At 45.5% G+C, this 288,358-nt stretch overlaps 2 protein-coding genes across 3 annotated transcripts; both read right to left on the minus strand.

The window, feature by feature from the left end:
- Nucleotides 1–64,890: 64,890 nt before the first annotated feature.
- On the minus strand, nt 64,891–151,066 carry CYRIA (CYFIP related Rac1 interactor A). 2 transcript variants are annotated; one of them, XM_088451843.1, is made up of 12 exons: nt 150,927–151,066; nt 120,067–120,132; nt 90,041–90,120; nt 82,125–82,246; nt 81,428–81,533; nt 78,743–78,879; nt 78,572–78,649; nt 77,882–77,998; nt 77,723–77,802; nt 75,251–75,377; nt 70,467–70,537; nt 64,891–68,891 (listed from the first exon to the last, which is right to left on the minus strand). In XM_088451843.1, the coding sequence occupies exons 3-12, from the start codon at nt 90,111–90,113 to the stop codon at nt 68,828–68,830; spliced, it is 975 nt and encodes a 324-aa protein (XP_088307969.1). In that variant the 5' UTR covers nt 90,114–90,120; nt 120,067–120,132; nt 150,927–151,066; the 3' UTR covers nt 64,891–68,827. The 2 variants fall into 2 exon arrangements, with proteins under 2 accessions (XP_088307969.1, XP_088307970.1); XM_088451844.1 differs by lacking the exon at nt 90,041–90,120 and adding an exon at nt 90,318–90,397.
- On the minus strand, nt 101,487–227,853 carry LOC148539110 (uncharacterized). The gene is made up of 5 exons (XM_088451837.1): nt 227,649–227,853; nt 181,250–182,292; nt 120,067–120,132; nt 101,763–101,898; nt 101,487–101,569 (listed from the first exon to the last, which is right to left on the minus strand). Exons 1-5 carry the CDS (start codon nt 227,851–227,853, stop codon nt 101,487–101,489), a joined length of 1,533 nt encoding a protein of 510 aa, XP_088307963.1.
- Nucleotides 227,854–288,358: the final 60,505 nt, after the last annotated feature.

Raw genomic sequence — 288,358 nt, forward strand, 5'->3', positions numbered from 1 at the left:
GTCAATGGTGACAGTATCATATGTAGTGACAGTAGACATGTCAGAAATTGTTGCCAGGTCCTTCAGTCCAGACCAGATGTCCAAACTTGGTCCTGCCTGCCCTGCATCACCGCCAGCGGGTTGCTTAGGATAGCTAAGTTTTTTCCTGGCAGCCCCAGTTGCGGGAGAAAATGAAGAAGGAGCTGTTGACGTGTCACGTTCCGCTTCAGCTGACAGTGTGTTCACCAGCAGGTCTTTGCACCTCTGCAGGCTTGTGTCGGCTGGAAAGAGAGACACCACATATGCTTTAAACCTAGGATCGAGCACGGTGGCCAAAATGTAGTGGTCTGATTTCAACAGATTGACCACCCTGGAATCCTGGCAAAGCGAATCAAGGGCTTCATCCACAAGTCCCACATGCCGAGCGGAATCGCTCAGTCTTAGCTCCTCCTTCACTTTCTCTAGCTGCTTCTGCAAAAGCCTGATGAGGGGAATGACCTGACTCAAGCTGGCAGTGTCTGAACTGACTTCACGTGTGGCAAGTTCGAAGGGCTGGAGAACCTTGCACAACACGGAAATCATTCTCCACTGCGCTGGAGTCAGGTGCATACCCCCTCCTTTGCCTATGTCATAGGTGGATGTATAGGCTTGTATGGCCTTTTGCTGCTCCTCCATCCTCTGAAGCATATAGAGGGTTGAGTTTCACCGCGTCACAACCTCTTGCTTCAGGTGATGGCGGGGCAGGTTCAAGAGTTTTTGCTGGCGCTCCAGTCTTCGGCACGCAGTCGCTGAATGGTGAAAGTGGCCAGAAATTTTTCGGGCCACCCAAAGCATCTCCTGTACGCCCCTGTCGCTTTTCAGAAAATTCTGCACCACCAAGTTTATTGTGTGAGCAAAAGATGGGACGTGCTGGAATTTGCCCAGATGTAATGCGCGCACAATATTGGTGGCGTTGTCAGATATCACAAATCCCCAGGAGAGTCTAAGTGGGGTAAGCCACTGGGCGATGATTTCCCTCAGTTTCTCTAAGAGGTTGTCGGCGGTGTGCCTCTTACTGAAACCGGTGATACACAGCGTAGCCTGCCTTGGAACGAGCTGGCGTTTCTGAGATGCTGCTACTGGTGACGCTGCTGCTGTTGCTGCGTAAGGTGATACATCTACCCAGTGGGCTGTCACAGTCATATAGTCCTTAGTCTGCCCTGTTCCACTTGTCCACATGTCCGTGGTTAAGTGGACATTGGGTACAACGGCATTTTTCAGGACACTGAGGACACTTTTTCTGACGTTTCTGTACAGTCTCGGTATCGCCTGCCTAGTGAAGTGGAATCTAGACGGGATTTGGAACCGGGGACACACTACCTCCATCAATTGTCTAAATCCCACTGCACTAATGGCGGATACCGGACGCACGTCTAACACCAACATAGCAGTCAAGGCCTCAGTTATACGTTTTGCTTCAGGATGACTGCTGTCGTACTTCATCCTCCTCGCTAAGGACTGTTGGAGGGTCAATTGTTTAGTAAAAGTAGTGGTGTTCCTACTTCCTCTCTGGGGTGATGAACGACTCCCAGCAGCAGCAACAGCAGCAGCGGCAGCAGGAGGCGTAGCAATGCAGGATCCTCCAGAGGAATCCCGGATAGGAGAGTCAGTCATGCCAGTGACATGGCCTGCAGGACTACTTCCGATCCTAAGGAGGAAATTGACGAGGAGGGAGTTGACGGTGTGGTTTGCAGGCGCTTGGATACAACAGGACAGCGGGATTTAGGTGTCCCTGGACTGCTTACGGTCTTAGCCAAAGTTTCTGAACTTGACAGTAACTTTTTATGAACGCGCTGCAGGTGCCGTATAAGGGAGGATGTTCCTAAGTGGTTAACGTCCCTACCCCTACTTATTTCACCTTTACATATGGTACATATGGCAAGACAGTTGTTGTCCGGATTTGGATATAAATATTGCCAGACCAAAGAGGTGGAATGTTTGGTCTTCTGCCCAGGTATGACCGTGATGGGCTTTTTCATCCCAGGGACAACAACTGTCTCCCCCGGAGCCTGCTTTAAACAAACCTCATCACCATCAGAATCCTCCTCGCCAACTTCCTCCTCAGCGCCAGCTACACCAGTATCCTCATTCGGTTGTATTTCAACAGTGACATCTTCAACTTGCATATCAGCAAGTGGACTGTGGGTGCTCCTTTCAGCACTTGCAGGGGGCGTGCAAATGGTGGAAAGAGCCACCTCTTCCCGGACAGTGCTAGGAAGGTCAGGCATCGCAACCACCACCACACTTGGACTCTCCTTGGGGATTTGTGATATCTTCTTAGAACGCACAGTTCTTCGCTGTGCTTTTGCCAGCTTAACTCTTTTGATTTTTTTAGTGGGAGGAGGGCTTCCATCATCATGTGAAGCTGAACCACTAGTCATGAACATAGGGAAAGACCTTAGCCATTCCTTGCCACTCCGTATCGTAAATGGCATATTGGCAAGTTTACGTTTCTCTTCAGATGATTTAAATGTTTTTTTCAAGGTCATTTTCCTGAACTTTGCCATTTGGGATTGTATGTGCCCTCTACTATGACATTGGGCATCGGCCTTGGCAGACGACGTTGATGGCATGTTATCGTCTATGTCATGACTAGTGGCAGCAGCTTCAGCACTAGGAGGAAGTGGTTCTTGATCTTTCTCTATTTTATTTTTATCGGAGAAAGTTTGGTCCTCCATTTATGTTAAATCGATTTGATATATACGTGCGGCTAAGGCGCACACAAACACAGAAAATATTTTTTTATTTTTGCTGGAGAGTAGTGCACTTTGTGGGTTACACCACCCTTTAAGAAATGAGCCAGCCGTATCTTTACTTATGGGAAACAGACGCACGTTTGGCGCTGCTCCTTTGTTGATGCACGTGCGGCTACTGCGCACACAATTCACAACCACAGAAAATATTTTTTTATTTGGTTTGGAGTGTACTTTGGGGGTTACAGCACCCTTTAACGGTCACGCCAGCCAGCTCTTTACTTATGACATAGGCGCACGCTTGGCACTACTTTGTTGATGCACGTGCGGCTACTGCGCACACAATTCACAAACACAGAAAATATTTTTTTATTTGGTTTGGAGTGTACTTTGGGGGTTACAGCACCCTTTAACGGTCAAGCCAGCCGGCCCTTTACTTATGACACAGGCGCACGCTTGGCACTACTTTGTTGATGCACGTGCGGCTACTGCGCACACAATTCACAAACACAGAAAATATTTTTTTATTTGGTTTGGAGTGTACTTTGGGGGTTACAGCACCCTTTAACGGTCAAGCCAGCCGGCCCTTTACTTATGACACAGGCGCACGCTTGGCACTACTTTGTTGATGCACATGCGGCTACTGCGCACACAATTCACAAACACAGAAAATATATTTTTTTTTTTAACACTTGAGGGGAGCACCCCTGACGGACAGAGCACCCCCTGGACAACACTACAGCACCCCTTTAGGACTGGGACACTGCACAGGACTTTGGAGTGGACACAGCCCCTATGGACAACTGACTGCACAACACAGTCCAGCCAGCCCCTATGGACTTTGAAGTAGAGGACACAGCCCCTATGGACAACAGCAGCACAGCACAACACAGCCAGCCCCTATGGACTTTGAAGTAGTGGACACAGCCCCTATGGACAACAGCAGCACAGTGCAGCACAGCACAGAACAACACTACTCTGCACTACACTACACTACACAGCCCAGCCAGCCCTAACTCCCACCCTCCCTCTTCACTGTCCACAGCCGAGTGAGAATATGGCGCCGACGCGGGTACCTTATATAGGATCCAAAACCCACGAGACTCGGAAGGCGGGATGATGACGTTTTGCCTCGATTTCAGATCCGAGTCAGGCGGGAAAAGTCGAGCCTGACTCGGATCGGCCTCGGATCGGGGGGGCTCGGGGGGGTTCGGATTTCAGAAATCCGAACCCGCTCACCCCTAGTTTAGATAGTGTTACAGGTGTTATTGTATCGATATGACTTCAATGTGATGTCACTTATGCATTCATTTTAGGTTTGCTTATATATGTGTTTTATTAAATTATATTTTATTATTCTGTGGGTATAAGTTTTCATTTTCACAGCGCTGTTCTTTATAATTGTTTTTTCTTTTTGGTTTGCCACCATTTAACAGCTGCATGAAGTGAAATACTGTACTAGTGGCTTTCCTTTTAAGCGTCTTTAGCTATTTTATTTTTTGGTTCTTACATTGGTAAAGTAATACCTAATAAGATGTCCATCTATTGACATCAATGCTAAGAATGATGCTCATTCATGCGGGACAGATGGTCATCACTAAAGGTAGCAGTGGCATAACTCATGGAGGCAACAGAAGCATTAGCGTCCAGATGGCAGGTGTTGGGGTGGGTGGCAAAATGGGGGGATGACATTCATATAATACTGAGGCCTGCAGCTTAGGGCTCCTAGTCTATGTAGGGATGGCCATCGGTATGGTTACCATCGATGACAAATTAGCAAGAGGCCATCGATGATAACCAACTATGCAATGGATGACCATTGATGGTTTCACCAACCAATGGTCACCCCTGTTCTATAACTGACTGGCCCATGGTCCAATCAGAACCGGGGGCATGGCTTTGTGGTTGTTGGGGGTGGAGCTAAGTATTCGGTTATGCTCTTCCATCAATGGTGGGAAAACATCTGGTTCTCCCCAAATGATGGGAAAAACATTCGACATCAGCCATAAACCATCGATGATTATGAATCATCGATGGTTGATGGCCATTCCTAGGTCTCTGGTTTGCATGCTGTCTGTAGTTTGAACAGTAGCGATGACCAGTTATGTACATAGCACACCCTACTTACATATTTTCCTCTTATTAAACATCACTCTGTCTCAACACACATTCCCCTTCTTTACAGGATCCCATTCCATCACCCTCAGATCTCTTCCCTGACATGTAAGCATGTGCCACAGCACTGTCCTCTAATTGGTCACTGCCAGTCTGAAGGTGTCCACCCAACGCATCTAATCGATGCCCGCAGCTAGGTTCCCCCTTCATCAGACCGAAGTCATTCCCTTAGTTTAGAGTCTAGAAGCGATTTAGGGCCTGATTCTGAGCCGCTCGTAAGCGGCCACTCGTTCGTTCCGAGCGATGTTTGCCCAAATGCGCATGCGTACGGATCATAATACGCATGCGCGAACCAGTCAGTGCGGTCGAAAATCGTTTGTTCGCTAAATAGCGAATGCCTGCTAATATGAGTGACAGAAGGAGGCGTATGTGGGTGGTAACAGGGGAAGGTGCTTGTAAACGGGGAGTGGAGATCAGAACGCAGGCGTGCTTAAAGGTCAAAACGGGCGTTTTATGGGTGTGCATAATTAATACAGCAGCGTCATTGACCACGTCACTGGGTTATTTTATAGTCAGAACTGCTCGCAAGATTGTGGTAGGAAAAACCAACCACAAGAATAGCGAGCAGTTCATATGCTGGTCGATGTACTCGATTAATCTAATAAAGAGCGGACATGACGTAGGTTGCGAGCCGCCAGGGGGCGTAGTTATCAAAAAAACGACCGCAAGTTTTGTTCGCTCGTTCAGACATAGAGGCGTGAACAGACCGCAAAGAGCGAACAGTTCATTTGAATAGCCACCCCCTTTTTCTGAACGACCGTCCGCAAATTGTGTCCGGCTCTGAATCAGGCCCTTAATCAAGTAGCAAGTGTTAGACTCAAACCTGTGACATATCCGGGGACTGCCCTAGAAATTCAGGGACTGCCCCAGGATTCTCAGGACACTTGCCAGGTATGTATTACGTAGCCATCTAGAAGACCTGTGTATTTTGGCCAGCAGACTCCTTTGCAGAGAGCTAAAAATACCTTGGCTGCACAAGGACAAGTTACTGTTCGCAGGATGTCTAGCCAAGTCAAAGAATTTCAATTAGAGCGATCCAAGGAAACAGTGACATAACTCAGCAGCAGTGTAAGGGTGTGCGATTCCCACATACTTGTCGTGTTGTGAGAATGGGATCAGTCTTGTGAGACCCCCAAACTTCACAGCAGTGTGTCATTAAGTTGTTACTAAGTAAGCTGATCCAAAGAAGCATTGCAGATTGAGAACACTGGCGGATGTAAGTGTAACATATACCATCATGCCCCCCCCCAGGGACAAGTTTGTTAAAAAAAAATTTTTTCAAAAAACAGGAAAGCTGAAGTGCAGAAATCAGTGTTCATTCATTTAGTAATGCAAGGATTTCACCCTAAGAAGATGCTGCTTTCATCTATTTTATATATATATATATATGTGTGTGTGTTTATATATTTATACTAGCAATTATTATTATTATTATTATTATTATTATTATTATTATTATTACGGGGAAAAAAAGACCAGATCGGTGTTATATGTCTGTTACGGTAATAAAAGCTTTAAGGACTTACACCAGCAAGAAAATATCTGATGGTTCCAAAGCCCGGATTTAACAGTGTAACTCTGCTGATATACTATCTCCAGCCTGCGTTAATGTGTAATTCTTTTTACTGCATGCATCTGTGAGTTCCAACCCTGGGAAAATCACTGACTGTATTAAGTGGGAAAGCAACAGTTAAAGTGTAAGCTGTGAGATACAGGAACGGATTGAATTATATATTAGGGGAACCATAACCCGAGGGCTGATTCTCAAGTGCCACTTAGTATCCCACTTCCCAGCGTTTTAGAGAATCACATACAGACACAGTCAATTAACCGTGATGATTTTTTTTTTTTTTGCCTAAAAGTGCACCTGTCACTTAGACATAGCGCGGGCAGCCATTTTGTGTGCTGCACAATATTAATTGGAGTGCTGTGTGATTCCGTTCACTAAGGACTAGTGACATCTTTGAGGCATGTGGCCATAGGACCATCTACTAGGCAACCTAGGCTCATGCCTAGGACCTTGAGTGCACTATGGGGGCCATAGTTATTTATTTATGTACATTTAATTATGGGTCCCAAACCTGTATCTTGCCTAAGGCCCCCATAGAGACAAAATCATCACATCTAGGTTCAGTTCTGGTTCGGTAACAAGCTTGCCCAGCAGGTCCCCCATGCACTTACAGAAAAAGGTTACAGAGAGATAGTGGAGACCTCTTACTCAGGAGCAGAAGAGGACAACTTTCGACAGGACCTTCCAAATAACCTTTTGGGCGTTGTTTTCCCCCTACAGGATAATAATATCAGACACCTAGAAGTTGTATGATGCTTGTGGCCTGTGATGTAGTTACCAGACTGGCGGACGTCATGCCGCCGGTCTGAATCCTGATGGTGGAAGCCCGACACGGGACGTAAGATAGCCGTCAAAATACCGATGTCTATCTTAATCACGATGCTGGAATACAGACAAGACGCCAGTCCGAACGAGGTAAGCCGGGGGCGTCTTAGCTGTTAGCCGCAGTGGGGGAGGGTTAGGTTTAGGTAGCATAGCGGGGTTAGGTTTTGTGGGGGGTTAGGGTGAGGCACTAAGGGGGGAGGGATAGGCACGAAGGGGAGAGACTTAGGTTTAGGCACTAACAGGGAGGGTTAGGGTGCGGGTAGGGAGGCCTAGGGTTAGGCTACAAGAGGTAGGGTTAGGGGGAGAAGGGGGAGGGTAAGTATACTTACCCGACCCCTGTTGGGATACCATCAGGAATGCCGCTGTCGGTATTTTAACAGGAGGCATCTGGACAGCTGGCATTACATACCGATTCCCTGTGGCCTGCACTCTAGGTTCCTTTGACTGTTTCATTGAATGCTCATGGCAGCTTTGGTCACTCAGTCATTGGGTCTGCAACCAGCTACATTAGCGCTTTCTGATCTCTCTCTTGGCTTATTCATCATTATTAAATATAAGTGAAAATAGTAATTTACAGTATATTTGTAAATCCATGTTCCAGAAGTATTCAGTGGTAACGCAGGAGATATCACTGGATGTATCATATACTACCACCCCCTGCCCACCACTTACCCTTCATCTCTGATTCTGCTCACTGTCAAACTCGTGTGTGTGTGTGTGTGTGTGTGTGTGTGTGTGTGTGTGTGTGTGTGTGTGTGTGTGTGTGTGTGTGTGTGTGTGTGTGTGTGTGTGTGTGTGGGGTTGGCAGGGCTGGTAACAGGAATCTTGGGGCCAGGTACACTGGTACCCCCCCTCAACCCCCTCTTTGACTCCTCCACCAATAATCCCTCTGCGGCATTTGCCAATGCATGTAATACATGACACTGTAATTGTGCATATACACAAAAACCATACAATTTGGGGGTCAATAGCATAACAGAAGTTGAATTAGAGTTGCATATATACACTAGCTGGGATACCCGGCATTGCCTGAGTGAAGACCGGACCCTGAAGTACACCTGCAGCCTTTTTTTGTTTCCATTGTCCTCTCCTATAACCACATTCAATTGATCCTGAAAAGGACCCCACTGTTGCTAACATGCATGCAAACAGTGGCCTAACTACCGTGAGTGCAAGGGTTGCGGCTGCTATGGTGCCAGAGCTGCCTCTGTGGCCCGCTGCTCCCGCTGCACCCAGACACGTACACAAGGTGGTCTTGTCCAGTCAGGGCCACCAAGGGGACCCGAGTGATAGCAGTGCTGTTTTGGTGCCGGCCCGCCAGCTGTAATCCATCTGCACCAGCTGGTGCAGGCATTGAGAGACAGTGCTTCCGGTCGTGAGGCAATCAGAGCTCGCAGACTGGCAGTCGTTCAGCAGTGGCAGCTCCTGCTTGGCTGCTGATCTGTGAGCTTCAAATGGCTGACGCCATATACAAATTGCGCCGGTGCTGTCTGTCCATGTCTGCCGCTGCCTGCCAATATGCCAGCTGTAATTAGCTGGCATCCCGGTACCGAATCCACACCTGCTAGCTGTTGATGGCACACAGGGGGAGGTGAGAGGCTGTTGGATGGACACAGGGAGGTGAGTTGCTGGGGGGTAGCATAATGTGTAAGGAGCATTACTGTGTGGCATAATGTTATATGGGGCATTACTGTGGTATAATGTGTAAGGGGTACTATAATTGTGTGGAATAATGTGTTATATGGGGCACTACTATTATGCGGCATAATCTGTAAAGGCAATTACTGTGTGGAATAATGTGTAAGGGGCATTACTGTGTACTATAAGGGGCATTACTGTGTGGCATAATGTATAAGGGGCACTACTACTGTGTGGCATAATGTGTATAAGGGGCACTACTACTGTGTGGCATAATGTGTATAAGGGGTACTACTGTGTGGCATAACCTGATTGGGCTCTGTGTGGCATAACATGAATGGGCTCTATGTAGGGGCAAATTTATGTGCTTTATTTTACTTCTGAGGGGGGCTTTTAAGATCTTTGTATGTGGCCCCCAAAGTTCTAGTTACACCCTTGCATTCAAACACAGAGGACTGACTAATATATATGGTCACTTTAAAAAAAACTAACTCCGGAATCTAATATGAACTTTCATGAGTCATAGAGTGCAGACCCTCCAACATAACCCATTCCATTAGGTACAAAATGCTCTGCTCTTGGACTTCCCTCTTAATGTATGATTGCAGCCACCTGTGCTGAAACACCTGTGTCAAGAACTACCTACTTCAACACAGGTGACTGCAATCATACATTAGGTGCGAAGTCCAGGAGCGGAGTATTTTGTATCTAATGGAACGGATCATGTTGGAGGGTAGGAAAGTGTGCACTAACTATCAACATTATTCATCAGTCATTTGCACAATCGTAGTTAGCATTTTTCAACTACTCTTTTTATATTCCCCCCACCCCCCTCGAATTGGTACTAAGGGGGGGGGGATGTAATAGGGTCAGGGTTTGCAAAAGTGACAAATTTTCTGCTATTTTGCCACGGGATTTAAAGCAGTAACGTTTTTATAAGCGTAACCAACCTGATTTTACCAATTTATTTCTGCTAAAATTCCACAGCAAAGTCAAAGAAAAATTTTTTATTTTGTAAACTGTGACCCTATTGCATTCCCCTAGAGCAGTGGTCAGGGAACAGGTGTAAATTACCCCACGTGGGGTAAAAATGAAATTCCTGGGGGTAATGGACGGACAGCCGGGCATGCATATGAATCATTCTATAATACAATGATTCATATGCATGCCCGGCTGTGCCGCAGGGAGGCTATAAGCCGGACGCCCGCTGAGATATTATTACCAGCGGGCGCCTGGCTCCTTCCCTGCAGTGCCACGTTAGCCTGAGGCTGGAGTTCTCTTCTGAACTCCAGCTCCGCCTCTCTCCATGCGCACTATGGGAGAGACGTCATGACGTCTCTCCCACAGTTCCGAGGAGCAGCTGGGCGGACAGGACGGCGGCGGATACAGGAGCGGGAATTAAGGTATGTGGGGTTTTTTGTACAAGCGGCACTACAGGGGCATTATATGGGGGGAATTCTACAGGGGCATTATATGGGGGCACTCCTACAGGGGCACTACTACAGGGGCATTTTATGGGGGCACTACTACAGGGGCATTATATGGGGGCACTACTACAAGGGCATTATATGGGGGCACTACTATATGACCTCCTTCCTTTCAAATCAAGGGGGCAACATCGGCGTATCTAAATATATTTTGGGGTAAAAGGTTAAAAAGTTCCCTGACCCCTGCCCTAGAGTCTGAATCAGCAGAAACACAGTGGCATCACTAGAGGGATTCAGACCGCACTGGATAACACCACAATGGCACAAAAATAGCAGAGCAGCGGTCGATGTGCACGTTATGCACACAGTGCCGGAAGAGGCTGGGGTCTGCCCAGTAGCTCCCGGAGTGATGGGCAAGCCCCCAAAATTATGAGAAGGGGTCACGCCCCCAAAGTGCCACACAAGGGGGAGTGGCATGATTGACACATGGTCACGCCCCCTTTCAAGCAGCACCTTCGGCACATGCGACGAGTCCGCACTGGGTGACACCACTACAGAAACCAACCAATATTGAACTCTGCCAAATCATCTTGCTTATTAAGTCCTGAGCAGCTGAATGTTTTCTTTTCTTTTTTTCCTTGATGAGCATCTTCCATGAAAGCAGTCACATTTACAAGTGTCAGACAAACAATCATGCCAGTATGTTCTAATAAGTATGTACATTGGATGGTGTCATGTAACAGAATTTTACAGGACAGGAATTTGAACAAATATATCAAAGCAAAGGACGTGATAAGGAAACTCTTCACAGCTGACGGTATATGACAACATGCAACACTGCCTCTAGACTAAAGTAGACTGTAGCCCTTATACCACCCCTTATAGCCTTGGTTATGCCTAATCCGCGTCTTTCCCCTTGCTGTTGAGCCCTTCCCTGTGTTTATCTGCCCCCAAGAGCCCCCCAGAATCTCCTTAATCAGCATCTAGCCTGCTGCTGTCACAGCAAGAAAATTGATAGGATCTGCATTGCAGATGAATCACTAGAGCCAAATTAGCTGCTGATGCTGAGGCGTCCGCTCCCAGCTCCGCTGCTCTCTGCAATTTCTTTTGTCTTGCACTGTCTGCCTCTGTGTATAGATAGTCAGACATATTCAGCTGCTGGTGCCAGACAGACACACACCAGCTGACTGACAGGCAAGCAGCTGATGCACCATCGCCATCTAGAGGTCAAAATCCATCATGACAACTCAAATGATTTATTCATGAAAGTTGAGAGTGGTCTGCTTCAGAATAAACCTAATAAGAACAAATTGTCATAGAAAAACAAGTTTCAGAATAAGTTCTGCTACTACCTAGATGGCAATACTTAACTTATTTTTATTTATTTTTTTGCCGGTGACAATAGTTCTAGTAAAAAAAAAATGATCTCAGTAGAGAGTGGGGAGTATAGGACAAGGTCATTTAGTGGTCATACGACAGCTTCCTGCGGTGATACAGTTTTGAATAAGAGCGACATGGCTGTTTAGACACAATTGGGAGATAGTTAACAAATGACCACTGTAGAAAAGTGATAGAATTCTGTTTGCGACTTACACAAAATCGTGACTTTATTTCAAGTGTCTTATTTCTTTAGAATGTCACAGTAATTAGCGAACAATAAAAACAATGCACCCTGTACTCTGTTTCCCTCTACTTCAGGCACTCTTCCACTGTGGACACAATGCATTATAAGGAAACATTAAAGTTCTAGACAGTAAAAGTGTTCACAGAGTTAATGGATAAAAACAATGCGATGTGGGGACTTTGATCTTAATGGGAATTATTTGAATTCGAATTGCACCTTTTCAATATATGTAGTCTGTCATTTGGACAGAAAATAGTCACACTATTTATTTATTTATTCGTCTTTGTGTGGCAAGTTAGGAGAGGAAATATGTTTTAAGCATCAGGGTAACGTGAATGCCTAAGGGCCCTATTTATCAATCATCTTTTTACTAAAAAAATGTGAAAAGGGTGTTTTAACACCCTGTTCACATTATTTTAGTTTCACCTAAATGTATGAAATGGCAATTGGAGTAGTTTTCGTAGAAAACTACTCCAAGGCTTTAATTCTCACATTTATAGTAAGCAGATCGCATTTCCCATACTTGTGATGGGAAATGCAATCTACTTCAAATGTATTAAAGAGAATTGTAAAAAAAAACACAGATAGGGACCCTGTGATTATAATGGCACCTGGAGATGGCGTTAAGCAGGGTACCCCCCATCTCACCTACTCTAACAAGCAAAGCGCAGAGTAGGCTTCAGTGATAAGCTTGCATATCAGATAGACCCAAGCGCTGATCACAGTTCAGTTTTGGATTTCTTTAAATCTGATAAAAACAGCTAAAATCATGGTAATTTGGACATGTTTACATGCAATCCAAAGCCGAGATTCCATTTTTAAACCCAAGTTCTGAACTTACAGCAGATCCGAGCTGGGACTCAGTTCGACTCGGTAGCCCAAAGTTCGGGTGTGTTCGGTTTTTAGCAAATCAAACCGCACATGTGTAAGAGGAGTGGTGTGCAGTGCCGTGCTGCTGCCATGCAGGTGTACACTTTGTGGCTTACTTTACGTTGCACCCTCTCACCTTCAGGCCATTTAGGTAGCAGACTGTCCTGGTATGCAAACTGGACACTGACAAGATGGTCTAGAACAGACATGTAAAATTTGCGGCCTGCAGGAGCTGGAAGAGGAGGGCTTGACTGGAGGGACAGAGAGAGCTGGAAGGGACACATGTTCCACAATAGGCTTACCTATATGGTGGTTTCTCTGTGTCCCTTCCAGACCCCTCTGTCCCTCCAGATATATGACGAGGGATGTTTCTGATATATGAGGGGGGGAAACACAGCTCCCAGCTCACACTGATATGTGGTATTATTATTATATAGGGGAAAACAAGTCTCCTGCTAGGTCCAGATTGACAGACTTTCATCTTGTGTCAGCTTTAAAAGTTATCACATCCAATACAATTTCTCATGAAATGCTGTAAGAAAATTGGTTGTAGAAAAGAGATGTCAAGTATCAGGAAGAAAACATCAAACTTTATTGTTGTTAATTCCTAATAAAAACCTTACAAATTGCATATAAGACTTTTTCTTTTAAAGTTTCTATTGTCAAATGATAGATGTGCCCCATAAACTTAAAAGGGGGGAGGAGGACATGACACGAGGTTAAAACCTACAAAAAACCTGCTGGATCTTTTATTTTTTGCATAGTACTTTCTTTCCTTTGTCTCTTATTGTATTTATTTTTTTATTATCTAACCAATTGTTGTCCAAAACATGGCAAAATTGCTCGAGACCCCCACCGGAAAGGTGCCGAGTTAGCCGAAGCACTCAAGTCAAACAAATAAAGCCTAACAGTTTAGGATTCCACACAAATATATCTTCTATAGGAGTTGGACTTCCATCTTCCGAGAGCCTAGATCTCCTGTGAAGAATGACCAGAATAGCCGCAAAAGTGCGGCACCAATTCTGAAGAATAGGTGCTGTATACCGAAGGGGAAAGCCTGAGTTGCCGGATACAGCCATGTAAGACCGACCGAAATTGAAATATAGTCAGAGGAGAACCATCCTCATGCATGAGCCAAGCCCCCGGCAGCGTAGGCCGGCAGTGATAATACAGTGAGGCCAAGTGTATCGGACAAATCCTGTCATCAGGCCATGATCATTTAATACATAGTTGATTGGGGTGAGAAGATCATTAAATAAATTGTATAAGAAGTTGGCCATTGAATATGTTATATAACAGGTGTGGGGGGGACATACAAAATGATGCAATATATAAAAGGGAATAAGTGGGGGGGACATATATTACACATAATAGATTGGATTGTGTGTGTGGGTAAAATGTTGTGTGTGGGTTAAAGTACTATATGTGCCTGCAGTGCTGGTAGAACCTGCGGTGCTGCTTCATGGAGGTGTGGGGGGAGGAGGCGTACATGCAGCGGGCACAGCCAGAGGAGGTGGTGCAGAGGGCCCCCCTGTCTTAAGTGCCCCGGACCCCCGAAGGCTTAATCTGGCCCTGCCGCAGTGATGCCATAAAATTCGCACTCTATAGTGGAAATTAGAGTGACCCTATAGTTGCTTAGAATGTCCGATGGTATATGGCCACCGATGTCAGTGGAACTGCATCTTTCGACGCCGTCCCTGACACTAACATGTCCACCGATGACAGTCAAAAGTATGTAAGGGCCTCTATGTACCACCCAATGGTGAAAAATGTATATAACACTTTGACAAGTAAGATGTGCCCTCCTCAGCTATGGGCCCAATAGCAGCTGCACCCCTTGCACCTACGGTAGTTAAGCCCATGGGGCCACGGACCGATATGCGAGATCTTCCATTCCGGTTTATGATCTGCCAACAATGAGTTGGACAAGGCTCACCAATCAATGCCACGGACGGCGCCAATTCGCAAAACCTCCTCCAATCCTGCCTAGACAGTGCATCCACAATGGAGTTATCAGTACCCGGCACATGACGGGTGGTAAACAGAATGTTAAACTGCAAAGCGCGCAGCACCAGCCAAGCAAGGAGAAGCAGCACCGGCAGCGATGATGATCTTTGGTTGTTGATCACATGCACCACACTCAGATTATCGCACTAAAACACGATGAATCGGTCACGTACCCGAGGACTCCATAGCTCCAGGGCCACGACTATGGGGAACAGTTCAAGCAGGACCAATTCTTCATCAGCCCCGTCTGAAGCCATATCACCGGCCAAGCCGTAAAACACCAATCGCCAACCAAAAAAGATCCAAAACCCAACAAGCCTGCAGCATCAGTGAAGAGCTGCAGGGAAGCATTAGGCTGAGGATCTGAAGGCCAGACGCACACTCCATTAAACCCAACCAAAAAGGCCTCCCAAACCACCAGGTCCAGTTTCAATTCAGCTGAAAGCCACAGAAAATTGTGTGGCAGACGCAGCCCCACCAAGGCTTGCGACAAAAACCCTCCCCATCGGGATGACACGACACACAAAGTTAAACAGCCCAAGCAAGGATTGCCCTTGCCGGAACGTTACCTTCCTCTCTGCCAATTTCGATACCCAAGAAAACTAAATTAGTGGTGGGGCCCTCTGTCTTGTCGTGTGCAATTGGAACCCTTAATTCTGAGAAGTGTGCTTGCAATGAAAACAGGAGGCGAGCGCAGCAATCGGAATCTGCGGGACCCATGCACAAGAAGTCATCCAGGTAACTGCGACACACCAATGGAGAAAGGAACTGAAATGCTCAAAGAAGGCGCAGGAAACAGCCCATAGGGAAACACTTGTCCAGATAGAGCCCATCCGGTAGCTGAAACCCCATGAAATGACTCTGGATGCAGGGGCAACAACCTAAAATAGGACTCAGGGCCTGATTCAGACCCGCTCGCAAGCGCGCAAGCGGGTCGATTGTTAGGCAGGCGTGCGCGAGCCCCGGAGCGAGCGAGAAATCACTCGCATCCAAAAGGGGCGGCTGTCAATGTTGATCAACAGCTCGCCCCATTTGGTAGGCGGGTCGGGGGGGAACGCCTGCCGTTTGGGGGCGGCCCAACTGACATCACGAGTGATGTCAGTGGTGAGCTTCCAGCTCTATTAGAGCCAGAAGCTCACTGAGGCTTGTGGGAAAGAGAACCTACCACAAAGGTCTTGTCACAAGCTTGATGGTCGCGACCATCGCAACAATCACATGGCCGCTCGCAAAAGCTGTGGGTGGTCACCCACAGCTATGTGAGGAGCCAGGAGGCTGGATTTAAATAAACATGCAGCCGTCCTGATTCAGAGCGAGCACACGCTTTTTGCGTGCGGCTCTGTATCAGGCCCTCAATGTCCACCTTCGCCAACCCGGTCTGGAAACATGGACTAATGCCAGTGCCGAGTCGAAGGACTGATACCGTGACGCACCTCCACCCCTATGGCATCATTAACCGTGTTACCTGATGGATGGGACAAGTGCTGTATTAGATGGTAACTACCCGGAGCCTACTTGGGGACAACTCCCACAGGTGAAAGGACAAGATCAGGTGCTGGAGGTTCAACGAAAGGTCCAATCATGCGCCCCAGTCTTATCTCTTTCATAACCTTGTCCTTCACCACGTGGGGAAAATTGTAGGCCGAACGTCAATTCCTAGGGGACCCTGAACCCACTGGCCTAATTAATGGAAGCGAAAAAACCCTTGCGAAACCCTTGTGCAAAAATTTGGCGATGTCTTGCACAGGATACCAATCTAGCTATCTGGCCATGGCATCCAGGCGAATGAGAGTTGCTGCTCTGCTGAGATTACCCAACCCTAGCCAGCTTAGATGCGGGTGCTGTTGAGGCGGCTTGAGCTCCTCCCATTACATGGAATGCTGGACGGGCAGTTGAGACCAAGGGGAAATGGCTGCAGGGGAACCCGTTACCGTCGGAGAGGCGGACGGTTACCGAGCGTACACGTTGGGGACGCTGCATACTTATAGCAAAAAAGAGGAAGTAAGAAAACGGTAAAGCTAGAGGGACAGGCTTAGTAAAGGGGGATAGATAAGGAAAGAAAGAGAGTTGAAAAGAGAATAATAAAATTGCCCTCTAAACCAGCAAGTACACAGAAATGATCTACTGAACCTCCCTGCTTTCAGATCAAATTCAAAGAGTAGAGTTACAAATGTAGATTCCCCACATCCTCTCACATAACACGCCCCCTAAACCCCCCCCCCACTCTATCACTGCTGCCGACCCACTGTCAAAACAAACACAAACATACCCCTAACTTTATTAAGCCTCTATCCATCACTAGAAGTTTGTGTGCCCCCGATTCTAGCCAAACCTCTGTTATATTTCTTGCGGCCCACACAAGCTTAGACCTTGATTAATTGGAATTTTGAGTTTAACAAGCCTGATTTAGAAGGAAGGATATGACATGAGAGCCATTTTTCCTCAAAGCAGACCGGCGTGTCCTACTGAACCGGGAACCGCTCCCAATGAAAAGAGGAATTTGGGTTTAAGTGAAGATCATCACTAGCACTTTTGGCCTCAGATCCCAAGTTTCACCTATGGGTACTCACGCACCAGGTGAAGATTCAACTTTGCACCACCAGAGTGCAAGGCCAGTGTCCCGCCAGAAGGAAAGATAGATAGATAGATACAAATAGACAGAGATGTTCTCACTGTGACTATTCTTTGTCCGCTCACTTGCTTACAGATCCCTGTAAGGAGACAACAGACACTACAGCTGTAAACCCAACTTACTACAACAACATCGCCCTCAACTTACTGTGTGTGTAGTGCGGCACAGCATTTAATCTATAAACAGTTCTAATAAAAATACCCTGCACGGAAACACAACCATGATGACATTCAGACGGTAATTACACAACACAAGAGTAAATCACGATACTGTCCCTTTTGATGTTATTTACTTGACTGACCAGAGGCGGCCAGCTCCTCTTCTAGCTTATTGGAAAACACGCCATTTAAGTGAGAGCCTGACAGCTTTCCACGTGAGGAGTAATGGTTTTAGCTAAGTGTGGGGAACTAGACCGCTCCTCCACACATTAGATGTAACAGGTGGGTGCCACATGGCTACGTCACACCTCCACTACAGATCCACACACACTTTCTCTTTTAACTGAGCCTGCTACTCAGGCCCACCAGAGGGGCACTATTAACTGGGCATAATGCCCAAACCTATCACTTATCATTTGTGCCCGCCTAACCTATACAAATGGTGACCGGGACCTAATGCCCAGAGTCACTTACACCTTTCTAGGGCTACTTGATTGTGACCTGGGCCTAATGCCCAGGGTCACTTACACACTTACAGTGGAGCTCAGGCCCTTTGGCCTGCTTAAATTTACTTCCAGTGCCCTAGGCCTTATACCCAGGGCACTTTACCAGGGCACAGGCCTTGTCCTGCCTACTGGAGGGCACCAAGAGGGACCTGGACCTAATGCCCAGTCCCTTTACTTATTGGGGCTCAGGCTGTTGGCCTGTCTAGTGGGGCCTTGCTAAGTTACCTGGGCCCAATGCCCAGAGCAACTTTATGCTAATTGGGCTCAGGCTAACACCTGCCTAATCAGGGGCATTCAAGTAGCTTGGGCCTAATGCCCAAAGCCACTTTATATACAATTATGGGTGAGCACAAGCAAACTGTCCACCTACTTGCACAGCACACTAGAGGCCTGACTAACCCCATGGGCTTAGTGCCCAACTACCTTTGTGGTCAAAGGAGAGGTTAATAATAACGGTGGTCCAAGGCTGACTACCGGTATATTGGGATTAAGGATGGACATCGGAGGCCGATGGTTAGCATGGTAATGTTTCCGATTGGATGGAAGTACTTTTTCCATTGAATAGCGGTAATATAACAATTGCCAGCATTCGGATGCAGCTTTCCACTACCGATCCGATGGCTAGCTGTTTTTTTTCAGCTGTGGACACCCAGAAGTGATTGGCTGGCGGCTGGCGCCAAATTCAAACTTTGGCGCTGCTTCTGCCTCTTGCCCAGTGCTGGGAGCTGAGATGTAGTTAGCAAGGCGGCGGACGGGATGCCTGCGATCAAAATCCCGACGTTGGAAACCCGACCTGGGACTAAAGATAGACATCGAAAGCCTGAAGCCAGTCTAAATCCTGATGCCGGAATCTCGCCATCCCGAACAAACGTGTATCGGGGCGTCCTAGCTGTTAGCCGTGGGGGGGGGGGTTAGGTTTAGGCACCACAGTGGGGTTAGGCTGTGGGAGGGGGGGGGGGGAGTTAAGGTTAGATACACTGTCCCAGCACCAGCTGCACACTGTCTCTACTTACCCTGTGCTGGGAGCGGACACACCATCTCAGCGCCTGCTGCTGATGTGTACCAGTAGCCCGGAGGCAAGATTGTTGTTGGGCCTTTCTGTTCGCATTCACTACCAACACCCCAGTCCAAGCAGCATGCGCACACATTCCTTCTAGACCACATTCACTACCAACAACCCAGCAGCACCCACTCTCCCCCCCTGCATTCAATGCAAGCACCCAGCTGCACCCAGAAACACACCCTCCCCCCTGCATTCACTACTAACACCCTAGCAGCACCCAGACACACTCTCTCTCTCTCTCTCTCTCTCTGCATTCACTGCCAACACTACAGCAGCACCCAGACACACTCTCCCCACTTCCCTACATTCACTACTAACACCCTAGCAGCACCCAGACACACTCTCTCTCTCTCTCTCTCTCTCTCCCTGCATTCACTATCAACACTACAGCAGCACCCAGACACACTCTCCCCACTTCCCTACATTCACTACTAACAGCTTAGCAGAACCCAGACACAATGATGAGACTACTCCGCACATCGCTCAGAAGGCCAACACCGCCCTTTTACCTGTGCAATCTGCTGATTCTCCACAAAAACTGCCATCTTGCTCCATAATATGTATTCATGGAACTCTCTGCATACTTGCCCTGTAAAGCAGCCATTTTGTCACGTTGGGGGCGGGGCCTGATGATGCAAAGAGCCCATCCCCAAAATGGTCATCTACATTTCCTCTCCAGGCTTCTCCCAGAGAGAAGCAACTTATGCCGGCAGGTATGGTCTAAGAGGAGATGTGTCAAAACTTTAAAAGAGTGGACAAGTGGAGAACCAGTCAGCTACTATCTATAATTTTATAGACTGTACATGATAAATGCTCAAAGCTAATTGGTTGCTATGGGCAACTGCTCCACTTTTCCACTCTTTAGAACAGGGGTCTTCAAACTTGGCCCTCCAGCTGCTGTGGAACGACACATCCCAGCATGCACTGCCACCTTTATGATATAACAGCATGCTAAAACTATGTGCAGTGCATGCTGAGATGTGTAGTTCCACAGCATCTGGAGGGCCAAGTTTGAAGACCCCTGCTTTAGAAAGTCTAATACATTTCCCCCTAAAATACATGCAGTGCATCTTTACATTACAGTTACTTGACATGTAGGCTGATTTGCTTGTATGCCGATATGGCACCAATGTATTAAGCATTTCAATTGCAACCAATCGTAATTGGGCAGTGCCAGCTTTCATTAGCCACTCCTTCTGGTAGCGGTACAGACCAAATTTTACCAGCAAACTATGGCCCTCATTCAGAGCCGTACGCTCTGAGCAGAGCGCACGCTCTGAATGAGGGCCGGGCTCCATTTTCATGGAGCGTCCTCCTGGACGCTCGTATAGCTGTGGGTCACCACCCACAGGCTATACGAGCGTGCATTGTGATGGTCGCGATGGTCGAGACCATCGCGACCATGGAATTTGCGAGCCGGAGCCTGCGGTTGAGGTTTTCAACCGCAAGCTCCGGAGTGATTTTGGCTCTAACAGAGCCAAAATCACTCCCACTGACATCACTAGTGATGTCAGTGGGCCGGCTTCTGACGGGAGGCGTTCCCGTGGGAACGCCCCCGTCAGGGAGGCACGCCCCCGGCACACCCACCAAAGGGGGCGTGCTGTCAATCAACATTGACAGCACGCCCCCTTTGATCGGACACAACGAGCGAAGGACTTTCCTTCGCTCGTCGCGTCTGGCGCATGCGCACGACGGAGCTCCCTCCATCGTGCGCATGCCCAGTCCATAACATCGACCCACTTGCGAGCGGACAGCCGCTCGCGAGTGGGTCTGAATCAGGCCCTATAACCCTAGTAGGGTTTAAATGTTACTTTTTTCCTCTCTAGCGTTTGCTTCCCTCCCCTTCTCCTTCAGTGCGCCACAGAAATCCATAGACCTGACCTCCACAAACATTCATCTGTATAAAAGCAGAGAAAGAAATATAAATATTCTACTGTCATTTGAGATAAATAATATTTTTTTTATACTGATAGGCATACATAGGACAGGTTCCTGCAAATCTGACACAATGGACTCACCAACACGGATGACTTACAGAATTCATTTTAATTTGTTTTTGTTTTTTTTCGTATTTTTGTTTTTTTAATTCACAGTGGTTTGCAAAAGCATTCAACCCCCAAAAAAGTCAACAGATATGATTGTATTACAAATGACGGTTAGACCAATTTTTACAGATAAGTATTTTTATTGCAAACCAGTATTTTTTTCAAACTCCCATGTACTGTGGAAGCTCCAAGTTTACACACATGAAGGACATTGCGCTAACAATTATCTTTCAATCAGCCTCTACCTGTGAATCATTAGAAAAGGTAATCTGTTATGGATAAAAGACCCCAAAATTATACTAATGCCATAGGAGATGTCTAGTGTAAAAAAAACTTCCCACTGCCAGCATCGCAGATCTGAGGGCTGCGTCCAAAGATGCAGCATCGGATCACTCTGCGTGAACATCGGTCATCTGATCAGGTTACTCAGGATAGCCAATGTTTTTACACTTCTGGGGCCAGTGAAGCTGGAAGAGTCAGAAGACGCACACATTGGCCTCAGCACTCCTTGAAAACAGGCCCAACAGACCCCTATTTTTGAGAACGCTGTCCTTTGCCGCCCTGTCCATGCCCCCACATGGCCGCAGGCTGTCAATCATACTGCAGCTTGGAGAACTGCGAGTGATCTTGCTGAACGAGATCTACACATGTGGTATCTGTGCATGCACAAACCTCACACCATCTGAGATGTAGGTCATAGTTGCCTACCTTTGGCTTCTCCTCCCCGGGAGAATCTTTGGTAGGAGAAGCAGGTGGGCTGTGATGGGGGTGGGGCCTGATGGGTTGTGTCATTAAGCTCCACCCCCTTCATGGTAAATTGTGGCGATTGGCTTAAATTTTAAAAGGGGGCGGGGCTAAATGACGCAATTCACTGACAATTGCATCATTAAGCCCCGCACCCTACACGGGGACCAGCGATCGCTGCGGAAATTTTCCCCATTCTGCCCACTTCACTAGGAAGTGGGCAGAATGCGGGAGAGTGCCTGCACTTCCAGGGGTGTGGGGGGGTTACCCAAAAGATTGGGAGCCTCCCACGAAAACCGTGAGGGTAGGCATGTATGGTGTAGGTAAACCATCAGGTTTGCGTACATCTCTGAATTAGGCCCGCAGACAGATTCCAGGCATACATGGGTAGATACTCCCAGGGGTCTATTTAGGAGACAGAGGGCCTGATTCAGAGCCGGACGCTCTGACCAGAGCGCTCGCTCTGAATCAGGGCCCTCCTATCTAAAAATGGAGCGGCCTCCTGGCCGCTCGCATAGCTGTGGGTGACCACCCACAGCTTATGCGAGCGGCCAAAAAGATGGTCGCGATGGTCATGACCATCGCAACCATCGGGCTTGCGACGAGACCCTTCGGTAGGGTCTCACTGCCGCAAGCCCAGGAGTGCTTTTAGCTCTATCAGAGCCAAAAGCACTCCCACTGACATCACTAGTGATGTCAGTGGGGCCGGACCCAGACGGTAGGCGTTCCCATGGGAACGCCTCCGTCTGGGTAGCAACGCCCCCGGCATGCCCACTTTGGTGCGAGACCCATAGCGACAGCTTGGCTGTCGCTATGCGGGGCTCGCGCATGCGCACGACAGAGCTCCCTCCATCGTGCGCATGCGCATTAGGGCACCATCGACCCGCTTGCGAGCGCTCAGCGCTCGCGAGCGGGTCTTAATTAGGCCCAGAGTGAATAGTGATAAGGTACCAGCCAATCAGCTCCCAACTGTCATTTGCAAACATAGCTTGTGAGATTACAGTTAGCTGATTGGCTGGCACCTTATCACTTTTCACTCTGGCCCTGATTTAGAGCCGGACGCTCTGACAGAGCGCTCGCTCTGAATCAGGGCCGTCCTTCCTGATTTTTAGAGCGGGCTTGCGACGGGACCATTGTGGTAGGGTCTCGTTGCTGCAAGCCCAAGAGTGCTTTCGACTCAAACAGAGCCGAAATCACTCCCACTGACATCACTTGTGATGCCAGTGGGGCCGGTCCCAAACAGTAGGCGTTCCCATGGGAACGCCTCCGTCTGGGCAGCCACGCCCCTGGCACGCCCACCAAAGGGGGCGTGCTGTCACTCAACATCGACAGCACGCCCTCTTTGGTATGAGACCCGGAGCAACGGTTTGCCCGTCGCTATCCGAGTCTGGCGCATGTGCACGACGGAACCGGCTCCATCGTGCGCATGTCCACTGGGCCACCATCGACCCGCTTGTGAGCGCTCAGCGCTCGCGAGCGGGTCTGTCTCCTAACACTGCTTAGTAAATAGACTCCCCATTAACATAAGGTAGCAAGTAGGCTGCCGTGGTCATATGGAAAACCATCTGCATATGAAAGTTGGGAGGTATGCATATTGGACATTGGGCCTGATTCAGAGCCGAACGCTCTTTGAGAGCACTCGCTCTGAATCAGGGCGTCCCTTTTTTTTTTTTAAAGACGGCCTCCTGGCCACTCGCATAGCTAATGCGAGCGGCCAGGTGATGGTCGTGATGGTCAAGACCATCGCGACCATCGGGCTTGCGACGAGACCCTTGTGGTAGGGTCTCGTGGCCGCAAGCCCCAGTGGACTTCCTGCTCTAATAGAGCAGGAAGTCCACCTACTGACATCACGAGTGATGTCAGTAGGGCCACCCACAAACGACAGGCGTTCCTGCAGAAACGCCTCCGTTTGCCCAGCCACCCGCCCTCAAAACGGGGCAAGATGTCAATCACCATCGACAGCTGTCCCGCTTTGGTGCGAGACCCGTAGCAACGGAGCGTCCATCACTGGCCGGGTCTCGCGCATGCCGGAGCCGGATCTGGCGTGCGCATGCACAGTGGGGGACCATCGACCTACTTGCGAGCGCTGTGCACTCGCGAGCGGGTCTGAATCAGGCCCTTTGATAACTGTGATCATGGCTGCCACCAGAAATAGTGTGGCTCTGATCAGAAGCCGCCATGGTTCTACCTACAACATCCAGAAGACATGAAGAGGCACTCAAGGGGAGTGGAGTGACGCGGTGGAGGCATACATGAGTGGGGCAGAGGCACACATGAGGACTGGGGGCATAGAGGCACTCATGAAGGTGTGAGGCAGAGGCACTCATGTGGAGGGGAAGGGGGTAAAATAACATATGAGAAATTGAGCAAAGAGTCACACAAGCTAAGCTGCAGAATGTAGACAAGCAAAGACAGAGGGGGAGACAGGAACAGACACACAGGGTGCCAGGGCAGAAGCATAGAGCTGCAGACACGGGGTGATCCCTGTGCAACTTACAGGGCTGCAGTCTTCCTGGGCTTTGTGCCTGTGTGGTCCACAATAGTCTGGTCTGATGTGGAAGCCGTGAGAGGGAGAGAGGAGGGAGGGAGCAGACTCCAGGGGGAGGAGACATGTAGAGTGAAGATTAGATACTAAGGGGTCTATTTACTAAGCAGTGTTAGGAGACAGAGTGAAAAGTGATAAGAAAGTGATAAGGTGCCAGCCAATCAGCTCCCAACTGTCATCTCACAGGCTGTGTTTGAAAAATGACAGTTGGGAGCTGATTGGCTGGCACCTTATCACTTTTCACTCTGTCTCCTAACACTGCTTAGTAAATAGACCCCTGACTCTCTAAGGCAACACTCTCCTGGGTCGGCCTAAACAAGGGGAGCCCAATGGATGTTTCCCCTGTGACACCCACTTAATATTAGAGATGTGCGGTTCGATTCTCCAGAAATCCGAATCCACCCAAATTTCATGAATCCGAGTCGCGGTTTTGATCTTTTCACGGTTCGGAATTTGTATTTCGAATCCGGGGTTTGGAATGCTTACATTACATGATATTAACTGTTTTTTAAAGACTTTTGATCCATTTAGACAAAAAACAAAAATCCAGATCCAAAACACTTGAGGTTTTTGTTTTACAAATACCAAAACCAAAACATGAAGATGTATCAAGATCCTAAACCAAAAGCCCTTGGGTCAGTGCACATCTCTACTTAATATGTATCCTCCAGCGATGACGATCTGCAGTGCTGGGCAAGGATCTGTGCTGCTGGGACTAGGAAGTAGAGCAGAGCACAAAGTGAAACTGACTGAGGAGCTGAATCAGAGATGGAGGCAATGCAGATGTAGAGGCAGTTGGGCGATTATTGGCAATTTGCGCATGCACCTAAGTCGCATTGCGCATGCATCAAGTTTCATTACCGATGTTGCTCACAGTTAGGATTTATTTGCATAATTGATTGACACGCAGGGGCCATTTGTGGGCGGCAATGGGGGATGGTTACACAGAGGACCGATTATCGACTGGTCTGTGACCGATGCTACGCCTTTGTATGCAGTGGCTCGGATTCGCGAAGCTGCCAGTGGGCGTTTCAATACAAATCCCAGTGGCTGCCACGTATGCATATTATTGTAAAGCCGCTGCGTACAAATTTGCAGCTACGGCGGCATTAGCACACGTCTCTGACTCAGGCCCTGAATAGAGGGGGTTGTACCTTTGCTGGCTGGTGAGGTCATGTTTTCTAGATATCACGGTATAAATATCTGCGCTATATAACACAATGAACCTTACTGATTTTGCCTGATGCAGAGTTGGATGGAGATCGGGTGTATGTTGATCCCGTTTTGCGTGTAAGGAATAAACAGCATACATTTGCCCATATGTAGAGATAGATGAATGTTTTAGTGTGCCCACCCTCTATCCACACGCTTGGTTTACTTCTAGGCCCCATAATCAGAGCCCACTTGCACCCACTGGCATCACTAGGAGGGTGCGGGCCACACTGGGTGACACCATCCGAAGGAGTGGCACCAAAATAGCAGGAGCGCTGTGGAAGCCCACTTTGTGCCGAGAACGGGAGGCGGTAACATCTCCAATATCGGCACACACAAGGAGGTGTGGCTGCATGAGTCACTGTCATGCCCCCTTTCCATGAAGACACGCCCCCTTTCAAGAGTGCTTGCCTACGGCGCGCAAAGGAGTTCAGTCCAGCAGCATCAGGTGTCACCCAGGTAAGTGACGCCTCTGCTTGCACCTACCTTATATTTGACTACAAATAGGAGTACCTACATTTACTCCCAACTCTACAAAGCCTATATTTCCATCAACATGCCCTCACTGAACTTCACCTATATGAGAAGTCCCCATTAAAGCCCGGTTGCACCTCCTCAGTTGTAACTTAGGGCCTGATTCAGACCCGCTCGCAAGCGAGTCGATGGTGGGACATTGCGCACGCTCAGCGCGTGCGCAAGCCCTGGAGCGAGTGAGAGATTCACTCGCTCCGGGGCTCGCTACAAACGGGGCGGCTGTCGATGTTGATCAACAGCTCACCCCATTTTGTAGGTGGGGTGGAGGGGTGGCTGGACAAATGGAGGCGGAACGCCTGCCGTTTGTGGGCGGCCCTACTGACATCACCAGTGATGTCAGTAGTGAGATTCCGGCTCTATTAGAGCCGGAAGCTCACTGGGGCTTGCGGCAGACGAGACCCTACCACAAGGGTCTCGTCGCAAGCTCGATGGTTGCGATGGTCATGGCCATCGCGACCATCGCCTGGCCGCTCGCAAAAGCTGTGGGTGATTACCCACAGCTTAGCGAGCGGCCAGGAGGCCGGTTTATAAAAAAAATGGGCTGCCCTGATTCAGAGTGAGCGCTCGCTTGTTGCGAGCGGCTCTGAATCAGGTCCTTAGTGTACATGCAGTCGACAATGCGTACCCTAGAAGCACTTAGAAAACAGGCGCAGGATACACTGTGCATCAGCAACATAATGTTATAGAAGCAACATTTTTATTATATTGTGTCTAAGCAGGTTAAAAACTCACACAGTAATGAAATTATGGCAACAACAAAATGTTGCTGCTGGGAAATGTATAAATGTAACAATAACAATTTAGTAGTAACATTTTTATTAGATGAAAATATTTATTGTTCAGTACGGAATTATAGGTTGGCTGGTTTGCATTTAAAATTCCAAAGAGAACGATTTTAACAGTGAAAATAGTCCAAGTTATTGGACGAGGTCCAAAAAAACACATTTTTGTCCTTTGTATTAGACTTCTGGGTTTAGTGAGCAATTCTGTGGACACGGGTTTTCCAATAAGCGGCTCACAAAAAGCCGTAAGACTTTGATTGACACTTGGCACAAGATGGAGGATAAATGGTGTATTTGTATGTGCTCGCTAACTTTACAGCTGAACAGGCGGAGAGACGTTGTATTATTATTACATTTATATGACGTCTGCGTGGGCACACACCTGCTGGTCTATGAGGGATTTGTTCCCAATGCAGCCACAATTTATTATATTAATATTTATGTTAAAAATTATGAGTCTTTAATGTGTTGGATTATTTTTGACTGTGTGCTCCCTCTATATCCAAGACTGGTCTGAAGGCTCAGGGGCCTATTCATCATAACTTAAAATTCGATGGAGGTACATAATTCCTCCTCTCCATCAGTATCTATTCCGAAAAGCTGTCATTTTTGCGATGACAGCTTTTCGAGAAATAGATAGTTTTCCCTCACTACACTAACTTACCGCAGCTGGAATCAGTGCTGCGCATGCGCTGTTACATCCGTAAAACCAGCGAATGCACAGCACTGCCTATAGCTGCGGACATTTTGTGCCCTATAACTACTGCCCCATCTCTCTCCTCCCCTTGCCTCCAAACTCATTAAACATATTGCCCAAAACTGGTTTACCGCCTTTCTTTCCTCCCACTCCCAGCTTCACCCACTTCAGCCCGGCTTTTGTCCTCTCAGCTCTACAGAAAGTGCCCTCACTAAAGTCTGTAATGACCTTCTTGGTGCCAAATCCATGGGCTAATACTCTCTGCTCATTCTTTTTGACTTGTCTGCTGCTTTTGACACTGTGGACTCCAGTGTGGGCCTGCAAATCCTTCACTCTCCTGGTTGTCTTCCTGCCTCTCTGACTGCCACTTCTGTGCCACTTCTCACAACTCCACTTCTCACTCACACCCACAGCTATAGCGAGCGTCCATGATGATGGTCGCGATGGTCAAGACCATCGCGACCATCGGGCTTGCGACGAAACCCTGCGGTAGGGTCTCGGTGACCGCAAGCCATGGAGTGATTTTGGCTCTATCAGAGCCAAAATCACTCCCACTGACATCACTACTGATGTCAGTGGGGCCGGACTCAGACGGTACGCGTTCCCATGGGAACGCCTCCGTCTGGCAGCCACGCCCCCGGCATGCCCACCAAAGGGGGCGTGCTGTCACTCACCATCGACAGCACGCCCCCTTTGGTGCGAGACCCATAACGACGGCTTGGCTGTCGTTATTCGGGTCTCGCGCATGCGCACGACAGAGCTCCCTCCATCATGCGCATGTGCAATTCGGCACCATCGACCCGCTTTCGAGCGTCCTGCGCTCGCGAGCGGGTCTGAATGACCCCAAAGAACACTGCATGTATATTAAGACTCAGATAATTACAAGATAATGGTGATTCACTAGAAAGTGTGACATAAATATGGTATTATGGTAAACTATTTTGCTGTGGCTTGCATTGTTTTTTGGGTGACTCGGGGCCTGATTCCGGTTGAATCGCTGATACGATTGCGGCTACAATCGCGCACACAGTTCCACTACGAAAGTATGCTAATAATTGCAATTGCAAAGCACTCGCACGGACAACATACAGACGCTCATTTCCCCTCTCGCACATCTGTAATACCTTGCAATCCAGCCAAAACATCGGTAACATCGAAGTACATAAGAACCACTCGCACATTTACAGCAGGTCAGAACTCACTCTAACTTTCCGGCACGCAGTGAGCACTCATGCTGCGTATGCCATCACAGCGGCTAATTTCTGCACGCTCCTGCAACCCCGTTCAGACGCACTGGCACGCCTGCGGGTCTCCGACCACCTCCCCCCGTCACCACCCCCAAACGGTACTTCCTGTCAATTACTCTGCGATGGGTCTGCGTAGTCACTGGTGTGGGCATGGCCACGACCTGCTCAGCACGTTCTGCAGAAATGCTAATGTGTGCACTGCCAAGAAGCAACAGTACGCTCCGACAGGGTGAAGCCATGCACCCCAGACATGCACACATTGCAGTAGCAATTACTGCTGTCTTGCACCCACCCCTGTATTGGCGTCTCTGTGTTTTCTTCTCCCACTACTCCCTCTGTCAGTAGCTAGAAGGAAGGAGGTAAAAGAAAGATAGATAACAAGTTGAATGAAAAAGAAAATAGTTTAGAAGTGACTTTTGTACAGTTTAAAAACATTGGACCTCATTCAGAGCTGCTGGCAAAATGCGAGCGCTCGCTCTGAATGAGGGCTGCCGCATCTAAAAAATTATCCGGCCTCCTGACCTCTCGCTAGGCTGTGGGCTACCACCCACATCTTAACGAGCGACCAGGATGATGGTCGCGATGGTCAAGACCATCGCGACCACCGGGGCTTGAGACGAGACCCTTGTGGTAGGGTCTCATCTGCTGCAAGCCCCAGAGAGCTTTCGGCTCTAATAGAGCAGGAAGCTCTCCCACTGACATCACTGGTGATGTCAGTGGGGCCACCCACAAACGGCAAGCGTTTTATGGGAACGCCTCCGTTTGTGAAACCACCCCCCCCGCCATGCCTATAAAGTGGGCGAGCTGTCGATCAACATCGACAGCCGCCCCTTTTGTAGTGCGCACAGCCAAACATCGACCCGCTTGCAAGCGGGTCTGAATGAGACCCATAGATTGTTTTCCATTGATGGATCAGAAAATGTTAATTCATTGCAGTTATAAAAAAAAAAAATGTAGCACAATCTTTTTGCATCTTTTAAACTGACCATACACGCTACAATTAAAGGGGCGAACCGCCCGATATCCGCGGATCGCCCCGATAATTGTCCAGCATGCCCGTCCGATGCGATATTTAGGGGGTAACCTGTCGACCGCATCGACCAGTGTATGCCCAGCCGCGGCCGACAGACAGATATTTCCTGTGTTCCTTCCCATGGAAGGAACAGGGAAATGTCTCCTTCCCCCGGGGGCGGAGCGCAGATGTCAGGGGAAGGAACAGGGAAATGTCTCCTCCCCCGGGGGCGGAGCGCAGATGTCGGCCAAATACACTGTGAGATGTCTCTCAGTGTATGCCACGGACATCTGCGGCTGGCAGGCTGCCAGATAAAATGTCTGTCGGTCTGACAGACATTTTATCTGGCTGTGTATGCCCAACTTAACTGTAATCTTTAGCAGGTGCCAAACAAGTAGTGTTATACACATCTGCAAATATCATCACCGTACATCCTGCCGTGTTTTCCCTGCATAAACTTTACTAGTTGTTCAATATTCTTTTTATTTTCTTAGTGTACCAATATTTATCAAATATTTTTGTTGTGCACTTTTATTGTACGCTCCTCTTCTCTGTAGTTTGGCCTCCTGATGAATAAATGACGGCACTATTATTATTTAATGCAGCTGAGTTTTGCCTCGAGCAAAGTAAGAGATGTCTGTGGCTGTGTTTTCACTGCAGACTGGGAAGCAGGACAACAATTGCTGCTTCCAGCTGCTAGCCTGGAGTCTGAATGTGCTGGGAGACATTTAGGAATCATTGCAGGCTGGAAGCTCTAACAAATAAAAGTGTAATAAATGAGCTTGGAAGCTTAAAATAAAATATACATTTTCTATTGATAAAATATATTCCATGTTGTATTGTTATGTTAATGTCACTTTACAAAGAGGAGAAATACATTGTCCTACATCATCACTTACTAGGTACTTTAACCAGCCTCAGCAGAATGAGCCAGCAGAAAATCTACATTCATTAAAGAGTTTCTATTATTTACATACGTAGTGCATAGAACCCAGTGGGGTCTATGTACTATGCCTCTGAGAGTGATAAAGTGGAGAGACAATGGCCCTCATCCAGAGGCGGTCGCAAGAAGCGAGCGCTCGTTCTGAATGAGGGCGGCCGCTTGTTTTTTTTAGTGCGGCCTCCTGGTCGCTAGCTAAGCTGTGGGTTACCACCCACAGCTTTAGCGACCGACCAGGGTGATGGTCGCGATGGTCAAGATCATCGCGACCATCGGGGCTTGTGACGAGAGCCTAAGGTTGGGTCTCGGAAACCGCAAGCTCCAGGGAGCTTCCTGCTCTGATCGAGCAGGAAACTCCCCACTGACATCACTGCTGATGTCAGTGTGGCCGCCCACAAAACGGCAGGCGTTCCGTCAGGAACGCCTCCGTTTGTGTAGCCACCCCCCCGCCCTGCCTACAAAACAGGGCGAGCTGTCGATCAACATCGACAGCCGCCCCTTTTGTAGTGAGCTCCGGAACAAGAGAAATTCTCTCTCGCTCTGGGGCTTGCACGTGCGAAGGGGCTTAACATCGACCCGGTTGCGAGCGCTCAGCGCTTGCAACCTGATCTGAATGAGAAACAAAGTACCAACCAATCAGCTCCTAACTGTCATTTTTCAAACACAGCCTGTAACATGATCGTTAGGAGCTGACTAGTTGATTGGTTGGAATGAAAATCTGGTAAGGTATGAAAGAAAATGACAATCAGCAATTTGCTCCCAAACGCTAGAAAATGGACAACTGTTGTTTGAACAAATTGTTTACAACAAACATTAACAAACTTGTCTGACGACCATTTTCATCTGTTTTCTGGCATTTAGGAGCAAATTGCTGATCATCAGTTACTCCCATACGTTACCAGATTTTCATTCCAACCAATCAACTAGTTGGATGGTTGGACAGACAATCTTTAGGTGTGTATGCAGCTTTACTCTCTAGTGTCCACATCACTTTTGTAATATATATCAGGGGGTTGGGTATGAAAACCCGGAGGCTGAAATGCAGACGCCAGAAGCCAGAAACAGCAGAAGCCCGAAACAGCAGTGTTATGGATAGGGGGAGAGAAGGGTACGGTTAGCATACTTACCTGCCCCATCGGGATTCTGTCTAACCCTAAAACTTCCGGGGTGGTGCCTAACCGTAATCCCCCCTTCCTCTAGTCTAACCCTAACCCTCCCCGGAGAGTGCCTAACCCTAAGTCTCCCCTGTGGTGCCTAACCTAACCCTCTTCCCCCTGCAGCTAACAGCTAACCCTTCCCACTTAGCTTCCTTTGGGCAGCCGTCTGTCGGGATTCCGTCGTCGGGCTAAAGATAGGCGTCGGTATTTATGTACTTCCGTGTACATACCTTTTATACAAGAATCCCACAGCATGTGAAGCCGTTCCCCAGAGATGGGACCGCTCACCTGCCTGGCGGGTCATTAGAATAACGTCATCGCGCTTCCAGCGTGTATAGGACGCCCCTGCACGTGACACCATCACTACCAAAATAAACAACAATAATAAATAAAAACAGGCACTTACTGCAACCTAATGTAACCTAACAGATGGAAAATTATCTTCTTTATATGTAGTTACAAAAATATGCACATTTTTAGGTTGGCTTATATTATCAAATAACATACAGTACTCAAAGTAAAGTTGAATACATATTTCATGCGGTATGCAGTTGGGAAGCCGGTGGACCTAATCCCGACAGCCGGCTTCCCGACTGCTTTATCCCGGCGAGGGTTAAATGACAGGCGTCTAAATCTAGACGCCTGTCATTTTACTGACGCCGGGGGGCCGGCGGCCAGCAACCCGATCGAGGTGATGCCAGGCGGCGGGCGCGGACAGCCGTGGGGCGGGAGGGTTAGGTTTAGGGCTCCCGGGGGGGACTTAGGGTTAGGCACCCCCCGAGGAGGTTAGGGTTAGGCTAGGGGGAGGGAGGGTTATGGTTAGGCACCCCCGGGGGGACTTAGGGTTAGGCACCCCACCGGGGGACTTAGGTTTAGGTGGCAGGAAAGGAGGGGTTAGGTTTAGGCACTTAGAGGGGGGATTAGGGTTAGGCACTGGGGGGAATGTTAGGGTTAGGCACCCCTAAGGAGGGTTAGGGCTAGGGGAGGGAATTAGGTTAATGAATACTTACCTTAGGAACGATCAGGATTTTCACCCATGTCGGGCAGCCGCCTGTCCGGTGGTAAATCATACCGATTCCTTTCATATCTACCCAAAAATCAACAGTAAAATCTCGCCTCAACAATAGTGAAAAACACACTGATAGCTCAATATTTATATGAAACTAGCATAGGAAATGCTGTGCTACCAGCTGCTCGCTTTTTCCTTCTTGCAAAGCATGGCGAATGGCAGAACGATGAGCCGCCATTCACTCCTTAAATTTCCTTTGGTCTTACCAATATAAATGAGCCCGCACGGGCAAATAATTTGGTAGACCACAAAACAAGTATTGCAATTTAGCTGAAATTTAATTGGAAGCTTTTTGCCACTGTGAGGGTGTAAAAATGTGTCACAGAAAAAAGAAAATTGCCCCCCAGCACACTGCAGATAAATCAAGAATACTTGAATCTTACATGATAATAGAAATTCAGAGGTATTGGTTTACATACATTTGCAAATATATGAATAAGCGCTGGGCCGACGTCAAGGCTCCTCTATACCAGCGTCCCTAACATTAAGGGGTTCACGTCCGAGAAGCAAGGCACCCCAAAAAATTTCAGCCAAGGACCATCCCCAGGGCATCACAGGAAAAGGGGAAAAAAGGTGATAGTGAAGTGTTAAAGGATAGGTGTGTAAAGATAAATCAATAAGTGATTACATGATATACGTGATACATGAGATGTAAAAGAATTAAAATGACATAAATAATACACAAACGAATAGAAAAGTGAAAAAATATTCTATGTGAATTAAGTGGTGATGCCATGAGCAAGGTCCAGCCAGAACAACCCCGAGGGCCCCACTCCCAAACGCTCACCCCAAAATAATTATTGCTACATAATAGTAGCACCCACTCTGGGTCATATAATAACAAATTGATGTACTGCATGATAACAGTACATGTATGCGCTGAGAGCTAACCCCAAAAAACCTCCACATGGCAATATAAGGATCAGCACGTCCTCCTAAAGCTGACTCCCTTCATGCCTCCAAACTGCAAGCAAAAAATATGGTAGTTGCTCAATCAGCTTAATATACTACAGGTGCTTAACACTTCACTATCACCTTTTTTCCCCTTTTCATGTGATGCCCTGGGGATGGTCCTTGGCTGGAATTTTTTTGGGTGCCTTGCTTCTCATACGTGAACCCCTTAATGTTAGGGACGCTGGTATAGAGGAGCCTTGACGTCGGCCCAGCGCTTATTCATATATTTGCAAATGCATGTAAACCAATACCTCTGAATTTCTATTATCATGTAGGATTCAAGTATTTTTGATTTATCTGCAGTGTGCTGGGGGGCAATTTTTTTTTTTCTGTGTTCAGTGTAAACCCCGCCCTTTACAAGCACCTGTAGTATATTAAGCTGATTGAGCAACTACCATATTTTTTGTAAAAATGTGTCTCCTGAGATTAAATATTGACAGGTTACAAATGCGCATTGTATGCAGCCCAATTTCTTTTGAAGAAAAGAACCTTCTAGGGTGCCCTTTCTCTTTTTGGAAATATCGGTCTTTACAAGAAAATCACGTAAGTGATGTCCTAGTGAATAGCACGGCATCAGTTGACTGCCTGTAAGATATAAATTGCTATCTGATTCAATTAGGGGCCAATGTTTTTTAGAAACTCGGTTGATCACCTGAGAAGCTGTATTGACGACTTCTTCTCTTTTCTAGATAGCAACCGTTCTCTATCCAGAGCCAGAACTTTTTGTTTAGTTTGCTGCAAGGATTTACGTGAGTATCCCCTGGCTCAAAAACATTCAATAAGGTCATCTAATTGGACTACTGCCTTGTCATTGTTGATACGCCTCACCCTAATCATTTGGGAATAGGGGAGGCCTCTAATCAAACTTTTAGGGTGACAACTTTGTGCCTGCAGCAACAAGTTTCTATCTGTGGGTTTTGAATACAATGTAGTGCTGATTGCATTGTTACTGACTGTCATTTTTACATTCATAAAATGATTTTAATCCATGCTCATGCTATATGTAAACTTAATAGGTGAGTTACTATGGTGGTGGGACTCCATTGTCATGGCCAGGGTATTTCAGCATAGCGCTAGGCGGGTGTTACCTGTGAGGTCATTGTGGCGCGGACTGTCTTGTGGCGAAGCTGGTGTCTGGCGGGGGGCTTTGGCTGCGCGCGTTGTTGTGCGGGCCTGTTGTCACTCTGCACCAGTAAGGCCTGGCGGCGTCTCCGTTCCGTTTGGCAAGGGCACCGCCATTTTGCCTTCTGGCCATGTGAAGCGGCTGGTCAATCCTGGTGAGTCACATGTTCCCTCCGGCCAGTAACAGCACGGCATGGGGTATTTAGGAAGGGTCAGTGCCTTCCTTCTTTGCCAGTGGAACGTGTATCTCAGCCTAGCTGAGAGGGAGTTCTCTGTGCTAATCCTGTTCCTGTGAAATTCCCTGTCTGCCAGTCTGCCTGTCAGCTCCTAGCTTCCACTGGACTACCCCACTCAGTGTTGGACTGGGGCATGAAGGGCCTACTGGGGGAATGCCGTGATAGGGGCCCATACTTAGGGGTGTCGCCAGCCTCCAGAGGGGGTCTGGGCCCCTTTAAATATATACATATATATATATATATATATATATATATATATTAGGGATGTGCAGGCTCGGTTTTACTCGGATTTACTCGGTTCTTATCGCCACTTTACCGCAAATTCGGATTTATTATATTGGCTATCCAAAACACATGATAGGCGATAGCCAATAAAATGCAGTTTAAAGATCTGAGTAAATCCGAGTAAAAACGAACCCGCTCACCCCTAATATATATATATATATATATATATATATATATAGTAAATACTGCTAGTGAATGCATGATAATGTACCAGATTAATAGCAGCAGTGCATTGAAGAAAATACACAATATTACTGTGCAGTATAATTCAAGTGTACAGTCTGAAACCTGATCTCTAGAGGAGGAGGTGGGCCCTCAGGCAGTGGGGCCCACCGGGGGTTTCCCCTGTACCCCTGTGGGCCAGTCCGACCCTGACCCCACTTCCTCCACCACCCTTGCCCATACCTGAGTGCCTGAGGGTGCTGACATCCTGCTCATTTGCCTTAGTTCACTACCTGCATACCTGGCTTATTATTTTCCTGCATCACTACCTGCATACCTGGTTGATTATTCCAGTCTCACTACCTGCACACCTGGTCAGTTCTAATTGTTTCTACTTGGACAATAACCCATTACTCCCACCACAGAACTCTAGTGCACGTTTATATATACCTGGACTTTTATTTACTGCAATATTTTATGTCTACTCAAGCACCTATTAAAAAACCTAGTTTTATATTCAAACCCGGTTCTGTGATCCCTCCTGCTACCACCCCGGGTCCACAAACAACCCAGAACATAACAGTTTGCACTGGCCCCATGGAGCTAGCCACGGATCAGGAGTCAGGAGTGGATTTATTCCGGTGCATTTCTGGTCGTTTAGAAAATCTGGAAACCATGCAACATCAGATGGCTCAATTTCTGCAAGAGATGTCTAAGCGACAGGATAGTTTGCAAACTTCCTTTTCTACCCCTGGAGTACTAGCAACTACATCCGCATCAGCGTCTGGGAATACAGGAGGCAGATCATCTCCCCGCTTACATCTTCCTTTACCAAGTAAATTTGACGGCAACCCTAAACTCTGCCGAGGATTCCTAAATCAGTGTGACATACATTTTACTCTGCAGCCTGACAACTTTCTAACTGCAAGAACTAAAGTGGCTTATATAGTGTCTCTGTTATCCGGCCAGGCCTTGGAATGGGTTTCTCCACTCTGGGACCGCTCAGATCCGCTGCTGGATAATTATGCAGGCTTTGTGTCATCTTTCAGGAGGATTTTCGATGAACCTGGGCGTACTGTATCAGCATCATCAAACATCATGACACTGAAACAAGGGGTCCGTCCTGTCAGTCAATATGCCGTGCAATTTCAAATTTTAGCATCAGAGCTCAAATGGAATGAGGAAGCCCTCACCTCGGCCTTCTGACATGGGTTGTCAGACCGACTAAAGGATGATCTAGTCACTCGAGAGCTTCCTACTAATCTGAACGACATGATTTTGTTGTGTATCAAGGTTGCCCTACGCTTCAGGGAAAGTCAGGCTGAAAAACAAAGAACTGACCGGCAAAGGTCAATTGCCCCCCCCATTTTTCCCCGTCCCATTCCTTCTCCTACTGAAGGGGAGCCTATGCAGGTGAATCATACACACCTCTCCAAAGAAGAACGTCAGAGAAGAATGCAAAAGAACCTCTGTCTGTACTGCGGAGAGTCCAGTCACCTGCTGATCTCCTGCCCCAGTAAACCGGGAAATGCCAAATCCTAACTGACCCTGGAGACATCAAGTTAGGAGTTATGAGCCCGTCTCCAAAAATTAAAGATTTCACGATTACCCTAGCTTTGGATCTTAAACCCAAACCTGTCTTTGCTACTGCTCTACTTGACTCGGGAGCAGCCGGAAATTTCATAACGTCTAGTTTCATAGATACATTTCAGATTCCTTGTTTGTCTCTCAACCATGCCATCTCTCTGACCTCTATAGACGGATCCCTCTAACTAACGGGATAATCAAAAAGGAGACTCAACCAGTATTGGTCCGAATTGGGGCATTTCATTCTGAGTCCTTAAAATTCCTGGTGATATCAGAGGCCTCTCAAGAAATTGTTCTTGGTCTACCCTGGTTGCGTCAACATAATCCCAGGATAGATTGGAGTTCTATGCAGATTCTGTAATGGGGTATGGACTGTCAGAAATCCTGTCTTCCAAAAATTCAACCTGTAAGAAAGACAGTTCCATTAGTTTCTTCTGCCATTCCCATGGAATATCAGATGTTCGCCGACGTGTTCTCTGAGAAGCAAGCAAATATTTTACCTCCTCATAGGGAATGGGACTGTCCAATTGATTTGATACCTGATAAGATACCACCTCGTGGTCGTACCTATCCGCTGTCCTTGCCTGAGACTCAAGCCATGACCGAGTACATCCGGGACAACCTGGCAAAGGGGTTCATTCGCCCCTCTACTTCACCTGCCGGAGCTGGATTATTCTTCGTTGCAAGAAGGACGGTGGTTTAAGACCATGTATCGATTATCGAGGCCTTAATGACATTACTGTAAAGAATCGATACCCTCTTCCCCTGATTACTGAGTTGTTTGATAGGGTAAAGGGCTCTGTCATTTTTTCTAAATTAGATCTGAGAGGGGCTTACAATCTCATTCATATTCGAGCTGGCGATGAATGGAAGACCGCTTTAAATACCAGAGATGGACATTTCGAATATTTAGTAATGCCTTTTGGATTGTGCAATGCCCATGCTGTCTTTCAGAGTTTCGTTAATGAGATTTTCCGGGACCTGTTATATGTTTCAGTTGTTGTCTATCTGGATGATATACTGATTTTTTCATCCTCTGTAGCTAAACATCATGAACATGTTAAAGAAGTTTTGACCCGTTTGAGAGAGAACCACCTTTATTGAAAATTGGAGAAGTGTGTCTTTGGAGTGCCCAGTGTACCTTTTCTCGCTCCAGTTTTTCTGGCTCCAGTTTGGAAATGGAAACCAAAAAGGTACCAGCAATTCTGGATTGGACCCGACCTCAGACACTGAAAGCCATCCAGAGATTGTTGGGCTTCACCAATTATTATAGACGCTTCATTAAGGGATTTTCTACATTGCTGGCTCCCATTACAGCCTTGACCCGCAAAGGTGCTAATCCTGCCCAATAGTCACCTGAGGCAGAGTCTGCTTTTCATCTTCTAAAACAGGCCTTTATATCAGCACCTGTTCTTCGACAACCAGATCTGGACAGGCCTTTTTTGTTGGAAGTAGACGCATCATCTGAAGCTGTGGGAGCAGTCCTGTCTCAACGTTATGAGGACAATCGAGTCCATCCTTGTGGGTTCTTTTCTAAAAAATTCTCACCTGCCGAAAGGAACTACGCCATAGGTGAGCAAGAACTACTAGCTGTAAAGTTGGCGTTGAAGGAATGGAGATATTTGCTAGAAGGCGCTAAGTTTCCATTTACTGTATTTACGGACCATAGAAATCTCCTATTTCTCAAAAACCTTCAATGTGTGAGTCCTCGTTTAGCCCACTGGGCAATATTCTTTGCCAGGTTTCAGTTCACCCTGACCTTCTGGTCTGGAGCACTTAATCAGAAGGCTGATGCCCTATTGAGATCTCTCCTCTGTGATGATCAATCTGAAAATCAAAGCAATACCCCTGTCTTGGAATCAAGAGTTTTCGCCGCATTACAGGTTCAGCCTCCTACAGGAAAATAGTTTGTGGCCCCGTAATTAAGGAAGCGGCTTCTCAGTTGGGCACATTCCTCTCGCTTCGCAGGGCACTCAGGCACTCGGAAGACTTTAGAGTTCCTGAAAAGACACTATTCGTGGCCTTCTATGAAGGCAGATATAATGGATTTTATCTCTTCCTGCTCCTTCTGTGCCCAGCATAAATCATAACGACAAGCTCCAGCTGGGGAATTGCTTCCACTACCCACTCCTTCACATCCATGGACGCATCTCTCCATGGATTTCGTCACAGACCTGCCAGTCTATCAAGGCTTCAATACTATCTGGGTTGTAATAGACCGATTCTCTAAGATGGTCCACTATATACCTTTGAAGAAGTTACCTTCTGCTCCTGACCTGGCATAGTTGTTCGCACACATATTTCGTCTTCATGGCCTTCCTGCTGAAATTGTCTCTGACCGTGGTGTGCAGTTTACTGCAAAATTCTGGAGGGCTTTGTGTTCTGTTCTTCAAGTGAAGTTAAACTTTTCCATGGCCTACCATCCGCAAAGCAACGGCTCCACCGAGAGAGTTAATCAAGATCTAGAGACTTTCTTAAGAATTTTTATGACATCTTCCCAGGACAATTGGGCTGCCTTGCTGCCGTGGACCGAGTTTGCACATAATGCTTCCTACCACTCGTCAACTAACCAAATGCCATTTCAGGTTGTTTATGGCCTTCATCCTCGTGTTCCCGAATTCCGAAGCCTGCCTGTTTTTGATGTTCCGGCCGTGGAGGACACGGTACGGAATTTTGCTGCCATCTGGACTCAAGTACAGTCTGATTTGCTGAAGGCATCCTCTCGCTATAAGACCCAGGCAGATAGGAAGCGTAGAATAGTTCCACGCATGCAAGTTGGAAGCCAGGTCTGGTTGTCCACTCGGAATCTTCATCTGAGAGTTCCTTCATTGAAATTTGCACCACGCTTCATTGGTCCCTTCACCATAACAGAAGTCATTAATCCAGTGGCCTATCGTCTACAGTTATCCCCATACCTAAAAATCCCTAATTCCTTCCATGTTTCCTTATTAAAGCCCCTAGTTCTGAATAGGTTCCACAGTGCTCTACCTGCTTCTCCTCGAGTCCAGACGGAGAGAGGAGTTGAGTTTGAGGTCGCCCAGGTCTTGGACTCTCGTCTACGCAGAGGTCATCTACAGTATTTGCTAGACTGGAAAGGTTACGGTCTAGAGGAACGTTGCTGGACCGATGCTCATGATGTCCACGCTCCCACGCTCATCAGGAGATTTCATTCTGCCCATCCGGAGAAGCCTGGTGAGTGTCCTGAGGCCACCCCAAAAGGGGGGGGTACTGTCACGGCCAGGGTATTTCAGCATGGCGCTAGGCGGGTGTTACCTGTGTGGTCATTGTGGCGCGGGCTGTCTGGTGGCGGAGCTGGTGCCTACCAGGGGGCTTTGGCTGCGCGCGTTGTTGTGCGGGCCTGTTGTCACTCTGCACCGGTAAGGCCTGGCGTCGTCTCCGTTCCGTTTGGCCTGGGTGCCGCCATTTTGCCTTCTGGCCATGTGACGTGGCTGGTCAATCCTGGTGAGTCACATGTTCCCTCCGGCCAGTAACAGCACGGCATGGGGTATTTAGGAAGGGTCAGTGCCTTCCTTCTTTGCCAGTGCAACGTGTATCTCAGCCTAGCTGAGAGGGAGTTCTCTGTGCTTATCTTGTTCCTGTGAAATTCCCTGTCTGCCAGTCTGCCTGTCAGCTCCTAGCTTCCGCTGTACTACCCCGCTTCCTCCTCCACCCTTGCCCATACCTGAGTGCCTGAGGGTGCTGACATCCTGCTCATTTGCCTTAGTTCACTACCTGCATACCTGGCTTATTATTTTCCTGCATCACTACCTGCATACCTGGTTGATTATTCCAGTCTCACTACCTGCACACCTGGACAGTTCTAATTGTTTCTACTTGGACATTAACCCATTACTCCCACCACAGAACTCTAGTGCACGTTTATATATACCTGGACTTTTATTTACTGCCGTATTTTATGTCTACTCAAGCACCTATTAAAAAACCTAGTTTTATATTCAAACCCGCTTCTGTGATCGCTCCTGCTACCACCCTGGGTTCACAAACAACCCAGAACATAACATCCATGAGTTGTTGAAACTCCAAGGCCTCTCCTCTCCATATATCATCTATAAAGCGTGAGCAGGAAAGAATCTGGTCAGAGATTGATGGGTTGCTGTGAAAAGCATCCCTTTCCACTTCAAACATTACTACATTTGCATAGACCGGGGCAGCATTAGAGCCCATAATGCAGCCCTTGATCTGCAAATAATAGCTTGTATCATACAGAAAAAAATTATTATTGTCTTATTGCAAATGCCCTGAGTGCCGCACCTCTCGTTCTACAGTTTTCCTCTCAGTGAGGGCACCGGCAGAAGCTACCTGTATGTCATCGGGAGTGCCAGACCATGCCTGTTTTATATATATATATATATATATATACACATACAATTTCCATTAGGTCATCACTCCCTTTACTCCATAGGAACACTGCGGTGCCAGCAGGCAAATTTTAAAACCATCGTACACCCTAATGGAGCGGCACTCATCGTATTTTCTTAAATAATTCAAGTTCCAAAAAGTCCTTCAACGTTTCGGGTTTATTTCAACCCGTCATCAGGAATAATAAACATTAGATACATCTTACCTTAAATAGCCCCGATATGAAATGAGACGCTGGAATCACCACCGGCTCCGCCAGCAAGACTTCCGTTGTGTTTCCAAAATACACATCCCCGTCACCACGTCTGTTGAGGGCGGCGGGGCTTAATAATATGGTGTCTACTCTCGCTTCTGTCACAGGGGGTTTCTGGGTACTCAGAAACCCCCTATGTGTGTGCTACTGGATTGACAGCTGTTTTAAGGCCTAATTGGGAGTATTTACTAAGACGGCGGTTTTGGTATCTAAACTGAAACTGCCACTGATCCCCCGTGGTGTCTAAATGACAACCTGCCATTGTGTGTTCTATTTGTCATGGTTTCTTTCTATTGCTGCTGCACAGAATAGAAGCTATTCTATTATATTCATTTAATTGTGCTACTTTGTTTGTTATAGAAAGCACTATCCGATTGTCATCATATAAACAAACCACAGTGGATTAGAAGCAATTCTGTTCATATTCATTCACCTGACACAGGGCCTGATTCAGAGCCGCTCGTAAGCGGCTGCTCGTTCGCTCCGAGCGATGTTCGCACATCTGCGCATGCGTATGGGTCGTAATGCGCATGCGCCAACCAGTCATTGCGGTCGGAAATCGAGCGCTCGCAAAATAGCGAGTGCCTGCTAATTTGAGTGACAGGATGAGGCGTTTGTGGGTGGTAACAGGGGAAGGTGCTTGAAAATGGGGAGTGGTGATCTGAACGCAGGCGTGCCAAACGGTCAAAACGGGCATTTTAAGGGTGTGCATAATTAACAAAGCAGCGTCATCGACCACGTCACTTGGTTGTTTCTTAGCCTGAACTCTTCGTATGATTGCGGTAGGAAAATCCTACCACAAACACTGCGAGCAGTTCAGATTCCTTTCGATGTACTCGATTAATCAAATAAATAGCGGAGATGACGTAGGATGCGAGCGGCCAGGGGGGCGTCTTTACAAAATAGCGAGCGCATGTTTCGTTCACTCGCTCAGACATAGAGGCGTCAACAGACTGCAAAGAGCGAGCGCTCAATTTAAATAGCCGGCCCCTTTTTCTGAACGAGCGAGCGCAAATAGCGTCCGGCTCTGAATCAGGCCCACAGTGCCATACAAGGGGTTGATGCTGCTGGCTCCGCCCAGTAAACCCATTACGTCATGATGTCACACCCAGGGGCGGGGTCACCAGCTCCGGTAAGTAGAGCACTGTCTGACAGGCTGCAGGGCGCCAGCCCGGCATCCTGCAGCCACATACAGGTGCTATTGGGCAACGACGGTGCCTGCAATAACGCTAATGGCTGCAGTGTGCCATTCCAGGCACCCTGCAAGCCACGCACAGATGTTTGGGGCAGTGCTGGTGCCGCCCACAGGGCCCTGCTTTCTGTACAGCCGCATCGCTCACTCAACCCTAGTTATAGCCCTGACCTGACATTATAGAAATAGACAGATGGCTACTTTCACTTGGGGCTGCACTTGAGAACCACTGCTCTAAAGATATGCTGAAATCAATGTATGACTGACAGATTTGCAGTCTTCTGGATAACAGAAATTCACTATACAGATTGCATATTTATACTGAGTGCCTGCATGAGCAAGAAAGAGATAAGTTCCTAGCAATGTTGTCGTGTTGCCTCCTCCACGAGTTTCCTATTGTGAGGAATGGGAAGCTTACAGGGGAGGGGACTTAACATCAGGAGTTTGAAAAACGCCCACTCCAAGCAATCAGAGCCATCAGGAACTGGATGAAGAGAGGAAAGGAAAGTTATCCAATTTTATCAAACTCCACACAAAACATTTTATTTTTAATTCAACTTTTTTTCTCATAAATTGATTGGATAAAAGTTGCCTGTTATCATACTAATCGTTTTCAGTCCACATTGCCCATATACAATAATCTTGTGAATACTTATTTTTGCCGTAAATATAAGGAATTACCCCATAGTTTATCTATGGTTATTATTAGTAAAGATTTAATGTTGGGATACTTATTTCCCTAATGCATTTTGAAGTTAAATACAATGTCTTCCTAAACTTTGAAGTGTCTATGTGATGTTCCTGTGTGTCTGTCTGATCAGACCTCTCTGTGAATAGTCTGTCTATACTGGACAGAAAACTCTTTGATCATAGAAAATCATTTACTTACATCTATACCTATTTTTATAGAAGAAAATAAACTCTACTGCATTGGGAATATCTGTGGTTCTCGAGCTAATTCAGCCAGACGAGCTGATTTGTGCCATCTGTTCGTAATGTAATTAAATAACTGCCCTGTAATCAGGGTGGCTCTGCTAATTTCTTTCATCATTCCCAATTTTCAATCCATTAGCAGCGAGCAAGATAAGTGAAGAATTCCCCCAGTCTTCTTGAGTCTAGCAGGAAAAATTTTTTTTTCAACAAATTAGAAGAACTCTTTTAAATTCAATACTCTCCTTTCCGGAACAATTTAGGATTTGTGAGAAAAATGTATTTTAGGCCATGTCCAATATTCTAAGCATTACATAACTTCATATAATCTCAAAAATAGACGTTTTGTACAGCTTGGATAGCAGACAGATATGACTAGCTGTGTGACATGAATAATTCATGTTTAATTTCATGGCTATTTTGTTCATCAGAACGTCATGAAAAATGTGCATTATATGATAAATGTAATTAATTGCCTAATCACACTGTACTCACAAATGTGGACTGAATTGATTCAATAAAATGAGGTGCCTACTCTATCAATTCACTAAAAACCAGTGACATCACTGAGAATGCAGCCTATCCATTCACTAGGAACCAGTGACATCACTGAGAATACAGCCTACCCATTCACTAGGAACCAGTGACATCACTGAGATTGTAGACTAACCATTCACTAAGAACCAGTGATATCACCAAGAATGCATCCTAACCATTCACTAGGAACAAGTGACATCACTGAGAATGCATCCTAACCATTCACTACGAACCAGTGACATCACAGAGAATGTTGCCTAGCCATTCACTACGAACCAGTGACATCACTGAGAATGCAGTCTATTCGTTCACTATGGACCAGGGACATCACTGAGAATGCAGTCTATCCATTCACTAGGAACCAGTGATATCACCAAGAATGCATCCTAACCATTCACTAGGAACAAGTGACATCACTGAGAATGTAGCCTATCCATTCACTAAGAACCAGTGACATCACTGATTATACAGTCTATTCATTCACTATGGACCAGTGACATTACTGAGAATGCATCCGAACCATTCACTATGGACCAGTGACATCATTAAAAATGCAGTCTATCCATTCTATGTTGATATCACCAAGAATGCTTCCTAACCATTCACTAGGAACAAGTGACATCACTGAGAATGTAGCCTATCCATTCAATAGGAATCAGTGACATCACTGAGAAAGCAGTCTATCCATTCACTATGGGGCAGGGAATTCACTGAGAATGCAGACTATCCATTCAGTAGGAACCAGTGACATCATCGAGAATGCATCCTATTCCTAACCATACACTAGGAACCAGTGACATCACTGAGAGTGCAGTCTATCCATTCACTATGGGCCAGTGACATGAGTCTGAATCAGTGCAATTCACTAGAATAAACAATTGTTTGTTATAGTAAAACAAGCCATATATACAGCAAAGAGCATCTCAGCAGGTCTACGAACTGGTCACTGTAGGTCAGGTTTTTAACCGTTTAGCACTGAGATTAGAGCTTACCAACTAGGATGTTTTTTTGCCATAATTGTATACAATTAACTATTACATTTCCCAGCCACATTCATGGCTAATAGTTATTATATGTTTACTATGGTTTCACTTCTTAGAATGTTTTAAATTAACATAATGGGGCTCATTCAGAGCTGGACAAATGTGTTATTTCTTGCCAAAAAAATAAAAATCCCATTTCCTTATTGCAAATATGCAACAAAAATGAGTATGCATACATCCGTTTTACATTTCTGCATAGCCTTGACTTGTGTCTCACCACTTATGGAACGCGACAAGATGCATATGTAGTAAAGAAAGAATGTATTCACGTAATTGATAAACAATTAGGGGTGGAGGCATCTGTAGATACCCCTGTAATGAGAACAGGCCGCTTGCAAGTGCTGCAGGCCTGGCGCAACGTTTCACTACAATGCTAATGATGACTATCAGCGGCACTAAATAGCTGCATCTGATTGGCTGACTGTGCATTGAATCCTTCAGTGCTTAAGATTTCCACTCAAAGTCCAAAAACGTACTGGCAGGTTAATTGGCTTATCAACTGTTGTGGTGCTACATGTCCCAGTGTGCCCTACATTGGCTATTCCACTACAGCTGAAGAGCCATTGTTTGCCTACCTATATCCTGGTATATAGTATATTACTCCTAATCCTGAATATGGAGAGGTATGGTCACTAAACCAATTAAAACTTTTTAACCTAAGATGTTCACACTATTATCATTGTGTTGTATATAATTTATTTTATTCATCAGAGCAATAATACATTACACATCATATGTCATAAAACAAAATATATAACAAATAAAACAAAGACCAATTAAGGGTATGGATGTATAAATATAATAATACAGTGCAATAACAGAAAAATATTTCCATCAATATGCAAGAACAAAATATAGCACATAATATCCAGAACAGTCTAAACATAGCAGGCGCACCCCCCTAAACAAAAATGAATGACCAATAAAATTGGGAAGGAGACCAAAAAAAAAAAAAAAAACAGATTCCACCTCAGCCGGTACCAGGCAAAGAAATGGGCGGATCATCCAATAAAATCCGTGTTTCATACCAAGAAGTATTACAGAAGCACAAATGTATTTGGTGTTTTAGGTTCGGGTCAAAGTAAAAGAGCCTATAAAACCCTCCACAGCTGGGAAAAGAAGCCGTTTTAGTATCCTTATGCAGAGTGGTCTCTATCCAATCCATTTGGAAAGCAAAATATAGTTTAGTCCGGAATAAAGAAACAGATGTGGGATCTGCATGGATCCACATCTGTAGTATACATTTACGGGCCACCGCTGATATAACCAATAATAACTTTTTACTATCTCCCCTACCCGAAACAGACGGTGGCAGAATACCCAAAATTGCCCACTCTCCCGATAGCGGAAGATAACTAACGATACATCTAGTTGCAAATCTATTGACCGATGACCAAAATCCACGAATAAGGGGACATTCCCACATGCAATGTACAAAAGTTGCATCAGAAGCCCCACACTTAGAACAATACTAGTATCTGATAATCCCAACAAGAACCTGCGGTGGGGGGAAAGATACCCATTGTGATAAATGTTATAGAACATTTCTCTATACATGTTAGATGAGAGCACTGACTGAGAATATAGGAATGAGCATAACAGGCTTTCCATGCTAATATGGGGGAATATAGTACACCAAATAGATAACCCTGTAGATATTTTAGTATGATCTAAGGGAATCTGAAGAATTTTATAATGGAGAGAAATTGCCCCTCGTCCCCCCGATAGGTCTAGCTAATTATAGATCCAAAGAGTTGGACCAATCCTCTGAGGAAAGAGTCCATATCATGGAACTCACATAGTGTTGCTCCTGATATAGCGCCAGAGAATGGGATTGAGGTAATCCATATTTATCCACTAACTCCCCCACTCAATAGGGCCGACAGTTTTCAGTGTCAACCAATGGTTGGATGTAAGGAATCTCCATCGGGCCAGGAGGAGAAAGGCACAAGGGCCTCCCCATTTTGAAACTCAGGATTTAAAAGTAATGGGAGAGAGAATGGTGACAATTTAAATTCCTTTGCTTTCTGGTAAAGTGCCAAACTCACCACGCAGCCATCAGCAGGGGGATCCTAATAATATCCTCAGATAATTCTTGTTTATGGGGACGGAGAAACATCAGTAAGTGCTGATCAGGTTGGAAAGACTGATCTAGCTTTGAATCAGTATATAGGTCCATCCTGTGCATCCAGCCCCGTATGTCTCAAAACTCCAGCATGACTATATAATTTCAAATTAGGTAAGTTAACCCCTCCATTAGCCCGGGTTTGTTGGAGCTTCAGCAAAACCTATTCGAGGACGTTTATTTTTCCATATAAAGTCCCAAAATGTTTTATACAAAAACTTTTCAGCCATCATCTGTAAGGGGTAGAGGAGTTTAGGGAAGGAGATCATTTTTAATAAATGAATCCTACCTAAATAGGATAACATAAGGTGACACCACCGTGACAGTTCACTTACTACCTCTCAAATAGGCAACCTCATATTAAGATCATATAATGCTGGGTACATACGGAACGATCTGTACCACCAACGACTTGAAAGACATATTTCAAAGATATGTTTCAGTGAAGTCATCCTGCCACATCTCTGAATAGGCAAAGTTGACGATATCGTCCAGATTGGCCTGCATGCACGGACGATCATAGATATCGTTATCGTTCATGCGGGAAAGCGCATCGTTGGTCGTTCACTGCATTAAAATTGAACGATAGGAACGATATATCGTTGAATGATATCATACCGTGTGTACGCACCTTTAGTCCCCAATATAACGTGGTAGTACAATTCCCAAATATCTAAGAGAAGTAGTAGCCCACACCACCGGATATATTATTGTGTTTTAAAGTTAATATTTATCAACAAATGCTAAATTACAATTTCTGGTAAACTGAAACGTTTTGAAGGGAGAACTAATTATTCTTGCACACAATTAGTTTAAAAGTGTTTTATATTGAGCCTCCCGTTCTATAGTAGCGTGTTCTGAATTCCACATATATGATGGTATCGCATATCGCTAAATATGAACAAAATTTTATTTAAACGTTCCTGAAGATGTAATTCTACCTGTGTTTTTTATCTTTCAGTTCAGCAAGAAGTAAAGACAAAACAGCATTAGTATATCCTGCCAGTGTCGGCAGTAATGTATTGGCCCCATCCAGAAAGTACATAAAATAAAAACACAGGGCGTTTTTTTTTTTTTTTTTATGGCCACACCGGTATTAGCTTCCAGAGTGCATATGTTGTGAGTTAAACACAAAGGAATGGAATTGAAAGCAGGCTGGTGGAGGTATTTATAAGACGAACATTTCCTTTCTGCGTGTCACACGTAGAGTTCACAATTCGTAAATATTTCAGCCTCTTTATAACAAATGCATGAAAGGTAACAGGCCAGCAGGTTTATAGAAACTAGTAAACTTCATCGCCACTGCTGTGTACATGTCCTATGCAAACATCACTAAACTGATTGTAAAATATTCAATTAATTGTATTTGTTGCATGCAACAAGCTTAGGAACCCTGTAGGTCTGCAAGTCACAGTTAAAGGGAAGGTGTGCACTCCCAGGAAATATTTGTAGTCAAGCTTGTAAATATGGTTTAAACTGCACTTACCTTGGGATTAAGCCATCCCCAGATGGTCACACCAGTAGGGTAACAAGGTAATTGGTTTCTGTGTCAGGCATAGCGTAAAACATACTCGAACTTTGAGTCACCCAGTGGTTCCATTGGCAACCACACTGGCTATCCTGAGCCTGAATGAACTTATTAAAGAATAATTATAATTCTTATAAATGTTTACATGTATTTTTTAACAAGAATGATTCAGATTAACCATTACGGTGTGGCTTTTATTCTCTGATCTCCCAATCACAGCCATACCTTGCAACAAACCAATTATTCAATGGCTGATCCAGTCTTTCCTGCACTTTAAGGCTGTGTTTGAGGGTGACTAAGGGAATGGGAAATACTAGAGTTTGGGCTATTACACACACATTTTTAATGCATGTGCAATGCTTGCAAAAGCCTTTCATATCGAATCTGTTCTATCCTATGTTTCAATATCCCTTTGCATCCATACTGAAGCCTTCATGCATTTCAATTGTGGTCCGGTTTCTAGACACTGTTTGTTCCCTTTCTGTAAATTAAAAGAATGTAACTTACAAGTTCCAAACACGGTCCTCAAGGCTCCCCAACAGTTCAGGTTTAGAGATATCCATGGTTGAGTAAAGGTGGTTAAATCAAATTGAATAAGGTACTAATTAAGTCACCTGTGCTTAACCATGGTTAGCGGTATAACCTGAACTGTTGGGTGAGCCTTGAGGACCGCGTTTGGGAACCTCTGCCATAGTATATCCATGACTGAGTTATTTATATGCATTTCATTATCAGAATTGTATTCTGAGTGTTTTTTTTTTTTTTGTACTCCCTCCACCTAAAAAGGCTTCAGCCCCTGACCAACTTGGGCTTGTTTCACTATGATGGGGTGGGGTGGGGGCTTTGAACACTATATTAATAGTGTGAACCAGCAGCTTCCACTGTAGAAGTGGGGGTCTCATGTTGTGTCCCTGCTTTCGTGTGAACCAGATCTGTATAACTCTGTGACTGGTAAAGTAATTTGTAGGGACTTTCTTTTATTTCTTTTTAATTTATAGAGTTTCTCCCATTCAATTCAATGTCCAATTCATTTCAGTGGTGTTTCACAAACTGCGTACATGCTAGAAAGCCCTTGAAAATTATTGAACTAGTGAAATGAATGGGAACGTTCCATATACAGAAACTCCTGCACAGGTGATGTCACTAGTTCTTAAATAATTTAAAGGCTACATTTTAATAGGTATTGTTATGACCCACAGAATAGCTGCCACTGCTCTTTATAGGAAATGGGTGTATGTTAACTTTGTATTCAGTACTGTAAATATTTTAGATTTGAGTAGAAAATTGATCGCGGAAAGCTTGCAGACCCATTGTAACAGCTTAGTAAGCGTGATATTTTTCCTGCTCCGTGTCTAATTTCTATGCATAAAAATCGGAAGATAAAAAGACAAATTTATATTTGGGAAAAGTAAGCTCTGGAGAGCCGAAAATTCTGCACGGTTTGGAGGACAATTTATTTAGTTAGAAATAGTTCCTTCAAAACTCTTTTGCCCCCCCTCCACACAATTTGATCATTTGACACTTTGCGGTGACACATGTTCTCTATGAACAGGTATTAAGATGAATTTTAGTCTGCAAATAAGTGGATGCAGCTTTACCGGGGGATAAAATTCCTGTAACGTTATGTCAAGTTTTTTTTTTTTTCTTTAAATTAGAATTAAAAATAGCATATAAAACCCCAGTCCAGTCAGCCTGGCAGAGAACCAAAGCAGAACATTTGGGAAACATTACAAGGTTTATCTTTGGTCTCATACCTTATAAAATCTGCTTCTGTTTCTGTATATATATATATATTTTTTTTACATTAATTTTTTGTTGTTATATGTATCAAATATGTGATGCTTAAGGTTACCGACTTTCTTTACAAATTATGCAAGGAAATGCAATGTATTAGATAGAAGGGATAAGGCTAAATCTGTTTTTCATTACTTAAAACAAAAATAAAAACTGCTACTTTAATGTAAATGCCTTATAAATGCTGTGTTGCCCGTGCACCATACACGGGAAGGATAAACAGATTTGCACATAACGGGCCTGATTCAAAGCCGCTGCGTATATAATGCTGATACTATGCAATTGAGACTCTACATACGTCTTATGAGTATAGTTTAAACCGCTCTGTTTGTTTCTGTCCGCAGTCATCATTATTGTCGCCACTTACACACAGTCCATGCTGGATGAGAGATGCGTCTGAAACAGGAATCTCCTTGACTTACACACAAAGCAGAATAGGACGCAACTCTGACGAAACGCTCATGTCACTCCCCTGACACGCCACAAGATGGTGCTCTTTCGCTCATTTCATGGACTGAGCGGAGCCAAGATCCCTCTGCCCCCGAGATACACAGATGCGTATATTTGCTACTGGCATGCACTTATGGGTGTATCTATAATGGGTGAATGGTGTGAGGTGCACACAGGCCCTTGTGTCCAGGGGGTCCCACACCACAACCCTGCACCTGTAGAGTATAGTTACCTCTCCAACAAACGCCGTGGAAATCACTGACATAATGTGGGCTGTTAGTGGGGATCTTCAGTTATCTTTTGAGCGTATTTACAAGACCAGTAATGATGAGAACAATTTCAATCAGACTTTTAGTCAGCAAGATCCGCTGCACCACTGGCAGGATTTTAGCTACCATATTGCAGCGTTCGTGGCCAGCATAAAGGCACACAGAGGCATTTCCCACTTCTCAGCTTCTGTGTTGAATGGGTGCACCTGTGTCCATCTCCATCACAAAACGTTTGGTCAAATCAGACAGGTTTGTCCATTCACAACGGGGACTCAGATGATGTACGTACATTACTACGAAGACACCTTCAGATGTACTATTTTAATTATTTATTTATTACCATTTAAACAGGTATTTTTTGGTCCGTTTTAGCGGGATTCTGTGCATCAGTGGTGTCAAGACCTCTGCAAATGATCCCCTTTCTACTTTATTTGTATTGCCTTATTTCTCTTCTTTGTGTATTGCTTTTCATTTACGTATATTCTACATTCGCTTTTCTCTCATCCTTTCTTCACTGCTTATCCTTCCCACCTCCCAATTTCCTACCTTATTATATTCCTCCCTGTAGCTACTGTGTATCCAATATTTTCTATTTCTTGAAAAGCTTTAGTACATACAGAAAATAAAATGAAATGTATAAGGCTCCTTATACACGAGAGACAAAGCTCAAGCTTTTATAAGGGTGTAGTACAGTAGGTATTACCGCTGGCCGCATGGCCGGCGGTTCAAATCCCGACAGCGGCAGCCTGGCAAGGGTGAAAATCCCAATCGTCAAAAGGTAAGTTTGTTCTAACCTAGTTCTTCCCCCTAACCCTAAACCCCCCTTAAGTACATAAACCCAACCCCCCCTTCCCCGCAGCCTAAACCTAAGTCTCCCGGGGGGGGTCCTTACCCTAACCTCCCCCGGGAATGCCTAACCCTAACCCTCCCTTCCCCTAGCCTAAACCTAACCCTCCCGGAGGGGTGCCTAACCCCAAGTCCCCCCAGGAGCCCTAAAACCTAACGCTCCCCCCCCCGTGGCTGTCCATGCCCGGCTTACCTTCATTCAGTATGCCGGGCATCGGTATTCCGGCGTATGGATAATGACAGGCGTCGAGGTTTTGACGCCTGTCATTAGTACCTCGCCGGGATTAGAGAGTCGGGAGGCCGGCAGTCGATATTTAAAGAGCACACATGGAGAAGTTCCCTGTAGCAAGCAATACGTTTATAGCTATCATTTATCAGATACATTTTATATTATGATAGCTTCCAGCCAATTGGTCGCTATGGCCACACCTCCACCTGTCCTCTTACACTGACCACTAAAACCTCACTTTACAAAATGTACCGCTCTCTTCTCCAAGGTCCATAGATAAAACACATCAGAAACATATACAGTGAGCTGGGTCCTTCATTCTCACATCCACTTCACCATGGTCACCCACCTTCAGTAAGCTTTGGTCCCCCAACACAGAACAGCTGTCTCTATGACCTCACGCTAGCTGTCTATTCTAAATGCCTCGCACATGTAATGATGCTACGTTTCCAACTACCAGCCCATCAACTATGATCCCCTCTCTCTACCTATGTACCCTAACTCATGGTACTAAGCAATTATCTGTGCATATATAACTGTGGCAAGGTCAGTGTTAAAACACATAGGGCACTAATGAAACCTGGGCCATCTCCCCCCACACCACCCCCAAATATACATGCACTGCGATCAGCAGTGCATGCTGAATCCGCCCCATAGGACTTTAAAAAACAACAGACTAAGAAAAACACCTAAAATAGAGCCTGATCAGCCTTGTACGCTGTGCCGATTCGGTTGCAGCTGTCCGGTGGAGTAATTACTTTTGCCAGAGCTGGCTGTGGGCGTTTGGGGGCAGCGACAAGGGAGGAGCATCTAAAATGCTGGCATGTCAAAGCCAAGGGCTGCATCTTCTGACGCAGACTCACTGGCCTCGGCAGCTTAAGTACAGTGGACATCCTAATCAAACTATGGGCTGCTCAGATGTCTGATGTTTGCAGTGATGTTACCAATGGTGATATGATGCTAGGGATCAGAGAAGCCGGAGGTGGGGGTCTCATTGTACAAGACGGCACCTTCAGCATTACAATAAAGTCTCTGCTCCACTACGGTCGAAGATGAAGTGCCGACACCTCTTGCGTCCACCTCTAAATCAGGCCATATACAGAAGAAACTTTCTACAACAAAAACAAGGCACCGCTGTCAGCAATCACTTTATATCTGTCTCCTTCTCCACTTTAACTCCTCATAAACCGACAAATTGAAATAGGAAGTTGCCAGGGTACATATACTGTCTGTTTGTATGTCATCGATGGAATGGCGCTGTAAATGCTAGCGATTAGACATGAAAGCAAAAATAATGGAAATTATGCACTATTCCAGGGGCAATGCTTATCGCATGACTAATAACACTGTTACGCATTTTAAATAATTTTTCCGGAGGTAAAAGGTTTTCATAGGTGATCTTTTATATTTAGTGGATGGTGAATTCAAAAATAGAACTAATTTCGCTCAATCTGGCCAGGTTGTATTTTTTAGTTTCTCAAGTTTAATAAAGTTCATATTATATAATAGTCTGGAAATGATGTTTATTGTTTGAATGCAGACTTACATTACAATGAAATGTAGGGGTGGGGTCCTAGACTGCACACCCTAACTACAAGTAATGAGAGGTGCTACCATACTGAGACTTAGTACATACACAGAAAAATAGACTTTTGCACCTGGAACATCTCTAGAGGCACCAGCAATAGTCCGCAAGCATATTCACATCCCAGCGGCCCTAGCACCTCTCTTCCATCACTCAAATGTCTTGATGGAAGCGATCTCCTTTCTCCTTACTAAGATCACCAGTTTTCAGGAAGGTAATCTAAATGCGAGCTGAGTAAGCCTGGAAGCTCCGCAGTCACCAATTTTAACTGCAAAGTAGGCGTGATACATTTTCCTAACAAAAGGAGTGATTTTTCATTGCCGATCTGACATGGTGACTAGACCACAGATGTAACAAAACCTTTTTGGGTGATTCTTGCACTTTATTGAAAAATAGAAAGAAAAATTACAATAAGGTTAATTAAATCAAATAGACTCGAATCTGCATACCACTCACACCTCAGGTAGAGATTAAATCAATGTATATCGGAGGTCTTGAGAACACATGCGTATATATATGAATTTTTTAAACTTGAAAGAGCAAGAAAAAATCCTGACCTGAGCAAAATGAATTATATTTTTTTAATTCACCATACTCCAATTATAAAAGATCACCAGAAAAAACCTTGGCCTCGAAAATTACGCAGACCAGTGTAATTGAATAGGATATGGCACTTTAACGGGATTAAACAATCAGCAACGCAACTCGCACTTAATTAAATCGCCCCTTTGTGTAATTTAATTTTCTTAGGTTCGTGGTTATGATATACATACATAGAGTATGGTTTTGCAGAGTGGGGTGTCTGAAAGGCAAGATTTGGATTAGAATATTTCTTTTTACATTTTTTTTTTTTTACATATTTGCTTTGATGGTTATTATAAGCGGATTGATTTATTGTTAATCATTCCTAGATTACATTATTTTTCACTTAGGGGTATTTTTGTTTAGTTTTGTGTTGTGTAGTGTAGTGGAATGTGAGTATGACCCACACACTAATGAAATGTAGAATTGTTCAGAGCCCTCTGCAAAGGTTGAATTTGGTTATTGCTTGTTCACCAAGACTGCATGAATATGAAGCCAAAATTGGTCGGTAACATAAAATAAAACAAAACACATTTCAGGAGTGTTTTGTGGTTTCCACACAAAAAGGATTTGAGGTCAAAATAAGCCATAGTAACTGACCCATACAGCAGTTTATTCTTTTAACTATAAATCTTCATGTATTTTATGTAATATTATGGACCAAATCAAACAATAACTTTTTATTTTGAGCTTTTAACCAGGCATAATTTAATTACACTGGAGGACCATAATGTGATTTAAGAAAAATATCTCTCTCCAAATACTATTTAAAAGGAATCAAGATGATTCATAGGAGAGATATTAATATAATTCACATTTTATTAGAGATGGGCGGTACGGTTTTGGCTCAGATCTTCCCGCCAAGTTCGGACCTCTATCAAGGAAATCTGTGCAGAGATGTCCGTGAAAGATTACGTTTTTACCTTGTAACACTGAACTGCCCATCTCTAAACATTTTCGTTTGTTTACCTTCATGTGATCTGTGCCACCATAGAAATTCATCAGCCAAGGAATTTTTATTTCATGACCCAGAAACATGGTCTTATATTGAATATTTTCTTATTGATGATTATACAGTTCACAGCAGTGGGGATACTAAAATATATATTTTTTAAATTATTTTAAATGGTTTCTGATCCTTCTCTAAGAACATCCCCGTAAATTTGTTACAGGACACATGGCAAGATTATATTCAAGATAACGTCGCCTGTGCTTGCCATTCTTCACTCTAGTGGCAGACTGATAACATTTTCTCAGAGCAGCAGTAAATGTCAAATTACATTACGAGTCAAAAATTTTGGGGATTGCGTAACAGTTTTATTTGAAGGGAAGAACCATATTTCCAACAGATCTCCATTGCCATAGGCTACCTTCAAAGCGATCCACTCTGTAGTGCTTGGAAAACGCATGACGACCAGTGAGTGACTCCGTGGATTTGATTGAAAGAAACGTGTGCTTGAATGACCATTTTCATATCCTAGCTATAGGTGATAGAACAGCCTATGGATAGAAGTTCGTCACAGATGGAATCTTACGTATTGAGTTGAATTGTTCAGAGCTCAATTCAGTCTGGAAAGGTCTATTTTCTAGCATGTAACAGATTGGTCTAGCCAACCCTGGGCCGATGTGATGGCAATTAAACCAATTTTCTGGATGAATTTCATTTCCACCTGAGAAATAAGCTTGGAAGGTTTCTCCACTAGACTTTCCAACACCAAAATAATATGAGATATGGTAAGAACTTACCTTTGTTATCTCTATTTCTATGAAGTCCATAGGGTTCCACAGGATACCTTGGGATATAGGTGATGACGTCAGGCATCAGGCACCATAGAGTTAAGTTTTCAGCCTCCCAGGATGCACTAGGGTCCCCCTCCTATACCCCGCCCCCGAGCCAAGGCCTCTCAGTTATGTACCAAGCCATAGGCCGGAGGAGGAGAAGGAAGAGAGAGAAAAAAAGATCTGGACACACACAAGAATCACATTCTCACCAGAGGGAGACGGAAAAACCGGTGACCAGAGCAAAGCCCATCTGCAGCACAGGTGCGACAGGGCGGGAGTCCAGTGGAACCCTATGGACTTCGGAGAAATAGAGATAACAAAGGTAAGTTCTTACCATATCTCATATTTTCTACTTCAGGGTCCATAGGGTATCCACAGGATACCTTGGGGATGTCCCAAAGCAGTATCCTTCAAGGGTGGGGATGCTCCTGTGCTGAAAGGAGAATCCGCCGCCTGAAGGAAGCATCCTGAGAGGAAAAGGTGTCAAATGCGTAATACCTCACAAAGGTATGGACAGAGGACCACGTTGCAGCCTTGCAGATCTGGACTGCAGAGGCACCACGTCGAGCTGCCCACGAAGGACCCACAGACCAAGTGGAATGAGCCCTCACAGAGAATGGAACCGGCAGGCCTTAATGAAGATAAGCTTCTGAAATAGCCATATGGATCCAACCTGCCAAAGTTTGCTTTGGAGCAGGCCAACCCTTTTTACGGAAGCCATAGAGGGCAAACAAGGCGTCCGACTTCCTAAAAGAAGAAGTGCGGTCGACATAAATCCTTAAGGCCCGCACAACGTCCAAAGTGGCCTCAGCCACTGACAGGTCAGGTGAGTTAAAAGCCGGCACAACGATTTCCTCGTTGATATGAAAACGGGAAACAACTTTGGTAAGAAAATCAGGACGAGTGCGCAGCACCGCCCTGTTCCCATGAAAAATCAAGAAAGGGGGTCTACAAGAGAGCCCCTAAATCAGAAACACGTCTGGTCGAAGCGATGGCCAGAAGGAAAATTGTTTTAGCTGTCAGCCATTTAAGATCCACTGAGCCCAGTGGTTCAAACGGTGGTACCTGGAGAGCCCTCAGGACCACAGCTAAATCCCAAGGCACCACCGGTTGAACAAATGGCGGCTTAATTCGAAGAACACCTTGCATAAAGGTGCGCACATCAGGGATTGTAGCAATCCTACGATGGAACCAGACAGACAGGGCAGATACCTGCACCTTCAAAGAAGCATGGCGAAGCCCATGGTCTAGTCCAGCCTGTAGGAAGGCTAGCACTCTAGACAGACGGAACTCCCGAGGTGCATAACCTCTCGGTCGACACCATTGGAAGAACGTATGCCACACACGATGGTATATTCTTGCAGAAGACGGTCTCCGAGCTCTCAGCATAGTGCGTACTACATAGCTGGAAAACCCCCTGGACCTTAACATGGCCGTCTCAACAGCCACGCCGTCAAAGACAGCCGAGTCAGGTCCGGGTGAAGGCAAGGACCCTGTGACAGTAGGTCTGGTCGTAGCGGCAACCGCAGAGGAATGTCCACGGACAGACCCTGAAGGTCTGAGAACCAGTGCCGTCTGGGCCACGCGGGAGCTATCAACAGGAGCGTCCCTCCTTCTTGTTTGAATTTCCGGATTACCCGTGGAAGAAGGGAAAACGGAGGAAAGAGATAAGCAAACCGGAACGTCCACTGGACGGACAGAGCATCCACCAGAAACACCTTTTCGTCTCTTGTGCGAGACCCGTACACCGGCAACTTGTTGTTGTGCCGTGACACCCTGAGGTCGATCTCTGGAAGACCCCACCTGTCCACCAGAAGTTGAAAGACGTCCTGGTGCAGAGACCATTCCCCCGGATGAACATCCTGGCGACTGAGAAAGTCGGCCTCCCAGTTGAGGACTCCCGGGATGAATACCGCTGATATGGCCGGGAGATTGCGCTCCGCCCAGATCAGGATGTGGGACACCTCTACGAGTGCCGCCCGACTTCGGGTTCCTCCTTGCCGATTTATGTAGGCCACGGTGGTTACGTTGTCCGACTGGACCTGCACGGGATGACCCTGGAGAACCCGATGGGCCTTCTGGAGAGCATTGAAAATGGCGCGGAGTTCCAAGATGTTTATCGGAAGCTCCTTTTCCGCCTGAGTCCATCTGCCTTGGAACAAGTGTGGACCCGTGACCGCTCCCCAGCCCCAAAGACTGGCGTCCGTTGTCAATAGGACCCAGTTCGCCACCCAAAACGGACGACCATTGTTGAGATGGGTCGTCTGCAACCACCAGGCAAGGGACAGGTGAACCTCCGGAGTGAACACCATCGTCTGGGATTTGAGACTCTGAGGCAGTCCATTCCATTTGGACAGGATCAATTGCTGCAGAGGACTGGATTGAAACTGGGCATATTCCACCATGTCGAATACGGACACCATGGAGCCCAGTAACCTCATTGCCGAGTGAAGAGACACTCGGCGACTCTGCAGACAACTGCGCACCCTCAACTGCAAGGCAGAGATCTTTTCCCCCGTCACAAAGATCCTCTGCTGACTGGAGTCCAACAAGGCTCCGAGGTGCAGAATCCTCTGAGACGGGATCAGGGTGGACTTTTGCCAGTTTATCAACCAGCCGTGCCGTTGCAGTACTGCCATCGTCAGATCCAAATGGTGTAGAAGGAGCTCCGGAGATCCTGCTACCAACAGAAGGTCGTCTAGGTACGGCAACATGCGGACTCCTTGCAGCCGCAGGGAAGCCACCATGATCACCATAACCTTGGTGAACACACGTGGTGCTATCGCCAGGCCAAAAGGTAATGCCCGGAACTGGAAGTGATCGTTGCGGATTGCAAACCTGAGGAACTGTTGATGGCGCAAAAGAATAGGGATATGTCCAACGACACCATGTAACCCCAGGTTCCAGCGCCAGAATGATGGACCGTAGGGTCTCCATCCGAAACCTCGGTACCCGCAAGGACTTGTTGAGTGCTTTGAGGTTGAGGATCGTGCGGTACGACCCATTGGGTTTCTGCACCAAAAACAGATTGGAATAGAAACCAAGGCCCCTCTGGGAGAAAGGAACAGGCACTATAACTCCAGCCTGGAGCATAGTGTGCAAAACCTTCCGCAGTTCTGTGGCTTTGTTCCGGTCTGATGGAAGACCCGTGGTGAAGAATTGGGATGGGGGTCTGTGCCGTAAGGAGAGGGCATACCCGTGAGAAACCACCTCGTGAACCCAACTGTCTGTCGTGGTTACTGACCAACACTGGGCGAACCGTAGCAGGCGGCCTCCCACTTTGGGATCCCCCAAAGGGAGGCCCGGACCGTCAGGCCGCAGGTTTGTCATCGGACTTAGGGGCCGGACGTCTGGTACTCCAGGCCTTGGCAGATTTCTTGGGGCCAGCCTGTCGGGGAAAAGGACTGTGCTTTAGGCCTACCCTGGGCCCTGTAAGGCCGACATGACGACGTACCTGAACTGGAAGGAACTGCAGCAGACGGGAGACATGCCGATTTGGCTACCGCCAGCGTGGCTACAATTTTGTCCAGATCCGGACCAAATAGGACTTCTCCATTAAAAGGCAAAGCTTCCAAGCCCTTTTTGGAATCAGCGTCCGCCTTCCAAGATTGCAACCATAAGGTGCGACGAACCGCCACAGCTGCCAAAGAAATCCGAGAAGTCAGGGTACTGATATCTAAAGCCGCTTCATTAATGTAAGTGGCCGAATCCCGGAGATTGCCTATCAACTCGGTCTGTTCAGCCGAACAGTCAGAATCGAAAGTCGCCTCTAAACTATCTGCCCAGCGCTCCATAGCTCTGGCTACCCAACAAATGGCCATAGCCAGCCTGGCTGCCCCCCCCGCGAGGGAATAAATGGACTTTAGGCAGATCTCCACCTTACGGTCTGTGGCATCCTTTAAGGAGGACATGGAGGGCATGGGCAACGTGGCACTTCGGACCAGGCGTGTCACATGGGAATCCACCTGTGGCGGGGATTCCTACTTAGAAAAATAATTGTCCGCAAACGGATAAGCCACTGCTAAAAATCTTTGAGGCTGATACCGTTTGCCAGGATGTTTCCACGCCTCGTCTAAGTGGTCCACCAATTGACCCGTAAGAGGAAACACTGTGGAGTCACCCTTAACATCCTTGAAAAAGGCATATTTGGATTTTGATACCGGAGGTTCATCATCCTCAATAACTAAAGCTGTGCGGACTGCACGAATAAGGCCAGGTATATAAACCTTAGACTTAGCGTCCGACTCTTTTTAGTACGGAGAGGTTCTTGGTCCGAAAGATCCAGAATCTCCCCATCATCGGTCGTCCCCTCGTCATCCTCATAAGGAGTGGACAGACGCCACTGGCCGCTTGTGAGGCCGCAACACAGACTCCCCTTATAACAAGTCTGACAAATGCTGCACAGAACTGGTCAAAGAATTAACCCACACAGGCTCCTGAGAGACCTGAGAAGGGGAAATAGGGAGACTGTGGGGTACCATCAGTTGTCTCAGGAACCCCTGCATGGGTGATGACACCACTGACTGCTGGGATAATCCCATCTGAGGGAACGCAGGTTGCGGAGCTAACTGGCCCACTAGGGTTGTAAGCGCTTTAGCGAAACAAGCCCAGGGTGGTTCCTGAACCGGAGCCATCACAGTAATTGGCCCGCCAATGAAAAACACGGTCGACTACCCTCCCCCTCCGCTATAGGTACCTTACACGTGGTACACAGAAGCTGGAGAGGAAAATCACTCTCAGACATGATGGCAAGTATGTGACCCCTCTCACTGATATACGTTAGTATAGTGGGAGAACCGCCCTGCAAGCCCTTGCGGTGTCTTTAGCAGAAGAAGAGCAGGGACAGTGAAATGGCTGACAGTAGAAAGTGAAAGTACAGGCAGCAGACGCTAGCAGCAGTCACATACGATGCAAAGAAATCAATCCCTGCACTATCAGCGTTGATCCTCAACTACGCAGACAGAGTCTGGTAGGACACAGCGCTGCATACACAGACCTGTTCCAACGGATGAGAGGTATGCCGGGGGACCCAGACCACGATGCCACCGATCAGCAGCGTCCACCATGCTTTCTTGTAAAGATGGCCACCGAGGAGCAGAGAGGAGGCCGGCCTGGGAGAGGAGCGCTGCCACAGGGCCAATCGGCAAGTACAGAGAGGCTGTGTGCAGCGGGGGAGGCGCCAGCTGTGTACAGGGAAGTAGCGCTCCCCTGGCATGCATTTAACCCTGGGACGCCGTAGCGCTACCGCTCAGCTGCGGTCCGCTGTCCCAGGGGGGTAGTGATAGCGCAGGTCTGTAACCTGGCTCCACGCTGCAGCCAGTCCCCAGGGAGCCCCCTGCCTGGGGACTCCGGACCATGTTCCAGCGGGGACCCACCGCGGGACCCCGCTGCTTACCTGCTATCCCCCTTAAATCCGGCCATAGTCCCAAACATCTGGGGTCACCGCTAGCTGTGACCCCAGATGCCTACCAGCATTCCCAGATCAGTAGCGGCGTTCTGGTACCGGCGGGGGTGTAGGGAAGACAGCATGGACGTCAAGAATGACTGTTCATGCTGTACTTCCAGATGGGCAGCCACAGCTGCCTTGAAGAAAACTTCAGGGGCTATCCTTAGCCCCCCTCTCAACAGGTGCATCCGACTCCGAGCCGGGCACCAACGAAACTGAGATGCCTTGGCTCGGGGGCGGGGTATAGGAGGGGGATCCTAGTGCATCCTGGGAGGCTGAAAACTTAACTCTATGGTGCCCGATGCCTGACATCATCACCTATACCCCAAGGTATCCTGTGGATACCCTATGGACCCTGAAGTAGAAAAGGTTCCTCTTAGAAAATTGATGTCCAGTTAAGTGTCGAATGTTAACAATGGATTTCATAAATCTTGATCCGACTGACTGGAAAATTCCATGTAAGATCTGATTTCAAGACGTTTAAGCTTCAAGAATAAGGAAGCTGTTAAACAAATATCCCAACGTGTGCATGACAGAGATAAACAATTATTTGTATATACATAAATTACATTTGCCAGTATGCTATCTGCAGCAACTTTTTTGTTGCAAATCGTCAGATTAGGAGAGCAGGGCTTCTCCCTACCCTGCCTGTACAAAACTTTCCACCCTCAACCTTCTGAGGATTTTAACAAAAAAACTGTCTTTGCAGTATAGCCCATACTACCAGCACCTGGCATTTTAGCATTTAAGCCATGGTTACCCACACTCAGCCCTCAAGGCACCCTAAAGTCCAGGTGTTAAGGTTATCCATGTATAAGTTTACTTAATTAGTACCAAAGTCAGTCTGATTTAACAATCTGTGATTAAGCATGAATATCCATATAACCTAGACTGTTAGGGTGCCTTGAGGACCTTGTTTGAGAAACAATTGTGTAAGCTCAATTGTTTAACCCTGTACCCTCTATTTTACAGTGGGACGCTCCTGAGCAATCTTGTATGCCAGTGTTTTATTTCCATGTGTGCTTGTTTTTAAAATCAACATCGGTTCTGCAGTTTTGTGAAGACTTCCAAACAAAAAAATAAAAAGGAGGATGGTGACATCTTCTGAAAACAAAGGCATATGCCAAATAACCCTGAATGTTTTAGATTTTTAATTATAGTAATGGACTATGTACGTAAAGCTACCAAGACCACCGATTCTTCTGAAAGCATTATCTGTCTTTTATCTGTAGAATTCTGCAATCCATAATCAGCTTAAATAAAAAAAAATGTGCACATTTTATACTTTACAGAACTTATTGAATTTATACATCTTTCCTTTTATCATTTGTGCATCTGAGTAGCATTAAAGGAACGAATGGGAAGAAAGAACTTTTGCACTTTTCTGTGGAAATGAACAGTAGTTTGTAGTGATCTATGAGAAATAAACAGGTGACTCATATGCTTCAGCTGTTATTTTACTACTTAAGCACATCTGGATATTCCTATACAAAACAGAAAAAAAAAATTATATATAAAATTTTTTTCTTTTTTTTTAAAAATCTTCTTCCATAACAAAGTCCTTTGCTTGCTGAATTGGAAGATGTGTTATTGTTTTCTCAAAGCTAAAGAGAGCACTTTTCATTAAATTCAACTTAAGGTAATGAAGAGGTGCTCAGTCGTGCCCAGTATGCACAAGAAAGTTTTCATAATAGATTTGTATCAGAGCTGAGCTACATGCAAACTATGCTCCTTCTCGGTTGCAAAAACTACTAATATGCCCTCATACACTACTGCCACAGTCGCGCCAAACAGCTCTTCTCAACACACCTGGTCCCGTTCGACTCGTCTTGTCCTGAGAATTTTTTTTTTAGCATCTTGTTAGCTCAAATGTGCGTCTTGGTTGCACTGCAACAAAACCGCTTCTAGAGAACTAAATTATTAATTTGATATTTGCAACGCTTGTATATCTGTGTGACGAAGTCTGAATCTGTATACAAAGAGAGAAGATGCATCAGCTGCAGCTTTTTTTTCCACACAGTTCCGTTGTAAAGATACCAACTAGTTTGTACAGAGATATTTGTTGCATATCAAATTAATCAGTGCAGTCTCGTGCAGTGGTTTTGTTGCATTGCAAATAAAATACACATTTGGCCGAAAAAGATGCCACACCGCTCGGCACAGCTCACATGCCAGGCGCCTCACGCCACATGGTGTATTGAGGCTAGGTGTATGAGGACACGTCTGTACTCTACGTTATCCCTTTGTACTGTTTATGAGCAAATAAAAGGGGGTTTGTGTCACTATTTTCACTCTATATAGCTAGGATCTGGATGTGGTTACCAATAGAAAACCTTCTTCCACCAATGAAAAGGAAAAAAAAAAGATGACACCACTACAAACACAATAAATGGTGTACCATTTTATTTCTATTTCACACAAGGTTTTATACAAAACAAAAAAAAACAAAAAACAATTCATTGCAATACCCCTCTCACTATCAAGGCTTTAAATAACATTTTTTTGTGTTTAAGCTATTTTATTAATTTATAAAATTTGGAAATAATCCAGTAGTATTCTTTAATACTGACAATATGATATTGTTTCTTTTATATGCTTTTTTTTTCCTTTCCTGTATGTATTAATAGTGTTTATTAGTCATATTTAAAGCAGCAGTCACTTCTGTGTTTTTTCTTTTTAGGTTTTTACAGACCAAAAGAAAAAACAAAAAGAGAATAACATCTCAACATCTTGCTGTGCTGTTAAATGTTCCAAGAGCAAAATGCCCTAAAAGTAGCAAAAGTACAGTATACTAGAAGAACATGTTTGCAAAACATTCAATAAAATACAAAAAAAAAAAAATTGTATTTAGATATGGCTAACGCTATAAAACATATATGGATGCTGTGTACAATGCAGGATTTATGTTTGCACCCATTGTCAAGAACTAGCACCCAATACACTACTGGTCTTTAACAGGATAGTGGTTCTAGACCAAGATGAAGTTAAGAGATGCATTTGCAGGACAATGATTTGATCATGTACTCTTTTAAATATCCTTTCATTCTACACGGCTGTTCAGCACCAGCAAACCAAAAAGCAATTCGGAAAATGTCCTTAATTTTTCCAGTTAAGGACGAACTTGACCAATGCTACAATTATATGTTTTGGCTGGAGACCACTACGTTAAACTGAAATCTGGTGTTTTTTTTTACCAGAGTGCACTATTCTCCTGATGTCCTTGAAGTCTTCACTGGAACAGTGTTACTCTGCAATAGAAGAACACTGCCCTGTTTGGTCAAGGGTCCTCCCTTGAGAACATCCCAGTGCATGGATAAAGGCACCTCAGCCTGTAGGCATAGAGCAACGCACACAATGAAAGGCATTGGGGCACAAGAAAGAAAGGCACGCTACAGGCAAAGTAACTGACAAAGTTTACATTAGGATAGTAAATGCCACCCAAAACTTAAGTTTAATTTCACGGGGTTTTGCAATTTTTTTTTTTTTAAAGTAAGAGGATTAAATAAAAAAAAAAAAAAAAAGAAGTTTAAAATAAAACTGTGTGTTCTGGCCATGGTCTAAAACTGAAATATATGAAGGATTTTTAGTAATATATGATATATATATATATATATATATATATATATAAACTCTCTCAACATAGTACTGGATAAATGTGACTAAACGGATTATTGAAAGGATTGCCCTGAATTAGACGATTTTATTGTGCTTGGACTTGAAATACATTTTTAAATTTGTCTTCATGAATAATCTTTCCAACAAAGTAACAGAGATTAAGTCCATGTGCTTTTTCTCTTACATTTTTAAAGCATAAGAGTATAGAGCAGACATTGGAGTCAATAAAATTAGGTGCCAGTTTTAAAATGCTACTTTATTTAACGAAACTCGCACACATTGCACATATGTGCACTTCCAAGAATGAAAGACCTAATTAAAAATGGCAATTTGTGATAGTCGCGGCGTGGGTGTGCGAATTTTGTACAGAAAAGTGAACTGGGAGAAGGGCATGAAAAAGTGGTGAAACCATCAAAGACCCCAAAAATTGGCATCTAGATAGCAGGACCGTATAGAAGGCTATTAATGGCCATAAGGAAAGCACAGGAAGTTTTTAAAAGGCGTCAAATGGCTGATTCTTGAATATTTTTGTTAAACGGTAAATAAAATTATAAAAAAAGCAAACTTTTTTCATTTAAATAGAAATTAATAAAGTGAAACATGCAAAAAAATGTTTTGGTAATTTAACTAATATTTTTAAAATGATGAATAAAATTATAAAATAACAATTATTCTTCGTTTAAATATTTTTATTAAATTTGGGGTGCCTAAACTAATGAAAAAGTTAATTTTGGGGTAATTTTAGGTAATCTAATTTAATTTTTTTTAAAACACCCAAAATCAAATTGGCCAAATTAAGCTAATTTAAAAACTAACAAGTGCCTAAGAAGTCATCAGGAGAAGTGTCCAAATAAAGATTTTCCCTACCTTTTCACCAGGCTCAACAAAAAAACCCCACAAATTTCCTCTGGAAAAGCGATACGAGTTTGGAATTGGATTGCAACTGCAATTTGCAGTGCAAGTTTGCTGTGAAAACCGCTCGCACAAACCAACTCGCACCTAACAGGATTGAAACCATTATTTTACAGATTTATATATTTTTTTGTATAAAACAAATGAAATTTAGAAGCTAAAATTTTACTTTGTATTTACTGTGCAGTCATATGCTGCTGAACTATTTCAAAAGCATCTTCTAATCGTTGAATGCTATCATATTTGACTATCAAAGATAAAAAAATAAAAGAAAATAAGAAACAAGAATTTTTGGTCACATCAGCTAAGTTTGTAAAATAAAGTTTATAAAGTGTACATGGCGCATTTTAGTAATGGTTAAACAGTAAGTTGCTACAGTACTAAGAGAAATGTTAAACGTTTTAAGACTTATTTGCCTGGTTTTGGAACATCACAAAAAAAATATATATATACACATAATATTGGACAGCCTGTAGCAAACTAAACTACTGTGCTCATTGGCATTTAGAAAACAAATTTAAAGCTAAAAGTTGAGTATGCCAGTTTAGGACTGTGCCACCCTGTTGTTTACGGATGTCAGCACCAGGTCTATAGCATTGGGAATCGTTCCACGGAAAACAGCATTCCCGGATACAGTGTACTTTCTCTGATGACATACATGTGACATGGGGCAAATCCAGCCCAAAACTATTTAATTACTACCCATCAAGACATCACATTACTATGATAAATCAATGGCTTAAATTTGACATAGTTCACAAACCCATGGTCTAATAGGCAATGATTCTTATGCTAGGCAGAATAGGCCTATGAAAAATGGCCGTGTGCAATGATGAAATATTAAATTATTAGATCTACTTTTTAGCAGCAACAAAGCAAGTTGTTTTTAGCAAAATAAAAAATCATGGACATCTATTACAATTCAGTTTATTTGGTACTGCAACGGAGTAGCAATCAGGTATTCTATAAAATTCTAATGGAACTTTATATATAGAGTATATATATAAGATCTGTGATTCTCTCTTTATACTGTGTAAGGTAAGGTAAACTGTGTAAGGTACTTATATTAATTCATGCTCTGAACGGAGTACAATATCTCATACAAGCAGACATCTGTTAGCAGCACTGATCCACATGTCAGCCAGCCTTTACATTGAAACTGACGTTAAAGAATAAGAATTTAGAATAATTAAAAAAAAAAAAAAAAAAGTTTGGGATATAAATAGAATCTAAAAAAAAATCAAAAACAAATACTTCTATAATGGGAGGTGAACACCGACATTAAATGTCTCCAGTGCACGTTTATTCGAGTTCCCAACTGCTTTAATCCAAGTGTAACTGTCCTCAGCAAAAAGACTTAATGCCTCTGACCTAAAATTGCAGATGCAACAAATATAATAATAATAATAAAAATAACAGTGCCTAATATCGGACAAACTGACAAGTAAAACACAATAGCAGACACAACCAATCAACTCACACAATTTTAAAGTCTGGTTTAAGCACTTTGGTAAAAGGAAAAAAAAAATTGTTCAATTTGCAAGTCAAAATAATGGAGTGGAAATTCGAGGTTGTGCGAAGATTAATTACCCTTCAGGTAAGTGACCTTGGAGCCTGAGAAAGACAAGCACCCGGGCACCCGAAGGGCTAAAGACATGTATACAAGTCTAAGTTTCAGTGACAAGAAGGTAATGGCTATGTAAATACACATAAGTATTAACATCAATCTGTATTAAATTATGTAAACATATACATCTTCTGAGGTCAGTAAAAGAATCCTCTTCAGGCGCAGGACTTTACTGAAGCATAGCTCGAATCTGTTTCGAAGTAGATTCATCATTCAGGTGCTTTGTAGTAAACCTGCGATTTAAAAATAGAAGGAGAAAACGTGAGCAGTTTTCCAGCACAGCCATTTCTACCTCTAATGCTTGGTACACACTTGTCAATATATTGTTCACTCAACCAACTATATATATATATATATCGCATAGTGCATCGGTGGGGGTGAGTACACAGACATATCAGGTCGGCTCTGCAGACAGCTGATGTCGATATATTGGTGCATCTGCATGTGTGTAGAGGGGTAACCCGCCTTCCGCCAAACACTGGCGGCAGGGACCGCTGACACTGACATCACAACTGGGCGGGTTAATTTAAATGCCCGCCCTGTTGTGAAGTCTGGCCAGACAGAATGAGCGACCCATTTATCGGCCTGACAGCTGCTCGCCCACTGGGTTTAAAGCCACTTCTGCTCAGTTATACTAATTTCTTAACAAACTCTACAAAAGGCAGCTTGTTAGCACAGAAGGGGTACAGTTGACATCCTGGCAGTTGGAATGCTGGCTCTCTGAATGCAGACACCAGCAACCCAACGTAAGTATTGGGGTTAGCGGAAGGGTTAGGTATTAGGGGGAGGGTTAGGATACAGGTTTTTAACACTAATTCCTCTTTTAATAGAATGAACAATAGAAAAAAAAAAAAAGTGCATAAATAACATTGGCTCAGTGTGCACATCTATATGATGACTGCTTCGCTTCAGGGTTACAAATATCATTAGATGAAAGTACATCAGTCCACCAAATTCTAAATGTGTGATCAAGAGGAAGGCAAAGCAACCCTTCCCCCCCCCCTCCCCCTCCCACAGTGTGATCACTGACAATTAAACATCGCATTAGGGCGATTCAAAGGTGAACGCTATATGGGTACGGTCGCAACTGACCAATGGCTTTTAAATTTGTGCATGCGCCGGGGCCACAGTGCGCATATGGTGCTGCGGCTCCAGTCACACCGTGGCCTCTCCAGCAGTGTGATTGACACACCGGAGCTGTATGGCGGGAAGGGTTGTAGTAGACGGGCTGGTTATCAGACCTGTTTTGGAGGCAACCGAAGCCAGCGACCGTGTCTTCCAATGCAGATTCACTGGCCTAGACAGCGAATGCGGTGGACGCTTTGTTTACTCAGATGTCCGATTATCTGCCCGATATTCCCAATGGTGATCCGATGCTTCGGATGCATTGAGCGGATCTGAGAAGCCACAGGTTGGAGTCTCTTTCAAAAGACGACACCTGCACCATCTACATACCCTCTCAGCTCCGCTGCTGCCGAAGATGCAGCACAGATCACTCCTGCGTTCATCTCTGAATCAGGCCCATTGTGAGAAAAGAAAAACCTTCCTGACCACTAAATAGATAAACTCTCTGGACCGATCAGCTCCATAATTTCCTCCACCAAGTACAGGTGCCTTGCCTGGTTACATTACACTGTCTTGTGTTTCTAAGGCAGACGCAGCATCAAACTTATTTACTCTCCATAAATGTTTAAGTGACATAACTGTGCTTACATCAATGACACTCCAGTACCTCAGTGATCACTGACTTGCTTGTATCCAACTATACCTCTATATCCATAACATGGCAAGGATATGCTATACTGTACCTGAGTGCATTTAAAAGGCCGTCCACAGAGTCGAGGGGTTGCTCTCTCAGAACCTTTATACAACCTTTCATCTGCAGAGAAGAGAGGCAATTTATGGGCACAAGGTTTAGGATACTCATATTCCAATTAACTAACGGTATTCAGTAAAAGACATTTCGTGCATATAACCATAAGTAGAATTAATGAGAGTGTTTGGAAATCATTATTCGAAGGACTGTTTCATTAGTGCACTTTAATACTTTTCCTTTACAGTAGTGGTGCTGGAAATCTTGTGAGCTCTATAGAATTTTCTGAATCTGCTTAAACGTCACCTTAAATGTCACACAAACAATATAGAAAAGGGTGCGCTTCAAAGATAATGATAAACACTTTTATATATATATATATAGTCCTTATAGTATCACTAAACCTTAAAACACAAACCCAATTAATAATTAATTTTGATTGGCATAAGTGTAAAATACTATAATTCCAAATTGTCACTCTAGACTAAATTCCAAACAGTCTTTCAAGCAAAAGTGTCCTCCAACAGTCAGACGTGAGAATGATCTTCCTAACGATGTTGATCCAAAACGAATCTTTATGATATTGATGAGCAAATATAGCACTCCTCTTTAGGGTAATGGAACCTTCTTTAGTATTTGATCTAGAACAAAAACCCTCGCACCAAGAGAAAATCACCCAAGAAAGCCAAAAGGCCGCTATTAGTGTTGTACAAATATGTAATTTATTGTAACACAATAATTTAAAGGTACATCTTAAAAAAAAAATATATTTTTTTTTACATTTTTTGGAAATGGGTGGTCAATAATGCTGTCCCACCTTGTATTCCCCCAATAGGGTAGAGATGACTAGAAATAACACCCGACGCGTTTCGTCTTTAAAAGGACTTCCTCAGGGGTGGATCAGGACATTTTTCCAAATATGAAAATTCATAAAAAAACGAGACTTTCAAATGGGCAATCTTCAATAGTAAAAGGTCTGGATTACTCAGTTATCCAGACACCAAATCGTCTACATAAATCTCGCCAAGTTTTTTTCCCAAATGTGAAACTCACAAATATAGAGAGGGCTATTCAAATGATCAATCTCCAAAATTCTGGATAACAATAGTTTATCAACTGCTCTGGAATAATCTCACTGACCGCTCCTCTCCATGTGTGTGTCATTGAGCTCATTCTAGATTTACATATTTTTATATTTCTAAATTTAGCGCAGTTTAAAGGCTTACTTTTTGTGGTCACCTTAAATGTGTTCAGGTCTACATGCAGGTCATAAACCTAGATAAAAGAGTCTACAATAAACCTAACAAACGCACAAAAAGAAACACTATTTAATTAATCTATTGATCAAAATGATGAAATGTTAAATTTGCAGAAAATACAGATGTGCCCACATAAATCTTTCTACCTTGTGCATTAAACAGCCCTTCTAGTCATGCTGTCGTGTGACTCTGTAGCGCCGAGCGTCCTTTCATGCAACTTTTTACATATGAGTCTTATTCGCAAAGCGATGCAAATAGGACGCACAAGCAGCTTCTCTGATTAAAATAATATGTGACAAGCCTCTATGTAACTGCATGCGAAATGCTGCGTTACGTTACAGTGGTAATGGCTGTGACACTGTAGCATTTCATATGCAGAAACAGCCCCAGTCGCACACAGCATACCGCATATTTTAATCAGCAGAAGCTGCTTGCGCTAACTATTCGCATGACTTAGAATAAGTCGCGTTTGAAGGTAAAAGGTCGCACGAAAAGTCACTCACGTTACAGAGTTGCACGGCGCTCATGTGTTATGTTTAACCCGACTCTTGGCGCACGGAGGTAAGATGTATGTGGTCACATCTGTATATGCAAATCCACAGGATTCAGTATCTGGTGCAACTCTACAGAGCAGCAATGATGCCACCCACACAATTATGGCAATTGTTGATCAGTCTAGCAAATAGACTTTTGGCCCATTCCTCCTTCTAGAACAGATACAGCACATGAATGTTAGTGGCTCTCTTACATGAACACTCCACTTCAGACCCAACATCTCTATTGGATAAAATGTTGGACTTCAACCTAGCGAGTCCGCAACGTAACTTTTCTTTTGCTTCAAGCAAAAGTTTGTTTAGGGTGGTTCTCTTGCCGTTAGCCCCACCTTCTGCTGATACCTTGACATTCTCTTGTAGAACAATCCAGGAATTCACAGTTCCCTGAATGATGGCCAGCCACCCAAGTACTGTGGCGGCAATACAGCCTCAAATCACTATACTGCCACCATCGCGTTTCACGGTTGAGATGAGGTTCTCATTGTTGAATACAGTGTTTGTTTTCTCCAAACATAACATCTCTCAAGCCAAAAAGTTATACTGTATACTTCTCCATCTATTAGTGTTCTGGTTCACCAAGGTGGTCATTAAATGGGCAGTAATGTTCTTCTTGGCAAGTAGTGGCTTCCTCCTTGCTTTCCTCCCATGCAGACTATACTTGTTCAGCAGTTTCCTGATGGTGGACCCATGAACACGGGCATTAGCCACTGCAAGAGAGGCCTACAGATCCTCGGACATTGCCCAGAGGTTCTGTGATCTCCAGGAATAGTACATTCCTTGCTCTTGGAGTGACTGTTGTTAGACAACCACTTCTGGGGAGAGTAACAATGGGGATGACATTTCTCCATGTGTACGTGTTCTGGTGACAGTGGATCAGAGAAATACAAAGTTTTTAAAAATTGTTTTGCACCCTACCCAGTACGTTTTTTGCTGTCCCCAGAAATCTCCTATGACTGATGCACGGTATGTGGAGCAGACCAGACTTTAGTAGTAAAGACTCCGGTATATGTTTCTGAAATAGGACAGGGCCAACCAAGCTCACACCTGACTCATCTCGTTGATAGACACTCCTGATTCCAATTGTCCGCTTAACTGAAGTGGTAATACTACAGGTTCTCACATACTTTATCTGAGAAAGTTATTTAATGTTGGATCAACTTAATAAATAAAGGACAAAGCTTATACTTTTGTGTGATTTGCAGTATATTATTAAATATATAAGGTAAGTGACAATAACCACTTCAACATTTTAGCAGCCCCTGTATGCCTTAGTTTTACACCAAAGCCATGCGTATCTATTGAATAACGGTAGAGTGGGAAGACCGTGTAGCTTATAGCTAACCCCTTTATAGAGGAATTTTAAAATGGTTATACACAGGTACATAGCCAATTAGCTGCGATAAGCCACAGCTGTGCAAAAAGTTTTCACTGGTGCTAACTTTCTCATAAAATGTGTATTGCGCCATCCTATCAGCTGTGGCTTTCCGCACGTGCGAATTGTCAGTAATGAAAAGTGGCAAAAAGTTCACACATCTCAGAGGTGGAAAGTTGTGCAAAACTCCTATTTTTGGCTAAAAATGTCAGGACTTGGTTCAGAACCCGTTGGACGCCCCGCCCCCCCTAATGACTAATTAGGCAAAAAAAAATTTTAATTTAGCTTAATTAGGCAAATAATGTCATCTCATTTTTGGTTTGAAAAAGTAAAAAGTATTGGAAAATGGGTCTAATGTAGTGGGATTGACATGTGCAAGTGACGCTTGTATTTAAATATTTTTTGAAAATGCAGTTTTACGACACAAAAATATACTTACACCCATTTTAACTACAGCATTTATTTTTTCCAAAAATTATAGCCTTCTATAATTGTTTTCACTTACATAAATATGATATGATAGCCATTTCACACAATTTAAGAACCCAAAACCTTCTGTTTATGTCCCTTGAGACTTCTATACTGTTACCCAGCATTAGGACTTTTTTTGGGGTTACAGGCAGTTTCCCCATTTTCACCTGCACTTTTCGCCGCTAACCGCGCGGACAATTTTCGCACAAAAGCCGCAAGGTGTGAAAGGCGCATACGGGTGGAGAAGTGCCAGATTCGGGCGAACGGTGCGAAAAAGTTTTCATGTCTAATTGGATCGGGCCCTATGTTCTTTTATCTTTTTACATACGTGACATTGATCTGGTAGAGAAGACCTATTTAAGGACTACAAATGTTTTAAGTGAAGTATTGGTTCTATTTTATCCAATTTAAGCGACACACTTGTTTTCCCACCGTACTTTTATTTTGCAGTATATTCTTGTTAGCGCTGATAGCAAAAGTCTCCCAGTTTTGCAGACATATATGGCATTAATATTACCATGCAGCTGGTTCCATGTACAATATAGATAAAACCGAACATATTTCTTTTCTATAGTTTGCGTCATCATTAATGAATGAGAATACTGAGCACTAAAAAGCTGAACTTGAGAGAAGCAGATGCTTAAAAAAAAAAAAAAAAAAAATAGCTGGCCACACAATCTGCATATCACTAGCAATGCTGTGTAACCGGTCCAATACTGCAGCGCGTGGGACCTTATCAAAACAAGAGCCCAGCTGGATGCAGTAAAAAGACTGCTATAGATCAGTGTGTGCTGTAATCTACTAACTGCACTGACAGGCCCGCGAGCTAATCTAGCTACCCACACCTGGGGTCTGACTGACGCACAGGCTGAGTGACGTTCTGCACAAAACAGGAAACAAATAATGATCCATCTCATCTAACTGCTAGGCTCAGACTTAATGCAACCACACACAACTATGACAATAGTCTCTGTGGAGGAGGAAGACAGATCCAGTTATTGGTTGGGAGTGATGGATGTGTAAGATGTCACAGAGCATCATGGGATGAATCACAGTCATTGTGTTATATGGAAATAATCTGCTCTACGTTACACAGTGAATACATGCAGGTTATAGCTCTTACATCAATCTTCGAGGTCTTGCAGAACGCTCCGACGGGGTGTACGTGATCATAAAGAATTATGACGCCGACCATTACTCTCATACAGAACATGAGGGTGTCTTCACTGGTGAAACGGCTTCTGTATTCTCTGGTAAAGGAAAGACGGGAGGGAAGTTACAGCATATATAACGAAAGCTGCAAAAATAAAATAGTATCTTCTAAATGCTACCATACAGCGCACACCTCCTGCTGCTGCGCACCTCTACCGCAAGGCTGAGCTTCTAGCTCTGCACCTACTTCTGAACTACAAACCGAAGAATTCCGCATATCATTTTAATCAGCAGAAGCTTCTTGCGCCTCCTATTTGCATTGCGAATAATACGCATTTAAGTTGTACAAAAAGACGCTCTGCGCTACAGAGTCGCACGGCGCTCACACGCTGTGTAACGCAACTTGCAGCGCACGTAGGATAGATGTATGTAGACACACCTGTACACCTTTCCTCAGATTGCCATAAATAGCCCACGCTTGCAGTGCCAAGTGAAATGCAACTAAGCCACGTCACGATGCCCGCAGCGCAGCATTTTCACTGAGTGTGTGTCTTTTTATTGCACTGTTAAAGCGATAAAGGCACGAGGTAGAGGTACCCCCTGTACACCACTAGTGGATTTGTGTTACAGCAGTACGACAAGGGCGTTAATAGGAGATAAAAGAAGGCACGAGCCCTGGGATAAATATGACTGAGCCACGCTACATCAGGCGAATTTACACTGACCCGGCGGTGAAAAAAGTAGAAGTTCAAAGCCCTCAGAAAGCTGCAATCCTGTGTGTACGGCTGCGATGCGAAAAACACGCTAAAGCCAAAGAAGGCTGCCTAGACTTTGATGTAACAGTAACTAGACATTTGGTTGAACATCGGCATTTAGTTTTGCGCATGAAAAGCGCGAGCAAGTCCAGGCAACAAGCATTCAACTCTGCATTGGCCCCAAAGTGAGCACATAACCCTGCCAACTGGGGCAGCAATTACCATCGCCTACAGACAGCGGAGGTAACAACGTTTGTGGGCGTAACTAATATTCAAGAGAATACAGACTTCATTCACTAGATACCGGTGATGTCGCTGGTCCACAGCAAAATCATAGGCTTGTAGTGACCCTAAAAGGATATAAAACCTGTCATTACAGTAGTCTAAGCAGTGATGTTAAAAGGATGTGTGACAGAGTAGCTCTGCAGCACCGGTAACATACCGGAAAACCGCTCACCCACTCTCCACAAAGCGGTCATCTATAGAGGTGGGCGGGCGAATGTAGAAGTCATTACCTAATGTGCTTTTCCTTCCCTCGCTTACACCGTCATCTCCCCCCCACTGCCTACAATGGCACCTATTGGATGCTGATGCCCCGCAGCTTATTTGGGTATTATGACGGCTGGTGCAGTAATGTTTATACACCTTGTCCTGCAATATCCTGTTCTGTAAGTCACCTTTTTATTTTGTTCATACCGTATCTGTACATTGTAAAGGCATTGCGGACCCCTTGTGGTGCCATATAAAGGATAATAATAATAATAATAATAGAGTGAATTAGTCAAGTCTAGAAGCAAGCTAGACCTTATCCAGAGCCAGGGAAGATGTTCTAGAGACAGATGCTAACCTTAGATAACAGTGTTCTCCCCAGGCTGTTTTCTGCGGGCGCATCGCCCGGCAGAAACAGCCTAACGCCCGGGCACTTTCGCCCGCCGACCCCTGCTGTGGAACGCTGACCTCTGAAGTGACCGGAGGCTAAAGAAGCCTCCGATCGCTTCAGAGGCCAGCGTTCCCAGTGATTCAGTGCGAGGTTGACGTCATGACGTCACCCGCGACGTGAGGAGCCTGCCCCGCGCGCCTGCTGGATCTAGTTAGATCCAATCAGAGCGAGGCAGCGGGAGTGGGAGCGCGAGTGGCGAGCAAGGTAAGGTAAGTTCTGGGACTGGGACCAGTCTGGGGGCACTGCCTAAGGGGCACTATTTAAGTCTGGGGGCACTGCATAAGGGAGCAGCCTGGGGGCACTGCATAAGGGAGCAGCCTGGGGGCACTGCAATGTATAAAGGGGAAAACTACAGGGGGCACTATATAAAGGGCACAAATACAGGGGACACTGCATATGGGGATAACTACAGGGGGCAATGCAATGTATAAAGGGGAAAACTACAGGGGGCACTGCATATGGGGATAACTACAGGGGGCACTGCATATGGGGATAACTACAGGGGGCACTGCATAATGGGCACCTTTGACTGAGAGCCAGTGGGGGAGCAGCCTGAGACCTGTCGGGCTGGATTGGTAAGGGAGATACCCCTTTTCCTGGCGCGCGCATAGTTGCGAAGGCCCCCACCCGGCTACTTCTTGATGCTACCCGGCTGGAAAAAATTCCTGGAGAAAACACTGGATCATATAACATGCTTGGGCGCCCCCTCCCCACCATTATACATACACCCCACATATAACTAACTTACGGTGTTTCAAGCATCACTTTGCAGACGCTTGCCATCGTACTTAAACAATCTGTTGTGTTTTCAATGGGTAACGTTTTATTCTAAGAGAAAAAAAAAAACCTTTAAAAAAAAATGAATCTTGCAATTTACATAGCAAATCTCAATGTTTCAGAGACTCACGTCAGACACGAAGCTGGTGGTGGCGTTGCTAAGCGTCTTCAGCATCGGTGTGGCTTCAGCATAGAACAATGACATCCGGTTTGCCATCTCGTTGTTCACTTCGTTTTCGATGTCTAGCTGTAAGTAGAAAGGATGAGGACAGCTGATTATTAGGAATCATGTTTAAGAAATAGTCGACATGCATCACTTATATGGGTCATTATGTCCATCAACACTTTTAGTTCTGAATATGTCCGTGTCCAGCAGAGGGCGGTGGTGTACACACAGAATTGATCTTGGCTCCAAAGCAGAACAGTCCATTAACATAAGCTCCATACACACACAGCGATCAGACAACAATCAGATATCATCGTCTGATCATCCTGCATGTGCTGGATGTTCGATATCGAACATCCAGCAACATGCACCAACCCCCAAACTATAACGACCCGCAATCGTCGATAGTAACCAGGCTTATCTGGTTGATATCGACCAGGTTGGTCTGCATGCACGGGCGATGGTTGATATCGATATCAACCACCCGTGTATCGAACATCGCTTGGGGGTGGAAGGGCCCAAAAACAGGACAATAAGAACGATATGATCGATATCGTTAACATTCTTATCGTCCTGTTATATCTGACCGTGTGTACGCACCATTTGCCACAAATCTAAAGGGATCAAAAGTGAATATTGCACATAAAAACTCACGTGCATGTTGTTTATCCTATTACGACTTATCGTCCTCCTGTAGTAACTGAAATCGTTCTGGATTGCTGGATTTCTCATCTAAACCAAGTAACAAACGTGTGTGTGTAAATTGTATTGTTATTTCCCATGCCAAGAGCACAATCACACTAACAAAGCAATGTGGGCACTTACCTTAAGCTCATCAAATCGAAGCGTAAAGTGCAGAATTTCAGCAAACTCTTTAGCTAGGGCCTGCTCTCGCTCCAGGTGCTGTGTAGGGGTGTAAGGTGGGCAGGTGAGGGACTCCAGTAAGCTCTGCAAGGCCTTTTCTGTACGAATAATGAAAAACACAAATACCTATTGCACCAATGCCAAAGTCTAAGGCATAAACAAGCAACAAATATGTTCGTGTCTGCACCAGTTGGTTTATTATAACTTTTTATTTTTTTTGTTAAACATCAAACACAAGGTTCTTGCTGCAACATTGTGGGAACTGGGCAGCCAGTCAGTAAAGGGACTTCTATGGCATCCACCCTACTGAGTTGGGAAGCACATGGCATAAAATCTCTCTCTATACAGTGACCAGATTAAGTAGCTATGGGGCCTGATTCAGAGCTGTACGCGAATAGCTCCACCGCGTCTTTGTACGCAGCTGCGATGCGAAAATATGCAAATGTCGCCCACCTGCGCCTTTACAAATCCAGGCATAGGTGTAAAATGTCACAGCATCTGCGTACTAAGAAGCACCATCGGTCGCAGATCACATGATTGTCGCAGTCCTGAGTGAGTCTATGGCCCCGCAGAATGGCCGCGGGAATTGAGACACCAGAGCCGTATTCCGTGCATCAGGGATCGCAGTCGCAAGGTGAAACGCCCCCGAAACAGATGCAACGCACCTGGTTTCTTTGCCATCGCTCCCAGTTACCTACCCAAACGTTCCCCAACTGTCAATCACACTGCGAGGCAATAGTCGCTAAGAGCAGTGACGGTAATGTACCTTGATGCATTCGTTGTGTAACTCAGACACATGCGCGATGGCGGATTATCGCTCAACTGCGTAAATATCAGTATAGCGTACAACTCAGTCAGGCCCTGAGACCATATGCACTGATATGTACTAAATTCCCACATTTCTTCCTTTCAAACTTATGTGACCCTCACACGTTGTCCTCTGCCCAGCCCACATAAGAGTACGTTGAGCCATTAAAGGAACATTTTATATTATTTTTTTTACTTCAATTTGGATCTAAAACCAGCTATCTTACATTAACTGTTGGTTAGATACTCTATTAAATTGTACCAAACAGTACCTTTTACATATATACAGTATCTGCTGCCACTAACAGATTTTGGTGGTCTAGATCAGGGGTCTTCAAACTTGGCCCTCCAGCTGCTGTGGAACTACACATCCCAGCATGCACTGCCACCTTTTTGATATAACAGCACGCTAAAACTATGCGCAGTGCATGCTGGGATGTGTAGCTCCACAGCATCTGGAGGGCCAAGTTTGAAGACCCCTGGTCTAGATAATAAACAGGATGATGTTAGGCTAATTGCATGTATTTAGGTCTTCATACTATTCTTATACTTTGTAGAGTGGACTCTACACCTATAAAATATACCTTGTAAAGGGGGTATCTAATAAACAGCTTACATTGGGGTAAACCATTCTAGGTTTAAAAAAAGACCATATGGGTCTATTCCAAAATGATTACCGCTATAAATCTTGGTCATTAACATAAGCAGATGATACTTCAGAAAACTGGTTATTTTTTTTTACCAGTGACAACTAACAAAATAGAATTAATTAGAGGTTGACGTTCACCAGCCAAAAAAAAAAAAAAATTCTAAATGGCAACGGCTCAGGTCTTAGAATATAAAAAAGAAAAATTAGTTTTCCCCCAAAGATTTTTTTTTTTAAATAAAATTTGTATTTGTAAAAGCACCCACAACACATTCTCCTCGTTTTACTAAATATATGGGACATTATAGCAATGATTATACAAAATAATAAGTTGCATCTGAAATGGTGGATGAAAAGATTAGTCATTTGCATTGTAGAAAATCATTGTAAGCAGCATTTGTTGATTAATCTGACAAATATATATATATATACACAGAGGTAGAAGACTATAAATATAACGGGCAAGCATTCTCGTAGTTGCATGAAATATGAATACATAGTGCGACAGACATACTTGATTAGTAATAGCAATCCTACCAACTCACAGATGAAGCAAAACAAATAAACATTCATCATCTAAGGCATGGGTAAGGATCGGTAATACAAACAGGTCACACTTTGCGAAGATGAGGTTTTGCTATGCAACAATAAATATTGATTTCCTTCATTTTAATGGGCTCTTCAGACATCTCATTATTTTTAAACGTCTTTGATCAGAAATGGTGATGCACTTAAAATGCAGAGAAGCAACTTATAGGACTTGCATTCTTCAACACTTCTCTTTAACCACTTCAAGGACTGATATCATGCATCCTCAACATGTACATCAAACATGCTAAAGACAAGTCCTACTCATCCTCAGCACTTGCAGGAGTTCATATAAGTAAAGCAACACTATCTTCCTAATCTGCCACCCACAGACTCAGAGATACCCTTGTCCCATTTTAGAATGATGTGGTCCCGGGTAAGCTCTTCTCTTGTGATTATTATGAGACCTTCCCAAAAAGTGCCAAAATAGGTTCAGCACAAGGGTGAGAAAAGTCTCAACAGGCAGGAGGTTAAAGAAAACTGCACACTGGTATATTTTGTAACTCTGAGGTTCTCTTCCGAATCCAGCAGAAAGTCAGGGCACGTCTCTTTGTGCACGCGGTGATAAGGGTTGGTGGCTTTATACAGACTGCAGGACAACTCACCTAGTCTTAGAGAAAACTCATAAAATCGTTTCAGCCTGACGACCAGAGGGCACACAGAATTCCAGGCTTTCTCCTGAAGATGGATATCATTTGGATTTTGTATGGCCTAAAACATTAACAAAACCGATGAGTCCAAATGTGAAAAAATATCCATTTACAATGGGCAGGAAAATACAAGCTAAACCAACAAGAAAAAAGTTCAATAAAAAAAAATAAAAAAATAAAGCCACATTTATTAGACCCCTCTTTAACCAAACATGCACCGATGTATAAGTAAACCCCAGGAGCTCTGTGGTTACCCCTGTCCAGGAGGGTGGCTACGCCACCAATTGGAATTTGAGTACCCCAGTGCTGGAGGTGAACGGAAGCTTTTCCATAGAGTCACAATGAAGAGCTATGGATAGATGTGCAGTAATCTTGTCTCCTCGTAGAGAATAAAAAAACAAGAAGATTCAGAGAGCAGTCTATTTGCAATCAATGGTGGTCAAATTTTGATTAAAGAGGGGGCAAATAAAGGTGCAGTTATTCATTTAAAGGGCTGCAATTAGTCTGGTCGGACATCAATGCTCAAAGAGAATAACAATTTGTGGAGCAGGCGCCTACACCATCACGCAACAACCAAATTGCTCTTAGGATGAAATCTATGTTACTGACAGTCAGGCAGGCTCAGTTTCTCTATGGCACATTGAGGGCATACATCTCTTATCTCTTGTCCGGCTCCCTTGTAAGCTTGCAGGTCTGAAAGAATACTCTCAGAATCCTGCAGCACGGCGTTGACCTGGTTCCATACTTCCCTTTCACAATCCGTTGGTTGAGCATCTACAAACATAAAATACAAAAAGAGGAGCATAAAATAAACAAATGTAAACAAAATGATATCCAGTAAAAGATAAATAACATTTCTAAAAAAACAAAATTTTTAACTTTGAAAAGCAACTCCGACAAAGTCTCCCAAAGACACATTATTACGATATCAGTATAGTTTAAGTTCTGATAACATTCGCAAATCTGTGACAAGGATGCTTACTATCCTGCACAAGTCTGAGCACTGACACTAATGACCAGATTCCAATATGACCTCTTAGTTGACTTGGACAGATCAGGGTTGCTCATCACTGAGACGGTGGGCTCATATCACATTTACAGCAAATCAGCCATAACATTAAAACCACCCGCCTGATATTGTGTAGGACCACCTTGTAGCACCAAAAACAGCTCTGACCCTTTGACCTCCTCTGAAGGTGTCCTGTGGTATCTGGCACCAAGACGTTAGCAGCAGATCCTTTAAGTCCTGTAAATTGTTAAATTGGGCCTACATGGTTCGGACTTATTTTTCTAGCACATCCCATAGATGCTCGATCGGTTTGAGATCTGGGGAATTTGGAGGCCAAGTCAAAACCTTGAACTCTTTGGCATGTTCCTCAAACCATTTCTGAACAATCTCTGTAGTGCGGCAGGGAGCATTATCCTACTGACAGAGGCCACTGCCATCAGGGAATACAGTTACCATAAAGGGGTGTACTTGGTCTGCAACAATGTTTAGGTAAATGGTGCGTGTCAAAGTAACATCCATATGAATGCCAGAACCCCAGGTTTCCCAGCAGAACATTGCCCAGAGCAGCACACTGCCTCCGCCGGCTTGCCTTCTTCCCATAGTGCATCCTCGTGCCATCTCTTTCCCAGATAAACAACGCACATGCACCCGGCCATCCACATGATGTAAAAGTAACGCGATTCATCAGACCAGGACACCACCTTCCACTGCGTCATTGTCCAGTTCTGATGCTTATGGCAGTGGACAGAGGTCAGGCATGGGCACACTGACTGGTCTACAGCTGCAATGCGCTGTGTGTTCTGACACCTTTCTATCATAGCCAGCACTAAATGTTTAAGCAATGTCGCTACAGTAGCTCTTCTGTGGGATAGATGGATATAGTCTTCACTCCCCACGTGCACCAATGTGTTTTGGGAGCACATGACCCACTCACCGGTTGTCCTTCCACTTTCGGTAGGTACTAACCACTGTATACCAGGAACACCTCAACAAGACCTGTTGTTTTGGAGATGCTCTGACCCAGCCTTCTGGCCATCACAATTTGGCCCTTGTCAAAGTCACTCAGATCCTTAAGCCTTGCCTATTTTTCCTGCTTTGAACACATCAACTTCAAGAACTGAGTCTTCACTTACCTGATATATCCTGCCCCTTCCCAGGCGCCATTGTAACGAGATAATCAATATTATTCACTTCACCTACCAGTAGTTTTAATGTTATGGCAGACAGGTGTAATCTGCTGATGCAATTCGGCAGATCACTGCATAAATATAGGGATTATCTGTAATCTATGTCCAGATTTATAGACTTGCTTAAAAAACATCCATATGGGATTTTTCCACGCTGCATGTGGTCACAAAATTTTGAAGGACACTTCAGGGACCCCAAGAAGAGGTTTAAATGGCTCATAACATGACATTAGTTGGCACTCAGCTAATGACAATAGAAACATATTGCAGTAATGCAATTCTGCGCAATGTGCACCACCGGATATCAGCTACACCCATTACCGCTATTACAGTAGCCAATCATCCCTAACTGTCCCGAGCACTCGAAGGAGCGCAGGGGAAAAAAAAACAAACAGCGTTACCTATTGCGAAACGCCTTCACCATACTGTTCTGGAGGCACAGTGCTGAATTGAATCACCCCCTTTAAGTTCTAGCATGGGCAAACTGACATCTATTCAGGGATTTTAAAGTTCATTTTGGTCTTGCTATTATTTTAGTAGTCTTAAGTCTTTCTGTATGAACATTAATACTCCTCCGATTATTTAGTGTGTTCTTGGACAACAATTCTTAAAAGAAAGAAAAACAGTACTACATTAAAAAAAGATCACGTGGCGCTGCCAGCTGTGTAGGCGAGCAAGCTGCAGGCGATTTTGCGAACATTTTCGCCTTTAATAATGGTGGGTGAAAATATAGCTAGCGCAGAAGAAACAAAAAAAAAAAAAAAAAAAGACCCCGCTACTATTCGCAGTCAATGATCTCACTTGGGGATCCCCATTCTCTAGCTGCATAAACATAAGGGGGGTCATTCAGACCCACTTGCGAGCGGCAGTACGCTCGCAAGTGGGTCGATGGTCCCCACTGCGCATGCGCACGACGGAGGGAGCTCCGTCGTGCACATGCGCGAGACCCGGCGAGCGAAGGACTTTCCATCGCCCTGGGTCTCGCACCAAAGGAGGCGTGCTGTCGATGTTGATTGACAACACGCCCCCTTTGGTGGGCGTGCCTGCCAGACGGAGGCGTTCCCATGGGAACGCCTACCGTCTGAAGCCGGCCCCACTGACATCAGTAGTGATGTCAATGGGAGTGATTTTGGCTCTTTTAGAGCCAAAATCACTCCAGGGCTTGGGGTTGAGAAACCCGACCACAGGGTTTCACTCGCAAGTCCGATGGTCGCGATGGTCAAGACCATCGCGACCATCTTGTTGCACGCTCGTATAGGCTGTGAGTGGTGACCCACAGCTATACGAGCGTCCAGGAGGACGCTCCATATTAATGGAGGACGGCCCTGATTCAGAGCGAGCGCTCTGGTCAGAGCGTCCGGCTCTGAATCAGGGCCAATATTCAGTAGCAGCATAGACTCTTGGCAATAAAGCAGCAGCTACAATACATTAGTCTGTTTTATCTAGTGCCTGCAGAGGAATGATTGAAAAGGCGATCATTGGAACAGAGATCACTGCAATGCATTAAAATGTGTATGCTGTACTTCATGCCAATCTGATCTAGTCTGAATGAAGAAAAATACCATGTGTGTTAAAAAAAAAAAAAGAACATAAGAGCCTGGAGGTGCTTTCTAGGACAGGCGCAGCCAGAAGCCACAAGTGAAACACTGTATTTTTATTTTCGAAGAAAACTTGGCCATGCGTTCTGGGCACAATTCAGGCATTCTGATGAGAACGGCTCTCCGGTAACATTGTCAGACCTCTGACTCTGTGCCACAGCCAAGAAGCTTGACGTGTGCCCCAGCCTGGCTTATCCCGAAAAAAGTACATTCGATTTAATTATAGAGATTATATATATTAACAAATCAAGGAGTTATTTTTATGCCTTTTAGTTTTTTATTTTAGGAAATACAGTAAGAAAGTTCTGTTCACTAACTAGTAAGTGACTAAAGGTTTTGCTGAGGTCATCCATTCTGCTGGCTTGGAGTTTTATTTATCATGACAAGCGAACAGGAGATTCCTTTTGGGATATAAAAACAGGGAAAAGATTGATATATAATTTAAGACGTTTGAGTTATTTATTTTTTTTTGCCAATACGGTTAGTCCAAGTTGAATCACGATGCACAAAGCTCATCAAGCTGGGCGTTACTCATTTAGTGTATGGGTTTATATTTATGTTCTAGATCTATAGGTGAGCCTGCACAACCAATGGATGTGTGTTCTGAGCAGGAGAGTGGGGAAAAGTACTGCACTATCTGCTCTAGATTCCCAACCCGTGATGGACCCTACCGCAGCAGCTTTGGGTCAGGCATGTACTGGACTTTTATGAGCTTATATAAAACCACTGTTTGTCTTTAGATAGGACAGGGAGCTGGGCTCTGGACTGTGTCTCCCGGGTGGTGCAAACTGGAGTTGGGTACATAGGGGACCGGAGTTTGTGATCATGCAGGATTGCCCCACATTGACTGGCACCTTATCTGCGGCAGATAAAAATCTCTTCCACTTGCTGGCATGATTTGCAGGTCTGTTGAGCCAAGTGCACCAACACAAAACCACCGATCATTGTTTTGGGGAAAAAAAAGCTGACTTTTCCAACATCAACTTATCTTATCTTTAAAATATATATGTTTGTAGAAAGAGAACACAGTGTTGGTGGAACATCCGACTAGAGCCATTGAAAAATCTGATTTTTTATTTTATTTTTTTAACCAAACTAGACAAGTGACAATCTGATTAATTTCCTTTTTTTTTAGCACCCATATTTCGCAAACGCCGCTTCCCCCCCATAAATAAAGGCTTCTTAATTCTGTGTTACATGGGCAGCGTGTTCCAAACGAATCAACTGATAATATACGGAGTAAATTAGACCCTAAAGAGTAACTAAATTAACGCCTGCCTAGCTGCTTCAGCTCAGCTAAACTCTTAACTAACAATTCCCTAAGCGTCCTCTCTCCTAGTAAACAATTAGCTGTTTGCGCTGCTTTGATGCCTCATGATGCTGGGCAGATGACGCCACATTTGGGGCTGTCCGTATGCGGGGCGCATACAGAGCTTCAGTCTAATGCAATTGGATAACAGCAGTAATGCCTCTATGATAAAGGCTATTTGTATTGGCAGTGGATCCTGTAAAATTAGTACATACAATTCAAACATTTCAAAACGATCAACTGCAAATTAATTAAAATGCAAATGTATTTATTTTCAGAACAGATCAGATATTGGAGATTCAACACAGCAGATAATACACATAATATACAGTATATGAAACAACGCTAGAAGACGCGTTAGGCATGCAGATTAGTAAACACCATGCAGTAGCCACATAGAAATCTCACGCTACAGGGTCAAAAGCAAACAAAATAAAGAGAGAGACAGGTGTATAAGGGAAAAAAAAAAAGTTTCATTGGACAGCTAAACGTCTTTTAGTAAATGGAACATTAGAGAGCACCAATTTTACAACTAAGAGACAGCAATCAGTTGGGAGAAGGAGGCGATAGCCAAATGATTAAAAATGAAGGTATTATTTTGAATATGGTACAAAAGGTCATTGTCTGAATGTTGAAATGCAGACATGGACGTTATGTCGACAATGTGAATGTCAACATAGAGTTGTCATCTTGTAGCCCTAATCACAGCCTAATCCTACTACTAAATTGGACCGTCGACATTCAGCCATAACGGTCAACAGACCGTGTGGACATTAAGAATGTTGACATGAATGCTTGATCTTGTTTAATGCAGCGTCTATAAAAATAAATAAAAGAGTTGTCTTGCTTTATTAGCCATTAAAACAAGAAATACAAATTATTTAGGGAATATTAAAAAGGCAACTTACAATAGTCAAACGTTTTCATAACTTGACAGAAACTTGGAAAGTTTCATATGGTCCTAATCGCTAGGAATACAAGATATTGCTCATCAACTATATTAGGCTCTATGTTCTTTTTTGAGATTATACTTAGTGTGCATTAGGAATCGAGGGGGAAAGGGAGAGAAAACCTACAGTCTCTACCACACGATCGGCTAGTTACGGTAAGTTTTGAAAAGAAACTAAAATGTTTTCATTATTCGCCTTTTAGACAACTTTTGTTTTAAAATTGGAGATTCTTAAAGAAAATTAGAATTAAATTTAAGTAATTTCTAGAGTTTTAGTTATTCATTTTAATAACAAAATAGAAAAAATAAATATATAAATTAGAATACAAACACCAACACTGTTAATCACTGAACACGCATGCACAGGAAAGGTTTGCAACAACTCTACTTTCCTCTGCTGTTTTATAAATGTATAGTAAATTAAAGTAACCAACGTGTTCGCATGGGGAAAGTGCATAATAAAAGGAACCCCAGCTAAGCTGAGTAAATGTAGCCTCAAGAAGTCTCCCTAATCATGTGTTTAACAGTGGGAAGAGAGTTCTCTGGAAGACAGCCAGAAGGTGGTTGAACCCTGAGACTGGGATGGTCATTGTGACTAGGTCAGGCCCTGGGGGAAGGGAGGGGGTGTATTTTACTGAGGATTGGTTGTGGCCTAATAGGATTAGAGATGAAGGGGGATGGTTTTGTGCATCAGCAGTCGAGTTTGATCAGCCTGAAGTCTTATTTTTTATCTGGATCATGTCCACCGTCCATTTATGATGTTTTAGTTTTTCTTTTCAGACTTCTGTTTCTCTATTGGGCGGGGGGGAGGGACAAATCAATGCCCTTTGAGGTGCAAAGATGGTATACTCTCCTTCACAGAGGGGCTTGGCTGTTCCCGCACATCTTGGGAGTCAGTGGTCCCCCCCTGTCTGGTGAGTTTTAGGTATGACAGGGAGGAGTAAGCAGAAACCATTTTGATAGTAACCAGGGGCAGTATTGTAGAGCCCAGTAGTTTGCAGACTCGCCTACCCCCTTTACTGCCACCATGCTTTTCGCTTATTCGAGTACTTGCCATCAATAAATTGATGACCACTTAAATGCCAATAATCTGGGTTGTGCCTTTTTACATTGTTAAGGGTGTTTGGGGTCTGACTGATATTTCATAACCAACATGTGCCGAAAAGGAGTTCATGGTCCGGTCGGGACAAATCTGGGCTAAAAATGTACAGGTCACTCTTGTCCTAAAACCGATACGGGGAACCTTGCCCACTCATTTTCGAGCAGGACATTATAAAAAGTTGGAAGTAGCCAGCATGTTCAAGTGTAGCAGCTTCCATTGTCTCTGCCTGTGGCTGGTGCACGGTTGCCTCTGTCCAGATAATTTAACTGGGATTGAACATAATATACAATAATATCCATATATCAGAGAAACAGAAATAAAACAGCTCGGATGACAGACGTCTATGGCTAAAAAACCAGATAGAGAGCTACTGAAGCAAAAAAAACGCAACATATTTAGCCTTCCTACCTATATATCTGTCTGTTATTACCCAGTTTTGTTCTATTAATGTTTACAATTGTAAAGCGCAACGGAATATGCGGCGCTATATAAGAAACTGTTAATAAATAAAAATAAATTTATAAAAAGGTGGCAGGAGAGCAGGTAACAGCCAATAAACTAAAAAGTCATCTGACCGTGAAAACCACTTTAAATCAGGGACATCTGCAAATACACATACACCAGGATGGGCTGAGAGTTGATGCAATTTTAATGCAATCTGTGCAGCATTGTTGAACGATTTATACATTTTTTTACATGTCCCATTAATCTTTGGAATGGAGCAGATACCTCTCTAGAAATATCTGAGGCAATATGAATGTTTTTTTTTGTGTTTTTTAACAAATAATAAAAAAAACATACATGGTGACCAATATACTTTTCAGTTATATTATTATGGAACTGAGTAATGTGCCTAAAATGTTGATGTGCTTTAACAAATAGTTTCCCACATGCCCTTTTCACACATTCTGCAGTAGTTTGCTGTGTTATGAGAGAGGTTCTTCTCTTACAGAGCAGATAAAGAACGACCTGCATCTTTGCTTTGTAGAAACTCAGTGTGTGCTTCTCAGGAGTCTTACACAAGGGCGGGGTCGTGATGTCACAGCAGCTCGAAGGACTGCATCAAAGCTACTTGGGATACTGAGCTAAAAAAATCAGAGCTTTCTTTTTACTTTTCAACAGACATGAAAGGTTAATGCTTGATATTGCATATTAGCTTCACGATTCATATATGGATTTAAGTTTTAGGTTTTCTTTTTTGCTGTCCCACTTCTTGTAAACACATGAATAGACTGACTTATACACACGATCCAACTAATGATCTAATTTCCCAAGTCACAATTTTACTTTCCGATTTACACTGATTTGCTAGACATCTAGATTGTTTGCAAACCTTAGCGGGCATGCTGCGGATCACATGCAAAGTGGTGTTAGTAAAGACGCCATCACAGTTAAAAGCAAGAGATGTGCTCACTTTCAAAGTCAAGGAAAAAGTTTGGCCCCTGATCAAGCTCTGTGCATGTAAGAACTTTTAAAAGATTTCCCATTTGGCTCCTGAAAAATAGAAAGAGGAGAAGAGAAAAAAAAACAAAGGAAAGAGGTGCTGAGTGGGTGAAATTTAAAGTAACATGCAAGCAGATGGCGGTCTCCAGTGCAAAGAGGACACAACGCGTTTCGTCACCTCATCAGCTCAGCCCAAGAAGAGAGTTAATGGGTCACCTATTGCCTTGTGTTACATTTGTGAAACTTACTTTCAAAATCCAGGAAAAAATGTGGATAATTTTCAATTTCCCTGGTTAGCACCTTAAGTAGATTACCCATCCTAGCAAACCTGGTGGATGTAATACAAAACAGTACACAATTATCAAAGCATACATTTATACTATTGATTATGAGCATGCCGGTTACTCGTCACTGGATTTACAATCATTTTTTGTGTAAAGTAATAATTAAAGGTGGTTTTCAACCATCAGAGGACTAGTTTATTAACGTGTACATGTCCTTCTACAAATGTTGCAGAATACAACACAGCAGACCTGCGTCGTATCCAAAGACAACGCAAATAAACAACTCTGCCATATAATATAGCACATGGCAAAGGAATTCACAAGGAAAATAGAAAGACTAGCCAAAGCATATAAAGTTGTAGGTAAGGCATGTACAAGTATATAAATGTCATCTGTGAAAAGGCAGGAAAATCCTTCAGATACTTAGCGTTTATTCTAGCACCCTGCACCTGTCACAACCCGTGCAGTTCCTCTTTCCTGCCTGAAGCGGTCTCTCTCTGCTCTGGTGCTTCTAGCACACTCAGCTGATGCAATAAACTGCTGAGATACAGACCAGAGTGTGCTAGAAGCACCAGATCAGACAGCGACACCCCAGGCAGGGAAGAGGAACTGCTGGGTTGTGACAGGTGCAGGGTGCTAGAATGAACACTAGGTGCTGTATGCAAGATAAGACTTCAAAGACCTAAATGACACCAATGAGAAATATATGTAAAACAGAAAAGACAGATTGTGTGTGTGTTGCAGATAACAGTGTTCACCAGACACAGGTCACCGTAAAGAGTGTCTCCTCGGTAGGCATGTCCTCTGTACTCAAAGATTAATGCTGCATACACCGATGATACATGATTGCTTTATTTAGTGTGTATGGGAACTTAAATCTAGTTTCCAGTCTATACAGTTTCATACATTAATCCAAAATAAAGCAAACCTTGGTTCCGGTATGATAGTTCCCCGATGTCTGTCGCAGTCCGGTGACCGTTGCCTTCCTGCTGTTAGTGTGTAATACCCCTTTCACACTACAAGCAATAGCCCGGGTTTTTGCACGTGAACGTGCGGCAACCCGGGATATTGTGCAGTGTGAAAAGACCCAGTTGAAATAAACTTGGTTGAGCGACTCGGCATTTCAACTCGGGTAATGAGCAGGGTTGAACACTGGTTCAACTGGGCTCGCCGATACAGTGTGAAAGGGTAACCCGGGTCGATGGGACCCATTCACAACAGAGCCGGCGCTTGGAGATTCTCTAATCTCCAAGCGCTGGCTCAGCACGTGATGTCGGGGAGTCTGAAAGGGGTCTCACCCGGGATAGTCCCATGTACAAAATCCAGGGTGCGACCCAGGAAAGCAGTGTTGAAGGAGTATCACTGGCAACCGGAAACATGAGAGCATAGTAAACTGGCACTGACATCAGGCACCCACCGGACTGGGTTTAAGGCCAGACCACAGGTTATTAATATTTGTAACTTGCACTAAAATCAGAGAGCTGATATATATATATATATATATATATACACATACACACACACACACACACACACACACACACACACACATATATATATATATATACTCCGCAGAGAAGCTTACACTATATATTCCCTACAAAGTGGATGCGTGCACACACATGTTAATATTTAGTCAGAATCCAATTAACCTCCCAGTATGTTTTTGGATCCTGGAGTAGACAGAAAAAAAACAACAACACGCAAACACAGGTATAACATACAAGCTCCACACAGGTAGAACATACAAGCTCCACACAGGTAGAACATACAAGCTCCACACAGGTAGAACATACAAGCTCCACAGAGTTAGGAACCTCGGTGGTAATCGAACCCAAGACCTAGTGCTGCGAGGCAGTAATACTAACCACTACATCAATCATGCTGCCCACAGAAATATAGCTTATATGCGACAAAAATCTGCAGCACTCAAGGACTTCACTCAGCCTTTTTAAGGGGTCTGTGACCAGGAACCTTTTAGTATCAAACATGACATCATTATCAACTACTGAATATAACATATTCACCTAGATCTACAAGTTTCCAGCGCTATGTGCTGTAGGGAGATCGCTAGGGGAGGAAAATCTATTTAAAATTGACAAGAAGGACGTAGGCATCATATAATAAGAAAAATCATGTAGTTTATTCCAAGGTTCAGTTTATTTTATTATAACTTGCCAGTAACTGGAACATACCCAGCATAAACAATTCTAAAAGGGAAGATGAATGCATTTGTCTGGTTAAAGAAAACTTGTTTTTATTTTCTGTTAATAGACGTGCGCAATGTGTAACATTATCTAAATTGTGAAAGGCAGTGAAAGGCATTTGTTTACTTTCCCCTCAATGCGGAATCTCCTGGGGGCTCGCTGGTTATGCGATTAGCCGAGTGATGGGAATTAAATGCACACGTTTGTTTAGTGAATGCTTAGAGACTTTAAATGCAATAAACGTGTACACATTACGCTGCAGACAGGAGCTGGAGACTGCGGCTTCTGCTGCTAAGTAGGCAAATCCTCAGCTCAATGTGCCTTTCTGCCGGGGACTATAGGACATGTCAGACGGCATGAACAGGGGTTTCCTAAATTATATGCCCGGGAGTAAGAGGCCTGAAGGCTGTGACCTGAACTTGTTAAACTCCAATCTTCATGTGTCTCATATGCTTTTCATGTCTATGTAACAACTTATATGTTACACTGTACAGCCCCCTATGGATCATAACATTGAAGTCGTAACCGTTGCTGTGGTTTGATCACAAAGTAATTAAATTAAAAGGGGCACGATCAGAAAAACATTTTTCATTTAGTGTAATGATTTGACAAAATAAAGTGATAAACTACCAGCCACTCAGCGCCTGTCACTTTACAGGATGTGTTTGAAAAATGACAGTTAGGAGCTGATTGGTTGGTACTTTATCACTTTCCAGAGCTTAGTACATCTGCCCCCTGTGTACTAAGTCATAGAGAGAGAGAGAGAGAGAGATAAAGTACCAACCAATCAGCTCCTGTCATTTTTCAAACACAACCTGTACAGTGACAGTTTGGAGCTGATGGGTGGTTGGTACTTGACCTCTGTCCACTTTCTCTCTCTCCAGGGCTTAGTAAATAGACCCCTTAGTCTCAACTGGTGATCTTGCTACAGCAATGTAAAATGCTTGGCTTCCTCTGCAGTACATTGCATTTACATTTAACTGACCAAGGGAAACCAAAACATAATGAACTGGGAAACAGGGTTTATCTAATTTGGGACTTCTGCTCCTGATACAACAGTGTCTACCCTTAATGAGCTCTTGTGCTACTTGCCCTGAGCCTAAAAGACAGCAGCGGAGGTGTATAAGAACCTTGGGACCGCATTGGTTGGATTATTCAGGGGACCACATTACTTACTGACCTTACAGCAGACAGGTCTGAATTACCCACCGTGGAGGGGGAGCGAGAGGAGTTCCACACCCTGGATACAAGTTACTGCCTATATAATTACAGGATTAGGACTCTTCAGCAGAAAGCAGATCCCATGTGATAACATTTTATCAGTCTATTAAAACCTAACTTCTTTCTGATGGACCAGACCAATAAAACATACTGGTGTACAGTACATGGCAGCCTTCACAAGACATACACTGATGTAAAGCTATAGACCAGCAAATGTCTCGCATAGAAATTAACAACAAACAGACCACTGGGTATCGGAGGAGGACCATGAGGTCTAGAGTGACTTAAGTTATACAGCAGAGGTTAGGAGGTGTACCCACAGTCTTTGGGGTCTATGTACTACTCCTTGGAGAGAGATAAAGTAGACTGATATAAAGTGCCAAACAATCAGCTCCTAACTGTCATTTTTCAAACACAACCTGTAAAGTGACAGTTAGGAGCCGATTGGTTGGTACTTTATCTAGATCCACTTTATCTCTCCAAGGCTTAGTACATCTACCCCTTTATCTTGCCTGATTCCTGTAGAAACAGACTAGGCACTGCGGTCCCTTGTGCAAACCACAGACTTTCTAGGAACATAGATAGTAAGTGCTGACTGATACCCCACTGGGAACCTAGATTCTGAGGGTTGGGTATGACTGGTCAACAGTTATGTTGGCATGGGCGAACTTTCGATATGCAGCAGGTCGACAATTCAGTTTACCATCCGAATTCATGAATGAAGAGAACCATACTGTGGGGACTAACTCAGAGTCGCACACAATGCCAACACTACGTGCTTGAAAACAGATGCGGATCCCTGCCTACAGTATATTCAGAGTCGGCCGCAGCGCCCCTATACATCAGCCTGTGAGCTCATCAGTTCTCACCATCAGTGCACACGCCCACCAGCCCTATGCCAGGAGGAAAAGATCAGTCTGATTGCTCTGTGTGCCCAATTCAGACCCGCTCGCTAGGCTGTGTTCGCACTTAGCCTTACGATGTTTACAATCTGTGCATCCGTATGCATCGCAGTGCGCAAATCAGTCCATGCGATCGCCCCTAGCCCGTAGACGCCTCGCTAGAATGAGTGACAGGACAAGCCATTGGTGGATGGTGACGGGGGTTGGTCGATGGAAACGGGGGAGGGGTGGTGCGAACGCAGGCGTGTCTGTGCATCTTAACACCGTTTGAGAGGCGAGCATAATTAAGACGCAGCGTCATAATACACGTCACATGGCTGAATTACTCACTGAAGCACTCGCAGTGCTTGCGGTAGGGGATGGATCCGATGGTACTCGATGTTACCGATTGTTGCATACACTTCCTGGAGATGACGTGTGTTACTAAGAGAAAGTGGGCGTCTTAAAACAGGCTGGTGGGCGTATAAATCCACACCGCGATCGCACGCCAGGACATAGTGGGAGTGCTAATGCCTTACCGTGCGATTGCGGGATTTGCATACTTTGGAAGCGTGCGAATGCATCTAGCGAGCGGTTCTGAATCGGGCTTTGTGTACGCTCACCTCTAAATAGCCAGCAATTCCGTCTGCACGCCCATGATGCACCTATCCTACAAGCCAACACCCCGCTGTCGCCCAGTCATATCCATTTAGCCTGCAAGCAAGGATCCCGCTGACTTGTGCCTGACTCTGTATAGTTGGCAAAGATGCATATGTGCACCTCCGGTGTCCTCAGGCGCATGTGCAGCGCAAAACATTTTGGATGCGCCGGCTTTGGGCAATGACTCTGTATCAGACCCAGCGTATTGTACAAATGTGCTTATTCAATGATTCCATGGTGAAACAACTCTGCCAGAAAGTTCAGCAATTTAGACTCTTATTAGCAGGTCAGGGCCGCAACTAGAGGGGGGGGGGGCTATGGGGGCACATGACCTGGGTGCCGGGGAGAGGCTGCCGGGAGGCTAGGTTGCTGCTCTTGTGGGTTTGAAACCGCATCCCGGCCTAGAGAGGAGGCACAGAGACACAGTCAGTCTAATGTGGTGCCAGTCGCAAGCCAATCAGTGCTCCGTGAGCTCCAATTGGACCGCGAGGGGCACCACATTACAATGACAGCGGTACTGACAGTTCCCCAGCATGTGGCAGCCCCGTCCCCTGCCACCTCGAGCTCACCCACCTCACGGCCCTGGCAGGAAAGAGAAGGGAGATGGGGCCTTACTGTGGCATAATGTTAAAGAGGCGTTATTGTGGCATAATGTATATGGGCCATTACTGTGGCATAAATGTATAAGGGGCATAAATGTATAAGGGGCATTGCTGTGGCATAAATGTATAAGGGGCATTACTGTGGCTGAATAAGGGGCATTACTGTGGCGGAATGTGTTATAAGGGTCATTAATGTGTGGCACAATGTGTTATAAGGGGCATTACTGTGTCACAAAACCACACACCCTTTCGTCCTCTATGTTGCAATTTTTTATATTTATTTTTTTTTTTTTCGGTGCCAAATTATGGCCTTGTCCCGGGTGACTAAAATCCTAGTTTCGGCCCCGAGTAGGTTACGGTTCCCAAGATCAGGAAGCTTCACAACTACACGACCTGATAACACTATGCAAAAATCACCTTCGCTATAAGGCACCCCAAGGGCCGACTGTCAGCACTGCAGGCCTGAAGAGAATGTATTCTTTGGGGGAGCCAAGCTTTATTGATATGCGCTAAACACTGATCTTAATACCCATTTGTACCATCCCAAACACATGAATATTGTTGGCATCTGTTTTACATAAGGTAACATGCATTCAAAGACACGTGCATCTATTAGTCTCCTATTTTTGCTGTGGGTCCCTTAAGACCGAAGCCATATACTTGTTACGGTTGTATATAACCTGGCCCAGGAATAACCTTTATTAATGTATTTATCTTCTGCAACTTTTTAGCATTTACTGGATAATTCCAACTATTTTATATGCTACAAATGCGATGTATAAATTGCATTTTTACACTTACTGCACTATATCTGAAAACAGCACCTAATTGGCTTTAGCATTAATCATACGTGAAATGTTCTACAATAAACATTTCTTGCAGTCTCCGCAGAGAAAAGACAATCTAACTAGAAAGCATTATTGTACAAAGCCAGGTATTGTGCAGCGTAGCCAGCAAAGCTAAACACGCACATAAGCAGACATTGTACAGCTGTTTTGACAACCCAGCATTGCTACTCCATGGATTTCCTGCAAAGGAGACGTTTTAAACTCACAGACCAGCCTATAGACATTAACTTGTGTAATATAGTTCACATGATTATAGGAGACTAAAATGTCAATGAGGGGGGGACTACTGTCTGTCATCTACTGCCCCCTGCTGTATACTGAAAGGAATGCAAAATTTAAAAGCGAACTAAAAAACTTGACTGGTAAAGTGCTCATTGTCTACGAATAATGAAAGCTGACATAATGTAGGCTGAAGCAATAACTACGCAGATGCAGTCTATGCATTTAATAGCTACCAGTGACTTCAATAGATGCATCGTGGATATTAGTTCAGACCACGAAATTGCTATAATTTAATACAAAACAATATAAAATAATCTAGAGACTGTTAAAGCCCCCCATACACCCATCGGCAGGTTGCGCGATCCTGCGATCGGATAAACCGATCCGCCAGTCGGAAATGCCGGCCATCGATGTTCCGCGTTCTGTCGGTGGATCGGTGATATTCACCATGTTGAATTTCCCCGATTTGCAAATCACATTCATGGATAGCAGGAACGCGGCAACCAGTCACTAGTGTATGGGCCCCTTAAAGTTTAAATCCATTTGTGGAACATTTAAATGCTATAAAAAAAAAAATACTGCAATTTGATTTGCAATGTTAAGGGGCCCATACACTAGCAACGGATCGCCGCGTTCCTGCGATACCGGCTTGCAGGATAGGTTGCAACATGTTGGATTTCACTGATTTGCCGATCACGATCAAAATATGATTGCGATTAGCAAATAGGTGAAATTTAACATGGAGAATTTCACCGATCCTTTGACAAATTGCGGAACATCGTTGGCTGCTATTTACGACCGGCAGATCGACGTTTCCGAACTGAACGCAGGGTCGGGCAATCCATCGTCTAGTGCAATGGTTTCCAAACTGTGCGCCGCGGCACCCTGGGGTGCCTCGGGACACTTGCAGGGGTGCCTCAGGTTGGTGGTCCAGGACCAAATCAAATTCTTTATGGTCAATGTAATGTAAATATGTGCACAAACAGAAGCACAAACCTGTCCACTATATAACCAAACCTAAGGATGACGGGTCAGCACAATTTACGTCACTAAATTGTTTTCTGAATTTCTCAATAACAAACTTTTAGCTTAGGGGTGCCGTGAAAACACTGCTGATACTCTAGGGCGCCGTGATTCCAAAAAGTTTGGGAACCACTGGCCTAGAATATGGGGGCATTTAGATAAAGCAGGCTATTTTATCCCCCGTCTCCAATCATACTGTACAGTACCTCTGATCCAAACATCGGAAAACACTCCAATTTCTTTAAAAAAACCCCGTAAATTTCAAAGTCTATTTAAATATATCATATGCATGTTTTAGACAGCATCCACCAGGTGGTGCACATTGCTAATAAATATGAATTGTGTACACAGATGTATTTAGATTGCTACACTGCTATATAAACGATCTACACCTGCTATTCCTAGTTACCTATACAGGTGTCTGCATTATTAGTTATCAGGACTGTAAAAACAAGGCCCCCATACATCAGAGATGGATTGCAGCAATCGTGCAATTTGCAATCGATTGTGTATAAAAACCTGCAATGTATGGGCTTCACAGATGGCAGATTGCAACCAAAAAGTGATTGGAATTGTTTAATCAGATTGTCACAGATGGATTGGGGCTGTAGATTGCTAGTGTATGGAGACGATCAGCAGATTTGCAGACCGTTTCTAGCAAAATGATGGGTCTTTCAAGATTGCCAGATCTGTGTTTGTTGCAATCGATCTGCAAATCACTGAAAAAGATCTGTAGTGTATGGGCGCATGATTGCTAGATTGGGAAATCCTAATATCGGGCAATAAATCTTCAAATTGTTCAATTGTGGTTTTCAGATTGCTGATGTATGGGGGCCTACAGTCCAACATGGTTTTAATCAGATTTGTTTCCAGCAACCACTGTTCAATTATTTTCTTTAATATCCAGTTAACTTCCATCCAGATTTCAAACATCTGCGAAGGATCGTCGCGATGGAATCAAAAACGCCAATCTGCCATCGATGTTCCGCGATCCGTCGCAGGATCGGTGAAATTCTATATGTTAAATTTCACCAATCTGCCAAACACTATAATTTTTGATCGTGATCGACATATCTGTGAAAGCCGACATGTTGTATTTCAGCGATCCTGCGGTGCCGGGTTGCAGGATAGCTACATCGCGACGATCTGTCGCAGATGCATGGCGGCCTTTACATGTGAATGTATCTTATTTATACAGTACATATATGCTGGTACAAAAAAAGAAACTATACGCTTTTGTAATATTTATTAGATAGGATTGAATAAAACTTATGGTAAACGTACACCAATTACAATGGGGAAAAAAAAAGGACACTACAAGAAAATCTGGGATTTGGATACATTATACAGGCACAATGTGGAATGCTGACAGTCCGTAAACCTTTTAATGGAGTTCCAAAACATTGCTGGTTTTTGCTCGCACCCCCGTATAAGGTGAGCAAAGTTTTCCTGCCAGATAATTTGCGTTGCATTAGCACGCAAGATTTCCGATGGATAATTGGATCCCTCCCTTTGACTGCTGCTGAGAGGGAGAACGGAGTGTGGGGTCTGTGGCGAGTTTGGAAAGTGAGTGCATACCGCCAAACTATTTTGGCAGTAGAATGGCGATTTGATCCAATCTGCGGATGGGTGTGTAAACCTCCAGATAGATACACACATGTATAACTATAGTCAACAGGTCAGCTCCTAATGGATCTATGGGTGCAGCATTACACATACTATTGAATTAGAGTCTCCTATATCACATTACTGGGCACATTTATCAAGAATACAATCTGGGCGTGATATTAGCACCCACGATCGTAGTGCAGAATGCGATAACGCCGCTGTCTGAATGCGGTGGCCATTGCTGGGGAAGGCTCCGGAGGAACCCTCTCCAGGTAAATTTTGCAAAGTGTAGCCCCTATCGCTACAGCAGCACAACGCCATCTTCAGTGATCGCAAATTTTTACGCACTACAGAAACCTGGGGACCAAGTTTTTAAAACTGATCGGATCCTGCAGGACGCGCTGGCGCTGTGTGAGCCGCAGTAGCCAATCGCCGCGCGGTGGCGTCTCCCCGCCCAATCACCTTTGCTGTCTGAGTCCTGACAACAAATCTTTCCTGCCAGCATGCACTCCGCAATGCATCCATTCCCAGCGGAGCTACCCGGGGGGGAAGGGGGGGGGGTGGGGGTGGTCGGAGAGTAAAGAAGTGGGGAAGGCAGCATAGGCTGGGCAGAGGGCAGAGTATCAGAAGTAGAGGCAGATGGAGCAGGTCCCTGATGAAGGACGGTGGCATCACCTGCACAGACGTCCGGTGGCGATTTGGCTGCAGCAGCGGTGTCAGTGGTGTCGGGACCCTCTAGCAGCCTGCCCTCCTTCAGCCAGCTGAGCTCTCTATGCAGGAGGCGGGGAGGTGGACACTGCATGGGGCAGAAGGGAGCTGCTGGCGGACAACAGTGACCCGGCCAAGGGCTCCCCGCAGAAGAAAAGGAGGTAACTACTGCCCCAAGTGCTATCTACCCTTACCCCCCCTCCCTACTCCCAGCACTGCCCCAGCTGCTATCCTGATCCCCATCCCTACCCCCAGCACTGCCTGCCACTAACTCCTCCTTGCCCCCAAGTACTGCCCTAGCTGCTATCTACCCTTACGCCCTCCCTACACCCAGTACTGCCCCTAACCCCCTCCTTGTCCCCCAGTACTGCTCTAGCTGCTATCTACTCTTACCCCCTCCCTACCCACAGTTCTGCCTGCCCCTAACCCCCTCAATACGGCGGAAGCTGCCATCTACCCTTGCCCCCTCCCTACCCCTAGCACTGCCTGCCCCTACCTTGCACTGTCGCAACTGTCTGCCCTCACCCCCCATAATATGTGATGGGACCCATAAACTGTGGACTAGGACCCCAAATTTTTAAAGTGAGGGGCCCCTGGGACCCACAATTTTTTTTCGCTCAGCGCGATCACTCTATCTTCATGTGACGTTAGATGCAACGTCAGACTCCGGAATGCTTCCCATTCCCATGCTTGGTAAATCTTAATGCGTTGCATCCCCCCATAGAAACCTATGGGGGTTGAGGCTGCTGTGTTTTCTGGGAATATGCTGCAAATATTGATTGATAAAAAGGCTCCTATATACACACAGATGCATGTCCATGACATAACTCCTGGTCAGGAGGCCGGCACACTACTTTTTATACTTTTATCACAGCTATTAACTTTTTTAGAGGACTGTCGATCAAGCTTTTTTTCTTCCCTAAAATAATGTAAAAAACGGCATTTCCTGTATAACTATAATGTTTGTTTATATGTCTGAATAGCCTAATGCAGGAGAAATCATAGAAATCTCCTGCAGAGTGCTAATTAGCGCTGCAGATCACAGTCCCCATTATCATTAATTGGGACTATGATCTGACCCCTATATACCAAACACGGAAAAGCAAAGTTTGGCCCCGTTAGTTTACACCATCTTCAGATGGTATAAACCGCTTTACGCCTTCTGATCCCTCTCCCGCACCCTCCGGTCGGCTCCTGCGTCTGACACACTGTACGCATATGCAGTGGCAGCGTCTCCTACAAAACATAGGCCCCTTAGACATATTTTGTGAAGAAGTGTAATAGCCACTTATGGTCCGGTATATTAGGTATCATGTATAAATTAACAAGTGTGTCCGCTAAATGCAGCATCTGCTCTAATTACTTGAAGTCTCTCAGTAATACTGCTTTTACACCAAAATCCTGGGTCTGACCCGAGATTTGGACAAACCTTTTCTACTGCAGCGCCAATCCGGATTATTCCCGGATTGGCGCCTTTCACACGGCACGGGGGTGCAGCGGAACACTTCTCCCAGCACTGGAGAGGACATCATCTCCAGGTGCCGAGAAACCCGGAAGTCTCCATGCTGTAAACAGGAGACGGGTCAAATGACCCAGGGAACCTGTGTAAAACCCTGCAAGTTACCTGGGTTGGATTGCCTGGTCATTTGACCCGGGATTCCAAACCTGGCCTCTTTTAGACCAAGGACCTACCCGGGTTAACCCTGCAATAACCCGGGTTTTAGCTCTGGTGGGTATAAATAGGTGTTGTCCACTACAAAGACACAGCCACACTGTGCTATATAGAAAGCCACTATACATTTAACAATGAAACTTTAATAGGATTGTTTAATGAGAGGCTGTGGGACTGGACATGTAAGGACAGATGGACTGAGCCCCGCCTCCACCAGCAAACGCTAGGTATTTCTCACTTTATAGGGGGTTTCCACCACCAGAGATCTCAGACCAGCTGCCTCCCCCCAATAAGTGCTCTAGACCCCTATAAGCAGTCACATTGGATTACCTCCACATTGACCTCAATGTAGTCTTTACTAAGGGCACCACAAAATACCCAACACATTGGCTGATTTCAGCAGCTCATGACAGCCTTTACTCATTCGCTACAAGTCCACTATGCAGTAAAGGGGCCTGTCCATTACACAAATTTTGGAACGATCCGACCAAAAGTCGTGTAATGGATAGCCGGCAAGGATCAGCAATGTGCGTGCACGCTGGGTCTTTGCCGACCATGCTGGTCAACCTGACAACGATCGTCAGGTTCCACATGTTAGCAGATAGGGAGGTCGGTCTCCTGCACTGAATGATGCTCAGTGCAGGCACCACACCAGGCGACCTGAAGGACTGGACGCTAGATGTTCAGTTTTTCAGGTCGCCTAATGGATAGGCCCCTTAAGAGTCCACCAAGTCTAACCACACTCCATTATCTAATAAGCATTATTGTTCTGTTTATTTTGGGTAGACCTAGATCTGACTCAGTGACACAAATGTACAAAATGACATTGCACCTCGATCCACTTCCCCGACTAGAGAAGCCTGCAGGTCCATAGGTAACCATATGTACCCTTCCACTCCACTTTCTAAGGGATGGTCACTGTACAAGATTCCTATGCACTTCACTGGAGGTTTCCAACTTTATACTGTGTCATTAGGTGCAACACACACACAATTTTGTATTATATATACACACAATTACATATAAATATTTATAAATACACCCACACACATTCGTTCAGAAAAATACACCTACATATACTGTACATACATAAATACACCCCCCACATACATACATCCAAATCCTTACACACACACATTATAAATAGATATATATAATCCCAATTTAAGATGTTAACACTGTTTAGAAAACTATGAAGACATTAAGGGCCCCCTTTCAGTATTTAACAAACAGTAATTATCTTAGCTTACCACGGATTGTCAGTGTACTGCTTACCACGGATTGTCAGTGTACTGCTTACCACGGATTGTCAGTGTACTGCTTACCACGGATTGTCACTGTACTGCTTACCACGGATTGTCACTGTACTGCTTACCACGGATTGTCACTGTACTGCTTACCACGGATTGTCACTGTACGCCACTGTACAGCGATATAGCAACAGCTTTTCCAGCTTCTGGGTTAAAGTGTAATGCGCAGACTAGCCGCCACGGGTTTGTATGATGCAACGTTACGTTACGCTACCAGCAACAGAGTGGACTTCGCCGGAGGGATAAGTATTGTTAAATACCAACGGCATTTTCGTTTGTATCATTACTAAAATATGTTTGCATAGTGTACTAAACAAAATATGCAGCTGGTAATAAAGATTATTAAATGGGGCCCTAATTGCTATCCTATCTGTATTTCCAACCTCTCCCTTATGTTTTACACACCCAGCCACATACGCACAGAAAGAAAGTTAGGGGGCAGACATACACACCCACCCACCCCCATACACACTGAAAGAAAGACAGGGGGACAGACACACACACACACACACACACACGAGACATACAGAGAGACACATGGAATGCACAAACACACATCTGGGAAACAAAGCAAGCTACTAATAGAATGGAGTTTACTGTCCATTACACAGGCATATGGTTCTGTCAGTAAAGTTCCTGCCTGTGCCCTGTGGCATGTTCATAGAACTTCAGGCTTGTTCATTCTGTTGAGGGGAAGTTCCAGAAAAACGTTTTTGTAACACATCATTCAGGTAAATCAACTTCTACCTTACATTGTGTCTCTAAGACAGGCTATGTTAAACAAATGGCAGCCACTTTTCTGGAGACCAGAAATTTATCTTCTGTATAGGAAATCAATTAGTTGAAAACTGATCACTCAGTTTAAAGTTAGACAAGCGCTGTATGACATGCTTTTTACGGAGCTGAATATAGGTATCTGCAGTGCATTATCCAGCATATATATTGCATAGGTCAGGTAGACTAAATTATGTAAACAGAGAAAGATAACTAGTGCATTATCCAGCATATATATTGCATAGGTCAGGTAGACTAAATTATGTGAACAGAGAAAGATAACTAGTGCATTATCCAGCATATATATTGCATAGGTCAGGTAGACTAATTATGTGAACAGAGAACGATAACTGCAGTGCATTATCCAGCATATATATTGCATAGGTCAGGTAGACTAAATTATGTGAACAGAGAAAGGTAAGTAGTGCGAGGCTCTATTAGATAGACAGAAAGCCTACAGGAAGTAAATCTGCAATAACGTTACTGCAGGGCATTACTCAATAGAATGAGGAATAGCTTCAAACTGCATTTAGATTATATATTCGGCATAATGTGCGATATCACGGCCCGTATGGCAGGTACATTTTAAGGCAGACAATATAGCCGACCATGCTGCAACCATTTATAGTACTAACAATTGGATTTGTATACAATTCAATACACATCAGTGAATTTTATTTATTATTATAAGCAACTAGTTTGGGAATGAATAATTCCCATATTGTAATATCCCAAATTGACCACTTCTTGTTACATTCCTGATGGTATTATCCAGCAATTCAGAAAACTAAATCTAATTGTATTTTCTCTATAGTCACTTAAGCTGGGTACACATGTAACAGCTGTATCTGCAGATCAACTGAAGAGGATGGTTGATCATACACACTGAACAACCATCATCTGTTATTTGGACGCAGGTCCCGTTGGCTGGGGGTCGCATGGACGACGTTGTTCACATTCATATCGCTGGTACACTTTGGCCAACGCACACACGATACATTGGCCGATCAATTGATCGGCTCCAATACATCTTCCAGTGTGTTCCCAGCATTAGACCCATTTTCAATTCTGCTGACAATTCGATTTAAAAACAATCCGATCTGACATGAGAGGCCTGAGGATCTGTAAAGAGACCGTCAATCTACTAACAAAGGTTTATTATTTCCCATCTGTGCCACTTTACAAGCAGAGAGGTGCAGCTCCAGGATTTCCGGACTCTGAAACAGTATTAATAGTTTATAGTAAAGTGCTTTCAAGATATTCTGCATCTACTGTAGGACGATGGTGTTTACTCCATGGACGGCCGTATAACAAGCTGGCCTTTGGGATTTTATGGGACTACCGAGGACATTGTTTGCCAGTTTTTAGATTTATTTCTCCACGGCTGATGAGTAAAAAAATGGAAACAAGCAAAATGAGCGACACAATGGTATTCCACGCGGGAAATCATACCGATCGTCACAAGTTCTATAGTTTTAAAACCAGTTTTCTCTATCTTGTAGTGGTGCAAATGCCTGATATAGTGTTTGGGACAGATATGTAACGGGAGCTACCCAAGTAGGGTTTGCTATCTATGATTAGCAACCATCGATGGCCTGATGGTGAGTGGTTTCACCACTGATGGGGAGGCCTCTGATAGTAATCATCAGTGGCAAGTCACCGATGATAAGTGCCAGCCCCGCTATGCGCAAACAGTCTATGGCTCACTCCTATACCAGAGTACCTGACTGTACGAGTTAGGAATAGGTTAGAAAGAAGAAGTCCTAAAATGGATAATAAGCAATTATTCAATAGAATGGCATAAACAGCTATGGGAGCAACGGAATGTAGTTAGTATGCCAGCGGAAGGGATGCCGGCCGTCAAAAGCCCGACCAGGGACTAAAGATAGGCGTCGAAATTCTGACGCCGGAAACTCGACAGCCGCCAACCCGAACCAAGGTACACCGGAGCATAAAAGCTGTTTGCCGGGGGGAGGGTTAGGTTCAAGCACTACGGGGGGGGGGGGGGACGTTAGGGCTAGGCACCACTGGGTGGGGGGGGGGGGGTTAGGTTTAGGCCATAACGGGTATAGTATACTTACCCAACCCCTGTTGGAATACCGAGCATCGGGACGCCGCTGCCTGCATTTTGACTGCGGGCATCCTGACTGCCGGTATTTCATACCCAACCTGGGAGCAACCAGTCAGATTTCAGCATGTTCTGGAAATTAAAGAATGCCAATATTTAACTGGTTGGAATAACTGCAGCACATCTGTTCTAATCGCACAATATCAGATCTCAGGGTTTTTCGGCCTGATATTTCTGTTTGAGGAATATATAAACAAGAATTAATTCACCCTGCAGGGATTAGAATGACACTACAAAGCAGTGTTACCCATGACGCAGTAATTAGCATCTTCTGTTTTTGTAAACACTAGTGACAGTGCAGTGGGACACTATACTTGTGCAAACGTGCGCATCACAAAGGCCGAGTCCTGTGGACGTTTGTGCACTCAAGTGAGCTGAGGGAAAAGGAATGTTAATACAGTGTGATGTAGGGACCAATGATCCTTATGGTAAAGGAATCAGTGCAAGGTGACCAAGGAGAATCTGTGCTGGACTGGGACAACTGCAGAATCCAGCCTTTCAACACTGTACTGTGTGTAGTACAAATGTTTTATTCAGCAAATGGTCGGAGTCATCAGAAGGATATAGTCAGACATGAGTTTCAGTAGATTTATGGGTAAGCAAAGTGTCCACCTCATTGGACCAACGTCTGCAAATGAGACTTTATAGGTCTGACAAGTAATTGCCAACTGCCCACAGCAGACGCCTAATGTTTGGAAATGTTAAAGCAATGGCGAATAATATGGGGATGGGGGTTGGTCATATGCAGCGAGCCATATGCGATCTCCCTCTAAATACGGAAAATATACAGGCGGTTACAGATTCGTTGCAACACGTTAAGCAAATGCTCCTACCTGTAATTCTGACCCTGAGGCTACTAACAATAAATCCACCCAAAATGTTTTTTTTTTAAATTTAGTTCAGTATGTGAATATAAATGACATGATAACCGTGCTATCAAGTAGTGTAAAGAGGGGAGAAGCGGAGGGGGAAAAGTGGCCCACAGCAACCAATCAGGTTTGAGGTAGCATTTTTTATCTAGTCTGTTCTATAAGACGATAGCTAGAAGCTGACTGGTTGGCACTTGTCCTCTCTGTACACCGCCTCATACATCTCCCTCATGTCCCTAAAGCTGGGTGCACACTTAACGATGCGCCGTCGGGCCAACATATCGGGCACCGGTGCACATTATATGATTCAGTGCCAGAACCCCCAATATGTCAGAACCAGCCGCACCCGCTGCATGGGGTCGTCAGCTGGATTGTCAGATTGAGATGCATGTAGGGCTGATCTGACGATGCCACTGACTACCAGGGAGAGCGCATGGTCGTTAGCAGTTGTGCGTACACACTGGGCGATGTCAATGTTGTGTCGGATCAGATGACATATCGTCTACATGTTGGGTAATGTGTACCCAGCTTTAGAGCATACATGCAGCAATGAGGTCAGCGCCTCTCCTCAGAGAGCTTTCCAAAATGGCAGCAGAGGAGAGCAGCCCAGACCACTGAAAACCAAAGAGGAGAGTGTCCATTTTTTAATTGAAACTTAGTTTAAAGGAACCTACTAAAGCGGCCTATCCATTACCCGACTTTGTGAACAATCCGACCAAAACCAGGAGGTAATGGATAACCGGCAAGGACTAGCGACCCCGACTATCTACTGAACATGGCCGTCAACCTGACAATGCTCATCAGGTTCGGCATGTTCAGAGATAGGAGGTCGGGAGCCTGCACTGAATGACGTTGTTCATTGCGGGCACTGCACCTCAGCGACCTGAAGCTCTGAACGCTAGACGTTCAGTCTTTCAGGTCACCTAGTGGATAGGACCCTTTACACGTTGCGCAGACTCATTCACACAAATATGCATACACATCTCTAACCTTCTAATAAGTGGCCTGATTCAGTACGGATCGCAACTGCGAATACGCACGCCGTCTCAGGGCCTGATTCAGTACAGATCGCAACTGTGAATGCAGTAGCGATTACGCAGGCAGCCTCACTGCGAAGATATGCTAATCCACTGCAATCGCTATGCCGTCGCAGCACAACATAAGGACGCCCACCTTACCTTACACACATCCGTAACACTTAGCAAGACTGCAAAACCATCGGTTACAGAGTACCATCGCAGCCTCACGCACACTGGCACAAGCTCTGACCTTACTCAGGAATTGCTAACCTCATCGCACGAGTACTCAAGCTGCGTATGGCAGCGCAGTGCCCAATTTATGCACGCCCTTGCAACGACGTTCAAACACACTAGCACGTCTGCGTTTCACCGACCACCCCCCGTCACCACCCCTCCTCGGTGCTACTTGTCAATCACTCTGCGATGGGTCTGCGTAGTCACTGCGATCGCAGTGGCTGGTTCACGCAAGCACACTGCGATGCATGCGCAGAACACAACAATCAGCCAATTGCGTGCGTGTTCGCAGTTGCGATCCTTGCTGAATCATGTCCCCGGAAATGTTGACCATAGCAACCCCAATCAGGTTCAAGCTGTCATTTCTGTAGTTCATTCTAGAAAATGATCGCTAGGATCTGACTGGTTACTATGGGTAACACTTGCATTTTTCCTTTATAGAAGGTTTGATAAATCTCCCCCCATAGAAACAGGGCTTTGCCGTTAAACTGAGAAGCAGCCATTGCACCCACATCTTTCTTCTGTCTTTACAACATCTTCTCCCTTAGTTTCCAGCAGACGCTATAAAACACCAATTTAGAATCACACTCTGCATCCATGTGCCCTTTCCAGCAGGTAGCATTGCACAGAGCTGCACCCATTTAGGGGTGTCCTGCGCTCTGGATTTGAACCCTAGTATGTTAGGGACCTACCCTAAAGAGGTTACCTGGATATGGTGGGTAGGCCCACAACCTTGGCCACGATTATGCTAAAAACCTCTATTGATTGCAAAATGTTATTGCATAATGTATTTATATATAATCAATAATTTGGAGTTGTGCACCTGTGATTTGTCTGTTCCTGAAGTTTCAACAGGTAGCACCTCCCGTTATATATATTCAGGGTGTGCAGTCCAGGAATCTTTCCTAAGCATTTCACAGAGCGTCTTGTCGTGTAGTCATCATTTAAATTAGAGACAGGCTTGGGAGCGGCCCCTTACAAATGACAGTGACATTTTCATGGGCTATGCCAGTGGCAGCGGAAAAAGGATGAGCAAACGTCTTCACAGCACGTGTAGAGGTGGAAACAGAGCCTCAGACTGCAATAAATACACATTTGTCATACACAGACACGGGAAAGAAAACGGTGTGGAATTATCGGGCTGGGGGCTGCGAGTGTTCTCCCACAATGTTCAGTCAGCAGAACAAGAAAATCAGCCGGCCTTCGGAAAATCATAATGATGTCTCTCAAGAAGGATGAAAATCCATGTGTGCGCTCAACAAACAGCACTTGTTGTCTTCCCAGTAATAAGCCTTGGCGTGGGTAGGGGGACACACAGAGAATGGAATGAAGGCGGGATACAGCGCAGAGTAGAAGAAGCACAGAATTCTGTGGGACAAGTTAGGGATTCAAAGGACAACTAGCAGCAGAACTACAGTATAAGTGACTGTGATATACTGATAAACATACAAAGTTCTGTGACGTTCCATCATTATATAACCAGGCAACTCCTCGCCCACCAATTATCCAGTCTGGTATATGTAGTTTGGCCTACACAGGAATATGGAATATTAATAGGAGATACTTTAGACTGGAGGACATTATATAATTTGTCATTTCCACTTTGATTAAATCCTGGGTTTACTGTGCGAAAGTAGAAGACAACAACTTTATATGGCTTTCCTGTGTGCCTCAGAAAGACTGATTAAGGGGACTATGTATAATAATCTGTATCGCGGCGGATGAATGAAAATATCTCTGCTATGTACTAAACTGAACCGGTAGCGATAACCGCTGTCCCTGCGAGTTACATCCCCGACATTTTGGTGGAGTCTTTCACCTATGTCACTGCGCATGCGCACAGCGTCAGTTTCCGGAACCAGACGGAGGCTGCGGGAGAGGGATCGGAAGATCTCTTTCCTGCGAGCAGTTTACACCATCTGAAGATGGTGTAAACCAATAGGGCCAAACTTGAGCTTTGCTTTTCATAGTTTGGTACACAGGTTCCCGATCGTAGTCCCCACTGATGATAATGGAGACTACGATCTCCAGCACTATTTAACCTGACTTCTGTGAAATCTCTTGCATTAGGCTATGGTTACATAACAATTCATAAAATTATGTAGAAACTGCAGGTTCTACATCATTTTATGATAATAAAAAAAAAAAAAAAAAAGATTGATAAATAAGCACCTTAGCCACTCTTTATCTTCTGAGCATTTTGGAAGTAGGACCAAGATCAAGAAAAAGAAATAACTCGGAAGGACTGTTCAGTCGCCATGTACAGATGAGTTAGTCGCAATAACTTAGAATGCTGGATTAATCCCAGTGGGGGATATTATGGATATGTCCAGCATTTTCTGACAGAAAGCATACTACAGATGTGTCCTTACACATCCTTGCTACAGACACATTAAAAAGCCGCACTCTGCGTGCCTGGTCCTGTGAGACTTTACCATCACGGGTGTCTTTTTTGCTGAAAATGCTTGCCGGACTTCTCGCCTACATCGCGTGTTTTGCAGGTGGAAAAGTATTGCCTGCGTATCACCGTATCCAAATTGAAAGTAGGCGAAAACAGGACTCGGCGAAACTTAAACAAGCGGAAAGTCCTGTCAGATTTGGGGAAATCAGTCCGACACCCCCCAAAAGACGCTCTGACATGGGGGTTCCCTATGGTACCCCCCGATTTGGCTTGCTGAAGGTATTTGGTGTTTTTAAACGGGCTCAATAGCTGCTAAAAAGCTTTTTTCTATAAGTGGTGCAGAATAGTTTTCAGGAGGTTTTTTTTGCAGAAAATAACTTATCCCAGCAAATTTGGGGGACTTGAAAATGGGGACCAGAATATTTTAAAGTTGCTAAAGTTAAGTTGAAAAAAATCGTGAAAAATCCACCTACCGCAAGCCCCTACAATGAAGAAAACACCTGGGGCATACTTCGGTCCCCCCCCAGAGAGTAGTTTGCTAGTTTTTAACTTTGTCCCCCAACATTTATTTTTTTCGCCCCCAAATTCAGTTATTTTTTGGGGTGTTCTTAAGTGTTTTCTAAAAAGAAAAAGTTTGACACAGATTACCTTTGGGGGATTGTCTGAAGGCTGCAGGGGGGTTCCCGTAACTTTGCACCCCAAAACCCCAATTCTGCAATTATTTCCGCCTGCTATTCATAGGCAAATCTTTTCCGCCTATTAGATTGCATTGACTTTCCCCCGAGGCGGAAAGTCTTTCAAATTGATTACGGCGATACATTTCCGCCTGGTGCAATGACGTCATCGGTGAAACTCTTCCGCGGATTCCGGCTTTTCGCCTCAAATTGAATACGGACCTTAGTCGCAATGCAATGCAACTAGGATGCACCAGCAGACTGTGCTGATTAATTTGATATGACACTTGCGTTGTGGCTCATATACCGGTTTAGGTGCACACAGAAATACAAGGGTCACATATCTAATTAATCAGAACTGTCTCTTGGTGCCTCCTAGTCGCATTCGGACTTAGGGCTCGATCTAATCAGGTGCGAATTGCAAGTAGCGAGTTTGTTTCTTTAAACTCGCGCACTTCGCCGTGAAGCGCACTCCCGAGAATTCTCCAATCCAATTAAAAATGCCTACTCGCAGCGGAGGGGTACAAATTGACTGCCAAATGAGACTTGCGAGAAATGCATGAAAATGTGGGGGGAGACCATCCTGGACCCTCCAAAATGGATAATTTCATTAGCAGGACTGTACAGATGGCTGTTTGTGGCCATTAGGAAGTTACTGTAGGTTCTGAAATGGTGTCAAATGGCTGTTTTGTACTTTTTTTTAAAAAAAAATTCAAGAAAATTATAAAAAACAACTTTTCGTTTAATCTCAAACTAATTAAACGAAAAACGCAAAAAAAAAAAAAGTAGGAAAAATTGTGATTTTGGGGTACTTTGAGGGCACATTGAAAAATTAGAAAAAAAAAATTAGAAAAACAATTACCTTAATATTGTAATTAACTTTGGGGTGCCTAAACTAACGAAAAAGTTTGGGGTAATTTGAGGAAATTTTTTTTTTTTTGCCCCCCCAAAAAATAACATGGAATTTTTGACATAATTAAGCTAATTTAAAACCTCCAAATGCCTAACTAGTCATTAGGGGGGTGTCCAAGGGGTTCAGCACAGGGTCCCGACATTTTAACCTTAAAATAAAGATTTTCCTTTCCATCTCTCACCCTCAGGGAGGTGCGAGTGGAAAGTTGCGAATTCAGTCTGACTGATTCAGTGCGAGTTGCTAATTGGATTGCAAAATGAATTCGCTACGCAAATTCGAAGTGAAAATAGCAACTCGCACCCAATTGGATTGACCCCTTACTGTAGATGCATTTTCAGCAAACAAAAAAAGTCACCAGGCACTAGCGGAGTAGCACGGGACCTGGCGGCTTACTCACGCCAGGCAAGTCGCACTGCGTGGCGTACTTAGACTATATGTATGAGGACACATTTGAATATGCCTGGTGGGGTTTAAACTCTAAGGGCAGTGAATGGCTTAGCGCGCCATGATTAGGGTTAAATTTGATTGACAGCCCCTTTAGGTTTAGTAGTGGCTGGTTCTGGGGCAGAGAATTGGGTTTATATTCACAAATTGCTTCGGCCTCTTTCTCTATAATTTTCCCTGTCACTCTCACTTGCTTTTAGTTGTCGGATTTGCTTTAGAGTGGTGAGAAAGAATGGCAGGCAGCGGCCATCTTGTCACAGTAGCGTGATATTTTCTCCCCCTTAATAAAGGGGTTAGACTGATTTTACCCTAACAGGGTCAGCAAAATCACCATCCAAATGTGTCTTTGGTGTCATTAGAAGGGGTAGTTTTGATACCTCGTGTTTGTTTTATAGACAGGCTGGCAGTTGGCGCCCATCTTAGGTCCTGTTTTTGTCTGTGGCTTGGCAAAGTGGGGATACTGTAATACTCTCTGTTCTTTCTTCCCCACCATACAGGTTGATTTTATTTTAACAGAATTATAAATAAAGCTGACCCCTTTTTCCCCGCCAACACGGGTCTTGTGGTTTTATTTTATTAGTTATACTAAAGGGGTCTATGTACTAAGCCTTGGAGAGCGATAAAGTGGACGGAGATAAAGTACCAACTGATCAGCTCCTAACTCACTTTACAGGCTGTGTTTGAAAAGTGACAATTAGGAGCAGATTGGTTGGTACTTTCTATCTGCCTCCAAGGCTTAGTACATAGACACCTTTGTCTTTAGATTGATCTGCAGTTGGTCACAGGCTGAAAGCAGCCTTTAGAGTAGGGGGGAGCAATAAGCGGCCCCCAGTTGTTGTAGAACCACACATACCAGCATGCCCTGCTACAGGTTTGCTATTCGGCCATGCTAAAACACTGTTGTAAAGCATGCTGGGATTTGCTGGAGGGCCGCTTAGTGCCCACCCCTGCTTTAGAGAATTTATTTACAGACCAGTCACAGAATTTGCCCAATGTACACCCTCTGTATACAAATTATGTAAGGAAAAAAAAAAAAAAAGCATATAATATGTTTATAAAAACAATGGAAGGAATTAAATTCAGTGCGAGTGTGTTAAGCTCCCGGGATGAGTGCCTGGAGCTATTCACTTGCCCGCACAGCACTTAACTCGAGAGATGATTATTATTACTGCATCATCATTTATTTATATGGCGCCACAAGTGTTCCGCAGCGCCTTACGAAGTACATAGACAAATAAGTAACCAGTGCCTTACATTACATTACAATACAATACAGGACATGGATAATAAACATTGCTATATTAGCGACCTTTACGCCAACATAAGCAGCCAAGTGTTAGTTGCCCTATTGGGGAGTAAGATAAATGCAATTTACCACACCCAAAGCTCGGGGCATAGTTGAGGTGTACTACATTTTCCAACTTAGTGCTGGGCGTGATGCTGTGACCGCACGCAGTAACACCACCACTATCCTGAGGATACCCCCCTATATGGATGACAAGTTCCATTTAATAGTGACTTTTCGGATACTTCAGCAGTCAGACGTTACTGGACAACAGTGACAGGCAGCATGATAACAAGAGCCTCACACATGCCTCACATTACACCTAGAGGGGAGAACTGGGGATAATGAAGATGAAATACACTGCACTATCCACAATTAAGAATGTGGGTTACATTTATACTTATATACACACGCATTCAGGGAAAGCAAGGCTGCTTTTACTGCACAGATTTATTTTTACACTGCAATTTACAGTTAAGCTGCGGTGCATTCATTCTCTTCTATACATACTGGCCCACACGTTTTAAAATCTCCCTGCAGCATAATATAACTTTCTCAAGCATGCATAATTATACAGGTTGAGTCTTCATATCCGAAATGCTTGGGACCAGAAGGATTTCAGATTTCCCTGTACTCAGGTCTAAACACGAAACGCCTTTAAGTTTCATAAACACCTTATACACATTGGGCCCGATTCAGACCCGGTCGCTAGCAAGCGTCCGCTCGCTGATGACGATGTTCGCTAATCTGCGCATGCATCGCAGTGCGCTAACTACTCATAGAAATCGGGACCCGCTCGCTCACCCTGCAAACACAGCCCAGTGTAATGAGTGACAGGAGAGGCCGTTGTGGGTGGTAACAGAGGCAGGCCAGTAAAAACGGGGGAGTGGAGGTGCGAACGCAGGCGTGCCAGAGTGTCTCAACACCGATTCAGAGGCATGCATAATTAACAGGCAGCGTCATAGTACACGTCACCAGCCTTTTTTTTTTTTACACTGAAATCCTCGCAGTGCTTGCGGTAGGGTAGAGGGCTACCGCTGCGATCGCTTCCGATGGTCCTCGATGTACCAATGTTTTAATACACTTCCTGGAGATGACGTGAGCTAGTGGGCGTCTCACCATACGCTAATGGGCATCTGTATACACAAAGTGATAGCTCGCCCAGACATAGCGGGCGTGCTTATGCCTTGCCGTGCGATCGCCTGCCTTGACGTCACTTAGCTGAATTTGTATACGCCGGGAGCGAGTGGTCGCATCTAGCGATCGGGTCTGAATCAGGTCAATAGCCTGAAGGTGATTGTATACCATATATTTTTATTTTGTGCATGAAACAAAGTTTGTGTTCTATCTAAGCCACTGCATTTAGATGCTACGATAAGCAATCATCTTCTTTCACTTATTCACACGTAAGTAGATAACGTTATTAACAAAAACACAGCAAGTATTCACCCTTTGCGGGCGAGGTTCCGTGGCGGGAATCTGAGCGTGTGCGGAAAAGATATACTGTATTCAAAGCTGGCAGCGCCTGAGAACTCTGTCTGCTGTACGCCTGCATTAAGACCGTGACCCACCACGAGGTCAGGTGCGGAAAAGATATATACAGTAGCGTTTTTGCCCATCACATGAGGTCAGTGTCATGTCAGCGCGGAAAAGATATACAGTATCGCAGCTGAAGGGGTCTCTTTTTCCATTGAGAACGTTATCGGCCGTGCACCTGCGTTGTAACCCATCACATGAGGTCAGTGTCATGTCTGCACTTGAAAACTTTCGGGTTTTTTGGACATTTCAGTTTTTAGAATTGCGGATATGAGACACAACCTGTACCTTCTACCTGGGATTACACCTACCTTTAAATAATGCCCTCAATGTCTCATGTGCTACTCTACCTGGCCTGCAAGAGTGACTGGCAGCCTTTCAATTGTTCTGCAGGCACGAATTCAGTGCATTCATACACAGGGGAAATACCCTAACAGGCTGCAGTCACCTCTTTTTTTTTTTTTACCTGTTCTAGAGATGCGGAAGAAACTTCGGCTGTTGGGTGGTGGGGTAATGCTTTACTAACTTTGAGGGTCAGTGGTCTTTTACTACATTGCTTGACTGGCAAGGATAGGCAATTAGGCAGGAATATACCAGCATCCTATTGCAGAACAGTAGCACAAATGCAGCACGCTTACAGGGATATCAAAAGACAGAAACATTCTTTGTACCCTGAGGGCCCCAAGGCGGGTCACTGAGGTCCAGATGTGGCCTCAGGCACTGTGTTTCTAGCATATGCTGCACGACATTCACAGTACACTGAAGAATACCATCGTAACAAATGCTCAGCTACTTTTGGCTACCCGACGGTCTTTAAAAACTAATTTTAATTAGCTGTACGCTTTAGTGGCTGAAGAGATGCCAAAACAATGCAACAAAAGGCTTGTTCACGTAGCGAGCTCATGAATGCAAGACGTATTCTAGTTAAGACCTCATACCCACTGGTGTTCATTAAATGCATTTTGACATTAGTGCCAGTACAATGCAAATAAACAGGTATTAGAATAAAACCCATTGCTTTTAATGACCCTATCCCCACTGGTGTTTTAACTACCATTCTGGTGTGTAGTATCTGTCGGCATTTTTCAGCAGGCATCTTGTTTCATGCACTGGCGTTTATCGCAAGAATCTCACAGGGCACCTAAGTGACTGCCAAAGCTCTAGAAACAGATTTTCGCTTTCTAAAAGGGGGAATTAAATATATATTTATTTATTATTTTTTTTTTGGGGGGGGGCCACAGCTCCCATCTATACTGACAGGAGCTATTCAAATAGTTTGTGCCGCTAGGCGCGCACGTTACTTATCAGTCTCCGCCTCCTGAGCAGAAATCTAATCAAAGTAGGGCTTTTGGGTGCCTTAACCATATTGTGCCTGGCTTTTGGGTCTCTTAACATTGGATTAGTCACCTCAGGCGGCTAATTCCCTGCATTTTGGGTTCAATATCCGCGATAAGCGATGGGCGACAACGGTGATCTCGCCCAGCAGCACAAACTGCCGCGAAAAAAACGATTGAATTTTTCCCCAATGACAAACATACCACAAGTGGGAATGACGCCGAAGGGTTACTAAACACAACACAAAAGGTGCCTTTCATAATATAGCAGTCATACACCCATATACGTGCTTCAGGAGCGCACAAGAACAAAAGATATTTTAAATAATTTGTGATGGTCAGGAAGAGATATTTGTCTACTCTCTGGGTTTCCATCGGTGTACACTGTGGAGATCATGGCACCAACCCTTGGTCAGCCAGTTACTGCAAAGCAAAACTGTTAAAACACACTAACAACTTGTGCAGCTCTGCACACGATCTGCTCTCCAACCTTCCTCCCATCTCCTGCAGCCAGACTTTGTCACAGTGCGTTTGAGTCTAGATTGTCAGATCTGCCCTATAGCACGGCAGATCTGAAGGTGCGATGTGTGACCTGCGGGGGCGCACATGGCATCGTGATCATGAGTGGGGACTCACGATGTGTCGGAATCGGCCAGATCGGGGGAAAATAAATAAATAAATCGCTGTGTGTGTGGCCAGTTTAAGATTATCTGTCCAATCTGGCTGGTTGGAATGAAAGTCTGGTAATATATGGGAGCAATTGATAATCAACCGTTTGTTCCAAATGCTGGAAATTAAACAAAAAGTGGTCGTTCAGGCAAATTGGTTAAATCCATTTGATTTAACCAATTTGTTATTTACAACTGTTTTTGTCCGTTTTGCTTCCATACTTACCAGATTTCCCTTCCAAGTAACCAGATTGGAGAGATAATCTTATAGTGTGTACCTATTAGACCAAGTTTGCCCAGAATCTTCATAAAGATGGAGCCCCGGCAATCACCACAAATAACCCAAACCAACTGAAATCTGGAAAGTCTATACACACTGCTGCGTCTGCCAGTAATTGGCTTTCCAAAATAATGGAGCCTTGTGAGATCCAGCCATTCAGCCTGACAGGCAAATTGTTATATTTGTCCAATAAGGCCAACTATGGACCAAACTGGACAAAGCAGAGCCAGCCATTCAGCGATGAGACCGCACAACCCCATCATCACAGTGTTGGCCATGTAACCATGTATGATCCAGCATGGTGACTATACAGCAACTTCCATTCTCATTTTAATGCTATAAAAAGTCTGTGGAGAGGATACAAAGTAAGTTGTACAATTAAATAAGAGTCTGCATATTTTAGCAATGGAGCTCCCGGGCCACAATTGAAAAATTCAGCTTGGGTGGAATATTGTAAGTTAAACATGTTCCCAAAAGATTATGCACCTTTTACATATCACACAGCACTTTACAAAAAGAGTCTTCAATCATTTACAACAACAATTATCATACAAACATACTAGGGCAGGGGTCTTCAATCTTGGCCCTCCAGCTGCATTGGAACTACACATCCCAGCATGCACTGCCATGGTTTTAGCATGCTGTTATATCAAAAAAGGTGGCAGTGTATGCTGGGATGTGCAGTTCCACAGCAGCTGGAGGGCCAGGGTTGAAGACCCCTGTACTAGGATTACCTTTGACAGACGCTAATTAACTAACCAGTAGATCTTTGGAGTACAAGGGGCAGATGTACTAAGCCTTGGAAAGCGATAAAGTACCAACCAATCAGCACCTGTCACTTCACAGGCTGTGTTTGAAAAATGGCAGTTAGGAGCAGATTGGTTGGCCCTTTATCTCCATCCACGGCTTAGTACATCTACCCCTAAGTAAGGATATTCAATTCAGTTTTCAGTAGAGTTATTCTTTAAATTACAGAAGGACATTTTAGGGGAGAATTCAATTATTTATGACGCTCTTGCTGGGCGTCTATACGATTGGACGCCCGACAGAGCAATTCAATTGTTGCTCAGTTTGGACGACTAAAGCTCGGGGGGGGAGCAGATTACTTCTTGCAGCATCGTGAGGTGCAGGAAGAAATTTGTTTAAAGTCCGGTGTTTTGGGGCGCCCTAATGGTGGTTTGGCGCCCAAACCACTTCTTTAGACAAGTTTAGCTGCTTTGTACGGCTAAACCCACTGCTTTAAGGCGCGTTAAATACTAATGGGTGCCCGAGGGGAGAAACAATTGAATTACTCTGTAGGTCGCCTATTCATATGGACGCCCAGCAGGGGGCGCGCATAACAATGAATCGCCTCCTTCATGTCAAATGAGTTCACTTCCCCAGTAAACCTACAAGAATTCTAGCAAGTGACTCGTAGCAAAAGGAGCTACATACTAGAGAAAATGCCTTGAATGTGTATTCCATGCGGGTGAATCTATTGTCATTGATTCCATTGTATAGGTTTCAATGGTTATTTTAAGATTATTTTTTTGGGATGTAAGAAATGAAACAAATAGAATGAATAAATCAAAGTCTCAGAGAGCTATTAAAAGCAGCGGTACGTAACTAAAACTCGGCACACAGGGTACAGGGCATGGGACCGGCCGAACGACCAACTGACAGGTGTGTATGCTTACCAAAATCAGTCGCACAATATGTCTGGCCACAGGAACCAGCTGTAAGGTCACGGTCGCTGGTTCCTTAGGTCAGCCAATGAGACAGTCGTGTGTACACACAGGCAAATGTGAACGACATATCATCAAGATATATCTTTCCTGCTGTGCTGCACGGTCGATGCGATGTATCAGTGAAATACGTCGTTCACAGACACATCGTGTGTACATGTGGCCAGATGCACTGAACGATATATTGTTCATCGGCTGTACGAAAGATGTATCGCGCGTACAGCACCCAGCATCATTTTTACCCAACGATTGTCTTGGGCCCACTTAACAATGAAGCTTCGGGATAGTCTGGATTAAAAATAACCAAGTTTGTATTGACAGATTAGACCTGATACTACGAATTGGTGGTTAGTAAATACGGGTAGGTGCTAAACATAACCACATGACTTTCTGCTGGTAACCCCTTCTCATTTCAACTTCCAGAATTCAAAAAAAAAAATCAAAGTACTTGAAATCTAGAAAATTTACCTTTTCCACCAAATCTAAGGACGATCTCTTCAAACGCTGTCCGCTCTTAACATGAGTTCCGCAAACCTGTGAAAAGATAATATACTTCTATATCATGTATTCCAGAAACATTTGTCAAAGAAAACAAAACGCAACCACCAAGCATTTTGCCGCTAAATGACGTTATTTTAGTTTGAGGATCCGAATGTGCGGCATAGGATTGTGCTAAACTACGGGCATCGCCCTATCGAGTTTTTTAACCTGTAGCAAATATTCCTCATACAGTGTGAAAAATAGAATGAATACTACACTACGTAAGCAATATTTCAACGTATCAATGTAGGTCAACGTAAGATAAATATCATTGATGCAAATATAAGACACCATTAGCAGACAAAAGAGAGCATACTTGGAAAGATGGTCCGTGCATCACTGTTGCCTGCGTGTTACAGGAGCAGGCACAATGTAAAACTATACCTTTTCATCTGCAGATTCTAATGTAGCTCCTTTTGGTTATGCAAAATTAAACCGCTATATTCTGCTGTGTGCAATGCAGCCACTTGTTCATGCACTGGACACTAATTTAAATCAGCATCCTTCGACAAACCAGATGGGAGGGGGGAAGACACGAAATGTCACCAGGAGGAGGAATAGTAGGTAACCCTAGTGACAATCTAACAGTCCCAATAGGAAAATGTTACCATATATGGCCATGAAATCTCTCACATGGTAGTGGAAGTATCTCTTATCAAATGAGAATCCGTACAGCATTATCAGCACACCAAGAAAGCATCACACTACATGGGGAGAGGTCCATGGAGATGATGCAGAAAGCTAACGTTTCTCCAAGATGACAATGCCCAGAGCGACTGCTGACTGAAATGATTACACGGTCACGTTCCAGAAGATATTGGAATGCCCATTTACAATCCTATAATTGCCATAGAAACAGAGAATGTACAATTACCATCTCAGTCTTCAGGCGCTGGCAGTCTTGCTGCGATCGTTAGTGGGGAAACGCAATACAGCATCATCTGGGCGACCTAAGCCTCCTGCATACAGGCAACAAATACCAGGGGGCTCCCAGCCACAATTAATTAGCAGAACATTAGCGCTGTCATGCCGTAATCTGCCACATTTTATGCATCCCCTGCTCCAGCATAAGGCGATGTTAATATAGCAAGCATGTAGTGAGCAATTCTATCCTGTGTGGGATGCAAATAAGTATCTAACCAGAGAACTGCAGCAAATGCATTAAACATCCAAAAAATAAATAAATTATGTGCAAAAATGCAAAACAAACACAAACCTACAATAAAGATCTCTAGGTCCTGTTTTGCATGTTATTCTTGTTCTGCAAATCTTTCAAATAAGGCTATGTACATAATTCTAATGCCGGTGACCTATGTGAAAAGAATAATCCCTGTTCCCGATGACCATACATCTTTGCATTACATTGTCTTCCTTTGAACGCTTCTGACAACGCAATGAGAAGCCTACATTTACATACACCAAAGACACTACAAACAGATAAACACAATGTGATTTATATATATAATGGTTTATAACTTGTTTTAACAGGTGTTTCAAACACTAGCGGGTTTGTCTCCAGAACAGTCAATAGATTATATGGAGTGGCCCTTAGCAACCAGTTAAATACTATACATGTTTTTTTTAAACTATACTAGATGGTCGCTACAAACTGATTAGTTGCTATGGGCAACACCTCCAGATATTGTTTTTAGACCTTTTAGTAAATCTATCCCTATGTGTTGACAGAGAAGGGAGAGACAGCCTTAAGCTGGGTACACACTAACAGATACAAATACTGGGTTGCAACGTCGTAAGGTAACTATACATCGCTGGCGCCATACACTGCGCGATCCAGTGTATGACAGCGTAATGTATCGTCACGAGCCGCATGTAACTATACCACGTAGCTAAATGAATCATCCTGTTGGTTGCGCAGCATATCCATTGAGACGACTGAATGAACGGCGAAACTCAGGGAACGTTGAATCGGGGGTAGACGCTATACGATGTGCGGAATATCTCGTTCCGATCCGCGATGGGGAGATATAGCACATGGCGTGTACCCAGCTTCAGGCTATAATTTAGTACATAACTATTAACACCTTTAGTGCCAAGTAGCAATGGGACTCGTACAATAAAAGTCCTGAAGTCCCACTTGTCTTCATGAACGATTTCAAATAAAGTAAATAAAAAAAAAAAAAAAAAATGCTTACCTAGACCCCTCAGTAATAACTACTGGTGGGGAGCAGGGGAAGAGGCCATGTTGTAATGAGACAGCACCAGGTGTGAATGCAATAGTTTTCGCCTGTGGCTGTTAGCCATGGGGCGCCCGACGGAGCAATTAAATACTAGTTATAGTCTGGTGATCACCCTACATTACGTATTCCAGAGATAGGGGAGGGCATCTTAAATGTATTTATTTATTAACAGTTTCTTATATAGCGCAATATATTCCGTTGCGCTTTCCAATTGGAAACATTAATAGAACAAAACTGGGTAATAACAGACAGACAGACAGACAGAAAGGCCCTGCTTGCAAGTTTACAATGTATGCCTTAAATCCCCTATCGTTGTTATGCACTCAGGGGCACCCTTATTTGAAAGACGGGAGACCCCATTTTAAAACGACATGCCTTCTCCCCTAGCGATTGTCTGACAATTACACTCAACACTATACAAAACATACAATTTTATAGAGATGGTGGTGGGGGGGGGGTTTCTAATGCCCAGGTTACCCCCATCTTCTGTCAAATAAAAAACTATTGTGGTAGGTTTTCTAGTTTTCAAAATGGTAATGAGTTATTGGGCTGCCATATTGTTCTTAGACATTGTAAGCGTTCAAGTCAAGAAGGAGAGAACTAGCAATAAAAAAAAATAAAATTGCACTATAGTTTTCAAATGCAGATTTTAGTATGAAAACCTACTCGTAGAATCCAGTTTTAAAGATGAATTAGTACCGAAGCGAGAATCACAAAGCATTTCTTGGCGGGCGTTATGGTAACATAACTCAATGCAGATGGCGTAGTGGTTAGCATTACTGCTCTCTAGATCTGAGCTCACGAGTTCCATTCCTAACCAAGGTCCTGTCTGTAATTAGTTTGTATGTTCTCCCAATAGAGTTCACCCGGGGGCTCCAGTTTCCTCCTGCACTCCAGAAACACTAGTGGCATGCTAATTATCTTGTGTGATAAGTGTAAGTGTGTATGTGTGTGTCCATGTGATATCGAATAATGATTGTAAGCTCCACTGGGACAGGGACGGATGTGAATGACTGAAATGTACTCTGTAAAGCGCTGCAGAATATGTATGCGCTAACTGGTAATAAATAATGGCAAACCATATTTTTTCATCCGTATTGGAATATGCTGGTGCTATATCACTGTAATGCAGAGTACACACTATGCGCCCATACAGCCATCAAACAACATGTTACATAGTGGAACAGCGGGTGTGTACAGACGATGTCTGAACTATGTCGTTCACAGATACATCGCACCCTGCCAGCAGCACAGTTCATGCCGATATATCGGTATATTGGCCTGTGTTTACGGGCAAACTGCCGAACACCCGTACACTGGCTTCAGGGAGCACCGACACCGACATCACGACTAGGTGGGCATTTAAATTTGCCCACCTAGTTGTGATGCCTGTGTCAGACTTATCGAGAGGCCGATTGGTAAATGTGTATAGCTTACCAAATTGGCTGCTCTGTCCGCGAGGCGGCTGCTCGGCCTCTGGGTTGGCCAAGTGTGTACCCAGTATTCATAATAAAATGAAATAATCACGACCATAACCTTCAGAGAAAGCATCACACAAAGCAGAGATTTTCCAGAGAAAACATGTCTGTGTACAGTATGTGATGTAGGTGCTGCAGGTACAGTATGCACGGGCATCGTTAGGGCATAACAAAGAACTCCTATGGCAGGAGGTGGATCAGGGCAACAAGCACACAGTCCAGTGTCTATTTCATTTAAACATTTATAAATGTGCCATATAGTACCCTCTTTATACTATGCTGTACGAGTTTGATCTGCACCTTACATACTTCGTTTACAGCACTGCAGATGTTTGAGGTGCCTTTTAAATAAACAATAATAAACCAATATATTTACAAAGTAAAGGTGCGTATCCACCACGCGACCCAGGGAAGACAGTACGATTACGACATCATAATCGTACAGTCGTTCCTCTTCCCCTGCAGTGCCTACACTGAACGATATGTCGCTCAGTGTAGGCATCCTCCCTCATCCCTGAACATGGTCAATCTGTCGTTATCAGCAGATGGGCCGGCACGTTCAGCCGATGATTGATGTCGGAAACGACTAGCAGGAGCGTGCATCGCTGGTCGTTTCCGACATTATTGTGCATGATTAATGGGCGACTGAACGATAAAGATGTCGTTATCGTTCAGTTGACCATTAATATCGCGTAGTGCAGGGCTTGACAAATTTTTCTAAAATCTAGGAGCCAGGATTAAAGTGTAGGAGCCAGACCACCACCCCCAAAAAAATTACAGGAGGGAGGAGCACAGCTCTGTGTGTTATGTAACTGTTATATACACTATACTAGTCCACAAAATGGTCACAGTTGAATGGATACAGTAAAATGGAGGCCTCCTCACTGCTCTGCACAGCTCCCCTGCTCCACCCCCCACCCTCCAGTAATAAGGACCACATAAAATAATGTTGCCAGAAAGTACAACAAAACCCCCCTCCCCTTGTGGTCACACCACTGTCCCTCAGAAGCCGCTCCGCAATCCCTGGCCTACTACCAGAGAGCTCTATGCAGCCTGAGATAGGAGACAGTGGACAGCCGGGACATACAGGAGGATCAGAGCAGGCCAGGATGGAGAGGAGTCTATAGTGTAGGCCTGGACGGACACAGGTGCAGCAGTCACCGCAGGCGACACTCAGCACATGCACTCCTGTGCATGATCTGAACACCGCAATACTAAAGGTACGAATCTCTGCTGGAGCTGATGAGGATCTGCTTCCTACCTCACTGCAAAATCTAGTAGCCAGGCAACAAAATCTGGTAGCCATGGCGCTTTGGCCCACAGGATTTGTCAAATCCCTGGCGTAGTGGATACACACCTTAAGCCTGCAGTGCACCCTCAGTGCTGGTGAGGCAAGCTACAGGGTTGAAGAAGATCATTACGGAGAGCTGTTCTCCTAGAAATGATTCTGAGATACATACACTAATGTAATCGCAGCTGCAATCTCTTATGGTGCATACACACGGCACAATCTGTACCACCAACGACTTGAAAGATATCTTTCAAAGATCTTTCAATGAGTCATCCCGCCACATCTCTGAACAGGCAAAGTTGACGATATCGTCTAAGTTGGCCTGCATGCATGGACGATGAAAGATATCTTTATCGTCCATGCGGGAACGCGCGTCATTGGTCGTTGTCAGGTTGGTGACTGCAAAGAAGTGAACGATATAGTTACCGTTCATGAAAGTCGTACAATGTGTACGCACCATTACAGATCGCAGTTGCGAAAATATGCTGACTATAATTACGCCCACTGCTGCCTTTTCATATCAGTCTGACGACGTACAACAGCGTAAACATCGGTAACATTGACGACTTACAAGCTGCATGGCTGCCCGATATGCAAGTCTGACCAAACGCAAACACTGCGTCTCTCCTGACATGCAGAGAGCTCTCATGCTGTGAAGATCGCAATGACTAATTTATGCACGCCATTGGAACGCCTGTGTTGGCCTAGCCACTCCCCGTTACCTCCACCAAGCGCTGACTACCTGTCACTCACTTTGCGAGTTATCCTCTGTGTGAGTGTGATCGTAATACAATTGCTGCAAGTGCTTAGTGCGACATGGCAAACAATCGTTCCATCAGCGTAAATATCGGCATTGCGTAAATCTTGGAGTCAGGTCCTAAGATGCTTTATCAAAAGAAGCATCCTCCTATTGTATGTTTTACTTTATTTCATTTTTATTCTAACTGTGATTGAACTAATCGCCCTTCTGAGTAATACAAAGGCGCCTGCAACAGTAAAATAAGCAGAAATAAATGTAATCCACAAGTGGGGAAACAGCCAATGGCATATTCCAGTGTCACATGTGCCAACCATCACTCACCACTAATACTGCGACAGATCAAGGCCCAGTATCAGAACAGCATTAACTACCCTTCAATGTAAAGATTCAGTGCTGGATGTCATATGAAAGACACACGTATCCCACATGCCTGGCAATAACACGTACTACACTTTGCCAATGGTTTAATTAAAAAAAAAATAATAATTGCTGTGGTTTCTGGTTTTTCCTTAAAAGACAGTTCCAAAACAAAATAAGTAACTTTAAAGTTACAGGAGCCCTCACATACACAAAGTGCTGTGACTCCTAAATGGTCTTCTGTAACGTATACTATGGTGCATGAAGATGGACATTATTGTACAAAGACTTGTCAGGAAGGTTCTGACCCATTGATGGCATGGACTGCACAAGGCCTCTGAAGGTGTCCTGTGGTATCTGACACCAAGACGTTAGCAGCAGATCCTGTATGTCCTGTAAGTTGCTGTAAGTGAGCCTCCAGGGATCAAACTTGTTTTTCCAGCCCATTCCACAGATGCTCGATCTGACTGAGATCTGGGGAATTTGGAGGCCAAGTCAACACCTTGAACTCTTTGTCATGTTCCTCAAACCATTCCTGAACAATCTCTGTAGTGTGGCAGGTAGAATTATTCGGCTGACAGAGGCCACTGCCATCAGTGAATACCGTTGCCATGAAGGGGTGCACTTGGTCCGCAACAACATTTAATTAGGCGATATATGTCAAAGTAACATCCACATGAATGGAAGGACCCAAGGATTCCCAGCAGAACATTGCCCAGAGCATCACACTGCCTCCGCCGGCTTGCCTTCTTCCAATAGTGCATCCTGGTGCCATCTCTTCGCCAGGTAAATGACGAACAGGCACTCGACTGTCCACATGATATAAAAGTAAACGCGATTCATCAGACCTGGTCACCATCTTCCATTGTCCAGTTCTGGCACTCACGTGCCCATTGTAGGCGCTTTCAGCAGTGGAAAGCCCCATATGCAGTAGCTGTGATGCGCTGTGTGTTCTGACACCTATATATCATAGCCAACATTAACTTCTTCAGCAAATTGTGCTACAGTAGCTCTTCTGTGGGATCAGACCAGACAGGCTAGCTTCCACTCCCACGCGCGTCAATGAGCCTTGGGCAGCTATGACCATGATGCCAGTTGACCGGTTGTCCTTCCTTGGACAACAATTTGATGGGCACTAACCACTGCATACTGAGAACTCCTGCTAAGACCTGCTCTGATCCAGTCCCCTAGCCATCACAATTTGGCCCAAACTCACTCAGATCCTTATGCTTGGTAATTTTTCCTGCTTCCAACACATCATTTGCTGCCTTATATATCTGTCTCCATGACAGATGCCATTGTAACAAGATGATCAATGTTATTCACTCCACATGTCAGCGGTTTTAATTTTATGGCTATGGGTGCCTTTATTATAATAGAGATAATAGAGATATAGATAGAGAGATAGATATATATATATATCTATCAACAAAAATGAGAAATATGCACTCAGTCCTAATGAATCTCCACAGTAAGTCCGTTCTAGCATAAACACCAATAGGTCTGTGCAGCTCCTTCCTTGGAGCCTTAACCACAGGCTCATAATGTCAGCAGATGTAAAAAGAAATTGTAGGTCACAAATTAATTAAATTGTAAAAATCACTTTACTATATTTCAATGCTCACGTACATTATAGTAAGGATCAGCGGGTAGATTACAAACTCCAGACTCGGCATGCAAATTCGATACCTCCGGATAGCACCAGCGGGCAGCCACAGCGCCAGGCAAGTCCTTACTAGCAGGATGTGATCACTCGACCAAGACTCCGGCCACTGTGAACGGCGTGTGACATCACAATGTCTGGAGTCCCAAAGGCCACGACCAACTAGTTTTGTCACGAACAGACTTTGGCAGCCAAGCCACGGACTTATCGCAAATTTCTGCTCACCACCTCAGGAGGCTGCAAACTAAATTGCCTATGCCGGCAGCGATTGCTGCTGAATGGGCCAACAATTGAATTGCTCCCTCGGGCGCTCACCACTGACAGCTGCTGGCAGAAACAATTGCATACCCTTGATGGAATTATTTTGTTGTTTTTAAATAATATAATTTATTTTAATTAGATTTTTATATAGATATGGACATCATTAAACCTCAGGGCCGAGGGCCGTATAAGGCCCCCGGCATCATTTGGTCTGGCCCTCAGCTTTTTTCTGCTAGCCTCATTGGGCTAGCAGGGTGCCTAGAATGGCACCCTGCAGCCAGAATCTATGGAGCAGTGTCGCCTGGAATGCTTCAAATGGTCACACCGCTCCCCTAATGCTGACCACAGACATAGCGATGTGTTCACGATCCGACATCGTGCACGATTTCCCTTGAAAACTCTCCCCGGCAGCTCTGCACACGATTTGGTGTTTGCAGTGTCCAATCGTCAAACGATCTATCGTGCAGCCAGACATTTCTCCAGTGCATTGTATCCCAGATTGGCAGATCTGCCCTACAGCACGGCAGATCTGAAGATGCGATGCGCAACCAGCGGGGACGCGCATCGTGATCGTGAGTGGGGACTCACGATTTGGCCATATTTTACACAATCTGTCGTTTAAATGTGTCGGAATCGGCCAGATCGGGTAAAATATCGCTATGTGTGTTGGCCAGCTTTACAGTCCCCCGAAGCATTCTCAGGAGCCCCCCGGCATTGCTGTAATCACCAGTGATTGTGACCCCATCCTCGTATGATGTCACAGGGAGGGGCGTGGCCTGCACCAGGCCCGCAAATAATAATATACTGTATATATATCAAAGTGACCCTCGGCAGAAAAAAAAGATTCCACACCCCTGCTCTAAAGGAAGCATGAACTTGGGCAGAATCTATATCCCTTGTCACAGTGATTTGGTGCCCTATGAGCACTTGTTCTTTTGTTTTTATAATTTATATATATTTACTTACTTCCTAATAATATTGAGCTTTAGACAAAGTTACCAGCATAAAAATGCACATTGACATATAGAAGCAGTCTAATACATGAAGCAGCCAATGTGCGCTGCCCAGCATCAGGGTGACCCTGTAAACGGAAACTGAAGCCCAGCAGAACGGAGTCATCTATGATAAATTAGTGGCTCCTAGGCCTTCAGTACAGGGTTTTTTTTTCTATTGTTTCTGTAACGAGATACATAGGACATTTGTATACACAGGAAATTATCATATATCCTTTTCTCAGAGATGCTCAGGTTTAAAGGGCACGTAACAGCAACAGTTCCAATCTCACAGTAATTACCTAACATGGACGTTATCAGTGTTATAAGAACGAAAAGCAAACGTCGGCCCTTCAGACGGTCATGGCTAACTACGCACGGTGAGGCTCAAGACCTAAAAGCAATTGACGGCAAAAATGGAAGATGAAAAATCATGGGGGAAAATGTTATATACTACTCCACTGGTCTCATGCCATTAAATAAATGCACCAAAGCAGCAAGTCTAGTAATCTGACGTTTCGGGCTTTTATTTTCCCGTTTTCAAGGAAATATAACGGGCAAATAAAAGCGCAAAACGTTGGTATGTAACTGCAGGCATGTAACTTAAGATGTTTATTTTTCCCGATTTATGCTAATTGTGCGAGTTACAAAAATTTGCATGATAAAGGGTAAGATGTACTATAGAGCGGAATCAGTATGATTTACCGCCGGACCCATGCCCGGCGGTTGGAAACCCGACAGCGGCGTCCCGGCAGAGGAGGAAATCCTGATCGTCAAAGGTAAGTATATACTAACCTATTTCTACCCCCTTACATTCCCTTAGGGATGCCTAACCCTAACCTCCCCCCCCCCCCCCCCCGTGCCTAAACCTAACCCCCCCTCCCCGCCGCCTAAACCTAAGTCCTCCAGGTGGGGTGCCTAACGCTAACCCCCCCCTTCCCCTAGCCTAAACCTAACCTCCCAGGGGGGATGCCCAACCCTAAGACCCTCCCCCCCAGGAACACTAAACCTAGCCCTCCACAAGCGTGCGGCTATCCATGCCTGGCGCCCCTTCGATCGGGATGCCGGGCTCCCGACATATGTCTAATGACAGGCGTCGGCATATCGACGCCTGTCTTTAGCCCCTTGCCGGGATAGAACAGTCGGGAAGGCAGCTGTCGTGATTAGGTCCGCCGGCTTCCCGATTGCATACCTATAGAGCAGAGCTTCCCAAACTCCTCCATTACAGTCCAGATTTTAAGAATCCAAGCTTGAACACAGGTTAGTACCTCAGTCAATTTGATTTAACCATCTGGACTCAAGCATGGATATCCTTAAAACCCGGACTGTAATGGCGGAATTTGGGAAACTGCTATAGAGTAGGTTACTATCAGCATATCTCCACCCCGTTGTCTGAACCAGAGTGTGGGAAAGCCCAAATTAATTCTGTATTTTTTAACTTTGAACCTCTGAATTCTATTCAAATTGAAAGTAGAAGTCCACCTTCATGGAAAAGTTTTTTTTTTTTTTTTAATGATTTAAGATTCAAAAAATACCTCAAAACGTCTATTTTGCAAGTATCATTCCTATTCTACAGGGAGTTTGGAAAGTCCCTCTTCAGTGACTGTGTGCTAAGTGTGTGACAGTCCAAAATTCACATAGGGAAGCCACACCAGCTGCCAGTGAATCCCAGCCGGCGATGATTGGCAGAGTTTGGGGTGGCAGTTGGTGTGGCTCCCCTATTTCAGTAGGTACACACTGAACGGCCATCATCTGTGTCGGCCACGGGTCCCGCTGGCCGGGGTGAGTGGGTCAAGGGTGTGTCCCGACCGCCTCCCCGCGGCTGCCGCTGTGTGTGTACAGACGGTCTGCAGACCACCCATACGCACTTGCCGATAGACAGATATGTCTGCAAACATATCGGTCCATCGGCTGTGCAGCATATGTCTGTGAACGACGACGTTCAGACATATCGTGGGTACACACTGGCCGACGGGCAGCAGATATATTGGCTGATCAATTGAAAGGCCAATATATCTGTCAGTGTGTACCCAGCTTTAGGGTTTGAGCAGGGGAGTTGGTTAGGCACCACTAAGGGAGGGTTAATATACTTAGGAGCCCCTGTCGGGATGTTGAACCTTCGGGATGCCACTGCTGTGATATGAACCGGCGGCTGTATTTCATACCCATTCCTCAGTATAGAGTTTATGCTCCAACTCCAGTAGGTACAGCATACTAGACTGTGCATTCCCATCCCTTTACCCCCAATGGATTCAGTGGATTTAAACAAATTGCCACCACCATCAACATGGACAACACAGGTCTAATCATAACCTAGAAACAGCTTAAAATGTGACTTTAGAAGAAAGCAAACGTTTACAGTAAAACTGGACTTCAACATATCGACAGAACTTTAAATTCTGTGAAACGCGTTTCATCAGTAATTTTAGTTGTTAGTAATATTTGCAAATTTACTCATCTCCAACTGACTTTATGGAGGAAAAAAAAGAAAAAACAACATCTGTAACCGCCAGGATATGAGGATATGACAGTGATTGTAAAGACATGTTACGTCATTTCAACCAATCACTTCACAAACGACACAATCACTTAATCACTAGTTTTGTGGAATTCAACTAATCCATCGGACGCCTCAGCTTACAAACACAAACTCCAGAATAAGCCTCATACAAATGTATGTGAGGACAGATGCGTTGCAGTAACTGTAAGAAACCCAGGACATGTAAATTAGTAACTTTCTCCCCCCCCTGCCAATAACAGAAAAGTCCCAATTAATTTGTTTTCAATTGTGTATGAATCCTACACACCACGAATCAAGCCTTTACTCTCTAAGCTTTATTAACTCCTGATCTTTTTAGGGCAGGCATAACCTGACTAGTGCTGTCTACACCTGTATGCAAAGCATATTACATTGTAACGATATTTCTGGAGAAAAACACAGGAGTGAACAGCAAAGACTTGCCAATACTACACCAGATATAGCATCTGATCAGAGGTGACTCGTGTCCTAATTGCAGGTCTTACTATCACCTGTACTGTCCATATAATTAAAAAAAAAGATTGCTTATCAATAAGCATCACAGCTTGGAAAGTAATGAACTCCTACACAGAAATACTGCAACAAGTCAGGCAGATCACATCAATAGTTTTTTTGCGCCCTCTCGTGCCTGATTTCCCGTCTAAAGTGCCAGGCAATAACAATTGTTTGTGTCAGTGCGGCATGAGTAACTGGGTGCCCATTACTTATCGCGCCCAAATGGACTGGGTTTTAGAAGCGTAAAGCAGCTAAACCCATCTAAAAGCACTGGGCTCGCTTGCGTATGGGAGTTTAGAAGCTGGACTGAGGATTTCGGCTCACCACATCAGGTAGGTGCTAGCAGAAGTAATGGGCACCTGCAGCACTTGCACCATCAGCAGAAACAATTGAAGAGCTCCTTTAAGTAATGGGCACCCAAAAAAACCCAACAATTTAATCCCCCGAACGGACTGATGCTTGTACACACCAGGGGGCTTGTGTAGTTAGTAGCAAAGCAAACAAATAAAAGGACAAAACATGTTGCACAGCTAAAGGAGCAATTGCAAACCTCACAGCATTTGGGAGGGGTACTCAGCGCACTAAAAGGGGGAATCACATTGGCTGCATGGCTGTGCATTACACCCTTGTTCTGTTTCACGCTGGGGGAGTGGCCTATTTCCTGACCTGCTGGGCTTTCGCTCTCTCTCTTTAGTGCCATGCAGAGCAACAGTGAGAGATACTGCCCTCCCACCGCAAGACACAGTGGCCGGCAGGTGGAACAGCGTCCGTTCTATCTGCTTATTTTAAATCTGCCCCACCTGCAGTGCAACATGGTTTTGCCGAGGTGTCAAAATGTTCCTCTTTATTTTCTTTGCTCCAACTCTGCATTAGCCGCATAAGAACTATTGCACAACGGAATGAAAACCTCAAACAGACGGTCTCCTTTCACTTTGGTTACACACATGCAGGAAGTGTTTTCACATGTGGTCAACCACAGAAGATTCAATTCACAGCTTTTATCACCTTTGTACTTAACCCAGTGCTTTCTCATAGAAGGGTATAAACAGGACTGCTGAGTGTCAACTGTGCAGTGTAAAATGTCATTTAAAAAGGTACAGGATGCTACTGCCTATGTTCGCCACCAGCAGATATATTCTGCGGGGAAAAAGAAAGTATTATACTTCGTTTAGTCTTTTTAGTATGGGGTTTCGGGCAGATTCCAACTCCTTTGGGAGTGCCAGGCTGTGCACCCTTTTTTTTGGACCAGGCGCGAGACTGTGTCCCTACTACTCTATCTGCCTTGCTCCCCCACCCCTTGACCTCCTTATACAGTATGTCTTTTTGGTTTCTCCCTTGAAGAATAGTTTAATGTCATAACCTTTAAGTATGTTTTTAAGTTGTTATCTTTGGCCAAGGTTATTATAGCCTGGACATGGCTCGGAGCTGATGCCCTTCTCTCTCACAACTGGGTCTCCATAGTCAATGACACTGTTAACCACAGATATATTTCTGTATTCAGCTAGAGGAACTTTGCCCAAATGTCACAAACTATGGTCACCATGGCACACATCTCACTATGGTAGGGCTCGACAAATTTTTGTAAAATCTAGGAGCCATCTTAAAAGCTTAGGAGCCAGACCATCGTCCATTATCAAAATATATGAAAGCTTGTATAGACCACCACACATGCACTTTCAGTGCCCCTCAACCTAGTAGTAAGCCCCCTGTAATAGTGCCCCCAGTAGTAAGCCCCTTTTAAAAGTGCCCCCAGTAGTAAGCCCCTTGTAGTAGTGCCCCCAGCAGTAAGCCCCTTGTAGTAGTTCCCCTAGTAGTAAACCCCTTGATATAGTGCCCCCAGTAGTAAGCCCCTTGATATAGTGCGCCCAGTAGTAAGCCCCTTGATATAGTGCGCCCAGTAGTAAGCCCCTTGATATAGTGCCCCCAGTAGTAAGCCCCTTGATATAGTGCCCCCAGTAGTAAGCCCCTTGATATAGTGCTCCCTGTAGTAAGCCCCTTGATATAGTGCCCCCTGTAGTAAGCCCCCTGTATTAGTGCCCCCTGTAGTAAGCCCCCTGTATTAGTGCCCCCGTAGTAAGCCCCTTGAAATAGTGCCCCCAGTAGTAAGCCCCTTGAAATAGTGCCCCCAGTAGTAAGCCCCTTGAAATAGTGCCCCCAGTAGTAAGCACCTTGAAATAGTGCCCCCAGTAGTAAGCCCCCTGTAATAGTGCCCCCCAGTAGTAAGCCCCTTGAAATAGTGCCCCCAGTAGTAAGCCCCTTGAAATAGTGCCCCCTACAGTAAGCCCCCTGTATTAGTGCCCCTGTAGTAAGCCCCTTGAAATAGTGCCCCCTGTAGTAAGCCCCCTGTATTAGTGCCCCCAGTAGTAAGCCCCTTGAAATAGTGCCCCAGAAGTAAGCCCCCTATATTAGTGCCCCCTGTAGTAAGTCCCCTGTAGTAAGTCCCCTCTAAAGGGGGGTATCCACTAAACGATAAAGTTGAACGATTATGATAAAATCATAAAACATTGTTTGCAAATCGTGCAGTAATTGTTTCTAACGATGTACGATGCGCGCTCCCGCTGGTCGTTTGATCGTCTCCTCCATCGACTGAACATGCAGGTCAATTTCACTTGATTGCTTATAAATCGTTTACACATCGTTCACGCTGAACGATCAAACGATGAACCACTATCTGCCCACTATAGCTGAAAGCTCTCAATCACAGATTGAAACAACATAGGGCCTGATTCAGACCCACTCGCGAGCGGCTGTCCGCTCGCAAGTGGGTCGATGGTCTGCACTGAGCATGCGCACGACGGAGGGAGCTCCGTCGTGCGCATGCGCCAGACACGACGAGCGAAGGACTTTCCTTCGCTCGTTGTGTCCGATCAAAGGGGGCGTGCTGTCAATGTTGATTGACAGCACGCCCCCTTTGGTGGGTGTGCCGGGGGCGTGCCTCCCTGACGGGGGCGTTCCCACGGGAACGCCTCCCGTCAGAAGCCGGCCCACTGACATCACTAGTGATGTCAGTGGGAGTGATTTTGGCTCTGATAGAGCCAAAATCACTCTGGAGCTTGCGGTTGAAAACCTCAACCGCAGGCTCCGGCTCGCAATTTCGATGGTCGCGATGGTCACGACCATCGCGGCCATCAAAATGCACGCTCGTATAGCCTGTGGGTGGTGACCCACAGCTATACGAGCGTCCAGGAGGACGCTCCATGAAAATGGAGCCCGGCCCTCATGCAGAGCGTGCGCTCTGCTCAGAGCGTACGGCTCTGAATGAGGGCCATAGTTTGTTAGGTCGTTTGCAAATCTTTTGCAAATTGTTCAGAGTGGAAGATCAAATTTCAAGGGAAACTTCAAGGTTGGACAGGGATAAAATCGTCTAGTGGATGCCCCCCATTAGTGTGCCACGCACACACACAAATAAAATTTAAAAAAAACAGAATACTTACCTTAGGCCACGATCCTGCGTCCACTGCTGTCTGCCGCTCTTCGGAACTATGGGAGAGACGTCATAACGTGTCTCCCATAATGCTCGTGGGAGGAGCCGTACGTCGGAGCACAAGAATGAGCTCCAGCTGCCGTTGTGGGGAGCCGGGCGTCCGCCGGTAAGATTTCAGCGGGCACCCGGCAGGAGCTTCCCTGCGGCGAGAGAAGTGGGGCGGGGGGCTTGGAAATCCCGGTCGCCAGGACTAAAATCTTAATCGCAATGGTGACCTGGCGCCCGGGATTTGTTGAGCCCTGCACTATGGTCAAAAGGGGTTAGCGCCTTGTCACCGCTTGATACTGGTTAATTTGGGGGGGGGGGGGGCTGCCAACACTTGACTTCTGGTTTTTTTTTTCTTCTTATAAACACTTGATTATAAAAAAAATAAAGGAATAGAATATGTGTCAAAAGACTAGTCCATGCCGATGTATTAAAAGGGTCACAATCTGTTGTATATTTAAATATAAATAGTATGTGCATTTTATTTACAGATCAATGCAAGAATCTTTTTTAATTTATTGACAAAATGTATCCATCAGAAAAGACAAAGTTTATGTTCCTAAAATTCCATTAGCAGCAATTTGCAGGGTGCAAAGTGCCGCAATGCAGGGATGCTGGTAATTTGTCCATATATGGTACATTCTAAATCGCAGACACGCTGCCCATTTCTGTGAACACCTCTATGGGAGCGAACAGAGGGTCTCATTCAGACCCGCTCGCGAGCGCAGGACGCATCGCATGCGGGTCGATGGTACCCAAATGCACATGCGCACGACGGAGGCTGCCCGTCGCTCTGGGTCTCGCACCAAAGGGGGAGTGCTGTCGATGGTGAGTGACAGCACGCCCCCTTTGGTGGGTGTGCCAGGGCGTGGCTGCCCAGACGGAGGCGTTCCCATGGGAACGCCTACCGTCTGGGTCCGGCCCCACTGACATCACTAGTGATGTCAGTGAGAGTGATTTTGGCTCTGATAGAGCCAAAATCACTTCAGGGCTTGCGGCAGCGAGACCCTACCGCAAGGGTCTCGTCGCAAGCCCGATGGTCGCGATGGTCTTGACCATCGCGACCATCATCATGGACGCTCGCATAAGCTGTGGGTGGTAACCCACAGCTATGCGAGCGTCCAGGAGGACGCACCAAAAAAAAAAACGTCCTGATTCAGAGCGGGCGCTCGTTCAGAGCGTCCGGCTCTGAATCAGGAGCAGAGAACGGCGATGTAGGGGGTCTCGCAGTATGTCGTTCCGCAACGTGACAAGTGCACATTGTATCTGATTGAATTGACCCAGTAATGGCTAGAAAGAAAAAACAGAAACAGATATTGGCATTGTATATCATGGCTGTTATGTTACTGGCAATATCCCGTTTAATGCCAACAACTGCATACCCACCAACCTGCACTGACAGAATAATTAGTCTCTAATGTTTTCACTCAGGCACATTATACAAGAAGCATAGGGGGACATTTATCAAATCTTGTGTACAGAGATAAAGTACCAACCAATCAGCTCCTGTCATGTTACAGGCTGTGCTAGAAAAATGACAGTTAGAAGCCAATTGGTTGGTACTTTACTTCTCGCCAAGATTTGATAACTCTCCCCCATACTGTGCCCTCATATGCAGACATTCTGCCCCTAAGTGTACTACCAGCCGCTCACGTATTCCATTATTACAAATTATCAGATTATATTTAATTGAAAATAGACCTGCAAATTGGCACCAGTCCTGGGGAAAAATAAAACATTATTCCCGTACTGACCATAAAATTGTACATATTAAGCTTGTGATAGTAACTTATGATCATATAGATAATTTGAGAGAATAGGGGAAAAAAAAAAGTTAAGCCTATTACATTCAAGCTTAGATTACAAGTCAGAACAAAATGTCGACAGGCTAATGGCAACAATCTCAGAATGTCGACAGATGAAATGTGAACGATGTCTAACCTACCAGTATGACGGAGGATTGGAGCTCTGACCCAGAAGTGACCGTCGACCGCCGGGACCCAGAAGTGACCGTCACATGACCGCCGGGACCCAGAAGTGACCGTCACATGACCGCCGGGACCCAGAAGTGACCGTCACATGACCGCCGGGACCCAGAAGATGCAACAGGAGCCGATGCAGCCGTCGAGACTTAGGTAAGTCACCACTGGGTCACCAGGACGAAACAACATTCTACCATGTTGACATTTCATCACTGTCTACATGATAAATGTGGTCATGGTCAACGTCAAACATTCTCATGTCGACATTATGACAGTTGACATTTCGTACCCAAGCCGTTTGGGGTGTATGGTAAGGAAACCCATATAAACCTAGGATATTGGGAGTGATGAGAGTAGCACACTTAGATCCTCTAGGACAGTGACACGCAGTGTAGATTACACCACTGGGATCATCGCCACATATTAAGGATGACTTGTTGCATCATTGTGGTAACAAAAACCACCCACGTACTTCAACTATAATGATAATTGCTCTGAAATGAGGAAGGAAGGAATGAGTTTAGAAAAGGAAGGGAGGTCTGGCCATATTTAGGATATTGATGCCTCACTGCTAATTGGAATAATGGGGTCATGACCGATATAAAAGGACTCTTCAAACATTAAAATCATTTGAAAGACCTGAGTAATGACTATCGGCTATAGGTTTGGTTTTTTTTAAATGTCCTTGTTCACTCAAGAAAGAAATCTATGTATAAAGCAGGGCTTGACCAATCCAATGTGTACGAATAATAATAAAAGATACTACTATACTATTTTACCTTATTAGCCTTAAATAATACAATTAAAATTGTTATTTATATCATAAATGCCACCAAGTAAAGCCCCCAAATCAACCCAAAATAATCACACAGTTTTCCCTTAATGGAAAAATCCACATTGGACTATTAGAGAACAGGTTCTCAAACTCGGTCCTCAGGAGCCCAAACAGTGCATGTTTTCCAGGTCTCCTCACAGAATCACAAGTGACATAATTAGCTCCACCTGTGGATCTTTTAAAATGTGTCAGTGAGTAATGAACACACCTGTGCTCCTGCTGGGTGACCTGGAAAAGTGACCTGTTTGGGGTCCAGAGAACTGAGGGCACGGTTCAGACACGGTCGCTAAGTGGCGATCGCACACTATGGCCGATAGTCGCCTGTCTGTGCATGCATCTCAGTGCGCGTGCCAGTCACTACGATCGTGAATCGGGCACTCGTAGCACAAAGACTGAGCGCTACTTTGAGTGACACATAGTGCCGTTTGTGGGTGGTAACAGGGGTAGGCCCTTGAAAACGGGGGAGTGGACGTGTGAACGCAGGCGTGTCCGAGCGTCAAAACGCGATTCTTTGGGCGTGCATCATTAGCAGGGAAGCGTCATTGTACACGTCACCTGGTTGTATATCAGCCTGCAGTGATCGCAGTGCTTGTGGCGGGGTAGGGTCTAACTCAAGGACTGTGAACAGCTCCGATGGCTCTCGATGTTACTGAATAATCATACACTTGCTGGAGATGACGTGTGCTAAGAATGAAAAGTGGGTCATTACACCGGCGTGCGATCACTCTGCCGTCGCTCTCTAAGACATAGAGGGCGTCTTTAAGCCTGGCCGTGCGATCGCGGAATTTGCATACCCTTCCCCTGACGGCTGGGACAGAGCACTGCGTTGCGTCCGGGTCTGAACCAGGCCCTGAGTTTGAGAACCACTGGAATAGAGGTTCGTGGACACATAAATTACAGGTTGGGTATGAGATCCTGATGATTAGTATCCTGACAGCGGCATACCGAGGGATTTTGGCAAGTATTTTAACAAATCTTCCCCTCTACACTAACCCACCCCTGCTGCAGCCTAACCCTAACAGTCTCGTCCCGCAGCCTCACCCTAACCCTCCCGCAGCCTAAACCCCCTCAGACTAACCCTAACCTCCCCCGGAGATTAAGCCTAACCCTCCCCTCCCGCAGACTAACGCTAACCCTCTCCCTAGTGCCTAACCTTAATACTTAATCTGTCGGGATTATTACCATTAGGGTGCCACTATTGGTATTGTGAACGTCGGCATTCTGAAGGTTGGGTTCCTGACTCCGTGATGGCAAATATATGCAAATATATAGCATATTTTTCCCGACTTTGTGGACCAGGGACTCACTTCTACAAAATGATTGGGTCCCCGGGGACACGCTTCCCTGCTGCGGGTGGCTGCAGAAGTTGGTCTCTTGCATTGGCATTGTTGCAGACGGGGGAATTCTGTCATAGCGGGTTTCACTATCTCAGGCAGGGGGTGGTTTACATAGAAACTCCCCCCTAACGGACCGATGCCTTGTACACTGCCCGAATCGCTGCATTACATTGTGAGGGGACGGGGTCTAATGATACAAGGTGCCCGCCCCCTTTAGCAACCTACAGCTGCCTCAAAAGTGTACGTATGTATGCATGTGTAACTCTGCGTAGCTTATGTGTTACTGTGTATGTGTTAGTACGTGTATACTAGTTATGTGTTAATATGTGTATTCGTTAGTGTACGTATATATGTGCATGTGAGTTTCTCCTGTTTATGTGTTAAGGTGCATACACACGTAACGATTTTTTGAACGATTTAACTAGAACAACGTCGTTATCGTTCAATCGTTGAAAAAATCATTCGGTTTCTGAGTTATAACGATGATCTATTATCATTCATGCGCGTTCCCGTTTGTAGTTCATTCTGACTGACCAACTGAACGATTTTCATTAAGGGAAGTTACAAAAATCGTTCATTACACTTTAAAAAAATCTGACAGAAAATCATTCATAAAATCGTTGGTAACAAAATCGTTACGTGTGTACGCACCTTTAGTGTTTGAGAGAAAGAAAGACATTTTTTGGTCGGCGCGATCACTGCTTACTCCATTCCTAAATTACTAAGGGGTATAGGGCCGACCACATGCAGTGTATCGTCTATAGTTTAGGAGACCAAAGTGAAATCCACACAAGTAAATCATGTGTTTACCTGGTCAGTGACAGATTATAACAGATGACTGGTCTATCCATTATATAGCTTACTTCCTTTGTGAGGATGTAATACTACCTCAATGCCAGGTCTCTTCCAGAACAAAAGAACCAAATCTGCAGTTAGCCAGTGTGAAATGTGAGCTCCATAATAGTGAAAAAGAAAAGAATAAAAATTAAAATAAAAAGGGTATACAAAGGGGTCAGCTGCCTACTGCACTTATAAGGTTACTAAATGGTAGTTCAACAGGTCATGATATCCTTAATTGTTGTGTAAAATAAAATATAGAGGCCCCCATTTATCAACAATATTAAACAACAGTGCAGCTTATCGTTTAGCATCACTGTGATACAAATGAAAAATGAACTGGTTTTTACCCCTCTGACAAGGTCCCGTGATGTACTCTGCTGGACTGCTGGCAGCCGAACGTTGCCAGAGACGGGGCTCCGGTGTTGTGCGCGGTCAGTCTGCGCATGTGCATGACACGGGGAACCGGCAGTGCCTTCACTGATGCAGGAAAGGCAACGCCGGGTCTCCATTGCCCGCAGTGGGAGGACCTTCATCGCTCTCACCATCTAAAAGATGGCGAGAGCGATGCTTGACAAACAGCGGTAATCTTATATTACCAGAAACCTGGCATAACCCCTGTAGCGCTCGCTAAAGGGGTTATGCTTCATTGATAAATGGGGGCCAGAGTTTGCAATAAGGAAGAGTGTCTCAGGGGTTAAGGTCACCAACTGGCATGTGCGGGCACAGATGGGTTTACTGCAGGGGCATGAGGTAACCCTAATCTATCTAGAGGCTTTTAACTTTGACCTTGTCTACCAGCTGTGTGCAGGATCGGTTCCGCGCTAGCTCTGCCAAAATCAAATTTATGTACTCATTATAATTTCTCGCTCACATTGATTATGCCAATATCCTCCTTACTGGTCTTTCCCCAAACACCCCTACAATCTATTTTGAATGCTGGAGCTAGAGTGATCTTCCTCACATAGGGGGCGATTCAATTGCTTTGGGCACCGCAATAACCAATGTAGCAATTCAGCCATTAATTGTTGTGCCTGTCGCACCCAAATAGACAGGGTTTAGCCACGTATAGCGGCAAAACTTGCCTACGATCTTGCTTAGGGCACCCACCCAAACCACAGACTTATAGCACATTGCTGCTTGTCTCCTATTCGCGTCCAAACGAAGCAACAATTGAATTGCAGAGTTCTGTCCGACACGGACAGAAGTCGACACTAACAATTTAATCCACACCCATAAAGTTATTCTTCTGCTGCTCCATTCAGTCAGTCCTTACAGTGGTTGCCTGTACTTTACCAAATCCAATAAAAAATACTTCAACTTACATAATTTATAAAGCCATCAACCAAACTACACCAACATGCATCTCTTCACTTGCCTCAAAATATCTTCCAGCTCAACCCCTCTGCTCTGCGCAAGATCTGCGTCTCTCATCCACACACATCACCTGCTCCTAATCACGGTGACAGGACTTTATTGGGCTGCAACCCCTCCCTTGCGCAACAAGAATATCTTCTAGTTGCCACACCTTCAAGCGTTCCCTGAAAACTCAGCTCTTCAGGCAGTTTATCAAATCCCAGAACCAACCACTTAACCTCCATAAACTATTCTACTAATTACCTCCCCTCTACACCAGGGCTTGACAAATTTTTCTAAAATCTAGGAGCCAGGATGAAAGTGTAGGAGTCAAACCACTGTCCCCACCAAAAAAAATTACAGGAGTGAGAAGCACAGCTGTGTGTTATGCAATTGTTATACACACTATACTAGTCCATAAAATGGTCGCAGTTGAATGGATATAGTAACATGGACGCCCCCCTCACTACTCTGCACAGCTCCCTTGCTCCAGCCCCCGCCCTCCAGTAATAACAGACCACATTTCACATAAAATAATGGTGCTAGAAAGTACAACATAACCGCCCTCCCCTCGTGGTCACACCACTATCCCTCTGAAGCTGCTCCGCAATCCCTGGCTACGCATAGACCCTACTACCGGAGAGCTCTATGCAGCCGGAGATAGGAGACAGTAGACACCTGGGATGTACAGGAGCATCAGCATAGACTGGGACAGACAGCAGGGATCAGAGCAGGCCAAGGTGGACAGGAGTTGTCAGTGCAGGCCGGGACGGACACAGGCACAGGCACAGCAGTCACCGCAGACAACACTCAGCACATGCACTCCTGTGCATGATATGAACACCGCAGTACTATAGGTAAGAATCTCCAACAGAGCTGATGAGGATCTGCTTCCTCCCTCACTGCAAAATCTAGTAGCCAGGCAGCAAAATCTGGTAGCCATGGCGTCCTGGCCCCTGGGATTTGTCGAGCCCTGATCTACACAGTTCACACAAAACTTACACATGCTCCCATTCTACACTTGAACATCCCACTGACCCAAGGCTAACTTGGCTGTGTAATTGGATAATACAGACCACTACGTTGGGAATTTGCCAGCCCAAACACTTAACCTCATGTATCAAACTCCTATTTCCCTATAGATTGTCAGGTGGCGAGAAGGGCCCTCTTACCTCATTGTCTGTCTGTTATTACCAAGTCTTGTTTTGGTCCCAATTTTAAAACATAACGGAATATGCAGCCACTGCATACAGTTAATAGCTCTCCTATAGTGTCCCTATTCTTAGAGCATAGGTTTACATTATTTTGATAGGAATTTAGAAGCTAATGCCATTTATAGATTATGGTGGACATCAAACCTTCTAAAGAGGTTAACTGTACACAACCAATCAGAATGTACTAGAATAATGAAAGCTATAACCTGATTGGTTGCTATGGGCAACACTTCCACTTGTCTGCTTTAGAATGTTTTATATATATTCCCCTATATTACTGCATGTATAGACAATCTTTTTTTCATTTCAGATATACAATATCCCAGTAAACTGACGGTTCACTATTTTATATAATGCCTGTCTGTCTATTACAAATATATTTATTCCAATACACAATTGAAGAAAAAGTACCCTTCTTTACCAGAAAGAGAAAAAAGGTATGTATGTATGATGTGTATAAATTGGAAGACTGAAAGAAAAAAGGTTACTCCTGGAATACCCACACAGAACATAGATGAGAACATTGATCTGGCCAGGAAGAGATGACGCCTCAGGTAATGACAGAATGGGTGATAGATCCATGGAATAGTCTCCCAGTAATTGTTGTCTCATCTCAGGTAACGAGAGAATGGGCAATAGATCCATGGAACTGTCATTATCATTATGGGAAGGAGCAGTCGGGTTGCGAAGCAGGATCAGATCCCTCTGCTGCCTCCGAAATGTGTGCCCCTCAGCCATACGACTGCATGAGCTCAGGTCACGCACATACAATGGGCAGATCAGCTGAGGGGAAGTATCACTGCTACTTTGGTATCAGTGTTTGGAATCAGTTTCAATTTCTGGTACAGCTGTCCTTGCACCAGAGCAAGCTGGCCGATAACGAATAGGCCCCTAAGAAAAGATGATGAAAACAAACTAATAAGAAATAATGCAAACTACTTGGACCTGTAGGTTCTAACACAGCTGCCTGGTATACATACGTGTGCTACAATGCAGAAGTTGTCAGCAGTTTCCAGAAAGACAAAAGCGAATAGCATCTGCACACTTGTACAGCCACAGGAAATGCTAGGTGCAAATTTACACCACGTAACCTGGTTTCTATAAATTATTTCTAACCCTGGTAAGTCACTTGCTTTATATAAACTCAGGTGAACTAAGATTAAAAAAAAAAGGGCCATATACAGCAACATATAAACTAGATGGAATAAGAACGAAAACACATAAGAGAATCAATGTTTTTCTTAATTGATGCACTCTGTACATTTATATCCAGGTTGTTTGTGTATATATTATTTTATTTTTTATTTTTTTAAAACCTACACTTCGATAACAGGTCTCTTAACAACTGCCAGAGATCCACCTGTTGCGTAAGCTGAATTATAGTCTCCGCAGGGTCGAATACAGCAGCGGTGGACATATTTTTCTAGTGAGCCAGGCAGATTCTGGCGCAGCTATAGACGGGCAGGGTGTTGGGAGGAGGGGGGCATGTACACAATATAACAGGAGTCATCAGGTTGTAGAGGCTGCTAGTATCTTTGCAAAAATAACGTACAGCGTCCAACTCATTTAAACAGATTCAACATCACTGTCATGTAATTAAAAAACAAAACTACACTCCGCTCATTACTTGTGAAAAACAGTTACAGTACTGTAGATTTACCCATGTACAGTCTAGGAATAGAATAATAATATTCAGTGTTCATCTAAACTAGGGATGGGGAACCTCAGGCCCAGAGGCCGTATAAGGCCCCCAGAATCATTTGGTCTGGCCCTCAGAGCTTTTTTCTGCTAGCCTCATGTGGCTAGCAGGGAGCCTAGTATGTCACCCTGCAGCCAGAATCTATGCAGCAGTGCCGCCTGGAGCGTCCTTAGGACGCTTCAGATGGTCACACCGCTGCCCTTACAGCTCCCCGGAGCATCCTCAGGATGATCCGGGCATTACTGTAAGCAGTGCTGGTTGTGGCCCCGCCCCGTGTGACATCACACAGAGGGGACGTGGCCTGCACCAGGCCCACAAAGATTATATATATATATATATATATATATATATTGTGACACAGTCAGATTAGGAGGTCCCTCTCCTGGGTAGAGGACTCCTTCCTTACACACACACACACACACACACAGCAGCAAGGAAGCAGCACACCAGTCTGGATGCGAGTACAAGCTGGTCGGCGCCAGTCTTTATTGTGCAATGTCAGAAATAACATAAAGAAAACATAAATCCTAGCCCTGTCGGGGCACTAACTTCACAGGTGGTTCCCTCACTACCATAACCTGGCAGGGCCTAATGCCCTCACCAGCAACAAGGCACAGCACAGTACTCACGGATAGGTTTTCAAGTGTCTCTGAGCAAACTCCCTGTCTGCTCTCCCAGGTGAGACACTCAGCCCTAAACACACTAGGCTTATATTGGCCACTCTCAGGTGGAAACCCTAACAAGCCTGTTACCAGGCTGCGAGAACCAAAACCTGGAGTGGCCGTGGGTGGAGCCCTCCCTCTCCTATCACCCACAACCCCCAGGTCCCAAACCGGCTGTTCAAAAAGCCGAGACTCAAGCCTGCTACACTGCAGACTTTCTCCTGGGGGTTTAGAACACATAAGACAGGAATCTGGGACAAATGTACCTGCCACAGACCACTTTACCAGTGATCCTATCACAATATTATATATATATATATATGTATGTATGTATCAAAATGGCCCTCGACAGAAAAAAAAAAAAGGATTCCCCAACCCTGATCTAAACAATAAACTGTATATGTGTATACTGTAACATGTATATATGAGTTTTCTTAAACAATTCAGCAAAACAAGCATCTGGTTTCATTTAAAACAAATTGCAATAATTATATGCGGTATCATCAGTCCACATAAGTTATCTCATCCTTATCTGCTAATCAAAGATGTAATAAAGCCTAGGACTAATCACTAAGGGCTGGGCTACATATGGCTCGATTCAATACAATGCGAATTGAACAGCGCCGGAAGGGAGCTCCTGGAGCTATTCAATAAAGTGTGCTGATTTGACGGAGAATGGCGGTTCTTGCCCCTTAAACATGGTGTTTAGCCGTGAGAACAGGCATTCTGACTAAACTGCCAGGAGCGATGCTGTTTCCGCAGTGCTAAGGGCAGAAAACAACATCCCGACAGGAGTTTTATCGGATTTCTGCTTGCACCCAGGAGGGATGCAACAAGAAATCCTTCGTCGAAGTTCACGGCGCGCTTAATTGAATAGACCCTTGACAATTCCAACCCAAAAATCACTTCTCTCACCTGTGATTGACAGAAGAAAAATGTTGGACCACAATATCGGACTATTATTTATTAAACATTATTTACATAACACACATATCCCCCAGCGGTTTAAATAAACGATATCAGTCATTCATATCAGTCCCTGCTCCAGTGGAGTTTACAATCTAGATTTCCTATCAACGCACACCTATTCACTAGGATTTTTGGCAGTAGCCAATTAACCTACCTGTGTGCTTTTGGATTGTGGGAGGAAACCTGCGTACTCGGATGAAGTCCATGCAAACACGGGAAGAACATACAAACTTCACACATACAGGTCCTTGGTGGGAACCAAACCGAAAACCCCAAAGATGTGAGACAGCAATGCTAACCACTGTGCCATCGTACTGCCCCCCTATGATCCCTACTCGGCCCCAAGGAGGAGAGTCTGGCATGTTTTTACCCAATGATCCAGGACCTTTCAGGCACAGTTTGCAATCAAACTTTTGACAAGTGGAACAATAGAGAAAGGGCTTCAGCTACAGAGCAGATCCAATTGATTATTCAGTAGAAGAGACATGACCCACAGATGCAGACAGCTGACATAATGTCTTCCTACTCTGACATGCATAGAAGTACGGTATGACAATGTGATAGGGGGGGGGTTGGCACTGTGTAACACACTGTTCTTTAAAGCCAGGAAAGTAACAAGTGTTTCACTGAAGATGCTGGGGCTAAGGTTTCAAATGACATTACTATGTGCTTCAGCAATTCAAATTCCCATCTGGAGTCACTATCACTCTGGAATTAAGTGTAATTTGACTAATAAAATACAGCACTTCTGGAAAGCTGTCACAGCACCCGATCTCATAATGCAATTAAACTTTTGAGTCATCTACGGAGACAAAGGGATAGCAACACAAGCTTCACTTTATTAAAGTTATGAGCACAATACCCACGCATACTCTGACTAGTGCGCAAATGAAAGGGAAATGCCCCCCATATAACCCGACACACAAAGGAGGCTTTAGACACTCAGAAATGCAAAACAGTGAATGGACAGGGAGTGTCACCAGCCTCCCACCATCTGCCGTCACTACCGAGAGCAAATAAGTGACAGAACCAGAAATCATCCTTAGTGCATTAGACCCATAACTGCAAGAGAAACAAATACAAGTTGCACAAGAGATCGGTACAGGCGTTTTCTGGATCGAACGTGATTTGCAAAATATGATTGTTACAAATCTAGTCAGTAATGAGATTAGATTGTGCATATGACATTTTTAAGTTCCTCATTCTGCATTTTTGTTTTCTTGAGGCCGATGGGAATAAATAGCGATAACCCTAACACATGATCAGTGACTGCAGCGGTTTCCAGGTGTCCTTACATATCTGTGCTGCAGTCGCGTTAAGAAGTCCCTCCCTAGGCGCCCAAGGTCAAGTGAGAATCTGCTAGCGCCGGGCGTCTTTATTTACCGAAAATGCGTCTAAGTCGCAATGTGATGAGACTAGGATGCACCAGCAGACTGTGCTGATTAATTTGTTATGCGACATTTGTATATCTGTGCGCGACTGAGTCCCTAAATCTGTATAGGAATTGCTATGATGCTGCGGGCACAGCTTTTTTCATTCCAAGTTCGGTTGTGCTTCATATACAGACTCAGTCGCACACAGATATACAGGCGTCACATATCACATTACTCATCAAAGTCTCCTATATACAGACTCAGGTGCACACATACATACAGGTGTCACATATCACATTACTCAGTACAGTCTCCCATATACAGACTCAGGTGCACACAGATATACAGGTGTCACATATCACATTACTCATCACAGTCTCCTATATACAGGTGTCACATATCACATTACTCAGCACAGTCTCCCATATACAGACTCAGTCGCACACAGATATACAGGTGTCACATATCACATTACACAGCACAGTCTCCCATATACAGACTCAGGTGCACACATACATACAGGTGTCACATATCACATTACTCAGTACAGTCTCCCATATACAGACTCAGGTGCACACAGATATACAGGTGTCACATATCACATTACTCAGCACAGTCTCCCATATACAGACTCAGGAGCACACATACATACAGGTGTCACATATCACATTACTCAGCACAGTCTCCCATATACAGACTCAGGTGCACACAGATATACAGGTGTCACATATCACATTACTCAGCACAGTCTCCCATATACAGACTCAGGTGCACACAGATATACAGGTGTCACATATCACATTACATAGCACAGTCTGCTGGTGCGTTCTAGTCACATCGCATTGCGGCTTTGACGCGTTTTTCGGCACAAGAAAAAAGCCAGACGTAAGCAGAGCATCACGGGACCTGGCGGCTCACTCACACCAGGCAAGTCGCGCTGCGTTGTGTATGGAGGTTAGATGTACGAGGACACATCTGGATTACACACACACTGCACAATCCTTCACTTAAGGCTCCCATACATCAGCAATTGATTGCAGCAATCGTGCAATTTGCAATCGATTGAAAAAGGGAAAATATTTTATACACAATCGATTGCAAATTGCACGATTGCTGCAATCAATTAATGTATGGGGGCCTTCACATACCAGCTTTTCAGCAAAGGAAAAGGTCTATCCTACACATTATCACTGTACATGCAGTTTCCTATAGTCACAATCCTTTAATAAAGATATCAGCAATGCACAATTATCTCATCTGCAAATTGGATGCCTAAAAGAACAGTAATCGCTGCCGACGGACTTTAATTAAAACACAGATCACATATGAAAGGTAAAGCGAGGGGTGCGTCTGCAGGATCAGGAGGTACCTGTAAATAATCACAGCATAACTGGTGGTTCTTTCCCTTGAGAACGAAGATACAGAGAACAAACTGGGAATGGAAACCAGTGTTGGCTAGCTGGACACTTTGCACTTAAATAGGATGTTACTGTGAAATCCAAACATGGCCTAGGGACTATAACTAAAACAATGCTGAAACCAATTCAAACATGACACCGGTGGAAGGCCAGATGGGGAGCGCTGGGAGAGAGAACACAGACGTGAAACAGCTCCGACATCACACATGTATATATGAGTTTTCTTACACATGAAGGAGCTATGGACGAGGGACGGGAAGAGAGGTAGAAACAGTCTATGGAGAGTATGATATAAGATAACTGATGAACAGATAAGGGGTTGGAAAGGGGGATGCTCATATAAGGCAATGTTAGGAATAAGGGATGTATCAAATTCAGGATTTGGTGCAGGATTCCGGCGAATCCTGAAGATCCAGGTTTGGTCGGACCCTTAGGATAAAGCCAAGTGAACGTGAATTCTGGTGCCGCCAGGATTTTAATGAGCAGAATAGCGTTATGACAGCATTGCATCTATCTGACACGTCCTGCCCCGCTCTAAACGCACATTGTACAGTATCTATCGGGGACATTTATGCACATTGTACATACAGTAGCCATTTATGCATATTGTACAGTATCTATTGGTGCAATTTATGCACATTGTACAGTATCTATCGGGGCCATTTATGCACATTGTACATACAGTACAGTATCTATCGGTGCCATTTATGCATATTGTACAGTATCTATTGGTGCAATTTATGCACATTGTACAGTATCTATCGGTGCAATTTATGCACATTGTACATACAGTACAGTATCTATCGGTGCCATTTATGCACATTGTACAGTATCTATCGGTGCCATTTATGCACATTGTACGGTATCTATCGGTGCCATTTATGCACATTGTACATACAGTACAGTATCTATCGGTGCCATTTATGCATATTGTACAGTATCTATCGGTGCAATTTATGCACATTGTACAGTATCTATCTGGGCCATTTATGCACATTGTACATACAGTACAGTATCTATCAGTGCCATTTATGCACATTGTACAGTATCTATCGGTGCCATTTATGCACATTGTACGGTATCTATCGGTGCCATTTATGCACATTGTACAGTACAGTATTTATCGGTACCATTTGGTCAAAACAATAACCCAATATTTGAAACATACAATTTTGGGCATCCCTAACAGAGAATCAGCTCAGGCAGCACCAGCATATACCATAGTGCAGTACAACAAAGCTTGGAGGATATATAGGGGCCTGCTGGTCAAGATATGGGGGGCTGCTAGCTATAGGGGGTGAGGTACTATTCTAGACACTACTCTAGACATGGAGATGTAATATCGTAGATATGTGGGTCACCACCACTAAAGTCAGATAGCAAGGTTTTGACCATTAACCCCTGTAATGCCTGCATTGGGCAGCCCCTGGCCGGTGGGAAGCAGAGCCCTATGTGTGGGTGGAGCAGTGGCTGCATCCATGATGCGCTGCCCCCGGCGCACTACTACACACGGTGCACAGAAGCACACAACGGGGAGACCGGCGGAAGGATACGGTAGAGCCCAGGAGGCGACTGACATACATACACACACGCCGGTACTTACTGCTCAGACACAGCCCTATCCTTCTAGCCGTTGCTGCTGCTGCTGCTGCTGCTGCTGCTGCTTCTACCGCCGCTGTGTGTGTGTGTGTGAGATCGGAAAACTGATGCACATGCGCAGTGATAGCCACCAGCTCTCTCGCCCCTTCACACGCCGGACAGAGAAGTGCTGTGCGCCTGCGCAGTATGGGAGGTGTGGCTGACTGGTGGGCGGGACTGCTCGGTCCTGCGTCATGGGTTGCTAGGGAGATTCGGTACTGCAGGAAGCAGCTGTGCTGTCACTAATCATGTTTTGCAGACATTTGAGCACCAGGAATGATGTCAGCTCATAGGCTCCTGATTCCTGTGTCTGTGGGAGTGGGGTCACCGCAATAAAATTAGACTTCTTGTGTTTGTTTTTACACTGCTCTGCTAGAATGCAACCAAATTGAAAAAAAAAAAAAAAAAAAATGCATTTACTTAAGACTCCGCCTTAGTAAAGGGGTGTAATATTTACTAAAGATAGTTTCTGCCAAGACTCCAATTTTCTACATGCAAAATTAATCTTGTTTTACTATTACCTTTTTAAAGCCAGCCTTCAAAGCTGACTATTCTAGAATAAAATAAAAAATAAATAACCATGATATTTCCTAAATGTACCCCATTGTATCTAAAACCTATTCACCTTTGTCTCCTGAGTGTTTAATGCCAAATATGTTATATTAAGTGTGAAGAGATATTATAGGGCTATAAGTACAAGCCGTACATATGAATTTTCTGGGGGACGGGTTGTACTATTTATGAAATAATCATGAGGAATGGGGGATTGTTTTGTAACTTGGAAATAATACTTTGTTTGATCCACTGTACCATCACTTTTGCCACATCTTATGGTGCATACACATGGGACGATCGTGAACGATAATATCATTGAACGATCTCCCGGGTGTGCTGGATGATCGATATCGATCATCCAGCACACCACCAACGATTGCGGGTCCCTATAGTAACCTGGTCGATATCGATCAGGTTGGCCTGCATGCACGGGCAAGATCGTTATCGTCCATACGTGCCCACGCATCGCAGGTCGTTGGTGGGTTGGAGAGACCGAAAAATGCACGATATGAACGATAAAGATATAATCGAAATCGTTGTCATTCATATCGTGCATTTTAATTGTTTCGTGTGTAAGCACCATTTGTATTCAGTGTAAAGAATATAGTGTAGGAGAATATATAAGAAGAATAATAGAACTGCTCCTATTACTGTAGGTCCAATTAACAAGGTTCATATAATGAGCCTGATTCATTACGGATCGCAACTGCGACTACGCACGCAGATGGATGATTGTTGAGTTCTGCGCAGGCGGGTGCAAAGGTCTCACTGCGATTACACTGCGATCGCAGACACTACGCAGACCCATCGCTGAGTGAATGACAGGTAGTGAGTGTTTGGGGGTAGTGGTCGGTGAAACGCACGCGTGTCAGTGCATTTGAACAGGGGCGTGCATAAATTAGCCGCTGCATTGGTATTCGCAACTTGAGCTCCCACTGCGTGCAACAAGGTTAGCAATTTCTGAGTAAGGTCTGACCGGAATCTGTATGAAATACCGTCGTCCGCATGGCCGGTGGTTCGATTCCCAGCAGCGCCTGGCCGACAAAAGCAGAGTTCCCGGCAGCGCTGGAAATCCCGATCGTCGATAGGTAAGTACTTACTAACCTAACCCTAACCCTTCTTAGGGGTGCCTAACCCTAACCTCCCCCCTCTAAGTGCCTAACCCTAACCCCCCCTTCCCCGCTGCCTAAACCTAAGTCCCTCGGGGGGGTGCCTTACCCTAAGTCCCTCCCGGGTGCCCTAAACCTAACCCTCCCCCCCCTGCCGCTGTCCGCTCGCGGCGCCCGGCATCCCTTCGATCGGGATGCCGGGCACCTGTCTCCCGGCGTCGGGAAAATGTCAGGCGTCTACATCTAGACGCCCGGCATTTCACCCTCGCCGGGATATGACAGTCGGGAAGCCGGCTGCTGGTATTAAGGCAGCCGGCTGCCCGATTTTATGCCGTCTGACCTTGTGCAATTGTGCGTGAGGCTACGATGTACTCATTGTTACTGATGGTTTCGCTGTTTTGCTAAGTATTACGTATGTGAGTAAGGGGAAGTGGGCGTCCTTATGTTGTGCTGCGACGGCAAACATTAGCATATTTTCGCAGTGGATCTGCGTGCGTAATCGCAGCTGCGATTGCAGTTGATATCCGTAATGAATCAGGCCCAATGTTAACAAGTAAAACATTTCCTATATAGAGGTCTTTTTTAAGCTCCTTGAAGCACAATATGGCCCTGATTATGCGGATATCTGTAAACTTCATGTGTGTAGCATAAAGCAATCGCAGACTCCACAGGGTCCATACCATGCATATGCGCACAGACTTTGCAATTCCGTCCACTGCTGAATCAGGCCTTATATATACGACTCAGAATTCAACTAGCGGCGAAAACGTCTGATTATGAAATCGGCCATATTTTCACCGAAGAAACTGCAAAATCGTCCGTTTTTCGACAAAAAACAGGCGAAAAGTTTTCTCCATCTCAGACCAGGAGACTAAAAATGTGGGGATTTCTTTCAGAACCCTCTGGTCACCCTCCTAATGATAAATTACCCCAAAATGTTTTCGTAAGTTGCGTACTTTGGCAAAAAACGACTGCTCAAATTTTGGGTGAAAAAAAAAATAAATAATTGAAAATGGGTTTATTGTATTGGGGCTGGTTTTTCGAGGGGCCGTATGGATGTGACAAGTGTTTTAAACCACGCATGTGGCTGGTGCAGGCGTTTATTTAACAGTCTATCCTTTTATTGCGGGTGTGATAATATCGGCGATAATCGGCCGATATTATCGCCAGCGATATTACCATCGCTAATTGAATCTGGCCTTGAGACACATAGACGTCACAATGGGAAAAAGAGGGGATAATACAGTCTGTAGGTGCAGTCCAAAGAAATAAATCCGCTTAGGAAACGTACATATTGTATAAAACTATCTAAAATAAATGTTTGTCACTCTAAGGAAAGTTATCGGGAAACACTATTCAAGTGACGATTAGTGCTAGTTGAATGGCTATTGAATATTATACTATTGATTACTACATTAGACATCTCACATTATATTAAACAATATTGTGTGTGTGTGTCAGTGGAATGCAGTTACTTTTCAGTTCAGTTCATTTAATTACAAACATGTCAAACTGATTAAATCAATTTCACGTGGCAGATGTAGTAGAGCAAAGAGTGGGTGTGAGAGCAGCAGGCAGAGAGCGCGCCCAGCAGAGCGCACACAGAATAAGATAGCAGAAAACCCATTCTTAAATATACTTAGTATACTATTAGAAAAAAGTAACCAGAGAGCAAAAAGACTATTAAAGCCAAGAAGACTACTAGTCAGTGGCAGATTTTGCCTAGGGGCTGCGAGGGTCGCAACCATCGGGCTTGCGACGAGACCCTTGTGGTAGGGTCTCGTGGCCGCAAGCCCCAGAGAGCTTTCGGCTCAAACAGAGCCGAAAGCTCTCCCACTGACATCACTTGTGATGTCAGTGGGGCCGCCCCCAAACGATAGGCGTTCTCATGGGAACACCTCCATCTGGGCAGCCACCCCCCCGGCCCGCCCACCAAAGGGAGCGTGCTGTCACTCAACATCAACAGCACGCCCCCTTTGGTGCGAGACCCGGAGCGACGGATTGCCCGTCGCTATCCAGGTCCCACGCATGCGCACGACAGAGACGGCTCCGTCGTGCGCATGCGCTCAGGGCCACCATCGACCCAGTTGCGAGCGCTCAGCGAATCAGGCCCTCAGTGCAGTCAGTGAGCAATGAGCAAAACCGTAATAGGGCTCTCTGCTGCCCTGTTTCAGCCCTGCTCCCTAAACCCGTGAAGTCAAGATGTCACGCCCAGGGTGGGGACGCTGGCTTCGGCTTCAGGCCCATTTGTGTCTAGTTAAATTTAAAACTATCTACAATTTAATAATCATTTTAGGAGGACACCTGGTCGGTCATATTATAAGGCGGAGTCTCTTATTCCCTCCATGTAAAAAAAAAAAATTGTTCTATAAATCACTAATTTAACATATATCTAATAAAAGTAAAATTGTAATATTCTAATCATAACTAAGAGCCTGATTCAGAGGTGGACACAGATGCGATTTCTTATGGATTTACATTTGCGAAAAATATGCAAATTCCCTTTGTGCAGTAACGTGCGACGGATTGCGCAAACCCTGCGACACCCACTTTGCACATCTGTGCAACACTTACGTCTGCTGGTGGATCCGACCACTCCACCACTGATGCACCAGCGGTTGTTACATCGTCTTCTCCAGCAGCCCCCGGCCAGCTCAGTTTTCCTTTTAACTTTCTTAAACTATGCGATGCTGCAAAAGAGAACGCAGCCGTAGAATCACGCCCATGACATTCCCATAACACGCCCGTGAGATGCCCTCTTTTTGCATCCACTTCAGGTCACCTCCAGTCCCCACCCTGAAACGCCCATAAGTCGCATATTTATGACATCACTAGGATTGCGCGTGCGCAGTAAGGGTTTCCTAGACTTTTTGCGCATGCGCAGTATAAAAACATCGCTCACACGTAGGCGTGTGCAGTACAAATATATGTATTTTACGCTAAGCAAATGGGCGCAAGCCTTTCTCTGCAATAATATATTTTCGGAACTGTAATATGCCTATGATACACAGCAGCAAGCCTGTGTCTAACATGGAAATGACATAACAGCACACTGTAACTCCCAACCATCCAGATTTCAGCGGGACAGTCCCGCTTTTCGGGCACTGTCCCACCCGCGGGCCGCAGTGTCCCATGGACGGTCGTGAGGTTGGGGGACACTCTTGTCACCGCTGCTCTAACGACAGAGCAACGGTGACTTGATGCATATGCGCATGGTCCGGGGCATAGCCACAACTTTGTGGGCTCCAGTCCATAGCCATATTTAGAAGGACCCACTGCCCCAGTGTTTCTAGAAACACCACTCTCTGCATCTGTTGTTCATTTTATACCCATAATAGTGCACTAGTTTTATTTTATGCCCCACAGTAGTGCACTAGTTCATTTTATGCCCACAGTAGTGCACTAGTTTATTTTATGCCCCACAGTAGTGCACTAGTTTATTTTGTGCCCCACAGTAGTGCACTAGTTTATTTTATGCCCCACAGTAGTGCACTAGTTTATTTTATGCCCCACAGTAGTGCACTAGTTCATTTTATGCCCCACAGTAGTGCACTAGTTTATTTTATGCCCCACAGTAGTGCACTAGTTTATTTTATGCCCCACAGTAGTGCACTAGTTCATTTTATGCCCCACAGTAGTGCACTAGTTTATTTTATGCCCCACAGTAGTGCACTAGTTTATTTTATGCCCCGCAGTAGTGCACTAGTTCATTTTATGCCCCACAGTAATGCTCTTGTTGTTGTTTTAAGAACCGTAGTAGTACCATAGTTAATGTTATGCCCCATATTAATGCCCTAGTTCCACCCCATAGTTCATTAAGTCACACTATAGTGCCTCCAGTTCATTATGTCACACTAAAGTGCTTCCAGTTCATATTATGTAACATCATATTGCACTCCACGTCATATGCCACATTACATTTCCCTCAGTATATATTTTTTTTTTACTACACCCCTCTTACCATTATAACATCCACTATACAATCACAACCACTCACTGTAAATTAAATGTCACCCCACTAGGCAGCTTTATGCTTATCTTACATAGAAGTCTGGCAAAATATTAAACGGGGAAATTTATTATAGCTTGGAGAGAGATAAAGTACCAACCAATCACATTCTAACTGTCATTTTACAAACGCAGCCTGCAAAGTGGCAGTTGGAAGCTGATTGGTTGGTCCTTTATCTCTTTCCACTTTATCTCTGTTCACGGTTTGATAAATCTCCCCCATATATCTCATTGACCTGTTATCTTATGTCGCCTTATTTGCCAGCGGCGAAGCTTCAAGTGCTCCATCCCTATTGGCAGCTTCTGAATCTCTTGCAGAAATTTCACTTTGAGTGTACATCTTAATCTTAGCACACTGGGCCTGATTCAGAGCCGGACGCTCTGAAAAAGCGCTCACTCTGAATAAGGGCTTTTTTTTTTGTGCGGCCTCCTGGCCGCTCGCATAGCTGTGGGTGACCACCCACAGCTATTGCGAGCGGCCAGCAGATGGTCGCGATGGTCTCGTGGCCGCAAGCCCCAGTGGACTTCCTGTCTAATAGAGCAGGAAGTCCACCTACTGACATCACGAGTGATGTCAGTAAGGCCGCCCACAAATGGCAGGCGTTTCTGCAGGAACGCCTCCGTTTACCCCCTCTCCTCGCCTTCCAAACGGGGCGAGCTGTCGATCACCATCGACAGCCGCCCCTTTTGGATGCGAGCACCGGAGCGAGTGCTTTTTGCGGTCGCTCCGGGGCTTGCTCACCATCGACCCGCTTGCGAGCACTATGCGCTTGCGAGCGGGTCTGAATCAGGCCCACTGTCCCTTCCTGAGGCAATCCTTTACTCACAACTAAATCCCAGTCCCCGCGGTTCTCTTCACAAAGGCTGTAATCATGGAGAAGCCTTCTGTCCAACAGTTCTGGTCTCACCAATTAGTTCAGCTGTATCTGTGAAACAGGAGCACAGGAGGTGGATCTGTAACAGCATACCCAGGGCCGTAGCTAGGGTAGTGCGGCCTGTGTCATCGCACATAGCACCACAGGTCAGGGGGCGCTGTTTGGGCCTGTCAAATTTCTGTTTATTATCATTCTCACTTGTAGCTTCCTCTTATTTCATCCCCAGCCTCTCCTATCTCTTACCTGGCCCTTCCCCATGAGGCCATGGCCCTTTTTTGGGTGCATTATGTCCCTTTGAAAATTGAGGGGGGCGCCAATGCTCTTTCTGGCACAGGGCACCAAAAAGTCTAGTTACGGCTCTGAGTATACCTCCCAACATTTGTCCACAAGCAGTTGGGACATCTGCGCGCCGGAGGCACTCTCCCCAAAAAGGGTCGTGGCCTACACATAAAGGGGCGGGGCCTAGCGGCACGTCCCGTTTACATCACTAAGGGGCGTGCCGCTTCCTCCCCGTACTGTGAATAGATGCTGTGCGAATGCGCACAGCATCTATTCTCGCTCTGCATACACGCTGCTCTGCTATGCAGAGCAGCGGTGTATGCTTTCCCCAACTGCCCCCCCACCGCGGGACACTGCGGCCCGCGGGCGGGACAGTCCCATAAAAACGGGACTGTCCTGCTAAATTCGGGACAGTTGGGAGGTATGTAACAGGTTCATCATGCTTTGTACATACAACATAAATGTGGGGTCCAGAATATTCTCAAAAATGACAGTACAGGGAAGGGATGCAAGCCGAGGTCCATAGAATTTCTGTCCATTTTCATTCAACAACAGCTGCAGCACAACAACAATAAGATAGGGGGAGGAGGGACATGTTACCTTATTTTAGTGAACTAGAGCACAGGTTCTCAAACTCTGTCCTCAGGACCCCAAACAGTGCATGTTTTCCAGGTCTCCTCACAGAATCGGTAGTGAAATAATTAGCTCCACCTGGGGAACTTTTAAAATGTGTCAGTGAGTAATGACTACACCTGTGCACCTGCTGGGTGACCTGGAAAACGTGACCTGTGTGGGGTCCTGAGGACCGAGTTTGAGAACCACTGAGATAGAGAATCCTTTTATTTTTACACAACATAAATAGAAGCTGCTGGCATTATATCCTCCATAGGCAAACGCAGGGGGGATCTCCAGCTGCCTGGAAACCCCCCTCCCCACCACACACCATGACCACAGTAGAAATAATAATATAATAGAATTTTACTAGTGCTGAATGTTCAGCCAGTAATAAATAACCTATGCACCAACTAGGAGATCTGGAAAACATTGTACATATATGTCTAGGGCAGTGCTAGGTTCTTCTGCTGCTCCTCCAGGCTCCCAGACTTGCTCTAATACTCTGGAATGGTGCCCACATCTAAAATAAAAACATTCAGCTCAGACAGAATGGCCCTACGGCCGCATGAAATAGCTTGCTGTGATCACTAGTCCTGTATATGCTGGAATTATGACATACAATACACTTTGTATAATTCATATTAAAGCTGGTTCAGTACTAATTCTGCCCTCTTCATGGACTGGCCACACTCACTCTAAAATCAAGCATTTTGAACCCCCCCTCTAGAAATCCTGCGTTTGCCACTGCCCTCACGTCAGCCGCTGACATTACATGTCAGGGTGCTATTAACAGTATGTGACCACCAAAGTCTGCCTTATTAATCTGCCTCACATGGTGCCCGCGGGAGGTGAACACCACTCATTTCCTCTGGGAATTACACTACTGGCTCCTTTTACTAGTAGGCATAGTTACCAGAATGGGGGGGGGGGGCTGCACCCCCTCCCACACCAAACATGAGAGAGGCACCACTGTGCAGGTGGAGCGATGTGCGCTCAGGTGAAAGACCGCACAGTACAGGGGCCATGCTGCGGCAGCCTTTTAAAGTTGTATAATATGCAGCCTAGTCCCTCCTACTCCCCGATGGTCCCGGCGGCCGCCTCCTTCTCCTCCCCATGGTACCACCTCCTCATCACTGGTGGCTCCGCCCCCAGGACTCCTCACAAGGCAGGCAGAGATCTGATTTAGGGCGCCAAAATTATATCTTCGCCCCCCCTGCTAGTAGGTAATTCATGTAAATTTATAACACATAGACTAACGAGAGCCCTAATATCCTCTTTCTGTCAACACCGTGCAGAAATAGGAACAATAACAATCAGTAAAGCAAAAATCATCACTGTCACACAAGGGACTCTCAGACCCTCTTACTACACCCGGCGCTGCCAGTTCATCTGCTGGCATGTCCCCTCTGGCCAATCTTTACAAACTACACAAGCATTGACTCTGGGTGATAGTGTGTCTCCTGCCACCATCTTGCTTTTGATCAGCTGACTCCTGAGGATCCAACTGCCAACCTATTTCTTCCCACATGATCTGTGCTACCAAGTCTGTCCTGAGGGGCTGATTCAGACCCGCTTGCAAGCGTTATGCACTCGCAAGCAGGTCGATGTTTAACACCTGCGCATGCACCTCCTCCGGCGTGCGCATGCGAGAGAACCGGCCAGCGACAGGCGCTCCTTTGCTACGGGTCACGCATCAAAACGGGGCGGCTATCGATTGTGATTGACAGCTCGTCCCGTTTTGGAGGCGGGCAGGGGGGGTGGCTGGACAAACGGAGGCGTTCCCGAGGGAACGCCTTCCGTTTGTGGGCGGCCCTACTGACATCACTAGTGATGTCAGTAGGTGGACTTCCTGCTCTATTAGAGCAAGAAGTCCTCTGGGGCTTGCGATGGACGAGACGCTACCACAAGGGTCTCGTCGCAAGCCTGATGGTCGCGACCATCACATGGCCGCTCGCAAAAGCTGTGGGTGGTCACCCACAGCTTAGGGAGCGGCCAGGAGGCCGGCACAAAAAAAAAAAATGCCGCCCTGATTCAGAGCGAGCGCTCTGAAAGAGCGTCCGACCAGGGGCGTATCTACCCATTGGCCAGGATGGCACTCGCCAGGGGCGGCGGCCAAAGGGGGGGGCGCCGCCCGGTGGTGTCATCTGCAGCCACAGGGTAGATATGCCCCTGTAGTCGCCCGCCTGCACCGGTCGGGGGGAGGCTCATCAGGGGCACTGAGGGTGCTAGGCCAGGCCCACGATGCTGCGGCTGCCTCCAAGGGGGACAGAGCAGAGACGGAGGTGTTCACAGGCATGGGAGCCTGTGTGGGTATGCTGCAGGAGACGGAGATCGGTTGCCCGGGGAGGGAGTGTTGGGAGGAGGGTAGCGGCATGGCTCTCACCCGAGACTCTGACAGCTTGACCCATTGTGTGCCAGGAGCTGGAGTTCCTCCATTGCGGGGCTGCGTCCTCCTCTTCCTTGTCCTCTGTGGAGGAGCTGAGCTCAGAGCAGCTGATCAATAAAGTTCTTTTTACACATTGCTGTTCTCACTGAGGAGCCTGCCGCAGCCATATCAAAGCAGGAAGGTACGATAAGTATCTGTGTGGGCTGCGGGGGCTGAATGTGGGGGGAGGAGTAGAAGGGGAATGCCTGGGGGCACAAAAAAGAGATGGCTGGTGAGATAGAAGGGGGAAAGGCTCTGCAGAATGAAGGGGGATGCCTGGGGACACAGAAGGGGTTGGCAGGGGACAGAGAAAAGAGAATGCTGGGGACACAGAAAGGGGAAGGCTAATGGCTGGGGACACTGAAGGGGGATGGCTGGGGAGACAGAATATAATTATTCAGAAAATATGGAGGGAGGGGGGCGCTATTATATTATTTTGCCAGGGTCGCACAGACCCCTAGATACACCCCTGCGTCCGGCTCTGAATCAGAGCCTGAGCGCCCTATTAAACCCCTTACTTGCACTAACACATTGCTCAGTACAACTTGTATCTCACTCGTTCCTGGTTCCAGCAACAGCAGCGCGTCATTCTGCTAGTGCTCTTTCCATCAGCGCGCATGTGCTAATCACCTCTAGCACTGTGCTAATACTCTCCTGTTGCTTCCTGCATTCAGTATGGTGCTCAACCATTTCTACTACACCAGTATGCTTAGTACTCTGCTTCCGCCTGCATACCTGCTTGCAAACACCTCAGCCTGCATGCAGTGTCGACCCATCACCTGTCTGCAGACTTATGGGCCTATTCATCATTACTAAAAATTTGATGGAGGTAATTAGGTTTAGAACTCGCATGGAGTTCTACCTAATTACCGGAGGAATTCATCATTCCTCCTCTCCATAAGTATCTATTCCGAAAAGCTGTCATTTTTGCGATGACTGCTTTTCGGGAAATAGATACTTTTCCCTGCCTGCTCTACCTTACCACAGCTGTAATCAGTGCTGTGCATGCGTCGTTATGCTCACAAAAGTGGCGCATGCACAGCACTACCTAAAACTGCGGTAATTCTGTGTCCCCCCCCTACCCTCCCTGCTCACCTCCCTGTCCCCCACTTACCTGGCCGCTGCAGCTGCCTCCGGCTCTGGCTGCTGCTCTGACACTGTGTTCTCCCGGCAGAACACAGTAAAATTAGTAAAGTTTAGAAAAAAAAAAAGTTTTTTTTATTTTTTTCAACTTACTGTGTTCTGCCGGGAGAACACAGTGTCAGAGCAGCAGCCGGAGTCGGAGGAGGGACCAGGAAGCGCCGGAGGGAGCCGGCCGAGGACCTGCCCAGCTGAGGCAGGTAAGTTTAACCCGCTATACGCCACCTGAGAGTGGCGTATAGTAACACCTAATTTCCATATCCCCATACTAATGTACTAAAGTATGGGGAGTGTGGAAATTAACGCTGACGGACTTAACCAGCAGATATCAGTGATATCTCCTCTGTTAAGTGTGTTCATGAATACTAAAAAAAGGTAATGAAGGAAAATGTCCTTAAAACCATTGTTTTAGTGTTGTTGAATAGGCCACTTAACCTGCTGTACTGCATGCAGTCTCAACCAGTATAATACTGCACACACTATCTACTTCAGTCTGCTAATTAATATTATATCATTGTGCGGTACCAGTTGCAGCCTGTGTATTACTCTATTTACAGTCTGCTAGATCATTGTGCAGTACCTGTCTCAGCCTGCAGGCTTCCAGCATTCTATACCTACCTTCATCTGCAGAGGGCACTTATCCCTAGTGTGTATTCTACTGTCTTGCTGACACTACAATATTGACCATCATCATCTATTAGTGTTCAAGGCCTCTGTAGTGTTGCCACCATATCTGTGTAGCACATCAGCTTCAGTCTAGTGATTACTCTGTTCTCCTTCCTACTCTGTATTCAGAAGGTAGAACTGAATGAGAAGGAGTGTCATTCGTTCACCTAGTTTCATTCATTCCAGTTCCAATCAGTCCTGCCCAGTGGTCCCATTTCTGTGCCCACAACCACAACAAATACAGAATCTGACAAATCACCAGGGACCAGTGGCGGTTCCAGGGGTGGGGCTGCAGCGCAGTCCAAAATTCAAACAGGGGAGCCCATACCAACTACCAGTGAGTCCCAGCCAACACATTATATACATGCGGCTGCCACAAGCCCCTTGTTTTGCAAATAAGAACTGATGCAGCATAAATCTGAAGTTAGTTGTAACTTCCCATCATATAAAGGGGCTTTACACAAAACTCCATACAAGAGCAGGATTCTAATGGTGCTTCATAGCTGACAAGTGACAAAAGTGCTTTTTCGGAACACAATTTATTTTATTGTGAACATGCTGAAAGCAAAAAAGACGTGTTCCCGTCACATGCATAATTCATGAGCGGGAACACACGCACACACTGCTGACCTGAAGCCAGTTACAATAGGAGTTACCAACCTGAAATCATTTGGTCTGAATACTTTGCATATTGAGCACGGGCAAGAAAGCAATCTATTTGCATATCATTTACATAATTACAATCACTGCAAATTTGACTGTGTTCAATTAGTTATCGTGTATTCAACAAGTGAATATTTACATGCAGAGATCTACATTCCACTATTTCTACAATAATCATACTTAGGGGTATATTTACTAAAGTGAGAGTTTTTAGAAGTGATGTTGTCCACAGCAACCAATCAGATTCTAGCTATTATCTTCTAGAAGATGCTAGTTAAATGTTAAGTAGAATCTGATTCGTCGCTATTGACAACATCTTCATTTCTAAAAACTCTCACTTTAGTAAATATTGTGTGCCTCCTGCATATTCATGCCCATTGCTGGTTCAGTTGCTCTATCCAGCACATGCTGTCATCCTTGAACATAATACAAAATTGCTGAACATGAAACATATATTTTCATCTCACTACACACTTTTCTACTCTTCATTTATTTGTTAAATAATTTAATCACTTCCCAGAAGCATCATTATTGAATCAATTCCCATGTTACTCTCTCGATGTTAAAGGAAACTGTTAGTGCGTGTTTGTTTCCTCTTTGGGAAACTGTTTATTTTGAAATCAACTGAATTAATGCATACATAATGTACCCTGACCCCCCACGGAACCAGCTTATGAAGAATGCGTGTCACCCGTGGAGTTTTGTGTACTGTAGACAATACATGAAAGGGATGGGATAGCCTGCAGGATTCCGCAGAGCAATTCTACTCCCAAACATGTTCAAAATGTAATACTTTGCTATTTTGTAATAATGTTTAAAATTCCGAGTGTTTTTTTTTCCTAAACCAAAGTTTAGAATTTCTATTCAATACCCCTGATTGCTAAGTGCTTTTAAAATACAGCCAACCAATACATCCGTAATATGTTGTTAAATCCGTTATTATAAAAAGGAATAATTTTCTTTTTCATAATTTACAGCAACTTGACATTGCACAGTACAAATGCGTTTCCAGTCAACATTTGGTTTAAGTTTAACCAAAATGATCAAATGCCTATGGCCTACTGTTCACGGGCCAGCATAAAATAGGGGTCTATTCAAAGTAGAGATGAGCAGGTTTGGATCTCAGAGATCCGAACCCACCCGAACTTAGGGGATCCGAGTCAGATCCGTGTCTGGCTTGGCTTTTCCCGTCTGACTTGGATCTCAAAACGAGGTAAAACGTCATCATCCCGCTGTGGGATTCTCACGGGTTTTGGATTGTATAAAGGTCCTGCGATCGCCGCCATTTTTCATTTCCGCTGTGGACAGTGAAGAGGGAGGGAGCTGGGAGCTTTGCTGCTGTTGTGCATAATAGGGCTGGCTACAGTTGTGTTGTCACTCAGGGGCTGGCTGCTTAATGTCCATAGGGGCTGGCTGTTGTCCATATAGGGGCTGGCTGGCTGTTGTGACTTGTGAGGTTGTCCTGTCCATAGGGGCTGGCTGGCTGTTGTACATAATCCATACCATTTAGGGGCTGGCTGGCTGTTGTCCTGTCCATAGGGGCTGGCTGTTGTCCATAGGGGCTGGCTGGCTGTTGTCCATAGGGGCTGGCTGGCTGTTTTGAGGTTGTCCTGTCCATAGGGGCTGGCTGGCTGTTGTCCATAGGTGCTGGCTGGCTGTTGTCCATATTAATCCATATAGGAGCTGGCTGGCTGTTGTCCTGTCCATAGGGACTGGCTGGCTGTAATCCATAGGGGTTGGCTGGCCGTTGTCTATAGGGGCTGGCTGGCTGTCCTGCTGTATTGCCCAGGGGGTGCTCTGTCCATCAGGGGCGCTCTTCTTCACCCCCGGTGTGAAAAAAATAAAATATATTTTTTTGTGTGTGCGTGTTAGCCACAAAACGAGTGTGAAAATAAAAACTATTTTTTGTGTGTGTGTATTAGCCTGTCACACCACCAGTGTGAAAATAAAAACAATTTTTTGTGTGTGCATGTTAGCCACACCACCAGTGTGAAAATAAAAATAATTTTTTTTGTGTGTGCGAGTTAGCCTGCCACACAACGAGTGTGAAAATAAAAAATATTTTTTGTGTGTGCGTGTTAGCCACACCACCAGTGTGAAAATAAAAACTATTTTTTTGTGTGTGCGTGATAGACTGCCACACCACCAGTGAAAAAATAAAACAATTTTATGTGTGTGCGTGTTAGGCACACCACCAGTGCAAATATAAGAAAAAAAATTTGTGTGTGCGTTAGCCACACATTCATTTAAAAAGTAACTGGGTGGCCACCAATAGCCTCTCTTTAAAAATTCCAAGGTCTTCCGGGTAAATGAGTGACCTGCAAAGCAAGAGGAATGAGCCCAGGTGAGGAGCTGCTACCTTAACTCCGGGGCCACAAAGGACTTCCCTGTAGGAGGCTGTAGCTGTAAGGTGGCAAAGACTTTTAACTCCAAAACAGGGGTATTTTGTTGATTCTCTGATTTGTCATCATAGCAGAAAGATCTGGACAGGGCATCTGCCTTTTGATTAAGGGCTCCAGACCGGAAGGTCAGGGTGAACTGGAACCGAGCAAAAAATATCACCCATCGGGCCAAACGAGGACTCACGCACTGAAGATTCTTGAGGAAGAGCAGATTTCTATGGTCCGTGATGACAGTGAAGGGAAACTTGGCCCCTTCCAGCAGGTATCTCCATTCTTTTAAGGCTAACTTTACTGCTAAAAGTTCTTGTTCACCAATGGCATAATTTCTCTCAGCAGGAGAAAACTTCTTCTAGAAGAACCCACAGGGATGAACTCGATTATTGTCATAATGCTGGGAAAGAACAGCACCCACGGCCTCTGAAGAAGCATCCACTTCCACTAGAAACGGCCTATCCAGATCTGGTCGTTGTAAGACTGGAGCTGAAATAAACGCCTGTTTTAAAAGTTGGAAGGCAGTCTCTGCCTCAGGTGGCCATAGGGCAGGGTTAGCGTCTTTTCGGGTCAAGGCGGTAATGGGAGCCAACAATGATGAAAATCCTTTAATAAAACGCCTATAGTAGTTGGCAAACCCAAGCAATCTCTGGATGGCTTTCAACGTTTGAGGACGGGGCCAATCCAAAATCGCCTGCACCTTCTTGGGATCCATTTCTAGACTTGAGCCAGAGATGACGTAACCAAGGAATGGCACACTGGGAACCCCAAAGACACATTTCTCCAGTTTGCAGTAAAGGTGGTTCTTTCTTAGACGGGACAATACTTCCTTCACATGTTCATGATGTTTTGTTACAGAAGATGAAAAAAATCAATATATCGTCCAGGTAAACTACAACCGAGACGTACAACAGGTCCCGGAAAATCTAATTAACAAAGCCTTGAAACACGGCAGGGGCATTGCACAACCCAAAGGGCATCACAAGGTATTCAAAGTGTCCATCTCTAGTATTAAAGGCGGTCTTCCATTTATCACCAGCACGAATGCGGATGAGATTATAAGCCCCTCTCAGATCCAGTTTTGAGAATATGATGGACCCTTTAACTCTGTCAAACAATTCTGTGATCAGGGGAAGAGGATACCGATTCTTAATCGTTATATATTTGAGGCCCCGGTAATCTATACAAGGTCTTAGGCCTCCATCTTTCTTTCCAACGAAAAAGAAGCCGGCTCCAGCAGGAGAGGTGGAAAGTCGAATAAACCCCTTTGCTAGGTTGTCCTGGATGTACTCTGACATGGCTTAAGTCTCAGGCACGGATAGAGGATAGGTGCGACCATGGGGTGGCATCTTGTCAGGCAGCAGCTCGATAGGACAGTGCCATTCTCTGTGGGGAGGTAAGACGTTCACCTGTTGCTCGGAAAAAACATCATAGAACATCTGGTACTCCTCGGGTATAGCTGGAGATGGTAACAGAGTTGTCTTCCTTACAGGTCGTATTTTGGGAAGACAGGATTTCTGACAGTCAGTTCCCCATGAAAGAATCTGCATTGAGCACCAGTCTATCCTGGGATTATGTTGGCGTAACCAGGGTAGTCCCAAGATGATTTCTTGAGAAGCCTCTGGTATCACTAAGAACTTTAAATACTCGGAGTGGAGTGCCCCAACACGAACTAATACTGGTTGAGTTTCCTTGGTGACCAGTCCTTTAGCTAGAGGACGTCCATCTACAGAAGTCAGGGAAATTGCTTGCTTGAGAGATGAACAAGGAATCTGTAGTTTATCAACTAGGCTGGAAGTCATGAAGTTTCTGGCTGCTCCAGAATCTGATAGAGCAGAGACGAAGACAGGGTTGGTCTTGAGATCCAAAGCTAAGGAAATCTTGAAATCTTTAGTGTTTGGGGACGGGCGAATAACTCCTAACTTGATGTCCCCAAGGTCAGTTAGGAACGGGTAGTTTCCCGACTTGCAGGAGCAGGAGGCCACCAGGTGACCCGAATCTCCGCAGTACAGACAGAGGTTTTTTAGCATCCTTCTCTGACGTTCCTTTTTGGAGAGATGGGTTTGGTTCACCTGCATGGGCTCCTTATCTATAGGAGGATGGGGTGGATGGGTAGGCAAGGGAGACGTAAATAACCTTTGCCGGTCAGTTCTGTGCTTTTCAGCCTGACGTTCTCTGAAGCATAGGTCAATTTTGTTGCAGAGTGAGATCATATCATTTAAATTGGTAGGAAGCTCACGGGTAATCAGATAATCTTTTAATCGGTCGGACAGACCATGCAAAAAGGTGAGGTGAGGGCCTCCTCATTCCACTTAAGCTCTGTTGCCAAGATTTGAAACTGTACGGCATATTGGCTCATCGAAAATCCTCCTGAATGAAGATACAAAGTCTGTATAATTATCCAGCAGCGAGTCTGAACGCTCCCAGAGTGGGGAGGCCCAATCCAGAGCCGAGCCAGTCAGCAAGGACACGATGTATGCCACTTTGGTTCTAGCGGTGGGGAAGTTATCAGGCTGTAACGTAAAATGTGTATCACACTGATGTAAAAAACACGACAGAGCTTAGGATTGCCGTCAAATTTGCTTGGCATGGGTAGATGTAGACGAGGGGATACCCTGAACCCTGTATTACCAGGCACAGGAGGAGGTGTAGTTGCTGATACCCCAGGAGGAATTAACGAGGTTTGCAGATTATCTTGGCGTTTAGACATCTCCTGTAGGAACTGGGCCATTTGATGTTGCATAGCTTCCAGGTTTTCTAAACGACCAGCAATACAGCAAAATACATCCACTCCAGACTCCTGTTCCGTGGCCGGATCCATGGGGCCAGTGCAAACTGTGAGGTTCTGTATTTGTTGTGGACCCGGGGTGGTGATAGGAGCAGACACAGAAGCAGACTTAAACAAAAAAGTGGAGTTTTAAATAAGTGTCTTAGAAGACATGGGAATGGCAAATAAAGAGTCCGGGTATAGCACTAAAGTGCACTTGATAACTGTAGTGGGGGTTAATGAGGAAATGTCCAGATAGTGACAGGCAGGAACAGTCCAGTATGATGAGCTGTAACTGAATGCAGGTTTGATGAGCTGTAACTGAATGCAGGTTTGGTGAGCTGTAACTGATGCAGGCAGAGGTAGTGAAGTCCAGCTGGGAGTGAAATGAAGCAAGTTGCAGGGAAACAGCAGGTTCAGGTACTCAGGCAGGTAAGAAGGTATATGGAGGGTGCAGGGTAAGTCCAGCAGGTTGGTGCAGGCAAGGTTCAGGCTAGAAGCATATAACGAGCAGGCAGGTAAGGCACAGGTACTCTCTCTCAGCTGCAGCTGAGAAACACGTTGCACTGGCAAAGGAAGGAAGGCTCTGGACCTTCCTAAATACTCATTGCCATGCTGTGACTGGCTGGAATGAGCACATGACCTACCAGGATTGGACAGCCGGAATCACGTGGCCGCAGGCAAGATGGCGGCGCCCATGCCAACGGAATGGAAACACCGCCAGACCTCGCCAGGCCTAGTGACAATGTGCCCGCACAGACCCACACGCAGCCAATGACCCCCGCCAAACACCAGCACCACTGCCAGAGACCCCCCACCATAACAACCTCACAGGTAATACCCAGTGACTACCATGCCAAGAAACCCTGGCTGTGACACTTTGGGGACAAAAAACAAACAACAATCAGTCCAGTGTCACCTAGCTGCTCCCTTCTATCTGGATCCAAGCGCCTGCAATCTCCATCACTAACACCTGCATCATCATCAACATCCTCATTCGTGATCGGAAGTAGTCCTGCATCCAATATCATAAGGACTGATTCCTCTCCTATCCGTTGTTCCTCAAAAAGATCATTGAGTGTTACGCCTGCTGCTGTTGCTGTGAGTGGATCTTCATCCTAGAAGGGGACCCGGAAGAAGACTACTTTCAGTAGTTCAAGTTCAACCAAACAATTGAGTGTCACACAATCCTTTGCATTGGCGAACAAGTATGACAGCAAACACCCAGTTGCACAGCGCATTACTGATGCCATAACAGCTATGCTTGTATTAGATGTGTGTCCAGTATCCTCCATTAATGCAGTGGGTTTTAGATAGTTAATGGAGGTCCTGTGTCCCCGCTACCGTGTCCCTTCTATATTCCACTTCTCTAGAATAGCAATTCCCAATCTGTACAAGGACACTAAAAAAAACCTTATTAATGTCCTCCGACATGCCGTTGTGCCCACTGTCCACTTAACCACAGATATGTGGACAAGTGGGACAGGGCAAACTAAAGATTACATGACTGTGTCACAGCCCACTGGGTAGGTGTATTGCCTCCAACAGTGCAAACAGCAGCAGCATCTAACAAATGCCAGCTCATTCAGAGGCAGGCTACTCTGTGTATCACCAGTTTCACTAAGAGGAATACCGCTGAGAACCTCTTAGAAAAACTCAGGGAAATCATTGCAAAATTCCTTACCCCACTTGGACTCTGCTTGGGATTTGTGATTTCTGACAATGCCAGCAATATTATGCGAGCATTACATTCTATGTTTTGCTCACACAATGAATTTGGTGGTGCAACATTTTTTTTTAAAATGACAGAGGTGTGCAGGAGATGCTGTTGGTGGCCTGTAAGATTTCTGGACATTTTCGACATTCAGCAACTGTGTCGAAGATTGCAGAACCAACAAGAACTGTTGAATTTGCCTGCCATCAGCTGAAGCAAGAGGTAGTAACTAGGTGGAATTCTACCCTCTATATGCTTCAGTGGATGGAGAAGCAGCAAAAGGTCATCCAAGGCTACACTTCGACCTATAACATAGGGAGAGGAGTGGGAATGCACCTTAGTCAAGCACAGTGGAGAATAATTTCCGTGTTGTGCAAGGTTCTCAAACCCTTTGAACTTGCCACATGTGAAGTTAGTTCAGGCACTGCCAGCTTGAGTCAGGTCATTCCCCTAATCAGACTTTTTCAAAAGCAGCTGGAGAAACTGAAGGAGGAGCTGAAACTGAGTGATTCCGCTAGGTATGTCGGACTGGCAGATCAAGCCCTTCACTCACTTTGCCAGGATCCAAGGGTCGTCAATCTCTTGAAATCAGATCACTATATTTTGGCGACCATACTTGATCCTAGGTTTAAGTCATACCTTGTGTCTTTCTTTCCAACGGACATAAATCTGAAAAGATGCAAAGAGCTGTAGGTGAAAAAATTGTCAGCTCTAGCGGCTCGTGACACGGCATCTTTTCCTTCAGTTTCTGCAGCTGCCAGGAAAAAACTAAATTTTCCTAAGAGACACACTGCTGGTGGTGATGCAGATCAGTCAGCAAAAACTAATGACATCTGGTTGGCTCTGAAAGAACTGCCTACAATGAGTGACATGTCTACCATGACTGTCTGATATGGTCACCTTCAGAGAATGGTGGATGACTATTTTAGGGATAGCATCCAAATAGGCATGTCAGACAGCCCGTTTCACTACTGGCAGGAAAAAGAGGCAATTTGGAGTCCCTTACACAAACTGGCTTTGCTGTACTTAAGTTGCCCACCGTCCAGTGTGTACTCTGAAAGAGTTTTCAGCGCAGCTGGGAACCTTGTCAGTGTTCGGCGTAGGAGATTACTTCCGCAGACTGTGGAAAAGATGATGTTCATCAAAATGAATTACAAATTCCACGAGGAAGACCTTTACCAGCACTTAAGTAAAAAAAAACTACAGAAGCGTCTGTAATGGTGGATTGCAGCGGGGATAAATTAATAGTGTGTGAAGAAGAGGATGTACACACCGAAGGGGATGACGATGACGACATCTGATCTTACCTATGTTGTAAAGCCAGTTTGTGTATGGGATAATTGCCACCAATGTCCACTGCGTATTGGCAGCTTGTTTTGTGGGGGCTCCAAACAAATCAATCATTTCAGCCACAAGTAACAGTCCCTGTCGCTGAAGTGATTGGTTTGTTAAACTGTGAATGTCCTGTTTCATATATACAACATAAGGGTGGGTTGGAGGGCCCAAGGACAATTCCATCTTGCACCTTTTTCCTATTCATTATATGCTGTTTGGGCATTGCTGCCTGATATTTATAATTTTATGGTTTATGAATGTCCAGAAATTGTAATGGCCAAAGATAGCATCTCCTGCATTCTGAACCAACTGCTACTTGTTGTGTCAATTCGGCGGCACAAGTTGCACAACAGTGACATTTAGCCAAGGGTTCTCAGCCCTCAAGGCTGCCTCACAGCCCAAAGGCCACATCCTGCTTAACGGCCCAAAAGCCACCTGTCATCATTCCTCACCAGCCCTCAAGGCTGTAACGGCCGCAACCTTTTAGCCCTTAACTAGATTAAAAAAAAATCAATATTGTGAGCTGTGAGGTGGTCAAAATTTACTGGAAACGAGTGGAAATAAATGTTATTGAGGTTAATAATACTGTAGGAACAAAAAAAGGCCCATTTTATGTGATTTTAGCTGTTTTAGGATTTTTGTAGAAAAAATACAGATCCAAAACCGAAAAACAAACACGGAGGTGAGGTTTTGGCAAAACCAATCCAGATCCAAAACCAGGGCTGATCCAGAACCAGATCCCAAACAAAAACACAGGGGGGTCGGCGCATTTCCCTAATTTAAAGAGCAGAGAAAAGCCCTGTTTTGCGGTAAACAGGGCTTTTCTCTGGTTACTACTATTTACAGTGGGTTACCGTGGAGAAGTTCATCACTTCTCCAGCGGTACCCCTGCTCGGTGGATGAATTGCATCACCATTCTTTTTTATGGAGAGTGTAATTCATAGAAGCATGGAAAGCTCCGCTTTCCGCTTCACTTTGCATAATCCATGGCGAATGGATACGCATATGCAGGGTCACCTCCTGCTGACTGCTGCCTACCTCAGTGCCCCCTCGCTCTTTCCCCACACCTGCCGGCCACCGCAGTTATAGCAAGGTGACCTGGCATATGCCGGCTCACCTCCGTTGCACCGCTGCCCCTACCCTATATCCTATGAGTGCAGCATCTGCAGATGTGGGCTCAAGGATCCCTCTGGACAACCCCTTTGATCTCAATGTAGGGACTCCAGGCCCTGGGGGAGAGATGCACTATGAGTCCCCTCCAAATCTGGCTCTGCCTGTGAGAAGTCCCGATGTAATTCTGGGTCGGCAGGAAGGAAGCGGAGGCAAGCTGCAGGAGAGGAAGACTCTGATCTCAGCCCGGTGTCCGGTGTGGCTGTGTCCCGGTGCATGTGCAATCAGCTCCAGCTAGCCAAACATCGGATCACTGGAGCCACTTCTTCCCAGGATCGTGGAGGATTTTCAGATCGCTTTGCCGGAAAGGTAAATATCCATGAAAACTACTTTGAACTACTATACATCGCATCAATATGATGCGATATATAGTGAAATGTAACACTGTCCACATTGGAATCTATATGAATAGACCTCATAGTACTTTACAACATACTTGCCAACATCCAAGGCTCCCTCTCTGGGAGGTCGTGTAGAGGGAAAGTGGTCAGGTTGGGGGCAGGGTGCAGCTAATTGTACAATCGTAGCCCCACCCCATGACCATTTCTATGCCGTACAGCCGTATTCCTCCTCGCGACCGGACTCGCACATGCCCAGAGGTCTGTGCAGAGGTAAGTCAAGGTGGGCGGGATAAATAAGGGACAATGTGAATTGTGTCATTGTGCCCCCGCCCCCATGATGTTTTATATACAGTACGCCATCCTTCCCATTGCATCTGAACTCGCACATGCAAGGACAAGTATAGAAGTATAGAAGGAATGAAAAGTAAGTACGGAAAAAAAAAAATACAATAAAAAATCTGAATCAAAGTATTTTGCCTGGGCTGGTTACAAATAATACAGAAACAGAATGGGATGTCCCAAAAATGTACAACTAGCTTATGAGAGGCCTGCTGCTGAACAGACTGGGTCTGCCCCACTGTGGTAGGGGTACCCTAAACTGCTAGTACCCTATTTAATATGTGCCAGCCCAGCCTGTCATAGCTTGGTGTTGGTAACTAACTTTCGCTGTTTGTCACTTCCCATCATCGGAACCCGGCTGTGGCTATAAGCACTGGTGTTTGGATAATTTTTTCTATTTTTAGAAGGGGGCAAACAGTTTTTAATTACCGATTTATTTTAGTTGTACAATAAAACGCCAGTCATCATTGGGAAGTTAATGATGAAGATGATTGATGATGATGACCGATGCTTATAGTGTATCTCGATTATTATCGATTCATACTTTTCTTGATGCAGACAGCTGAGCATTAATTCAATCCACTGTACCACTCCACTGTCCCAATGATGTCTTATCAATAAATGGTGTCAATAATTGATTTTTGATCTCTAAGATAAGTTCTGATAAATAGGTAGCCTATTGAGTTGTTTCAATTTGAAATCTCCAGGTAGGCCATCTGGTGGGTATTGAATAGCCCTGAAAAGCTGGGGTTCCCGGCTACAGTCTTCACAGCTTTTTTTAAATGGTAAAAGTGTGAGCATTAAGTAAAAATTGCCATTTGACTAGTCATGTTATTTAAATAGTAAATAGACTATAACTTTGCTAGTTTTACAATATTGTTTTGTAGTGTTAAATGATGGTACTTCCATATATGTGTTGCCGTCTGTTCAAAAGTTATTGCCTGACTATTTTACTAGATTGGATGTTAATTTAGGCACTGCTCCAATGGATTGTAATGATCACATTTCATATTCATGTACAGCGCTACTAATGGCTGCTTTTAACACCTAATAAAAAAAAAAAATAATATATATATATATAGTCAGAGAAATATGCTTGATTTTCAAGAACAAATTGTGCCCTTTGGCTGAAATTCACAAAACTGGCCATTATACTGTATGGGAGAAAAAAAATTGCAGTGTACGAGAATCTACCATAGTATAAAATGTACAGTATATTATGCCCAATTGTTAGTTTTTATGTAATATTGCAAATACCCCAGGCTTAATATCCAAGAGGCTAATTAGAATGTTATTGTGAATCTTTCATTAAAATTCTGCAATTTTTTAGAGTACAAATTAAGCTAGAAAAACATTCTGTTTTTAGAAGTTGGAGTACTAATTTGATCAAGTGTCCACAATTTTAATAGAAAAAAGGGTTTATTATTACAAGACTAATGACATATATAAAAATGCAGATGCATAACATGGTACCACTCTATCAATTTGTAGGCAACAGCCTTTGAGGTGCATTAACAGTCATCTGTTAGATAATAAAGTTAATTATGAGGAATGGGATTGAAATACCGGCGTTTGAAGAGCCGTCTTTTCAAATCCCGACCCTCCAAGCTCGACTCTTCCGAGTTCCGATGCCGGCTGGTAAGTAGGCTAACCCTCTCCTCTCCCCCACTAACCCTCCCTTGGTAATGCCTAACCCTAAAACTCCCAGGGTGGTGCCTAACCCTAAGGCACCCCAGGGGGGCCTAAACCTACCCCCCTTCCAACACCCTAAACCTAACCCTCCTGGGGAGGTGCATAACCCTAGCCTCCCCCCGGTGGTGCCTAACCCTAACCTCCCCTCCCCCCCTAACACTCCAAGCGTGTGCCTAACCGTCCCCCTAGGGGGTGGCTAAACCTAACCCCTCCCCCCCGCGGCTAACACTTACCTGGCTCTGGTGTTTTATGATCGGGTTGCCAGCTGTTGGGATTCCGAAGCTGGTATCCTAGTGGTGTCTGCATTTTGCCCGGCAGCAGGATGCCGATGTTGGTATATCGATGGCCGGTATCTCATCCACCGGGATATACACTACATCTCAATTATGATAACTATTTGAACCAACCCCCTGCACTGCAGAAACAAAATACATTCTGATGAAATCGGGAGCACTTTAAACCTGGAGAAACGCATCAAGGAAAAGGATTTACCTAACATGGACACTCTCTTTTCATTGGACATTAGGATCTTCAGACAGCCGACAGGAGACAGAGCGGTAAGGATTTTCACCCACAAACCCAGCACTGCCCTAGACGGAGATGCCACTGCTACTATACATCTGACGATGTCTTGTTTTTTTTGCCATCTGGATATTCGGCATTCTGATTGTGGCTGGGACCTAATGTTACTATCTGCTGAACAGCACATCAGAGAATGAAGGTGAATTTATGTCACTCCGTTACAAATTCGCTTTTTACTAAATATACCTGTTAATACGGCTGTCATTACGGAATACCAGCCTGGATTTAAGTGGATACTAGACATTGCTATATGGCCAGTGTTAATGTTCATAGGGAGTGTACAGCAGAGTGAGAACTTTTGCTGTATTATGGCCATTTAAGGAGAGGAACTTTTGCAGGGGTTCCGCAATCTATACTGTTGTGTGCACCCCAAAGGCTGTTGCCTACAGACAGATGGATAGAGTGGTACCGTGTTATGCATCTGCATTTTTATATACTGTATGTTATTAGTCTTGTAATTAAAAAAACTTTTTTTCTATTAAAATTGTGGTCACTTGATCAAACTAATGCTTCAACTTCTGTTTGGCCTATTTACTTTTAGCAGGTGCAGAACCTGCTGTGCGAGCAGCCTCTTTGTTTAAGATATACCCTTTGGTTGATCAGCGCACCTGTTCTTCTTATTTGTTTTTAGACGTTATTCAAGTTATTAAAACAAAATTTTGCATATAATTCACTTCTTTCTGAATTTGCCAAACGCCAATATTTTTTAGATCACTTTTAAGTTTGTAAACACAAAGCTTTTCTGAATTGGACCCAAATGGTTTAAAAAGCATTTATAGGATGATAAAATTAATAGAGCATATTCTCTCTTTGAAGGAATATTACAAAAAAAACCAAAAACATCCTTTATTAAATTGTTCATGTTCAAATTTTCCATTTCATTTGCAATGCAAATTATATATCTCTAAACTTCCCATAATAGATCAATATGCATTGTACAGTATGAGCTCGAGGGAATTATAAAATTGCGATTTTTAAGATTGAATATTGTCCATCCCAGCAAATGAAATAAGCAGTGTGTCTTAGAGACTAGGGTCATTATAAGGGCGTCCTGGATGATTTCAGTCAAAGAATGTGCAACAATAAAGCCATTACAAAACTGAAAGTCATTTCCATAAGAGAATCATTGAGTCTTGGGATGTCAGTTGGGAGAAAGTAATACTAAATAGTCAGGAAATAAGTGTATCTATCACCTGCAAGCAATGAAAGCAGCCATTTTGCTGACTGAACTAATATTCATCCATTTTGTTGAGTGAACCAACATTTACCCTATCAATTATCGAGGATTTATTGACATTGATGTCATCACTGTGGCCTGGGGAACTACAATCCTCATAACCCAGCAATGTCAGTAGTTTATAGGGAATTGATAGGCTGTATTCTCAAGTTCATTTTAGTCCTATCCACAAAATGGCCACTGCCACTGTTAGTAGGTGACGACTACACTTTAAGAATGTCTCTGGGAAAATTGAACTAGTGTTAGGAGAGTCCATCAAATTGAGGGGGATATGTATAAAAGCTTGCAGACAGATAAACTGGAGAGAGATAAAGTACCAACCAGTCATCTTTTGCTCAGGCTAGCTGACGTTTTGGTTGCTTCCTCTGGGAGCCATGTCGGCAGTGAGGTGAATGGGGTTTAACGGGGGTGGGAAGATCTGGGGACAGCGGGGAGCGGATGTAAGCTGGTCTGGGGATGTGACAACGCAATCAAGATTACTGGTATTACGTAGCGGGGGGGCAGAGCCACAATGATGTAATTCAACGTGAATTGCGTCATCAGCCGCCTGTGTCGCCCACTTCGATGGGGCCGGGTGACCTCACCTTTATGGGTGGCCGAGATTGCCACCCAATCTTCGGGACACTCCTGGCCATTTCGGGAGGGTAAGCAAGTATGAGTATGGTACACACTATGCGATCCATTGCCCAATATATCATTCCAACGCGGATCGTAATGATATATCGTACGGATCACAAAGTGCGTATGCCTGATTGTGCGTGCCTGCGGGTCATTCATCGCATCGACCCATCTGTTATGCTGCACAGCAGGTGGGATGATGCAATGTACATCGCCATGCAGCATGGAACAGCACGTCACGGTTTCGTCCACTACATCATGCTGCGTGTACGGACGGCTCAATGTATCGTGCCACCGCATTGTGCGTTCGGTGGGAAAACACAGCGTGTAGTGTGTACACAGCTTTGCTGTCATTTTACTGGCTGTGTTTGAAGTCCTTTAATGATAACATAGATGGAGTGGAGAAGGACTTCAGTTGGGAAATGTGCTAGTTGAATCTGCTGACGATATAAAACTATAGGACCAGGCAGGATTTGAATCTGTTCTGTAGCTTGGCTGACCTGTGATAAATGAGTTGCAGTGCTGACAAATGCAAGTTATTTTACAGCGGCATTGCAACAAAAATCAATGGGACTGAACATTAGGCTTTCCAACAATGTCTAGCCTGTAATGCTGTAATGTGTGCCAACTAAATGTAACCCTTTCCTTGTGGTGACGCATCACTAAGAGTTCAATATCTATTTTAATATATGTGTATATTATAAATACAAGCGTCACTGCTGCGATATATTTGTAAGTTTTATTTTAAATTTCAATTGGGCAGCAGGGTGAAAGCAGATTCCCATTAGATTTTTTAAACAGAAAGACAACAAATGTTTGTATTTAACTTAAATTAATTAAACCTCCCATCGTCTGAGGATTGTCCCGCGTGTGAATCAGTGACAATAACACAACTCAATTGAAATAAAGACACGGAGACTTGTATTTGGCAGAATTTGTTAGCTATTTATTTTAAAACATATAATGAATTAGTTACTATATTAATTAAATTAATTTAAATATGGTGGCAAAGAAAGAACGGCTAACAACAGCCCAAGCCTAACACTATAAACACTCCAACCACAACACAATACGCTCAAGCCTTCTATCTTGACTACCCACCCAGTAAGGTGATGATGCTGCCCCCGGCAGGGTGGTCCAGCAAACTTTAAGAGTCAAAGAAGGTGAGCAAAACAATGAGTAAACCTATATTCACAGTGCTAATAGGTAACCTGCCGTTCTTTCCCGCCAAAAGCAAGGTTCTGCCAAAGGAACCTTGCACCGCCACCATAGAACTAACGCACAGAAACTACAACCTCAAACAGATCCTCAAGAAAAATAACCATACCTTCCTCCGCTAAGTGAACCCCATCAGACCGAAAAAGGTAAGTATCCCGAAATTTTATCCTAGGATGTCTGACCACCGCCCCGCCATTTTTCAACACAAATTTTGAAACCGCAAAGTTCACTTTTTTCCGGGATTCATCAATGGCTCTGCCGTCAACCACACCATGCCAACACAATCTAGGGACCATGAAAGACCAGACTATTTTGCAAGCTGGCCATGCCATCATAATCTGACCCAAATCCTCCACCACCGCATGCCTTAACTCCAGAGATGTCCTCTTGCCCAAATCATTCCCACCTAGATGAATAACCACGACTCTCGGTAAGCCATGCCGCTGAACCTGCTGCAAGAGTTTAGGCTTAAGGCTCTCCCACAACATACCTCTGACCCCTATCCGTCTAACTCCACTAGCTCCCGGAAACAACGGTGCCTCCTGCGCCTGCATGAACCTAGCCGCCCAGAAAACAAATGAATGGCCAATTATCCATACAGTACAATCATCAAAAGCCATACCTATAATGAGGGAAAAACAAAGAAAAGATTAAAGTTATTGTAAAATTTTAGCATATTTAATAATGCATATCTAACGGGGAACATATTAGTGAGGATCTGCCAAAAAGAAAAATTTTGATTTGAATCTTTAAAGAACAACAAGCTTCTGTGCCAATTTGAAGCGACATAAAGACACAGGAGGATAAGTTAAAATAAAAAAGAAGGGGGGGATATCGGATAACACAAATGAACTCGACCAGAGAGAAAACGTAAAACCTGCTGAGGGACATATAATTGTAATTAATAACCAAATAGCCAAATTAAATCCGTCAGATCAGGTAAAAAAAATCGTCAAAACTCTCCAGACTCCCACTGAAATCAATGGCGAGTAGCTAGTCCACGAGTAGGAAAGACGGGAAAACAAACAAGACCAGGATCAATGACACTTCGTAAAACATAACAAACCATATGTAACGTGCATGCACAACATTAAACCTCAACGATTCAGCTGAATGTAACGCTTATGGCTGGCCAATTTCCACCGGCCCAGAGCCTGAATCTGTGACTCTGGAAATCCCGCAGCGGCGGCGGAAGTGGCAGCACCAATTCGAAACGAATGCATGCCGAACTCCCCTGGTGAGAGGCCCACGCTGCAAAGACATCGCCGCAGCATCCAGCTAAACTGAAATTTTGTCAATGGAAGCCCATCGCCATGCATCAGCCATGAGCCCTCCGCTGAGGGTCTAACAGATGCATGACAAGTGGCCAAGCCGACCGGACAAATTCGACAATCCGCCGAGGGGACCAATGTTATCCAGCGACCCCTGCCTAACTGAACGGTCTTAGAACTACGCAATCTGCACAGCAAGGACCTCTCACCCACGTTCACATCCGAACGAAGCATAGCTGAATCCCTCCACTTGGAGGGAGCAACCAATTCTGACACCCGGAAAGCACCATGAAAAGCCATGGAAAAAGCTAACTTAAACAAAAGCGTTTCGAAACCGGAGGCCGCCACGTCAGCAACCGCTCCTAGGATGGACGGTAACAGATAAATGTCTATAGGCCGTATTTTATCAGGGTTAACCAGCTCAGTGTGCGCCCAACCTTTCAAGGCCTCTTCAATTTGGAGAAAAACGAAATACCTGCCAGGTACCGTGAAACTACCGCTCTCGATTTGCCAGATACATACAGCTGCCAAATAAAAGCAAGCATCAATTGATGCTGACCCTTACCTCCAAGGCCTTGACTACGTTAAAAAACTTCCCATTCTTCCCAAGACCGACGGTAAGCCTTGAGGGTGCTTGGTGCAATGGACAGCTCCGCTAACCCCTCCAGTCCGGATTGATAACCTGCCAAACATAAGAGGGGCACAGCACACCATCAATCTCTGCATCAGGAGCCAATGTACGGAACCGACCCCATTGACATCTGGACAGCGCATCGGCAATCCCGTTGTCAACTCCGGGTACGTGTTGAGCTCGAAACAGCACATTATGACGCAAACAGGCAAGCACCAGCTGCGCTAGCACACGCAAAACCAGCAACGACTTTGCTCTCTGCCCGTTTATCGCATGCACCACGCCCAGAGTGTCACATCTGAACAAAATGCTGCGATTGCAGACCTCCAAGGCCACCATTATTGGGAACAGTTCTAAGAGCAGCATATCTCTTGTCAAATCTGCACGAATCCACTCCTCCGGCCAAGTTGCGACGCACCAGGATCCCCTCAGGTAGCAACCGAACCCCGAAGATCCTGCTGCGTCGGTAAAAAGCTGCAAATCCACATTGTCCACCAGAGGGGATAACCATATCCTGATCCCATTAAAATCCGCCAAAAAGGAAACCCAAACTTCCAGGTCTCTCTTTATTTCTGACGATAAACGGATCAAATGGTGAGGTTTGGAAACCCTGGCTGTGGCCCTCTCTAGCTTTCTGCAAAATACCCTACCCATCGGTATAACTCTACAGGCAAAGTTCATACAACCCAACAGTGATTGGGCCTGCCTGAGAGAAATTTTGCGCGCAACCAAACACTCTGAAATGGATTTTCGCAATTTGTCAATTTTATCGCGCGGCAGACGACAGGAGCCAGCCAAGGTATCAATCTCGATACCTAAAAATGACAAACACGAGAGGGGTCCCTCTGTCTTTTCGTCTGCCACTGGTACTCCAAAATGAAAAAACAGCGCTCTCATGGAACCAAGTAACTCGTTACAACGCTCTGACCCAGCGGGCCCCACGCAGAGGAAGTCATCGAGATAGTGCGCTATCCCATGACCCCCACAAGAAAACTCTACGCACCAATGAAGGAAAGTGCTAAATTTTTCAAAATATGCGCAGGAAATCGAACACCCCATAGGCAAGCACTTGTCTATGAAGTATTCCCCCCCAATGCGAAAACCCATGAACCTAAACGATTCGGGGTGCAAAGGGAGCAAACGAAAGGCTGACTCTACATCCATCTTAGCCATGAGGGCCCCGCATCCATATGCTCTAACGATACTGAGAGCATCATCAAAAGACTGATACCTCACTGAACAGTATTCAGGAGGTATAGCGTCATTAACCGAGGACCCCAATGGATAAGACAGATGCTGGATCAGCCGAAATTTTCCTGGAGTTTTCTTAGGCACCACCCCCACCGGGGAAACAATCAGATTCCCCACTGGAGGATGCGCAAAGGGACCCGCCATACGTCCTAATTGAACCTCTTTCTCGACTTTTAACTGAAGAACGTCAGGAAAAAGTCGGGCAGACTGTAAATTTCTAGGGGAACCGACTCGAACTTCCCCTATAACGGGTAAACGAAAACCCAACTTGAACCCGAAAAACAAAAACTCAGCGTCCTGTCTATTAGGGTACCACCCTAGCCACCTGGACATAGCATCCAAACGGATAGGGGTTGGTGCCCTATTTAGAGCCTGTGCTACCTCCCGCTTTGGGAATAGCTCCTCCTCCCAACTTGGATCCCTGTTGGGCTGACAACCTGAAGCAATTAGAGGTGGGGTGCGATCCGTTGCAACGCAAGCAAAGGTTTCGAAAACGACACCGTTGGCCCTGGGGACAGGAGGCATTATTAAAGGCAAAACATTTACCTTTAAAAGGCGTCTGCGCAGAAAGCTGCCCGGGGCCCGTCTGGCGATGCCCCGGGGAGGGATCAGAACTTGGGCACCACGCACCAGACCCCGCTTATGAGTATCCCCGCCTACCCGAGAATCCTCCGCTACACCTTTTGGTGGTTGCGTGACGTCAAGCCACACTTTCACGTCCTTGCACCCAAAATCTAAGCGTTTGGATCCGTCCTGCTTGCGCCTAAACTCCTCATCATAGGTTCTCCAGGCGCTGCCCCTAGATTTACGCTGCATCCCATGAATCAGGTGGATATACCTTATTATGTTCAGGTGCTCCCCTGGGCGATCTTTCAAGCAGCATGCTGCGAATACGCAAAACCCAGCAAGCCAGTTATCATAAGAACGAAAAGCTTCCAACCCCACCCCGCCTTTAAGCTTAGCTGCTTTGAAATCTTTTTTGGCTTGCTCAGTTAAAATAAACATGACCACATAATCGCCCTTCCTGATTTTTTTCTTGCAACAATCGCGCAGACCCCGCAATACTGCTGTGTTGTCGCAATGCACCACACCTGGTTGATGCTGACGCTTCTTGGACTTCCGCGCGCTACTACTCTGACGAAGCCGCTTAGCCTGCTTATCGCGCCTATCAGCTTCCTTGCGTGCATATTTAGCAGCCCTCTTCCACGCCCTTTTCGCGCTGCTGACAGAAGAAGCCAGAGAAGAAGAGGTCGACGACAAGTCCGAGACAGAGGAAGAAGAGGAGACAGAGTCAGCAACATCATTATCTTCTGAGATCTCACCTGACGATCTGGACTGCTCCCTCCCGGACACGACCGATGATGAAGCCTCCTCGACGCTGAAATCCTGTTCCATAGCATCTGAAAAAGATGATGAAGCCGCCCCCTGGGCCGAAACCGTGGGCACGGCCAACACAGCAGGTGAAGACACAGCAGCACTATCCCCAGACGCCTCTGATCTTGCCAACTGTGCTGCAGCGGAGCCCATAGCCCTGCAAGCCTGCATGAACTGATCTACCGCTGGCCCCAGAGTAGCAGAAATTGAACGCTGCCTCTGATCCACCCTTTCGCTATCTGCTTGGCTAGGAGCCAATGCCGCAACCATGGGAGCAAAAGCAGATGTCAGTGACGACATCATGGCCGCACAAGCTGCAGGGTCAAAGGACTGACTTGCACCCCCACTAGGGACCTGAGTATCCGCATAGCCAGAAACTGCTGCCCCAGACATGACCCTGTCTGCTGATTGCTGACTAGCCTGCCAATCATCCTCCATATTAAGTGCAAGCCCCGCCCCCCTTTCAGCAGCTCCCCTGTCTTAAAATGGCTGCCTGCCTCCCTGACTGACAAAGCCCCTAATGTGCTGCCAGGGCTGTCCATCTCCCCTACCTCAACATTCCCCACTGCATTAATCCTGGGGAAGTCCCCCCTGCCCCTCCAGGCACTAACAGGGCTATTAGCAGCCCTCCTCACGGTGCGCGTGGGCGCCTGTGACCTTTGCACCCGCGGGGGGTGAGCGTCCACCATCCTAATCGCGGTAGCTCTGCCCTCCTGTGGGCTCACTACATGCAGCTCGTGGCTGCTCAGTGCAGCCGCGCCTTCACCCCAGCCGCCGTGTCCCTACCTGTCACACGCTGGCCTGGAGACCCCAGAATCAGACCCCGTCGCTTACCTGTGCGGGCGCGACCTGCGCTGTCTTCCGGCTCCCGCGCTGTACGCTCCTTCCTCTTCTCCCAAGGCAGTCTCCGCTGTTGTCCTCTGGAGGGTCCCGCTGCTGTGCTGCTCCCACGCCGGCTCCTGCTGACCGCTGGGCCCCGCTGACTACCTCCAGGAAGCGCTGTCCTCCGGTCCATGGGCGCGGCCATCTTGGATTGCCCATGTGACCCCACTACCACCAATGAGGAGCCTTCTACTTCTCTCTCAGCCTGTCAGCTCCCAGTGTCCACTATAAAAGGATCCCCAATGCTCACACAAGTTGCCAGTGCAACTAGTTTCTTAGTTTAGCTAAGCAAGCCTTCCCACTGCGCTCCAGCCGCTCCACGTAGCCACTCAGCTACCAACGTCTACCCACGGCTATCCAGCCACTCCACGTAGCCACTCAGCTACCAACGTCTACCCACGGCTATCCAGCCGCTCCACGTAGCCACTCAGCTACCAACGTCTACCCACGGCTATCCAGCCGCTCCACGTAGCTTCCTAGCTACCACGTTACTGCCGCATTCCTCAAACTCCTGTCAGTTCACTGCACACTCTCATGCGGAGAAACTTCATTAAGCCAAGTCCGGGAACACAGCTCCTAAATTCCACGCTTGTGACACCTACCTGCTTGATGGCCGCGGGTAAGCACAGCCGCGCCCGGTCGCCCATGACATTGTGGGGCCGCGCGACTCGCGCTGGCCCCTTCAGCTCCCTCTTGGGAGGCAGGAGCCTCCCCAGAACTCCCTGGGCCTTCTTCCTGGACCCTGTAACGGGCAGGGGGACGCAATGCGCGATGCAGGCGGGGCATAGCTTCAGATGGTGGTGGTGGTGGGGGGGTCCAGTATCCCACACTCAAAATGGGGGCACAGCTAATAAAGCACCCAGCGCGACTGGGGAGGTAGTATGGGGTAACAAATTAAGACAAGACAAAAAGATAGATCCAGAAAAGGAAAGAAACAAGAAGGACAAGAGAGAAGAAAGGAATTAAAGAGGTAGAGCTATTGAAAGAAACTGCCACGTACCACAGAGCTAGGTAAGAGCACTTACCCCCTTAAAAGACAGGAACAAAAGGGGCTGACTCCGCCTCCAACAAACTGTAATATCCCTGCTAAAACCTACAACCCTAAAAACCCATTGACCCTACATGACACATGATTCCCCACTCCGGTCCGCTCCCAGCCTAGGAGGTTTAACCCTCTCCACTCCTATACAATCATTTCGTTTATCTAAAGATTGTAAGCTTGCGAGCAGGGCCCTCTTACCTTTATGTATGTCCTTTACGTGTGTCTTTCATGTATGTATGTCTGTCTGTCTTTTACAACCCAGTAAAATGTTAATGTTGATTTAAATTGTAAAGCGCAACGGAATTTGTTGAAACTGTTAATAAGAAACTGTTAATAAATAAAATAATGAAGTGACCACAATGGGAATAATACTGGGAATAATACTGTCACGACCAGGGTCTCTCGGCATGGTAGTCGACGGTTAATACCTGTGAGGACGCTATGGCGGGGGGCATCTGGCGGTGGTGGTGGTGCCTGGCGAAGAGCATTGGCTGTGCGTGGTTCTGTGGGGGCATACTGTCACTCTGGTCTGGTTAGGCCTGGGGGTGCTTCTGTTCCGTTTTGGCATGGGCGCCACCATCTTGTCTCCGGTCAGGTGACCTAGTTGCCCATACCTGTTGTGTCACATGCTCCTCTCTGACCATTCACGGCTGAGCACTGGGGATTTAAGGGAGTTCAGAGCTCCCTTGCATTGCCAGTGCAACGTGTATCTCAGCCTAGCTGAGAGGGAGTTCTCTGTGCTTATCCTGTTGCTGTGAATTTGCTGTCTGCCAGTCTGCCTGTCAGCTCCTAGCTTCCGCTGGACTACCCCGCTTCCTCCATCACCCTTGCCCATACCTGAGTGCCTGAGCCTGCTGACATCCTGCTCATTTGCCTTAGTTCATTACCTGCATACCTGGCTTAATATTTCCTGCATACCTGCTTGATCATTTTCAGTCTCACTACCTGCACACCTGGACAGCTCTAATTGTTTCTGCCTGGACATTAACCCATTGCTCCCACCACAGAACTTTTGTGCACATTTATATATTCCTGGACTTTTATTTACTGCCATAGTTTATGTCTACTCAAGCACATATTAAAAAACCTAGTTTTTTATTCAAACCCGCTTCTGTGATCGCTCCTGCTACCACCCCGGGTCCACAAACAACCCAGAACATAACAGTTTGCACTGGCCCCATGGATCCGGCCATGGAACAGGAGTCTGGAGTGGATTTTTTCCGAAGTATTGCTGGCCGTTTGGAAGGCCTGGAGGCTATGCAGCACCAAGTGGCTCGGTTCCTGCAAGAGATTACTAAACAACAGGATTTAATTCAGAGCATAGCAACTCGCTTGGAAAGTGTGGAGACTATACAGCGACAGATGGCACAGTTTGTGCAAGACATTGCACGCCGCCTGGATACTGTACAAGCTACTTCAACGGCTCCTAGTGTGCTTGCAGCTACTCTTGTCCCCATTCCTGTGATTTCTTCCTCTGGATCTACTCCTCGTTTGCATCTTCCTACACCTGATAAGTTTGATGGTACTCCAAAACTGTGTCGTGGATTTCTCAATCAGTGCGATGTGCACTTTACTTTGCAACCCTCTAATTTTCCTGCTCCTAGAACCAAAGTGGCTTACATTGTGTCCTTGTTATCCAGCTCCGCCCTAGAATGGGTTTCTCCGCTCTGGGAGTGTTCAGAGCTGCTTCTGGACAATTACCCAGAGTTCCTAGCAACATTCAGGAGGATTTTCGACGAGCCTGGAAGAACTTCCTCTGCTTCCTCCAGTATTATGAAGTTAAAACAAGGGACCCGTCCTGTCAGCCAGTACGTCATTCAGTTTCAGACTTTGGCATCTGAACTCAAGTGGAACGAAGAAGCCTTAACATTGGCCTTTTGGCAAGGTCTATCAGATCGTTTAAAGGATGATCTAGTGACTCGTGAATTACCCTCTAGTCTTAGTGATCTCATTTCCCTTTGTAATAAAGTTGATATACGCTTTAGAGAGCACCAAGATGGAAAACACAGAGCTAAGCGTTTCCCTTCCCCTACCCGTCCCACTCCCTCCCTTTCCGAGGAAGAACCCATGCAGGTAAATCATACCCATCTCTCTAACGAAGAACGACAGAGACGCTTTAAAGAGAACCTTTGTCTATACTGTGGAGACTCGGGTCACCTGGTGGCTTCCTGTACCCGCAAGCCAGGGAGCGTCCCGTTTCTAGCTAGTTCTGGGTGCACTCAGCTAGGAGCAATTCTTCCGTCATCTAAACGTATTGACTCTGTGTTGTCCATAGCCTTAGGCATTAATTCTAGCCCTGTGTTTGTGTCTGCCCTTTTGGACTCCGGGGCAGCGGGGAATTTCATGTCGTCTCGGTTGGCAGATAAATTACAAATTCCCTGCAGCACCTTGGATCACTTTGTCCCCTGGACCTCCATTGATGGTAAATCTCTTTGTAATGGAACTGTGTCTAAGAGAACTCAACCTGTTTTAGTTTGTGTTGGAGGCCTCCATGTTGAACATATCAGTTTCTTCATTATACCCAAGACTTCCCATGAAGTTATACTCTGATACCCGTGGCTGTGTAAGCACAAGCCCAGAATTGATTGGAACACTATGCAGGTTCAGTCATGGAGTGTGGAATGTCAAGTGTCTTGCCTTCCGAAGACCGATGCCTTGTCACGGTCATTATCCCCTTATAGTGGTCTAGAAACACTACGGAATACACCCATGCTTGGGGCAAAAGTTTTGACAGCTATACATCTACAACCGCCTGTTGGGAAGCCCTTTGTAGCCCCAAGAGGGGTGACTCCAAAGCCTCAACCCCAGAGGATGTCTCTATGGTCTCAACATCAAAGGAGGTCTCCCGAGCTGCAGCCCCTTAAGGGATTTCTGAGTGTCCAGTCCCAGGATGGAGTTTTCAGCCCCATACCTCGAGAGGATGTTTCAAGTTTTGTTCCCCAGGAGGGGATTTCAAATCTAGCACCCCAGGAAGGGGCCTCAAGTCTCATACCCCAGGAGGGGTTTTCAGTTTCCAGTTCCTGTTGGGCCCAAGCTGAGGATATCCACGTTTCCAGTCCTGTCAACAAAATCCACTTGGCTCATCCTGAAAAGCCTAGAAGGTGTCCTGAGGCCACCCATAAAGGGGGGGTACTGTCACGACCAGGGTCTCTCGGCATGGTAGTCGACGGTTAATACCTGTGAGGACGCTATGGCGGGGGGCGTCTGGCGGTGGCGGTGGTGCCTGGCGAGGAGCATTGGCTGTGCGTGGTTCTGTGGGGGTATACTGTCACTCTGGTCTGGTTAGGCCTGGGGGTGCTTCCGTTCCGTTCTGGCATGGGCGCCACCATCTTGTCTCCGGTCAGGTGACCTAGTTTCCCTATCCTGTTGTGTCACATGCTCCTCTCTGACCATTCACGGCTGAGCACTGGGGATTTAAGGGAGTTCAGAGCTCCCTTGCATTGCCAGTGCAACGTGTATCTCAGCCTAGCTGAGAGGGAGTTCTCTGTGCTTATCCTGTTGCTGTGAATTTGCTGTCTGCCAGTCTGCCTGTCAGCTCCTAGCTTCCGCTGGACTACCCCGCTTCCTCCATCACCCTTGCCCATACCTGAGTGTCTGAGCCTGCTGACATCCTGCTCATTTGCCTTAGTTCACTACCTGCATACCTGGCTTAATATTTCCTGCATACCTGCTTGATCATTTTCAGTCTCACTACCTGCACACCTGGACAGCTCTAATTGTTTCTGCCTGGACATTAACCCATTGCTCCCACCACAGAACTTTTGTGCACATTTATATATTCCTGGACTTTTATTTACTGCCATAGTTTATGTCTACTCAAGCACATATTAAAAAACCTAGTTTTTTATTCAAACCCGCTTCTGTGATCGCTCCTGCTACCACCCCGGGTCCACAAACAACCCAGAACATAACACCGTCGTTCCATAGAGAGGGGACGAGGCCAATAAGTTGCTACAAATCACAGAATATACCAGGAAAGGAATGTGGTAATGACGCACGCTCAGCAGGCAGCCAGTGGTCCCACAGCATAACGTAAAGTGATTGCACTAGCGATCACTTTACTTTACACTTCGTAGAAGCCCATGACCTTGCTTGTGATTATTCATACATCCAGGCAGTACAGAATTTCTAATTGCCCCAAATAGCGACGATAAGAAATTCTAATCATCGGCTCTAAAACCCAATTATTAGTAAATAGTAAACCTATTACTTTTCAGTTTTGCAAGTGTCTACTACATGTGTGAGTGATCGACCTAACACTGTACTACCCATGGCCATAATGATGGGTGTATGATCTGTGCCGCCGTCAAGGGCGCCAGTCCAAATGGTCAGCACTGTCGCTACCCCGTTGGCACCCTGGAAAGGTAATTTACCACTCTTTTCTACCTTGCAGAGTGACTAGAGAAGCATCCTGCTGCATATAAAGCCTTAAGATGCATCCAACAGCCATCTCTCTGCTCCCAGTGCTTGTAGCGTGACATAATGGCATCAACTGCGCCAGGAGTAGGGTTTGTGGCCCAAAGGTGCCCTTCTACTACACTGACTTCCAGTGGCGTAACTAAGGGGGAGTTGGGTGGGGTACGTGTCCTGGGCACTGTTGGCACGGGGAGGCGACGGCGGCCGGCATCCAGGTCAGTGGTTAGTGTGTAGTGCGGACCGCACTGAGGACCTGATTCAGTAAGAGATGCATGCACCTGTCCGCTGCGAGAATATGCTAATCAATGCATACGCACGGAGACCGCAGCACAAGATGCAGACGCCCAGCCCCATACTAAGCCGCCCATCTCCCTTTACTCACAGCCTGATCAGTATGCAAGATAGCGTAAACATCGGTAACATCGAGAACCATCGGTCCCATTAGCATAATAGTGGTTGACCTGACCTGCCGCAGGATTTTGGATGCTTCCTGTGTACAGCTTACGTTATGGCCGCCGCACTGCCTTAATTATGCACGCCCCTATAACGGCTTTACACTGCGTGTAGTCTGCGTACCATAACCCGAACGCACTGGCTGGTTCGCGCAAGTGCAGTGCGATGCATGTGCAGTGAAAAAACATCGGCCAAGTGCGTGTGTTTTCTCCTTTGCGTTCCTTGCTGAATCAGACCCTGAGTGCACAGTAAAACAAACAAACCACCGCCGACGCCGGGTAGCACACTCGTACAACTCGGCGCCAATGTGTTTTTATTAGCAGCTATGACCGGAGCTGGGGGAAGTGGATAGATCCCCTTCAGTATTTGTACCCTACGTCATCGGTTACTGTCCAACATCATTCTCTACTATCCACGTGGACATATAGGGGGAATATAAACCAGGGGTGAGCAAAGTGAGCCACCGTGTCCGAAGCGTGGCCCACATTGGGTGGGGGAGGGGGCTCCATTTTTCATCTTGCACTGGGCTCCAAATACCCAAGTTACGCCACTGCTGACTGCACCACACCCACAGTTATTTGTTCATGGGACAGTGGGCCTGATTCAGAGCCGGACGCTCGTGGAGAGCGCTCGCTCTGAATCAGGGCGTCCCTGTTTTTTTTTAAAGAAGGCCTCCTGGCCGCTCGCTAAGCTGTGGGTGACCATCGGGGCTTGTGACGAGACCCTTGTGGTAGGGTCTCGTTCCCGCAAGCCACAGTGAGCTTTTGGTCTAATAAAGCCGGAAGCTCACCACTGACATCACTCGTGATGTCAGTGTGGCCGCCCCCAAACGGCAGGCGTTCCTTCGGGAATGCCTCCGTTTCGCCAAAAGCCTTCAAAACGGGGCAAGCTGTCAATCAAAATCGACAGCCGCCCCGCTTTGGTGCGAGACACGTAGCGACGGAGCGACCGTCACTGGCCGGGTCTCGCGCACACGCAGTAGGGGACCATCGACCCGCTTGTGAGCGCTGTGCGCTCGCGAGCGGGTCTGAATCAGGCCCAGTGTGTGAGACAGATGTGCTGGCTTGCCTTGCCCTACACTGCTAGGACTACTGCGGTCTTATCTCATCCTACCTTATTCATAGCACTGACAGCTGTTTAAGGGACTTCTTCATACCCACTACACCAGCTGAGGAATAATATTTATCAACAAGAGTATTGAGACTCCAGATGCCTCACACAATGATCAAACTATGCTCACCCAACCCTTTGTTCACAGTCACTGACTAAAACAGGTACTACTACACCTATTCTCGTTCTTCCTCATCTCACAAGGTATTCCCCTATGTAGAGACATTCATACATACTACACTGCTTATTCTAATCTGACACCAGATGTGACATTCTTACTAGTGCATTGCATTCTTCAAGAGTGTACAGTGCAACCGCTTTGCTGCAGAAGAGTTAATACTAGTGTACTGTCACTTTACTACGTGTTATTATTAGGGGTGTGCACCGGCCACTTTTCGTGTTTTGTGTTTTGGTTTTGGATCTGGATCTTTCTTCGTGTTTTGGATCTGGATTGGTTTTGCCAAAACCACCCTTCCGTGTTTTGGGTTCTGGGTTTTGTGTTTTGGATCTGTATTTTTTTTTTAAAAAGCATAAAAACAGCTAAAATCACAGAATTTGTTGGTTTCTCTGCTCCTATGCTATTATTAACCTCAATAACCTTAATTTCCACTCATTTCCAGTCTATTCTGAACACCTCACACCTCACAATAGTGTTTTCATGTCCAAAAGGTTGCACCGAGGTAGCTGGATGACTATGCTAAGCGACACGAGTGGGCGGCGCAAACACGTGACCCATCTAGGAGTGACACTGCAGTGGCAGACAGGATGGCAGTTAGAAAAACTAGGCCCCAAACTGTACATAATGCAAAGAAAAAAAAGAAGTGCAAGATGGAATTGTCCTTGGGCCCTCCCACCCACCCTTATGTTGTATAAACAGGACATGCACACTTTAACAAATCAATCATTTCAGCGCCAGGGTCTGCCACACAACTGTGGCTGAAATGATTGGTTCGTTTGGGCCCCCACAAAACAAGCTGGCAATTAATGTGTCCCTGCACAAACTGGCTCTACGGAGGCAAGATGTCATCCTCATCCTCCTCATCCACCGATTCCTCACCCTCTTCAGTGTGTACATCCTCATCCTCACAAAGTATTAACTCGTCCCCACTTGAATCCACCACCACAGGTCCCTCTGTACCTTCTGGAGGCTGGTCTCCCTGGAAGAGCTGATAATTCATTTTGATGAACATCATCTTCTCCACATTCTGTGGAAGCAACCTCCTACGCCTTTCGCTGACAAGGTTCCCGGCTGCACTAAACACTCTTTCGGAGTACACACTGGAGGGGGGGCAACTCAGGTAAAATAGAGCCAGCTTGTACAGGGGCCTCCAAATTGCCTCTTTTTCCTGCCAGTACAGGTATGGACTGTCTGACATGCCTACTTGGATGCTGTCACCGATGTAATCCTCCACCATTCTGTCAATGGTGACAGTATCATATGCAGTGACAGTAGACATGTCAGAAATTGTTGCCAGGTCCTTCAGTCCGGACCAGATGTCCAAACTTGGTCCTGCCTGCCCTGCATCACCGCCAGCGGGTTGCTTAGGATACCTAAGTTTTTTCCTGGCAGCCCCAGTTGCGGGAGAAAATGAAGAAGGAGCCGTTGACGTGTCACGTTCCGCTTCAGCTGACAGTGTGTTCACCAGCAGGTCTTTGCACCTCTGCAGGCTTGTGTCGGCCGGAAAGAGAGACACCACATAGGCTTTAAACCTAGGATCAAGCACGGTGGCCAAAATGTAGTGGTCTGATTTCAACAGATTGACCACCCTGGAATCCTGGCAAAGCGAATGAAGGGCTTCATCCACAAGTCCCACATGCCGAGCGGAATCGCTCCGTCTTAGCTCCTCCTTCACTTTCTCCAGCTGCTTCTGCAAAAGCCTGATGAGGGGAATGACCTGACTCAAGCTGGCTGTGTCTGAACTGACTTCACGTGTGGCAAGTTCGAAGGGCTGGAGAACCTTGCACAACACGGAAATCATTCTCCACTGCGCTTGAGTCAGGTGCATACCCCCTCCTTTGCCTATGTCATAGGTGGATGTATAGGCTTGTATGGCCTTTTGCTGCTCCTCCATCCTCTGAAGCATATAGAGGGTTGAGTTCCACCGCGTCACAACCTCTTGCTTCAGGTGATGGCGGGGCAGGTTCAAGAGTGTTTGCTGGCGCTCCAGTCTTCGGCACGCAGTCACTGAATGGCGAAAGTGGCCAGAAATTTTTCGGGCCACCCAAAGCGTCTCCTGCACGCCCCTGTCGCTTTTCAGAAAATTCTGCACCACCAAGTTTATTGTGTGAGCAAAACATGGGACGTGCTGGAATTTGCCCAGATGTAATGCCCGCACAATATTGGTGGCGTTGTCAGATATCACAAATCCCCAGGAGAGTCTAAGTGGGGTAAGCCACTGGGCGATGATTTCCCTCAGTTTCTCTAAGAGGTTGTCGGCGGTGTGCCTCTTACTGAAACCGGTGATACACAGCGTAGCCTGCCTTGTAACGAGCTGGCGTTTCTGAGATGCTGCTACTGGTGACGCTGCTGCTGTTGCTGCGTAAGGTGATACATCTACCCAGTGGGCTGTCACAGTCATATAGTCCTTAGTCTGCCCTGTTCCACTTGTCCACATGTCCGTGGTTAAGTGGACATTGTGTACAACGGCATTTTTCAGGACACTGAGGACACTTTTTCTGACGTTTCTGTACAGTCTCGGTATCGCCTGCCTAGTGAAGTGGAATCTAGACGGGATTTGGAACCGGGGACACACTACCTCCATCAATTGTCTAAATCCCACTGCACTAATGGCGGATACCGGACGCACGTCTAACACCAACATAGCAGTCAAGGCCTCAGTTATACGCTTTGCTTCAGGATGACTGCTGTCGTACTTCATCCTCCTCGCTAAGGACTGTTGGAGGGTCAATTGTTTAGTAAAAGTAGTGGTGTTCCTACTTCCTCTCTGGGATGATGAATGACTCCCAGCAGCAGCAACAGCAGCAGCGGCAGCAGTAGGCGTAGCAATGCAGGATCCTACAGAGGAATCCCGGATAGGAGAGTCAGTCATGCCAGTGACATGGCCTGCAGGACTACTTCCGATCCTGACTAAGGAGGAAATTGATGAGGAGGGAGTTGACGGTGTGGTTTGCAGGCGCTTGGATACAACAGGACAACGGGATTTAGGTGTCCCTGGACTGCTTACGGTCTTAGCCAAAGTTTCTGAACTTGACAGTAACTTTTTATGAACGCGCTGCAGGTGCCGTATAAGGGAGGATGTTCCTAGGTGGTTGACGTCCCTACCCCTACTTATTTCACCTTTACATATGGTACATATGGCAAGACAGTTGTTGTCCGGATTTGGATAGAAATATTGCCAGACCAAAGAGGTGGAATGTTTGGTCTTCTGCCCAGGCATGACCGTGATGGGCTTTTTCATCCCACGGACAACAACTGTCTCCCCCGAAGCCTGATTTAAACAAACCACATCACCATCAGAATCCTCCTCGCCAACTTCCTCCTCAGCGCCAGCTACACCAGTATCCTCATCCTGTTGTACTTCAACAGTGACATCTTCAATTTGCATATCAGCAAGTGGACTGTGGGTGCTCCTTTCAGCACTTGCAGGGGGCGTGCAAATGGTGGAAAGAGCCACCTCTTCCCGTCCAGTGCTGGGAAGGTCAGGCATCGCAACCACCACCACACTTGGACTCTCCTTGGGGATTTGTGATATCTTCTTAGAAAGCACAGTTCTTCGCTGTGCTTTTGCCAGCTTAACTCTTTTGATTTTTTTAGTGGGAGGAGGGCTTCCATCGTCATGTGAAGCTGAACCACTAGTCATGAACATACTAGGGATCGACCTTAGCCGTTCCTTGCCACTCCGTGTCGTAAATGGCATATTGGCAAGTTTACGTTTCTCTTCAGCTGATTTAAATGTCTTTTTCAAGGTCATTTTCCTGAACTTTGCCATTTGGGATTGTATGTGCCCTCTACTATGACATTGGGCATCGGCCTTGGCAGACGACGTTGATGGCATGTTATCGTCTATGTCATGACTAGTGGCAGCAGCTTCAGCACTAGGAGGAAGTGGTTCTTGATCTTTCTCTATTTTATTTTTATCGGAGAAAGTTTGGTCCTCCATTTATGTTATATCGATTTGATATATACGTGCGGCTAAACACAGAAAATATTTTTTTTTTTGGTTTGGACTGGAGTGTACTTTGGGGGTTACAGCACCCTTTAACGGTCAAGCCAGCCGGCCCTTTACTTATGACACAGGCGCACGCTTGGCACTACTTTGTTGATGCACGTGCGGCTACTGCGCACACAATTCACAAACACAGAAAATAATTTTTTTTTTGGTTTGGACTGGAGTGTACTTTCGGGGGTTACAGCACCCTTAATGGTCAAGCCAGCCGGCCCTTTACTTATGACACAGGCGCACGCTTGGCACTACTTTGTTGATGCACGTGCGGCTACTGCGCACACAATTCACAAACACAGAAAATAATTTTTTTTTTGGTTTGGACTGGAGTGTACTTTCGGGGGTTACAGCACCCTTAACGGTCAAGCCAGCCGGCCCTTTACTTATGACACAGGCGCACGCTTGGCACTACTTTGTTGATGCACGTGCGGCTACTGCGCACACAATTCACAAACACAGAAAATAATTTTTTTTTTGGTTTGGACTGGAGTGTACTTTCGGGGGTTACAGCACCCTTAACGGTCAAGCCAGCCGGCCCTTTACTTATGACACAGGTGCACGCTTGGCACTACTTTGTTGATGCACGTGCGGCTACTGCGCACACAATTCACAAACACAGAAAATAATTTTTTTTTTGGTTTGGACTGGAGTGTACTTTCGGGGGTTACAGCACCCTTAACGGTCAAGCCAGCCGGCCCTTTACTTATGACACAGGTGCACGCTTGGCACTACTTTGTTGATGCACGTGCGGCTACTGCGCACACAATTCACAAACACAGAAAATAATTTTTTTTTTGGTTTGGACTGGAGTGTACTTTCGGGGGTTACAGCACCCTTAACGGTCAAGCCAGCCGGCCCTTTACTTATGACACAGGCGCACGCTTTGGCACTACTTTGTTGATGCACGTGCGGCTACTGCGCACACAATTCACAAACACAGAAAATAATTTTTTTTTTGGTTTGGACTGGAGTGTACTTTCGGGGGTTACAGCACCCTTAATGGTCAAGCCAGCCGGCCCTTTACTTATGACACAGGCGCACGCTTGGCACTACTTTGTTGATGCACGTGCGGCTACTGCGCACACAATTCACAAACACAGAAAATAATTTTTTTTTGGTTTGGACTGGAGTGTACTTTCGGGGGTTACAGCACCCTTTAACGGTCAAGCCAGCCGGCCCTTTACTTATGACACAGGCGCACGCTTGGCACTACTTTGTTGATGCACGTGCGGCTACTGCGCACACAATTCACAAACACAGAAAATATATTATTTTTTTAGCACTTGGGGGGAGCACCCCTGATGGACAGAGCACCCCCTGGACAACACTACAGCACCCCTTTAGGACTGGGACACTGCACAGGACTTTGGAGTGGACACAGCCCCTATGGAGAACTGACTGCACAACACAGTCCAGCCAGCCCCTATGGACTTTGAAGTAGTGGACACAGCCCCTATTAACAACAGCAGCACAGCACAACACAGCCAGCCCCTATGGACTTTGAAGTAGTGGACAACAGCAGCACTACACTACACTACACTACACAGCCCTAACTCCCACCCTCCCTCTTCACTGTCCACAGCCGAGTGAGAAAATGGCGCCGACGCGGGTACCTTATATAGGATCCAAAACCCGCGAGACTCGGAAGGCGGGATGATGACGTTTTGCCTCGATTTCAGATCCGAGTCAGGCGGGAAAAGTCGAGTCTGACTCGGATCGGACTCGGATCGGGGGGGCTCGGGGGGGTTCGGATTTCAGAAATCCGAACCCGCTCACCCCTAGTTATTATTACCATGGCATTGCAGCTTATTGCAGAATTCCAGTGTATTGTGTATGCTGTTGTATTGTATTGTTCAGTTTACTGTAAGCTCTACTTCAGGTATTTACATTTCTCGCACTTAACCCTTACAGCTTCATTGTTACACAAGTCTACACCTTTTTCCTTAGCTTTTTATAGAGAAAAGCATTTACCCACAATTCCGATTTTTTTTGCCAGGTGTCAGGACATAGGTTACGAGGCCTTTATCCCAATAAATGCACCAACTGGTTTATCCCCTTTGCCCTTGAGTGTGAGAGTTTTCCTGTAAGTGGTTTTTAAGGGGTCAGATGGGAGTCAACTGAATGTAGAATCTACAAGGATCCACAACGTGAAGATAGAAATGTGAGTCGGGTAGAACCACTGGTTACAGTAGATAGAACCAGAAAAGGTGAAACGAGTCTGACTGCGAGTTACATTATCCCTCTCCCCTCCTGGGTGGCATTCGGAAGAGCAGTGGCTACGCAGAATGAAACAGGATAATACCATCATTGTACCATTTTAGCAACATTTCCAGCCACAATGCACAGCAGGCCTTATTACCATTTTTTTAAATGATATTTTTCTCTTTTCTCAATCTGCCTCCGTCTCACCTTTTTCTCATGCACCCTATCCCTAGCTTGTCTTATCTGCACCCCAGTCTGCCCACTGCTTCCCACCACTGGTTACACCTCTGGTTTCAAAAACACTATCGATGTCTCATGAGGATAAACTGTGAAACACAAATCTGAGAACCAGCTCTCAACGGTACAGTCATACACTTGAATGAGAGGCCGTGTATGTGTAGAGAATGATGCTGCTAAATTCTACTGAGTATTTGCTTTTTCATCCTTCATTTGGGGCTCATGCCACCAAAGCCGCCATCAGGGGAAGGGGGCGCTTGGGGGGCCCGCCTGCTCCTACCCCACACTCCTAAAGCTGCCTGTTACTACCCCCGCTGCCGCACAATAGGAGTGACTAGTGAGTCACTTCTCACCCAGCCGCCCAGGGCCACCCTCCCGCTCCGCCTACTCCCTACGTCGCGGCCGGGCCCGTGCAATAAAGTTTTTCTTATCAGCCGGCGCGGCATGATGTCATGACTCTGAATGAGAGAAGAGCCGCAGCGTGTGATGACTGAGGAGCAGCCAGATCAGTAGAAGGAGCGAGGTAAATAAGGTAAGTGTATGGGGTTATAGAGAGGGGGGCTGCCTGTTTTGACAGTCCCGGGCCCCATATTTTCTCCCTTTCAGCGCTCTAGCTCCTGTGCGACTTGGCTGCACTAAGCATCTTTTTTATCTCAAAATGTGCATCTTATTTGCATAAATGGAACACCTGGAAGCCACAAAACAGCATTGCTAGCATACACTGACCACTAGGGCATACTTGCCTACCCTCCCGATTCGGCCGGGAGCCTCCCGAAAATCGAGAGCCGCTCCCGGCCCCTCAGAAAGGCAAGCAAGCCTCCAGGGCCCGGCGACCTGTCTGTATGAACCCCGGCAGCAGGGGGGCCGGTGACGCGATTCGCGTGAATCGCATCATTGTGGCCCTGCCCCCTGCTCCACAAGGCCATTAAAGTGGGGGCGTGGCCACGATGATGCGATTGCGCTTTCACGACCCATGCCCCCAAGTACGCTACATTTGTTTGGCCACGCCCCCCGTGTGGAAGCCCAACAGCTCCCTGCACTAGGGTTTCCAACATCTGTATATCTGTGTGCCACTGAGTCTGAATCTGTGTAAAAATGGGTCCAATGCGAGCAGCTGCGGCTTTTCTTCACACCGAGTTCCGATGAGCTTCATCTGAGACTTTGCACCTATTCATCTAGGAGCATCTCAATTTCGCCGGGTGTCTGGTGCTGTATGGCGTAAAGACACTCTGTATGAGGGCAAATCTGTATCAGGAATTCTGGGGCTTGTATGCCACGTACCCACTACACGATTAAACAGAGCGGTTGAATGATAACGACATCGTTATCGTTCAATCGCTTGTTAATCGGTTGTAAATCAGGCAGTTTAATGTCAAAAACGACCAGCGACTGCGTGCGCCCGCTGGTCGTTTTTGACATCTGTCATCTCCCGAACATGCTGGTCAACCTGACGACGTCGTCAGGTTGACCATGTTCGAGAATGACTGAACGTTCAGTGTAGGCATTTCACACACTGGGAAACGACTGCACGATCACAATATCATAATCTTGCTCTTGTTTCTCAGTCGCCTAGTGAATGTGCGGCTTTAGTTGCACAACTGATGGCAACAGTTTACATAACATTGCCTTAGTCTCTCTATACTTAGGTACTTCCTCACCAAGGGCTCTATTTACTACAATCCGCATATTGAATGCGGATTGTAGTGTGATATTACCGAGTGAATTCGCATTGCGAATTCAGGTAATATCACAGGGATTTACTATAAATCCCTTGCAGGGACAGAGCTTGCGATAAAGCTCTGTCCCTGCGGATCCCATCCGCACTCTAGTCGCGGTATTTTCGGAAAAAATACCGCGACTAAGAACCCGCGCATGCGCCGACCGACCACCACTACTACCCCCCCACCGACGCTAAGCCCCACCCCCGGCGCTAAGCCCCGCCCCGGCGCTAAGCCCCGCCCCCGCAATCGCGGACCCCCGCAACCCCCCCTCCCTTCATTACACTTACCTGCATCCTCCTGGCCTCCGGTGGTCTTCCCGATCAGGTGATCTCCCATACTGCACTGGGGCCCGATCACCTGATGACCGGGCCCCAGTGCACTGTGGGAGATCAGCTGACCGGAGTGGAGCCATCACAGGAGCCCCGATCACCGGTCCCTGGATTCAGGTAAGTGAAAAAAAAAATGTTTAATTTTTTTTTTCTTTTTTTTACAGCAATCAGCTTGCGGTCTGATTAGACCACACAGCTGATTACTGGTACCGGCTCCGGGCTCTGCTCTCCCCGTTAGAGCAGAGTGGGAGCCCGGTAACCGGGGGAGACCCTGGATAACGCCACCTCCAGGTGGCGTTATTATCACAGGGCTTCCCCCGGTATTTTTTTACAATTTATTTTTAGTAACTTGCACACAGATCACATTTCCCATTACAATTATGGGAAATGCGATCTGCTTTACTAAAAATAAGTGATCCTGGGGGTTGGAGTAGAATTTTACTAATTCTACTCCAATTGCCCTGTAATAAATACAGGTGAAACTAAAATAATGTGAAAAGGGTGTGAAAACACCCTTTTTCACTTTATTTTAGTAAAAATAATGTTAATAAATAGAGCCCCAAGTGTTATTAGAATAAAAATGCTTTAGATAAAGTACCTCTACACACAGCAACTTTCTCTGTTGGTCCTGCACCACTGGAGGCTTACTGCAGGCATACCTGTGCCAATGTCAGACACTCATCCTCAGTTACACGTGGCTGAGCACCAAAAGACTGCAGTGTGCACTGGGTCCTGAGTTCAGTAAATAGTAACTGGGGTGTCAGAAGCTAATTATTGAAAGTAAGTGTTCAGAGAAGTTACGTATTGCTGCACAAGTATTGGGTTAAGCACTTGCAGATGCATCCAACTGCTGTAGTTTGCGACAAGTCATCAATACAGTATCAGTGTGCACTTGCAACTGCTTATAGCAGGTTTAAAGGATACGACTGAACAGGTACAAGTGTGCATAATTGCTGGCCTGCATGCACAGCATTTGTGCCATCACTCCTTCAGTGAGCTTTGCCTAGGAGAGAGCGTCATTCCCTCCCCTGTTCAACCTCTCTGGTCTTAAGGTGTGATGCATTTAACAGGAGTGCAGATCAGCATATGTGCATGCGAAGCACGAAATCATGCAAGTTACACTATGCAACCTGGCCAGGTACTCGCTCTGCATCAGCCCCAGAGTATGATCCAACTCATAAGTTCCATTAAATATCTATCATGGCATTGGAATTTCTAGTGGACTCTTATTACAATCTACCCTTGAGGCACAGAGTCTAACAGACCCCCTGGTGTTCACCCAAACATGTATCGCAAGGTGGAATGGACTTTGCTGCAGAGAGCTTGCAAGTTGGGCCCACCACTGACTAGCACAGGATGAGATTAGTGAGGAAGGTAGAATCACTTGCAAACTTGAGCGAGTAACTGAAGGTACAGTACACTTGTATAGGAGAGGCACTGTAGAGCAGAGTGAGGGTTAATTCAGGGGTGTAGCTGCAGACGTGCAGGACCAGTGTGAGAGACTGTGCGCTGGAGATGCTGCAGATCTGCTGGAGCAGAGCAAGGGGTAAAGCACGGGTGTAGCTGCAGGCCTGCAGGAGCAGTGTGAGAGACTGCAATGGAGATGATGCAGGTCTGCTATAGCAGAGCAAGGGTTAAAACACAGGTGTAGCTGCAGGACTGCAGGAGCAGTGTGAGAGACTGCAATGGAGATGATGCAGGTCTGCAGCAGAGTAAGGGTTAAAACAGGTGTAGCTGCACGAATACAGGAGCAGTGTGGGAGACAACATTGGAGATGCTACAGATCTATTGGAGCAGAGTGAGGGTTAATGCTGAGGTGTAGATGCAGGACTGCAGGAGCAATGTGAGAGACTGCATTGGAGATGCTACAGATCTATTGGAGCAGAGTGAGGGTTAATGCTGGGGTGTAGATGCAGGACTGCGGGAGCAATGTGAGAGACTGCACTGCAGCCAAGACACTGGGATATTCACAGGTAAATTATAGTAAAATAAACTAATCCAACTGAAGATTAAGGGTCACACGGGCCTGGGGCTGAAAATGTTCAAGAGCCTGTACTGAGAAGGGGAGGAGCTGTAACCATTGCTGTATGGGTGTAGTCAGAGCCAAGTGTGTGTATACATCCCATACACTATTAGCCCATCTGTTTCCCTAAATATAAATAAAATGCATCATTTTGTGAGAAAACAAGATTTTTTTTAATACTGTACTTATAATTTATGGCTACCTGTGTGACCAGCTAGGTAGCTGGTCATCATCATGCTGATGATAGGCCTATTTTTATGTGGAGGCTTGGAACTGTAGCTTAGTCCTCCCCATTTTTAATCTGGCCCTGGGCATAATTCCGATGACCCTTTTTAGCCTCAGGCCCATGTGGCTCTTAATCTGGGTCTGCATACATGCCTTGTACTGTTGGCCCCCTATAGGCGAAGTTCCATTTTTGCATTTAGCAGAGGCTCTGTATGTTTCTACTCTAATTATACCAACATGTATTACTGAGCTATTTTAAATATTGCAAATAACAGGTTTAAGTTACCCGGCTGGATGAAAGCTTTATCCCCATACATCTACATGAACTAACATTATTAGCGTTTGATTAATATATTGAACATTAAATGAAATGAATATTGTTTCATAGCTCAATGAACATACAGATCTGCTCCAATTCTCTCATTATCCAGAGCAAACACCTGACTCTTCACAAAAAGCCTTCACTTAGCAGCTGAAAGCTATACTTAATGGTGTATAATCAGTTGTAGAAGGTGATACTTAGCAGTCACATGAACGAGACAGGTAAAGAGATACAACTGCTGATTAGCACTGTGCTGACCCCCATAGTAGTTGCAGGGCATTTATCCAAACCTATGCAAAATTACAAATATACTGTATGTGCATACCATACTTACCTACTCTCTGGGAAGTGTCGGGAGGCTCCTGAATTTTCTGGGAACCCCCGCTCCCCGGAAGAGTATCCACATCTCCAGCATGCCGCGCATGTTCTAATGAAGTGGGCAGGATGGGGAGATGATCGACGGGAATCACAGCATTAAACGCGGCTCCGAACAGTGGGGGGGCTAAACGACATGTTTTCGCATCGTTTAGCTGCGCCCCCTCATCTTGCTCCCGCAATTCACGACAATTTGCCGTGACGGGGGCGGGGTCTAATGACATAGGCATTTGGCCCAGCCCCCCAAAGTGGCCACCTGTGTCTGCTCACCGGGCATCTCCTGGGGAGCAGAAACTAAAGGTAGGTAAGTATGGTGCATACTGTATTATTGTCAGTGAAAGTTTCCGACTTATCAGACCTGAATATTAACCACTGAATGAATGTGTCTGTTCACAGTATAGGCCGAATTCTCAGTCACATGCTGCTGCGACCCCTTTAGTGTCTTTTACCGTAGTCATGTCTGCCACTGTATGCTAATGCTAGCATCAGCCCTTCCCCTGGTGTACACGCGTGTGTCTGACTGTGCAAGGACCGAGATGCTGACATTGAGCATCTACAGACACTGTAATCTTTAGATGCCACCATCGGTTGCAGCATCGAAACTTGCACTAGCCGCATGGTAAGTGCAGGTTTTCTGACTGAGCATGTTCTCTGCTGTGAGCGACAGGGGCGCAGAGAGGGGGGGAGCGGGTACTTATTACCTGGACCCGGGCTTGCTGAAGGGACCCGGTAGGGGCCTGGGTCTGACGCAGCCCCTCTCTTCCCCATCAGCTGTGGGGAGAACGATCATCCTGATCAAGCCCCAAGGATATGCGCTGGGCTGATGGCAGACATGCCGACATTCTGGCCGCCCCTTCCGAGAGAGGGCAGCCAGATCGGCAAAAATGGGGGCGTGGCCGGCGCTTGTCGGTGGAACTGGGGGCGTGGTCACACAATCGTGTAATTTTGGCTCTGCCCCCGCTACACAATGCCGATAATCCCAGCATTGTGAAGCAAAGGGCGGGGCCATAATGACACGATTCGGTGTGAATTGCATCACAGGCACCCCCCTGTTGACGGGGATTTTCTTGTAATTCGGGGGGGGAGGAGGGGTCGCCAGCTGCCGGGAGACTTGCCTCCCTTCCCGGGAGGTCGGGAGCAGCACCCGATTTTCAGGAGGCTCCCGACCAAATCGGGAGGGTAGGCATGTATAGCTGAGGGTCTCACAGCGCCCCCCTCCCCAGCGAGCAGCGCGCTTCGTGGCACTGCAACAATATTGTTCTTTTTTTTCTCCTTAAGGGGTGTGGCCACGCCTCCCACTGTTAGGTCACGCCCCCTTCACCCGGGCCCGGCCTGGCTCTTGGCATGTGAGCTATTAATGTCTGTATACACAACCACATCAGCCACAAGCCTATGGCAAGCCTGTAAGACAGACCATGGACCTCATTCAGAGCCGGACGCTATTTGCGTTCGCTCGTCCAGAAAAAGGGGCTGGCTATTTAAATTGACCGTTCGGTCTTTGCGGTCTGTTGACACCTCTATGTCTGAACGAGCGAACAAAACATGCGGACGTTTTTTTGTAAAAAACGCCCCCTGGCCACTCGCATCATACGTCATCTCCACTATTTATTTCATTAATCGAGTACATCGAAAGGCGAATGAACTGCTCGCTATTCTTGTGGTTGCATTTTCCTACCGCAATCATGCGAGCAGTTCTGGCTAAGAGACACCCAACTGACGTGGTCGATGACGCTGCCTTGTTAATTATGCACACCCATTAAACGCCCGTTTTGACCATTTGGCACGCCTGCGTTCGGATCTCCACTCCCCGTTTTCAAGCACCTTCCCCTGTTACCACCCACAAACACCTCACCCTGTCACTCAAATTACCAGGCATTCGCTATATTGCGAGCACACGATTTCTGACCGCACTGACTGGTTCGCGCATGCGTACTAAAACCCATACGCATACGCAGATGTGCGAACATCGCTCAGAACGAACGAGCGGCCGCTTATGAGCGGCTCTGAATCAGGCCCCATGTCCGAGAGCCTGAATAGCCCCCTACCCAGGAACATTCAGCACATTTCCAGTACATGTCTGATACTGTGCATCTCAAACGCGACTGCACGTATGTGCGTATACACCATGTAACACATGCGCTGCACAAGTTTTATGGTTTCTTGCACACACGCAGTAGCAAATAAGCGATCGACTCCATAAACATCGGCACTGCATGCGACAGAGAATCAAGCCCTTTATCCTCTATGCTGGAAACTACCAGTGTCGTCATATACTCACTAACCACAAGGTAGCAGAAAACAATGATTAGGTTATACAGTATACTGTGATGAAAGCCTCTTACCCCATATGCCTAATGCACTTGCTGATAAATCTTTTCTTGTTTGATGTAACTTGAAACCAGGAGCGCAGGGTCTTCTTAACAACTAAAAGGAGGTTTGACATCGCTGTTCATATTATAAGGGAGACATAAAAACAGGATAACTAAAGTCTACGCAAAGCTTTAAATAGGGCCGCCAGGAGCTCTGACAAGACAGTGTACTAGGGGGGACGTGACCAATTTCAGGTAAACATGACCAGAACCCCTCCCCCACCCCCCCTCCTGAAAAAGCGACTTTGTGCGGCACTGCGCGCTGAGCACAGGGGGACACTTTTCCTCTCTGTCAAGCCTGGATGTTTATTGGCTTTAACTGTAGTAACTAGGACCGGAGGGCTAAGGGTAGCGGGTGACAAGAGATGGGAAACAATATATATGTCATCTTCATACATCTCTCCCTGAACAGCGATTGCAGTCAGCGCTGGTATGAGACGCTGAATAGCGATGGTAGTCAGCACTTGGGGCCTGATTCAGAGGCGCTCGCTGGGGGTGACCACCCACAGCTTTTGCGGGCGGCCTGGCGATGGTCGCGATTATCGCGACCATCGGGCTTGCTAGGAGACGCTGTGGTAGGGTCTCAGCACTCGCAAGCCCGAGTGGACTTCCTGGAGAGCAGGAAGTCCATTACTAACATCACGAGTGATGTCAGTAGGGCCGCCCACAAACGCCAGGCGTTCCTAAGGGAACGCCTGCGTTTATGCAGCCACCCCCCCTCCCCGCCTACAAAATGGGGCAAGCTGTCAATCAACATCAACAGCCGCCCCGTCTTGTAGCGAGACCCGTTGCGACGGAGCTGCCGTCACAGTAAAGGTCTCGCGCATGTGCACGCTGGAGGTGGCGAATGCGCAGTCGGGGACCATCGACCCACTTGCGAGTACTGGCCCTGATTCAGAGCCGGACGCTCTGACAGAGCTCTCGCTCTGAATTAGGGCCGTCCCTCCTACTGTTTGGAGCGGCCACCTGGCCGCTCGCATAGCTGTGGGTGACCACCCACAGCTATAGCGAGTGGCCAAAATGATGGTCGTGATGGTCAAGACCATCGCGACTATCGGGCTTGCGACGAGACCCTTGCAGTAGACCCTTTATCAGAGCCAAAAGCACTCCCACTGACATCACTAGTGATGTCAGTGGGGCCGGCCCCAGACGGTAGGCGTTCCCATGGGAACGCCTCCGTCTGGGCAGCAACGCCCCCGGCACGCCCACCAAAGGGGACGTGCTGTCAATCACCATCGACAGCACGCCCCCTTTGGTGCGAGACCCATAATGACGGCTTGGCCGTCGTTATTCGGGCCTCGTGCATGCGCACGACAGAGCCGCCTCCGTCGTGCGCATGCGCACTTGGGCAACATCGATCCGCTTGCGAGTGCTCAGCGCTCGCGAGCGGGTCTGAATTAGGTCCACTGTGCACTCGCGAGTGGGTCTGAAGCAGGCCCTTGGTTAGAGACGCTGGTGGGCCCAGGTGCAAGAATATGCTTTGGGCCCCCCTATGCAGTGCCCCCAGAAGTGGTCACCTTTATGCAGTGCCCCCAGTAGTAGTCCCCCCTATGCATTGCCCCCAGTAGTAGTCCCCCCAGTTGTAACCCCCCCTATGCAGTGCCCCAGTAGTAACACCCTATGCAGTCCCCCAGTTGTAATCCCCCCTATGCAGTGCCTCCAGTAGTAGTCCCCCCTATACAGTGACCCCAGTAGTGGCCAGCCCCCCCATACAGTGCCCCCAGCAGCACCCCCCTATACAGTGGCCATAGCAGCACCCCCCTCCCTATAAAGTGCCCCCAGTAGCTCATATGCTGTGCCAATGCCCCCTTACACAAACAAACAAAAATAACACACAACTTACCTGATCCCCGCTCCTGCCGACGACCGCCGCTGTCCGGATGCTCCTCCTGGCCTGCTCTCGCTCTGCAGTCTGCACCATGGGATGAGAGAGACGTCATGACGTGACGTCTCTCCCTTCACCGGCTGTAGAGGGAGCCGGAAGATGGAGCTCGTGATTGAGCTCCAGCCGGCTCTCTCTGTGGACGATGCAGCAGCCAATGAGAGTCTGTCTGACTCTCATCGGCTGCTATTACAAACACATAGCCGCCGCTGGCAGCTGTGTGTTTGTAAACTGTGTAGGGCAGACCACTCTCACTGCGGTCTGCCCTACATTTGTGGGGTCCGGGGGACTAGCGGTGGTGCAGGAGCGGCTATGGGCCCCTGCACCACAGTGGGCCCCGGTGCAGTGCGCCGGCTGCACGGCCGCTAGTTCCACCCCTGGCGCCGTGTCATAACAAAGGGCCGGGCTGCCGGAAGGAGAGAATTGAGAGGAGCCACGGAGAAGAAGCAGCCAAGGTAAGTGTACAATTGTAAAGTGCAACGGAATATGCTGCGCTATATAAGAAACTGTTAATAAATAAATAAAGTGGCGGCGGCTCCGCTGGTATGGGATGGGGAGGAGGCAAGGCTGAGACACACTCTGGGGCGGGGGGGAGCCTGAGACACGCACTGGGGCAGGGGGTAAGGCTGAGACATGCACTGGGGCTGGGGGGGCAAGGCTGAGACATGCAATGGGCTGGGGGGACAGGGCTGAGACACACACTGGGGCTGGGGAGGAAAGGCAAGGCTGAGACACACTGGGGAGGGCAAGTCTGAGACACGCACTGGGTGGGGCAAGGCTGAGACACGCACTGGGGAGGGCAAGGCTGAGATACGCACTGGGGCTGGGGGGGGAATGGCAAGGCTGAGACACACTCTGGGGCTGGGGAGCGAAGGCAAGGCTGAAGCATGCAGTGGGGCTGGGGGGGGCAAGGCTGAGACATGCACCGGGCTGGGGGGGCAAGGCAAGTCTGAGGCACGCACGGGGGGGGCAAGGCTGAGACACATGGCTGTGGGGGGAAAGGCAAGGTTGAGACACATGGCTGTGGGGGGAAAGGCAAGGCTGAGACACACTCTGGGGGGGCAAGTCTGAGACACACACTGGGGGGCAAGGCTGAGACACACTCTGGGGCTTGGGGGCGAAGGCAAGGCTGAGGCACACAGTGAGCCTGGGGGGGCAAGGCTGAGTCACACACTGGGGCTGGGGGGGGGCAAGGCTGAGACACACTCTGGGGCATGGGGAGAGAAAGCTGACACACTGGGGGTGGGGGGAAAGAGGCTGGCACACTGGGACTGGGAAACATGCTGGAGGGGAGAATAATGCTGACACACCCTGGGGCTGGGGGGAGAATGAGGCTGACACAGTGGGGGAATGGTGCCGAGACACATACTAGGGGCTTCATTCAGAGGCGGCCGTATGGTCTACGACCGCACGGCCGCCTCTATGTTTGTCCAGTGCGCATGTGCACAAGGGAACTGGCTCGCCCCGTTTGGAAGGCGGGCCGGGGGGGGTGGCAGCCCAAACGGAGGCATTCCCATGGGAATGCCTGCCATTTGGGGGAGGCCCCACTGATATCACTAGTGATGTCAGTGGAGAGCTTCCGGCTCTGACAGAGCCAGAAGCTCTCCAGGGCTTACGACAAGTGAGACCCTACCCTAGGGTCTCGTCGTAAGCCCCGATGGTCGTGATGGTCTATGACCATCACGACCATCACCCTAGCGGTCGTTAGAGCTGTGGGTGTAAACCCACAGCCTAACGACCGAAACAGAGGCGGGCGGTCAGGATGCAATCGGCCGCCCAGTTTCTGAGCGACCGCTTGCATCCTCCGACCGCCTCTGAATGAGGGCCTAGGTCTGGGGGAATGGGACTGTGACATACTGGAGCTGGGAGAATGCAGCTGAGAGCTACAGGTGGGCCTCAGGATGGGGAGACACACTGAGGCCTAGAGAGACATATGGAGTCCTGGAGACAGACCAGGGGGCCTGGAGATGGAGAGACATGGAGCCTGGGAGAGAGACACAGGGAGCCTGGAGAACCACAGGGGGGCATGAGGATGGAGAGATGTAAGAGGGTCTGGAGTAACACAGGGGCCTGGAGAGACAGAGAAATTATTTGATCAGGGAAATTCACATTTTGCCCTGCACAAAAACTTCTGTTACTATAAATTATCTGGTTATGAATGATGATGACATTGGTTATATTTTCTACGCAAATAGGCATCTTCCAGACAGTGTGATCTACATGAATAGTGTATACCAGCTGAAACCACCATATAGGTAAGAAAAGACTTCCAAACTGACCAGCCTGTGCCTAGTGCAGAGTAATGGACGGTGCATCATTCACCAAGATTTCTGTTGCCGACCCTGCTCCCCTCAGCGGCTTTCAAAAGCACTTCCAGGCCCAAAAAGGAGGGAGTATACTGCCCTCCTCAACAGACCCACCCCCTCAACCGACCCGCCCCCATAAGGGCTGCTTCTAGAATTTTCCTGTGCTGGTTTTCCATCCTTATCTGTCCCTGGCGTAAAGTGAGATAAAAAGGCTGGCAGCAGGCGGGGGGATGATGCGGTGTGAAGAGGTGGTGGAAAAAAAGGCTGTGCAGGGGGGAGTGTTGAAAAACAAAGATGGGCAGCAGGAGTCAGGACAGACTGGTTTTAATGACTAGGGGGGGGTGAGGGGTGGTGAAAAAAATGTTGGGGTGCCAGGAATGGGCGGGGGGCCCAAAGCATATTCTTGTACCTGGGCCCACCACTCTCTAGTTCCGTCACTGTAGTCAGCACTTGGTATGAGGCGCTGAATAACGATGGTAGTCAGCACTTGGTATGAGGCGCTGAATAACGATGGTAGTCAGCACTTGTATGAGGCGTTGAATAGCGATGGCAGTCAGCACTTGGTATGAGGCGCTGAATAACGATGGTAGTCAGCACTTGTATGAGGCGCTGAATAGCGATGGCAGTCAGCACTTGGTATGAGGCGCTGAATAACGATGGTAGTCAGCACTTGGTATGAGGCGCTGAATAGCAATGGTAGTCAGCACTTGATATGAGACACTGAATATTGATGGTAGTCTGCACTTGGTATGAGACACTGAATAGCGATGGCAGTCAGCAGGTCACGAAGAGAGTATACTGGGAAGGAACACTGCGGAGCCTGAAACGCAGTCACAGTAGAAAACCACTATAGGAGCGAAGTTGTACAGGCAACTTCCTGTTGCTGGTAGTACCCTAAAATACCCCTAGGTAGCTGGTCATTGGCCATGGACAGCAGCTGACCGACCGCAGAACTCCCATAGGGGAATACTGATCAGATGATATGAACCAACATGGCAGCGCCCAGGACCGCACCTCTGCAACCAGGGCGCACACATGAAACATACATGCCTACCCTCCCGGTCTTCGCTGGAGGCTCCCAATTTTTTGGGTAACCCCCCACACCCCCGGAAGGGTAGGCACTTCTCCCGCATTCTGCCCACTTCCTAGTGAAGTGGGCAGAATGGGGAGAATATTAGCGGGCATTGGCGCGGTTCTGAGCATTGGGGAAGGGCCTAATGACGCAATTCTGTGAGAATCACGTTATTTAGCTCCGCCCCCTATGTGAATGATGTGTAATCACGTTAGATTCCCATGAGGGGGCGGGGCTTAATGGCGAGATTCATCCGGCCCCGCCCCCAACTCTGCCTACCAGCTTCACCTCCCCGGCTTTCTCCCGGAGAGGAAGATTCAATAGTTGGCAAGTCTGACATGAAGGCTCTAGCAGTCCCTGGGCAGAATACTCATCCACCTATCTTTACACCTGATGTCCGGACGCCTAGGAGCCCGAAGACGCCATCGCAGTTGTAAGTAACGACCGATCCCAGGCTGCATCCTGACACTCTGCTCACTACCACTGCGACCGTGTCTATGTAGAAGCGCATCCACAGTGGCACATCAGACACTGAATCAATCAAAATCGATCAACAGTTATCTGTGTTTCTGGGGCCAAATGACCCCTGTTGACCCTCTGTCCCTGTCGACCATCTTACTAGTCGACCTTTACTGTGTCGACTTTCAGACCCTGTCGACCTTCAGACCCTGTCGACCTATTGCCTGTCAAACTTCCATTGTCTACCCAAATTTGTCTACCTTTTTACTGTAGACCTAATGAGCGGATACTGGGCCTGATTCAGAGCCGGACGCTCTGACCAGAGTGCTCACTCTGAATCAGAGCCCTCCTACCTAAACTTGGAGCGGCCTCTTGGACGCTCGCATAGCTCGGGCTTGCGACGAGACCTTGCGGTAGGGTCTCGCTGCCGCAAGCCCTGGAGTGCTTTTGGCTCTATCAGAGCCAAAATCACTCCCACTGACATCACTAGTGATGTCAGTGGGGCCGCCTCCGTCTGGCAGCCACGCCCCCGGCGCGCTCACCAAAGAGGGCGTGCTGTCACTCACCACCGACAGCACACCCCCTTTGGTGCGAGACCCCGAGCAACGGCTACCCCATCGCTCGCCGGGTCTCACGCATGCGCACGACAGAGCTCCCTCCATCGTGCGCATGCGCATTTGGGTACCATCGACCCACTTGCGAGCGACCTGCGCTCGCGAGCAGGTCTGAATGAGACCCACTGTTTTACCTGTACAGTACATTAAGGCTGTTACATAACTTCTGTAACCCTGGTTAAGGGTTACATAACATACTATATTAATTAGGGGTGTGCACCGGCCACTTTTCGTGTTTTGTGTTTTGGTTTTGGATCTGGATCTTTCTTCGTGTTTTGGATCTGGATTGGTTTTGCCAAAACCACCCTTCCGTGTTTTGGGTTCTGGGTTTTGTGTTTTGGATCTGTATTTTTTTTTTAAAAAGCATAAAAACAGCTAAAATCACAGAATTTGTTGGTTTCTCTGCTCCTATGCTATTATTAACCTCAATAACCTTAATTTCCACTCATTTCCAGTCTATTCTGAACACCTCACACCTCACAATAGTGTTTTCATGTCCAAAAGGTTGCACCGAGGTAGCTGGATGACTATGCTAAGCGACACGAGTGGGCGGCGCAAACACGTGACCCATCTAGGAGTGACACTGCAGTGGCAGACAGGATGGCAGTTAGAAAAACTAGGCCCCAAACTGTACATAATGCAAAGAAAAAAAAGAAGTGCAAGATGGAATTGTCCTTGGGCCCTCCCACCCACCCTTATGTTGTATAAACAGGACATGCACACTTTAACAAATCAATCATTTCAGCGCCAGGGTCTGCCACACAACTGTGGCTGAAATGATTGGTTCGTTTGGGCCCCCACAAAACAAGCTGGCAATTAATGTGTCCCTGCACAAACTGGCTCTACGGAGGCAAGATGTCATCCTCATCCTCCTCATCCACCGATTCCTCACCCTCTTCAGTGTGTACATCCTCATCCTCACAAAGTATTAACTCGTCCCCACTTGAATCCACCACCACAGGTCCCTCTGTACCTTCTGGAGGCTGGTCTCCCTGGAAGAGCTGATAATTCATTTTGATGAACATCATCTTCTCCACATTCTGTGGAAGCAACCTCCTACGCCTTTCGCTGACAAGGTTCCCGGCTGCACTAAACACTCTTTCGGAGTACACACTGGAGGGGGGGCAACTCAGGTAAAATAGAGCCAGCTTGTACAGGGGCCTCCAAATTGCCTCTTTTTCCTGCCAGTACAGGTATGGACTGTCTGACATGCCTACTTGGATGCTGTCACCGATGTAATCCTCCACCATTCTGTCAATGGTGACAGTATCATATGCAGTGACAGTAGACATGTCAGAAATTGTTGCCAGGTCCTTCAGTCCGGACCAGATGTCCAAACTTGGTCCTGCCTGCCCTGCATAACCGCCAGCGGGTTGCTTAGGATACCTAAGTTTTTTCCTGGCAGCCCCAGTTGCGGGAGAAAATGAAGAAGGAGCCGTTGACGTGTCACGTTCCGCTTCAGCTGACAGTGTGTTCACCAGCAGGTCTTTGCACCTCTGCAGGCTTGTGTCGGCCGGAAAGAGAGACACCACATAGGCTTTAAACCTAGGATCAAGCACGGTGGCCAAAATGTAGTGGTCTGATTTCAACAGATTGACCACCCTGGAATCCTGGCAAAGCGAATGAAGGGCTTCATCCACAAGTCCCACATGCCGAGCGGAATCGCTCCGTCTTAGCTCCTCCTTCACTTTCTCCAGCTGCTTCTGCAAAAGCCTGAGAGGGGAATGACCTGACTCAAGCTGGCTGTGTCTGAACTGACTTCACGTGTGGCAAGTTCGAAGGGCTGGAGAACCTTGCACAACACGGAAATCATTCTCCACTGCGCTTGAGTCAGGTGCATACCCCCTCCTTTGCCTATGTCATAGGTGGATGTATAGGCTTGTATGGCCTTTTGCTGCTCCTCCATCCTCTGAAGCATATAGAGGGTTGAGTTCCACCGCGTCACAACCTCTTGCTTCAGGTGATGGCGGGGCAGGTTCAAGAGTGTTTGCTGGCGCTCCAGTCTTCGGCACGCAGTCACTGAATGGCGAAAGTGGCCAGAAATTTTTCGGGCCACCCAAAGCGTCTCCTGCACGCCCCTGTCGCTTTTCAGAAAATTCTGCACCACCAAGTTTATTGTGTGAGCAAAACATGGGACGTGCTGGAATTTGCCCAGATGTAATGCCCGCACAATATTGGTGGCGTTGTCAGAGATCACAAATCCCCAGGAGAGTCTAAGTGGGGTAAGCCACTGGGCGATGATTTCCCTCAGTTTCTCTAAGAGGTTGTCGGCGGTGTGCCTCTTACTGAAACCGGTGATACACAGCGTAGCCTGCCTTGTAACGAGCTGGCGTTTCTGAGATGCTGCTACTGGTGACGCTGCTGCTGTTGCTGCGTAAGGTGATACATCTACCCAGTGGGCTGTCACAGTCATATAGTCCTTAGTCTGCCCTGTTCCACTTGTCCACATGTCCGTGGTTAAGTGGACATTGTGTACAACGGCATTTTTCAGGACACTGAGGACACTTTTTCTGACGTTTCTGTACAGTCTCGGTATCGCCTGCCTAGTGAAGTGGAATCTAGACGGGATTTGGAACCGGGGACACACTACCTCCATCAATTGTCTAAATCCCACTGCACTAATGGCGGATACCGGACGCACGTCTAACACCAACATAGCAGTCAAGGCCTCAGTTATACGTTTTGCTTCAGGATGACTGCTGTCGTACTTCATCCTCCTCGCTAAGGACTGTTGGAGGGTCAATTGTTTAGTAAAAGTAGTGGTGTTCCTACTTCCTCTCTGGGATGATGAACGAGTCCCAGCAGCAGCAACAGCAGCAGCGGCAGCAGTAGGCGTAGCAATGCAGGATCCTCCAGAGGAATCCCGGATAGGAGAGTCAGTCATGCCAGTGACATGGCCTGCAGGACTACTTCCGATCCTGACTAAGGAGGAAATTGACGAGGAGGGAGTTGACGGTGTGGTTTGCAGGCGCTTGGATACAACAGGACAACGGGATTTAGGTGTCCCTGGACTGCTTACGGTCTTAGCCAAAGTTTCTGAACTTGACAGTAACTTTTTATGAACGCGCTGCAGGTGCCGTATAAGGGAGGATGTTCCTAGGTGGTTGACGTCCCTACCCCTACTTATTTCACCTTTACATATGGTACATATGGCAAGACAGTTGTTGTCCGGATTTGGATAGAAATATTGCCAGACCAAAGAGGTGGAATGTTTGGTCTTCTGCCCAGGCATGACCGTGATGGGCTTTTTCATCCCACGGACAACAACTGTCTCCCCCGGAGCCTGATTTAAACAAACCACATCACCATCAGAATCCTCCTCGCCAACTTCCTCCTCAGCGCCAGCTACACCAGTATCCTCATCCTGTTGTACTTCAACAGTGACATCTTCAATTTGCATATCAGCAAGTGGACTGTGGGTGCTCCTTTCAGCACTTGCAGGGGGCGTGCAAATGGTGGAAAGAGCCACCTCTTCCCGTCCAGTGCTGGGAAGGTCAGGCATCGCAACCACCACCACACTTGGACTCTCCTTGGGGATTTGTGATATCTTCTTAGAAAGCACAGTTCTTCGCTGTGCTTTTGCCAGCTTAACTCTTTTGATTTTTTTAGTGGGAGGAGGGCTTCCATCGTCATGTGAAGCTGAACCACTAGTCATGAACATACTAGGGATCGACCTTAGCCGTTCCTTGCCACTCCGTGTCGTAAATGGCATATTGGCAAGTTTACGTTTCTCTTCAGCTGATTTAAATGTCTTTTTCAAGGTCATTTTCCTGAACTTTGCCATTTGGGATTGTATGTGCCCTCTACTATGACATTGGGCATATGCCTTGGCAGACGACGTTGATGGCATGTTATCGTCTATGTCATGACTAGTGGCAGCAGCTTCAGCACTAGGAGGAAGTGGTTCTTGATCTTTCTCTATTTTATTTTTATCGGAGAAAGTTTGGTCCTCCATTCATGTTATACCGATTTGATATATACGTGCGGCTAAACACAGAAAATAATTTTTTTTTTGGTTTGGACTGGAGTGTACTTTGTGGGTTACAGCACCCTTTAACGGTCAAGCCAGCCGGCCCTTTACTTATGACACAGGCGCACTCTTGGCACTACTTTGTTGATGCACGTGCGGCTACTGCGCACACAATTCACAAACACAGAAAATAATTTTTTTTTGGTTTGGACTGGAGTGTACTTTCGGGGGTTACAGCACCCTTTAACGGTCAAGCCAGCCAGCCCTTTACTTATGACACAGGCGCACGCTTGGCACTACTTTGTTGATGCACGTGCGGCTACTGCGCACACAATTCACAAACACAGAAAATAATTTTTTTTTGGTTTGGACTGGAGTGTACTTTCGGGGGTTACAGCACCCTTTAACGGTCAAGCCAGCCGGCCCTTTACTTATGACACAGGCGCACGCTTGGCACTACTTTGTTGATGCACGTGCGGCTACTGCGCACACAATTCACAAACACAGAAAATAATTTTTTTTTGGTTTGGACTGGAGTGTACTTTCGGGGGTTACAGCACCCTTTAACGGTCAAGCCAGCCGGCCATTTACTTATGACACAGGCGCACGCTTGGCACTACTTTGTTGATGCACGTGCGGCTACTGCGCACACAATTCACAAACACAGAAAATAATTTTTTTTTTGGTTTGGACTGGAGTGTACTTTGGGGGTTACAGCACCCTTTAACGGTCAAGCCAGCCGGCCCTTTACTTATGACACAGGCGCACGCTTGGCACTACTTTGTTGATGCACGTGCGGCTACTGCGCACACAATTCACAAACACAGAAAATAATTTTTTTTTGGTTTGGACTGGAGTGTACTTTCGGGGGTTACAGCACCCTTTAACGGTCAAGCCAGCCGGCCCTTTACTTATGACACAGGCGCACGCTTGGCACTACTTTGTTGATGCACGTGCGGCTACTGCGCACACAATTCACAAACACATAAAATAAATTTTTTTTGGTTTGGACTGGAGTGTACTTTCGGGGGTTACAGCACCCTTTAACAGTCAAGCCAGCCGGCCCTTTACTTATGACACAGGCGCACGCTTGGCACTACTTTGTTGATGCACGTGCGGCTACTGCGCACACAATTCACAAACACAGAAAATAATTTTTTTTTTGGTTTGGACTGGAGTGTACTTTGGGGGTTACAGCACCCTTTAACGGTCAAGCCAGCCGGCCCTTTACTTATGACACAGGCGCACGCTTGGCACTACTTTGTTGATGCACGTGCGGCTACTGCGCACACAATTCACAAACACAGAAAATAATTTTTTTTTGGTTTGGACTGGAGTGTACTTTCGGGGGTTACAGCACCCTTTAACGGTCAAGCCAGCCGGCCCTTTACTTATGACACAGGCGCACGCTTGGCACTACTTTGTTGATGCACGTGCGGCTACTGCGCACACAATTCACAAACACAGAAAATAATTTTATTTTGGTTTGGACTGGAGTGTACTTTGGGGGTTACAGCACCCTTTAACGGTCAAGCCAGCCGGCCCTTTACTTATGACACAGGCGCACGCTTGGCACTACTTTGTTGATGCACGTGCGGCTACTGCGCACACAATTCACAAACACAGAAAATTATTTTTTTTTGGTTTGGACTGGAGTGTACTTTCGGGGGTTACAGCACCCTTAACGGTCAAGCCAGCCGGCCCTTTACTTATGACACAGGCGCACGCTTGGCACTACTTTGTTGATGCACGTGCGGCTACTGCGCACACAATTCACAAACACAGAAAATAATTTTTTTTTGGTTTGGACTGGAGTGTACTTTCGGGGGTTACAGCACCCTTTAACGGTCAAGCCAGCCGGCCCTTTACTTATGACACAGGCGCACGCTTGGCACTACTTTGTTGATGCACGTGCGGCTACTGCGCACACAATTCACAAACACAGAAAATATATTATTTTTTTAGCACTTGGGGGGAGCACCCCTGATGGACAGAGCACCCCCTGGACAACACTACAGCACTCCTTTAGGACTGGGACACTGCACAGGACTTTGGAGTGGACACAGCCCCTATGGAGAACTGACTGCACAACACAGTCCAGCCAGCCCCTATGGACTTTGAAGTAGTGGACACAGCCCCTATTAACAACAGCAGCACAGCACAACACAGCCAGCCCCTATGGACTTTGAAGTAGTGGACAACAGCAGCACTACACTACACTACACTACACAGCCCTAACTCCCACCCTCCCTCTTCACTGTCCACAGCCGAGTGAGAAAATGGCGCCGATTCGGGTACCTTATATAGGATCCAAAACCCGCGAGACTCGGAAGGCGGGATGATGACGTTTTGCCTCGATTTCAGATCCGAGTCAGGCGGGAAAAGTCGAGCCTGACTCGGATCGGGGGGGCTCGGGGGGGTTCGGATTTCAGAAATCCGAACCCGCTCACCCCTAATATTAATAAGTACATATATGAGTTAAATATATATGTACTGCAGTCACAGTTCTTGAGGTAAAATGTATGTGTGTTTCATGTATTTATAATGGAGTATTGTAGTTCATGATATGTATATATATATATTTAATGTATTTGCATATAACTTTATGTGGTACTTTTTTTTCTATCTCTGTGGTGGGGATGTGCACAGTGTATGAGATGCACATGCACAGGAGAAGAAATGGGCGGAGTGATATGGCTGGGAGTGGTTAGGTTCCTGTCAGGAAAAGAGTGGCAGGGACAGAGAGACATATAAAAGGAGCTGCCAGCAGAGTGGGAGTCAGTCTACTGTTCCCTCCCTCCAGTGCCTGCCCTCCTGTGACCCGGGCAGCCAGTGAGCAGTGATGAGCTGCCGGGCGCAGGGGGCAGAGCCGGAGAGGGAGCCCAGCCGGAGCTGGGGAAGAAGGTGAGACAGGGGTACTAACCCTGTCTTGCAGGAGAGGCGGCGTTGCGGAAGGTGGTCCCGGTGGCTCAGAGAGGAGCGGAGGGACCCGCGCTGATCGGGGCATTGCCTGGTGAGTTCCCCCAGTGCAGTGCGGCACCTCCTGGAAGTCCACGGAAGCTGTCACAGCCAGGCCTTCCCCAGCTGCTCATACGAGCTCGGCCAGCAGCCAAGAGGAGAGGGAGAGCCAGGAGGCAGGACAGGTTACAGAGGAGAAGGCAGAAGCAGCAGTGCTGTCACAGGGAGCAGCGCTGAGAGACAGGGAGAAGGCAGCACAGTGCTGAGGGGACTGTGAGCAGATTCAATTGTCAGCACTGAGGTAACCTATATCAGTAGTGATACCTGGTACCCATACATTTAATATCAGCTCCAATATAGGAGATATTAAGCCCAGTATATTCTCAAACCTGCACACTTTGGAACATTACCACATATTACTATCCGGGAAGAGCAGATAGAGGCCCTGATTCAGAGCTGCTCGTAAGCGGCCGCTCGTTCGTTCTGACCGATGTTCGCACATCTGCGTATGCGTATGGTTTTTAATACGCATGCGCGAACCAGTCAGTGCGGCCAAAAATCGTTTGTTCGCTATATAGCGAATGCCTGCTATTTTGAGTGACAGAAGGAGGCGTATGTGGGTGGTAACAGGGGAAGGTGCTTGAAAACGGGGGTGTGGAATTAGAACGCAGGCGTGCTTAAAGGTCAAATCGGGCGTTTTAAGGGAGTGCATATTTAATACAGCAGCGTCATTGACCACGTCACTTGTTTTTTTTTTTACTCACAACTGCTCGCAAAATAGCGGATGAAAAACCAGCCACAAGAATAGCGAGCAGTTCATACGCTGTTCTATGTACTCAATTAATCTAATAAATAGCGGACATGACGTATGGTGTGAGCGGCAAGGGGGCGTATTTTTCTAAATTACAACCGCAAGTTTTGCTCACTCGTTCAGACTTAGAGGCGTGAACAGACCGCAATTAGCGAACGGTTCATTTGAATAGCCACCCCTTGTTTTAGAACGAACGACCGCAAATAGCGAGCGGCTCTGAATGAGGGCCAGAGTCCCCTGGATAGGAGTTGTCATGCGTTATAGACTTTTATCAGTAGGAGAATGTTAATACAGAAGGGAAAGTCCAGGGACAGGCACCCTTAAAAGAAACTGTATAAACTGGCAGCATTATAACTAAGGCCCTCATTCAGAGCCGTACGCTCTGAGCAGAGCGCACGCTCTGAGTGAGGGCCGGCCTCCATAACTCTGGAGCGTCCTCCTGGACGCTCGTATAGCTGTGGGTCACCACCCACAGCCTATACGAGCGTGCAGTTTGATGGCCGCGATGGTCTTGACCATCGCGACCATCGAAACTGCGAGCCGGAGCCTGCGGTTGAGGTTTTCAACCGCAAGGCCCGGAGTGATTTTGGCTAGTGATGTCAGTGGGCCGGCTTCTGACGGGAGGCGTTCCCTTAGGAACGCCCCCGTAAGGGAGGCACGCCCCTGGCACGCCCACCAAAGGGGACGTGCTGTCAATCAACATCGACAGCACGCCCCCTTTGATCAGACACAACGAGCGAAGGAAAGTCCTTCTCTCGTCATGTCTGGCGCATGCGCACGACAGAGCTCCCGCCGTCGTGCGCATGCTCAGTGCAGAACATCGACCCACTTGCGAGCGGACAGCCGCTCGCGAGTGGGTCTGAATCAGGGCCTAAGTACCAAGAGCAGTTGCAGATAGTTACAGCGAGTCAGTGTAATATTGGAAAGTCAGAAGGTGATTACTTTTCAGCACACAGCCTAGTGCTCTCGCTTCAGTAAAACCCACAGTAATACCTTTGTCAAAGCAGTGAAATATATTGTTCAGTCCAAGGTTACAGTTGCGGGACTTGGACTTTATGGTAACCTAAGGACTCATGCATATCGCCTTGGAGCACTACTGTAACTATTAAATTGTGGAAACATTTCACCACCTGGACAGATCAACAAATACAGTGACAATATTGGTTAATTATATACTGAAACATTGCCAATACACTATGAGCTGTAGAGTTACAGTATGTATGTGGTCTTAGTTCTATATGTATAAGTGTTGTTATATATGTTCAAATGTACCACCTGTGAATATTATTGTCATTCATTCTTATAAAGGAGACATATAACAGTTTATTATTGTGTAACATTTACCTGGAAACAGAAGCTTAGGGAAGTTCCAGTTCAGCAATCTTCGGCGGAGAGAAAGGAAGAAGGTGGTGAATGTCATTTAAACTGTATTTGTATATTGTGGTAATTCACTACATTAACCATTGGGTTTTCCCCAAGTAGACCCACATAGACCATAAGTACTTGGGTGGAGACACTGACAATATGGATGTACACCACTTAGAGGAATGCTAAGGGTGGGTACATTAGGAGTAACAAAGGTGTTAGTAACCTGGTGTCCCTTTATAGAGGTAAAAGGGGGGTTACATCAGTATGTACAATCCAGTCACGGATGTTTCACCCCCTCTTATAATAAGACATGTAACTGCTTGAGACTTTTAAATTCTTTGTAATTTTTTACGATGGGCCCCGGAGACTTTAGTGAGTTAGACACAATTAGACAGGGATGGTTCTAGTCTTTGCGGAGCTCAGGGCCCCTCCCGCTCTGCAGTGCACTATGGGAGAGACGTCATTACATCTCTCCCATCACTCGCTGCGGGGGGAGCCGGAAGGAGGAGCTCATGAGTGAGTCTGTCTGACTCTCATTGGCTGGCTGCTATAACAAACACACGGCTGTGTGTTTGTTACTGTGTAGGGCAGACCGCTCTCACTGCGGTCTGCCCTACAGTTGCGCGGACCAGGGACTAGCTGTGGGTGCAGCGGCAGCTATGGGCCCCTGCACCACAGCGCACCGCCGCTAGTTCCGCCCCTGGGGAAGTGCGCCCCTTGGCTGCTGGTGGTCACAGGTTCTCAAACTCGGTCCTCAGGACCCCAAACAGTGCAAGTTTTCTAGGTCTCCTCATAGAATCACAAGTGAAATAATTAGCTCCACCTGTGGATCTTTTCAAATGTGTCAGTGAGTAATGAATACACCTGTGCTCCTGCTGGTGACCTGCAAAATGTGAGCTGTGTGGGGTCCTGAGGACTGAGGGCATGATTCAGAACCGGGCGCACTTTCAGAGCGCTCGCTCTGAATCAGGGCAGCATTTTTTTTTGTGGAGAGCCGGCCTCCTGGCCGCTCGCTAAGCTGTGGGTGACCACCCACAGCTTTTGTGAGCGGCCAGGTGATGGTCGCAGTGGTCGTGACCATCATGACCATCGGGCTTGCGACGAGAACCTTGTGGTAGGGTCTGGTCCATCGCAGCCCCGGTGAGCTTCTGGCTCTAATAGAGCCGGAAGCTCACTACTGAGGCGGCCCCCAAACGGCAGGCATTCCTTTGGGAACGCCTCCATTGGGCCAGCCACCCCCCCTGCCTGCCTCCAAAATGGGGTGAGCTGTCAATCACAATCGACAGCCGCCCTGTTTTGGTGCGAGACCCGTAGCGATGGTCGCTGGCTGGGTCTTGCGCATGCGCACACCGGCTCCGGCTGCGCGCTCGCGAGCGGGTCTGAATCAGGCCCTGAGTTTGAGAACCTGTGGTCTAGATGTTTATATAGACCTGAAATACTGTAGCAAAGACATCTGCAGGGTTTAATGACAGGGATGCACCAACATTATATAACATATTAAATTCATATGAAATGTGGCTGCGGGAGCCAGATTTTCTACAAGCATTCGCTCAACTAATGCGGGGGTTCGTGCATGTGCTCATGCAGCCCATTGATTTGCCACCGCGCAACCATCATCGCATTATTATCTGCACGCGCCTCAGCCCCACACTGGATGCAAGAGATCTGTCAGAAACAGGTTTCCCTTCCCCATATGCACGAATCAGAATCCTGCAGAGCTTTTGATACACGCCCACAAGTCACGGTGGCTCCGTGTGATCGCTTTGCCACCACCCAGCTCCTGTCCCCAAACGCCCTATTTCACGAAAAGACAGATCAGGCCAAGTTGCGTCCAACTCAGAATAGGACGGAGATACTCATACTGGCACAAAGTCGCTTCTGTGTATGTGCTGTGTACAAACATCGTCATTTGCGTCAGTAAAGAGAGATCCCTACAGCTCAGTTTCTATGTCTTATCAAAACTGATTTTGGTTGGGAAAAGGAAATTATACCACTAGAAAATGCACAACATGAAAAGGTCACAATCTTCGTTTAACATACATTTAAACTACTGTATGCACAATTTTGATGATAATGAGTTTGATTCAGATGTGGGCGTATATGACGCTGCCGCAGAATATTTGTACGCAGTGGCGGTGCGGCAATATGCTAATGCCACAGGAGGCATCTTGTGTAACAAGACGCCACCTGCTGGATTCGCTGATTCGCTGCTGCATCTGAAGACGCAGCATCGGATCACCATCGGAGACATCACGGCGAACATCGGATATCTGAGTAACCCATAGGTTACTCAGAATGTCCACTGCAAGTAAGGTGCCGAAGCCAGCGAAGCCGTTGTTGGCATCAGCATGCCCCAAAACACAGTCGACATGCCTGCTTTCTAGATGCTCCTCCCAGCCGCCACCCCCAAGCTGCGTGCGCCTCCGAAGCAGTTAACAAAATATCGCTCAATAACAGCTGATGCATCTATTGGGTCTGGTTCTGAATCAGGCCCATGGTCCCTGAAATACAGTCTGGTGTATTGTAGGTGTAATTGCCTTTTTTTTGCTACTGAAAGTAATGTACAATGCTGCCATCTTGTGGCACATAATGAATTCTAAATCAGCTTTTTTGTTAACTAAAGCTTTGTGGCGCATCAGGTACAGTTGGACATAATTGGGATTTTTTTTTCATAAAATAAACATTTTCATACTGTGAGCATGAAAAATGCTTAAGTGTAAGTCCCTATGTAGGCACAGGTGTCTCTTAAGCTGGCTACACACTATATGATGTATCATACGACATATCGTTCCGACGCAGATCTGTACAATATATCGCACACATCGCATCTTCAAATCTGCTGTTCTGCACGGCAGAACAATGAACGACATGGTGCACTGCATAGCTGCGTCTCTGTGTCGCACCATCGTATGCTGTGTACCCAGCTTAACACTTACTAATCTCTACACTGAGATGGAACGGGGGATAGAAAGGCGTTTCAACCTCGGTCAAGTATGGTAAAGATATTTCTGTTCATTATGCAGAGTTAGATTTAAAGGCAGATACACTTGTCAGGCTGCTGTGGCAGCTCCATCCCTGGTGCCACTGTGTAATAATACATAATTAAATAAATAAAAACCTGCTATAGCCCCATGCTGGTAGCAGATTATTCAGAGGGGCCACACTCTGTTTGTCTCCTCAAGTCTGCTGCTAACAGCCCAGTGTTAGTAGCATATTTGGGGTACACGCTGTTTTTTATGCTTGCAAGGCGTTTTTCATACCGATTGTATCGAGACAGGGTCATGACAAGGGATGTGCGACTGCTGCCGCCGCCCAGGTTGCTAAGACGAAGGAGGCGGCATGGTCACTGCCCCAGCAGCATCCTGGAGAAGAATCCCACCACTTTTTCCCACCACTTTTTCCCACCTTGCTGGGTGCCTGGAGAGGGCTGTGATATGATATGTCAATAGTCATAATGTTGACATTCATTATGTAGACACCTCTATGGTGTCTACATAATGAATGTCGACTGTGTTAAAAATGTGAACAGACCCCATCTGTTTTGGTTTTGGCAAAACTACCCTCAATTGTTTTGGTTCTTTTGGTACTTTTCGGTTTTGGTTTTCTTTAAAATTAATAAAAACAGCTAAAATCATGTAATTTGGGCCTGTTTTTGTTCCTACAGTATTATTAACACGAATAACATTAATTTCCAGTCAATTTTGACCACCTCACAGCCCACAATATTGTTTTCACCCATATTGGCAAAAGGCTGTAGCAGTGGCTAAACTAAGCGACAGAGCGGCACATACACATGGCAGTTTAAAAAAGAAAATAGCACATCTAGGAAACAGAGTGGCACTGCAGTGGCAGACAGGATGGCAGTTTAATAAACTATACTATGCTATAGAATGTTTTTACCAATCAAGAACTAGATCAGTAGCCAGAGGCCAGCAGAGGTAAATGGAGGTGGAGTATTTAGTGGAAGCCAGGTAAAGCATTGGGTGCACGAGTGAGTGAGTGATTACAGTGATAATATAGCTATGTAAAAAAAACATTCAAAGAAATGGAAAACACTATTAAGAAACAAGCATCCAAAATCGCAATGGGTTTTTTAAATTGGAATCCAAACAGCAAATCACAGGCCTTCGGATTCAAGGCAGAGTAACAAGGCCTAGTCGATAATGCATTATTAATTATATAATTATATGATTTGATGATACTATTCTGTATCTGTGGAGAAGCTGTAAAAAACTGGATGAGAAGCTGGTGATGGATGGCATTGTAAGATACAAAAGAACATGAACACCTCAGTAAAATACAGTCATTTACACTGCCTATCAAACACACACAATCTTGGCAACGCCCATAATGAAAAGTGATACACAATGGAACTGTCCATGGGATCTTCCACCCACTCTTATGTTGTATATTAAAAAGGACATGCACAGTTTAACAAACCAAGCACTTCAGTAATAGGGACTGACACTTTTGTAGCTGAAGTGCTAGGTTTGTTTGGACCCCCACAAAGCAAGCTACCGATGGGCTTAAGACGGCCAAGAAAATTGTTAATCATCATCACAACTGGAATATGTCATGACAAGGGCTGCCATCAGAAATTGTAGGGCCCGGTACTAACGAAATAGGTAGGGCCCCGTCCCCCAGGGTTAGGGCAGTTGTGGGCGGAGCTGTGGATAATGTGGGTGGAGATACTTTGGGGTGGGGCATCAATTAGTGGGTAAACCTGTTTAAAAATTCTCAAAGTTTGGGCTGTGGGGGTAGTTATTATAACATGTCAATCTATCATATGATATCTGAAACTATACAAATATACAGAAACATAGGAAAACTGCTGTACATTCACACACACAGAAAACCAGAAACTATACTAAAAACATAGGGAAAGCAATGTTGTTGCTCTCTCAGTCTCTCTCTCTCTCTCTCTCTCTCTCTCTCTCTGTATATATATATATATAATGTGAGACCAATGTGGTTAGGTCAGAGCGCCTTAAAGTGCTTTGAAGTGCAGAAAATGTGCAAACATCACTGATTAAATAAATAACTCAGTGAAACAATAAAATCGTCTATAAAATAGATCTAGACCATAAGAAAGTAATTATAAATATACAAATTTAATAAGAAAAATCAACATAAAAACATGAAAGGGAAGACATGAATGACATTGGTAAAAAGACTATACAAAAAGAAATAACAAATAAAAAAATAGAGATTAATACAAGTTTGAAAAAAAATGAAAAGCTTATCATATATATGGAGGATATGGTCAGGTGGGGTGCAAGCTCCCAACGCCTTTCGTCAACAGTAGACTTTTTCAAGGGAAGCCGGAAAAGAAAAGCCGGAACTACATAAAATACATTGTAAAAGCCAGACCCACATAAATAGCCACAGGGGGAAGTTAATGAATATAGTGGAGTACCTATAAATTGTTATATGGCGTACAGAAAGTATAATTTGATAAAGTTCCTGGGATGTACAAAGGTTGGATCGGTAGGTATTTTACAGAGTACATGGAGATACATAATGTGGCTCAAAATAAGTCCTATATAATACAGGACAGGGCAGCTCTATACTATATGGTTGATCCTAGTTCCTCTTCAGCTGAAGGACCCAGATGTTACGTGGATTGAGGGTGGAAGTGTGGTTCCATGCCCTGACAGCGCTGTTATTTTGTCTCCACTCTGGCCACCTATTGTAGAAATTGTACCCTCACCAGACTTCGCTCATCACTCTTCGGGCATGGTGGTTCGATTCGCTCGCCACAGGTTACTATCCCCGCTCTATGTTCACGTGGATAGTAACTGATGATGTCAGGGTACTGTAACTGAAGGGGCTCTAACCACAACCCATACAGGGATACATATGAAGATACAGGGGCCCTAAACAGTGAGTTCTCATTGACATTTCTTTCACCTACTCTCCAGCTCAATGCTCTTCATCCGTTGGCTCCTTGGGTTGCTGTCTGCCTCCGCACCATTGTCTCTTTCTGCTCAGCTGTCTAGAGAAGTGCTGAACAGTAACAGCTGCATTCACAGGAGCTGGAAACTATATCATGCACACAGAAGGTATTAGAGGTAGAGGAGACTAGGAAGTGGAACTGTCATGTTAGGCCGAGCACAAGGGGTCAGAGCAGCGCCTCCAATCAGAGCTCAACATAGGCTCCTCTGACCTCTTGTGCTCAGCCATTAACCTTTCAGACGATGGAGTGGATTCAGTTTAAGGTAAGCCTGTGCTCTGTAGAAGAAAGCTGACAAGTCCACACAGCTGCGCTTGCGACATGCAATGTCCACTGAGCACCTTGAGACACGAACAGGTGCCACACCCTGAGGGGCTCCCCTCCGCTGTACCAAAGTGCCAGCACCAGCAGAGGGACAACCGTAGCCATCAGCGGCAGTGAACAGCAGCAGGGGTCATGTTTGCTGAATCGGAGGGGAGGTCAGTCGAGCAGCTGGAGGCTGATCATGCCGGGGCCAGGTTGCAGAAGCTCCTGGGTTGAGCAGCTCCAGCAGGTGGGTATGGCAGAGACTCTGGAGTGACACTCTCACTTACGACAGGAAGGCTAGTCATCTGATACACTGCCCTCCCAGCCAAGCCTGCTGATGCTCTTTCTCCCCTGGATGCCGGGGTCACCCAGGCCCTTTCTCTCTCTGGGCCCGTAACTGAAGTACTGGCAGTCCCCCCCTGATGGCCGCCCTCTGGTCATGACCATTCTCATAAGTGATAATATCTTAATCACAGAATATTAGCTCATCCCCATTGGAATCCAACTATTACAAAAGTCTCTGTGATTGCTGTCAAAGGTCTTCATCAAGGAAATTTGTAGTTTATTTTTATGAACATAAATTTTTCCACATTTTATCCTCCTACTCCAATTGCTCACCAGGTTACAGGCTGTTCTAAAAACTTTTGCCGAGTACACATTGGAGGGTGTGTAGCTTAAGGTAAGCAAAGCTAGTTTGTACAAGAGGGTCACAATTCCCTTTTTTTTCTCCCAGTATTGTAAGGGACTGTGTGACATGCTAATTTATACATTGTCATTAAAATAATCCTACTCCATTCTATTTATGCTTACTGCTACCACTGGTGGCTGACTTAATTTGACACAAATAACACCATCATCCTGAATTTTATTAACTTCTTTTTGTCCAACACATTCATCGTCAACATCGTCATTGGCATCAGATACACAAATATCCCCCTCACCCTGTTGCACTTTCACAGTAGACTCCTCAATATATTCGTATTGCGCTTGCGCAAACTGGTACGAGTGATGGGAAAACTCTTGCTCGCCAAGCATAGCCAGCCCAGCTGAATGAGTGACAGGTCAAGCCGTTTGGGGGTGGTAACAGGTCCAGGCCACTGGATACGGGGTAGTGGTGGTGCGAACACAGGCGTGCCTGAGAAATTCAACACCGTTTCAGAGGCGAGCATAATTAACAGCCAGCGTCCTAGGACAGGTCACTTGTTTGAAATTTATACTGAAGTGCTTGCAGTGCTTGCAGCGGGTATAGTCAACCTCAACTGCTGCGATTGCTTCCAATGGTGCTCGATGTACCAATGGTTTCTTGCACTTCCTGGAGATGACGTATGCAAGTGGGCATATTAAAACAGGCTGGTGGGCGTCTACAACCAAAAAGTGATTGCTCGCCAATACATAGTGGGTGTGCTTATGAGTTGCCCTGAGAGCAGCTGCCTTGACGTCACTTAGCCAAATTTCCATATGCTAGGAGCGAGCGATCACATCTTGCGAGATGGTCTGAATCAGGCCCACAGTTTGTTCTTCACCCCTAGTGTTCTTTTTGTGCCCTGATTGTCCTGTTCTAAATGTGACTGTTCTAGACAGAGCTAGATGGTGTTGCATGTGAGGTTACAGAAGATGCCTGACTGTGTTTGGCCCCTGCTTCCACAATGGGCATTCTAAGGCATGAAACAGCAGTAGCAGGACCACCACTTGCAAAGAAAGGCCATGGTCTGAGCCTTTCCTTTCCACTCCGTGTAGTGTGGGGCATGTTGGCAATTTTACTTTTTATGCGCAATACATTTTTCCTTTCTTGTTAGAGGTGATATTTTTTTTTAAATATTGTTTAGACTTCAGGTACCCTTTCCTAAGCCTTCTTTACAGTTGACCACCTTTATTAAATGTTGAAGTACTATGACTGGCAGCAGCTGCAGCACTAGGGTTGCTGCTCCTGCTCTTCTATCGACTGATCCATGCTTTGTTTTATTTTTGACACCAGGACAGGAGTAACACTAGCATTGTTCAACTTAACTGCCACCACACCAAGTGAACATACATTCTCAATATTCCCCTATCTCAATATAAGGGAAGGAGGTACTGTTACTTTTACCATGCCGTTTTATTAAAAGAATGGTGATTTTTTTGACACCAGTATTAAAATGCTTTTTTACAACTTGAGAATTGTTTTGGGGTGCAGATGATGGGGGGATACCACCGTCCTGATTCAGCAGAGGATGTAGGGAAGCTTTTTATGCAGACTCCTGATATTTTGGAATCTGCGCTTGCGCTGGACCTGTACTGCGCATGTGTAGTATGGGTCTGCACAATCTATCTCAGTTCGGCAGCAAACTGTCAGTGATTGACAGTCTGCTGCCGTTTCTGGGTAGGAGGGGATGGTGATGGCCTCTGTTTCCCTAAACAGAGGTGTGTCGCCATCGTTGTGGGGGAGTGACAAGGTATATACTCCAAGTCCGGTCCCACACAATGGCTCCAGTCTGTGCTCCTACTCCGATCCAACTCCGGCTCCAGAGTATACTCCAAGTCCAGTCCCAATCTGGCTCCAGTGCCTGTTCTGTCTAGTCCCAGTTTGGCTCCAGTGTATAGGGAGTGGTCTCAGGGGGCTTGGAGCTCCGGTGGCATTCCCGCCAGCTTTGGACATTGGTAGCTGAGTCATCTGATGGAGAGGTGTTCCGGTGAGTGTGCCTGACCTAACCCCTCCCCTAATGTTGCATGCCAACATTTTAACAATGTGGTGTCGATATTATGAATGTTGACATTTTTAATATTGACCTAATGACTACATCCCCCAGGAGAGGCACCCTGCTCCTAATGCGCCTTCAGCGCTTGTTGTGTGACATCATGACCAGTCGTGGATTTTACCTTGGACTGCAGGGCTGAAGCCCCCCCCCAGCAAAATCCACCACAAAACACAGTCTCCTTGTCTGTGCACTGGAAAATGGTAGCCTTCCTATTTGTAGCACTCTCTGCTAGTTATACAATGTCAGAGCCAATGGGAGAAGTTTTACTGTTAGTGGAAAGTGCTTCCAATGGGAAGCCACTTCTGCGTTGAGTACTGCAGCCGATGCAGTCCCTAGAAGCCGAGTTTTGTGCGCATCTGCATTTTCCTTACCTTTTTGTTCCATGTTACATTATATGCGCATGTGCAATGAACACTGCCACCCTAAATGATTAACAGTCAGGCAACCCATCTCTCTCCATAAAGTACAAGTCACCAATGATCATGACACATGTGTACAAGAGGCAATGGGTGCCATCTCCTCTATGGAACTATATTTGGACATAAGGTACATGTGAGATCAGAAAGTCAACTGACAAATGAAGTAAATTTAATACCAAATAAGTGTATGCATATTAGACTTAATACAATACATCTTTCTGCATATTAGACCCAACACCATATATACAGTAGGTCTGCAACAGATACCACTATAGTCCAGTTAATAAAGGAGTGCCAGTTTGATAGTTGGCAATTATACATTCTTAGTACCAGATAATGGTCTACACATTAACCTCGGCAATATACTGTATAAGGGTCTGCATTTTAGACTTTGAACCAGACATTGGTCTGTATTTTAGAGTGTGCGCCACATATGGTCTGCATTTAACATATATTACATTAGTGACTACTGGAACTGGTGGGGCCTGATTAACAATAAGGCAGATGGAGCTTTAGCTCCAGGCCCCCCCATGGAAATAAGGGCACACGAGGAAGGAGGGTAACTAATTAAAAGCTTTTTTGGCCCCTGATGGAGCAGGAGGGTGTGAACTGATAAGTCTACATTAAGAAGGTAGACAGTAAATAGGTTAAAAGATCAACAAAGTTATAAGGTTGACATTCGAATGTTTGACACATAAAATGTTGACACCTGATTTTTTCCCAAAAAATCAAGAAAAACCATGAAGACCTTTTTTGCATCGACCATTTTGAAGCCGGATAATTGGCTGAGACAGAATCTGTTAAAAGTAAAATCTGCACTATGCCATTTTGCGAATGGCCGCAAGACGCCATTTTGCAAATGGCCTCTCAGCGCCATTTTAGCGAATCTCACACATTATAAGTACATACGTCGATTCTATTATTTAGCGTTGTGCGATTCCCACGCAATAGAAAGATGTAATTCGCTTTTACATATAGGGGTGTACAATACACATGGACACGATTGCCCCAGGGCTTCATAGACAGCCCCAGTATCTTCTCCCAGGCCTTACACGACTGTTTACAATCTTTTCAACCTGACAATGGATCTGTGCTAATACAATATGTGGATGATTTATTGTTATGTTCTGATTCGTTTATGTCATGTTTAAATGATACTAAACTTTTATTGCTTCATCTCTCGCAAACAGGACACAAGGGTGCGAAGGACAAACTACAGCCATGCCAGTCCAGGGTTAAGTACTTGGGACATTGCCTCACCCAGGGGTTACGACATCTGACCAATGACAGAATCCAAGCCATACAGATCATGACACTGCCACAGAACCAACAGCAAATCCGTACCTTCTTGGGAATGTGTGGATACTGCAGAATGTGGATCCCAGGTTTTTCTATTTTGGCCTTGCCATTACAGGACTTAGTCTCTTCCTCAAAGCCCGATCGTGTCATACACACAGAGGAAACAGAGCAGGCTTTCCTTAATCTTAAGGATAGTCTGACAAGAGCACCTGCTTTGGGAATACCTGATTATGAAAAACCTTTTGATTTGTACTGTACGGAAGCTAATGGTTGTGCAACAGGTGTCCTCACACAAAAACATGGTTAGGCCAGTAGCATACTACAGTGCACAGTTGGACACTGTGGCAAGACCACTCTCAATGTGTTTAAGAAGTGTAGCAGCAACTGCTCTATTGGTCAGTAAGAGTGAGGATGTAGCATTAGGCCATGATATGATTGTCTATACTCCCCATGCTGTACCTGCTTTGCTGAATTCTGCCCAAACCAGACATGTCTCCTCAGCTAGGTTCACAAAATGGGAACTAGCCCTAATAGCACCTGCCAACATCACCATCAAACGGTGCAGTACGTTAAATCCAGCAACGTATTTACCATATGTGCAACAGGATGCACAAAGGGTGGAGAGAGGTGAGTTGCTGGTGGAAGTTGAGTTCTGCAGGTATATTGATGCACATGATTGTATGGAATATCTGATTCAGGCCTTTACTGCAAGACCTGACATGGGATACACCTTTAGAAAATGTATATGTGACATTTTACATGGACAGGAGTTGTCATAGACAAACTTACACTGGAGAGTTATGTACAGGTTATGCTGTATTAAATGACGAAGACATCATAGAGGCCGAACCTCTTGGTCCACCTCATTCGGCCCAAGTGGTGGAGCTGGTGGCACTAAAAAGAGCTTGTGAATTAGCAGAAGGTAAATCTGCTAATTTCTACTCTGACTCTAGGTACGCCTTCGGGGTGGTACATGATTTCGGTGCTCTATGGCATCTGAGAAATTTTATGACAGCACAGGTACACCAGTCGCACATTCCAGACATATAAAAGGACTACTGACAGTGATCCAATTGCCTAAGGCAGTAGCCGTAATTAAGTGTAAAGCCCATACATGTGAGGATGATCCGGTGTCACTGGGCAACAACAGGGCAGATGAAGCTGCCAAATGGGCAGCAGGGTTAAAAGTGAATGTGCCAATTAACCAAATGATGTTTCAAATTATTGACATGCAAAAATTAATTGAGATGCAAAATTTGTGTTCCATTCAGGAAAAGGCAGTCTGGAGGTCCAAGGGATGTGGGCAAGAGTCTTCTGGACTCTGCGGAGATGGACAAGGTAAGCCAGTGGCCCCCAAGGCGTATTACCCAAGCCTGATGGAGGCAGCGCACAGTCTGACTCACTTGGGAAAGCAAGGTATGTGCAAATTGGTGAGAGCATACTGGTGTGCACTGGGTTTTTCTTCCCAAGCGGAAAAGAGAGCAATGTCCTGTCTTACTTGCTTGAGGAAATACATTGGGAAAACAATCCCTACCGAACCATCCCACAGTCCTTCGACCGACGGACCTTTTCAGGTAATACAAATTGATTTCATCCAATTACCACCTTGCAGGAATCTCAAATATGTATTAGTGTGCACTGATGTGTTTTCTAATTGGGTTGAGGCATACCCAGCTGCCACTAATACTACTGCGTTTACTGCTAAGAAAATAGTTCAGGAGTTTGTATGCAGATATGGTATCCCTAGAATTATTGAAAGTGATAGGGGTACTCATTTCACAGGTGATGTCTTCCAAAACATGTGTAAGTTGATGGTATTAATAGTAGACTTCATACCCCCTACCGACCGCAAGCCAGTGCCAAGGTGGAGAGGATGAACGGTACTATTAAAAATAAATTAAGTAAGATCATGGCAGAAAGTGGACTGGGTTGGCCAGAAGCACTACCATTTGTCCTTCATAGTATCAGGACAACTCCTAGACCCCCGCTCAATCTGTCTCCCTTTGAAATACTGTTTGGTAGACAACCTCATTTGATTATAAGTCCGCAGGAAGATTTGAAAAGTAACAACGAGGTAACTGTAAAGTATCTTATAACAATGAGTAAACAGTTAAAGCAGCAACAGCAGAAACTGAAATTGTTGTCACATGATATGGCTGAAACAAACTGTCATGATGTTGAACCTGGATAATTTGTTATGATCAGAAATTTCTTGCATTCAGGTTGTTTGACAGATCGGTGGGAAGGTCCGTATCAGGTGTTGCTGACTAGTACAACTTCATTGAAAGTGGCGGAGAGAGATACCTGGGTCCATTCCACTCACTGTAAGAAGGTCAATCAACCGGTGGAGAGACAAGGTGGAATCGAGACAGATAACGTAGACCTGTCAATTGCAAGTCTGTTTCGGGAAGGTTAAAGGTTACAGTGAGACACCTGAGCTAAAGAAATTTGTAGATCATTGATTTCAGCAATGGATTGGTCTGCTGTGGTTATCTTTGTGTATTCTCCCAGAGTTCTCATTATCTTGGGTTGTTTCGGGATCTCTGGTTTCTGTGATGGAGGACAGAGGACGGAGAGGGGAGCTGATGGTGATATCAGTGGAGTGGAGTTGGGAGAAGGAGTGCTAAACCAAATGGAGTATCTGACCAAACCAAGTACAGTAATTTTTAAGAGATCTGTTATTCTGGAGACTCAGAGACAGTGTGAAGGTCTATCATCTGAGGATTATTGCATGTGTGAATTTTGTGGGTCCGTAGTCGATGACAGATGCATCCAACGGTGCGAACCTAAGTATAACCAGTATTGGGGTGGGTATCCTGTAGAGGATTATCATACCATGGAGGGCAAAGTTTTAAACCAAACTGACTGTTGGGTGTGCTCTCACGTGCCTCAAGGAGAGCATAATGTAGGGTTAGTGCCATTCCCATTGAATGTCTCTGAGGTTTTCGAATCGCAAAGAGGGCATGCACTGGATGGAAAATTTCTTAAGTCCAAACCACCTCATTTTAAACTCCACCAGTACCAAGTAGATAAATCACTTTTATGTTTGAACATCACCAACTCCAATGACCCAGGAAGTTGAGAGGTGATTTGGAATAACCAGATGATGACCTTCTCACTAATAGCTGATAATGAACCTATAAATTTTGAACTGTTACGCACAATTAAGTTGGGTGGAATACACTTCCGGTATAAATATACACTAAGTAACATCAAATAAATGATTGGTAGGGTACCAGAAGGATATTGTGCCAAGATATTACAACGAGAAACTTGTATGAGTCAAATGGGAGAACCTGAAGTAGGATCACTAGCAAGGGAAATGTGTGGGTTACTGATGTTTACTATTCCTTATGTTCTCCCCGATGATGTAAATTTTATATGTGGTAGAAAGGCGTATAAGGTGCTCTCTCCGAATTCTGAAGGTTTATGTTACCTGGGAAGAGTAGTCCCAGAAGTTATGACCCTTACACATGGTGAAATGCTTGGTATTCATAAAAACACACCATCACCATATCTTCACACACAGTATGAACATAGAGACAAAAGAAATATGATACCTGGTGATGTACATAAAGCCACACAGTTAATTAGTGAAACAACTGGCTTTCAAGTTTTGGTAGTATTGGATCCCACCAGGATCGCTCGGGGTACACTAAATTTCAGATTTATCCAAGATATTGCTAAGCTAATAGATAATATCACTGAGATGTATGATGACACATTTAGATATACAGGTAGGGAGTTGCAAGCTTACAAGAAAGAACTCGTGCAACATAGACTAGTGTTAAATTATTTAACAGCTGTCACTGGAGGGTATTGGGTAACTTTGGCCACCCAATTTGGTGTAAAGTGTTGCACATATATTACAAATAACACTAGTGACCCCAAGGAGGTGATAGAATGGAAGATGGACAAATTCTGCAGCTGAAATGGGAAGTTCGGGAGAACCGTAATGCTTCAATGGCTGAAGTAAAGGAGAAGGTAGAGAAATGGGTTTTATGGTTGAACCCAGTGAAATGGTTCTCCGGTCTAGGGGAGTGGGTCCAGGAAATGGGTGCTAGTATATGTAAACTCCTCATCATATTGGTTGTCATCATAGTAATTGGCTTATGTGTCAGGTGTGTTCCTACTGTGTTGAAATATGGAAAATGTAAAGATAAGGTAAACCGAAAGAATGAAATTATGATGGTGGTCAGTAGTAACAATATGAATACTGAGGTAAATGTAGGACTGCATTACAACCCTGAACTAGACTGTACCATCAGATGATGTATAAATTTAGCCATGCATGAAATGTGTTATTAAAATGTTATTTTAAAACATCTTAAATAATGTAAGTCCCTATCCCCTTCAAGACTTCCTTTATAGGATTGGTGCATCCCCACATCTTTCCCATGATCTCCCAAGATCCGCGGTGTGTGTATAAGGGTAGTTTTATGTTCCCCACCTAGAGACACATTATTGATGGTTTTGGAACCCCCTTGTGCCATCCCATAATATAACATTAAATAAAATGTCATAGTATAAGCCTAAATTAATTTTTAAAATCAGGATGTGATAGCGTGTTGTTTGCTATCAAAGGGTGGACTGTCGATAATTGGCTGAGACAGAATCTGTTAAAAGTAAAATCTGCACAACACCATTTTGCGAATGGCCGCAAGATGGCTAAAATGGCTCAGTGCCATTTTAGCGAATCTCACACATAAGTACATATGGCGATGCTATTATTTAGCGTCGTGCGATTCCCACGCAATAGAAAGATGTTAAAGTCCTCAGTATACAAATACATTTATTTACTGAAACATATAATACGACCAATTCTGCAAAACACGTACCATGGTGTACTTCACAAACACGTAGACGCACAACGCTAATTAGCAACTATACACAATATTCTTACACTTACACACTGCACACTTACATAAAAATGTTCCCTAGCATAAAGGTTTATATTCAAGGTTTTATTTATTATTAAGTATGTAATAAAGTGACTGTAGTTAAGATCTCAGGTTTAGTACATGATAAACAGACCGTGTTAGGTGCTATTCTAAACCACTGTGTATTTGCAGGCTTCCGGTTCCATCGGCAAAGAAATCGCAACATGTGTCTGGGAATTATGGATCATAGAGAGATAGGCATTAAAATGTACTCTGTAATGCAGCCAGTTTAGATTTGTTATTCAGCGAGAAAATGGACACAAAGAGCTGTTGGAGGCTGGACTGTGATCTTACAAACTGACCTATAAACTGTACTGTAACAGAAGAATCAGGAAGAAGAACCAATGGGATTATGCCAACTTGTTCTATTGTATTGCCTATCTCTGTAAGGGTACATATACGGCCGCACTATTTCCAGTAGTTAGTCTGCTTGTTCTTTCTTCTGACGGAGGCTTCACATTTGATGCTGGAAATCTGGATCCAGATCGCCTGCGTATGTATTGACTGTACCTTGTGATTGTATAATTTGTTTGCGCTAATTGTATTTAGATCACAGCGTGTAACTATCTGCTTTTTGGTGAATAATATCTTTTTGTGCTTTGGAAACACAATCAAAGTCTGAAGAGTAATTATTTCTTGTGCGACTTACAATGTTGAACATAAAATCAACAAAAAATACTTAAATCCTACATGATAATAGAGATTCAGAGGTATTAGTTACAAACATTTGCAAATATATGAATAAGCGCCAGGCCAACGTCAAGGCTCCTCTATATTGGCGTCCCTAGCATTGAGGGGTTCATGTCCGAGAGCAAGGTTCCCCAATAAATTCCTGCCAAGGACCATCCCCACGGCATCACACGAAAAGGGGAAAAAGGTGATAGTGAAGTATAAAGAATAGATGTGTAAAGATAAATCAATAAGTGTTAATGAAATGAGAAAGAATTATATAGAGCATCCTTGACGATGGCCTGGCGCTTATTCATATATTTGCAAATGTACAGTTAGGTGCATAAATATTGGGACATTGACAGAATTTTCATATTTTGGCCTCTATTCACCTCCACAATGGCTTTGAAATGAAACAAACAAGATGTGCTTTAACTGCAGAGTTTCAGATTTAATTTGAGGGTAATTACATCCAAATCAGGTGAGCGGTGTAGGAATTACAACGGTTTCTATATGTGCCTCCCACTTTTTAAGAGGCCATAAGTAATGGGACTATCAACTGAAAAGCTATTTCATGGACAGGTGTGGGCTATTCCCTCGTTATTTCATTGTCAATTAAGCAGGTAAAAGGTCTGGAGTTGATTCTAGGTGTGACATTTGCATTTGGAATCAGTTGCTGTTGACTCTCAATATGAGATCCAAAGAGCTGTCACTATAAGTGAAGCAAGCCATCATTAGGCTGAAAAATTAAAACAAACCCATCAGAGAGATAGCAAAAACATTAGTTGTGGCCAAATCAACTGTTTGGAACATTCTTAAAAAGATAGAATGCACCGGAGAGCTCAGCTTCACCAAAAGACCCAGAAGACCACGGAAAACAACTGTGGTGGATGACAGAAGAATTATTTCCCTGGTGAAGAAAAACCCATTCACAACAGTTGGCCAAATCAAGAACACTCTCCAGGAGGTAGGTGTATAGGTGTCAAAAGTCAACAATCAAGAGAAGACTTCACAAGAGTGAATATAGAGGGTTCACCACAAGATGTAAACCATTGGTGAGCCTCAAAAACAGGAAGACCAGATTAGAGTTTGCCAAATGACATCTAAAAAGCCATTACAGTTCTGGAACAACATCCTATGGACAGATGAGACAAAGATCAACTTGTACCAGAGTGATGGGAAGAGAAGAGTATGGAGAAGGAAAGGAACTGCTCATGATCCAAAACATACCACCTCATCAGTGAAGCATGGTGGTGGTAGTGTCATGGTGTGGGCATGTATGGCTGCCAACGGAACTGGTTCCCTTGTATTTATTGATGATGTGACTGCTGACAAAAGCAGCAGAATGAATTCTGAAGTGTTTCGGGCAATATTATATGCTCATATTCAGTCAAATGCTTCAGAACTCATTGGATGGCGCTTCATAGTGCAGATGGACAATGACCCGAAGCATACTGCAAAAGCAACCAAAGAGTTTTTTAAGGCTGAAAAGTGGAATGTTATGCAATGGCAAGTCAATCCCCTGACCTGAATCCGATTGAGCATGCATTTCACTTGATGAAGACAAAACTGAAGGGAAAATGCCCCAAGAACAAACAGGAACTGAAGACATTTGCAGTAGAGGCCTGGCAGAGCATCACCAGGGATGAAACCCAGCATCTGGTGATGTCTATGCGTTCCAGACTTCAGACTGTAATTGCCTGCAAAGGATTTGCAACAAAGCATTAAAAAGTGAAAGTTTGATTTAGGATTGTTTAGTTTGTCCCATTACTTTTGGCCCCTTAAAAAGTGGGAGGCACATATAGAAAGCGTTATAATTCCTACACCGTTCACCTGATTTGGATGTAATTACCCTCAAATGAAATCTGAAAGTCTGCAGTTAAAGCACATCTTGTTTGTTTCATTTCAAAGCCATTGTGGTGGTGAATAGAGGCCAAAATATGAAAATTCTATCAATGTAACAATATTTATGCACCTGACTGTATGTAACTAATACCTCTGAATCTCTATTATCATGTAGGATTTAAGTATTTTTTGTTGATTTTGTTGCAGTGCGCTGGAGGGCAAATCCCTTTTTTTCTGTGTTCAGTGTAAACCCCGCCCTTTACAAGCACCTGTGCTATGTCATTAAGTTGATATGAGCGACCACCATACTTTTTGTTTGCAGTCTTGAGAGGCATGAAGGGAGCCTGCATTGGGAGGATGTGCTGGTCCTTATAGTACATTGATTTATCTTTACACATCTATTCTTTACACTTCACTATCACCTTTTTTCCCCTTTTTGTGTGATGCCCTGGGGATGGTCCTTGGCTGGAATTTTTTTGGGTACCTTGCTGCTCAGACGTGAACCCCTTAATGTTAGGGACGCCAGTATAGAGGAGCCTTGACGATGGCCTTGAGGATGTGCTTGTCCTTATAGTGCCATGTGGAGATTTCTGGGGTACCTCCAAGGTGAGTCAGCTCTCAGCTGACTCACCTTGGAGTTGTTATTATGCATTTGTAATTATATGACCCAGAGTGGGTGCTACTATTATGTAGCAATAATTATTTTGGGGTGAGCGTTTGGGAGTGGGGCCCTCGGAATTGTTCTGGCTGAACCTTTTTCAGGGCATCACCACTTAATTCACATAGATATTTTTTATCACTTTCTAATTGTTTGTTTATTATTTATATCATTTTAATTCTTTCTCAGTTCATTAACAGTTATTGATTTATCTTTACACATCTATTCTTTACACTTCGCTATCACCTTTTTTCCCCTTTTTGTATGATACCCTGGGGATGGTCCTTGGCTGGAATTTTTCGGGGCACCTTGCTTCTCGGACGTGAACCCCTTAATGTTAGGGACGCCAGTAGCCTTGACAATGGCCTGGCGCTTATTCATATATTTGCAAATGTATGTAACTAATACCTCTGAATCTCTATTATCATATAGAATTTAAGGATTAAGTAATCAAGTTTTGTTGATTTTGCTGCAGTGTGCTGGAGGGCAAATCCCTTTTCAGTGTAAACCCCCGTCCTTTACAAGCACCTGTGCTATGTCATTAAGCTGATATGAGCGACCACCATATTTTTTGTTTGCAGTCCATTAATGAGAAGATATTTGTGGTCACTATGTGGTAATGTACCAGACTGCGGCGTCCCGCTTATCTGCCTGGTTAATAGAAAAAGTCTGTGCACATACCAGTTGCCGCTGTTGTAGACCTTGGTGACAGGGATCAGTCTTCCTCACGGCTGTAACTCGGAGTGCAGATGGTGGTCGGTCTGGGCCAGGCCTGGTCTGGCTGCAGGTCTGGTCTCAGTGATAAGTCTGGTAACAGGCCTAACACCGGGACCTCGACTCCGCAGTTGACCTGCTGTGGTCTGTGGAGGGTCAGTCGTGGTTGAAGTTCCAATGGAACCAATCACCGGACAACCCGTCCCATACAGAGACTCACCCTCTGACTCAATCCTCCCAGGTATCCGTTGCCGATTTTTTCTCACTCCTGGGTGTCTTCTTTCTTCAGGCGCCTGCTTTCCGTGGTCCTCCATCTTTCTGGGTGAGCGCATCAGATGATGAGCGCTCAGATGGTTACAGGTGCCGGCACTGAGCTTTTCGGGTTAGGTGTTTTAGATAATAATGGCAGTTAGTACTCCAACGCGTTTCAGCCTACTTAGGCCTTCCTCTGGGAGCTGGTATGCTGGATTAATGCATTGGTTGGTATTTAAAGTTGTGCAGTGGATTCGGTCTATGTAAATTAGGGGTGTTTACCTCTGGTAGGGCATACCTTCTCCTCCCTCATTGGTCATTCATTCTGTTCAGCAAATTTGTTCGTGTTAGCCATTTCTTTTATATAGCCCTATTAGATATATGCTGGTGCAACTATAGTCATTTCAAAGCAGTAAAGATGAAAACAGAATTATAAATAATAAAAAAATATTAATAAGAAATATTAATTAAAAAAATATATATATATATAACAATTATATAAAGTAAAATAAAATAGAATAAAATTAAATAATGAAAATAAATAATACAATGAAACCATTGTTACTATTATGTTCTGTCCATTTCTTGCAGTTTTTGTTATGATTTTTGTAATACTTTATATAAATCCATACAGTGGTAATTACCATCTTTTACTCGCGTAGAGGGTATTAAAGTTATTACAATCTAGCCATTAATAGGTTGAGCTCTGCACCTGATTACTAATTTTACTAGGTATGTGTGAGGTTCTGGTTTTGTTGTGGGCCCGGGGTGGTGATAGGAGCAAACACTGAAGCAGGTTTAAATGAAAAGGAACTTTTAATGAGTGGTTTGATAGACATGAATATGACAAAAACTAAAGTCCAGATGTAGCACTAAGTGCACTTGAGAGCTGTGGTGAAGTAATAGTCCAGTTAGTGACAGGCAATGAACAATGTCCAGGAAGTGACTGGTTAATAGAAAATGTTCAGGTAGTGGCAGACAATGGAAACTGTCCACGTAGTGACTGGTTAATAGGGAAATGTCCAGTTGATGACAGGCTGGAGAAATCAGGTGTAGTGGCTGAAATGAAGAATGCAGGCTGAGGAAGGATTATCCAGCAGAGTGTCAGTGGAGGCAAGGTGCAGGGTGAACAGCAGACTCAGGTACTCAGGCAAGGGGAAGGTAATGGAGGATGCAGGGTAGTCCAGCGGGGTTGGAGCAGACAGGCAGGTAGCGTATCACAGGAAACAGGTGGTGAGCACAGGGAACTCTCTCTCAGCTATGCTGAGAAACACGTTGCACTGGCAATGAAGTGAGGTTCTGAACCTCCCTAAATAGCAAGTGCTGTGCCGTGACTGGCAAGAGAAAGCATGTGACAAACCAGGATTGGGCGATTAGGTCACGTGACCGGAGGCAAGATGGCGGCGCCCATGGCGGAGTGGAACGGAAGCACCACCAGGCCTCACCAGCCCAAAGTGACAACATTCCCACACAGAACCACGCACAGCCAATGCCCCTCGCCAAACACCAGCACCACCGCCAGACGCCCCCCGCCATAGTGACCTCACAGGTAAGACCCATCGACCACCATGCCGAGAAACTCTGGTCATGACAGTATGAAGGTAGTGTGAGAGGAGCAGTGAGGTGTGATGGGGGCAGTGCGAGCTGTGGGGAGGGCAGTGCACTGTGATGGAGCAGTTTGAGCAGTAGGGGGCAGTGAACTGCAGACAGTGGGGCAGATGTATTACCTGCCGAAACGGCATCAGCGAATGTTATGTGTGCTGATACTGCTTCTCCACCATGTATGATTGGGGGGCTGGGCGGTAAATCTGACATTGGGCATCTGACAATGTATGATCGGTCAGTTCGCCTGACTGATCCTCCAGCTGCAGCTATCGACATCGACAGCTGCAGCTTGGCGATGCCCTTTCCCCACAGCAGGTACAGCGCTGTCCCTGCTGCGGTGGTTGCCGGATCTAGGGTTGCACTCGGAATATTGCGGTACTTGCGAGATCCTGCGCATGCTCAGTGGAGCCGGATGGGAGTGAGACACTGCATCAGTACTAGGCTGGTGTGCTCTAGTGGAGATCGCCGGAGGGGTAGAGTTTTCACTCCCCTGCTCCAGCCGATGAAATGTTAATACATCTCATTGTTACTGCTTCCTGCTACACCTTGGTAAAGAGGCGAAGCAGGAAGCGTTATAGCGGCAAGATAAGTGCTGCTATAATACATCTCCCCCAGTATGAGCTGTGTGGGGAGGGTAGCGAGCTGTGATAGGAGCAATGTGAACAGTAGGAGGGCAGTGAGCTGCAGGGGGAGCATTGAGGTGTGATGGGGCAGTATGAGCTATGGGTTGGGGTACTGAGCTGCAGAGGGGAGCAAAGAGGTGCAGTGTGAGCTGTGGGGAGGGCAGTGAGGTGTGATGGGGCAGTGTGAGCTGTGGGGAGAGTAGCAAGCTCTGGTGGGTGCAGTGTGAGCAGTAGGGGGCAGTGATCTGTGATGGGGCAATGTGATCAGTAGGGGGCAGTGTTCTGTGATGGGGCAATGTGAACAGTAGGGGGCAGTGAGCTGCAGGGGGAGCAGCAAGGTGTGACGGAGCAGTGTGAACAGTGAGGGGAGCAATCAACTACACGGAAATCTTATTATGCTCTGTTATTAATTCTCCCTTCAACAGTATATAAGTGCAGTGTGCTGCAAAATACACAATAATGCATTTTATCATTAGTAGCCACTGTATTGCTATGGAAAGTTTTATTATCTCTGGAACATCAGATAAATGTACACAATTGAGAAATATATAAAGACCATACTAATCAGCCCTTAGCATAAATTGACTTTGCTATTAAAAATGGACATTTAGACCAGCCTGTGATCTATGAATGTCTGCTGCAGATTTTATGGGAATCTGAGAAGCGAACAGAGAAAGGCTGGATGGCAATATAAGCGATGAGACCAAACTGAATTATGAAATTAGCAAATGGCTCAATTTTATCAATTAACAAGACTGCAATGGCTGATAATATAAACCAATGATATGTAAATGGCAGGAAGAAAAAATGATCAATACAGCAGATGATTTCAGCAGAATCAGCATGCAGAACACAGAGTCCAAAATGAGCAATTAGCAGCCCTGACAATCAGCAGTAATTTGGAATCTCAGCGATTAGCAGATGGAAGCTAATAAACCAAAATTAATAATTGAACTAGTAGAGAGTTCATGGTTAGAATAAGAAAGCATCTGGAGGAAAGTTTGCTTTTAAACTATTGGCAGCCTTTCAATATACTCCAATCAGACATTAAAACCACCTGCCTAATATTCTACAGGTCCACCTTGTGCCACCAGTCAAGGCAGGGTGTCACAAATCACGCTTCCTGCCACAGGCTCCGTTACCTGCAGATCTGGGCATCCGGCCGTCGACCCAGGGGTCACACTAGGGATCACCGCTGCTGCTGCTCCCAGATACATTTCAGCAGCACAGTTCAGCGGGGCCGCGCTGTCCACTCAGCAGGCACACGCAGACATCCCACCCTGGCAGACGCCTGCTCCAGGACACTGCCATGACAGCTTACATCAGTTGACCGCTGCACCACCAATGTTTAACTACCAGCATTCTGATGCCTGTGACCAATAACTGACAAGCCAGGGGTATATAAGGGTATATAAGGATTCTCCCACACAGCCAGTGCAATGTTGTCCACAGCCTAACTGTGTGCTATTTCAGTGAGCTCCTGTGGATTCCTATCCTGACTTGAGACTTTTAGTGCAATTTCCACCTTGCTGCACTGCTGACTCCAGTATTCCGGTCTCATTCTGGTGACTCCAGTATTCTGGTCCTATTCCACTGTCTCCAGTATTCCGGTTCCATTTTGGTGACTCCAGTACTTTGGTCCCATTTAAGTGATTCTAGAATTCTGATCCCATACCGGTTATCCAGCATCCGGTCCCATTCCGGTGATCCAGCATTCCAGTTTCATTCCGTTTACCCAGCATTCCGGTCCAGAGCTACTCCGGGTTCCATGTGATCCAGTGTTCTTCCTCTTCTAGCTTGGTTGACTTACCAAATCACTTCCTATTCCAGTCTATCTGAACCTATGTGCCTCAATCACATATCATCTGGTTCCCGTCAAGACTGTTCCACCAGTGCCTTCAGTCGCCAGCAGCCATATCTTGCCTACCAGTAAAGGCTCATACACACTTAATGATATGCTCCATGAGTGATATCATTAAGTGTTACCCCTGCACTGCCGGGCTCAATGTCATTAATGACATTGAGCATACAGATGTGCCAAGCTAGTTTGTTTCTCCATACGCTATGTAGCGCACCACGCAAGGTGCGCCACACACCACACCAAGAGTCGCGCCACACAGAAAGTTTCGTAATGTAGCGTAGCGCCGGAAAAAGTCATAACGTGTAATACAACTTTTTGTCCACCAGGTGTCGCTTTTCCTAAACTACATAGCGCATGCGTCTGATTTCCAATGCATGTTCTGTATCACCGCCCGATGATTGGCTGACAGCAGTGGTGATTTGGTACACTATACATATATCTTATAGAAGTACAGCGTTTTCCACATGGAATCAGGAATGTATAATAAAGTGGTAGAAGACTGTCTAATAAAGTTCAAAATCATTAAGTTCAGTATTACACACTGATGTGCGGTTGAAATAGCACACTTGCGCCAATGTAAGTACTGTCGGCACTGTACCAGACTTAGCCATTGTAGTGATTTCATTACTTTAGGAACTACTGTAGTAATGGGATGAGGCGTGTGGCCTAGGGGGCTAATGCCTAGTCTCACTGCTTCTCCCATCTTCTTGTCCCATGGGTTCGAGACCTTGAAAATATATATAAATTATTTTTTTTAATCTTCACTTATTCAGTATTCAATACATGTGGAGCGCATGCCCAGTGGGTCCCATACTTTAGAGCGCAAACTTGCGTCAATGTCGGCGCTGTCCCATACTAGGACACTATAGTGACCAGTAACTGGTAGTGGGCTCTGTTTGAGAGAGAGGTCTCTGCATTACAAACTGACTGTGCATTTAAAGCGCAAACTTGTGTCAATGTCTGCAGGGTTGGCGCTGTGGTGGCTGTCAGCCAGCTCTGAGGGGTTACAAATTGGATCTCTGGCACATGCCCAGTGGAGGGGTTGCAATGGGATTTCTGGCGCATGCCCAGTGGAGCCAAGTCATACAGTATGCCATTACACACAGGTGCGTCACTCGTAATGGCAGGCGTCTGTGAGGGTTAGAACGCAAAGCAGTGTGGGCATCCCGGGATCAAAGCCTGGAAGGCTACTATTTTTAATTTTTTTTATTTTGGTTTAAATCTTAACAACATGATTACACAGAAATCACTTGGTGGTGTGTGAAATCTGTCATTTATACCAACACATACAGGTATCGATGCACACACAGCATTGAATAAATATCGAGCAATTGAAGTTCAATTTTATTAAGTTTACTCCAGTACAGTAGACTCTCCTAAACTTCCCACCACCTGCCATTTCTACTGTATGCTACTCTATGCCACCCAGCTGTATTTTACATGAAACCACAATGCACTAGAGACATTGTATTGTTTGTATTGCATAGTATTGTGTAGCATAGCGCTACATGAGATCCCTTTGCAGCCACCACAGCACAAACATTGATGCAAGTTTGCGCTTTGAAACGCACAATCAGTTTGTACTACAGAGACCTCTCTCTCATGCAGAGCCCACTACAGTTACTGAAAAAAACATTTGTCTTCCTTTCCAAATATTATACAGTACTAGTCCCGTTCTAAGAGTTTAGTGAATGTACTGTATGTGATATTAAAAATATTGGTCGTGTGAAAATGCAAATACTGTACAGTGCGTGAATGTGATATCCATCCAATTTTACAGTATGGTATTCAGTACAAATTACAACAGTGCAGCACTCGCCACCCAGCGGTTAAGCGCTGTATTACATGCCATAGCATATCCTTCGATGAAGAATACCACGGTATGCCACAAGTCCAGCCATCACGTAACGTTCCATGGCGCGACTCAGAGCCCTGAATGGCGTGCCCTGAACAACAAACTAGTTGGGCACATCTGTACACACTGAACGATATTGTTCAGTGACAGCACCCTCCCTCATCCCCGTACTTGCAGAACCTGATGATATCGTCAGGTTGCCCTGCAAGTACGGGCGATGAAAGACATCGTTAACGATCCGCAGGAGCGCGCATCGTTAACGATGTCTTGCATACATACTGGACGATATTGAACGCAATGAACAATATCGTTATCGTTCATATGGTCCAACTTATCGTCTAGCGTGTATGCGGCTTAACACACAAGTGCATCCCATACACTTCATATTTCTGTCTAAGTCCATAAGAGGAACTATTTAAGGCCTCCCAGCTTTCAGCTGCTTTCCCCAGACACCACTCCGGTCAACAACTCCAGTCCAGCACATGAATCTGGCTATTCACATGATGTAAAAGAAAACATGATTCAACAGACCAGGCCACCTTCTTCCATTGCTGCATGGTCCGGTTCTGATGCTCACTTGCTCTTTGTAGGTGGTAAAGATACTGAATTTGAACCTCTATGCACTCCTGCCTATACCTTCTAATATCCTTCCTATAAACCTCTAAGGATGACGCTATTTTGCGTACGCAGTCATACAGTAAATAAAGACTCCAGACCTTGAACCTGTGGTTCCAAAGCACAAAGCAGTATTCAAGTAAAAGTGCAGTCAGTTACACGCTATAATCTAAGTACAATTTAGCGCAAAGAAATTATACAGACCCAAGTGCAGTTATACATACGCAAGCGCTCTGGACCAGATACCGGCATTCAGCAAGAAAACCTCCGTAAATCAGCATTCAGCAAGACGACTCACGACTGGGGTCACTACACACACATTTATACCCTCACAGAAACAGACAAGACAAAAGAGAAGCTTGTTGCTGATGCCATTGGTTCCCAAGCGGGATGCATCTGTTACAGAGCATTTAACAGGTTGATTCAAATAGACACAGTCTAGCATCCGACAGCTGGATGCCTCCGTTTCCCACTTCATGCAAATCCTAACAGTTGGTCATATAATGTAAATTTCGGTGCTTGAAGTCTGTGAATGGATGTTGCGATCTCAACACCGATGATACCGGAATACTGTTGAAAGAGTACGGGGGTTGAGACTTACATTATCTGTGATGTTTTAAAAGTAAGATTTCAATAACACATTCTATGCACGTCTAAATATAATACATTAAATGATGGTATTTCCTAGTTCAGGGTTGTAATACAGTTCTATATTTACCTCAGTATTCATATTGTCATTACTGACCACCATCATAATTTCGTTCTTTCGTTTTACTCTATTTTACATTTTCCACACTTCAACACAATAGGAACACACTGGACACATATGCCAATTATTATGATGACAATCAGGCCTGAGAACCATTTCATTGGTTTCAACCATGAGACCCATCCTTCTATCCTCTCCCCACTGAAGCATTATGGTTCTTACGAAATCCCCATTTTAGCTGCAGAATTTCATCCATCTTCCGGTCTATCACCTCCTTGGGGTCGCTGGTATCATTGGTGACATAGGTGCAACATTTTACTCCAAATTGGGTGGCCAAAGTTACGCAATACCCTCCAGTAACAGCAGTTAAATAATTTAACACTAGCCTGTGTTGCACCAGTTCTTTCTTATACGCTTGCAATTATCTCCCTGTATACCCGAATGTTTCATCGTACATCTCGGTGATATTATCTATCAATTTAGCAAGTTCCTGAATATATCTAAAATTTAATGTACCCTGAGCGATCCTGGTGGGATCCAGTGTGACTAAAACTTGAAAGCCAGTTGTCTCATTAATTAACTGAGTGGCTTTATACACGTCACCAGGTATCATATTTCGTTTGCCTCTGTGTTCATATTGCGTGTGAAGATATGGTGATGGTGTATTTTAATGTATACCAAGCATTTCAACGTGTGTGAGGGTCATGACTTCTGGGACTACTCTTCCCAGGTAACACAAACCTTCGGAACTCGGGGAGAGCCACTTATATGCTTTTCTTCCACATATAAAATACACTTTATCGGGGAGAACATAAGGAATGGTATGCTTCATTATCATTAAACACATTTCCTTTGCAAACAATCCTATTTCTGGGTTTTCCATCTGGTACATGCAAGTCTCTGATTGTATTATTTTAGCAAAATAACCATCTGGCACCTTACCAATAATTTCTTTGGTGGAACTCAATGTATACCGGTACCTAAAATGTCTCCCACTAGATTTAATTGAGCGTAACAGATCATGATTTATGGACTCATTATCAGCTCTCTGTGAGAAGGTCTGATTATTCCCTGTCACTTCCCAACTTCCAGGTTTATTGGGGTTGTTATGTTTAAACACAAAAGTGATCTATCTACTTGGAATTGATAGAGTTTGAAATGAGGTGGTTTAGATGAGAGGAATTTTCCATCCAATGTTTTCCCTTTTTGCAATTCTAAAATTTCTGTGATATTCAGCGGAAATGGCACCAACCCTACATTATGCTATCCCTGTGGCACATGTGAATACACCCAGCAATCAGTTTGATTTAACACTTTGCCTACCATGCTATGATAATCCTCTAAAGGATACCCACCCCAGTACGGGTTATATTTAGGCTGGCACCGTTGGATACAGTTCTCATCAACTAGGGACTCACAAAGCTCACAAACACAGGAATCTTCAGATGACAAACTTCCACACCATCCCCGAGTATCTGGAATAACAGCTCTCTTAACAATAACAGTACTAAGATTGGTCAGACACTCCCCTGATTGGCATTGCACTCCTCCTGACTCCACACCATCAGCACTGCCATCAGCTACCATCTCCTCAATCGGTCCCCCGTCACAGAAACCGGATATCCCAGAACCAACCAGAATGGTGAAAACTCTGGAAAAGAATATGAAAATGAACACAGCAGGCCAGTCCATTGTCACAACAAAGACCTGCAAATTTCTTTTAGTTCAGGTATCTCACTACGACCTTTTCAATCCTCTCGGAACAAGATCGCAATAGACAGGTCCACGTTATCAGCCATGTCTCCGACTTGTTTCTCCACCGGTTGATTGACCTTTCTGCAGTGAGTGGAATGGACCCAGGTATCTCTCTCAGCCACCTTCAAAGATGTAGTACTTGTCAGCAGCACCTGGTACGGACATTCCCACCGATCAGTCAAACAACCTGAACGCAAGAAATTTCTGATCATAAAATATTCTCCTGGTTCAACATCATGACAGTTAGTTTCAGGCATATCATTGGACAACAATTTCAGTTTCTGCTGCTGTTGTTTTAACTGCTTACTCATTGATATAAGATACCTTACAGTTACCTCATTGTTACCCTTCAAGTCTTCCTGTGGACTTATAATCAAATGAGGTTGTCTACCGAATGGTATTTCAAATGGGGACAGACTTAGAGGGGGTCTAGGAGTGGTCCTTATGCTATGCAGGACCAACGGTAACGCTTCTGGCCATCCTAGTCCAGTCTCTGCCATGATTTTACTTAATTTATTTTTAATAGTCCCGTTCACCCTCTCTACCTTGGCACTGGCTTGCGGTCGGTAGGGGGTGTGAAGTTGGCTATTAATACCCAACAGCTTACACATATTTTGAAAAACATCACCTGTGAAATGAGTACCCCTGTCACTCTCGATGATTTTAGGGATACCATATCTGCATACAAATTCCGGAACTATTTTCTTGGCAGTAAACTCAGCAGTATTAGTGGCCGCTGGGTAGGCCTCAACCCAATTAGAAAATACGTCAGTGCACACTAATACATACTTAAGATTCCTGCAGGGTGGTAATTGGATGAAATCAATTTGTATCACCTGGAAAGGTCCATCAGTCGGTGGAATGTGGGATGGTTCGGTAGGGATCGCTTTCCCTATATTCTTCCTCAAGCAGGTCAGACAGGACATTGCTATCTTTTCTGCTTGTGAAGAAAAACCTGGTGCGCACCAGTATGCTCTCACCAACTTGCACATACCTTGCTTTCCCAGATGAGTCAGACCGTGTGCTGCCTCGGCCAGGCTGGGGTAATATGCCTTGGGGGCTACTGGCTTACCTTGTCCGTCACTCCAGAGCCCGGAGAACTCTTGCCCACATCCCTTGGACTTCCAGATGGACTTTTCCTGAATTGAACACAAATTTTGCATCTCAATTAATTTCAGCATATCAATTGTTTGGAAAGACATAATTTGTTCAGTTGGAGAAAACATTTTTAACCCTGCTGCCCATTTTGCAGCTTCATCAGCACTGTTGTTGCCCAGTGACACCGGATCATCCTCACATGTATGGGCTTTACACTTAATTACTGCCACCGCTTTGGGCAGTTGGATTGCTTCTGCAAGATGTTTTATGTGTCGGGAATGTGCAACTGGTGTGCCTGCTGCTGTCATAAAATTTCTCAGACGCCATAGAGCCCCGAAAACGTGCACCACCCCGAACGCGTACCTCGAGTCAGTGTAAATGTTAGCAGACTTGCCTGCTGCCAGTTCACAAGCTCTAGTTAGTGCTACTAACTCTGCCACCTGGGCTGAGTGAGGAGGACCAAGAGGTTTAGCTTCTATGATGTCTGTGTCATTTACAACAGCATAACCTGTACATAATTCACCTGTGTCTGTTTGTCTATGACAACTCCCATCCATGTAAAAAGTCACATCTACATTCTCTAAAGGTGTGTCACGTATGTCAGGTCTAGCAGTAAAGGTCTGATTCGGATATTCCATACAATCGTGTGCATTATTATGTCCGCTGAACTCGCCTCCCGCCAGCAACTCGTCTCCTTCCACCCTTTGTACATCATGTTGTACATATGGTAAATACATTGCTGGATTCAGTGTGCTGCAACGTTTAACAGTGATGTTTGCAGGTGCTATTAGAGCCAGTTCCCATTTGGTAAACCTAGCTGAAGAGACGTGTCTGGTTTGGGCAGAGTTCAGCAGAGCAGATACAGCATGGGGAGTGTAGACAATCATATCATGGCCTAATGCTACATCCTCACTCTTACTGACCAATAGAGCGGTAGCTGCTACACTTCTCAAACAGGTGGGGAGTGATCTTGCCACAGTGTCCAATTGGGCACTGTAGTATGCTACTGGCCTACTGGCATCACCATGTTTTTGTGTGAGGACACCTGCAGCACAACCATCGACTTGCGTAGAATACAAATCAAAAGGTTTTTCATAATCAGGTATTCCCAATGCAGGTGCTTTTGTCAGACTATCCTTAAGATTAAGGAAAGCCTGCTCTGATTCCTCTGTGTGTATGACACGATCAGGCTTTGAGGAAGAGACTAAGTCCTGTAAAGGCAAGGCCAAAATAGAAAAACCTGCGATCCACATTCTACAGTATCCAATTCCCAAGAAGGTACAAATTTGCTGTTGATTCTGCGGCAGTGTCATGTTCTGTATGGCCTGTATTCTATCATTTGTGAGATGTCGTAACCCCTGGGTTAGGCAGTGTCCCAAATATTTTACTCTGGATTGGCAAGGCTGTAGTTTGTCCTTAGCAACCTTGTGTCCTGTATGCGAGAGATGAAGCAACAAAAGTTTAGCATTATTCAAACATGACATAAACGAATCAGAACATAGCAATAAATCATCCACATATTGAATTAGAACAGATTTATTGGCAGGTTGAAAAGATTGTAAACAGTCGTGCAAGACCTGGGAGAAGATAATGGGGCTGTCTATAAAACCTTGGGGCAACCGTGTCCATGTAAATTGTACACCTCTGTATGTGAATGCGAATAAATACTGACAGTCAGGGTGGAGAGGCACAGAGAAGAAAGCAGAACAGAGGTCAATGACAGTGAAATGGGTTGCATTTGATGGGATCTGCATCAGGATGACAGCTGGATTTGGCACTACGGGGAATTGGCTCTCTACTACCTTATTAACACCTCTAAGGTCTTGTACCAGCCTATAACCCCTCCCACCACTCTTCTTCACCGGAAAGATGGGACTGTTGGCTACACTAGCTGTACGGACTAAAATTCCCTGTTGCAATAATCGCTCAATTATTGGAAAAACCCCTAATTCTACCACCTGTTTTAGTGGGTACTGGGGAATTTTTGGAGCTTTCCTACCGCTTTTTAAATTTACCATTATGGGGCTTACGTTTGCCATTAATCCAGTGTCCTGTCCATCCTTAGTCCAAAGGGAATCTGGAATTTGGGACAACATTTGATCTACCTGGGATGGATTTGCATTTAAACTGGTAGAGTGATACATTATCCTTTGGGGAGTGTCCAACATATCCTGCACCTCGTGCACAACTCTCTCTGGGATATCTAAAAATACACCATCAGGGGTGCAATATATGACACATCCCATCTTACATAACAGATCTCTACCCAGCAAGTTAGTAGGAGCCGCAGTAGCAAGAAGGAAAGAATGCCTGGTATGCAAAGGCCCGATAGTAACCTCTGTGGACTTTGTTAAAGGATAATGTTCCACTTTACCTGTTACACCCATTGTTGGTACTGTCTCGTTGGTCACCTGTAAATTAACGGGAGATTTTATCACTGACATTGTCGCCCCTGTGTCTACAAGAAAATTATATTTAGTACCAGCTACATCAACCATCATGACCGGTTCTTCCCTAGTACTTCCTATCTGTAGACTACAGGTATGACCTGACCCCTAGCGTTGGCTACCCTTCTCCAATACAGCATTAACGGCCACAATTGGAGCTGGTGCCTGCTGGACATTTGCTGGTCTCTGTGCATATCCTTTATGGGGATATGCAGGTTTTCCCTGATTTGGGGGTCCTACCCTTTTTGCTCTGCAGTTTCTACTTAAATGTCCAGGCTGGTTACAATTAAAACATGTTCGTGGATCGGATGAAGACACAGATTGTTGTGAGGTTTGAGCAGGGGGAAAAGGTGATGGATATGGATAGGGATATGGAGGATAAGGGTATTGTGGGGGGTATGAAGTTTGTGGGTAGTATGGGACCTGTGGTTGTGTAGGGTTAATGGGATAGAGCTGTGTTTGCTGTTGCGTGGGATTAGTGAGGGCATATAACTGTTCAGGTGTAAGTGTGTGTGTGTAGATGCAAGTGTGTCTGTTGGCTGTGATGTTACCGTCATTCCTTCCAGAGCTTGGATACTGACAGCCATGGGTTTTTTGCTCTGGGTCTCTCTCTTCTTTGAGATGTTTTTATCATGTTCTATGGCAGATTCTATGAGTGTATCTATTGTGACTCCCCTCCAGCCAGGTTGTGAGGTCTGAACCCGGGTCTTTAAGTTCTCTTTAAGACCATCCATGAGTACCGTGACTATCATTCCCCTGTGGTGAGTGCTATCTTTAATATCTTCTAACCCAGTGTACTGGGTGATAGCCTGCAGAGCCCAGTCGCAATAACCTTCTGCAGATTCACTCTCCTTTTGCTTTATGGTGAAAATTTTGTTCCAGTTAACTACTACTGGAAAATATATACCCAATTGAGTTACAATGCGGGAAATGTTACCTTGGTTTACTTGGTCTGTTAAGGGAACGTCACCATCCAATACACAATCCGTGATAAATTTTGTCACGTCGGTATTGCGTGGTAGACAGGCCCTTAACACCACATGCCAATCTTTATTAGTTGGCTCATGAGAACTACCCAAATGCCTCAAAAATCTTTGACATTTGGCTAGTTCCTTTTTGGGATCGGAGAAATCATTTATGATGGAATTTAGTTCTGCTCTTGTCCAAGGACAATGCATAACCACTTCCCTCGTGGGCACTACACCATTTGCATCTGTATTTCCATTCGGAACAGTTATTGTCTGAATGGGATGCAGACCGGCAGCGCTGCTACCTTTGACCTTGTTACCTGGCTGGGGGTTTAATCTGTTGCTGCTATGTATGGTATTAACAACTTCCTCTACGGGTGCAGAGGGTGCTAGCACTTCCCTTACTGTTACCGATGGAGATGGCGGCACTACTCGTGATTGTTGTGGTGCAGCATCTATCATCTGTACAGCATGGGAAATGCCAGACATTACAATAGGCTCATCATCCACATCATGAACATTTTCTTTATGGTTGCTTAAGAGAGGGTACAAATTGCTTGTTACATTTTTATGGGTATTTTTGATGACTGCACTTGCACCTCCATCCACATAAGGTGGAGGTGGTGCGCATGAACTGCTGGCAATACCATCCGCAATGCTATCTTGCCGCACATGCGCGCCATTTTGCGGCTTGCCCGCATTGCAATTTAGCGTCGTGGATGTATTCTCTGGCAATGCGCTCGCAACGCTAGTTTGCGTCGCTTGCGCATTTTTAAGCCACGCATCCCCTTCATGCTGCCACAACTTTAAACGTTCATAATATTTTACCTTTTTCTCTCTGGAGCGCATCAGACTGATGTGATCCCGGACATTATCCAATACATCTTTATCAAAACTACTAATTCTGGGAAACGGTCTAACACTCTTCATCGTAATATTAAACCATACATCACAATACCTTATTGCATAAGTACCGTACTTAGTATGCATAATACGACGGGCCGATCCAATCAGCGCTTCCATTAGCAGCACATCATTGTCTAACATTTTTATTGTTTGCGTGGCTCCCATCTTGAGACAACTCCTACGTTTTTCAATAAAGATTTAAACTGGTGAAAGACAATCAAGATACTTTCACTTACCTGTGGATGTCTTTGAAAAAGGCGTATCCACAAACCTTATGAAGGACGTCTAGGCGCCTTCACTCACCTATGAGAGGTAAGCTGCTCCCACACAGAAAATCCCTTTTTGACTACGTTTCAACTGCTAGGGGGCAGCAAAGTACCCTTTTTGTTCCAGTTGATTTCGTCCACCCTCTCACCAGCTCACAATCATAATCTAACCAAGACTATGTGGTTCAATTATAATGTTCAAATAAGCCTAACAGATCACACACATTGATTACTGAACACTATAATCACGCTGGGAGCCGAACCCTAACAAAAATAACAAACCATACACCTGCTCTGTGTAAAGTAAACGTTAAGCTGCTAGGCCACTAGGCCAACTCCTGCGCCTAACACTTAAGGATCCTACGATACCCTTAACATTTAGGTCCCGTGTTACGCCCTAAACGAACACTCACAGTTACACACTTTTTTCCTGCGCAGAAAAATACACGTTAACCAAGATATTGACAACAAATGAAAAATGTAAACCTCAACGGCTTTGTTTACTTTAAACACGTGGCAGCACAACCGGAAGTACGTATACACTATTGTGCGACCAGTCGCATACACAATAATGCGAATACCAGACAACCGTATGACAACCTTTAGCTGTGTACACAAAAGTGCGTCTTTACTGTGCGCGCAAAACTGCGACTCAGCCGCGTGCTCAATTCTGCGGCGCCCCTCTAAACGTAAGGTTCTATCAACAAAGGAAAACAACACAGCTGGATGCCTCCGTTTCCCGCCTCATGCAAATCCTAACAGTTGGTCATATAATGTACATTTCGGTGCTTGAAGTCTCTGCGGTCCATAAGTTGAGAATGCATGTTGCGATCTCCACACCGATGATACCGGAATACTGTTGAAAGAGTACGCATCAGTACAATACCAAACATGGCTTACTTATCACGTATAAAACCTTGCTACCAAATAACCTTTATTTCACAGCAATTATAATAAATGAGCAAACTTGGACCTTGTACATTAATGCTTATGGAACCTTTCATGTGAATATGTAATGTGTAAGTATGCGGGGTTTGATGTAAAGACGCTAGTTAACTTGGGGCAGATGCATGCATGCACATGAAGCTAATATACAGCGTTTTCATTCAGGATCTTATGCATTCGCTAATGTGCGACTAGTTAACAGCGCAATTGTGCGTATTTATGTGTGAATGAGAAATTAGAAAAGATGCAGTCGCATGATGCTAATAGTAATATCGCCATATGTACTTAAATGTGAGTTTATCTAAAATGGCGCTTGGGCGGCCATTCGCAAACTGGTGTCTTGCGATCTCATTTCCAAGATGGCGTCTAGCGGGCAGTCGCAAGATGGCGTCGTTGCGATCCAATTTTAAACTGATCTTGTCTCAGCCAATTATCCAGCTTCGACAGTGGACGGGACTGCATGGACACTCGGACCGGTCTGCGGCCATGCAGCTCCATGCAGAGCAAGCTGTGATGCACTGTGTGTTCTGACACCTTTCTATCATAGTCCGCAATAACTTTTTCATGAATATGTGAAACAGTAGCTCTTCTGTCAGACTCCCATGTGCATAAATGAGTCTTTGGTGCCCATGACCTTGTTGCCAGTTCATTTGTTGTCCTTCCTTGGACCACTTTTTGTAGTGAGCCCAATACTCTGCAGCCAGAGCAGCGCTTAATTAAGCATGCCAGGTTTGAACAGTCCATCATGTGATGATAGGGATAATGTCAGGGAAGTGCCACGAGCAGACCCCCGTAGCATAAGGGAATGGTGCAAGACTTCATAGTCAGCGGGACGCATGATAAAGTTGTGAAAAGAGCTGCCGCACACAAAACAGTAGGCACAAGTATTACACCGAGTACAGCTTTCTCTGCAGACTCCAGTTCATAATAGAAGTTTCTTTTCGCTTGTACTGACATTCTTTCTTGCCTACACTGACTTCACGGCTAAATGTAAGCACACACCTAGCTGTGTTATACTAAGAATATAATTCTCTTGCAATGTTAGTAACAAAGGTTAACATACTGTGGGGTCTATTTACTAAGCAGTGTTAGGAGACAGAGTGAAAAGTGATAAGGTACCAGGCAATCAGCTCCCAACTGCCATCTCACAGGCTGTGTTTGAAAAATGGCAGTTAGGAGCTGATTGGCTGGTACCTAATCACCGTTCACTTTATCTCCTAACACAGCTTAGTAAATAGACCCCTGTAAGTGCAAAGATTGATATTGCACAGCAGCACAAACTTTTATCTATATTTGTTAGTGTAGCAATGCTAAATAGTGGATGGGGATTACTTGAGACAAGACTTGTATGATAATATGTAAAACACGTTTCAGCTCCTGTCATGTTTTTAAAAAATGACAAGAGCTGATTGGTTGGAGCACCATTTAAGATTAGTAACGAGTGATAACAAAATATCACTTGTTGATAAATGTGGGCCACAGTATACTCTAGTTGTAATCAGTGCATTTTTACTGGATTACCAACCTCCAATTTTGTTAAAGTTTCCAGCACTTTTTTGGTCATGTTGCAAAACACCAGATTTACTAAATAAAAAAGTGCCAGAAAATCACAGAAAAAACATAGTTTTGAAACACAACACAATTTAAATCACCATCCCAATTTTCATTTGTTAAGTATTCAAGTCCTCACATATATTAAGATGCTGATTCACAAACCCTTGCTCACTCCCCTTCAATATCAGGCCATGCTACTGACCATCGCGGGGCTGTAACTTGTTATGAATTGAGGTAATGTCTGTTAAGGCTCAGGTATTACAATAGGATATCAGTCCCACAACAGCCTTGAGTGCTGGTAGTGACTAGGCTGGCTGTGACCTGTTAGCCAGTAAGATGAGATGTGGCCTTTGGGCCGGTATCAGCCTTGAGGGCTGGAAGAGACTTGGCTGGCTGTGGCCTGTGGGCCAGTAAGATGAGATGCGGCCTTTGGGCCAGTAACAGCCTTGACTGGCTGTGGCCTGTGGGCCAGTAAGATTAGGTGAGGCCTCTGGGCCAGTAGCAGCCTCTGGACCAAGTAGCAGCCTTGAGGACTGGAAAACCTTGGCTTGATGCAGCCTTTGGGCCGAATAACAGCCTTTGGCTGAGTAGCAGCCTTTGGGCTGTGAAGCAGCCTTGAGGGCTGATAGACTTGGCAAGATGACGCAGAGATGCGCTTAGTGCCGCCGGGATGACACTAGCGGCAGTCCACAGGATTGTGTATACAGGACGCTGAGGTGCGCTTAGTGCCACCGGGATGACACTAGTGGCAGTACACACAATCGCGCACACTGATGTGTGACTTGTGCCACTGGGTTGACACAAGCCGCTGGACGCTGGGTTGTGCACTCTGGACACTGAGTGCGGTCTATGCTGCCTAGATGACACAAACGGCAGGGAGCAGGAATGCAGACCGCGCCGCCAAGATGACACGAACGGCAGGTAGTTAAAATGCGGACCGTGCCACCTAGATGATACAAACAGCAGGAACAATACAGCTGACTAGAAACTGGTAACTCGACTGGATACAGGAGACCACGCTTGGAACCGGAAACACGACAAACGCTAACACCGGCATCGGAGCAGATCAATTCCGGCATGATGGACAGGAGGTAGGAGGAGTTTCAGAGAATGCTAGCACAGTGTTTGTTTCGCCCTGCATACGCAGAGCGGTGGCTTGTGACATAACTAGGGTGGTGCGGGCACATGCCCTGTGAGCGGAACCGTCCACCTCTGCCACGATCACGGCCACTACCTCTTCTACAGCCCGCTACTATGTATAATAGTAGCAGTGTGCCCAGATCTTTATCTGCCAGGCAGCACCGGCCACTTTTCGTGTTTAGTTTTGGATCTTTCTTCGTGTTTTGAATCTGGATTGGTTTTGCCAAAACCATCCTTCCGGGTTTTGGGTAGAGATGTGCACAGACCCTCGTGTTTTGGTTTTGGATCTGGATCTCCCCTGGTTTTGGATCTGAATCTGGTTTTGGATTTTTTTCCTTGGTGTTTTGTTTTCATGTTTTGGTTTTGGATCTGGATTTTTTTCTTAAAAAAATCAAAAAACAGCTAAAATCACATAAATTGTGCCTTTTTTTGTTCCTACGGTATTAATAACCTCAAAAACATTTATTTCCACTCGTTTCCAGTCAATTTTGGTTACCTCACAGCTCACAATATTGATTTTTTTCATCTAGTTAAAGAGCCAAAAGGTTGCATCCAGCTTGCTGGCTCAAAACTGATTGATATAATTATTAATAGAGTTGAGGACTGTGCAAAGATGATGGTTGGGATACCCTTGAGGATTGAAGGCATGGGCCTTCATAGAGGTCAAGGAAGTTGACGTCCTTGCATTATCATGATGACTGCTGGCGGCAGCTACAACATGTAATTCTTGGCCTTGCTCTCCTGTCATGTGACATATTTTCTGCAGTCTTGAAGCAGTGTCACAAGCACCAATAATGTAGCCAAGGTGTGGTTACAAAATTCACACACGTGCAGTCGTGCGCACACAGAAAAAAAAATATACAAGACACTATTTTTTTTTCGGGTCCAGAACTTTGGCCATAGCACATATTTGTGTTGCTGTATTTTGTGTGGCTAATCCTAACACGCACACACAGAAAATAAATAGACAAAAGACACTATTTTTGGGGGGGATTTTTTTCAGGTCCATAACTTGAGCACAGAGCACAGATTGATGATGACTGGAGTCGGGCAGCACTAGGTTGTGTTGCCGACTTGCTAAATCTTGTGCGGCTAAGCCTAACACGCACAGACACACAGACAATTATTAGAAAAAAAGACAATTGAGTTTTATTTTTTTTATGCTCCAGAACTTGAGCCCAGAGCACATATTGATCACGACTGGAGTTGGGCAGTACTAGTTTGCAACTTGCATTGCTTGCTGGATCTTGTGCGATACTTTGGTTAAGCCTAACGCGCACACACACACAGAAAAGTATAAAAGACACTTTGATTTTTTTTGTTTTTAGCACAACTGGAGTTGGGCTGGATCTTGTGCGGTACTGCGGTTAAGCCTAACATGCACGCACACATATACACAGAAAAACATAAAAGACACTATGGGCCAATGTAATAGGATGAGAGTTTAGAAAATGTGAGAGTTTAGCAGTAACCTCTCACATTGGTCGAGTTTTATCTTCAAAATGGGAAAACATCTGGATGAGATTTAAAATTGTGAGAGCTTTTTGAGTTGGAAAAACATACGAGTTTGCTCTGTTGCATTGTTTTCGGACTTTGGCAGAGTTTAAAAAGTGTGAGAAACTGTCACGTTTTCTAAACTCTCACCCTATTACATTTGGCCCTATGATTTTTTTTTTTAGCACGACTGGAGTTGGGCTCTATCTTGTGCAGTACTGCTGTTAAGCCTAACACGCACGTGCACACACACACAGAAAAATATAAAAGACACTTTGATTGATTTTTTTTTTGACTACATATATATAGATTTTTTGGGGGGAATCCAGAACTTGGGGCCAGATGGACACAGCACAAGCCCAGATGTATCTGCAGTTCTGCATCAGCCCAGATGGACACAGCAGACATGAAATACACCAGCCCAGAATGGATCAGCAGCACCAGCCCAGGACACAGCAGACAGCCCAGATGGATCAGCAGACAGCACAGTGACAGCACCGTGACCAGAATGGATCAGCAGTCACCAGCCCAGGACACAGCAGATAGCACAGCACCTCTCCCAGCCCTATACTACCCAACTTCCCTGTTCAGTCTCGACAGCCGGAGTGCTATGGCGTCCGTCACGTGGTCCCTTATATACTACATTGATCATAAAGACGAAAGCTCGCGAACCGCGAGATTTCATCTCTATGGTTTTGCCGAGCCTGCTTGGATCCGACTCGGTTATGCTAAATTCGGGTGGGTTCGGATCTCTGTAAACCGAACCCGCTCATCTCTACTTTTGGGTTTTGGGTTTGGATCTGTATTTTTAAAAAAAAAAAAAAAAAGCATAAAAACAGCTAAAATCACAGAATTTTTTTTTTGTTCCTACACTATTATTAACCTCAATAATATTCATTTCCACTCAGTTCCAGTCTAATTCTGAACACCTCACCCTCACAATATTGTTTTTAGGCCAAAAGGTTGCACAGAGGTAGCTGGATGACTATGCTAACCAACACAAGCGGGCGGCACACACACGTGGCCCATCTAGGAGTGGCACTGCAGTGGCAGACAGGATGGCAGTTTGGAAAAATAGGCCTCAAAGAGTACATAATGCAAAGACAAAAAAAAGAGGTGCAAGACGGAATTGTCCTTGGGACCTCCCACCCACCCTTATGTTGTATAAACAGGACATGCACACTTTAACAAAGCAATCATTTCAGCGCCAGGGTCTGCCACACGACTGTGGCTGAAATGATTGGTTCGTTTGGGCCCCCACAAAACAAGCTGGCAGTAAATCTGTCCCTGCACAAACTGGCTCTACAGAGGCAAGATGTCGTCCTCATCCTCATCCACCTATTCCTCACCCTCTTCAGTGTTGTGTACATCCTCATCCTAACAGAGTATTAATTCGTCCCTGCTGGAATCCACCATCACAGGTCCCTCTGTACTTTCTGGAGGCTGGTCTTCCCGGAAGAATTGATAATTCATTTTGATGAACATCATCTTTTCCACATTCTGTGGAAGCAACCTCCTACGCCTTTCGCTGACAAGGTTCCCGGCTGCACTAAAAACTCTTTCGGAGTACACACTGGAGGGGGACAACTTAGGTAAAATAGAGCCAGTTTATACAGGGGCCTCCAAATTGCCTCTTTTTCCTGCCAGTACAGGTACGGACTGTCTGACATGCCTATGTCATGACCCTATCTAGTTTTCACCTTTTGCCTGTAGACTTACCCCTGCCAAGTGTCTCCATGGATTTGTATGTGTAGTTTGCCTGGAGGACCTGCTCTGATCATGCTGGCTGCATGGTCCCTGGCACCCTGCAAACCTGCATCGCGTTACCCTGCCTTGCTTCCTGCTGTGGATCAACTCCTGCTCCTTCTACCTACCCACTCCCTTCCTGAACCTGTTATTCCCAATTAACCAATCCAGCCTGCATCTGAGTTCCAGCCTTTGTCACAGCATTTCCAGATTAGCCTGTTTAGCCCTCGTCTTAGCATTACCTGATTTCCCTTCAGCCATTGTCACGTTATTCCAGTCCAGAGTCAGGTTCCAAGTTCTTCAGTTCAATCCACGTAATTCCAGTCCAAAGTCAAGTTCCAAGTTCTTCAGTTCAATCCACGTTATTCCAGTCCAGAATCAAGTTCCAAGTTCATCAGTTCAATCCACGTTATTCCAGTCCAGAGTCAAGTTCCAAGTTCTTCAGTTCAATCCACGTTTTTTCAGTCCAGAGTCAAGTTCCAAGTTCCTGTCATTTATCATCAAAGGCAGTTCTCACTGCCACATAAATCTTGCAATAGAGCTATCTACGTCATCTGTGGTTCCAGTCATGCCGGTCTCCGCTGAATCCAGCTCATCACCTGAGCTGGATTCAGGTAACTCACAGACACCAATCGTGTTCAGGTAACTCACAGACACCAATCGTGTCTGTGAGTTACCTGGGGACAGGTAACTCACAGACACCAATCGTGACAGCCTACATGGATGCTGTCACCGATGTAATCCTCCACCATTCTTTTAATGGTGACAGCATCATATGCAGTGACAGAAATTGTTGGCAGGTCATTCAGTCCGGACCAGATGTCCAAACTTGATTCTGCCTGCCCTGCATCACCACCAGCGGGTTGGTTAGGATATCTAAGTTGTTTCCTGGCAGCCCCAGTTGTGGGAGAAAATGAAGAAGGAGCTGTTGCTGTGTCACGTTCCACTTCAGCTGACAGTGTTTTCACCAGCATTTCTTTGCACCTCTGCAGGCTTGTGTCTGCTGGAAAGATATATATACGTAGGCTTTAAACCTAGGATCGAGCACGGTGGCCAAAGTGTAGATGTCCACCCTCAAATCCTGGCAAAGCGAATGGAGGGCTTCATCCACAAGTCCCATATACCGAGCGGAATTGCTCCGTCTTGGCTCCTCCTTCACTTTCTCCAGCTGCTTCTGCAAAAGCCTGATGAGGGGAATGACCTGACTCAAGCTGGCAGTGTCTGAACTGACTTCACGTGTGGCAAGTTCGAACGGCTGGAGAACCTTGCACAACACGGAAATCATTCTCCACTGCGCTTGAGTCAGGTGCATACCCCATCCTTTGCCTATGTCATAGGTGGATGTATGTGCTTGAATGGCCTTTTGCTGTACGTCCATCCTCTGAACCATATAGAGGGTTGAGTTCCACCGCATTACAACCTCTTGCTTCAGGTGATGACAGGGCAGGTTCAAGAGTGTCTGCTGGCGCTCCAGTCTTCGGCATGCAGTCACTGAATGGTGAAAGTTGGCCGAAATTTTTTGGGCGACCCAAAGCATCTCCTGCATGCCCCTGTCATTTCCAAAAATTCTGCAACACCAAATTTATTGTGTGAGCAAAACATGGGATGTTTTGGAATTTGCCCAGATGTAATGCCCGCACAATATTGGTGGCGTTGTCAGATATCACAAATTCCCAGAAGAGTCTAAGTGGGGTAAGCCATTGGGTGATGATTTCCCTCAGTTTCTCTAAGAGGTTGTCGGCGGTGTGCCTCTTACTGAAACCGGTGATACACAGCGTAGCCTGCCTTGGAACAAGCTGGCATTTCTGAGATGCTGCTACTGGTGACGCTGCAGTTGTTGCTGCGTAAGGTGATACATCTACCCAGTGGGCTGTCACAGTCATATAGTCCTTAGTCTGCCCTGTTCCACATGTCCATGGTTAAGTGGACATTGGGTACCACCGCATTTTTTAGGACACTGAGTACACTTTTTCTGACGTCTCTGTACATTCTCGGTATCACCTGCCTAGTGAAGTGGAATCTAGATGGGATTTGGTAGCGGGGACACACTACCTCCATCAATTGTCTAAATTCCACTACAATAATGGCGGATACCGAATGCACGTCTAACACCAACAAAGCTGTCAAGGCCTCAGTTATCTGCTTTGCAACAGGATGACTATTGTTGTACTTCATCCTCCTCACTAAGGACTGTTGGAGGGTCATTTAAGTAGTAGTGGTGTTCCAACTTCCTCTCTGGGATGATGAACGACTCCCAGCAGCAACAGCAGCAGTAGGCGTAGCAATGCAGGATCCTCCAGAGGAATCCCGGATAGGAGAGGAGTCAGTCATGCCAGGGCCGCAACTAGGGGGGTGGCTGAGGGGTCATGTGCACCGGGCGCCATCCTCCAGCGGCACCGGCCACACACTTCTCTGTGCCAGAGGTCTGCAGATAGAGACCTCCGGCAGTGGTGCGCGCCGGACAGTGGACACTGAAAAATCGACGGAAGATCCCGCCCTCCCTCCTCCCCTCGGAAGTTAGGGTAAGAGCTCAGGGGGTGGGAGGAGGGGGCGGAGAGGGAGTGAGAGGGGCGGCAGTGCTGCACAGGGCGCACTGCCGTCTAGCTACGACGCTGGTCATGCCAGTGACATGGCCTGCAGGACTACATCCAATCCTGATTGGGGAGGAAATTGACAAGGATGGAGTTGACGGTGTGGTTTGCAGGCACTTGGATACAACAGGACAAAGGGATTTAGGTGTCGCTGGAGTGCTTATGGTCTTGGCCACAGTTTCTGAACTCGACAGTAACTTTTTATGAACGTGCTGCAGGTGACATATAAGGGAGGATGTTCCTAGGTGGTTAACGTCCTTACCCCTACTTATTAAACCATTTTATACACTACATATGGCAAGACAGTTGTTGTCCGGATTTGGATAGAAATATTTCCAGACCAAAGACGTGGATTTTTTGGTATTCTACCCAGGCTTGACGATTGGCTTTTTCATCCCACGGACAACAACTGTCTCCCCTGGTGCCTGATTTAAACAAACCACATCACCATCAGAATCCTCCTCGTCAACTTCCTCCTCAGCGCCAGCTATTCCAATATCCTCTTCCTGTTTTACAGTGACATCCTCAATTTGAATATCAGCAACTGGGCTGTGGGTGCTCCTTCCAACACTTGCAGAGGGCGTGCAAATGGTAGAAGGAGCCACCTGTTCCCGTCCAGTGTTGGGAAGGTCAGGCATCGCAACCGCCGCCACACTTGGACTCTCCTTGGGGATTTGTGATATCTTCTTACAACATACAGTACTAGTCATTAATTAGGCCAGGGCCTTAGCCGATCCTTGTTACTCCGTGTCGTAAATGGCATACTGGCAAGTTTACGTTTCTCCTCAGATGATTTAAATACATTTTTTTGGGTAATTTTACTGAACTTTGGCTTTTTGGACTTTTCATGCCCTCTGCTATGACATTGGGCATCAGACATTTGCAGATAACATTGATGGCATTTCATCGCCTATGTCATGACTAGTGGCAGCAGCTTCAGCACTAGGAGGAAGTGGTTCTTGATCTTTCCCTATTTTATCCTCCAAATTTTTGTCCTCCATTTTTTTTATGGAGTGCATTATTTTTATGGGGTGAATTACCCCTGTAAAATTTAGGTTGATGAAGGGCAGCGTACAACCCACAGGACAGCCCCTGTAAAAATTATTTTGATGAAGGGCAGCGTACAACCCACAGGACAGCCCCTATAAAAGTTATTTTGATGAAGGGTAGCGTACAACCCAAAGGACAGCCCCTGTAAAAATTATTTTGATGAAGGTCAGCATACAACCCATAGGACAGTCCCCGTAAAATGATTTTGATGAAGAGCAGCAAACAATCCACAGGGCAGCCCCTGTAAAAATTTGTTTGATGAAGGGCAGCGTACAACCCACAGGACAACCCCTTTAAAAATGATTTTGATGAAGGGCAGCTTACACCACACATAGCCCCTGTAAACATTATTTTGATGAAGGGCAGCATACAATCCACAGGACAGCCCCTGTAAAAATGATTTTGATGAAGGGCAGTGTACAACCCACAGGACAGCCCCTGTAAAAATTGGGGTGAGTGAAAAGAGCACCCCTGAAGGTCAGAGCACCCCCTGGACAACACAGCACTACAGCCTGTCTGCCAGCCCCTATGGACAGAACAACAGCCAGCCCCTATATGGACAAGGACAGCAGTAGCCAGCCAGCCCCTATATATATGGACAACAGTAGCCAGCCAGCCCCTATGGTTAGGTTCAGCAACAGCTTCCAGCTGCCTACCTCTTCACAGTAGCCAGCCAGCAGTACTTTATTATTTATAATAAGTAACACACAACACTGAGTGACAACAGTAGCCAACAGCTCCCAGCTCTCTAACTCTGCACACTCCATAGCCAGATCAAAAAATGGCGGTGATCACGTGACCTTTATAGAATCCAAAACCCGCAAGAATCCGACAGCGGGATGATGACATTTTGCCTCGTTCCGGGAACCAAGTCTGGCAGGAAAACCCAAGCCAGACTCGGTTCCTGGCTCGGATCAGGGGTGCTCGGGGGGTTTGGATTTCGGAAATCTGAACCTGCTCACCCCTACTACTAATACACATTACAGCAGGCCGGGCAGTGCCGCAGCTGCCTGCCCCAGTGGTCAGCCCCCTCCCTATCTCCAGTAGTATCACATTCTTCAGGTAGGGACTGGGAGAGATGTCATGACATCTCTCCCAGTCCAGTACACAGTGCCCTGCGCTGAGGAGCCTCTGTCATTCCTCCTACTGGCGGATAAAGAGACTGTGGCTTTCCCTTCCCCCTGGCACCCACAGTGATCTACCGATGCTGAGAAACTTTGTTATAAAGGTGTGCTGCTTTTAGGAAAGAGACCCGGGGGGGGGGATTTTCACTGTCTGGCATAATGTGTAAGGGAGGGGGGATTTGTACTTTGTGGCATAATGTGTAAGGGGCATTACTACTGTGGACATAATGTGTAAGGGGCATTACTACTGTGGGCATAATGTGTAAGGGGCATTGCTACTGTGGGCATACTGTCACGGCCAGGGTATTTCAGCATGGCGCTAGGCGAGTGTTACCTGTGAGGTCATTGTGGCGCGGGCTGTCTGGTGGCGGAGCTGGTGTCTGGCGGGGGGCTTTGGCTGCGCGCGTTGTTGTGCGGGCCTGTTGTCACTCCGCGCTGGTAAGGCCTGGCGGCGTCTCCATTCCGTTTGGCATGGGCGCCGCCATCTTGCCTTCTGGCCATGTGATGCCGCTGGCCAATCCTGGTGAGTCACATGATCCCTCCGGCCAGTAACAGCACGGCATGGGGTATTTAGGAAGGGTCAGTGCCTTCCTTCTTTGCCAGTGCAACGTGTATCTCAGCCTAGCTGAGAGGGAGTTCTCTGTGCTTTCCTGTTCCTGTGAATCCGCTGTCTGCCAGTCTGCCTGTCAGCTCCTAGTTCCCACTGGACTACCCCGCTACCTCCATCACCTTTGCCCATACCTGAGTGCCTGAGCCTGCTGACATCCTGCACTTCAGTTCACTATCTGCAAACCTGGCTTGTTTATTTTCAGTTTCACTACCTGCACACCTGGACTGCTCTAATTGTTTCTACCTGGACCTTAACCCTTTTGCTCCCACCACAGAACTCTTGTGCACATTTATACTTTCCTGGACTTTTATTTACTGCCACATTATATGTCTACTCGAGCACTTATTAAAAATCCTACTTTTATTTACAAATCTGCTTCTGTGATCGCTCCTGCTACCACCCCGGGTCCACAAATAACCCAGAACGTAACACATACTGTGTAAGGAGCATGACTAAGATAGTGAAACCTTTGCTTTTTGATGGTTCATTGTACACAAACTTTGTTTAAGACACAAAATTATTAAAAATATTGTATAAAATGACCTTCAGGCTGTGTGTATAAGGTGTAAATGAAACATAAATGAATTTTATGTATGTACACAAACTTTGTTTGAGCAACAAATTACTGAAAATATTGTATAAAATTACCTGCAGGCTGTGTGTATAAAGTGCATATACAACATAAATGCATTCTGTGCTTAGATTTGGGTCCCATCCCCAAGATATTTCATTATGGTATTCAATATTCCGATATCCAAAATAACCCTGGTCCCAAGCATTTTGGATATGGGAGACTCAACCTATATATATATATATATATATGTATTTTTCAGACACAACAAAAATGCATTTTTTGAAAAAAAAATTACTTATATAGCACCAGCATATTCCGTGGCACTTTACAAGTGGGAACAAAACAGTAATAGAACAGTAATGAAACAAGACTGGGTATTAACAGACAGACAAAGAGGCCAGAGGGCCCTGCTCGCAAGCTTGCAACCTATAGGGAAAAAGGCACTGATACACAAGGATAAGGGCTACAAATTGCATATCGGTCCAGCCAGGTTGCAGAGGAACTTGGTGAACTGTATGACCCAGTCACACAGTGACAAGAATGATGGCCTTGTGTCAGCGGGATGTGTGAGTGTAGAAGAGAAAATATGATATAGAATATGATAAACTGAGTTTTCAGGGAATGCTTGAAAGTTGGAGACTAGAGGAAAGTGGGAGGGCATTCCATAGAGTGGGTGCAGCACAAAAAAAGTACTGTAACTGTGAATGGGAACAGGTAATGCATGAGGATGAGAGATGCAGATCTTGTACACAGTGGAGGGGTCGAGCTGGGAGGTATTTTTAGTTAAGCAAAGATATGTATGTTGGTGTAGTTTGGTTAATAGCCTTATATGTAAGTAAGAAGAAGTATTTTATATTGAATTCAACAGAATACAGGTAATCAATGGAGGGACTGACAGAGAGGAGTATAAGACATTGAACTTTACTGAGGAAGCTCAGCCATGCAGCAAAATGGATTGTAGGGGGGAAAGTCTGTTTAGTAGATTTGAGTATCATCTGCATATAGATGATACTAAAATATTAATGAGCTGATACATTTTCCAAGAGACGTGGTATAGATTGAGAAAAGCAGGGGACATAAGACTGAGCCTTGCGGTACTCCAACTGATAGAGGAAGCGAAGAGGTGGTAGATCCAGACAAACAGATCCTGAAAAAGTGATTTGAGGAGTATTAATGAGACAAAAATATAACTAGTGCATTTATTGTAAGAACCACAAATTAATTTAATTCAGGTTTTTATTTTATTCACTTTTAAGATCGATGAGATTTTCTGAGCTAAGTATCTAGTATTAAATATTCTTCTAAAGAATCCTCCAAGTCAATTTGTGCATTCCCTGCACATTCATACAAAAAGTTGATCTTGCTGTTTTTACAGTTTTTAAAAACTGCTATCTTGCAAAGCGGGGACCTTATCGGGGTGCTCCATATAGGTGGTTATTGAGGGAAATGTCATCAGCTGCATTTTTTTTTTTGCGGTTTTATACAGTAATTGATGCTCATCACTGGAGGTTTTCTTCTCCAAGCCACAGGATTTACTATCTATTTACTATGCAAATTCCCAATTAAAACCAGGATTCACTTGCATACTTACTGGTTGAAGTGAACGCAGTATGACCAGAACACCAATCAATTCTGCCACCAGTATTCCACAATGGTGAAATGTAGCAGAGATAGAGGCCACAGTAGATAAATCTCAGAAGAGCCAAGCTATAAAATCAGAAAAGAGAAAAAGTGGATTAGTTATTGAACAACATACATTCTTAAATTTTTTTTCTATACAGCATTGTTATTAACAGAGATTAACTTTAAAAAGAGGAAAATAATTTTTTTGTCTTTTGGTGAAACTCAACTATTTGAGAGTACATCTCATTTAATAATGATTTACTAAATATAATTGTGGTTTATATCTGTAGATTCCATCAACATATCATGTACCTGTTTGCGATGCTAAAACTTTAGTTAGGCGATGCCACAATAGAGCAGACAATATAATTTACAATACACAAGGATAAACATGTCATAGGTAGAGTCCACAGTAGTTTCTTCACAAATGAAAAATAAGGAAAAATGTAATATATATATATATATATATATCTTTACACTGGATCGTTAACATCCATATTCTGTATTCTCTACATCTGCTTCCTTGTCTTATGCAGAAAAAAGCAATACATTACAATATCTGTCACATTGCAGAGCAGCACACCACAAGATTTATCAAGACACCTGAACATGGTCCAAACTTTGTTCTATCACAACTCTGTCAGTTATACAGTATGTGCCCCATTATATTTGTGTTGCACAGGAGTCTGTGAATTCAACAGAAATGTCTTTAGCCAGGAGAGACACCCATATCCTGAATAACATGAAATGACACACTCTACACATTGGGCCGGATTTAGAGATATATGCTATGCCAGGTTTTTGCAAACTGAGCTATTTTTTGCCACTGCACATGCATCTGAGTTGCACTATGCATACTTCAAGGTACATTACTGTAGTCATATGCTGTTAGTCTTTATTCACTTTGTGATTGACAGTCAGGGAACATTTGGGGATGGCAATGGGGAGTGTTGACTAAAACATAGGGATGTCTCCACTGTTTCAGGTGCATGTCACATCATGCATTTGTAATCTTGTACACAGAAAGTAGGGCTCCAGCATCTCAGTTTTGGTGGCCATATTGAGTGATCATAGACTCACTGAATGAGTTGATGTTTGCCTGATCTGTGTAGCAATTACAACTCTGAATCAGGCCCATATTTAATTTAGGTAAGTTACTGTACTGCTATGATTTGTGCCATTGAGCATTGCGGTGGGGCCACAGTGAGGCAATTGACCATGAGTCATATTATCAAGGGAAGCTGTTTTTTTTCATGGGAGTCATGCAGATCTCACCACAATATGTGTATCCTGGATATTGTAGTACATTAGGCAAGTCTATATATGTGGCAGAAGAAAGCTTAGTAGGAGACACAATTCTCTTCCCCTCGATGTTCAAAGAATGAGAAATATGTTTTTTTAGCTGCAAAATTATTCCTTGGTCCAGGTACCTCCAACATGAGAATCTCACTCAGTTGTGATTGTGGACACTACTTAGGGCATATACTGTATAGAGACAGCTGTTCCTTCCAATGTTTACTTTAATGTTCACCACTTGTATTTATTGGCAGGAAAACCTGCTATTGCAGGAGACACTAGATGTTTATTAATCCCTAAACATAGGGAGAAAATGAACCCTCCACAGTAGCTTTAATTAATTACTAAGAAAACATGTCAGTGCAAAGCCTGCCAAAGAAATTCTAGTAACTATTCCCAGACAAAGCACAGAAACACTACTTAGCTTATTATTGGGAATGAAGGTTATTAGAGAAATGTACTTCATATTTAATGGTCCACTCCACCTGTGAGTGGTTAATGCCACTGCTTCTTGTACCACGAACCACAACAAACGGAAACAGCAAATTAACACTAACATGATACACAGCTTGCAATCTACTTCACATATCACAGTACCGCAAACATGTTTTTAGACAGTGGGGGCAAAACACAACCTCAAATAAAGTGATTGTAAACCTGGTGAGAATTTACAAGCAAAATCTACTAAAGTGTAGTTTTTCAGCATTTTTTTTGTGGTCTTCAATCCCAAAAAAATCTAGTAAAGGAAAAATTGCTAAGAAATCTGTTGTACAATATCACTGTCTTTTTTCACATGGTACGAATACCCACCCCAAAATGTATGAAGATGTGGTTTGACAAATAAATGGAAAATTTGCCAGGGATAAGATGCAGTTATGAGAGGCCATATTGCTTAGATCGTAGCTATAATGGCTTATGATGCCTATAAAAAAGGTCCCCAAACCTGTTTGCAAAATGGCAGCTAAAGAAAATTTGGTGGGTGGACTCCTCCACCAATTTGCATGATGTAATTAGTAGGAAAACTAGCTAAAGTTAAAAGATTTTTCACTCAAAATATAGGTTGAGATGTACTAAGCCTTGGAGAGGGATAAAGTGGGGGGGGGGAGAAAGTACCAACCAATCAGCTCCTAACTGTCATGTCACAGGCTGTGTTCAAAAAATGACAGTTTTGAGCTGATTGGTTGGTTCTTTATTTCCAAGGCTTAGTACATCGCCCCCTATGTGTCTTATTTGCATTATTAAAACACATAGAAGCGACAAAACTACATTGCTGGCTTCACTGTACAATTTGCAACATTTGTACATCTGTGTGCGAATGAGTCTGAATCTGTGGAAAAAGGGCTCTGATGCAGCGACTGCGGATTTTCCTTGCGCCAAGGTCCGTAGTGCTTCATCTGCGGCTTTCTACATCTGTAAAACAAAAGTAATTTCAAGTAGCATCTCTAGTATGCCTTGAGCGGATTTTCGTTGCGTCTGCAATGCGACTAAGGTGCAAATTTTGAAGAAAAATATGGAACGCTACTCAAACAACTCAGGTGTGTTGCGAGCATTTTGCGGGTGTATCACATCCTGCCTCTGCGTTCCCGTACACAAGATAAATGACAGTTTTCGGGAAGCGTCGTAGGCTGCATCTCCTATCTCAAACGCAAATAAAGTGGTTCTAACTGTTGAGTTCAGGCGGCCATTCTGCGGGACCACAGGGCTACTTAGATGGGTGATTATAGGATGACCTGCGATGACTGCTGCATATTTGTATGCACTTGCTTGGATCTGTGATGGCCCCAGTAGGCTTCTCAATACATTTCCAGCCAGCTAGAGCATTAGCATATTTTCACACAGCAGATGCATGCGGGATCGTGGCAATGATTGCATTAGCGTACATCTCTGTATCAGGCCGTAGATCCTGACAGTACTCCCCTCCTTACAAGGTGCCTTACGCAGGGTCGGCTCCAGGGCTAATAGCGCCCTGTGGCGGCCGAGAGCTCTACGTTCGCCGCGTGTGACCAAAATTGGGGGCGTGGCCTAATTACTACAGGTGTGTCGGAGGAGGTGACTCCACAGTGAGACTCCATTTGCCGGACGCCTGCTGAGATTTTGTTACCAGCGGGCTCCTGGCTCCCTCCCCGCAGTGCCAGCTGGAGGCTGGACCTCACACGGGAGTTCCGACTTTCGGCTCCCGCACTGCACTGTGGGAGAGACGTCATGATGTCTCTCCCATAGTTCCGAGGAGCTGCCAGCCGGACGGATGCGGGAGCGGGGCTTAAGGTAAGTATTGTTGTTGTTTTATTTGTGTAAGCGGCTTCCATATTGGGGGCATATAGTAACTTCTGGGGCACTACTACTGGGAGCATTTACTCGGGGGCACTACTATTGGGGGCACTACTACTGGGGGCATTTACTCGAGGGCATTACTAATGAGGGCATTACTATTGGGGGCACTATTGCTGGGGGCATTACTATTGGGGCACTACTACTGGGAGCATTACTACAGGGGGTATTTCTAGTGGTACTACAGGGGGAACCACTCCTGGGTTTACTGCATAAGGGGCACCACTACTGGAGTCACTGAATAAGGGACACTAACACTGTGGGCACTGCACAAGGGGCACTACCACTACTTGGGGCACTGCATAAGGGGCACTACCACTACTGAGGGAACTGTATAAGGTGCACTACCACTACTGTGGGCACTGACTAAGGTGCATTACCACTAGCAGGGGCACTTCATAAGGGGCATTACCACTGTGGGCACTGCATAAGGAGCACTAACACTACTGGGGGAATTGCATAGGGGGCACCACTACTGGGGTCACTGCATAAGGTGCACTACCACTACTGTGGGCATTGACTAAGGTGCACTACCACTACTGGGGGAACTTTATAACGGGCATTACCACTTTGGGCACTGCATAAGGGGCACTACCACTACTTGCTTAACTTCCGGAGACAGCATAACAGCCCAAGATTTGTGGTCTGGGTCGTGTGCTGCACTAGAGCAGCACTTTATGTGAACAAGGTGGGAGGGGAGGGATGGGAGGAGGTTATGCAAATATTTTGAAGAGAAAGTTATATATGGATCCATAATCCACCAGAGACAGATCCTCATGGGTGGATACAGCCAAATAGAGCATAGCCTTCAGGGAAATGTAACACTGGAGTATCATAGCAGGGGTGCAAGGGCTCTTGATCATTATATGGGAAGGTTCATTAAGACTCAGACATCATCTTCCTGCCACCTACCTTCTTTTGTAGTGAATATGTCTAAGTTCAAAGCTGGCACAATAGCGACAAAGCCCATTATCTCATTGGCACTGACATTCTCATCCGGTGAGGGGTCCTGCACCTATTCAGTTTACATAAACTCTTCTCCAGGCTTTGCCTTGATGGGGAACTCTTAGGGTGCCTGAGGACTGTTGTACTGAGAAAGAGACGGGGCACCAGGCCTAGAGTACTCTCTCTTCTGCTTATGGTACTATCAGTATTGCAATACAATTGAGGAATAAGTATATATTAGCAAATGCACATCTAATATAGAAAACTGGGATCGATTTATGCTATTGCAGGTTCCACTGATTGGGGATCATCAATATAAATGTTCATACTTGTTTACTAGTGCAAAAGAATCATAGATGTAGTCAGCCAAATCAATTTATAGTTTGAGAGGTAATGAACCGAAGCCCTGGTTTGCAGTATCAGGCAAGCCAGGGCCAATCACGGGAGTCAGTCAGGATAAGAGAGAGATGCAGTATCTCAGATGCTAGGACATAATCATCTGGCATTGACTGTCTGTCAGAGTCACTTTAGATAGCTGCCATTAGAAGTGACTCAACTTACAAGCAAGTACTTTGGTGTGAAGATCATTTTGCTCACGCTCATTTATTATAATTCCTTGCAGCCCTTGTCCGTGAGCTGCTGTATTCCTTCTGTGCATGCGGAATTCCTTGCTCCATCTTTGCATGGGTAGTTACAGTGAGCGAGTAGGTCCTGACATGATACTTATTAATATTTTATGGATGTCATCCTTAGTCATAAATCAGGTGACATCAATATTCCCTCTGTTTACAGGTAAATGCGCCTGTGTCTATAAAATAAATGCATTAGGCTGATTAGATTATTTTAATCAAATAACAAAACAAAATAAACTGTTGTCTTTTTATATCAGTTATCTCTTTTTCTCTCCTTCCTCCAAATCAATCCTTATTTTTTTATTGTTAAATGTATACAAATCTCTAAAGACCTTCTATGTGGGATTGCTGCTTAAGGGGCACATATAATATAAATAACTTTCCAACTTCAAACAAATTACGCCCACTCCAGTTACAAGTGCAGTGAGAGAGTTCTAAGACTCAAACCAGTGCTTGAAGTGCGCCAGCATCAGATGGTATGACATACTGGCACTTCTAAATTCGCACTGTCCTAAGGGTTCTCACAGGGATGCGATGAGCTGTATATAGCCGCATAGCTTATCTCTAGAATGACTGACTAGAAGTTTACCCAGTCACTACAAGAACCTTACTACTAGGCTGATTTATTTATGAATCAAAGCCTTCTTAAATACCACATTATATCATACTAAATTAGGATTAGAAATAATAAATATATAGTATTTTCTACTTTTTTTTAATTATACTTAGTATAAGCTAATCACTATTCATTTAATCCTGTATGCCAACTAAGTAGGTAGATAGTTCAAACATTAGATCATTTACAATCATAATGGATTAGTGGCAAAATAATTTGGATATATGCAAATTAAAACTAAACAGAATTTGTACTGAAAATAGGAGGGAGAAGTACCACCACTAATGAGTATAGTGGAGACTAGTTACTTTTAATATGTATGATACATTTGTTAATAAATTGTCTTTTTAAATGAATCTATTTAAAAGCAAAATATATGCTTGAAAGTCAAGGACAATGTATATTTAGAAGTGCCATCTCATAACCGCACACTTCGAGTCCCACTCATTGGGCCTGATTCAGAGCCGGGCGCCTTGACCAGAGCGCTCACTCCGAATCAGGGCCCTCCTCCATTAAAATAGAGCGTCCTCCTGGATGCTCGTATAGCTGTGGGTGACCACCCACAGCATATACGAGCGTCCAAAAAGATGGTCGCGATGGTCTTGACCATCGCGACCATCGGACTTGCGACGGAAACCCTGTGGTAGGGTTTCCCAGCCACAAGTCCTGGAGTGATTTTGGCTCTATCAGAGCCAAAATCACTCCCACTGACATCACTAGTGATGTCAGTGGGGCCGGCTTCAGACGGTAGGCGTTCCCATGGGAACGCCTCCGTCTGGCAGGCACGCCCCGGCACGCCCACCAAAGGGGGCGTGCTGTCAGTCACCATCGACAGCACGCCCCCTTTGGTGCGAGACCCGGAGCGACAGCTTGGCTGTCGCAGTCCGGGTCTCGCGCATGCGCAAGACGGAGCTCCCTCCGTCATGCGCATGCGCAGTGGGGAACATCGACCCACTTGCGAGCGTACTGCCGCTTGCGAGTGGGTCTGAATGACCCCCATTGTCCACTATGCAATGCCAAAGTACATACTGTACATAAGTGCTGTTATCCTCACTGGTAATCAGTACCTGTTACGGATTCCAAGGTTGTTCCATGTTAATCTCTAGAACCCAGGCTAGAGAGGTCTTCCGCCACTAACAGCCACCCGCTGTTCCCTTAGAACTGGAAGACGTTCACCGGTACTTAAGTGGCCATCTGGACTTAATACTCGGAGTAGTAGAGATTAGCACCGATTAGATCCGGTATTACGTATTTTCATAAAAATAAATTCACTTTGTCCATGGACCACAATCGAAGCAGGTCTAGATGAAACCTTGGGCTTGAATTTAGCAGAACTGAAGACCAGTTTGAATAAGGAACAGTGGAAGGTGTTGTTGATGCGGAGAGACCTAGGTAATTGAAGCTTGAAAGCAACTGGATTGACCTGAGAAATTGTGCGAAACGGGCCAATAAACCTAGCACCCAATTTCTGAATGGGTTGGCGAAGCTTAATGTTTTTCGTAGAGAGCCAAACCAAATTCCCCTTCTTGAATATACATTACCCCCAATGTCTATCAGCAGATTCCTTGGCATGGAGATAGACCTTCCAAAGGCTTTGATAAACCTTGCTCCAAATGCGATGGACCCAAGAGAGAAGGTGAAACAGGCAAACTGGAGTCCAAGGAATTCGCTCTGGGATACTGACCAGAAACACAAAAAAAAGGAGACCTGAAGACGCTAAATGACATGAATTGTTAAAAACAAATTCAGCAAGCAGCAACCCAGTCATTATGACATTTAGAGACATAACAGCGTAAATACTGTTCCAGAGATTGGTTTGCATGCTCAGTTTGTCCATTGGACTGTGGATGGTACCCAGAGGAAAGGCTGAGGGAAATACCCAGGGAAGCACAGAAAGCTCTCCAGAACTGTGCCACAAATTGTGTTCCTCGATCTGACACAATGTCCATTGGTAAACCATCCAGGAGGAAAATATGCTGGAGGAACAAGCCAAAGACTTTGTTCGCAGATGGTAACTTAGACAAAGCAACAAAGTGCACCATCTTGCTAAATCGGTCCATCACCGTCCAGATAATGGAGCTTTGAGCAGAAACTGGGAGATCAACAATAAAGTCCATGGTGATATGAGTCCAAGGTCTCTTAGGTATGGAGAGTGGAAGCAACAAACCTGAAGGAGCCATTCGAGGTGTTTTATTATGAGCACAGACATCACATGCCAGAACAAATTCATGAACATCCTTGGCCATTGAAAGCCACCAGACCGAGCGGGAGAGTAACTCTAAGATCTTACTGATGCCAGGATGACCGAAAGCTTGATGAGAGTGAAAATCCAGTAAGACTGATCTTCTGAATCTTTCTGGAACAAATAAAAGACCAGAAGGTTTATCAGGAGGTGATTCCAACTGACAGACCTGGATGTGCTAAGCCAAATTCCGGGCAATAGCACAGTGGATGCAATAATCAGGAATAATATGTTCGTCAGCACTAATGGTGGACTGTACTGGTACAAAACTCCTGGAGAGGGCATCCACCTTGATGTTTTTTGATCAAGGATGAAAAGAGATGAGAAAGTTAAACTAAGTGAAAAACAATGCCCAGCGTGCCTGTCGGAAGTTCAACCTCTTAGCAGACTGAATATATCACAAGTTCTTGTGGTCGGTAAGAACTGTGATTTGATGTTCAGCCCCTCTAGCCAGTGCCCCCAATCCTCGAAAACCCACTTAATCACAAGCAACTCCTGATTTCCCCCATCATAGTTGTGTTCCGCTGAGGTGAACTTGCGGGAGAAAAAAGCACAGGGGTGCAATTTGTTATCAATACGATCCTTCTAGGACAGGATGGCTCCAGGTCCTACTTCGGACACGTCAACTTCCAGGATGAATGGGAGTTCTGGATTGGGATGTTGAAGTACTGGAGTTTGTGTGAATGCGGTCTTAAGAGCTTCGAAGGTCTGAACAGCTTTGGGTGACCAATTGGAGTTGTTAGCTCCTTTCTTGGTTAGATCTACAATGGGTGCCATGATGGTAGAGAAAGACCTGACAAACCTTTGGTAATAATTAGCAAAGCCGAGGAAGTGCTGAACTGCTTTAAGGGTAGTTGGTTGGATGCACTTCAATATGGCCTCGACTTTACCGGGATCCATGGAAAATCCCTGGGAGGAAATAATGTAGCCTAGGAAAGAAACCTGAGTGACGTCAAAATCAAATTTCTCCAACTTGGCGTAAAGATGGTTCTCTCGTAACTTCTGCAGCACAAGGCAAACATGCTGATTGTGTTGATCCACTGAATGAGTAAAATTAAGAATGTCGTCAAGGTACATGACTACAAAATTCCCCATGACTTCTCGAAAGACATCGTTGATGAGATCCTGAAGACTGCCTGCGCATTGGCAAGGCCAAACAGCATGACCAGGTACTCATAATGCCCTGAGTGAGTACTGAAGGCCGTCTTCCACTCGTCACCACTCCTAATACGGATCAAGTTATACGCTCCCCTAAGGTCGATCTTGGAAAAGATGTTGGCTTGACGCAGCTGATAGAAAAGAACCGAGATGAGAGGTAATGGGTAAGACTTTTTAACGGTGATGTTGTTCAGACCCCTATAATCGATACAAGGATGGAGGGAACCGGCCTTTTTTTCAACAAAGAAGAAACCAGCCCCTACCGGAGACTTAGAGGGGCGGATAAAACCTTTTGCCAGTGCCTTCTCGATGTATTCCTTCATCACCTTATCCTCAGGAACTGATAAAGAATACAGGTAGCTTGGCATCAGGAAGTAAATTGATGACACAGTCGTATGGCCAGTGCAGAGGGGGGACATCTGCCAACTCTTTAGAGAAGACATCAGCATAATCTCGGTACTGAACTAGAATTAGTGGAGAAATTTCTGCAACAACATGCTGAACTGTTCAAATAGGTACAGCAAGACAATGAGTTTGGCAGGCATGACTCCATATCTCGATTTCCCCAGAGGACCAGTCAATGACGGGCTTACGATCCCCGAGGCAATGGAGACCAAGAACAATGGGTGCTAAGGGACACTGGAGAAGAAATAATAAATAATCTCTGAATGCAGAACTCCAACTGATAAATGGAGAGGAGGTGTTTTAAATCTAATGTGACCATTGGAAACTAGTCCTCCATCTAGTCTTCAGATAGGGATTTCTTGATCCAGAGGAACAGCGGGTACACCCAGAGACTGAAAGAAAAAGTAATCCATGAAATTGCCAGCTGCACCGCTATCCAGGAATGCCGAAGTGGTCATGGAGGAATTAACGAGTTGGATGGCTGCAGGCACTAAAACAGAATTTTCGGAGCAAATGGGAGACAGGCCTAAATGCAACTCTTCCCCAACATTTAGGCCTTGCCTTTTACTGGCCTGAGTGGACAATTACTCACGGAGTGCCCCTTGTCTCCACAATACATGCAAAGGCTCTGAAACCATCTCTGGTGTCTTTCTTCATGCGTTAACCGAAAGGCTCCAATCTGCATAGTCTCCTCCGGCTCTGATGATGGGACCCAGACTGGAAACCGAGGTGATCTTGTTGGACGATTCTGCTTCTGCCTATGTTCTCAAAGGCGTTGATAGATTCTGATGGCCTTATGCATTAGAACATCCAAAGATGCAGGAGAGGGATGCTGGATGAGGATATCCTTGACGGCCTCAGAGAGTCCAAGATGGAATTGGCTGCATAAGGCCGAGTCATTCCAACCAGAATCTGTTCCCCATCTGTGGAATTCAGAAGAGTAGTCTTCTGCTGCCTTCTGTCCCTGTCTGAGGGAGCACAATTTTGACTCAGCCAGGGCTGTTCGGTCTGGGTCATCATACAGTAACCCCATAGCTGTAAAGAAGGCATTGACCAATTGCAAAGCTACTGTACATGGGTTGAGGGCAACACAAAGGCCCAAGTCTGCAGATCCCCCTGGAAAAGGGAAGTATCAAGCCCCACTCCTTGCAATTCTGATCCCGAGGAAACGGGACATAGCCTGAAGTAAAGCTTACAACTTTCTTGGTACACTCAAAACAAAAGGGAATACCTGCACCAAACTTAGTCATATAATCAGTATTGATTATTCTTGATATACAGTAATATACCAACATAACTAAAGTTAAGGTAAAACTATACCAATAAATCTTGATTGTTTATGGTGCTCCCCAGGGCTTATATTCATAGAGTATATGGGTAGGTTTTGGCAAGCGAGCAAAACAAAAAAGAGAAAACCTCTTTTTGGGTTCACTCATAATGTTTAAAGTAAAATAATTATATTTAATAGATATACATTAAAAATTTATACATACACATATAAAAGACACACATAGAGAAAACAGAAAAAACACACAGAGAAAATTATTTATGAGAAAGTACTTCTCATCCTTTGAAAGGAACAATAAGATGCGATTGCTTTTCATATAGTAATAATGAGAAAATATTTCAAAAAAGCCATCCTTGGTATTTGGGCAAAAATATTAATTAGCCACATTGCTTAAATGCAGGTGTAGATATATTAATTAGGCACAAATAATAAAGTTATTGTGTATAAAATACAACACAGTACTCACAGGTAACCAAAAAGAACATACAGTATATGCTTACAATGCTAGGTTTCTGGTTTCAGCTTTTGCAGTGGTTGCTCAATCTTTAAATGCAGATTCCAAACATATTAACAACACTCTGGATGATTATCTAAGCATTGGTCTATGGTAGCACACGGTATCACAGATATAAAGTACAAAGTCTTACAACGTACAACACAGTACTCACGGATAACCACAAAAAACATAGACCAATGCTTAGATAATCATCAAGATAACTTTATTATTGTTCCTTTCAAAGGATGAGAAGTTCTTTCTCATAAATAATTTTCTATGTGTTTTCTCTATGTGTGTCTTTTATATGTGTATGTATACATTTTTAATGCATATCTATTAAATATAATTATTTTAATTTAAACGTTATAAGAGTGCCCCCAAAAAGAGGTTTTCTCTTTTTTGTTTTCCTTGCTTGCCAAAACCTACCCATAAACTTTCTAGGAACTTAAGGAATTGTCTGCAGTCTCCAGAGAAACGGTCAGGCAGATTCATTTTAGGCTCTTTAAGAGTGACTGGAACCACAGGAGACAGGACCTCCAACACGCAGGGTAAGCTCTTGGACCTTCTGTGTGAGTACTTGAATTTGTGCAGCAAGCACCTGGGCAGGATTCTCTGCCTGTTCCATTATTTTTTTAATATTTTGAGCCAACTATAATGTTATGGATTCCTAGGTTGTTCCGTGTTAACCTCTAGAACCCAGGCTAGTGAGGTCTTCTGCCACTAACAGCCAACAGCTGTTCCCTTAGAACTGTCAGATGTTCACCGGTACTTAAGTGGCCGCCTGGACTTAATACTTGTAGTAGTAAAGGTTAACACTGGTTACCTTCAGAAACCAGAGAGTAGCAGAAAATACTGGAAACAGGGAGAAGCGTCCGTAATACTGCTAAGAAGCCAATGTTGTGCCTAAAGCCAGTAGTACAATTAGAAAAGTAATGCAGTGGCTTAAGGCCAGTAATGCAGCTTTGTGAGCTGGTAGTGTGGCTGGAGAACCAGTGGTGAGATGTGGCTTTGAGTCAGTAGAGTGGCTGTGGAGCAGGTGGTGAGATGCGGCTTTGAGAGAGACGGTAGTATGGCTGGCAAGCCAGTGGTGAGATCCGGCTTAGAGCTGGTAGTGCAGCTTTTGAGCCGTTGGTGAGATGTGGCTTTGAGAGCCGGTAATGTGGCTTGGGAGCTGGTGGTGAGATGCGGTCTTCAGAGCCAGTGGTGAGATGTGACTTTGAGAGCAGGTAGTGTGGCTTGTGAGCCGGTGGTGAGATGCAGCCTTGAGAGCCGGTAGTGTAGCTTGTGAGCTGGTGGTGAGATGCAGATTTGAGAGCCGGCAATGTGGCTTTGTGAGCCGGTGGTGAGATGCGGCCTTGGGAGCCAGTAGTATGGCTTGTGAACCAGTGGTGAGATGTGGCTTTGAGAGCCCGTAATGTAGCTTGTGAGCCGGTGGTGAGATGCAGCTTTGAGAGCTGGTAATGTGGCTTGTGAGCTGGTAATGTGGCTTATGAGCCGATGGAATGGGGAGAATGCTGGTAGCAGCTTGGGAGCTGTTGGAGCAGCTGGGAAGCCGATGGAGTGACAACGAAGTTGGTAACAGCTTGGGAGCTGATGGTACAGCTGAGATGCCGATGGAGCAGCAACGAAGCCGGTAACAGGTTGGGAGCTGGTGATGCAGCTGGGAAGCCGATGGAGCGGCAACAAAGCCGGTAGCAGCTTGGGAGCTGATGGTTCGGCTGGGAAGCTGATATTACTGGATACAATGTGAAGGAAAAAACCACAGGAAGGGTAACCATGCAGCAGAGTCAAGAGATCCAAAGCAAATGCTATAGTCAGCGAGGCAGCAAGGGGCCAGCGTGCAGAAATAGGGGAAGAAACCAATCAAGTCGTGGAGCCGGCTCCGTCGTGCGCATGCGCGAGACCCGGATAGAGACGGCCAAGCCGTCGCTCCGGGTCTCGCAACAAAAGGGGTGTGCTGTCAATGTTGAGTGACAGCACACCCCCTTTAGTGGGCGGGCTGGGGGCGTGGCTGCCCAGATGGAGGCGTTCACAAGTGATGTCAGTGGGAGTGCTTTCGGCTCTGTTAGAGCCGAAAGCACTCTGGGGCTTGCGGCAACAAGACCCTACCACAAGGGTCTCATCGCAAGCCCGATGGTCGCGATGGTCTTGACCATCGCGACCATCTTCCTGGCTGCTCGCTATAGCTGTGGGTGGCCACCCACAGCTATGCGAGCGGCCTGGAGGCCGCTCTGAAAAACAAGAAGGACGGCCCTGATTCAGAGCGAGCGCTCTGTCAGAGCGTCCGGCTCTGAATCAGTGCCTCAGTGTAGAATCCTCCTTTGTTGCTGTTTTGGTAAGGTGGATTAATGCTGAACCGTTCGCTGGCATAGTACAAAATACTAACAAAAAACTTCATAGAAAAATAAAAGGAGAATAATAAAGAATCAAAACTGGAAGCCTACTGTAAGAATATTCTTTTGTGGGAATCTGCTTATGCTGTAATTCACTTTGGCTTCCACAAGATGGTTGCTAATATTAATTATTGTCTTTACTTTTTTTTTAATCTAGTGTATTGTTCTTAAATTTCTGACTCTAGAGAGTTTCTGTGTCTTTAGGATTTTTTTTTTTAAATAATATGCAATTAGTTAACTATGCCATGAATTCAACATTCTGCATTTTGTCAAATTTACATTTTAGTACATTTTCTTTGTCGAAGACAATTTTTTTCCAATCTTGAATTTTTCTAACTTTACAATATTTTAAACAATTAAATTCTAGTCTGAATAATCTGAATAGCATGTCTTATTTATCATCGAGAAGTAACAGAAATAAAATAAAACAATATGATTTGTAACTCTAGTTAACTTAGCATACATTCTTAAAAATGACCAGAAGATGGCGATCATTCCTAACAAGCAAATTCTAAATTCATCATGTAACTCCACAATGCACATTCTTGTCACTATTTTAAATGTTGTCACTTTGCATAAAGCGTGACTCCCAGGGTAATCTTCTCCAGTTTCACAGTAATACATTTTGCATTAAATGCCACTCTTTCCAGATACTAGTTTCTAAACATCTACTTTGTTTAATAGGGTTGAAACACACATACAGTACACATAAAGATTAAAAACAGGTTTACATAATTACTTCTCCAAATATATTCAGATACTTGTATTTTAGTAATTCGGGATATATAAAGAGAGCAGGGCAGCCTCTGAACCCGGGAATATCAAGCAATTGTAGTCTGTGAAATGCTTACTGTTGTGCAATATCATGCCACTTATCTAGCTTATAACCTTGACTTTCCTGCAAATGGAAAGAAACTGCGTGTGCAGAATATGTCAATAATAATTGCTTCTCTGAAGTCATGGGAGGGAATTCTAACTCCCCCATTTGAAAATGAAGAACTTAGTGTACAATACATGGACAGATTATTGGATCTATATGCTGCACATTAAGTTTCATTGAAGAGAGTAATCAATATTGTAGGTCATTGCTAATCAATTTTATTACAAATGGAATCCCAAGTGTCAGAGTGTCATTGTCCTGTGAGCCCAAGTGTCAGAGTGCCATTGTTCTGGAACCCATGTTTTAAGATCTTATTGTGCTAGCACCCAATGTGTCATTATACCAATGTTTTTGGGTTCCCAAGTATCAGTAGGCCATTGATTTGTGGGATACCAGTCTGTTGGCCGACAATAAAAAAAGGGCGAGGTTCAGGGGTCGACACTTTCTGAATGTCGACAGTAAAAAGCTCTACATAGTCATTAGGTTGACCGTCATTTTGTAGGCATGTATCTATGTCAACAGGGTTAAATTGTCGACATTGGCCCTCATTCAGAGCCGTACGCTCTGAGCAGAGCGCACGCTCTGAATGAGGGCCGCCCTCCATAATTATGGAGCGTCCTCCTGGACGCTCGTATAGCTGTGGATCACCACCCACAGCCTATTCGAGCGTGCAGTTTGATGGCCACGATCGTCTTGACCATCGCCACTGCGAGACGGAGCCTGCGGTTGAGTTTTTCAACCGCAAGGCCCGGAGTGATTTTGGCTCTATCAGAGCCAAAATCACTCCCGCTGACATCACTAGTGATGTCAGTGGGCCGGCTTCTGACGGTAGGCGTTCCCTTGGGAATGCCCCCGTCAGGGAGGCACGCCCCCGGCACGCCCACCAAAGGGGGTGTGCTGTCAATCAACATCGACAGCACGCCCCCTTTGATCAGACACAACGAGCGAAGGAAAGTCCTTCGCTCGTCGCATCTGGCGCATGCGCACGACGGAGCTCCCGCCGTCGTGCGCATGCGCAGTGCACAACATTGACCCACTTGCGAGCGGACAGCCGCTTGCGAGTGGGTCTGAATCAGGCCCATAGTCAATAAGTTGACATTTAAACACTAAAATGTTGACACATGGTGTTTTCGTGATTTTTAGGGTTAGGATTAGGGGTTAGGTTTAGGGTTAGGCTAAAATAAAAAAAAAGTGTCAACATTTTAGTGTCCAGATGTTAAATGTAGACCTTTGATTTTGTCGACCACTTAACCCTGTTGACCTAAATACATGTCTAAGTTGATCTAATGTTAACTTTTATACTGTTGACCTTTTATACCAAATCTGTTTTGTGAGCCCAAGTATCAGTAAGACATTGTTTGGTGAGTCCAAGTGTCCGTGCACCATTGCTCTGGAACCCTATGATTTAAGGTCTAATTGTGGTAGTACCCATTGAGTTCCTATGCCAATGTTTTTGGGATCCCAAATATCAGTAAGCCATTGTTCTGTGAAACCAAGCATCACTGTGATATTGTCCAACAAATGTTCTTAAACCATTGTCCTTGGACTGCAAGAATTTGCCCTCAAAGAGTCAGTGTGCCAATGGGAAAATAATAGATTTACTACATGTGAGTCCTGCATGTCTTTTTTGCACCTTTTAAGCAAAAGGATGTGACTTAGATCATGCTTGAGGCTTCAGTTGCTCAGCAGGAGGACACCAGGGTGCTTCAACTGACCATTGAGGAGAACTAGAAGGAACAGGGAAATGAAGGATACCTTAAGAGAGGTGGTGCAGCATCTGGCAGTGGTGGCTGGAAATGTTTCCACAGTGGTCACGGCTAGCTCATGCTATATGTAGGCTAGTCATCTTCTACAGAAGGGGGTTGTGAGCTATGATGGTGAGGCCTATTTAAAAATCTTTTGAGAACAGCTGAGGGAGAGCTTATTTTGATTTGAACCCTGCTGATGCTCTGGACTATGACAAAATAAGAACGGAAATTGTAACTCGTTTGGGGAGTAAACCTGTCCAACCAAGCATCATGCATGTATGCACCATTATGTGTGCCGTGTGAACGAGCCTCCCCACTTCCATATGCACAACCTCATCCACCTCACCGACCAGAGCCCACTGATAGTAGTAAGGTCACCATGGACCGATGTCTGAGACACATGGCACGGGCACCCTAAAACAGCTGGCATATAGCTCTCCTCCAGTGTGGCTAAAGAAGGTTGTAGACAAAGATGGGAAATATTTTGTATGCTGTGTTTCTATGACTACACCTCAGCCGGATATGCGCTCCACCGACCGGAAGTGTTTCCTAGGTGGAACGCACGCGGCTGGACAGCTTAACCACGCTCTACAGCGGCATCAGGTTATTGTCATTGACTCTAAAGTGTATATATGCCTTGGATATACTTATGCTAGATTAATATGTGATATATAAGGTGTGTACCCATCAGATCAGGTATTGTTTTTATGCTTATAGTCTGTTTCTATGTTATACTTGTTAATTAGGGGTGGGTTTAGTAATTAGAGTGGGTGGTGTTTCTGTGTACTGTGAAGGTATAAATGGGTTGTCAGTACTTTGTAATACATCTTGACAAAGGTCCACACTTGGGACCGAAACGTCGACATACTATGATACCTGCTGCTATGTAACATTTAAATAAAGGATTTTATTGGAAGACTGGTGAGTGCACCCCATTTTTTGCATATTTTTGTTCTTTATGGGTGGTTTTTGGACTTCCTTTTGGATAAGCTACCCCAGCAATTTAACTATGAGGACGTGAGTGTGGACCAACCCGAACTGTATAGATATATATATATATTTTTTTGGATCCACCTCCTCCGGCAATTTTTTATTGTCAAGAATTGCCTATTCAAAGAAAAGATGTGGCAGGATGACTTCACTGAAAGATATCTCTCAGTGTGTTGTACACCCGATATCGTTTGTCCTGCACTACAGAAAGTTCAAGGGAAAACTTTCACCAATATGGTTCTTACAGCACATCGTCCCGTGTGTATGAGCCTTTAGTCACAAGTGCTCTTTTACTTCCCATCCTATAAAGTACATTTTGTCCAAATGGGAAATGGAAATGATAAAGTTATACCAGCCAGGGGAAGAAAACCAGAAGAGATTGTCACTTAGTAAACACCTATTAAACCCTGAAAGCATAAACTTACCTATCACCCACACCTTTCCCTCCAGCAACTTCAGTGCTCTTGGTTCCATAAATATAAATATCAGAAAGCTCTAGAGGATGAAGCGGGAACATTTCTAATGAGCAATAGGAAAATTTTTCAGAAATACGTGGCCGAAGGGGGATGTAGTTAGAAACCTACAGCCGGCTGCCGAAATCGCAAACCGCGGTCAGAAGACCAGAGCCAGAGTCCCGACATGAGTGGAGATGCTGACGCCAGAATCCAGACGGCCGCCATCCCGATCTTAAGTACAGCAGGATGGGTAGCTGTTAGCTGCGGGGGGGGAGGGGTTAGGTTTGGGCACCAATAAGGGTTAGGCTGCGGGAAGGGGGAGATTCGGGTTAGGCTGCGGACAGTGCAGGTTAGGGTTAGGCACCTCTAAGGGGGGGAGGGTTATGGTTAGGCACTAACAGGGGAGGGTTAGGTTTAGGCACTAACCGGGAGGGTTAGATTGTGGGGTGGGGATGGTTAATGTTAGGAATCAGGATACAAGAAAGGAGGGTTAGGGGGTGAACAGGGCAGGGTTACAGTACTTACTGTTCCCCCGTCGGGATTGTCATCATCGGGATGCAGCTGTCGGTCTACTGACGGGCGGCATCCCAAGTGCCGGGATTTCATACCCAACTCAGCCGAAGGACAATGATTAGTCTTCACATACTGAGCCAGAGGTTAAAGTTAACCTACAGTGTAGCCCCACAGAATATAAAAGGCTATGAGAGTTTATATTAGGGGTGTGCACCGACCACTTTTCGTGTTTTGTGTTTTGGTTTTGGATCTGGATCTTTCTTCGTGTTTTGGATCTGGATTGGTTTTGCCAAAACCACCCTTCCGTGTTTTGGGTTCTGGGTTTTGTGTTTTGGATCTGTATTTTTTTGAAAAAAAGCATAAAAACAGCTAAAATCACAGAATTTGTAGGTTTTTCTGCTCCTATGCTATTATTAACCTCAATAACCTTAATTTCCACTCATTTCCAGTCTATTCTGAACACCT

The sequence above is a fragment of the Taudactylus pleione genome, unplaced genomic scaffold (genome assembly GCF_031769625.1).
Source record: "Taudactylus pleione unplaced genomic scaffold, aTauple2 ptg000030l, whole genome shotgun sequence".
NCBI classification, from domain to species: Eukaryota; Metazoa; Chordata; class Amphibia; order Anura; family Myobatrachidae; genus Taudactylus; species Taudactylus pleione.

Coding starts and splice junctions, on each gene's coding strand:
- CYRIA (XM_088451843.1), bottom strand. CDS start 90,113: ATGGGAAATCTTTTAAAAGTTCTTACATGCACAGAGCTTGATCAGGGG. Junction 82,247..90,040: donor CTTTTTCCTTGACTTTGAAA/GTGAGCACATCT, acceptor TTATGTTTGTAG/ATGCTCAACCAACGGATTGT. Junction 68,892..70,466: donor GGCCTTTTAAATGCACTCAG/GTACAGTATAGC, acceptor TTTAAATCGCAG/GTTTACTACAAAGCACCTGA.
- LOC148539110 (XM_088451837.1), bottom strand. CDS start 227,853: ATGCTTGGCGAGCAAGAGTTTTCCCATCACTCGTACCAGTTTGCGCAA. Junction 120,133..181,249: donor GAGTTATACCGATGGGTAGG/GTATTTTGCAGA, acceptor ATCTTTTCACAG/GTTTGCGGAACTCATGTTAA. Junction 101,899..120,066: donor CCTTAGATTTGGTGGAAAAG/GTAAATTTTCTA, acceptor TCCTGTTTACAG/CATGGAGACTTCCGGGTTTC.